The sequence below is a fragment of the Thamnophis elegans genome, chromosome 5 (assembly GCF_009769535.1).
Source record: "Thamnophis elegans isolate rThaEle1 chromosome 5, rThaEle1.pri, whole genome shotgun sequence".
Classification (NCBI taxonomy): domain Eukaryota; kingdom Metazoa; phylum Chordata; class Lepidosauria; order Squamata; family Colubridae; genus Thamnophis; species Thamnophis elegans.
Genome location: NC_045545.1, coordinates 66,628,036 through 66,915,065, shown reverse-complemented (window position 1 = coordinate 66,915,065; position 287,030 = coordinate 66,628,036). Strand labels below are relative to the sequence as shown.

The 287,030-nt window shown below is 37.6% G+C and overlaps 1 protein-coding gene across 1 annotated transcript; it reads right to left on the bottom strand.

The window, feature by feature from the left end:
* Window positions 1-66,323: 66,323 nt before the first annotated feature.
* LOC116509741 (TOX high mobility group box family member 2-like) lies at window positions 66,324-274,012 on the bottom strand. The gene is given in 11 exon segments (XM_032219030.1): window positions 66,324-66,951; window positions 72,171-72,301; window positions 75,125-75,532; window positions 80,121-80,201; window positions 94,297-94,322; window positions 94,325-94,459; window positions 94,462-94,522; window positions 102,685-102,924; window positions 154,746-154,991; window positions 198,432-198,497; window positions 273,705-274,012. Coding segments are annotated over 11 exon segments (1,533 nt in total). The 5' UTR covers window positions 273,807-274,012; the 3' UTR covers window positions 66,324-66,914.
* Between the last annotated feature and the right edge of the window lie 13,018 nt (window positions 274,013-287,030).

The following is a 287,030-nucleotide window of genomic DNA, read 5'->3' as shown; positions in this document are numbered from 1 at the left end:
CTCACGTTCTAATGTAATGCAGGGCTGTCTTACGATTCCCCTTCCTCCCCCTCCTGCCACTCTGCAACGATGTCCCACCTCCTCCTTCTTATGGCAAGCAGCCACATAGCGATGTCCCACCTCCTCTGGTACAGTGATCCAATGATAGGAATCACTGTGCCGTGTGTCATAGGAGGCGGGACATCGCTCCCGCGGCTGCACGGGACATCATCATCACAGCGGGACATCAGCATCATGAGGTGAGTGAAGTATTTCATTGAATACACCGCTAGTTTACTGTTTTTCTTTGAAATAAATATTCAAAAACATTATTGGTATCTATTTTTATTTTTGAAATTTACCGGTAGCTACTGCATTTCCCACCCTAGGCTTATACTCGAGTCAATAACTTTTCCAGTTTTTTGTGGTAAAATTAGGTGCCTCGGCTTATATTCGGGTCGGCCTATATTCGAGTATATACGGTATTTCTCTCAACATTCAAAAAGCTTTGTGAGCTGTTCAGAATCATTTTGGAATCGGGTAACATCAAACCGAATCCAACCAACCCAAACCAACTCAAATCCAAACTAATTAATCAATAAACAGAGACTAGGATTGCATTTAGTAAGGCATTCAAAGCCACCGGAGTACCTGACAAATATTGATGCGTTTTATCTTAGCCATCCTCTATTTGGGGATAAGTTCGTGCGTGACCCGACAAAAGCACGAACGTCATAAGCGCGCCGACAAAACCGCGGCGCTAAAACCGTGATGTCAAAAGCGCGCCGACAACAGCGCGCCGACAACAGCGCGCCAACAGAAGCGTGATTTAAGTTAAGGTAAGGTTTAGGGTTAGGTTTAGGGTTAGGTTTAGGGTTAGGTTTAGGGTTAGGTTTAGGGTTAGGTTTAGGGTTACGTTACATCGCGCTTCTGTCGGCGCGCTTCTGTCGGCGCGCTTTAGGGCTAATTCATCACTCACTCATCGCGCGGTTTTGTCACCGTGCTTTAGTCACCGCGGTTTAGTCAGGCGCGCTTTTGTTGTGTGCGCATTTGTGGTAGAACCAAGTTCGTGCTGTGCTGAACATTCCTTCAGCATTTTGGAGGGGGCAAGGCAGAATTGACCAATGTACTCAAATTGTCCAATTTTTGTTCCTGGAAAAAAAAATAAGGGAAATTTTCCTGAGCATGAAGGATTCTGTTAATGTCCAATGGTTCACAGCATTATTATTTTTGGAATAACTTATAACTTTCCTGGCTTCTCCAGCTTCTGGGCCATCACAAGAGCAAACACTGGTAGGAACAGTCCCCCTTGAGAATTCTGCCCCTGTGGAGAAGGCAGCTATGCTCATTCCCTCCAGGAAACAGGTGTTTTCTCCTTGCTCCCTCCTTCCTTCCCTCCCTCATGTAAAGAATTGCACCTTGCCGTTTCTTTTTTAGAAAAACAAGCACAAGAAGTAGCTAATAAAACACATGTTTGCAATAGAGAGCAGGATATTCCCTCAATATAATACTGTAACTGATGCAAGCCTCAGTTTCTGCCTTTTAGTAAAGTAACTGTAGCAAGGGGGAGAAAGAAAGGGCAGCAAGAGAAAATATGGGAGAAAATATGTTCCTGTTTGAGTGGCGGCCAGAATAAGAACAGGTTGGAGCCCCAAACATATCTCAGGTGCATGTAAAGCCCAGGAGAAGGAGAATCCCAGATCAGAGGGGAACGGTTGCAGAGACCACAAGAGGGCAGCATAATGTTTAGCCTTTCAAAAAAGTGCCATCTCAAATAAGATTGTCCCCCACGCCGTTTGCCTCTTGCAGCCATTCAGCATTACCCAGGCAATATCACTTGTACTTTTCATTAGTCATTTGTGACCTTTTACTTCTGTAATCAAACAAGACAACCTAACACTTAAATCTGAGCATTTAGGTCTGACATTTACAATTGGTCCTCAAGTTAGAAGGCCAAATGAAAATTTCCTAGCCGACAAGCGCATTGAGGGCATGGCCGAATCCAATAATTCATTTGCTGAGTAACATGTATGTCATCCCTATTCAATCATCAGTATCTGACTGGATAATATCACTTGATATTTGTACTGGAGGGTGGTTGTCATTAAAGAGTCAATATTCATCCGGAATTACTAGCGCTCGGAGGTATCCAAGATACCACATCTATTTCCTAGGCTGAGGAGAGGAGATTGCATCTGATTAGCAGGAAGTACAACTGATACTAGGGAAAGAGAAAAGCATGATATTGTTCGTCAGAGTAAATTTTTTTTTGCTTCAATTTCTGGAACCTAGAAAAGCAAAGATTTCATTTTCTCTGACGCTACGAAGCGATGCTTCACGATAAAAACAGAAACGACTATTTCCTTGACGTTGCTGCTGCTTCCTTCATTTCATTCCTATTAGTGAGCAAGAATTTCTTTTCCCCAAAGAGTGAGATTTTGGCAAGCTAATTTATAGGTTTCTGTAGCAAGGCTCAGCATTTTAGAGGCAGCACCCACCTCAACCCTTCCCCCATCATTTTATGCCCACCAGCAACACAACCTCCTTAATCATGCCTTTCTCTGGATGCACATGTGCCTTCTGCATAGGAGACTTATGGGGGAAGTATGAGAGTTGTTTCTAATGACTTCTTAATCTAATTTAAATGGGAAATCAATTAAGATCACAATAAGACTGTAAAGGAGGCATTTTTCCAATAACTGCAAGTAATAATTTTCATCCAGTATTCACATCTGTTGATGAGGCCTTACTCCTGACGTATTGTTCAAAGGAAAAAGATATATATCCTTACAGCAACATCTAGGATTACACACCAAACCCAGGGAAGGTATAAAAGTGCCTTCTATATTGCCACATAAAGCATCTCTGGATTTTAGGCAGCTCTATCTTATGGTCCCTGCCTTGGTCCATAGAATGGATCAAAGTTGATTTCATTGAGGGCTGTGTTTGACATCAAGGGGCCAGGGTGGGCACGGCCAGCTTGATATCACTAGTGTCAGGGACACCTGGGGTGGCCCGAATGCTCTGCCAGTGAAAATGGGCTGCCAATCTCTGTTTTCGACTGGAACAGCCTCCTGCAACACTCTGCCAGTGAAAACAAAGCTCGGGAGGGCCTCATGCCCAAGCTCCATTTTCACTGGCAGAGGGTTGCAGGAGGCCGAAACAAAACATTTTCACTGGCAGAGGCACCTCAGACAGGTCCTTTGCTGTTTCCAGGGTGGCCCGCTGGGCCAAATCTAAATACTCCGTAGGCTAGATCTAGTCCAAGGGTGGGTTCCTGCCAGTTCTAACCTCTTCTATAGAAGAGGTTCCACAAATCTACAGTGCCGTTTAGAACCGGTTCCAGCTCCCTCCCCCCTCCCGTCCGCACATCATCAAGATGAAGAGAGAAAGGAGGAATTCTGGAAGTTGAAGTCCACAAGTCTTAAAGCTGTCAAGTTTTAACACCCCTAGGGTTTTTTTTCTAAAGGGTTAGGGGTGCAAGGGTCTTGTAACTTAACAGTTTTAAGACTTGCTTGCTTCAAATGCCAGAGTTTCTGAGCCAACATTTTGGTTTCTAGGCAAGAGCGTTGTTAAGTGAGTTTCACCACATTTTACAAGTTGGCCACTCCCACCCGGTCACATGGCCGGAAGCCACTTCCACAAAGCAGGCCACACCTACAGAAGAGGTTCTATACATTTTTGAAACCCACCACTGATCTAGTCCATGGGCCTTGAGTTTGCAAGCCCTGGTCTAGAACCAAGCAATTATTAACCAAGGTCTAAACTGCATAGTCCACCAAACTAGAATTTAAGGCTTTGGTGGCACAAACTGCTCCAGAAGGCCCTGGATGAGACTCATAAAGACTTCAAAAATTATTATCAAATTAATGTTTTTCATATATAATAAAAGGAGAAACTTAAGTTCACAACTTGAAAGAATCCCATTAAAGGTGCTGAAAGTTTGCTGATAAGCTGTCTTTCAGAAGATGCTTGCCAAGTTCATACATTGTATGGAACTACAGGCAGTCCTTGACTTACAACAGTTCATTTAGTTCAAAGTTACAAAAAAGTGACTTATCACCTTTTTCACAGTTACAACCTTTGTAGCATTGCCACAATCATGTGACCAAACTTCGGATGCTTGACAACGGGTTCATACTTACAATCGTTGCTATGTCCCAGGGTTATGTGTTCCGCTTTTGTGAACTTCCAGGAAGCAAGGTCAGTGGGGAAGTCTGATTCACTTAACAACTGTGTCACTAACTTAGCAACTGCAGTGATTCACTTAACAGCTGTGGCAAGAAAAGTCATAAAATGGAGCAAAACTCACTTAACCAATCTCTCACTTTGCAACATAAATTTTGGGCTCAATTGTGATTGTACGTGAAGGCCTACCTGTATAGTATATTCAACCTGATTTATTGAATACAGATAGTCTCGAATTGCAACAGTTCATTTAGTGACCAAAGTTACAACTACCTAAAAAATGTAACTTTAAACTTTTTTCTCATGACCTTTGCAGCATCCCCTTGGACATGTGATCGAAATTCAGATGTTTTGCAACTGACTCATATTTATGACGGTTGCAGTGTCCCAGGATCATGTGATCACCATTTTGACAAGCAAAGTCAATGGGCAAGCCACTTAACAACTGTGTTACCAACATCTGCAATGATTCACTTAACGACTGTGGCAAGAAAAGTTGTAAAATTGGTTAATTTCACTTAACAACTGTTCCAACAAAAGACATTTTGGGCTCAATTGTGGTTGTAAGTTGAGGACTACCTGTACATCATGGTTGACTGGGTCATAGTTCATTCTAAGCTACAACTTATAAGTTATAAGTCACATTGCCTTGAAATAACACATACATACCCGATCCCAAACAAATGACCTCTATTGTAGCTTGGTGCAGTGCCTCAATCATATCCCTGTCTTTTTGTATAGCTTTCCAAGTGCTTGGCCAGGCAGGCTGGGAGACATCATGGGGAAAATTATACAGCTGATTACTGCCTGGATAATACTCAGCCACTATGTTTTTTTTTTATTTTCTATATTGTGTATTTTATATTCTATTCTAAGCTTCCTGGAATCATATTAGATGGGTATATCAAATTAACATGAATGAATGAAAACAGTAGTTTATGCTTGGGATGCAGAATCTCTGGGATCAACAATTCAAAGGAATGAGTAACAAGGAATATGAGAAGGCTGACCTTCAGATCCTAAAACATTATTGACAACCGGGATAAAAAAAATACTATGCTCAATAGGCAGCTAAAACTGGGGGTTCACTCCTTGTATTAATCAGTAACAGCCTGATTCCCACCATAAAATTAACCCAAACAGATGTTAACTCACTCAACAATTCTTTACCAGTAGTTCTTGGCAGGACATAAAGGCACCAACTCAATTAAAAGTCAACAGTTTGAAAATCACATCCACTATCTCCAGGAAGTATTTGGTATGCCATAAGGTCTTTTATCAGGAAGGTCCAGGCAAGGCTATGTGATAACACTAGTTCCTTTTCTATCAAGTAAATGAATGCAGGGCTTAGCTCCATAGCCAATTAGGGTTTAGGAGGTTTTTTCTGCCACTACTAGCAAAATATTGCTTATGCTCATCCAATGCAGATGAAAGGCGTACATGGGAAAAGGGATGCCAGATGTTCAAGCTGGCTTTAGAAAAGGCTAAGGAACACAGCATATTGCTGATGCATGCTGGATAGTTGAGAAAGCCAGGGAATATAAAAAATAAGTCACTATGTGCTGTATTTATTATAGAAAGGCATTTGACTGTATCGATCTTATCAAGCTATGGGATGTGCTCAGAAAAATGGTATCTCAGAACTTTTCAGTGCCCTCCTGAGAAACCTGAGTCAGGTCAGGAAGCCTCAGTGCAAACAAAATATGGCAAAACACATTGGCTACTTACAGCTTGGTAAAGGAATAAGGCAAGGCTGGATACAACAGGTGTCAAACTCATGGCATCATAATGCTGTCATGTGACATTTCGTGATGTTTTTCCCCTTCGGGGAGCTGGGGTGGGCATGGCCTGGTGTGATGCATCCAGGCTGTGGGCCACCTGTTTTACACCCCTGCTGTATACTCTCCCCTTATTTTACTCAATCTATATGCTAAATATATATTAAAAGAATCTGGATTGGAAGAAAATGGGCACGATTTTAAAACCGAAGGAAGAAACATCAATAACCTCCATTATGCTCAATGGGCCATGTTGGCACAGTGGTTAGAGTGCAGTACTGCAAGCTACTTTTGCTGCCTGCCGGCTGCCTGCAATTTGGCAGTTCAAATCTCACCGGTTCAAGGTTGATCCAGCCTTTCATCCTTCTGAGGTGGGTAAAATGAAGGCCCAGATTGTTGGGAGCAAAATGCTGACTCTGTAAACCACTTATAGGGGCTTTAAATCACTGTAAAGTGGTATATAAGTCTAAGTGCTATTGCTATGCTGATGGCACTAACCTGATGGCTAAAATGCAAAAGGATTTGCAAGCTCAAATAATTAATGTCAAGGACCACATTGAAAAAATGGGACTAAAATTAAATATAAACAAGTGAAACAACTTGCTTTAGAATTGATGATGAAGATAATGAAGTGATGGATAACTTCTGGTTTTTTTTAGGATCAGCTATTAACCAAAAAGTAACAAAAAGTCCATTAGTAGAGCAGTCCTAAAAGTCTTGGAAAAGGTATTCAAATGCTGTGATGTGACTATACCTGCAAAAATCAGAATTGTGCAAGCTATAATATTACCTGTGATACTCAAGAGAAGTAAAATTTGGACTTTGAAGAAGGAAGATAGGAACAATATTGATGTTTTGAAATTTGGTTTTGTAGAAGACTCCTGGGGATATCATGGATGGCCCCAAAACAAACACACGGATCGATTAACAAATCCACTCAGAGTTCCTTAAATGTAAGATAGACCTTAAATGTAAGATACTATGGGAAACAGGTAGCCCATTAAATAACCAAGCCCTATGCCATGTAGGGTTTTATAGATAGTGACCAGCACCTTGAATTGTACCAAAAAGCAAATTGACAACCACTATACCTTGCAGTAGAGTTAGAGTTATTATATGTTATACTAGAATGTGGAGCAATTGATCTACATATGAATAACCAAAATTTTAAGTGGTGATCTCCTACCTGCAATGCCTTTCTGGATACCAAATACCAGTGGTGTCAAATTCTATTTCATTGAGGATCACATCAGGGTTGATCTCAGGGGGCTGGGGTGGGCATGCGATGGCCTCCTGCAACCCTCTGCCAACAGAAACGGAGCTTGGGGCGGGGGAACAACCTCTGTTTTCACTGGCAGAAGCACCGTGGGCCAATCCTTTGCAGTTTCCAGGGCAGCCCTGTTGGCCAGATCTAAGCACCCTGTGGGCCAAATTCAGCCCCTGGGCCTGAACACCCCTGCCATACACTGATTCAAACCAGGCTTCACTTTAACTCTGCTTTATTGAATGACTAGATTTAGATCGAATACGAAACCATAAACCATAGTTTGAAAACCACAGTAGCATAGTTCACAGACCACTTCATTGCTTAGTGCAGTTTGTAAATCAGATCTAATGTTTCTCAGTGTCTGTAGTCTTACATTGCACCAATCAGAGTGATGCTTGCTTGCTTTCAACGTAGCATTTTACATGAACACAGCCACTGTAATTTATAAACCAGGGCCAATGATCATGAATAAAAAAAAATCAGGTCTCAGTGTGATGTGTGAACCCAGCTATTACATATATGATTTGTGAGTGTACTTGAAAGATCAGTAGAAAACTGTATACAGATTTTTTTTAAAACCTCTGAGATGCTAAGGTTAAAAAGAGCCAGAGTATTTGATTTGTAGCTGCAGAGCAGATTGCATGCTAGCAAGTGTAAATTATACCATATGAGGATTGCTGGGGTGCCAAATTCTCAAGCAGCTGTAATTATGTTTTTAACTACACTTTCTCTGCAGCAGCTAACACATGATCATGCATGCATCCATGCCTGTGGATTGCCAAAAACAGCTGATAGAAAAACAAAACAAAACACAAAAAAAACTAAAATTATGATTGCTGAGTGTTTGCCTTCACCCTGGAGTCCTGTGGTGGATGCAAGAAAAGGAATGCTGTTGCCCTAATCTATAGAAGAAATGTTGCTCTTTCCCGAGATATATTGAATAGTTCCCTGGAATTAGTTCCCATTTTAAGGTCTGCTTGGTTGTTACTTGCCTGCATTTTCGACTTCCTTTCTTTGTTTATAAAAAATAATGTTTTCTCTTTTTCCTTATCCCTCCCTGTACCAATCAGCACTTGCATTAGACTCCCAACTCCCGTCTTACATGTGTGACATTTCCATGGCAACAGCTTGTGATGTGAAATTGAATGGATAGACCAAGAAATGAGTCATGAATACGCTTTTTGTCCTTTCTCTCTCCCCTCCCTTTCTCTGAACTTCCTCTCCATTGGTATTAAAGGTAAATCACATTTTGATGAAATGCACTTTAAATGGGTGACATTGCTAAAGAGATTCTAAAACAGATACGGCGTGTATGATGGAAGGATGTCTCATTCTGACAATAATGCCAAAAATGCTAGTAGAAATCACATGATAGAAGAGCGGGTGCCATTTGAAGTGCACTTTCAAATTGATGGAAGTATTATCTACTGGTAAGAAACTAATACTAGCGACTAGTTTTCTTCCCCACTCCATTCCCTTGGTGATTGCTTATGATCAATTTCCTTGCCACTTAGTTTGTCTTTCAGTCTATTTTCTGGGTGCACAGGGTTTTTTTTTTTTTTGCAGATTTTCTTTTTAAAAAAAGAATATTAACTTCCATGTGTTGAACCAGCACAGCAGTTAAGTCTCTGCAGACTCTTCTATACATCACCCATGGAACAAGATCAGTATAGTGGGTCCAGAACCAAGTTACAGGCTGGCTTTGCAAGTCAACCTAGGTCTTCAATTAGTTGACTCTGGATTATTAGCTAGGTGTGCACAGTGTTCTAACCCATCTAAACCAGGGGTGTCAAACTTGCATTGTCACGGTGTTGTGATGTGACGAATTGTGACTCCCCCCCCATTCACTAAACTGGGTGTGGGTGTGGCCAGCGTGTGATGCATCTGGCCCGTGGGTTGTGAGTTTGAACCATGGGATACAAAGCAAAATGTTTGAGTTAATGCAATATATTAAATCAAAACCAAATCAAAGTATACATGAAAGGGAAGAAAATGGTGCTGGAATAAAATGACCCCACTTAATATATTCCATCTAAGTATCCCAATTGATTGTGTTATGCTAAAACAACCATTCAGTTTAAGTGTTGTTTGCCCCATATTGGGCATCAGAACTTAAAACAAACTGCTTGTTCTCTTGATTTTTATGGTGGCCTTCATGGATGTGGAATGGTAATCATTACTAAGGACTACCTACCACCCAACTTACAGAAAAATTGACCATGTGAATATTATTTATATGTGGGTATATTTCAAGTTTTTAGTAACAAATTATGGGAGCAAAAATGAAATAATCTACCTGTAAATCCCAATGTGCTTTTTTCAAGAGGCAACTGGACTTTCAGGTTTTTCTTTCTTTCTTTTTCTTTCTTTCTTTCTTCTTTTGCTTCTCAACCAAGAAGAAGCTTCTTAGATAAAAAGTGAAGCATCTTCAAAGAAAAACCAGAAAACCAGTTGCCTCTTGAAAAAAGCACCTTTGGGACAACCATGACCTGGATGACTGAGAATCTGCATAGACTAACCTGCCTATAATTAACAAAACTCAACAAAGTAACACTGTTCTTGCATTTATGGAGTCCCCAAGCCTAAAAACTCAACAACATTAGAGATGCTTCTATCATGCGTATATTGCTTATATTTGGGCTAAAAGTATTTGGTTTTTGTTTTGTTTGGAAAATTATGACAAGAACAAAGATACTTACACAGTTTGGGAGCTTATTTCCAAACACAGTATTAGTATAGGCTAAGGCAGAGTTTAGCTTTTTCATTACTCGTTGGAACACTAGAGAGAGTTGTATGTTGAGTGGGCAGCCATACAAATTGAAATAATTAAAAAAATAATGAAATACATGTAAAAGTGACACATTCGGTCTTTCTGTATCTCTCTCTCTCTCTCTCATTCTTCCAGTTGTAGTTTCTTGCATGTTCTTTTTCTTAGGCAGACATATTAAAAGTTATGGAAAACAGATTGCAAAGGGTTATGCAGCTGTACAGTTTTATAACTTTGGCTTCTTTTTCAAACTCCTAATTCATTTATTTTTCAACTATTTTATACCATTCACTCCAGAGACTCTGCTTCAAATCTTGGACACTGATGCTTCATTAAATTGTAGTGCTTTGATTATTTATGAGCAGATCCTGTATAAAGAAAGTAAGCGACTACAAAGAAGGCCAAAAAAACATGGAAAGTAAAATACACTCTCCTTAATTAGGGGTTGCTGCATGGGAAAATAAAACTATTTGCTTTGCTGAATTTCTTATAACAGCTTAGGAAAGGCAAATGAGAAAATAGGAATTCAACGTTGTTGGAATCTCTTAAGCTTTCCAAATATGTACCAGTAGTTTGGGCACATTTCTACATACACATGTGCATGTTTGTTAGTGGGCAGGAAATAATTTTAGGCTATGCCTAGAAGATAATGAAGATAAAGTTTAAGACCAGATATAATGAACTATGCCTAGTCTTAAATATGCCAAATTTCATGATAGCAATTGAGCTAAATCACAAGGTAGCTCTGGTTTTAAACAATGTATAATTGCACTATTATTGGTTTTATCCTCTTTTCCCTTGATTTTTAAATGTTGACAGTAAATATTGCAAATATACATTTATTTATTAAATTTAATCATATCATTTCCAAACTGTATATACTTTTACAAAGTTACAATAAAAACAATGAATCTTTCAGATCATTAACATAGATGAAGAAGAAGAATACTTTATTGGCCAAATGTGATTAGATACACAAGGAATTTGCCTCCAGCGCATAAGCTCTCATACGTATCAGCAACATATAAAATAACTGAAGTCCAAAACCAATCCATTCTGGTACATGAGATGAAACACTTTGAGCACCGTGTTTCCAAAACTTCTGAACCTGCAGTTGACATCTGAAGGCTATCAGGTTGAAGAAGGTTAGTGCAAAAGAATGAACTAATATAACCTCAGCATATGCCCTAGTATTGATAGAATAACTTGGATTTTTAATTTGTAAGTTTGATATGCAAGATACTCTGGCATCTACATTCATAGTGTCATATGGTTTGAAGGGATATTGAACGTCTTCTACTCTAAGCACCCATGCCCAGTTTCACATCATTCCAAATAAAAGATTTTATTTTATTTTCTTGAAAGCCTCCAACGAAGGGCTATCCACAGATTCAGGAAAAAGACTGTTCTATTGCTTAATATTTCTCACAATCAGGAAATGTTTCCTTAGTTCAAATTGGATTTCTCCCTTCCACCTACTGATTGATTTCTTGCCCCCAGATGCTAGGGAAAATAAATCTATTTCCCGCGTGCAACAGAAAACTGCTATCTGTAGAGGACTGAGCAGTGGTGGGATTCTAAAATGTTAGCAACTAGTTCTCTGCCCGGTTGTTGTGGGGGGCATGGCCTACTCAGCCTCCTGTACCACAGCAGGGTGGTGCTGTTTTCACCATTCCCTGAGCCTCCGAGAGGGTGAAAATGGCCTCCAAGGGCTCCGGAGGCCCTTCCTTCCAGAAGCTGGAAACAGACCTGTTTTTGGACTTTCAGAAGGTCCATTTTTTGCCCTCCCAGACCCTCCATGCAGCCCCTGCACTTGGTATCCAAAACAGGCCATGTGGAGACTCCCTCCTGGGAGGGGTGTGGTGTGGTGGGCAGGGCCAGCGGATCCTTCCAACTACCGGTTCACCTGAACCGGTGCCTACTGGCTGAATCCCACCACTAAGGGAATAACCATGAAGGACAGAAGGAAGAGTAGTTACAGAGGCAATGGTTAGAAAAAAGAAACCTGAGTCCAGGGCAGAACTGCAACCTTTCTTAAATATTGGCACCTTGTTAGCTCTTCTCCAGTTTTCTGGAAGTTCCCCCGTGCTCCAAAACTTCTCAAAGATTTCAGTTGGTGGTTGTGTGATGGCATCTGCCAGCTCCAGATTTGAATTCATTCAAAATTATGAAGTCTCCTCTCAACAATTCCTTACCTATTTTGATCTGTATTTCTTGTCTGCTATCCACAGTGCCATTTCTGACAAGTTGGACTGCTATTTTCTTTTGTGAAATAAAAAAGAGGAAATAAGCTATTCTGCCTTCTCCCTGTTGATTGTCACCATCTTGCCATCTAAAAACTCAAACAACTGTTTCCTTGATTCCCCCCCCCCCCCAAAAATACTCATAAAACCCCTTTTGTTATTTCTGGCATTGATAGCAAACCTTAGCTCAGACTGAGCCTTAGCTTTCCTGATTCTGGCTGTTTCCTATGATAATATTCTGCTTTTATTATGTACCCCTCTTTTTACTTTTCATACTTATTCTTTTTGTTTTTCAGTTTATCAGATAGGCCAGTCTCATCAGGTGTCTTCCATTTCCTCTCTCTCTTTGGTATTGTGTTTGGGCTTCAGTTATCTCATTTTACAGAATTTACTGAACTGTTTCTCTCTTCAGGATTTCTAGCTACAGAATCAGTCCTATTTTTTCTCCAATCCTGTTGAATTCTTGAAATTAGAACATTGTTTTGATTATCTCTACTTCTCCCTATCTGCAATATAGTAAAATGGTCATGCTCTTTCCCAAGATCCCTACCATTTCCACTTCTTTAACCATTTCTTCTCTTTGGTAAGCATTTTATTTTTGTTTGTTTGTTTACATTCCAGCTTTATTATTTTTAAACAATAACTCAGACATATCCAACAACTTCTTTCTTCTATTTTCCTCACAACCACAACCTTGTAAGGTGAGTTGGATTGAAAGAGAGAGTGACTGGCCCAAGATCATCCAGCTGGCTTTCATGGCTAAGGCAGAACTTGAACTCATGATCTCTTGCTTTCTACTTTGGTGCTTTAACCACTAGATCAAACTGGGTCTCTATTACATCCAACCCAGCTGACTTTCTGTCTCCTCCATGTTTTGGACAATGACATTGTCTGCAAGCCATTTCAAGAACCTATTAGATCTCCTACTTATTGCAACTTTGATTCCCAGTTCATGTCAAGATAGCTGAGATCCTACATTATCATTACCACGTTTCCTGGATGTCTTGGTAATTTTTTGTGTGTGCAAACACTTCAACTATAACTTCTGTTTGGTTGGGTGACTTATAGTATACACCCACTACAATGTCACTTGTACTGCTTTTTCCCTTAATACTCACTCAGACAATTTTGACAGGAACATGAATTTCCATACCGGTATCATCATTCTTTACTATGATGCAACTCCACTTCTCATTTTACTGGGTCTGTCCCTTTTGAACAAATTATAATCTGAGAGTAAAGATTTGTTCTCCAAGCTTCAGGGTTGGTTTCCAAATGTTTCATTACCAAGCTAGGTAACACCATACCTAGTCTGGTAACAAAACGTTTGGAAACCAACCCAAAAGCTCAGAGAATGAACCTTTATCCTCATCCTATACCCAAGGTATTCATCATTATTGCAAAACTATAATCTTTCTAGTACTGGATTCCAATCATGAGATCCAATCCACAAAGTTTCAGTTATATCTACAATATCATATTTGCCCTCCTGTACTAGGATTTTAAGTTTTACCTAAGTGTTACCCATACTCTGTGCATTAATGTACAAGCAACTGAATCATTTACTTGCTTAGCCCTAAAGGACTTACTAGTCCTTCTTAAGATTCAGTGCTACATTTCCTGCTGAACTTATCTATTGCTCTCTTTGAGTATTTCCTTCCTTGCTGTAAGGTTTATGATGTTTGTTATTAGATTTTGGGTATGGGTTCTAGATAATGGTCTCCTGTCGAGTTAGTTTAAATTCAGAAAATTCTAATTTATAGTGTTGGCATAATGGCACTAATGATTGTGATCACTTAGGTTTTTCTATTTTATCTTTTAAGATTCCTACATCATCCATTGGATACAGGCAGTAAAATAATAATAAACATGTATTATATCTATGATATTTATTTCTCAGCAGGTAGCTTACTTAGCTAATATTGTTAAGCAGGATTAGTCTGATCTGTACTTAGATGGCAGATTTACAAGGAGTTCCAAAGCTGGAAAAAAAATCACAAAATAAACACTTCCATATTACTACAAACCAAATAATATACGTGACTCCATCAAGGCATCCTAAAACAAACTTGATTTGGAAGCGATCATACCAATTTGTATTTATTACACAAAAACAGCTGATAAGGAGATATTTTTAGATCATATACCACGAAATACTGGCAGGAAACAACTGAATTCCCTCAGAGAAGTTGTTTACCAAACAAAAGGCTACTTGTTGAATCCATTGACTTCCCTCCCCACCATGCACTGGGACCCGGTGCATGTTGATGGCATGACGTGCGTTTCTTCATTTTGGACATTGATGAGACTGTCGAGAATTGAGTCTCGTGATCCAGATCGAGATTTTCCACCTTGTTCCTGTTGTGGTGGGCTTGGGTCTTCCATGTAGGCCTTAACATGCTTGTGCTGGTTATCTTTTTCCAGCTTCCTAGGACTGTGGCTGAGGGAGGAACAGTTAGCCTTCATCTGTAGAACTTTGGCCCGTATTAGTCTTTCTTTTGCTTCCCGCTTGCGCTGGAGGTATTCCAATTGAGCCTGAGCTTTGGCTTCTGCAGCTGCCTTGTCTGCCTGAGCTTTGGCTACTGCAGCTGCCTCGTCTGCCTGAGCTTTGGCTACTGCAGCTGCCAACTCCTCCTTCAGCAGCTGCTCTTCTCTTGCTGTCTCTAGGTCTACCTCTGCCATCCCAGCTTCCATTAGTACCTCTCCAGCTGTAGCTCTTCGTGAGCTGTGGCTGTAACGGGAAAATTGCTGTGAGACGCTGCTACCTGCCCTTGATTGGAAAGATGAGGCCTTTCTGGAGGTGTGGGAGGAAGCTGCGTGTGACTGTTGAGATGTCGTATGTGAACGATGAGACCTCACTGATGCGGCCTTCTCTCCTTGTGTAACTTTTGGACTGGATGCGGATGTCCTCTTAGAAACGTGAGAGGGGGCTGCATGTGACCACTGAGATGGTGCTCGTGAACGATGAGACACTTCAGATCTGACGTTTGTTTCTGATGTGTCTTTAGGGTGGGATGAGGACGCTTTACTGGAAGCATGAGAGTGAGCTACATATGACTGTCGAGATGTTTTATACTCAGACTTCTCATCTGGGGCTGTCTCCCTCTTCAGATTGGATTGTATAAGGTCTTTGCTCCGTCGGATCTGTTTTTTGCGCTCTTTGTTTAACATCTGAATGCGCAACATTTTCTTCTGGAGATCTTCATCATCATTTAGTTGTAATTGGATACCACTGAGGCGGATTTCATAAATTTTCCATAGTTGGTAGATTTCGTCCATATCTTTATATAAAGAACGGAGGCGTTTGGGGGGTAAATCGTCTTCGAGTTTGTTGCAGAGATGCTGCAACTGCTTCCAGGCGCTTTCCTGCTTTCGATAAACCCGGTCCCATTCCTCCAAGAGATTTGACCGCATAGTCTGCGTAGGCTTTCTATGCTGTCTTAGGTCATAGGCTGTTTGACATGTTTCCGCCTTTTCTGATAGTTGGACATCCAATTCAGAGCTTTGGGTGACCAATTCTGAGACTATGGTGGGTTCAGGCATGTCTGACCCTCCTGCCATGGTTAGAAAGGTTCTATAACTAGGATTAATTCAGAAAATGTCTAGAATCCGTTATCAATTTTTGAGTCCAACTCCCTTTTTTGGCCACTAGGTTGCGTTGCAAGACTTGAAGATGTAGCTGCAGTTCACTTGTCGACCACTAGGGTGCGTTGTTAGACTTGGAGATGCGGGTGCAGTTCACTTGTCGGCCACTAGGGTGCGTTGTTAGACTTGGAGATGCGGGTGCAGTTCACTTGTCGGCCACTAGGGTGCGTTGCTACACTCGGAGATGTGGGTGCAGTACACTTGTTGCCCACTGAGGTGCGTTGAGAAGCTTTGGAGATGCAGGTGCAGTTCACCTGCCAGCCACTAGCGTGTGTAAAGAAGCTTTGGAGATGCAGGCGCAGTTCATCTGCCAGCCACTAGGGTGCGTTGAGAAGCTTTGACGATGCAGGCACAGTTCACCTGCCAGCCTCTCGAGTGCGTTGAGAAGCTTTGGAGTTGCAGGCGCCGTTCACCTGTCAGCCACTAGGGTGCGTTGAGAAGCTTTGGAGATGCAGGCGTAGTTCTCCTGCCAGCCACTAGCGTGTGTTGAGAAACTTTGGAGATGCAGGCGCAGTTCACCTGCCAGCCACTAGGGTGCGTTGAGAAGCTTTGAAGATGCAGGTGCAGTTCACCTGCCAGCCACTAGGGTGCGTTGAAGATGCAGGCACAGTTCACCTGCCAGCCACTAGGGTGCGTTGAGAAGCTTTGAAGATGCAGGCACAGTTCACCTGCCGGCCTCTCGAGTGCGTTGAGAAGCTTTGGAGATGCAGGCACAGTTCACCTGCCAGCCACTAGAGTGCGTTGAGAAGCTTTGGAGATGCAGGTGCAGTTCACCTGCCAGCCACTAGAGTGCATTGAGAAGCTTTGAAGATGCAGGCACAGTTCACCTGCCAGCCTCTCGAGTGCGTTGAGAAGCTTTGGAGTTGCAGGCGCCGTTCACCTGTCAGCCACTAGGGTGCGTTGAGAAGCTTTGGAGATGCAGGCGCAGTTCACCTGCCAGCCTCTCGAGTGCGTTGCTAGTGTTGGCTTAAGGAACTGGACTGCAGTTCTAGAGTGGTCACTAGATGGCGCTGCTTGTGTCTATCGTTTGGAGTGACGGGGCAATGGTTGCTTCCTGTCGAGATTCTTGCTCAGCTGCCTCTCCAATCTTGGGATTCCTAAGGGACTGGACCCGAACTCGGAACCCCTCTTGGACCTGGCTGGCTTGATACCTCCTAAGGGCTTGCACCTTTTCCCACTTCACAAACAATAACAAATCAGCAAGAACATAACATGCTCTCTCTTTTAATTCATTCAGCTGGTCTGCCTCTGCCTTATGTCTCTTTTAGCTGTCTGCAGGCTTGCATCAGTTGGCCTCTTTATTGCCTCTCGTTGCCAAGACAACTCATCAATAAAGTTCAAAGGAGTTGGGAGGTCTGCACTGGGCTGATGACCTCTTCCTTACTCAAATTTCGTTTGCATGGAGATTTTTCCATGAGGCATCTACTACACAAAGAACTTCTCTTCTTGTTAGTTTTGGGAACGAAAGGGGGGTTGCTTTATCATGCAAATCCGATTTCCTTTTTAACACACTTTCTTAATCACAACAACTTTCTTCATCTCAGGAGAGATAATCAGCCTTTCTCGCTGAAATGGGATGTTTCTCTTTGCTCCAAAAAAGCTGGGGGGGGGGGATCCTGGCAGCTTTTCTCAGTTAAAATGCAAACAGAGTTTGGGATTCCACCTCAACGTCTTAATTACTCAGGAGCTTCTGGATGGGGGCAAATCATTCATCATCTTTTTCTTGAGGGGAATAAACTTCAAAGCTTTTTTACTCTGAGGAGGTAAAGGAATTTCTACTGTCTTTTGCTTCGGAGCTCAGAGAGGAAAACAAAGGAAGCTAAAGGGATGTCTTTTTACTCTGGAGCTCAGAGAAGGTTAAAGGTGCTTTAATGTCTTTTTACTGTTCTGCTCCGGGCAATGAGGTTCTGCTCGGGCAGCCAGTTAACTCCACGCTTGGGAATATCTTTCAGATCACGTTTATTATCAGGCATCCTTAATAGCAAAACTTACAGTTCAGTGTTAAGATTCTTCTGACTTTCCATGATCTGTCCCATCACGTAGTGTAAAAAGACATTAATTCCTCTAACCCATGCTGCTGGTGCAAAGCTGCTTCTGGTCGTGCCGATGGCGATTCAGTGAGTGCCCAGTAGTAAATCAATTTCCCGGGCAGAGTACCCCACTGCCCAATCAGGGAGCACAGATGTGGTCACATGTTATGGGACTACATTTCCCATGAGGTAGTAACATTTCCCATGAGGTAGTTTCTTAAAGGAGACAGCTCTTAATTCCCAAATTAGCTATATACTGTTGGGACAGCACACTGGGACAGCACACTCCCCACCTGGAATTAGTGCTGTCCCAGTGTGCTGTCCCAACAGTATATAGCTAATTTGGGAATTAAGAGCTGTCTCCTTTAAGAAACTACCTCATGGGAAATGTTACTACCTCATGGGAAATGTAGTCCCATAACATGTGACCACATCTGTGCTCCCTGATTGGGCAGTGGGGTACTCTGCCCGGGAAATTGATTTACTACTGGGCACTCACTGAATCGCCATCGGCACGACCAGAAGCAGCTTTGCACCAGCAGCATGGGTTAGAGGAATTAATGTCTTTTTACACTACGTGATGGGACAGATCATGGAAAGTCAGAAGAATCTTAACACTGAACTGTAAGTTTTGCTATTAAGGATGCCTGATAATAAACGTGATCTGAAAGATATTCCTAAGCGTGGAGTTAACTGGCTGCCCGAGCAGAACCTCATTGCCCGGAGCAGAACAGTAAAAAGACATTAAAGCACCTTTAACCTTCTCTGAGCTCCAGAGTAAAAAGACATCCCTTTAGCTTCCTTTGTTTTCCTCTCTGAGCTCCGAAGCAAAAGACAGTAGAAATTCCTTTACCTCCTCAGAGTAAAAAAGCTTTGAAGTTTATTCCCCTCAAGAAAAAGATGATGAATGATTTGCCCCCATCCAGAAGCTCCTGAGTAATTAAGACGTTGAGGTGGAATCCCAAACTCTGTTTGCATTTTAACTGAGAAAAGCTGCCAGGATCCCCCCCCCCAGCTTTTTTGGAGCAAAGAGAAACATCCCATTTCAGCGAGAAAGGCTGATTATCTCTCCTGAGATGAAGAAAGTTGTTGTGATTAAGAAAGTGTGTTAAAAAGGAAATCGGATTTGCATGATAAAGCAACCCCCCTTTCGTTCCCAAAACTAACAAGAAGAGAAGTTCTTTGTGTAGTAGATGCCTCATGGAAAAATCTCCATGCAAACGAAATTTGAGTAAGGAAGAGGTCATCAGCCCAGTGCAGACCTCCCAACTCCTTTGAACTTTATTGATGAGTTGTCTTGGCAACGAGAGGCAATAAAGAGGCCAACTGATGCAAGCCTGCAGACAGCTAAAAGAGACATAAGGCAGAGGCAGACCAGCTGAATGAATTAAAAGAGAGAGCATGTTATGTTCTTGCTGATTTGTTATTGTTTGTGAAGTGGGAAAAGGTGCAAGCCCTTAGGAGGTATCAAGCCAGCCAGGTCCAAGAGGGGTTCCGAGTTCGGGTCCAGTCCCTTAGGAATCCCAAGATTGGAGAGGCAGCTGAGCAAGAATCTCGACAGGAAGCAACCATTGCCCCGTCACTCCAAACGATAGACACAAGCAGCGCCATCTAGTGACCACTCTAGAACTGCAGTCCAGTTCCTTAAGCCAACACTAGCAACGCACTCGAGAGGCTGGCAGGTGAACTGCGCCTGCATCTCCAAAGCTTCTCAACGCACCCTAGTGGCTGACAGGTGAACGGCGCCTGCAACTCCAAAGCTTCTCAACGCACTCGAGAGGCTGGCAGGTGAACTGTGCCTGCATCTTCAAAGCTTCTCAATGCACTCTAGTGGCTGGCAGGTGAACTGCACCTGCATCTCCAAAGCTTCTCAACGCACTCTAGTGGCTGGCAGGTGAACTGTGCCTGCATCTCCAAAGCTTCTCAACGCACTCGAGAGGCCGGCAGGTGAACTGTGCCTGCATCTTCAAAGCTTCTCAACGCACCCTAGTGGCTGGCAGGTGAACTGTGCCTGCATCTTCAACGCACCCTAGTGGCTGGCAGGTGAACTGCACCTGCATCTTCAAAGCTTCTCAACGCACCCTAGTGGCTGGCAGGTGAACTGCGCCTGCATCTCCAAAGTTTCTCAACACACGCTAGTGGCTGGCAGGAGAACTACGCCTGCATCTCCAAAGCTTCTCAACGCACCCTAGTGGCTGACAGGTGAACGGCGCCTGCAACTCCAAAGCTTCTCAACGCACTCGAGAGGCTGGCAGGTGAACTGTGCCTGCATCGTCAAAGCTTCTCAACGCACCCTAGTGGCTGGCAGATGAACTGCGCCTGCATCTCCAAAGCTTCTTTACACACGCTAGTGGCTGGCAGGTGAACTGCACCTGCATCTCCAAAGCTTCTCAACGCACCTCAGTGGGCAACAAGTGTACTGCACCCACATCTCCGAGTGTAGCAACGCACCCTAGTGGCCGACAAGTGAACTGCACCCGCATCTCCAAGTCTAACAACGCACCCTAGTGGCCGACAAGTGAACTGCACCCGCATCTCCAAGTCTAACAACGCACCCTAGTGGTCGACAAGTGAACTGCAGCTACATCTTCAAGTCTTGCAATGCAACCTAGTGGCCAAAAAAGGGAGTTGGACTCAAAAATTGATAACGGATTCTAGACATTTTCTGAATTAATCCTAGTTATAGAACCTTTCTAACCATGGCAGGAGGGTCAGACATGCCTGAACCCACCATAGTCTCAGAATTGGTCACCCAAAGCTCTGAATTGGATGTCCAACTATCAGAAAAGGCGGAAACATGTCAAACAGCCTATGACCTAAGACAGCATAGAAAGCCTACGCAGACTATGCGGTCAAATCTCTTGGAGGAATGGGACCGGGTTTATCGAAAGCAGGAAAGCGCCTGGAAGCAGTTGCAGCATCTCTGCAACAAACTCGAAGACGATTTACCCCCAAAACGCCTCCGTTCTTTATATAAAGATATGGACGAAATCTACCAACTATGGAAAATTTATGAAATCCGCCTCAGTGGTATCCAATTACAACTAAATGATGATGAAGATCTCCAGAAGAAAATGTTGCGCATTCAGATGTTAAACAAAGAGCGCAAAAAACAGATCCGACGGAGCAAAGACCTTATACAATCCAATCTGAAGAGGGAGACAGCCCCAGATGAGAAGTCTGAGTATAAAACATCTCGACAGTCATATGTAGCTCACTCTCATGCTTCCAGTAAAGCGTCCTCATCCCACCCTAAAGACACATCAGAAACAAACGTCAGATCTGAAGTGTCTCATCGTTCGCGAGCACCATCTCAGTGGTCACATGCAGCCCCCTCTCACGTTTCTAAGAGGACATCCGCATCCAGTCCAAAAGTTACACAAGGAGAGAAGGCCGCATCAGTGAGGTCTCATCGTTCACATACGACATCTCAACAGTCACACGCAGCTTCCTCCCACACCTCCAGAAAGGCCTCATCTTTCCAATCAAGGGCAGGTAGCAGCGTCTCACAGCAATTTTCCCGTTACAGCCACAGCTCACGAAGAGCTACAGCTGGAGAGGTACTAATGGAAGCTGGGATGGCAGAGGTAGACCTAGAGACAGCAAGAGAAGAGCAGCTGCTGAAGGAGGAGTTGGCAGCTGCAGTAGCCAAAGCTCAGGCAGACGAGGCAGCTGCAGTAGCCAAAGCTCAGGCAGACAAGGCAGCTGCAGAAGCCAAAGCTCAGGCTCAATTGGAATACCTCCAGCGCAAGCGGGAAGCAAAAGAAAGACTAATACGGGCCAAAGTTCTACAGATGAAGGCTAACTGTTCCTCCCTCAGCCACAGTCCTAGGAAGCTGGAAAAAGATAACCAGCACAAGCATGTTAAGGCCTACATGGAAGACCCAAGCCCACCACAACAGGAACAAGGTGGAAAATCTCGATCTGGATCACGAGACTCAATTCTCGACAGTCTCATCAATGTCCAAAATGAAGAAACGCACGTCATGCCATCAACATGCACCGGGTCCCAGTGCATGGTGGGGAGGGAAGTCAATGGATTCTGCAGAGAAGAGTTAGATGGGAGTGCTCAGCTCCCACTGCCACCGTTACTAGAATGGGACAACCCACCAGATGATCGCAGTGAGATTACGACACCAGAGGTAGCAAGCATCCCACCTCACCTGAAGCACATGAGTAATCACTCTCCTGTTCTGGATCCCAAAGCCGAAATCCTGCTCTTGCCTGGAACAGACTCCTCCAAAGCTTTCACCCCTCAACAAGTGGTCAAAGGTCCAAAGGACTCCCCATCCGCCCTCGAGACAGAACTTGGAAGGGGCATCTTTGGGATGGTGTATGTCGATCGACCTCAGGTCCCAACCCAGACAAATGTCTTCACAACTTCCACTCTCAGTAATGGAAGAACATCCCACTTGAAACCATGCCAAGAACACTTCATGACCTCGACACTCAAACCAGTTTTAGGAGCTACAGTGTTCCAGACCAGCAAAGAAGAGAATGATTTGACCTTGTCAATAGAGAACAAAGAATTTCTTAGGCTCATGGTCAAGGAATTCCAACAGGAGGCCACAAAGAATTGGATGGCCCCAATACCCTTTTGCATACCAAGGCAACAGTTGCCAAAAAACCATGAGCAACCCCTCTCTCACCTCTTCAATCTGAGACAAATCATGAACAAGAAGCCCGAAATGATAGCTAATTTAGTAGAGAACAAGACAGTCCAGAACAGACACGCAGAACTTACTCCACCTCTGAAAATTGGTGAAGAATGTTGGCACCCACCATCCTTTAGAAAGTGCCAGCCACAAGAGCCAGACCAGATTCGAGCACTTTTTGATACCAGCGTGCAATCCCAAGGTCCCTCTCTGAATAAAGTGTTCTTCAAAAGTCCCGACCTCACAAACAGTCTACTCAGCATGCTCATTCAGCCCAGAAAGGAAGCCATAGCCATCATGGACAACATCCAGCAGATGTTCTACTTATTCCTCGTCAGAGAAAACCATCAAAGTTATCTATGTTTCATGTGGTCCAGCAACGAACAGCACAACCAACAGAAGCAAGACCGGCCAATATGGAGAGAATCCCTGAGTTGTCTCCAAGGCATTCCTGTCCAGCGCAAGTACGTTCCCACCTTGCCTATCGCCACAATGAAGGCGGTAACAGCTGTAGGATACTTCAAGATCTACGGTGGGGAGAACAACGTTCACATCGTCTACGGTGGGGAGAACAACGTTCACATCGTCTACGGTGGGGAGAACAACGTCCACATCAGTCTCATCTTGGGAAAGGTGAAACTAGCACCACAACTACCTGTCAACCAGTCCCAAGAACCACCTCGCTTCAAACAACTCTCCAGACGGAAGCCTCTCATGTTGGGCTTAGCAGTAATCATCTTCACCACCCTCGTGGTAGAAGGTGCAGCCATCATCAACTCTCAAGCCTTGGTTCCAGAGTTTTTGGATCCTGAAATACCAACTGCCCTTACTCCAGCCACCTTACTGACCCAGAAGACAGGTGACTGGCCAGAACCAGCAGGGAACTTCATTCCCAAAGACATGTATTGGAACTTGTGGCCTAAGGGACTTGTGTCCACTGGAACTCATGGCCTATGGGACTTGTGCACCAAGCCCCACCCAGTAATGATGAACTAGTTCGTCAGATGGAGGCTCATGTCGCGAAAAGGATTTCCACCAAGAAACTCTACACCAGATTAATCAGCGACCCAGAACAGTTGCCACGAAAGACTGAACTAGAAGATTGAACCTCAAGCTTTGCATGCTTTGTGTTTACATGATTGTTTGCACTGTTTGATGCTATGACTTATGTAACCCAGTTAATCAGTTAGGTAGAGTTGCATGCTCAGTTAATTAGTCAGTTAATTACATGTTTGATGTTAAGCCTTTGTTTATCTTAGTTGATTAGATAGTCATGCTATGTCTTTGTGTAACTCAGTTAGTTAGGCAGTCAGTTTGCATTTTTATGCCATGTTTTTTGTTTATCTTTAGTTAAAGGCTAGTTGATAGTGGAATTTATAATTCCAGGTGGGGAGTGTGCTGTCCCAGTGTGCTGTCCCAACAGTATATAGCTAATTTGGGAATTAAGAGCTGTCTCCTTTAAGAAACTACCTCATGGGAAATGTTACTACCTCATGGGAAATGTAGTCCCATAACATGTGACCACATCTGTGCTCCCTGATTGGGCAGTGGGGTACTCTGCCCGGGAAATTGATTTACTACTGGGCACTCACTGAATCGCCATCGGCACGACCAGAAGCAGCTTTGCACCAGCAGCATGGGTTAGAGGAATTAATGTCTTTTTACACTACGTGATGGGACAGATCATGGAAAGTCAGAAGAATCTTAACACTGAACTGTAAGTTTTGCTATTAAGGATGCCTGATAATAAACGTGATCTGAAAGATATTCCTAAGCGTGGAGTTAACTGGCTGCCCGAGCAGAACCTCATTGCCCGGAGCAGAACACCAACCCAAAAGCTCAGAGAATGAACCTTTATCCTCATCCTATACCCAAGGTATTCATCATTATTGCAAAACTATAATCTTTCTAGTACTGGATTCCAATCATGAGATCCAATCCACAAAGTTTCAGTTATATCTACAATATCATATTTGCCCTCCTGTACTAGGATTTTAAGTTTTACCTAAGTGTTACCCATACTCTGTGCATTAATGTACAAGCAACTGAATCATTTACTTGCTTAGCCCTAAAGGACTTACTAGTCCTTCTTAAGATTCAGTGCTACATTTCCTACTGAACTTATCTATTGCTCTCTTTGAGTATTTCCTTCCTTGCTGTAAGGTTTATGATGTTTGTTATTAGATTTTGGGTATGGGTTCTAGATAATGGTCTCCTGTCGAGTTAGTTTAAATTCAGAAAATTCTAATTTATAGTGTTGGCATAATGGCACTAATGATTGTGATCACTTAGGTTTTTCTATTTTATCTTTTAAGATTCCTACATCATCCATTGGATACAGGCAGTAAAATAATAATAAACATGTATTATATCTATGATATTTATTTCTCAGCAGGTAGCTTACTTAGCTAATATTGTTAAGCAGGATTAGTCTGATCTGTACTTAGATGGCAGATTTACAAGGAGTTCCAAAGCTGGAAAAAAAATCACAAAATAAACACTTCCATATTACTACAAACCAAATAATATACGTGACTCCATCAAGGCATCCTAAAACAAACTTGATTTGGAAGCGATCATACCAATTTGTATTTATTACACAAACACAGCTGATAAGGAGATATTTTTAGATCATATACCACGAAATACTGGCAGGAAACAACTGAATTCCCTCAGAGAAGTTGTTTACCAAACAAAAGGCTACTTGTTGAAGTGTGTGGCCATGTCATTTTCTATGGTCAACAAGAATGTTCATTGAGAGTAGAAATTTAACTTTGACTTTACATATAACCCTTACAATTTACGTGGTCTTGCCTTTTACATAAGCTTCCATCACACACTGTAGACATAAGTTGGATTTACTATACAAACGACTTGACAATTGGCTCTGCCTTCAACGTTCATGTATGTAATGTGAAGATATGCATCTATATCGAGGTAGTCATATCAATTTACTAAATAAATATATTTTAATAATGACTGCTTTTTTAATAATTGTTATACATTTATTGTTTTTTTCTTATGATTGCATCCTGCCTAGAGTCAATTGGTGTGAGATGTGCAGTAAATATAAATTTACTAAGTAAATAGATATATCTGTAATTATTATTATTATTATACAATTGTATCACAGCGGCCAGTTGTTTCGCCGGATTTGGCATTGGTTACTAGTCGGGCCCCACCCAGAGGCCTAGGACGTTGTAACGTATTTTCGTAATATGCGTGCAGATCCAAGCAGTGCGGCTTTTTGCATTTGACTGATGGTGATTTTGTCAATTTTTAACTGTTTTAAATGTAATTCCAGTGCTTTTGGAATAGCACCCAGTGTGCCAATTACCACTGGAATTACCACTGCTGGTTTGTGCCATAGTCGTTGAATTTCGATTTTTAAGTCCTGGTATTTTGCGATTTTTTCATGTTCCTTCTCGGCGACCCTGCTATCACCTGGTATTGCGATGTCTATGATTGTGACCTTATTTTTCTCAACCAGTGTGATGTCTGGTGTATTATGTGCCAGTATTTTGTCTGTTTGTATACGGAAATCCCACAAGATCTTGACCATCTGATTTTTGGTGACTTTTTCAGGCTGATGTTCCCACCAGTTTGTTGCTGTTTTAATATTATAATTTTTGCACAAATTCCAATGGATCATTTGTGCTACTGAATTGTGCCGCAATTTATAATCAGTCTGCATGATTTTTTTACAGCAGCTGAGTATGTGATCAACAGTTTCATCAGCTTCTTTGCAAAGTCTGCATTTGGCATCATCAGAGGATTTTTCGATTTTGGCCTTAATGGCATTTGTGCGGATAGCTTGTTCTTGTGCAGCCAGGATTAGTGACTCTGTTTCTTTCTTTAATGTACCTGTTGTTAACCATAACCAAGTTTGTTCACTGTCCACTTTATCTTTTATTTTTTCCAGAAATTGGCCATGCAGTGCTTTCTTCTGCCAACTCTCCATTCTTGATTTTATCACATCTTTTCTGTATTCTTGTTTCGTCTGTTGGGCCTTCAGTAGTTTTTTGTTCTTTACTTCAATTAATAGATGTTCTTGACTTTCTTTTAAATAATCAGCCAGTGCATGTTTTTCTTCTTCAACTGTTTGCTTCACTTGTAATAATCCTCTGCCACCTGATTTTCGGGGCAGGTAAAGTCTATCAGTATCACCACGTGGATGTAAACTGTAGTGCATTGTCATTAGTTTCCTGGTTTTTCGGTCCAAAATGTCCAAATCAGCTTGTGTCCAGTTAACTATACCAGCTGTGTATCTTATAACTGGTATTGCCCAGGGATTTATGGCCTTGATTGTATTTCCACCATTCAATTTAGATTTCAAAATTTTTCTAACTCTGTTGGTGTACTCTCGCCTGACAATAGTTTTTACTTCTCCATGCTTGATGTTATCCAACTGCAGAATGCCTAAGTATTTGTAGGCTTCATTTTCATTGCATTTAATTAGTTGGCCATTGGGCATTTCAATTCCTTCACATGCAGTGATTTTGCCCCTTTTTATGGATTCAGTGGCACATTTTTGCATGCCAAACTGCATTGAAATATCGGGGCTGAATACTCGGACTGTGTTTGTCAATTATTGGATTTCTATTTCTGACTTTCCATAGAGTTTCAAATCATCCATATATAGTAAATGCGAAATTTTTTCAGCTTCTTTGGCTGTTTGGTAGCCTAATTTCATTTTTTTAAAGATGACTGATAGTGGGATCATTGCGATGATGAAGAGAAGAGGTGAAAGTGAATCACCCTGGAAAATTCCTCACTTGATATTAACCATTCCGTAGATCTCATTCCCTACTGCCAACTTAGTTCTCCATTGTTTCATCGCCTTTTCAGTAAAGGATGTAATATTTTTGCTAATGCCAGTTGTTTCTAAGCATTTTATGATCCAACTATGTAGCAGTGAGTCAAATGCCTTTTTGTAATCAATCCAGACCATATTCAAGTTCATTTTTCTGTTCTTACAATTTTCTAATATCATTTTATCAATTAGGAGCTGATCTTTTGTGCCCCTGCTCCTTCTTTTGTTGCCTTTTTGCTCTACTGGCAAGATGTTGTTTGTTTCCAAATAATCCATCATGTTATCTGCAATAATGCCTGTGAGTAATTTGAAGGTTGTTGGCAAGCATGTTATTGGTCTGTAGTTTTCAGGTGTTGTTCCTTTAGTTGCATCTTTCTGAATCAAGTATGTTTTTCCAGTTGTCAACCATTCATCAATTTGGCCTTTTTGTAAAATTTCATTCAGTTGCCTGGCCAATATTGCATGTAAACTGGTCAGATATTTTAGCCAGAAACCATGTAATTGGTCCTTTCCAGGTGATGTCCGATTCTTTACCTTTTTTACTCGATTTTTGACCATCTCAGTTGTTATTTCTAATACTTGCATTTGTTTGTTGCCAATGCTTTTCTCAAAGTCATGTATCCACTTTGCTTCCTTATTGTAGTCCTTTGCATTTTCCCACAATTCTTTCCAGAATTCAACTGTGGCCTGCTTTTCTGGTTTTTCACTTTTGGTGTCACCATTCACATTAAGACTTTGATAAAAACGCCGTTGGTCTGATCGAAATTGCTGATTTTGTTTATATTGGATGATTTGTGCCTCATATCTTTCAATTTTTCTAGCTGTTGCTGTTATCCGCTGTTTTACAATCTCTACAGCTTCATTGATGTTTCTTGTATCCAATCTATATCTTCTGATTAGCCGATCTATGGTTTTGTTGTTTTTAAGCCGTTGCTCATGCATGTTCTTTAAGTTACTAGCATCTGCCCTTAATTTTTTGACTTTTTGTTCTAATCGGATTTTCCACTTTGGCTTTGATGCTTTTTCTGTTGTGTGACTAGGTACTTTGATTTTAATGCCTAGTTCATTAGTGACTATTACAGCTGCACTGTACATTAACTGGTTCATTTCCAAGATGGATCCCGGTTCAATTGTTGAAAACACTGCATTAACCATTTTCATGATAGGGGCCAAAATTTTCTTAGGCACAGTTTTTAGTGATGGTAAACATTGCCTTTCCTCATTAAGCAGAAAATGCTCCATGATCTTATCCTTCAATTCTTTTTGTTTTTGAGTTAGTTCATCAGTTGGTTCAGTGATAACTGGTTCTAGTGGTGGTGGTGTTATTTCCTCACCGAGAGCTTCTTCTGGGAGTTCTACTATAATGTCTTTAGTTGTGTCTTGAATATCAGTTATTTCTGCTTGTGATATTGTTTTTTGGGTTTTGCAATTTGCCTGAATTTCCTCAAGTTCAACTTCACTAAACACTTTATTCCGTATAATAAATCGCCTTTGATCTGCTAGTCGTTGTTCACTAACATTTGAATCTGGATATTGTTCTTTCCATAATTCATACATTCGCTTTAAATAACCTCTTTTTTCTGGCTCTGAGTTGTAGTAACAGGCCATTATGGCACGGTTTTCATCTGCACTATATTTTTGTCGTTTTGTTGGCTGGTCCACTTGTAGCCCACTTGTCGACGGATGTCCAGGGACCCCAACATCCGCCACGGCCCTTGTTAACCCGCGCGACGACCGATGCGGTATGGAATTCTTATTTGTTTTTTTCACCATATTGTATGGGTTGGCGGGTTTGTTTTTACGGGACCAGATGCCAACTTGACCCCAACCCTCCTCCTTTCTCATCCGGGCTTGGGACCGGCAACGGCGGAGTTATTATTATTATTATTATTATTATTATTATTATTAATAATAATAATAATAATAATAATAATAATAATTCAATTTATAAGCCGCCCTATTCCCGAGAGACTCAGGGCGGCTAACAATCGAAGAGGGGAGGGGGTACAAAATAAAAAATAAAAAGACGGACACATTTTTAAAAACACAACAGTCATACCATCGAGTGGGGCTGAGAGATTTAGCAGCCCCAGGCTTGCCGGAACAGCCAGGTCTTAATGGCTTTGGAGAAAGCCGTAAGGGTGGTGAGGGTCCGGATCTCAATGGGGAGATCGTTCCAGAGGGCCGGAGCAGCCACAGAGAAGGCCCTCCCCCGAGGAGTTGCCAGCCGACACTGGCCGGCAGATGGAATTCGGAGGAGGCCTAGTCTGTGGGATCTAATTGGTCTGTGGGAGGTAATTGGCAGGAGGCGGTCTCTCAAGTACCCAGGTCCGATACCATGTAGGGCTTTAAAAGTAACGACTAGCACCTTGAAGCGCGTCCGAAGACCAATGGGCAGCCAGTGCAGCTCGCGGAGGATAGATGTGACGTGGGTGTACCGAGGTGCACCCACAATTGCTCGCGCGGCTGCATTCTGGACAAGCTGAAGTCTCTGAATACTCTTCAAGGACAGCCCCATGTAGAGCGCGTTACAGTAGTCCAATCTTGAGGTCACAAGGGCATGAGTGACTATCAGAAGGGCCTCCCGGTCCAGATAGGGCCGCAATTGGTGCACCAGGTGAACCTGGGCAAAGGTTCTGTAATCAGAATTCCCAAGAGAAAAAGGCCCCAGTTTGGGATGTTGCTATTCACAGATAACTGCCACTTTGCCACAGACTCAGTCATGGACATTGAGAATGTCAAGTACACTTGTTTAAGATCATGATGTGAGAACCAGTTTGGTATAGTGATTAGACCACCAGGTGAGAACTGGGAGATTGTGAGTTCTAGTCTTACTTTAGACATAGAGCTGTCTGGGTGACTTTGGACCATTTACTCACTCTCTCAGCATAAAGTAAATAGCTTAATTAGTTTATAAAAGATTAAGGATGCCAATTTCACCTCATAGCAGGGCTCCATTCTCTTTACAAACTGTATGCAAGTCAGATTTTTCAGAGCTAACTTTTCCTTTTATTACAATGGATAGAAAAATTTCACTGGCATTTTTTTCCCTACTTAATCCATAAAGATATTCTGTCAGGATTTAGTTGGCAAATCAGAATACAGATTTATCCACCTCTCATAGCATAACATCTTGTAGAGACCCACTGTGGTTCAGATTTTTACAATGTCCTCTCTGTTTTTAGATAACATAGTTTATTTCATCATGTTCAGAAAACAGCTCTGCTTTCAAAGGATCCCAATTAATAATAATCTATTAAATAACTGCTTGGTTCTTTAATACACACACACACACACACACACACACACGGGATGTGGTGGCTCAGTGGCTAAGATGCTGAGCTTGTCAATCAGAAAGATTGGCAGTTTGGCGGTTCAAATCCCTAGCGCCGCATAATGGAGTGAGCTCCGGTTACTTGTCCCAGCTCCTGCCAACCTAGCAGTTCGAAAGCATGTAAAAATGCAAGTAAAAAAATAGGGACCACTTTGGTGAGAAGGTAATAGCACTCCGTGCGCCTTTGACATTTAGTCATGCTAGTCACATCACCATAGAGACGTCTTCGGATAATGCTGGCTCTTCAGCTTTGAAACGTAGATGAACACTGCCCCCTAGAGTCGGAAATGACTAGCACATATGTGCGAGGGGAACTTTTACCTTTACTTTACCTATATACACACACATACTGCAAATTGTCAGTTAGCTGGTTGTTGACAGACCCAATTGGTAAATCATAAGGAAAATAAATAAAAAGCGAATATATCCACCCAAGTCTCTTTGTAGTTCAAAACACATTAAGTTTAAAAAGGCTATGGGACTAGAGAAGGGCAAGATGACAAATGGAAGATATAAGCTGATTCTATAGCAAGGAGACTAGAAAAGCAACACAAATTGAAATTCATTTTGCAACACTAATTCAAATGTCTTGAAGAGTAAGATGGGATTTAGTATATAATAGAGAGAGCAAACAAAGACAGATGAGACCTTTTGGAGGTTCTCACTTATGTACATAGTTGCAGTCTGTGTGTATACACATATACAAAATACTACATTGTGTGCATTTTTAGAACACTTAGAATGAATTGCATTGGTTAACAAATCTAAAGACTCCAGAATTCTGCAAATGTTGGACAGTTGCACAGGATGATGATGTAAATACGTCAGTAAAGGCAATATAATTTGTGTGTGTGAAGAATGAAAATATGTGGAGGAGGGGAGGATGGTTGAAAATAGCAGAATTTAAAACATCCACAGACTCCTATCCCAGCCAGGGGATGTAACTATGGCAACCAACAGCCTCACTGTCACAATAAAAATATATTATTCTTTTGAGAGCTCTCAAAAAGGGAAATATGCATTTTGTTGAGGAATATGATGAAAAATGGGGCAGAAAAGAGGAATGGTGCTGAAAATAAGCCTGGTAATTCTTCAGGGAGAGCAGCTGCTTCCTAGTACAGTGGTTACCCGGCTGATTAACATGGTTTCAAGTCACAACACCTGAGAGCTGTGAAAAAAAAGTTAGAATTTGCCCATCAGTTTAAGCCACAGTCTTGGAAGGATGCTTAATTGTTCAATATATATGTGGAATTCCTAACTACTTTAGTGCCTTTCACAGCAGCCTAATTTCTATATGCCCATAATTAATTTACTGCTTCCCATATTTTTGAATCCCAATCCATTATATCCCAAGACAGCATGGAAGTTGTACCAGATCGAAGAAAGCTGGTATAACCTTAACCTAAAAGTTGGAGTAATTAATGCCATGAAAGCAATTATCGTGTGCTAATGTCTACAGATTAAAAACTTTTAAAAATCGATACATCTAGTTTTGGTGTCTTTCAAACCCACTATTTTATCAAGATAAACATTGGTATATGTGTAAACCTGATACTTAATGAAGAATTTTTTATGATTTCAACAGCTCAGACAAAGGGCTTTGTATTTTAGAAGCTAAAATTTAAAAAAACAACAACAGGTAAATGTGTTTTCTTTTTCTCCCAACGCACTGGTCATTTCAGACCAGTGTTTCTCTGGCTGGGGAATTCTAGGAGTTGAAGTCCACAGGACTTAAAGTCGCCAAGGTTGAGAAACACTGTTTTAGATCTAGCATTCACAAGAGTGCCCAAAGCAGTCTCGAAGTCCTCAATACCATCATCATTTATGCAATAATTTGCAATAATCTTCTGAAGGACCGTAACACAATCATCATGGCATCCTTAATGATACATTTGGTTTTCTTGAACCCAAATGACTTCCATGGCCACATCAGGTGACATGATAATAAAGATAGATTTCAGCTAACTTAGTTTTTACTTATTCAACAGATTAGTAACAGAGGTGAGGCTATTAGGGTATAATCCACACTGCCATGAAATTAGCAATGCTGAGGCCATTGGGGTAATGGCCTCTATCTTATGAAACAGCTTTCCCTTGGGAAATGAGATTAGCTTTTATAATATTATTATCTTCTGGAAACAACTAAAAATAAAGTTCTTCTAGATGACTTTTTAAATTAGTTGAATGAGTTTCATACGAATGTTTATGTTTACACTGTTCTGTGTAGGTTATTGGTTTTTTATTTTTGTATTATACTGTTACTATTATACTGGGGATGTTTTATATTTATATTTGTAATTAGTTTTGCATTCCTAAGAGTAACAAAATTGCAGCAATCTAAAAGCATGATAGAGTTATAGAGGGACAGATAGATATTTCTTGGTTTACAGTCGTCTGATCTGTTTCCTGGATGATTTTTTTTTAGAACTGTCAAAATACTGTTGAGTGACAAACATTCATCCACAATTCTTTTCAAGACAGCAATTGGGACTTCAGACTATTTTAACAAATGAAGCAAAAGTCTAAAGTATAAGGTATTAAACTCATTGCTATTCCGGAATCTATATAACTGCATTTAACCAGCATGTTTCAAAATAATGCTATATAACAGTTTTGCAAAAGAATTTGAGATAGAAATCGTAGCTATCAGTAATTCCTCCCCCACTTTAAAATAATGAGCAATCTTGAAGTAAGGGGTTCAACTGCATCTTGATGGCATTGTGCAAAGGGAACCATTTATGTTCTCTGCATCATTGTGTGATGCTATCATGACATGTATGGCATCACTGCAGCTCATCCTTATGCCCAATGTGTCTCTTTGAAGTATCAAATGTGATAATTCTATACCTGGGTAAGATGACACAGGCAATATAAAATTAACTACAAAGGTACCCACAACCAATCATTTCCCTCTATGTCATATTGTAATATCAGTGGAGAGTTGATTGTCCATAGGAACAGCACAACTTTTTATGGCAATGAATTAGGTGCAAAAACTTCCATCTGAACTAAAACCCTAGAGCCATAGACTTTCTCACCTCACTACTGTATATAGTTGTGAATGACTTGTGTGTGTGTGTGTGTGTGTGTGCTCAATGCTACTCACATGTAGATTTTTTTATTTGCTTATATCCCCTAGCAGAACTATAGTAATATGACAATGTGGCTTAGTTCCATTTAAAGTCATTCTGAGGGCAGCAATAGCAATGGCCACAGCACTTAGACTTAAACAATGCTTCACAGTGATTTACAGGCATCTCTAACAGCCAGCATATTGCCTCCAACAATTTGGCTTCTCATTTGACCGATCTCAGAAGGATGGAAGGCCGAGTCAGTCTTTAGCCAGTGAGAATCGAACTGCTTGAGGTTGGCAGATTAGCCTGCAATCTTGCATTCTAACCACTCTGCCACCACAGCAGCAACATTATAGCGGACAGTAGATGAGATAATACTGGAGAGATCTAATTTTTGCTCTTAAAAATTGTCAGGTAGGTTTTCCATGTTGTCTTTTCTTACTCTCTTTCAACTGAATTGTCAACAATTTCGTTCATGAATATTTTTGGCCTATCATACTCCCCAGACATCAAAAAGTAGCAGCAGACATTTAGGAGCCATCATTTCCCACCAATAGAATCTGAAATTCAAGGGATCCACTCCAAAGTTCAAATCACTAAGAACATGTTGGGCACCATGAGCCCCTGAGCTAATCTATGCTCCCTTCAGCTGCCCATAGTAGAGTGCAAATACTTTATTCAACCAGTGATCTGTACCCTGAGACCCGCACAGGTGCTTCAAGCAAGGCAGATTCAGAATTAATTGTTAGCAGTGCCCCCCCTCCTCCATGTACAAAAGATCATTTGTAAATTTCCAAGAGATCTTGGCACTCCTCCTCCTCGGTCATAAATATATATATCTCTAAATTAGAAATGATAACATTTGGCTCAAGGGAAGAAATTCATGGAGCCAGAAAATGGGATGAGTCTGCAATTCCTACTAATAGTAAAACAACTCTCCCTCCCACCCACCCCCCGACCACCGAAGGTCAGCAGGATTGCAAAGAAAAAGATAGCTTTGTTAGGGTTTCAACAGAGGCAAGAGGGCCAGGACAAAAAAGTTCCTCCCCCCTCCCCCCTCACCCAAATCACTTCTCAGAATTTGTTGACAATCCATGGTTGGCCTGGCTAACCTGATTTCAAACTGGTATGGAGTTTTTTGTGTAGAGGTGTCCTTAACTTTCACAGGCGTCTAGAAGAGTTTGTCAGTCATTCCCCCCCTCCTCGTGAATAAATAGATAAGTTGAACAAGATGGACCAACAATTTGATTATGCTGTAAATTCGTTTGTTTTGCTACAAATCTAGCTCCCACTATTTCCTGGATAACACCTGCTACAATTCTCAAAGGTGCAGAAACCCATCTAAAACAAAATTACCATTGTTTTAGACATCTCTTGGAGGAGTCTTGCCCAGCCTACTAAATATGGTTCCTAAACTCCCTAGCTAGGATATTTTAAGTCCTTGGGATTCACGAAGGTGTCATCCAACATAACTGGAAAATCCCAGATTTGTAAAAACAGTCTTTGCATTATTCCGACGCATTTGTCTTTAGCAATGAAATCCTGTAAGTAAAACCTTTCAGTGATAATATGCCTGAGCAAGTCTCTCTATTGCAGGTGCCTATGCATGTATGCAAACATACACAAACACACACGAGAATTCTGGGAACATTCTTAAAGGTGTTGGCATATTTCTATCTGGAGGCACCTGCTACGAAGATTTACCAATTCTCTGACGTCTCAAAGGCCCAGAAGAGGATTCCCTTGCTTGCAAAAGATTGTGTGAATAATAAACACAAGGAGATCATGCAGTTATACATGTGGTGTCCTACTGCTCATTCTCATTCACAGCCAGATTAGAACTGCAGGAAGTTAATGACTTTAACCACTTCACACCACTTGGAACAAAGACAGCAGACTGAAGCCCCAGCGGGGGGGAAAAAGCAATTTTAACAGGAGATCTCCTCTCCCCCTCCACTCAAGTTCCAGGATAACCATTAATTTTACAGCTAACTGATGATACACAGGAAGATGACCCATGATGTTACCAAGCAACCAACATTTAGAGGCTCCATTGTAATCCTGTACAATTTTTATCTCTGCAGAAGAGAGATAACATTTAAAAATATGATTGCTACCATGCTTCATTTCTGCCTGTGCGCTGCATTTGGTATTGACCTCAAAAGATCAAAACTTTTCCATAGGACCCAAACTAAGCTTAATTGTTGTACACTGTCCAGAGTCACTTCATGTGAGATGGGCGGCCATTTAAATGTGATAAATAAATAAAATGTGCAAATTACAATACTGGATTGGCCAATGGCCCATCTCGCTGAATATTCTGCCCAGAGTCAGACCTTATCAAATAGTCCCACCTGGTTTTTGCTGATGATGAGCCACCTGCACCTGATTATGCACCTGTCAAACCTCTTCAAAACGGAGCAAGCAGACTGAATCTCAGCCTTCCTGCCATCTCTTTGTAGGCATGTTTTCATGAGAAGAAACCAAGTAATGGCACTGTTGGAAGAAATATCCTTCTGGGTTCAGTTCAGGGGTGGGTTTCAGGCGGTTCGCGGCGGTCCCCGCGAACCGGTTGGTTGGCGAACCCGGAAGTAAGTAACTTCCGGGAACGCCGAAGGGTCCACCCGCCCGCCCGCGTTTCTTACCCGGTTTTGATGAGTTCTGCGCTTCCACACATGCGCAGGATGCATACAGCGCCTGCGTGATCCTCCAGGAACAGCTGGAGCATCGACAGACGCTAGTACGCATGCGTGCACTGCACGCGTGCAGGAGGACACCGCCGGCCCCGTTCCAACCAAACTGGTTGGAACGGGGTGAGAAACCCACCCCTGGTTCAGTTCCAAGTGGGGAGAAAGTCACTGGAAACATGGAGGCTGTTTGGAAAGATGTTTGTTTGTTTGTTTGTTTGTTTATTTATTTATTTCCAAAACAAACATATGTTGTAAAACGTATATCAGCTGGTTACAAAAAGATTTTGTGCATCTCTTCCACCGTCATCAAATATAATTCATATTAATTCAAATGTCTTAACTCAAATATTTACTATATTAACATCATCATACCTCAACTTTTATTTGACTGCAGTTATTTAAACATCCTTCATCCTTAAATATACCAAGATTCAATCCATAACCACATGCTGGCATTTCATTTACTTATTTATAAAATCCTCCAAGATGGTTTTATTGATGCACAGGATCCACATGCCTTGAAAATGTTGGGTGAAGAAGAAAAAAAGGGAAGAGATGCTGAGAGTGCCTGAGTTTTATACTCTTTCTGGACTTTTGAATTTGAGCTTCATTCTGATTGGTTGTCAAATTGGTTGTCAGACTCCCATTGCCATGCAGGAGCAACTCTGTAGGCTGCCGTGAATCCCAGGCTTCGTTGAGCCTTGCTGGATGATGTAATCTTCCCAGGTGTCATGTGGTGAGATGGGTAGAGAGCTAACCTATCATGTCCTGAGGCCCATGTTTTAATCACATCATCCTGGAGCTGAAGGAGGGTGGTGGTCAGGGAGCTGCAGGAAGCTGATTTGTCTTTAAAAACATGCTTCTCCTTTTCTCATCCAGGGAAATATAATATTCTGTCTTTTTAATATTTCCTAAAATATTTCATTTTTCTAGGAGAGAGGTGGGTGCTAACTTCCTACAGCACTGGAAGGTGAAGCTTGGGTGAACTCCACATTTCATAGGAATCTTTCCTCTTTCCTTCTCCTTTCCCTCAAGAACCCTTAGTGTGTCTTACAATGGCAGTTAATTGGAAAAAGATTTATTCCAAATTCTTAATTTGACCCAGGCCAATTGTGATCTTTTAATCATGACACTATATTATTAAAGCCAATATTAGTCCACATCTCTTTGCTTCTAATTCTTTTTACCATGTTCATTCTTTTAAGTGTGGGAAGCCATCCTCCTTCCTAGAAGAATGAAATATTTTGAGAAATATTTAAAAAGGCAGGATAAAATATTTCCCCCAAAAGAGAAATAAAAAGACAGAAACACAGAGCACCAGGTCCCTGCCCCCAGCAGACATTTTGTGCCCATTAAGAAAGACTGGGCTAGTCTATCTACAAAACAAAAGGCCTTCAGCTCCAGGGTGAAGGGATTAAGGCATGACCCTTCAGGACGTAATAGACACTAAGACACAGAGTTCACTACATTGCACAATCTTCTAAGGACATTGCATCATCCTTAGAAACTTCAACCAAACCTGGGAGCTCAGACAACTTACAGAGCCAATTATGATCCCTACATAACCCCTACATGGCCCCATAGAAGTCTGACAACAGTCAATAGAGCATATGTTCTTACACAGGAACAGGAAGTTCAAGTGCAAAGCCCAAGAGAAGGTATAGAAGCCACCCACTCGCAACTTCATGTGGTCAGCTGCACCAGAACCATGTGCTTAGTGGTTCTGCTCCATCATTAAACCATCTTTCCAATCAGCCTCTAGTTTTCCAGTGTCTTTCTCCCAGCTTGGAGCTGAACCAGATGGATATTTCTTCTAACATAAGTTTAAAATATTTTTTAAAATATGTATAATATATTGTGCATTTGTATTTATTTTTTATTTGTTTTTTTTAGATTTTGATCTTGCTGTTTAGTTTTAAAAATAACTCAAAGTGGTGCTAATTCTTCCTTACTTCTACTTTCTCCATAATGACCACTGCAGGAGGTGAGTTGGGCTGAAAGAGAATGACTTGCCCAAAGTCACCTAGTTGGGGTTTCATGCCTAAAGAGAGACTAGAACTCACAGTCTCCCAGTTTCTATGCCAGACATACTTAGAACAATCACAATTTCAAAAACTAAAGATAAATATAAATCTATTTTGCATTTCTTGAGGAAAGGTAGCAATGGTTTCAATTCCTTAGTATAATTCTATTTGTTTTAGTCTTTTTTTTCTCTCCCATGAGCTTATTTTTCACCCTGTTTGGATTTGAACAAATATGGCTATGACTGAAAGGAGAAAACACTGCAAAAAACATCAGGGTAAAGAGATATTTCTTTTTGGGTGAGGGTAGACAATTGAGATAATATTTTGATGCTAATTTCATCATATGGGAATGGTCTGAGAGAGGTATGGGCCAAGAAGGAGAAAATGAGTTATGAATGGAACCATGTATTTGCTTAAACCATTAAATTTCTCATTATTTTTTATTAAATGTAAATTTTCTTATTTTTTGGAGCACTACCAATAGCACACTCAAAACAAAATGTGGCCCAAGATCAGAAGAAATTGTGCACTGAATGCTAAAGCTTTATCTTATTTAAACAAGCTAGGAACTATGAGCATTTAGCTTTTTTTTTTTTAGCATTAGACTGAAATGATTCAAATAAAATAAAACAGAGAAATCAGACAAGTTTTCTTTCAGCTCTACAATTCCCCAGAAAACTCTTTAGATGTCTAACTAAGCTCTGTATACATTCAGAATACTACTGAAACTCTCTGTAATGTATTAAGGGCCCTGAATACTAACAATGACTGTGATTATGAGTAACTCTTTAAAACCATTATAATCTTCCAGTGAGAGGCTTGGAAGTCTAGGATGGAAACAGCTGGAAGTTTTTTTGTTGCTCCTATATTAAATTGGCTGCAGGTCCTGAGGACTATCACAATAGTCTCCTGACTGAAGCTGGAACTCAAGCCCTCTGCCCAAAATTAAGACTTTATTAACAATTAATGATCACTACAATTGCTTTGTAAATTTAGGCCTTCTACAACCTGGCTTAGCTACTTTATTCTCAAAATAGACTGCTGATATTGTTATTTTTTTCCCTTCCTCCCAAAAAATCTTTGTTACTTCAATGTGAGCTTGTACCATTACCATGCATTCGAAAACAATGCAGGTCACATTGGAAGAAAGGGGACAAATGGAACCATTTGTTCCAAATCTAAATCCTCACTAGTTCTGCCCCATCAAATTTCTAGAAAACATGTGAAAGAAAAATAACTTAACCAGTGGTGGGATTCAAACTTTTTTACTATTGGTTCTGTGGGCATGAATTTGTGGCCGTGGCTTTGTGGGCATGACTTTGTGGGTGTGGCAGGGCAAGGATACTGCAAAATCCCCATTCCTTCCCCATGCCACTATCCTGCTTTCCAGCTCCGTTTTCCTGTTCAGGGCAACAAAAGAAGATCAGCTAGGAGACTGGGAGGCAGGGAGGGAGCAGGGGCAGGGCCAGCCTTTCTGCTGGTTCTTCAAACTACTTAAAATTTCCGCTATCAGTTCTCCAGAACCTGTCAGAATTGGCTGAAAAGCACCTCTGAGTTTAACTAACTGTCACACTTTCACATGAATGGCAATTATAATCACCAAATATTCCTGAATTCAAATAGAAGGGATGGGAAGTGGAAACCCTGGAGGGATTTTTACTTTTTATTAGATGCTTAGATTATTTCAAGGACACACTATATATACATCTCACTAAGTCATTGCTACATGATCTAGGAGCCGAGGTGGTGCAGTGGTTAGGGTGCAGTACTGCAGGCCACTTCAGCTGACTGTTATCTGCAGTTCAGCGGTTCTAATCTCACCAGCTCAAGGTTGACTCAGCCTTCCATCCTTCCGAGGTGGGTAAAATGAGGACCCGGATTGTTGGGGGCAATATGCTGACTCTGTAAACTGCTTAGAGAGGGCTGAAAGCTCTATGAAGCGGTATATAAGTCTAACTGCTATTGCTATTGCTGTCTATCCTTTAGAGCAGGGATCTCCAACCTTGGCAACTTTAAGTCTTGTAGACCCCAACTCTCAGAATCCCTCAGCCAGGTGGGTAAGGAATTCTGAGAGTTGAAGTCCACAAGTCTTAAAGTCACCAAGGTTGGAGACCCCTGCTTTAGACAAAAACTAGAATTCTTGTGTTTCTTTTTCTCATGGTTTCTCACCTAACTGACATTGTGAGTGTTGCTGAAAGCTACCCAGAGTCACTATGGATAGTGTAATGCAAGAGTGTCAAACTCACGGCATCATGTTGCCTTTCATGTGACGTTTTGCCATGTTTTTCCCCTTTGCGGAGCTGGAGGGGGGCGTGGCCTGCCCATGATGCATCCTGCCCATGGACTGCCAGTTTGACACCCCTGGGATAATGGATGGCACATTCTTTTAATAAGTAAATAAATTAGCAAAACTGCAGAAGGAAAAATATTCTCCAGAATATGTCAATCGCTTCTTAAGGCTGCGGGATAGCCTTAATTGTCAACCTATACTGACAATTCAGAGTATTCTTCTCTATTATCTAACCCACCCCCATCTCCATCATTACACATAACTTTTTCTGGCCTTGGATCTAAGCAGCTCTTTTATGGTACTCACCACATTTCTATTTTGCTACCTCTGTTATAAGTGACCCCAGCTTTATATTATTCCTTTTAAGCTCATTGAACAAATGTCACCAGCACTTAGAAATCTTTCTGTTTATTCTGTCTCTTGTTTCCATCCTGTCCATCTATTGCAGTGCCAGCTCTTAAGGCCTTGAGTGCTGTCAATCTAAATTAATGCACCTCGTAGCCAGGATACCATATTAAGTCATTAATTGTTGTCTTATGGAAATATGCCTTTATTAATTTCCTGCGCTTGTTCCTCTGGTTGTTGAACAGCAGAGCTTTTTGTAAATCAGCAGCAAAGAGCTCAGCGCTCCTTGAGATCCATTAGGTACATACCTCTGGGAGAATATTATTCATCCAACAAACATTTACATTCATTAAGGAAAGAGCAGCGCCACATCTCTTCTTGAAATTGGCTTGTTTTTTTCCTCCAGATATCATGCACAACAATGTAGTGTGAGAAGTTTTATATCCAAATATATTCTATTCTTTATACTGTTTCCATCTTCCCTTAAAATATGAACAAAATCCACAATGGTCTGAGAATCAGGGTGTCCACTAGATAATTGACAGTCAAACTGTCAAATTGAAAAAATGACAAATTGAAAGACAAAAAAGTTAAGTATAAAAAGTGGAAAGGGTGTGGGGGGGGAACATAACTAAGGCAGAATATCAGCAAATAGCCCGAGCCTGTAAAGATAAAGTGAGGAAAGCTAAGGCTTTCAATGAAGAAAAGCTTGCCACAAAAATAAAAAAAATAACAAAAAAAGCTTCTTCCAACATGTTAAAAACAAGAAAAAGGTTAAGAAACAATTGGTCCATTGCTGGTAGAAAGTGGCAAGAAGGTGACAAGCAACAGGGAGAAAGCGGAACTATTTAATTCGTTTTTTGCATCTGTCTTTACACAAAGGGATAAAACAGTCCAACCAATCAAAAACAGCACCACAAAAATCAGATTAGGAACACAAATTGAAATAGGGAAGAAAATGGTAAGTGAGCACCTGTCTACCCTAGATGAGTTCAAATCACCAGGACCGGATGGAATATACCCCAGGGTTCTGAAGGAACTGGCAGATGAGATCTCAGAACTGAACTATATCTTTCAGAGATCCTGGAGCATTGGGGAACTGCTAGAGGACTGGAAAAGAGCTAATGTGGTTCCCATCTTCAAAAAAGGAAAAAAAATAGATCCAGGAAACTATAGACCTAACAGCCTGACCTCAATACCAGGAAAGATTATGGAAATGATAATCAAGCAACAAATTAGCAAATACCTAGAAATAAACAAAGTAATAGCCAAAAGCCAACATGGGTTTGTCAAAAACAGATCATGCCAGACTAATCTTATTGCATTCTTTGACAAAGTAACAAAATTAGTGGACCAGAGGAATGCTGTCGATATAGTTTACTTGGATTTCAGTAAGGCATTTGATAAGGTAGACCATAACCTACTACTAGATAAAGTAGAAGAATGTTGGTTGGACAGCATCACCACCAGATGGATTTGTAACTGGCTGACCAACCGCACTCAATGTGTAGTCCTCAATGGAATTGCATCTTCATGGAGGGAAGTATGCAGTGGAGTACCCCAAGGCTCTGTTTTGGGCCCAGTACTCTTCAACATCTTCATCAATGATTTGGATGAGGGAATAAATGGGGAACTCATCAAATTTGCAGATGACACCAAGATGGCAGGAATAGCCAACACGCCAGAAGATAGGCTAAAGATACAGAAGGATCTTGACAAACTTGAACATTTGGCCCTATCTAATAAAATGAAATTCAATGGTGAAAAGAGTAAGGTTCTACATTTAGGCAAGAAAAATGAAATGCACAGGTACAGTATAGGTGATACCTTGCTCAATAGTAGTAACTGTGAGAGGGATCTTGGAGTCCTAGTGGACAACCATTTAAATATGAGGCAGCAGTGTGCAGCAGCTGCCAAAAAAGCCAACAAAGTTCTAGGCTACATAAACAGAGGGATAGAATCAAGATACTGTGAAGTGTTAATACCACTTTATAATGCCTTGGTAAGGCCACACTTGGAATACTGCATTCAGTTTTGGTCGCCACGATGTAGAAAAGATGTGGAGATACTAGAAAGAGTGCAGAGAAGAGCAACAAAGATGATTAGGGGACTGGAGACTAAAACATATGAAGAACAGTTACAGGAACTGCATATGTCTAGTTTAATGAAAAGAAGGACTAGGGGAGACATGTTAGCAGTGTTCCAATATCTCAAGGTTTGCCACAAAGAAGAGGGAGTCAAACTATTCTCCAAGGCACCTGAGGGCAGAAAAGAAGTAATGGGTGGAAACTAATCAAGAAGAGAAGCAACTTAGAACTGAGGAGAAATGTCCTGACAGTTAGAACAATTAATCAGTGGAACAGCTTGCCTCCAGAAGTTGTGAATGCCCCAACATTGGAAGTCTTTAAGAAGACGTTGGATAGCTATTTGTCTGAAATGGTATAGGGTTTCCTGCCTAGGCAGGGGGTTGGACTAGAAGACCTCCAAGGTCCCTTCCAACTCTGCTATTGTATTATTGTATTATTGTAAACAGAAACTAAGTTAATCAACTAAAAATTAGCAAGCTTCTTCAAACCCCCAAATAAGTTACCCAGATGTAATCCACATATCAAAGGATAAGATCAGTTAATTAAGTTAGGTCTTCCAGAGGAACTGCATGTTCACAAGAATACATATTTTTACACACACACACACCTCAAGTGTCACCCTAGAATCTCTCACATAGACACTTCCACATCCGGGACAAGCTCCCCCTATAAAAATCTATTGCTGTGCCCCATTTCTCTGTAGCCTGCCCCTAAAGGCAAACTGTTTTGTTTTTAGGAATAAATGTTGCTTATTTCCTCACAGCTGTCCAGATCTCATTTTTATTTATTCTTGTGCAGCCTTGGCTTGAGTGGGAACCCCAAATTATTCTTCTGACAGCAGGATGGTTGTGATCTTTTAACCAACTGATCTCTGCCAAAACTAGTCAAATTCAATGGTACACATATAAGAAGTCACTTTGTAAAGTTTGGTCACCAAGATAGTTGTCTACCTCCCACATACTAAGGCCAATTTCATTCAAAGTTAATTCCTTTCTTCCATTCCTCATCCTCCCTTATGTTGCCTTGAAGGATCGTATCTAAATAGCAGGCATATTCTTGACCAGAGATTATAGTCTACTCGTGCAATACAGGGAGTTCATGCTAAGCTGGAAGCAACACTCTTATTTTATCCCTTTTTGTCTCTTCCTAAAGTAGGAAGGAATTCAGCTATGTGAAGCTCCTTTAAGCATCCTTGGGTCTAGAGTTTTAAGTTCTTTCTATGAGTTTAGGGTAGTTTCCACATCTGGATAAAGGCATTGATGTACTTTAAATATATATATATGCATATCACACAGTAATGGGTTGCATTTGAAGCTGTTTCTGAGGCAGCTTGGAAATTGTTTCATTTCAGAATATGGAAGCTAAAGAGCAAACCTGAACCAGGCATATGAGCTCATTCTGATTATTTTTTCGTAACTCAGTTGGATCGCCATCTGCTTCCAAAGCCAGATCGCAGTATTAGTTTTGGGCTTTAATTTTTTTTTTTTACAGTATGGTGGTGAAGTGTCTGAAGAGGCACCTGTCTTCACTATTTTTTATTCATTTATTTTATTATGCATTTTCCTTTATTCTACATCACATTTCCAGTTTTGCAACAACAGTGTACTGACTGTATCAAATCCTTTTTAAATATATATATAGCATTATATACCCTGATCATAACCATTATTCTCATAATCTCTTTTAAATACATGATATTGTACAATCATAGTTATATCCTTTATTTTCATAGTTATACAATAAGGCTCTATATATTTCACATTTTATACATTTTAATCCATAGTCATATACAGTCCGATATTAACATTGCTTACAGTATGTATGTATGTATGTATGTATGTATGTATGTATGTATGTATGTATGTATGTATTGTGTCATATATATCTAGTTTGTTGATTTTCTTTCTATTATTGGATAGTGTTAAATCTATTTTGGTATTAATATTTATTGTTTTAATATTTTATCTTGTTGTTTTTATTGTTTGTAAGACATCCTGAGTCTTAGGTGAAATGGATGGCATGTATATATATTTGGGAGTTCTCACCAAAAACCCTTCAGATATTTCCTTTACTATCAGGATGACGGCATCCCAACATCCTGATGGCTTGGCATTTCAGTGAAGTCAATTTGCAGCTTCTTTTGTAACTGTCTTCTAGGAGGTATGTGATGTTAGCACACAATACTGGTAGTATAAATGAATCTTGAAAGGGTGACAGCGGGGAGGGGGGGAAGAACCTCCTTGTATGCCTGTGATGTATTCTTTTTATAATGTGCTTTTGTTTATTGAGTTTACACTTGCTCTTTTCAGAAGCAAGCTAATTTATATCTGTCCTTTCATAAAAGTCATTGTATGACAGATGAAATGTCAGCAGTAATTAAACAGAATCACTGGGGTATCTCCTGAAAGAAGAGTAGATTGCACTGGAGAAAGAGATGGAAAAATGTGCACAGACTTTATGGCTGCACAGCCAAGACAGTCTCCTCCCTTCCTCTTTGTCTCTTACTGTTTTATCCTAGTTTTACCTAGTTAGCTATGCTCTGGCTTCTCTTCATTTGAATCAAATATTAGTGTGTTTACAGTTTACATAAACATGGAGAATACATGGTGTAGTGATGAAGACATAGGACCTGGAGATGGGTTGCTCCCAGTTTGGCCCGGATTGGGCAAACTGATAGTAGCAGCGGCGAGAGGCTCCGCCCACCCACCCAGACACATCCGCATATGCGCAGAAGCATTGCACATGCCCGAACCAGTAGTAGAAAAATTGGCAACCCACCTCTGACCTGGACTATGGAAAGCAGGATCAATTCCATCATCCGCCATAAAGGCTCATCGGGTGTCTTTATTGGGCCACTTTTACTCAGCCCACTTGGCCTCCCAGGAACATTGTTATGAAGACAAATGTGCTGGAAAAAGTCCTAGAAATCTTAATGGAAAATGGGATGTAAAGTTAACAAATGCCTACCTCTTTATAACCAAAAGAGAAGTTCCAAGACTTCCATAATAAAGAAGCCACCAGAGACTGCTGGTCTATTGAGATTACTAATTGTCAGCAACTCTCCAAGATTCAATGATAGTGCAATGATGGCACAGTGGTTAGAATGCAGTATTGCAGCCTCACTCTGCTGATTACCAGCAGTTCGATCCTGACTGGCTCCAAGTTGACTCAGCCTTCGATCCTTACAAGGTCGGTAAAATGAAGACTCAGATTGTTGGGGGCAATATGTTGAGACTGTAAAACCATTTAGGGTGGGCTGTAAAGCACTATGAAGCTGTTTATAAACCTAAATGCCATTGCTGCTTATGACATCTGCTATCAAACCCCATTAGTAAAGCCACACATTTTATCTAGCATCTGCATTCTTTCTGTCCCTTCTGCTTATCCTAATCATAGAAGTGGAATTCACATACACATACCAGCATATACACAGCTATAATGTGCTTACAGAATCCCTAAATTCTAAACATTCAAGAAGGACCCTGAAAAACCAAGTGATAGGGAATGAATCACTGATATTTTTTGTGTTCTTTTTTTTAAAAAAAGAAAGGAAGTGCTCCAGGTCAACACAACTTAATAATTTCTGACTTAATAGTTCCTTTAATCCTTTAGATCAGAGGTGTCAAACAGAAGGCTGGTAGCCTGGATCCAGCCCATGGGGTGGTTAGATCTGGCATGCGGGGCAACCCTGGAAACAGTGAAAGACTGGCCTGCCAGTGAAAATGGAGCTCGGGAGGGTCACCTGACAGTGTTACAGGAGGCTGTCACACCCAGAAACAGAGTTTTCACTGGCAGAGCGCTTGGGCCACCACAGGCACCCACAACACTAGAGCCAAGGTGGCGCAGTGGTTAAATGCAGCACTGCAGGCTACTGCTAGATCAGCAGGTCAGCGGTTCAAATCTCACCGGCTCAGGGTTGACTCAGCCTTCCATCCTTCCGAGGTGGGTAAAATGAGGACCCAGATTGTTGGGGGCAATATGCTGACTCTCTGTAAACCGCTTAGAGAGGCCTGAAAGGCCTATGAAGCGGTATATAAGTCTACTGCTATTGCTAAAACACTAGTGATGTCAAGCTGGCCATGCCCACCCTGGAATGCCCTAGTCAAACACAACCCTGATGCGGCCCTCAGTGAAATCGACTTTGACACCCCTGCTTTAGATTAAGACGGTTGCTGTGACTAAAATGAAACTGTGGAAATGTTCAAAGGATCCTTATCATCACGGAAAGTGGTATTGAAAATACTGGATATCATACTAATTAAAGAAAATAGTGGACCATTTGATGGTTGTAGTTAAATATATCCTTAATTCTCTAATTGCAAGTAGAATGCACAGTTCAACTAATAATTTTTGCTTAACACTGTATGTATTGCATAATTTTTAGCTCCCTGGGTATGAAAAAACCTCAGATCTTAACCACTTACCAGCTTAAGTAATTAAATGTAAAATAAACTGGAAAAATATTATTATCTTAAAAGACATATTTGGCAATGGATGTGGATTTCATGCAAATATATTTGTACATTAGAGGCCAGTTGTGACTATAGACACAAATTCTGCTCAGGAGAACTTTCATACATCATAGAAGTAAAACAACAGTTGAAGCTAGATGTGGAGAGCCTATGGGCAAAATTTAAGCACACTTAAGCCTACTCCAAACCCTACAATACTATAATGCATAGGAAAATATACAGATAAAACTTTTCCTAAATCTACCTTATTTTACAGATATTCATCAAATCTGTCCTTGCAAAAGAAAGTGGTAATGCAGTTGGGGGACAATTTTCTCATCAACAAGGTGAGCCAATTGTAGAGCTCCAATCTAACAGTGTGAACGATGCAATTTTCCATAGGCCATACACCCTGATCCAGGATAATACTTCATACTGCCATGCTGTCTGCATTATTAAGGCAATGAGTTGGATCAGTGGAGGAAGAAAAAGATCCACATGCAAATAGCATTTTTGTTTTTATCCATGCATTTATTAGATTTTTATCCTGCTGTATTGTTTTTATAAATCACTGAAGGCAAGAAACATACATAATATTCTTTCCTCCTCCTTTTCTCTCACAACCACAATCCTGTGGCTCATATTCAAGTGATCATTCATTAGAACTTCAAGGTCCCTCTCACAGTTACTGTTTTTGAGCCAGGTCTCCCCTAATCTGTACTTATATCTTCGATTTTTTCCTGCCTAAATATAAAACTTTGCTTTTTATTTATTTATTTTATTTATTTAATTATTTTATTTATAGGCCGCCCTTTTCCCTGAGGGGACTCAGGGCGGCTTACAACTTGTGGGGAAGGGAATACAGACAGTGACATATAAAAACAGTACATAATTAAAAATAGAAACAACATTCATCATTCGGGTGGGGACGAATTACAATCTTTAACCCCAGGCCTGACGGGATAGCCAGATCTTGAGGGCTGTGCGGAAGGTCTGGAGGGTGGTGAGGGTACGAATCTCCACGGGGAGATCGTTCCAAAGGGTCGGAGCTACTACTGAAAAGGCTCTCCTCCGCGTGGTTGCCAGTCGACACTGACTGGCGGATGGAACTCGGAGGACACCTAATCTGTGTGATCTGATAGGTCGCGAGGAGGTAATTGGCAGGAGGCCAATTACCACATTAAATTTCATTTGTTTGGATAGGGCCCATTGTTCAAGTTTGTCAAGATCTTTTTGGATCCTGAGCTTGCCTTCTGGGGTGTTCCTGCCAGTTTAGTGTCATCTGCAAATTTGATGAGTTCCCCTTCTATCTGCTCATCTAAGTCATATATGAAGATATTGAAGATTATAGGGCCTAAGACAGAACCTTGTAGTACCCCACTGCTTACTTTTCTCCATGTGGATATAGTACCATGAAGGACTACTCATTGAGTACGGTTTGTCAGTCAGCTACAAATCCATCTGGAGATGATGTTGTCTATTCCACATTTTTCTAGCTTCTAGCATGATGCTTTTTTATTACTGAAAACTAGAAGTATCATAATAGACAGCACAGTATAATAGTTAATTTCTCTTTAGAGCAGGGAAAGTCAGTTTGGTGAAGTAGTTAAGGAATCAGGCTGGAAACTGAGAGTTAATGAGTTCTAGTTTTGCCTTAGCACAAAGCCAGCAGGATGACTTTGGGCTAGTCACTTTCTTTCAGACCTAGTAAAGAGGCAATGACAAACCACTTCTGAAAAACTGTGCTAAGAAAACTGCAAGGATTTGTCCAAGCAAACTCAAAAATCAGATATGACTGAAAAGAAAGGGAAAAAATGGTTACCTTAACTGAATAATCAGTGAATCTAAGAATCACATCTACTTTTAACCTCAGCCATTTCCATTCCTGGAACATAAACCATAGCAGGTTTTGGTCAGAAAATGTACTTGACAATAAATTAGGTTCTCCATTTTAAGGTAAGATAATCAAGTTTACAGACTTACAGGTAAATGTGCTCATATGAGAGTATACCTGTTTCAATATAGAGATATTTTATTACCACATAGATATGATCATAAAACTAGCTAAGAAAATACTTGTTAATTCTGCTAACATCATTCTTTGATATGTTATCAGAATCACAGGTCTTGTTGGAGATAATTCTTAAAAGTGAATTTCTTCAATATGGACATTCTTGTTTAGGGCCACAGTGTTGTGACTTCATTGACTACAATCCAAAGAGAGCAAAGTGCATTTCAGCCTTTTGAAATTAATAAGGTTAAGCATAACTAACTCTATGTTGAATTGTGACCATTGTATTCCTACAATGGGTGATATTCCATTTTAGTTTAGTTATGACTTTACACAAGCATTCTGTTTTGTGTCACTTTTTTCAATTTTCATTTAAAAAAATCTATGGCTACTTTTCCCATTAATAAACTTGACAAACACATAAAGATTTTAGATGAACCACGAGAGGGAGACAAATACTAATGGTCTCATGGCATTAGATGCATTCATGGTGACACTGCTATATTTTTAGTGTACCTATACATCACGTAGTGGAAAGTAAAACGTCATCACAGGAAAATTGCGAATTAATCACACAGAATTACTAGAAATGGCAAAAGTTAGTAAATTAGCACTTCTAGAAAACTGAAGCCAGATTTAAATAAGTTGTCAACCCTGGATGCTTCTCTGAATTTAGCATAGAATAAACACATTCAAAGCTATTGGGGCCACAAATCAATTAGTCAGCATTAATTACAAGTTTCAAGTTAATCGTACAAATAAATTAATTTTGAAATTTATCCATTTCTAAATGGTACAATTTATATTTGAATTCATAAACATATAAATAAATTCATACTAGTATAACATTCAGAAAACCTATATTTTCTATATTTTTGAGCTTATATAGTTTGCAATGCAATATGCATGAATTAAACTTTCTTAAGTTGAACACAAGAATTTTGGGTGCATAGTCCTCCCCTCCAACTAATATCTCTAAGCAATATTGTCTGAAGGATTCAAGGATTCTGCAATGTGTAATGAAATGTACTCAATAGCTGTTCATAGTATTTCCAGTAAGTGAAAATATGTTATGACAGATTCTTTTTTTGACAATCTAGTTTTCCATGGCTCCCATTTCTACAAAAAAACAAACCAACACACCCTCCATTAAAAAAAGAACTCCAAACCCCAGTTGTCTGAACCCATACAACCTTAGCAACTTTAATACTTGTGGACTTCAACTCCCAGAATTCCCCAGCCAGCATGCTCCCCATTAACATGAATGTTAATGATATGCCAGAGACCAAACCAACATTTCATATATGGAATGGATATCTTATTATTTCTGAATATGTGACCCAAACTTCTTTAAGATTATGAATTTTGTTCATGTATGTATCTTGGTGACAATTATTTATACGATATTGGAGAGCACTGTCCCAAGAACCCACATTATCTTTTGTATTCATTTATTTATTTTTCACATTTCTGAACTGCCCATCTCCCTCAAAGAGGGACTCTAGGTGATGTGCAATAGCAATAGCACTTAAACTTATATATTGCTTCACAGTGCTTTACAGCCCTCTCTAAGTGGTTTACAGAGTCAGCATACAATCCCCAGCAATCTGGGTCCTCATTTTTTTCACCTCGGAAGGATGAAAGGATGGAAGGCTGAATCAATCTTGAGCCAGTGAGAATCAAATTGCTGGCAGCAGATTTAGCCTGCAATAATCTACTCAACCACTGTACCATCACCAATCAGCATCAAAATATAAAAACAGTATATAAAATTGTTATTTATATATTGAATTTATATTGCCACCTATTCGCCCATGACGACTCAAGGTGGCTTAAAGAGTATAAAACTACATTTAAAACAATAAAACTAATAAAAAGAATCAAATAAATTAATATAGTAAAATATAATAAAATAAAATAGTAAAATATAATAAAATAATCCCCCCTACCCCAGCAACAGCAGATAACACAAGCCATTTAATGGGCTCCATCCCGCTCTGGGTTCCCCAGCCCGCTGGCAGAACCAGGCCTCTAGCGCCTTCCGAAAGACTATTAGAGTAGGAACCATTCTAATTTCTGGTGGAATGATGTTCCAGAGAGAGGGAGCCACCATGGAGAAGACCCTCCCCCTGAGGGAGATACACCAGGTGTATCACCCTCAGGGATGGGACTTGCAGCATTCCCTGCCTCCCTGCTCTGATGGGTCAGGTAGATGTGACCGGCAAGTGACAGTTCCTCAGATAACCTGGTCCCAAACCATGAAGGGCATTAAAGGTGACAACCAACACCTTGAATTGCACCTGGAAGCAAATCAAGAAGCCAATGCAGCTCCTGCATTTTTTTTTACAATGTGAACACAATTACAATGTTAAGAGTTAAAATGTTAGCATTAATTTTTAAAAAAATCTTAAGAAGGCAAGAATAATTAAAAATTAGTTAGCAAGATCAAAACCATAGATTTTTGTATATTTATATGGTGTGTAACATACATGCAACTCTAGTACTTCCTTGTGCTAATTAATGTCAATATTTTAAATCTTTCTTGGTTGTTGCCAGTTGTTTAAATTATTTCCTAGGTCAGGGTGAGAAGCCAGCCTGGTCAATAAAGAGGCTAATTAGTTATAAAGGCTGAGTTACAATATGTTTCAACAATTTAAGTGACCACTGAATAGCACAAAGAGATTCATTTGCTTCCATCTAGTGCAGGAGTCTCCAACCTTGGCAAGTTTAAGACTTCTGGACTTCAACTCCCAGAGTTCCTTTGCTGGCTGAGGAACCCTGGGAGTTGAAGTCCACAAGTCTTAAACTTGCCAAGGTTGGAGACCCTGATCTAGTGGATACCTTGATTTCTGCACCCCTTACATGGTAGCCCTAATTTATAAGTGATCACTTCCTGCTTGTAAGCTATTTAGAGTTATATAACTGAAACGGAACAAAAGTCTTTGCAAACAAACAAAAGTTAATGAAGGAATAAATTCAGTCCCATCATCAAGGATAATCGAGGATCTTGAAGTTTTGTCTTACTCAGGCTGTTCTTTTAACTGTCTACAATAGGAATGAGTTTTCTAATCATTTAACGATTCTGATCAGTTAAAAAAAAATTTTTTTGCAGTACCTACTTTCTCTGTGTTCTATTGAAACCTCTGTTTAATTAAGTTATGTGAACAATCAACCACAGATACTGCTTTTTTCAAAAGCAGACAATTTTTGTAGCCAAAAAACCCAATGTGGTTGGAGTAGACTCTCTACCGCCTCCAAACTCTTTCCTCATTATCACCGGAAACCAGTGTTCTTCCTGTACTGTACAGTAATTACAGTCCTTTCCAGTATATAAAAAATTACATTACATCAATAGGGGCTTATTATTAAAACCAATAAAACCATTTGAGAGTTATTTTAATTCTTTTCTTCAGCAATTACAGGCAAGCAACTTGGTGCTTTTCTATGTGCTCAAATTCTTCATAAGCTTTACAATATGATCTCTCTGATAAAATGAATGGTTTGCCAGGTATGATGATGTTGTTTCAGACAATACCTGTTTTGATAACTGATAATGCCCTGTTCAGGCAGGAAACCTTATACCATTTCAGACAAAAGGGTATCTGATCTCTTCTTAAAGACTTTCAGTGTTGGAGCATTTACAACTTCTGGAGGCAAGTTCTTCCACTGATTAACTGTTCTGTCAGGAAACTTCTCCTTAGTTCTAGATTGCTTTTCTCCTTGATTAGTTTCCACCCATTGCTTCTTGTCCTACACTCAGGTGCTTTGGAGAATAGTTTGACTCTCTCTTCTTTGTGGCAGCCCCTGAGCTATTGGAATGCTGTTGAGGATGAAGAATGATTTGGTTTACCAATTTGAAAAACAAAACTACTGTTCTATTCCATACAAAAGTTTTGTAAAATCCAATGCTGTCTTCCCATGGCAAAGCCACAAACTAACCCAATTTATAAGGATTACAAGGAATTTTGAAAATTTAGATTATCTTTGGTGCAGTGGTGGGATTCAACATTTTTTACTAATGGTTCTGTGGGCGTGGCAGGGGAAGGATACCACAAAATTCCCATTCCCTCCCACTCCTAGGGAAAGGTTACTGCAAAATCCCCATTCCCTCCCCACTGACATGCTTTTCAGTTCCATTCTCCTGTTCAAGACAACAAAAGAAGATCAGGAGGGCGAGGAAAAGCCCTCCTGGCAGGAAGGGACCGCAGCGGAAGGAGCCCCAACTGTTCAAGGCGAGGCCGAGCGACGCTCTCAGAATCCCCAGGACCGGACGAAAAATCTTTTAAAAACATCGCTCCCGAAGGCTCCACTGCGCTTAACAGCTGAGCAACCCAACAGCTGATCCACCGAGCGAGGGCGGCGGCGGCGGCGGCGAGACGCGGACGGTTGGCGTCTTTAACATCTTGGCTACCTGGGTGCCCTGGGTGCCCCTGAAGGTCGCCTGCCCTATTGGGTGAGCCCTGGTGAGCCCTGGTCCTGGAAGGTGCCTTAGAGCAGCGGAATGGTGGCAGCAGGAATTGGATGGAAAATGGCTGTCTGAGCTTTTTGCTTTCACGATTGCCCCCCCCCCACTGTTCTTTTAGATCTAAACAGTGCTGGGGCTTGGAGAAGAACTCTGGATTTTAGTGGAGAGGAACTCTGGATTTTAGTGGAGAGGAACTCTGGATTTTTATCTATAACCAGAAAAGGAACGGTGAGCTTGGGGGATTTGAAACTGGCTATTATCATCTTCACTATTACCATAACCATCATGGCAAAGAGGAGGAAATTATTGTGGCTTGGGCGAACGAATTAAGTGGCAATTAGCCACTACCATCATAGTTTGCCTGAACACCCGCCCCTCCTCTATCCTGTATTTTAGTGCCTACCCTCTCACCTTGGAGCCTCTCCTTTTATCCCTCCCGTGGTTTGGACAACTTCTTTCTTTTCCTGTCTGCCCCTGCTACTGTGGAGCCACGTTTGCCTGCCTATTTGTTCTCACTTAATGCGAGTTTACTGCCTGGCCTGCGACCATCGGCATTGGCCCGGAACAACTGCTCTTCCCCACCACCTGCTACCACTGAGCAACAACCATCTGTCTAACATCCTGATATTTTATGGTATACATACTTATGGTGCATTTGGTTTGGGGAAGGAAGTGATAGAGGATGGCAGTTTCAGGGACAGGAACTTGGCGTTTTAAAAACTGGACATTAAGTTGGCACCCCCCCTTTCCCCCTTCTAACTGGTTCCAGTCATTTGTAAACTTTGGACATATAGACTTTGGCCGTTCCAGGACTTCAGGAGAAGGGGAAGATAAGATACCCCCCTGCATACTACCGTTTTATCTCCTATGGACCGTTATTGTTTATTATACCACGCTCTATCTGGATTTGGAGGGTGTGAGTTTGCAAAGCTGGTGTTGGCTGATACCTGGGGCCTGTGCTCTGCCCCCCCCCTCCATCTGCAACTATTTATAGAATACGGTTCTTGGACTTTGGCCTTGGATTTCTCTGGAACTGGAGGAAGGGAGGCTGGCTCTTCTGGAACTTATAATTTTAAATTCTGTGTTGCGCAATTTTAAATGGGTATGTTGAGTGCGTGGGACTGAATGAGTTAGTATGAAAGACCCACTTTTTAGTACTATTATTGCTGTATTCTTTTTGTGTTTTAATTATATTGTGGGGACTGCCTGTGTGAGTGTCTGAGTATGCCTGATTCGGAGGACCTGGCGGGGCAAGCGGGGGCCATTGGGGTGGTTGGGGGAATTATGCCCACGGGAGAGAGTCGGAGCATTGCGGTCATAACAGGGAGAGGCAGATATGGCGGGGACTTTAGGGCTGGCCATTATAGGGGAAGGAGGGTTCGCTATATTGCAGAGATCCCTCCTTCCGGCCCTATGAGTCCCACTCCAAGGTCAGATGGCGTGAGCGATCAGGACCCTGGTCTCAGGCTGCTGTCGCTAAATGCCAGGTCTGTTATCCATAAGGCTCCCCTCGTCCGGGACTTGATTGTAGACGAGGGGGCAGACCTGGCATGTATTACTGAAACATGGCTGGGCACGGAGGGAGGAGTCCCCCTCGTAGAGCTGTGCCCAGACGGGTTTCAGGTGCTTCATCAGCCGAGAGCCCAGGGAAGGGGTGGCGGTGTGGCTATTGTAGTCCGGGAGTCTTTAGCTCCTCGTAGGATCCCTGCTCCGGAGCTTGTCGGGTGTGAGTCCCTGCTAGTGAAGTTGGACCTCAAGGGTCAAGCGGGTTTGCTGCTAACGTACCTGCCTCCCAACTGCGTTGCAGCGGCCCTCCCCGCGCTCCTCGAGTCAATAGCCGAGCTAGCAATTGAGTTCCCTAGACTAATGGTTCTGGGGGACTTCAATTTGCCTTCGCTCGGTGAACACTCTGATGGAGCGCAGGAGTTCATGGCCTCCATGACAGCCATGGGCCTGACCCAGGTAATTCGAGGCCCTACCCACTTGGCAGGACATACACTCGACCTCGTATTCCTCTCGGAGCAGTGGAGTTATGATCTTGGTCTGAGGGGAAATGAGATCATTCCCCTGTCGTGGTCAGACCACTACCTACTGAGGCTAGACTTCCGGGGGCCAAACCCCCACCGTAGGGAGGAGGAACCGACCAGGTGGTTCCGCCCCAGGCGACTGATGGACCCTGTTAGGTTCCAGACGGAGCTTGGGGTTATTCCAGATGCTCTCGCCCACAGTTCGGCGGAGACTATTGCTGCGGCCTGGCACTCGGCGGCATCAGAGTCTCTAGACCGAATTGCGCCACTACGGCCCCTCCGGGTCAGCGGCTCGCGGAGACCCCCTTGGTTCACCGAGGAGCTCCGCGAGATAAAGCGCCGGAGGAGACGCCTAGAGCACCGGTGGAGATCCGATAGGTCCGTATCGAACCGAGCACTGTTGACAGCCTGCACCAAGGAGTATATTTGGGCATTGAGAACTGCCAAAAGATCACACATTGCCTCCTTGGTAGCGTCCGCCGAGTCTCGCCCAGCCGCCCTGTTTAGGATAACCCGCTCCCTCCTAAATAGGAGGGAGACGGGGAACCCCATACAGGGAAAGGCTGAGGAATATAGTCAGTTCTTGGCGGACAAAATTGCTCGGTTTCGATCGGAACTGGACTCCACCCCTGCAGATCCAGCCGGGACACAGGGGAATAACTTGGTAGACCATCTCTGGGTTGAGTTTCAGGATGTTGCCTCTGGGGATGTGGACAAGGCTATGCGAGCTGTGAGTTCCTCCACCTGCATACTGGACCCGTGTCCCTCTTGGCTGACTGCCAACAGCAGAGAGGTGACACGAGGCTGGATCCAGGCGGTTGTCACCGCCTCTCTTCGGGAGGGACACCTCCCCACCGCACTTAAGGCGGCGGTGGTGAGGCCCCTCCTGAAGAAACCGTCCTTGGATCCAGCAGTTCTTAACAACTATCGTCCAGTCTCCAACCTCCCCTTTCTGGGGAAGGTTGTTGAGAAGGTGGTGGCCTTACAGCTTCAGCGTACCTTGGAGGAAGCTAACTACCTTGACCCCTTCCAGTCTGGCTTCAGGCCCGGTTACAGCACTGAAACCGCTTTGGTCGCATTGACCGATGATCTCTGGAGAGCCAGAGATGGAGGCTATGCGTCCATCCTGGTTCTCCTTGACCTCTCAGCGGCTTTCGATACCATCGACCATGGTATCCTTCTGCGACGACTGCGGGAGGTGGGGGTGGGCGGCACTGTTTTACAGTGGTTCTCCTCCTACCTCTCGGACAGGTCGCAGTCGGTGTTGGTGGGGAGGGAGAGATCGTCCCCGAGGCCCCTAACCTATGGGGTGCCGCAGGGTTCGGTTCTGTCCCCCCTGCTATTTAACATATACATGAAACCGCTGGGCGAGATCATTCGGAGGCACGGGATTAAGTACCATCAATATGCGGACGATACGCAGTTGTATCTGTCCGCCCCGTGCCAACTCAATGAAGCGGTGGATGTGATGAACCGGGGCCTTGAGGCTGTTAAAGACTGGATGAGAGCTAACAAACTGGTACTCAACCCGGAAAAGACCGAATGGCTGTTGTGTTTTCCTCCCAAAAATTTGGCTGACGTTCCATCAATCAGGCTGGGGGGGCAAAATTTATTCCCCTCAGATAGGGTCCGCAACTTGGGAGTCCTCCTGGACCCACAGCTGAGTTTTGACCACCATTTGTCGGCTGTGACCAGGGGGGCATTTGCCCAGGTTCGCCTGGTGCGCCAGTTGCGGCCCTACCTGAACCGGGAGGCTCTCACAACAGTCACTCGAGCCCTTGTGATCTCTAGGCTGGAATACTGCAATGTGCTCTACATGGGGCTGCCCTTGAAGAGCATCCGGCGACTTCAGCTAGTCCAGAACGCGGCCGCGCGAGTGATTATGGGCGCACCACGGTTCGCCCATATAACACCAATCCTCCGTGAGCTGCGCTGGCTACCTGTTGATCGTCGGGTGCACTTCAAGGTCTTACTTACCACCTATAAAGCGCTCCATGGTAGTGGATCTGACTATTTGAGAGACCGCCTCCTGCCAATTACCTCCCTGCGTCCTATCAGATCGCACAGAGTAGGCCTCCTCCGAATTCCATCCGCCAGTCAGTGCCGACTGGCGACTACGCGGAGGAGAGCCTTCTCAGTTGCAGCTCCGACATTATGGAACAACCTCCCCATGGAGATCCGTACCCTCACCACAGTCCAGGCCTTCCGCACAGCCCTCAAGAACTGGCTATCCCGTCAGGCCTGGGGATAGGATTACTCTCACCCCGCCCGAATGTTGAGTGAATGTTGTGTTTTTATGACCAATTTCCTTTTAATCACGATTCTTTCTTTTTAAGTCTTGTCTTGCACTCCCTTCCCTTTATTGTTGTAAGCCGCCCTGAGTCCCCTCAGGGAAAAGGGCGGCATATAAATTTGCAATAAAAAAAAAAAAAAAAAGCTGGGAGGCAGTGGGGGTGGGGCCAGCCTATTTTCTGGTTCTCTGAACAACTCAAAATTTCCGTTACTGGTTTTCCAGAACCTGTCAGAACTGTCTGAATACCATCTCTGCTCTGGTGCTATTTGTTTCTGGTGATCTTAATATGTATTTTTAATTCAGCAGTTTCTGATGAAATGTTCATCTTTCATGAAATCTCTAGCAAAATGATTTAGTCATTATGTATTTTTCCCCAAACGTTGCTTTACTATTTCAGTACTAATGACATGTGATTTTCAGAATAAGAGGTTATTTAATTTCATAGAATTGATTATGATTTGAGAATTGTCCTAATGGTATAATGAAACTTGATGGATATCACATTACTAACATGTAAAATGATATTTAGAATCATCAGTAATTGCAGTGGCTTATAGATCCAGTAAATAAACTTTATCTAAATCTGAATGTTTAGAAGAAATAGTAACATGGCAAATAATGGATTGGTTACTTGTACTGCTCTGTAAGGATACTGGGGCAACAGATGTCATATTTGTTGTAACACATTATTATATTCATATATAATACATTCCAAATGCTTTCAAACAATTTTCAAACAAATGAAACCACACGTTAAATTGGTGGGAAAATTTTTTTTTTTAATAAAAAAGATGGACTGAGGTAGGATATTTTTAAAAAAATCAAAGCTGGTAAATAATGCTAAGCCATAATTTAATACAACAAATTCATATCTCAGCTAACCTAAATTTGGTGAATCTACTCTTCCCTTCCTCTAATGAAATCATAAGCAGATTAAAAGCTTCATTTTGCTCTCAGTTAAACATCAGTTTAGTGTATTGCCCCAAATTGCTAGCCTCTAGGTGTGGCTGAAGGATCACTCCAGCATCCTGTAACTCAGCAATTGTCAGCATTCCAAGTAATGCACCCATTGAAAGTAGAACTCAGAGGCAGGTAGATTCCTCAAAGAACAATTTATTGGATACATTATATTGGCACAACTGGTGAAAACTGACTCTGACAGTTCACACAGTTTTCACCTAATTAAAAGTGAATGTTTCCCCCTTTTCCTATGTCATCAGTCATATTGTCCAATAGAGGTGCTGGCCAGTTGCTTCGTTACACCACTCCTCCTCTCCCAGCCACCTGTTGGAATGACCTTGGTTCCCACAGCAGAACTTTTTGCTTTGATGGCAAAACCCCAGCTAACTATTCCCCCCTTCCTGTCCCTTCTTCTGCCTTGTAGCAACCCTGAAGCCACAAAGATTCGCTTCAGGGTTGCTTCAACCAGGTTCGCTTCAGGGTTGACAGCAATATCTAAAGAGATACAGATTTCTCCATCCTAAAGTACCAATAGTCCTTGACTTACAACTGTTCATTTAGTGACTGTTTGAACTTACAACAACACTGAAAAAAAGTGACTTATGAGAGTTTTTCATGCTTACAACCATTGCAACTTCTCTATGGTAACATGATCAAAATTGAAATGCTTGACAACTGACTTATATTTATGACGGTTGCAATGCCCTGTGGTCATGTGATCACCTTTTGCAACCTTCTGACAAGCAAAGATAATGCGGAAGCCAGATTCACTTAACAACTGTGTTAGTAACTTAACAACTGCAGCGATTCAGTGAACAGTCGTGGTAAGAAATAACATGGGGCAAAATTCACTTCATAAGTGTCTCACTTAGCAACAGAAATTTTGGGCTTAATAGTGACTGTAAGTCGAGGAATACTTTGTATATTGAAAATAGGTTCTTGCAACCACCAGTAGTGAAGGTTAACCATACTTTTTCTGAGTTTAGATGACACTGCTGAAATGTGAGAAAGTATTTCTCTCCATTCTATGTCACAAAGCATTTATTGATGGATTTTCTTAGGCAATTCGTGGTGTTACCCTCTACAGCTTTCAGTTTATAATCATTTTCAGATATTGCAGGCAGTGTTCATAGAAACAGGAAATGAAAGAAACAGTTGAGGTTACTGAGTGTAACTTGTATCCATGCACATATGCAAGGGGAATGGCAAGTGATAGAATATATTTTGCAGCAATGTGTGAAAGGGAAGAGCTTATGTTATGAAGTCCATTGCACACTTGTCGTTTTAATATCATTGTGATTAGCTGCAAGTGCCTGTGCAGATGCCCCTAATGAGTGGACATATCCTGGAAAGGAGAGTGTAAAATATAAAAGGGTCCACAATTGGATACAGTATTCGAGGCATAGCTTGACCAGTGCAGAATAGAATCAAATTACTATTACATTAACTTTCATGTACTAAGAATCAGATTAAGCCATAGTTTCAGAGAAGAAGAAAAAAAGGACCCAAGGAACAACCATCAGTCTGATATCAACACTTGGGAAGATTTAGAACTGATTATCAATTATCTGAAATCATCTTAAAAACAATGCATTATTAGAAAACAGCATGGATTTTGTCAACAAAATGTGTTGTCTGGTTCTGTTTATTTCCATTTTTGATCCCTTGGTTAATATGGAAATGCTGTGGACATAATACATCTGGATTTCATATCTATTATGGATGACATGATCTTCATACAGTTTGAAACTAGACTCCAAAAGCACTCATCAAAAAATTGTTGATTTAACTGGAGTGAGATGTCAAGCAGTGTGCCACAAGTTTTGGTGCTGTGTTCAGTATTCTTAAACATTTTTATTAGTGATTTGGATGAAGGTGTAAAGGGAATATTTGCAAAAACTAAACTAGGTAAAATGCTGGCTATAATAACATATTCCAGAAATAAAAGAAACAAAAGTAAAATGATATTGATAGGTTATAGAAATGAGTCAAAATAATAAATTAATGCTAAAAAAAGAGGAACATTTTATCTGAATGAAATGAAATACACTGGAAAAGCAGTAGCAGTTCATTGTCAGGTGTGAAATACACTACCACAAGTAAAATTCTAATTAAACTGATTTATTACTATTCATGCCTATTTCTCTACTTAACTAATGGTTAGCACTATTTTGGCACTAGTTAAGGGTCAATGGAATTCAGGAGAGGTTGGACTTGTTCATTTGTGATTATGTAGAGAATTCTCTATATAAGAGGATGCCTCTTTTGATTCCATCCCCAGGTTCTTCCACTACACATCAAGCACCAGGGTATGGAATGATTTCACCATTTTAATTAATTTAGTTAAGTATAATAGTTTTAAACCAAGGTAACATAGCATATATACCTAAAAGTGCAGAAATGGAATAGGACTGACATTGTCGTCCTTGACAGTTCCTATTCTATTGTTTTATTCTAAGTCAGTGATTCTTAAACTGGGCATATATATTGGGAGTAATTTGTAACTGCTTCTTTGTGAGTTGAAGATCCAGTTTGAAGCAGCTGTCGAGATGCTTGTGTAAAAAAAAACATTGTGTTTGTGATCTTTTGTGGTGGGGTGCAGTAATGATATTTATAAGACTTGGAAAAGGGTCACTTTTAAAACCGCTATTCTAGAGCATGACAGGACTGCCAAAGGTCATGTAAATATGATGCTGTCATCCTAGAGATGCCCAAGATACTTTTATACTAAACTTGATTGGATCAATAGGCCTGAATGGTGCATGGCTGAAAAAAAATTAGTTTTGCAAAGTAGTAATTTAAGATTAAGCGGGAAGAAAGCACAACCAATTAGCAAAGCAGATGTTCACAGGACTGCAATTATCTGTAGCAATTCCACCAGGTCAGGACCAGAAGTGAGACAGTGAAGTATTTCCTTCATTCCATCTTAGGCCAGTCTAGGACTTCATCATTTGTAGCTACTTCCTCTTTACTGTTATAGAAGTTGCTTTTTTTTAAAAAAGTTTCCTTTCCCCTCTTCTATTACATCCATTAAACTGTTAACTAAAACACTGTAAAGTGTAAACATTGTTGAACAATGAGTTGCCCTGAGTGCAGTGACAGAAAGCATATAAATCTACTTTGCTAGGAAGCAAATAGCTACTACACACATGAACTGTCATGTGTGATCTAACAAATAATGATAGAATGGGCTTTGTGTTCCCTGGGCGCTTTAAAAATTCTGAGATGCTCAAAGCTGGAATGTTCATTTGAGCAAATCCCTCCCCCAAACTTTACTTCATAGCATTTCATGGTAATCTGTTTTTCCCCCCTGTTTTATACATTAATAGGAATGTGTGCAGAATTATTGGAATAGCACTTGAAATATCATCAGTTCATCAAATAGCTTCAAATATCGAACTATTTTGCAATGGGATCTCCTCCATGTATAAGGTCCAGGACAATTGCCCTCATTTTGCCCTGTATAGGAAAGCATCTATATTATTTTCTGTTAGATCTGTGCCATCCCTCCCATTGATGGCTAAGTTAACATTCTTTTTCCCTCTGCAGAGATTCAAAAAACAATACATTGTTAGTGTTTCTTTGTGTTTTTGTTATCTCATTATCTTCTCCCAGGATCTCAAGAGGTAGAAGGCAGGATGTACCAAGAATTTCCAGTATGATTGCACAGGTCATCTAGTCAAACACCAAGCAGTGATATATTATGTTTTCTTTTTCAAAAATGGCATTCACTGCTAGTACAGCATTTCCATGTCCATAGATGCAAGGCCACTGAAATAAGGATGCATAAAAATGTTTTTTGGTTGAAAACCTGTTATAGTGTCAGGTGCCTCCATCTTTCTGTATGTGCCCTGAGAAAATGATTTCAAAGATTTCCAACATTCTTTTACCAATTCACACATGGCAAAATTGCAGATCAAGCATCAATTTCAGCAATTTTCAGTGGGGATTAACAAATATATAAAATATATTTGACAAAATACGTTAAATATAATTTTGTGGTGAAAAGAGAGTGAAAATGTCCCAGAAAAGGAAAAAAAAATATCCAGGGCAAAAAAAAATCATAAATGTAAATCTGAAACACTAAAAAAAAAAGAGGGATATCTTTTGGAAATTCCTAAAAGAATTAGAAGATGAGCAAAACCTTAAAAAATGCCCCAATGAGATTTTGCCTAGGATACCAAAACATCTAGAGCTAACCCTGCCTGCCAGTCTCAATGAATTTGAAAGATATGAAAAGCCAATCAAACTTTTTAAAGAACTGTGGAAAATAGTATTTATTCAGGTCCTTAACAGCAACCCCCACCTCACACACTACTGCTACTCTATTTCCTTAAAAGGGAAAAGAGAAATGTTTGGAGCAATGGCATAAAGAGCTGGTACACAAAAAATTCTACAGAAGTATTATTCTCATGTCAAAAGCTTGAGAGGAAAACCATTGATTTTATGTCAGGATGAGAACACAGTCCAAGCCATTAATGAATAAAAACAGCTTAAATGTAATGTCGTATCTAATGCTACACTTGTATATTCACTTACCCGGAAGTAAGCCCGACAAACTTGATGGGATTTGCTTCTGGATGTCAGTCCACATCTATAATATGACTATCAAAAACAGTTTTCACACAGATGTAGAGAAATATCTCTATGGATAGATAATAGAACATCTAAAGATCTTTTCTTTCTTATGCTTGAAGTCTGCACCATCACTCTTAAAAGTGAGATTAAAGGTCAACTGATTGTCAAAAGCATGTATTCCATTTTAGATTCTCCATGGATCTGCTCATGGGCAAAAACATCAAGTTCCCACCAAGATTTTTAATGCAGAATGAGTAAGAACTCTGAAATTCCCACAATGAAGGAATGGATTGTAAAGATGTCAAAACTCGCAAAATAGATCTGTATAGTCAGAAATAAAACAACAAATACTTTTATAAATGATTAAAAAATCTTTATGCACTTTTTCTCAAAAAAGGAAAAAATGAAGTGAGGATTTATGGTTTTGATGATTGAAAAAGGACTAAATAAGGGCTGAAGATAAGATAGTAATTCTAAGAAAGGAAAGGGGTAATGAATTTATTTATAACTACCATATTTTTTGGACTAAAAAAATGCCCTGGACTATAAGCTGCACCTAGCTTTTGGGGAGGAAAACAAGAAAAAAAATTGCCTCTGCTTCCCAACATCCATCCGGTATTCATGTGGCCTGTTCGCCGCAGCCCGTTCGTCGCCGCAGCCCATTCGCCATACCTGTTCGCCACCGTGGCCCATTCTGGAATAGCTGATTGGCACTGCACCAACCCCCTCCCCCTGCTGCAACATTCACTCCATTAGACACACAGACACTTCCACCCACTTTTTTTGGGAGAGGGTGGAGACAGGAAAAAGTGCATCTTATACTCCAAAAATACAGTATTTAAAAGAAGGTCAAGCAACATTTTTCTGATACTACTTTTCTTTTTGCATTTCTTTTTTCATATTTTACTTTACATTTGATTTTATATATATAAAAGTTAGCAGTTAGCTTCCTTCCATAATTGGGGCATACCAGGGGTTGTGACACTAAATATATACCTTCTTCCCTGACTTTAGCTGATAAGGAGGAGGACCTGTGGCTTAATGGCTAAGACGTCTGCCTAAGATGTAATACAGCACAGGTTTGAATCCCAGTAAGGGTATGGCTAGCTGATGACAGCTAAATAGCTTGAAATAGATCTATACTAGTCTCCTTTTATTTATCAGCACAAATATAACACTAATATATGAATAAATCCTTAGTAAAAAGTATATAGATAAACAAAAACACCAGGGTCCCTAAGTCCATCATCTCCTTTGGAAAAGCTAAGTGCTGGATAGTATTTCTGCAGAAGTGTACCATGGGTCAAAGGTTCATGTATGATCAACTAATTAAAATGGCAATCCGAACTTAGCCGAAGTTCATCTATTGAAAGGTGCTTAACTTTAAGGAAAAGCACATAGTTATTATTCAGAGCCTTATGCGTGATACACACAAGAATTCCTGAGTAAGCAGATCCATCTCAATAGACAGATTCAGTCCATTAAAACTTGGATTAGAGTTAATGCATTAGCATTTAAGATACTCTGGGCTCTTCTGTGTTGTGTGATGATGGAGGTCCTCCTGTGCATTTTGAAACAAAGAGCAATTCTGTAAATGCATCCACTTTGTGTGTTCTTAATCTTCCATTAAAGAGAAGAAAGTAGGCTTTATGAGCAAAGGAACTCGATGTGTGCCCACATATTCCCATAACCATAGAAGTGATACAAATACATCTTCTGAAAGCATATGCCACAATATTTTCATTGGTGAGAAATGACAGCATGGAGTGTTACCTTTGTATGACCCACAAAAGAATGTGACGCCTTGGATTCTACTTTTTTTATGTTTTATTATAAAGAAAGGTAAGATAAGCATTGTGAGTCAAAATGTGCAGGTACTGTATAAACAGCACCACAAAGAAAATAAAAAATAATTAAAAAAAACATGGAAAACGCACTTTTCATAAACTGTAATTCTGCTTTCTATTTTTTTCATAAATAGACAAAAATCCTTGTCAGCAATTTTAAATAGATGGACATATGGCTGAAAAAAATATAATAATGCCATATAACACGGATATAAATTGTCCATTTCTTGCTGTACAAATAATAGAAACGAGTTTGGCAGGGTTTTTTTTTTTCATTTGTTTTTTATACACATCTCCATTCTATGTATAACTAAAAAAATGTGCTACAATTAATATAAAATGCTTTTACTATAAAGTAAACTACTATTTCTTCCACAAAAGAATTTTAAAGATGTCTTTAGCACACTTCTAAAACATTTAAGTAAGCTACTTACAACTATCCAACAAATTATATTTTTCATGATCTTTTTTTTCACATTGTTTCCTTCTCATATTTGCACTTTTGCTTCCCAGCTATTCTGTCCACCCATCTTCCAAACAATAGTTTTATTTTTATTTTGAATTTTAATTCTTTGCCAGACATTCAAGGCCTTTTGCATGTACAATATTCACACAGACTTCACATTTGTCTTGCACAAAGTTTAGTGCCTTTTAGCAAGTCATCAAAAGAGCGTCTCCTCCAGCTGAGCCAAGCCTAATGCCGTTGAGTGCTGTGCCATAGTCTGTGCTGAATCTAAAAAGCAGTTCGCTAGGAAAATGGTCCTTAGCTAAGCTGGTAGCAAGCAAGAAAGTTGCGTGCGGGATGGGGTGAACCTTTGTAAATTTTTGCTCTTTTATGATCTATGCATGGTTGGCTTCCGCATACAGTAGACTTCTGAGAAGAAAGAGAAAGGAAGGAAGGAGGAAGAAAAGATAGGGAAAAAAAAACAAAGGACAGGCTGCTCTCAGAATCAAGATATGAAGCCATGCTCTCTTTTCCATGTGACTTGCTTGATGCCCACCTGGGTAGCCTGTGTCACAGACTCACTTAAGTGTCCTTCCTTTTCACCTTTGCAGAATGGAGATGTCAGGGCTTAAGTGAGGTAGAGTGACTTGTCCCTTGGCAGCATGCTGTAAGAAGAAAAAAGAAAGAAAGAACGGATGTGAGATTGTGACAGGCTGCTAAAAAAAAAAAAAAACCAGCATAGCAACCATGAGACTAGCAGGTACCCATGTGTTGTACCTGTCCATTGCGAGGTCCACATTGCAAAAGAGAGTAGAGAAATTAAAAAACAACAACTTGTGTGTCTCTGCTTTGAAATAATGAATTTAATTATAACTCATATATATATATACATCCTGATAATAAGAAAGTGTGGGCTCTGTATAGCTTATTGTACTGCCACTAAATATTAGGCAAGGGTACTATAGAGGCAGTCTCATAAGGAACAAGCACAACAACTGCTTACAGGTAAGACTAGCTCATTAGCTTATCTGAAGGTATCTGACTCAGTTGGGAGCACCAAAACCAAAAAGCATCCAAGCCCTGTGTGCTATTCAGACATTACAGCATGCTGCGTATTACCACAGAGATAAGACCAATTATAGTTCCATTATCAATCATAGCTGGGCATGGGGTATGGCTGGGAATGAACTGCATGACTGGCCACCAAATAACGACAGCCTTCACCTTTGGAGCAATAGTCCAGGACAGTTGAGAATATGGCTTCTGTTCCAATGCCAGCTGGCACTCCAGATATCAAAGCATTGCAGTTGTTTCGCTTATAAGCTTGTTAAGCTGGCCACAGCACACAAGTAGCATGCCTGATATATTGCCATTCCTTTGCAAACTGTTAACCAGGCGGTGTTATTTTTGATTTGTTTCACAACAGGCCTTTACATACCAACTAACTCGAAATACAATTCTAGGTAGTGTATTATTCTTTGGGTGTTAATCCTCAGAAATGGCAGCCCAAAGATACCAGATCAATGCTAGGATAGATAGTTTACAAGCATAAGGTTCCAGGCTGAATTCTTGGCATTTACAGAGTGGAGGGGTGAATCTGTAAACTTGGAGAACTAGTGTCAATCAGATAGTCAATACAGAACTAAATGGTATGACTTGAAATGGTCAAGTCTTATATTCCATCCATAATAAAATGTTGTTTTCATCCTCTAGAGTCTGGCAGTAACTATTCTTACAGCTGACATCACTGGCCCAGCTAATGGCCATATTCAAACTGTGGATGTGCACTTTTGACTACTATATTGCATTATGTTGCATATTCTATCTAAATAATTCACTGGTGTTTTATTTAACTGTGATTGGCATTGCACTGCAACTTTAGAGGGGAAATAATATGGTGATTATACTTCTAAATCCATCCTAAACCTGAGACTCTGATGGACTGCTATATTCCCTACTCATATGGTGAAGTGATACAGCTTAGTAACATAAGGGGCCATTTAGGCTACAGCATTTAGCTTCCTGCTCAGTGTGGAAATCTGTGTTAAAGCACTCCAACCTTTGCTGGAATACATCCAGTGAAGATGATCATCACCTTTGGAAATATGCAATACTTTTGAATTGCTCTTCCATTCCTAATATTCAGTCAGATGCTGCCTTAATTTGAAATCATTATTCTGTTTTCTGCATCCTGGGACAGTAAGAACAGATCTTAAGTTCTGTTTTCCACTCCATCTGGCACACATTATCGGGTCCTCCCTCAATTGTTGTTTTTTAAGCCACTTTTGTAGGAGTCCTGTTCTATCTTGCTCAGATGCTCATCCTCTTCTTTCTCTCTATTCAGCACAGATCCTTTCTAAAGCATGGTGCTCAGCCTTGGATTGTATCACTCAAGAGAGTATCTGACCTGGCCCATGCAGAACAGAATGATTTGGGAAATGCAATTGTATTAGTTCAGACCAAAATTGGTTTCCTTATTTGTAGCATTGCCCTGTTGCTCTTAGTGATAATTATGAAAAGTTACAGTGAAGAATCACTTAATCTCTGCCTCTCTTTCCCCATTCCTGCTTTGTACACTTAGCAGTGTTATTTCAGTTTGCCTGTCATTCCTAAGAACAATCATTTTCTCTCCCTTCTGTTAACTTCCACAGGTTGCAGTGGCAAAAAGTTCTGCCTTCTTAGAAATCTTGACTAGGACAAAGACTAATTCTGATTATTCTTTTAGTAAAAAAAAACCCTCCACTATGTTGACCTATGCTTGTTGAATACTAATAGATATGGATATGTATTGTAAAGCCTGTATTGCTTTACAATACAAAAACTCATAGAAATGCACTGCTGAAAATAGACTTCTCTCTCTCTCTCTCTCTCTCTCTCTCTCTCTCTCTCACACACACACACACACACACACACACACACAATGAAAATACTAATTTAATTCTAAATGTTAGTTAAGATTTCTGAAAAATCAGCTAAATCCTGAAAAGCCTTACCAAATTAAAACTTATAACTGGTTTCCCCCATCTAAGAGCTTAATGGGAGAATTCCAGCTAATAAAATTGTGCAACTTCCAAGTTATCTAACCCCACTCCCTCAACCCATTCACAATTTTACAGATGAAAATATGCCTTCCATTGCATTTCCTAACAAAAGAATAGTTCTACCCCATTGGAAACTAAGAAAAAGACTGCTCAGAGAGAGAATCTGTGTCAAACCTAACTATTTTACAGTTTCATGATAGCTATGCCTTAATCACATACAAAGCAGGTTATAATCTTGTGTTCTAGATAGAATAAAACACATGCAGTATTGTACATGTGGTGATACTAAATATTTCACCACCAACGTAACTTGCTAGATATGCTGGAAGTAGACTATAGAGAGAAAATTAACCACAGAGAGGCAAGAGATAAAAGGTTGCCTCATCTGTATATCCTTTCTCCATTAAAAATTGGTTAGCTCTACTCTTTTTTATGTTCCTATAGCAGGCCCATACTTAAGTAAATATATCCAAGATTAATATGAATTTCAGCCCTATGTTATGGAATGAAAATATACTAAAGCACCTGTTTGTCAAAGGTATTGGCAATCTACAGTATCTACTCTTTCATAATTAATTTATCTGTTCTTTCTCCAGTCTGCCCTTAGCATGTTCTTCCTATCCTCAGCACAGAATTAATACGAACATGAATGGCATGGTGCTACAGTACTAGAGCTTCATTAATTTTACAAACTGCTCTCCAAAACACATTATGGATACCATTATAAATAATTGAATTTCAACTAAGTGCATTTCTCATGTTTTATATTTCTTCTCCCCCTACCCAAAAGATCTTTCTTCACTTATTCAAATGATTTGGAAGATTATATAATTTTGACCGCACCTTCTAGTCTCCAACATGAATTAATGTGGTTTGTTTTTGTTTGGACAAACTGACTGCATGCAACTCAGCAATATGTGTAGTTTGCTTCATAGCCTTAAGACACAATTCAGACTATTTATTCCAGAGAGGTCCCATGAATGCTATCTATCCAAATATCAGCCCTCCAAGGTAGGCTAGATCCAAAAACAGATACAGCAAAGATTCCAGGAACACCATTTACTGTTGTAGGGTAGAATATAGAATCTTGAAAACCTGTTAAAGAGTTTTTTCTATCCCATTGTATATTGAAGATGATCAAGAAGATGGCATTAGTTTGAGTTTATATCTCACACATTCCTCTGTCAGGACTATTTTGATATTCCCTTTTTAATGGTTCACTCATTTTACACTTTTTTACATAAAGAGTTTAAGAAATACAGCTTAACTTGTAAAATTGTATGAAGCTATCCAGCCAGTGAATCTTGAATATTCGCAAAAAGCGTAATATATCTAAACTAAAGTGAAGAACACTGAAAACAGCAGTAGCTATAACTGGAGAAAAGCAGTCATATATATTATTCCAGAAAACAACATCTTAGCAAACCAACAATTCATGGTGTAACCCAATTCAGATTTTTCTGGGAGCCTTAGGCTACTGGAAGTCTGGTGAGGACAAGCTAGCAAATGGAAGCTACATCATGTTGCAAAGAATGACATCAAGAGTCATCACAGCACATACATTCAGAAGATTGTCCCATCTTTCAGGGCTAAAATGCTCCTTCTTAGGCTGGCAAAATCCAGACAGTTTCATAAGTCTTGGCTACTTCAGTTTCCAACAGATACAGATTTCCCCACTTTTGTGTTAGTGGGGCAGCACACATGAAATGGGGCAAGGCTTTAACAGCATAATTGCTGTCACCATTTTTAGTTTTTGTCCTCCTTATGCTGAAGCCTTTGACCAATGGTCTAGAATAGCCTACTACTGCATTAAGTACTATATTTCATTTTGCTGACTTCAGAAAATCATTTCTTTCCCAAGTAAGTAAAAAGAACATTGAAAATTATGATGGCACTGAAAATTGTAATGGCTACAATGGAATGACTTAAATGATTTAAAGTAGATGTTGCAAAGAATTATTGTCATAATATAATAAATGGAAATAAGTTAATACTTCTGATTACTTATACAAATGTACATATGAAGAAGCTTATGCAAGGCAAGTGAGAAGGCTGGAGCCAGTTGGTAGTAAAGAAGGGGTAGAGTTCATTTTCTAAATTAACCCATCTTTCTATTTGTTCTTGTTAGACAGCTCTGTCCCTCACTCTTCATCAGGGAAATCATCCTGTCTTAAATAAAGGTCAAGGTTTCCCATGTCCAGTCATATCTGACTCTAGGGAATGTTGCTCATCTCAATTTCTTAACCAAGGGAGCCAGCATTGTCCAAAGATATTTCCATGATCATGTGGCCAATGTGACTATACACCGAGGCACACAGAACACTTGCCCACCAAAATGGTACCTATTTATCTATTCACATTCTCATGCTTTCAAAGTACTAGGTGGGCAGAAGTTGGGGAAAGTAACCAAAGCTTGTTCTGTTGCACGAAGTTTGGGTCTGAAACTTGGATTATCAGCTGACTAACTGCTGAGTCACTGAGACCCATATTACTAAGTACACCAAGAAAATTCTTAATAAAAGGAAAAAAATAATCTTTTGAATAAAAATAAAAATTGGGAAAAAAAGAAAGTTAAACTTTCTGTTAGATTAAATATAATTTGTTTTACTCTGAAAATTCATGCAGTTGTTTTGGGAACAAGATAGGTTTCTTTCTTAGAAATGCAAAATCTAAATAAAAACACTCATGTTCAAAGGAAGCATGTATGATTTTGGAATATGGTGTTTTGTTTACTTCATTATTCCCTCTTTGTGACCTTAAATGATAAATTTCCAATTGTGTAAATAAATGCAGTTTAGAGGCCTTCTAAATACGTTGGAGTTTTTAAAATTTTGTTTACTGGCCTGCAGTGGTTAATCCCACACTCTCTGCTGGAGTAATCGTTGTCCCAGTCAGTATTTCCTGGAGGGTTTGATGCACCAGGTGATCGTGGTCCAACACTGTTCTGAAACTCGGATGAAATATGTGAAAAATCCTAAGAATAGAAGACAAGAACAGAAGACAGAAAAGTTGGAGTTATTAGCAGAACAACTTGGTTTTATATATAACCAATTCAAGAAAATATTTGAAAGGGGACATCCCAGATGAACCAAGTATGCTGATATTTGAACAACTGTGAATGTGCGGAATGTGCGGAATAATAAAATTATTTATTATATAAAACAATTTGCTGCTTTCTCACTTATTCTAGCTTTACAAACTATTGATCTGAAAAAAAAAATCATCTCACATTTACTGTCTACTAGGCATAGAATGAATACTTTTGCCTTTACTATTTTTTCTTTGCAATCATAGTCTTTTCCCCACATGAACTGCCTTTCTCACTGCTGCAATGTATTAAAATAACTGATTATATGAGGATGTGGCAAGAAAAATCTTCATTGTGGTTTTAGCAGAAGCCATGTTCTGGTAGTTCTGAAAAAACGTGAGAGAGACCTGATGTGAAATATTGCTTTAGATATTGCCCTAATCAAGCCTTCTGAAACCTGCACCCTCCAGATGTGCTATGATTGCTGGTAACTTGGCACCCTCAAAAACGTGGTTCCAGTATATCAGGAGGCATACAGCTGGGAAAGGCTGATATTATAATAGCAACTAAATTTACATCCCAGTGAAGCTTCTGGAGGAAATAAACAAATCATTATTTTATTTGTTTGCAACTATCAGGGTAGCCTCAAACAGGGCAAGCATAACAATTTAGAAAAAAATGTTCTACACAAATTTAGTTTGAGACAACCAATGATGGAAAACATCCATTGTCAAAACCTCCAGGTTGAAGTTCACTTACTCTAGAGAATTGGGATTTGACTTATGGCTACTTCAACATCCCACTGAATAATTCACAGCTGGTTTTGATTCAAATCACTATACCATAATTTGCCACAATAATAAATAAATAGTAGAAATAGGTGTACAAAATAAATAAATAAAACCCCACCCAGTTATAAAAGGCAACTTAAAGGTAAAGGTTCCCCTCGCACATATGTGCTAGTTATTCCCAACTCTAGGGGGCAGTGCTCATCTCCATTTCAAAGCCGAAGAGGTCTCCATGGTCATGTATCAGCATTACTAAATGCCAAAGGTGCACTGAGTGCTGTTACCTTCCCACCAAAGGTATTTTTCTACTTGCATTTTTACATGCTTTCGAACTGCTAGGTTGGCAGAAGGTGGTACAAGTAACAGGAGCTCACTCTGTTACACGGTACTAGGGATTCAAATCGCTGATCGACAAGTTCAGAATCTTAGTCACTGCGTTCCTTAAAAGGCAACTCAGGGACTATCAAAATCGTAGTTCATGTTTGCAGGAAACAATAATTATAATGGCTTGTGTATACTGCTCATTCTCCTACTACTATTCACCAATAACACATCCATATATTTGTTGGTGATTACTTAATATAGGAGTAGGCAATTCTTATTTGGCTGGAAGGAGGAATAATAATCCTATTTAAAAATATTTCTATAGAGATTCTCAGTCATCCAGGTCATGGTTGTCCCAAAGGTGCTTTTCAAAAGGCAACTGGAAACAAGAAAGCCCAATAGCTTTTTGGAAAGCACTTTTGGGACTATTTAAAAACAGTTTTTCCTCCATAAGAACCAAGATGCATAGGAACATAGGAACATGATTGTAAAGGCTAGCAAGGTCACATTTTTCAAATGTTTGGACAAAGGCAAATGAGTTTTAAAAGGAACTTGTTTCCGCCACTGTAGCTCTCATTTTAGCAAAAAGCAAAACGAAGTAGGAGAAATTACATTGCCAAATACATTAATTATTACCAAATTTTAGGAATGTAACATGAAGATACTTTGGAAACTATAAAAGTAGCAGAGGGAGCTTTATGAAGACATTACAGCTTGACTTGCAACTACAGTTGGAACCGGATTTTCCATCACTGATATGGTCATTAAGTAAGTATCATGTGATTGTGCCAGGTTTTGTGACTTTTTTTCTGTAAAGTAAATCACTGCTTGTTAAGTAATCATACTTTTAAGTTAATCTGGCTTTCTCCATTGACTTTGCTCATTAGAAGCCAATTGGGAAGGGAAGGTTGCAAAGGGCAGCCACATGATCCCAGGATGCTTCAACCGTAAATAAAAACATGCAGGTTGCCAAGTGCCTGAAGCACAATCACATGGCTATGAGGATGCTGCAACAGTTTTAAGTATGAGGACTGACTGCATGTCACTTTTTTCAGCGTATTTTTGAATGGTTGCTACGTCATAAGACAAGGAATACCTATATGGAAAAACAGGATTGCTTCAAGTGGGAAATGGTATTGTCTAAAGTGCTTGTAAAATTCCATGGATTCCACAGAAAGGCACTTCAAGCATTATGAGATAGGCATCAATTAAATTAAATTGAGTTAATAAATAAAATAAAAGCCACTTCTTATATTGAGATCTGATTAGTTATGATTTATTAGTTACACCATAAGTGGTTGGTTTAACACAATGCACAAACAGGTTTCTATTTTGCTCAGCACAGAGTTGGGTTGCTCCTGCTTGGCCCGGATCGGCCGAGCTAGTATTGGTGATGGGGGACACTCTGCCCACACATCCAGACACTTCTGTATATGCACAGAAGCGTCACGTGCATGCATAAGCGAACCAGTAGTAAAAAAGAATAGAAACCTACCACTGGATGGGCACACAGTATGGATCAACCACTCTCTTCAAGAACCCCATTTCCTATAACTTTCAATGCAGAGTAGCAGGAGACTCACAGATCCTAGTATCACATTTAGGTAAGCTATAAACATGCACAACCTGTTTAAGAACGATTGCTTTAGCCACTCACCTGCTGGCCTGGTGGTGAAGAATTCATGGGGGGCTGTACCTGTAGTGCCATAGAAGGAGACAAAATAGGTTGCTGGGGGACCTGCTGCATGCTGAGGGGCTGGTTGAGAATGGAGCTCTGCGGGTGATGCAAAGAGAGTTGCTGATGGAGAGGGGGGCTAATCTGGAAAGAAGGAGGAGGTGAGGCACTGATACTGGGCAACATAGGTTTGGAACTCAGGGTCCTGGAGAGGCTGGGGTGAGGGTGACCACGGTAACTCTGCAGATCCGATGGGGACAAGAAGGAGCCCAAGCCCGGATAAGGTGATGAGGCCTGCGGTGGCATTGTATACAAGGGCTGTTTGGGTGGGATCATTTTTGAAGGTTGGCTGCTCTGAACATTTTTTGTCTCGCCTTGGTCAGCTGAACTCTACAAGAGAAATACACAAAAAGACCAAATTGCAATGAAAATGAGTTAAGTGCAACTTAGACCTTTGGACTGATTAATGAACAGCACTGTTTGCCTCTCTACAAAATCTTTATCTTTGCTTCCACTCATGATTAGAAGAGAAATATAAGAAGAAATTTAAAACACATGACCGAAGATCCCTTTCCAACAGATTTTTTTTTTTAAAAAGGAGATGGAGATGTGTTCATGCTAGTTTTTGTTCACTTCCTATAACTTAAGATCACTGAAGCAAGCAGACAACTAAATTTGTATTAAGGTCTCATATTCTATATTGTTCTGTAACATCTGTGGCTAATGCCATCTTCTTTTTTCTCTAATATATATAAACTCTGGTAGAGATTTCACAATTGGAGTAACTATTTAGAAAAAATAACAGCTCAATGAAATACTGGATTTCTTAAATAAGACATATACAGTAACCATAATCTCTGGACATTTAGGACTGTGTCTTTTATTGTCAGATACAAGAAGCTTGTTGTATCATGCTTGATAACATATGTATTGAATGACGAGTCTTGTTCCCAAGATCTACTTAACAGAGATAAATTCTGAAATTCTTTTACTATCTCTTCATTCTTTTTAGGAAACTAGCTTTGGGATTCCTCCCTATCCCTGGGTACAATGATTTAATACATGCATCCAATATAAGGGTCTTAGACCTTTGAAGGCCACTACATCTTGGGCTTTAATGTGCAACTGAATGACAGTGTTCTTGACTGGGACTTCACATTATTTCTCACAGTTATAAATGGTGTACAATTAAGTGAAACTTAGTTTTCGGTGGTTATATTAGAAGAAGAATATGTGGCAGAAAAAAGTACAACAAATTTATTGCATTTCCCAGCACTAAGTTAAATCAACTATACAAAACATTTTGCTGATTAATACCGTAAGTAGTACCAGCAACACAATTGGACTTAAGCTTCATTAACATAAAATCCTTCACAGTCTGCAGCTTAAACACACAATATGCTTTGTACCCACAACTAGTTAAAGGATAACATATGACTTTTTTCAAATACATGAAGAGCTACTGCTAATCAAAGTAGCCAAATTTGGTCCGAATAGAAGGCAGTTTACAATATCATTATTTCATTTAGCTTCACCTTTTACTTATTCAATGCTTAAACCAGAGGAGGGCAGACCTTTGGGGTCCCTGAGCCCAAAATGAATTTTGACAGCATGTGAAAATGCTTTCACAAAATGCCTACCATAATCGGACTCAATTGTGTAGGGATTCTTTAAAAAAAAATTCTGTTTTGTTTTTTGGGCATTCCACCTTGCAATCTAACTTATAACTTTGGGGGTTTCTTGGTAATTTCCCATCTAAGGATTAATCAAAAGGCAACATGGTGATTTAATCCCATTGTCTCTACAGTTATAGTTTTGCCAGTATTTCTGATTATTTTCTGTCTAATAGGCAAATTCCCAAGGAAAACAATTGGGCTACAGCTCTAATCACACTTATTTTCCAAGAATACCTATGTAGCCTATATGACATTCTCGGGTGTTATTGGAAATAAATTGATCTTGAAGCTAAGACTTTGACTTGCAATCAGCCTTCCATTTATTTATTTTAAAATAATTTTTTAAATTTAAGTGAGATGAGATTTGCAGGTGCCCATAAGCACCATGTTGCTAATCTCTGTTCTTATCCATTAGGATCCTTCTTTATTCTCATAGTTTTGACAAAATTGCATGTGCTATCTGCTATGCCACCTGCTTCCATTTTGTGGATTGCTTCAAATGCAGACAATTTCTAACAGAATTTTATTTATTTACCTCTCTAAGGTAATAGATACATTTTAAAGGTATTTGCTTGCAAAGATAAATGGGTTTTTCTCTCCAAAACCTTTCATCCTAGCTACATTTAAATATGAAAGTCAGATTTTTTTTTAAAAAAGAATTCCACAACAGTTATCATTACTGCTTTGCTAAATGCCGTAAAGATAGTGTGCCAATGAATTAGATGCAGCATGAATGGAATACCAATACTAGAATATTCAACTGTAAACTCATTCAATGCAGTTTTGAATTTTTTGAAACACTTAACCCAGTGAAAGGGACTCAGATTATTTCCTTTTTGACCTTTTTGCCACAGCTCTTAACCTTCAAGCATGGCTCAGTTAACTCCAGGCAAAGTTCCTTAGTGCTCATTGCACAGCGTGAAGTGTATGATTACTTGATTTTAATTATACTAAAATTAAAACGATGTAGGGGTTTAAAAAGTAAATTTATTTTCTTATAATATTAACATTAAAAGCCATCTCTGCCTGGCCACAGCATGGTAGATTTATGTAAAGGGACTCTGTAATACAATCAGAGAGAGTGAGAGAGAAAGAGAGAACACTGTGTCTACAACACAAAGAACACTTTCCCATTTTTTCCCTCCACTTTACTTTTTTCCCATGGTCAACCCCCCACCCCCACCCCAGCCTGCTTATTGAAATCACATGCCAATAACAAATGAGAAAGCAAATAAGTGTATCATTACAGAAAAATGCCAAGTGACTTTCTGTGAACTGATAGGTTAAGATGATCAGTAAATCAAGATGTTGTTTTTTGAGCCTCACTGTAAGATATTTCTGCCTCCCTCTTTTAATATTGTTCCATTACATTGAAATAATTTTGAAATCAAAGCAAACAAACATTTAAAACGCACCAATTAAGGAGAAAAGGTCCATGTTAGCTATAACATATATACTATAATTCCCTTACACATAATAGCTGTTGATCAAAGATGGCAATTCCAAACTCACTAAAAAATGTCTATGCATTAGGAAAATGGATAGGCTTTAAAATATTATTAGAGTCCTATATCTTTGTTTTATTAAATATTCCATTTCTTACTTGCTTCCAAAGCCACATCATTTTTATTCATTTTATTGATCAAATTTAGAGATTCATCAAATTTTATTCATCAAAGTTACGGTACCACCTGAGGTTTATATTCTCATTGTCTACAATTCATCTCTGGGATATCATCCAATAATAGTTGCCATATGTTCCCCTCGTATGTCTATGCTACTCCCTCAGCATAAATATGCTGCCATTATTATGTGTAGGAAAAACAATTGCAACTACATTCCATTTGCTCATAATTCATTTTCAGGTGGTCAATGGATCATACTGTGTGCGTGTATGTATGTATGTATGTATGTATGTATGTATGTATGTATGTATGTATTCTTTTCCTTCACATTCTCACTAAATAGTGTCTATTTTAATGCATACCTTTTATATTCTATATCAATTAAATTTCAGTTCTAAAGCAATTAAAATTCCAAATAATTCTTCTCTGGTTGATCACATATTACAAACTAGAGCTTTGTTTTATTTTTGTCCCCCTTTATTACAGGAGAGCAAATTTTTCTTCAAATACAAAAGAAAGAAAGAAAGAAAGAAAGAAAGAAAGAAAGAAAGAAAGAAAGAAAGAAAGAATATGAATAGGACTAGTGACGATAATCTCATCTAATGCAGGCATCTCCACTTGTTCCTCTGGATACAGATTTAAATTCTCATCACCAAACCCACTGATTGAGGAAGATACAGTCTGATGTTGCAATTCAATACAATTGAATTGCCATGTCAGGTCCTGCCTAATTAATCTTATTGGAATCTTATTGAATGAACTGGATTTGAATCACTTCTTGCATGTACACACACTCGCACACAACCACTTGAAAACATTTTGGATACTTAACAACAGACCTGCATTTATTCATTTATGACCAGTTGCACCATCCTGTGGTCAAATGTGATCAATGTAGGAGAAAGGATTCGCTTAACAACCTTAGGGTTCACTTAATGACCAGTTGATTTGCTTAATAATTGCAAAAAGATATGATGGAAATTCTGAAGTTAATTGTGGTTGTTAATAAACACTGGTAATAAATCGATCCTGTGTAATGCTAGGACATATCAAGCTTCATTAAAATCTTTGTCTCTTTGTCTGAAAAAATGTTTCTGATTTGCTAATGAATCATGACCACTATTCTAATCTTTGTTGATCTCAATCCCTGAATAGATGGGACTAATATCTGCCTATTGATTCTTCTGAGAGCACTATATGACCCTGGACACGAATGATTTTGCTAAAGCTTCTGCACCAGGGTATAGACTGAGGCAGGTTGAGTTATTAGAAATTATATTTTAAAGAGTTTAGAATATCTGCAAAAAACTTTCAAATTTTCCTTAATTATATGGAAAAATAAGTATTTAGGCACATTTCTAAATCAAAATACTGGATTTAGTTGTAACACAGAGTGAGTTAATAACTTCGTCTCCAAAGATTGCAAGGAAACCTCAGAACATTCAGTGTTATTTTCTTGAAAGTAAGAAAACTAGAATTCTTACTGTGTATCCTTGAGGCACGCTGGAGTATTTTACTTAGTTCATACAGAATGTAGCTAACACTTAAATTCATTTTGATGGCATGGTTATAGTGTGTTTCTTACAAACTTGCTCTTCCCCAGAGATGTCCCTGAGTTGCAACTAATTTATCATTGCTACAACCATCGAAATTCATATATGAAGCATAGTCTGTTACCTTGGAAACCAAGCTGGCCCTGTACGCTGCCAGAGCTTTTAGATATTCCTTCTTTGCTGCTTCAGTTTTCCTTTTATATGCCTGAAAAGCCGAAGAAGAAAATATTAATTAAACAAGAGAAACAGGATGATACTGCTCTGATTGTACAGTTGTTTATGTCTTGCATATTGCCCAAGGGATCTGTGCTGGGTTTATTATAAATCCAATCTCTGTATATAGGTGATATGAAAGGTGAATTTTATATGCTTTTTCCAAAAACAGAAATTCAGATTGAAATCAAAACTACCAGAAAACAGATAGAGATTTAAACTTATAGCTGGGCTTATCACGGAAGTTTGCTACTGCTTGCACAAGTTAAAATGCTATTTTAGAATTGGCACGGAGACATCAAATTTAGATAGAGTGTTCTACAAACAAACTAATTATTAATTGCTTTTTGACTGATTTTTACTTTTGTTATCAGTAAAGGCAAGAGCTAGTTTGATGTGATGGCTTAAGAAATCAGGCTAGAACCAGGAAACAGTGAGTTCTAGTTATGTCTTAGGCAAAAGGCCTCCTGGGTGACTTTTGGGCAGTTGGGCCAATCACTTTCTCTCAGTCCTAGGAAGGAGGCAATGCAAACCACTTCTGAAAACTGCAGGGAAATCCAGGCAGTCTCTGCAAATTGGACATGATTGAATAGAAAGAAAAATAGAGTAATGATAATGTAACAGGACTTTATAGATTTCTTGTAGAATGAAAGTATTTCTTGATACATTTTATCCAAACTCTATCAATTATATCCAATCAGATTTTTTTTAAAACTGGACTCTTATCCTTTTCATTTAATGAATGAAATATGATGCATATGTCATGTTATATCTGGTAAAGATCATACAGTAGGTGCTAACATCCCATTTAACCGATTAAGTCTTAACTGGCACTTTACCCAATAGACATCAGCAAGTGATTGCTTCAATTGTCAAGAATAATCAAACGTGACATAGATCAGATAATATTTGGCTGTTAATGTTAATGTTATTGATTTGAGTAAAGATGGAAAAGACAAAGCCACAATCTTATTACTTGCAGACAAAGCTTCCAATGAAATCTATAGATAGTATATATCATAGCTAAATTACCTTAGCAATGGATTTCCCATAGGATTTATAAAATGGGTCCAATTTTTGTGCGCAGTTTTAAGTCTAAATTAATGGCTGCCTTAATCTCGTTTTTCAGCCTACTGAAATACCAGATAAGGACATCCATTTTGATTTTGATATTTGTTTAGAACTCTTTGCTTGTTCTATTAGACTAGCTCATAATATCAGGTGGGATTATTTTTTGCATAATTAATTAGCATATAACTTGACATTATATGCCAGATATATTTATTCTTGTTTCTGATCATACTTTGATTCTGGCTCTGAAGCGCTTGATTAATAAATTGAGGCAAATTAAGAGATGCTATGTATATGATTGCTAAGAAGGTGTTGATATCACTGGTAATTATCATTTTGTATGCTTATTGATATTATTAACTTTTAGGTGTTTATATTCCATGTGACATTTCTCAATAATTACATTAAATAAAAATAAGATATTCCACAAATATGTGGATTAGGTAAACATTCTCAAATAAATATGATTCCTAGTATACTTGATATTGTACATAGACTCCATGTACGTACTACAGCAAACTGATTTTACGACAGGGTGTAATATTTTAGTATCCATATTCTTTTGAACTACATAATCATTACATCAAATTGATGTGATGCTTTGTCCCAAACACTTCCATTAAAATGTATTACATCCTTACTGTTATAAATGTATTAATCTGCAATCTTGTTATTGTGCATTACAAAATATTACCAAAATAGAGCATGGTTGCTGAGCCATTCAACATTTATTTCGCCTGCATATGCATAAATATCATAATAGTATTTACTTGCTTAGTCATATATATAGAATAAATAAAAATTCATTTAAGTGTATAGAGTTGATGTGTTTTTTTAAAAAAAGAAGATAATCAATATACAATCTACCACTGTAAAAAAAACCTATAGAATGTTATTCATCTCAGCCTCTATCTCAGGATAGCAAAAGATTAGAATATTATTTTTTATTTCCACAAGTTGTTCATTAGTCTAAAAACATAAAGGGGAAGTAAAAAAAGATGTTTAATTCCAGTCTATCCAAACAAAAGGATGCCAAAGTGGCAGAAGTTAGCTTTCATTCACCCAGGAAGCTTTGTATCACCTTTTCTATGGTAGCTTTTATTTCTCAAGTCAAATTCTGACGGCACTTATGAGATGAGGGGCTGCAGATGCTCTATATGTGTGTTGGCAGAAAGTACTATAGTATTAAATCAACAGCACATTTTATGCTCACAATACATGCAAGTCTTTTCAATATTTTGAGAATTCTATTTTCAAAAATGAAAAGAACAATGTGTCAAGGTAATGGCTTGTGTCTTCAGATCAGATCCAAAACTGCTACTTTGCAATTTCACTTATAGTATATCTATTTGTAGAGACATTACAATTCCACAGGGAAAAGTACTAAAAAAGGCCAAAGACAACAACTACTATAAAACTTGCTATTTTGAGTTGGTGAAAGAGAAGGCACTGTTCTCCATGGACAGTTGTTATTTCTGACCTTCACAAGTGGCAGCTGCTTAATCCAGAGGTAGAAACATATAAAATCAAGCTTTTCCTTACATAACTAACAAGATGATTATAAATAAAACAATATTATCACTTGGTGGCTAACCAAAGCTATTGAATTCAAGAAAAGAATTCAAGACTTAAAAAAACCACTTAAGAAAACTAGCTGCTTTGATTTTATTAGACATCCCAGCAATTGGGACACTTTGATTTGCATAAAATTACATGAGATAAAAAAAATAGATCAGGGTCACTTATATGTGGTTGAAATTGAAGTTTCCAAGCTTAACAGAAAAAACTGCCTTGTGGTTAATAAGTGAGACCAATATGAGATTCAAAAAACCCATCTCAATTTTGTTTCTTTCTTAAAACTTTAGTTACACTCAGAAAAAATAGCTTTGAAAAACTAAATTTTGTAGACAAATTTTCCCCTCAAGGTAAGAAGTAAGAAGAAACATTTTAACCAACAGCTGATGGTTTTAAATTCAGAGTGAACTTACAAATGGATAGCAAAACATTAAGAAAACCAACAAAAGCCATGCAAGGATAAAACATCTCACAGTTAATGTTTTCCTCTTCCCTTACACCTTCCCTACACTTCCTTTTACAACACAGCTTTCCTCAGTCTTTACTCTCCAGATGTATTAAAAGTCTAAATTCCCAGTAGTGCTAGGAATTATGGAAATTGAAACCACATGCCCATACCCCAAAGATGAAAAAGTGTGAATATGATCTCAGCTAAAGTTTCTTGTTAGCTGACTTCACATTAGGAGACACCTTTACTACATGAGTGTTGAAGTTGATATGAACCCCTTGTGCCCCACCTTTCAATGCAGAAACATTCCTTTTCACAGCTTTTTATTTAAAAAAAAACTTTCTGGGTGAGAATGAAATAAAATTATTCATCATGGTCTCTCCAAATGTCCCTGGCATTCATATCAAATGTACAAATATCTAGTGCATCTTTGGAAGGTGAGCTTATCTCAAAATACCAACAGTTGGCCGAGATCCTGGACATTCTCCATGGGAAACTGTAGTATAGATGCAACAGCATAAAGTTAGTAACATCAGAATCTGTGATATTGTGAAAAACCTAAAGCAACATATGGAGTTACTTCTGAGTAGTTTATTTCATTGTTCTCAACCGATAAGAAAGAATATTGCCAAATTAAAGTACTATCTGCATAACTATAGATATGCTTTGGGAATGGCTAGGGAAAAGCCTTTTAATATTTTCCTGTCGACCAAACTTTCCAGGTTCTACTGCCTGCTTGACCTCTGTGCTGCAGCCCCTCTATCTTGGGAATCCAGAATACATTCCAACACAGATGTAAAGAATCTACCTGCAATGCTTGCTCATAATTCTCACTGGCTCACGGTTGACTCAGCCTTCCATCCTTCCAAGGTGGGTAAAATAAGGACCCAGATTGTTGGGGGCAACATGCTGATTCTGTAAATTGCTTAGAGAGGGCTGTAAAGCACTGAAAAGCACTGTATTGCTATTAATAGCAATTGCTAGGAACAATAAAAGTGATGTTTGAGCTCAGTGTTACCAATATGTCATTCACATTGTTTCCTTAACAGCTGAATTATATAGCTATAACCAAATTCTTAACCTAGCTCAGTAATTAATTGGTAGCTTGTGCAGTTGATATAGTATCAGGCACACCTATTTTTGGCTGGCACATAATATATCAGGAGCAACTGGTAACTTCATGCATTCTGCAGTAATGGTAATGCTCTCTGGTAACACACTGTTGTGGGGTTATCCTTGTTCTTGGTCTGGAAACTAGTAGGTCATGAGGATCAGCACGATAGAAACTGCTTCTAAGGCTACTAAATATTTTTCACTCAACTGGTTGCAAACAAGCATTGCACCTGTTTTTGTGCCTGGTGTGTAAAAATATCATTGCAACCCTGCCATGCAAGATAAAAAAGGTTTTAGCTACTGCTCAGCATATTAAATAGTATTTAAATTGGATTTTGGGTTTGAATTGCAATGTGACCCTATAAACTATATATGGAAAGTGTATATGGAAATTTGTTATTTATTTTATCTGGGGGAAGGGTGTAGACAAGGAAAGGTCAGGGATTGCTGTTGTTTCCGGAGTTTTAGGAATAAAATCTTGTTTGACTGATTATTTTTTAAATTTATGTTTGCTTTAAATTCATCAGATGTTTAGTTTTAATTCTGTCATCCTATATGGCAGCATTATTTTTTGGATGTGGGGAGAAGAGCTCCAAAGATTGAAAAACAATGTCGATGAAAGAAAGCGGAGATTAAAAGGCCAGTTGCATATGTCTGTTTGTGAGCTGTATCCCTCTTTCTGGAGAATATAGAAGCGATGGAATGTGTCTACAAAGGAGAAGTAGCATGATGGACTGAAATGAAAGAGGGAGTACATTCCAAGAAGTGCGGGGAGAGCAAGACAAGAGATAACACTGCCCAGAGTTGCATCAGAGACACAGGAAGGAGTTAGTATAGTCACTCCCTAGTACCTCCCAAGGTATATCCTTTAGTTTAGGGAGAGTGTAGTGAAGGTTTAATCTGGCAAGATTCTGTCAATATAGTATGAGCAAATAAGGAATGACACTTTAACTGGTTGTTTTATATTGTTCTTGGGTTGGACCTGATGAAAGAAGATGGTTTTCTACTCTGCCTATTTGGAGGCTTAACTGTTCCCACCGTGCATCCCTAATTGACAGTCTAATGATGATATCCTTTTCTATGGGTATAAGAATTAATTTTCCATACTTCCTTCTTGGTTATAGGTCACATGAGACTGTATACACACATTTTATTACATCATGTAGATTACATTCAAGTTATATTTCTTGTTAGGTTCAGAGTAAGTTCCAAAGAACTGTAAGTATTGCCTTCTTCTCTTATATGAACAACAAAACCAATTACTAATTACTAGCAATTACTAATGTTATTGCTTTTTATCTGACTCTTTTCTTGATAGGATGGTTCCAAAAATAGTAAATATTGTCATGATTCATAGCTATAAATGCTACTAAGATTTCAAGATGGGGAAAAAAATCAAGAGAAGGCAAGAGTGGGTTGACTTCTATGTTGGTTTAATAAATGTACTAATTGACACCGAGACAAGGCTTCCATTCATTGGCACATAGATTTAGCTTTCTACATGTTAATGTGGTTTACCTGTGACCCTGTTTAGAAACCATTACGTGCTCTAGTACCCACTTGGCCTTTTTCACTAAAAAGAGAAATGTGTAACTAAAGCCTACTTGACACACTGAAAATTTGAGGTGAAATGTGGACAGCAATTCCTAGCAGGGTTTCTTAAAAGCCATTTGTGTAAAAATGGCTTTGCTGTGAGATCCATTTAAATACTGGCAGAATTGGCCCTCTTTCTTTTTCCCCAGAGCATTAACTTCAGCCATTTATCAGAGCTAAAGATTTAAAAAAATATTCTACATGTTTTCCAGATAATATTCCATGCCCGTGGGTTTATTTTTGTTATTCATTGGTGGGGTGGGGGGAGAGATTCATTAATCATTAAGAGACTGGGTGGGTGTTGAGAAGGAGGGCAAACATGTGACTGATTATGGGGGAAGGAATTGCAGCTGATAGAAGCATAATCCAGAGTTTCAGTCCTAATGCTTTTGTGCCTTAGCAAAGAAACTGGCAATTGTGCCATAATGAAATGCTCAGTTTTCAAAAACATAAATAAGAGTGTTATTCCAAATCCTGCTGATGCACACAGAACCACTTTGTGTTAAGTAAATGATACACATTCTTTATTGGTAAACATAAATGTAACTAAAGAATAACAATTTCCTGGATTTTGAATATGACAATTCACCTGCTGAATTACTATGGTTTGAAAACAAAATGACAAAATCAGCTTCCTATAGATAATATAGTGCCATAAATACTTATACTATCTTCCTATTAATATGCACAGCTACCTTGATCCATTATAAAGGCCCTAATTTGATATTTCTCATAAGAGTTTGGGGGAAACTGTTACTTCTGTCAAATACTTACCAACCTGACTTCTCCATGGCCAAGCACCTGATGTGCAATTGGATAGAAAAGTGGTAAGAATTAAAGCAATTTCTTCTATTAACAATTTCTGTAATTGAAATGGAAACTTGAATGTTCAGAGCCTTAATTAGTATGAAGTGAAAAGGAGGCTTGTATCTCAATCTCAAAGTTGCTATTGACCTATCTTTTGCAAAAAAAAGCCTCTTCAAATAATATTTAATAATAATTAAATGATATTGTAAATGCTTTGGTCTAAAGTATTTTGGCATTACCTTGAGTTAGTAATAATAAATCTAAAGCTTGCAAATACAAAAACAATAATTAATATAAACATAATTTAAATAATACTGATTGCTATACTTTACCATATCTATGATTTAAAAATATAGTCTCAGATGAAATTCATAGTGCTGCACATTTCTATAACTTTTGCAAAAATTATTCTGGAAAATAAACGGACAGATGTTGCATAGCTTGCTGGCAATGCTTTTCAATCAGTACACTGATGAAAAAAACTAAGCTTCCTTGAAAACCAATACATATGCAAGTATTCCTATTGCGGTACTTGCCTTCAATCATTTTTTATACCAGATACTGAAAAGGAAAATGCACATTTCATCCTACTTACAATAGCCCTTCCCAAGCTGGTGCCCTGTGGTAACATCAGATTGTAATTGCAATTATGTCCAATAACCTCTATTGGCTATGCCAGGTGAAGATGATATATCGAACTATTTTATTTCCACACGTGAATTCATTTAAATAACCTGTAAGTCTTGAACATCAGTTAGGATTTGGAATAAGATTCCACCTGATATCCATGTGACCTTCAGCTTTCTGGCATTCTGGAAAGACCAGGCTTTGGGTTAGGATGGGTAATGCCCCTGTATGCATGTGTGTGTGCTGTATGGTTAGCCCGATCCTGCCTTCAGTTCTTGTTCATCTTTTATAGTTATAGTATTCTACTATTCTTTTATACTTATTATGTTATATTTTTATTCTGTTGGATTTTTTTGTACACTGTCTAGATTCTGTGGAGTAGGAGGTGTCTAACCAGTTACATTAAATTGAATTGTCTTGGATGTTTTACTGTTCTAGAAGAGGGTGATGGGAGTTGTTTTATTGAGGTCCACAGTGCCACAGAATGTATTACTAGCATTCAAATGAACACTAGTTACTCCTTTCATACCTTGCTGTGGAAGAAAGAGAAAACCCAGAAGAGAAAATTAAATAGAACTTGGATAAGATCAATATGCCAGTCTGGGAAAAACATGGACATGCAAAGTTGTCTTAAGACAGTTGGACCATTTAACTGTACATTCCAATTCTGTTGCAGTGACTGGTATTTCTCCCAGGTTTCAGACTAACCTCTCTTTTAGCAGTGCTTATACCATTTTTAATGGGAGAGGTTGAATACTGGGATCTAAAGCAAACAAATGAATGTGCTCATTAAAGATCTGAACTGTTGTATTAGGAGACAGTTCTTAAGTGTCCGTGGAGTTTGAATTACATCTAAAAAGCAAACTAAATTAACAAGCTATAACTTGTGTGCACAAAAGAGAAATGAAGGAACCGTTAGACTTGGAATACTACAGGCTTCATATTACATGCACACGTCATGAAGTATAGAATTTCATTACAATGGAATGTATCCATTATAATTGTGAGTAAGAACTAAGATTGTTAGTATGAGCCATGCTGGTCTAGAAACCACCATCTTGGTAACTGAGTAACCCCAGTTCCTCTAGATGGAGCTAATGTTAACAAAAAATAATGTTCTTGATCTGTTTAGACACAGCATTAAAAAATCCAACTCTCTTCCCATAGTAGGGCATAATTATTTTTTTTGCATTATTTCAACTAGAGTTAAAATCTGCTATGTTGTGAATTGAGGGAGCAATCTATTTTTATGGTGGTAATGCATTTTATGAGCTTTGAAAGTTGAAAGAGATGAAGGTAGATTATTAGAGATACTTCTTTGGTTGATAACAATCATTAACATGTTATGTTTTAGTGCGATAAGAACTATCTACACAGGAACAGCTGCTACATTTTTGGTAAGGTCAAAGAATGTGTGTTTATATGTGTGTATTACACACACATGCACACACATATTCTTTAGATTCTTCTCTAAGCCTGTTAAGAAAAGCCTATGTCAGCTGCCAAAGTACAGTGGTAAAAAGGTTAATGTTGTGAGCTTCCCATATATATGCCCACATATAAGCATCTACACACATTTCTGCACAAGATTGATGACTGAAGGAGTTAAGGCAAGGAAGGAAATTGTGCATATTCTACACAGAAGCTGTACTTGAAAGGGTTAAGGCAGGGAAGAAGAATTGTGCAACTTGCAGAACAGGTGTCCTTGATGAAAACCCAAGGACGGAGAGATTGCTAATCCTGTATTCCACAGCATGATCAATCACCAAGCACAGATATAAATAAAAAAGGCAGGAAATGAGAAATTTAGATATAAGTGTGTCAGCGAGAAAATGAAGATTCATTGTAAAAAGCCAGAGATGAGATGAAGAGAAAGGAACAATATGAGAGAAGCCCCAACTGACAAACAAAAATATTAGATTCTTTTGATATATTTTTTTGCAAAAATTCAAATAAATGGCAGCAATAGTAACAACTGCTTTAAACATAGCTCTGCATTTTTTCTTTGCATAAGTAACATAATTCCTTCCTCTTTCTGTTTGCTTTTTAGTGAGGGGAAAATATATCAAACAATAAACCTGCAATGAAGAACATGTAATATGTAATCTTTACTTTGTTTACTTCATCAATGGAAAGAAAGTAAATTTGCTTTGTAGGAGTAGCAGCACCTGTTCCACAGTAGATAAATATCCCCGGCTTTGATACTTTAAAGCTGTCTTACCCTTCTGTGTGATAAACAAGATATCTGCTGGATACATGGTAGCTCATTTCAGTTAGTATCTATGCCAAGTTTAATATCCATCAAATTAATATTAATTTGTCACCCAGCTTTGAGAGCTGCCATTTTGATTTCATTGTTTGGATCTACTACTACTGCTGCTTCAAGGGTGAAGAGTACTTCCTTGATTACCACACTGTGCTGCCTTATGTAAGCAATAATTCATTACATAGTAAATTGGGGAAGGCTACTTAAAAGGTGGTTGTGCCAAAAAAAAGTGTATCAATGAAAACAGTAATAATTATCAGCTGATCTTATTTATACTGTCTGTTGATTTCAGGAATACAATGGCACCAAGCCCTGCATTCCTTATTGCTTGTCCATCCCAAATCTTTATGTGATAGTCTTTTGAACATGAATGCAGGAAGAACATCAAAGGAATTTAGCAGGATTCATACAAAAGCTTCCTGCCAGCAAACCAAACTACAAATGCTCACAGTTGGCTGAAGAAATGAATCTTCAGAGTGATAATTTTAAAACATTTTTCTAAAAGTATAAATGTGTTTATAATTTTAAGCCAACCTCAGACATTAATGCCCACTATCATCATTTCTTAAACTGATTTCTCACTAAACCTGCTTAAAGCAAAGGGAGACTTGAAGGATAAGGAAAACCAAGCCACCAGATTCCTAGGTAAAACACTGTGCTCCCATGAAGAAAAGCTCTATCCCAAGACACAGCTTTCTTCGGCAGGCATTATCTCTTGGTAGTATTTCTCATTACTTTTATTGCCTTTGTCATCCAGCCTTTCCTTAAGAAATATATGCGTATCATCTTTTATTCTCATAGAAATCTAATGGTTAAACTGAAATAGTACAAGATCATACAGTATATTTTATGGCATGAATTAGGATGTGAATAAATCTGAGATTCAGGTCAACTAAAACTACTCATAGTCAAGAAAAAAATAGACAGGTAAAAATATAAAGTGTAAAAAGTACACATTGAGACATAGAATAGGACAACTGAGAAACATATGTTTGAATGCTGAGAATGCTTTTTGACCAGAAAAGTGCTAAATAAAATCATGCTCTCTACCAAGATATTTCTTCAGGATAGAATAAATAACAGTTATACAATTCCCTGGAGTGAGATCAAAGGGTTCATCTAAGGATCAACACTCTGGCTGTTTTTTCTCCCCCTATCCGGTGCTGCTGTGTGAAATTTGGGATCTTGTATGTATAATGTACGTATCTTTTGACTTAAGATCATATATTACTTTAACTGAAATGGTTACTCCAGATTGCAATACAATGAATCTGGTTGTTTGAATTAGGCCTAAATCAAATCAAACTCTACCAACTTATCTGGCATGGACTATTATTATTACCAGCATGATAAGGTGAAACAAAAGCCTTACAAATTTAGAATCATGAAAGAGTAATTTCAGGGGGAGGAAATCCAATAGTTTCTTGCTGTTTCAAAAATAATTGAGGTATATTCCCTAAAAACATGAAGGTTCACTTTCTGAGAACTGCTGTAGGATAATAACGATGATAACAATATTTTTCTCTCTATTTCGGGATACCTATTCATTAACAGCAGTGATACCCAAAGAGGAGCTTCAGATGAATATAGAAATCTACTGTAATCTTGGTTATTCTCCTAAACTTTGGGGCAGAGTGAAGGCTGAACCACCTTGGATCGATTTTTTGATTCTACGTTGCTTTAGGGAGTACTTATTATTTTGTTTGGAAGAGTTTTTTTTAAAAAAAATTGTAAGCCACCCAGAGTCATTGACAGTTGGAGAGACTATACATTGTCCTGAATCTATCTGTTATCATTCCTTTTCAGACTAATTCTCTGGGAAATAAATGGTTACCACATGCTCATATAAATAAGAATCTGCCCATGTGTGTCAGATTTTGGTCAGTTTGGAAGACAATAAGTATTAATTCAACATAAGGGCACTGACTCTGAAACTGAAGCTGGGGCAAATTAAATAACAGAATCAATATGGATTTTCTGGGAACTGTAGAAAAAAAAGAATTAATGGGGAAGTTATCAAAGACACAATTGGTATGTTTTCAGTGAAATTTGAATGTTATATTTTAAATTTTTATGTAAATAATATTAATAAATCTCCCTTATTTTGATGCTACATGTATCCCTGAGGTTTCCTACCTTGCTATGAAGTGTTTTGAAAAATACAATGGAAGCAGTCCTCTTGTATAATTTAGACTTTCCACTGACAACAGAATTCAAATTAATTTCTTTGTATCTTTGCTGCATCAGGACAAGTGACAGTTTGAGCAGAAACCTCTTTCTGGCCCAAACAGAAAGTAACTCACTCAACTACATTAAAGGGAAACAATTACTTAAACATTAAGGGTAAAAAAAATACCCTGGTAGCAAAGGAGCTCCTATATCTCTTGCAGTTGTAAAGCTATCAAGTTTCTTCTGTAATACTGGAATGCGGGGTGAATAGGACAGGCAATAGAGACAAGTGAGCAGCATAAAATAATTCTATAAAAAATACTATGCATGGCCAAGAATGAATCATCAGTATTGTTTGCCAATGAGTCTTAAAAGTGGAGAAAATTTGAAAAATCACATTAGAATTTTTTAAAAAGACAGGGGGCGCTCATTAAAATTGAAGATATGGTATTTGTCATTCAACGCAAGGCTACATAAAATACAAAGCCATTTTAAAGCATAGTTTTAATTTAAAATGGTTTCTCCACCTGCTTCTCTTTTCCCTAAATGCAGTTCTTGGAAACCTTCCAGTGGAGGATCTTGGCTCTCAGGAAATATTTCTGTCTTTAAAAAAATCACCAAGCAGTGCATTGCAACCACAGAAAAGATGAGACAGGTCTTAAGGAGACAGAGTACTTTTCACTGATAGAGCTGCTTCTTCCAGCAAGAAATCTCTCCAATCCTTTCCATAATCTAAAAATCTTTAGAGGGGTGCTTTAAAACAGATTACAAGAAGAAAGGAAAGGAACTTTTTGGTGTCCTAGGTGAACATACATATGGGTCCAACCCTATTTACATTCTATCAAGAATGCAAGTTACCCAGGCCTTGGGTAGTGTGAGACCCTGTTGGATGGGTCTTTGCCTCAAACAATCAGATACCCAACTTGTTTTACTTTTGTATAGCATTTCTATTGCGTATTATATTGTGAGCTGCCCAGATTTGGTTTTAAACTTGGTTAGCATCTAAACTGAAATAAACAAATGTGGAAACATAATTTCCACATTTATTGCCAATAAAATGCCTAGAGATGCTACTTCCTGTTTCTAGGTGAGTGAGTATAAGATTTCCTGGATAATACATTTTTTAAAATATAAATTTTCAAGGTTTCTTAAAACCTTAATTCAGCTACTAGACGGCAAAAACTCTTGTAGTGAAAATTACCTCTGCAATTTAATAAAGCAATAGAAACTAAAACCAATTAGCATTTTATAGATTCTTCAAATCCCTGGAGAGCGGAAACTATTATCTATCATCCCAGATTGCAGGAGGTAGACTAAGGGTCAAAGCTGCAAGGAGGCAGATTCCAGCTACAACTTAAGAAACTTCCTAATGACAAGTCAACTTTGATTGTATGAATCCTCATAAAGAGAAGATCAGGTTCTCTTCACAGTATACGTTCAATCCTTCAAGCCACACCTGACAGACATTTGTTGGGGATGCTACAATCTGAACTCCTGCATTGAGCAGGGAGTTGGACATGACAGCATGGCCCTTAAGGTCGAGCCCCAGTTCAGTTTGATTCTGTGGCACTATAAAAGAGTCTAACGATGCCACAAGGATTCTTGAAAAGTGCAGGATACACATATTTCCATCAAGATGTCCCTGCATTCACACATCTTACAATCTACACAAAAAACATTTTTGTAATCTAAGATTATGTACCTATTTTATAACTTCTACTTGAGAGATCAATTTCAAAATAGCAGTTTCCAAAGCCCACATTTAAAAGATACAACTTTAAGGATGCTCAATGGCAACATTTTCAATTTGTGAACATGTATAAAAAATAACAGATAATTAATTTTTAGTACACAGTTTAACAATAGCATCTATGAGATTCACAAATTTCTGCTCCATATAATACTACATGGTGCCCATTATTGTCCTGGAAAAAGAGCTGTGTTTTTGCTACAGTGTAATGCATAGTCTGGTTTTGAAATTGAAGCAGGCTTCTAGAAAGTGCATAAAACAACTTATAAAAAATTATGGGCGAAGATAGCTTTGGTAACAAAAACAACAAAATAAACTTGCAATAATAATAATCATCACCATCCAGAAGACAAATAATGACATACTCAGTGAAAAAATGCACTCAGAAATGGGGGTAGTTTTACTAAAATTTACAAGCTGCTCAAAACCCCTAAGGCTTTTTCAGGCAATACTTTTACTGAAAATGTTAGCTTTCATATGAGATGGAAGTATGTGGAAGAAAAGGTAATTGATAATTTTACTGCTGCAGAAAATAGCTTACATTAGTAAAACAACTATCACTACCATCTTAAGAAAGTGTGGGCATATAATGTATCAGATAAATGAAAATAAATATGGCATTATCAAGAGGGGAAAAGCAGTAACTGTGTGGGGAAAAAAACATTCACCTGCTTTTGTTCTTCTCCTAAACTATCCACATTGATGCAACGATTTTTGACACATCCCCAAAGGTAGCATTGGGATTTTGTCCTTTAATAGCCGCTTGCGTGTCTCTGAAGAAGAGGGCATAGGCAGACACTGGCTTCTGGGGTTCATTAGGATCCTTCTTTTCTTCTTCTTTTGGTTTTTGGGTTTCTTGCCCAGATCTGTCAAAGGTCTCTTCTCTCCAGTTGCCTGCCAAAGAGTCAAGAAAATATATTATTTTCCCCCTTCAGTCACTTTTATTTTAGAAGAAATATAATATTTGATTTTGAACTGGTTGGAAAAAACCCACAGAATAACTGGGAGTAGTTCAAGGACATCCCTGCCTGGTAACTTTCTCAACTTTGTTCCCAAAATACAATGTAAATATACAATTACTTTTACAGATGTTTCCTTCAACACCTTTTACTTTTGATAACTTATTGACCAGGCACTGTTTTTTTTTATCTATATGAGTAATTTAAAACAATTACATACACCATACATTGCCACCTGGCCCCCATTGGGATTCTTTTGCTAATACATGAAAGACAGACCCAACTAGAAAGGTCTTTCTTTCACACTGGCATAGTTGGGCCCTTCCTTCATGCACCAGGCTTCTTTTGCTGGTGCATGAAAGAAAGTCTTGACTATGTTGGCAGAAAAGAAGGAACCCCCAGTTAGAAGGTCCTTTTAGGTAAGCATAACCAGGTCCTTTTTCATGAAACAAGATCTTAGTTAGTGCACAAAGAGAAGCTTGTCTGGCATGCAAATGGAGGCCCTAGAACAGAGATCCTGAGCCAGGTTAGATATTATAGTTTATATCAGTCCAACTACACTGGTGCAAAAAATGATATAAAATGCACTAGTGATGTGTTGTACAGCCTTCAAAAGTATCACAAGAATGGAATGCATTACCCTGTTTCCAGGATAATAAGCCCAACCTGGCTTTTGAACACATGCGCTAAAATAAACCTTCCCCCCAAAATAAGCCCTCCCTGAAAATATTGTATCACAGCAGCAGCCATGAGTTGACCATGCTCATCACCTCCTGCACCTCAAAAATAATAAGACATCCCCAAAAATAAGGCCAAGTGCTTATTCGGGAGTCAAAAGAAAACAAGACCCTGTCTTATTTTCAGGGAAACATGGTATTTGGAGAATGGTGTAAGTAGCTTTGGAAAAAAAGGACCGGCATAGCCAGCAGCTGCCTTGCAGAGGACCAGACCCGTGAAGAAGTTGAAAATTATCTGGATGAAGCTGGGCCTGCAAAGAGCAGCCAAATGGAAAATGGCTAGGGCTGTTTGCTGAGGTGCTAGCATGGCTGGTCATGACATGGAGCTTGAGGTAGCATTCTTTGACAGAAGCATAATGGCACTGGGGTGAATTAGAGGCTGAGAGGCAGTGGCAGCCAGCTAAGACTGGGCCTCTACTTCAACACTACTGCTAGCTCTGAGAAATCCAAACAGGCAAATATAGGGGGAGATTGATGGGTGACGGTTTTAAAACACCCCTATAATTGTATGTGTGGATAGACTGCCAGTATGTGTGTGTGTTTGTGTGTGTGTGCATGCGCTGCAGCAGCCCTAACGTTTGATACCATTTGTTTAGCGCCACCATAATTTCAAATGGCGATTGAACAAATGGTCATTAATTGAGAACTACTTGTACATTTATTCATATGTACATGGAAAAGGAACAAACATTTATTTGAATGGAAAACTTAATTTGAACGTTTATGATGAAAGAGAACTGGCAGCAGATACAAGAATCTGAATGAGTCACTTTTTGTCAAAAGGGTATTTTGGGAAGAAATGAACGTAGAAGGAAAGGAAAGGAGAAAGTAGAGCAAGCACAGGAAATAATGTATACGGCTTGTATGAAAAAGTGGTAGAAAACAGATTAATCATCCAACAGAATGAAACAAAGGCTGCATAAAGAAAGAGGTACAAAAACTACTTAGAACCGGGATTTGAAGTCCACATATATTAAAGTTGCTAACTTTGATAAACATTGCACCAGAGGGAGGAAATTGAGATCAAATATCCCTTTCTCTTCCATTACAAACTCCAAATCATTCCCCCCCCACCACCACATTCATTCTGGGAGAGAAATGAGATTCTTCTTTATTTCACTCCCTTGAGGTGACTGCTGAAGGAAGGATTTGCAACATTTTCAGGTAACACAAACTAACCTCTATTCTAGGCTCAATGCCAGGGCATGCCTGCTGCCAGTCACTACTATTTCTGACCTCCTCCTCCCCCTCATTGTTGTTGTTGTTGTTGTTGTTGTTGTTGTTCATCTTTAACACTTTTTTGATCACTTTGTTTTCCTCTCAGTTTAAATGACCATTATATCCACATACTTGAGTGTTTTATTAATCATTGATAATATTCAAAAGGCTACAGAGTTAATCTCATGTAAAAGGACAACATTCTGGTTCCTATTTTACTTAACAAATAAATTAATGAAGGCGGAAATACTTGAAATTCCATTGCTTCCATTGTGCCAAACTCTTAGAACATGTTCCTGCAGAATTCATAGCTAATTATGGAACATATGAAGCACAGTGATGCCAAAAAATTATGAAAATCATTACATATGGATCTATAAGCATACCATTTATAGTCAACGCTCAAATCCAAGGGAAGAGGGAACCTACATAATCATGTTGGTTACTTTCACTGATATTATCAGAAAAAGACGATGATAGCCCTTCATCAAAAGGACCAGGTGCATAAGAATAAACATCTAGTTTTGTGACTTAGAAATAGCTGCAAGAAATAGAATGTTATCTAGAAATGTGTATTCATCTTAAATGGGTAGAATACTTCCTGCAAAATGGTACCCATTATTATTTTTAATGTGTCTAATGTGCACAAACTGCAATAGGTAGTCAGCAAATGAGCAAAGTTATTATTTGCACACTTTTGTTTTTCCTATTATCAGTCACAGGAAGGAAAAGATTTCTATTCATATATGGATTTTTGGTTTTGCAGTGTTTATCCTGGAGTATTTACTATTAATTAGGTTTATATCCTTCCTTCCCAGAAATCAAGTTGGTGTACAAAACACCGCCTTCTTCAGTTTCCTTGTGGGTTAGGGTTCTCCTAGTTAGTTATATGCTCCCACAAGGATCTGATAGGACCATGATGGCGAACCTATGGCATGAGTGCCACAGGTGGCACACAGAGCCATATTTGACAGCATGGCAGCCATCTGCCTTCCCAAACTTTTGGTTGGACCGTTGGGCTGTTTTTTGCCCTCCCTATGCTCTGAAGCCTGGGGAGAGGAAAAATGTCCTCCCCAAGAGGGTTAGGGGAGGCCATTTTCGCCCTCCCAGGCTTCAGGAAAGCCTCCAGAGCCAGGGGAGGGAAAAAACTCCCCCTCGTGTGGGGGGTGCCTCACGTGCATGTCAGCGGGGTGCACACATATGCTCAGAGTCACGCATGCATGTGCAGGTGGGGGCACATGTGGGCATGATAGCGTGCACGCACAATTTTGGCACAGCTTTAGAAAAAGGTTAGACATCACTGCGATAGGATATTTTGGGGCTGGGAGAGATAGATCAGACCATAAACCAGGTTTTTCAAGACTAAAAGTGGACTTGATTATCTGCAATTCTACTCCACCAACTTAGCAACTGGCTTTCAGTTCTGTAAAGCACATTTCTTTCGATATGAAAGGGTAATTTAAGCAATATATGCAAAATGTTAGAATCAAAGAAAACTTTTAAGACAGATTCTGCAAACGGTGGCATGGCACAACAGTGATGTGATCTGTCTCTGCTTACTGTTCTGTGTGAAGTCACCCACAAGTTAGGGTTGTGAGAAAATAAAGGCATTATAGGCATTAGGCATTACAGACATGTGAATTCTGCCTGTAATCTCCTCTATATATGCAATTAACCAATACCAATTTGCTATAGGAAAAAGAAAGAGGGGGAGGGGGATAAACCACAAAGAATTTACCAGCTATGTTGAGTGATCAGGACCTGGATGTTTTTCTGTTTTATTTTTATTTTTTTCTATTCCAACTCTTCATAATAACAATAGCTCTTATTGTGACTAGCTGGAGTAGAAACAAATCAAGTTTCTTCTTCCATCACCATTCCATTTTTCTTTTTTACTATGTACTTTAAACTTTGTGCAAGAATTGTCTTGTTTTCACTGATCATACATAAATTGTTCTGGATATCTTTTCACCAGAAAAATGGGATAAATAGGCTATGTGAAAATATAACATAATAGTAAATCTCAAAGATCAAAAGAGATTTATATTATTTCTAGAGAAACAGATTAGAATTCCTGCAATATAGGGCAGGTGTCAACTCTTAATGTGCATTTTTGCAAATTTTGTCAAGTCAAAATTTGTCAGATTTTAGTTTTGATTATATGAAAGAGTTGTGAGAGTAAATAAGATTAATTCTATCCTTTTGATAATTTCCTACACGCTGGAAATGCTCCTAACTGACACACATTGAGAATAAGGAAGATGACCTTGATGGAGATAAGCAGGAACCATTATTTAGGCAAAAGGGACTGAAGCATTTTTAAAATCCACAGTGAAAAAAACATTCAGAAGCAACTCAGGCAGATGTTCCCCTAATTCAATGACCTATGAGGAGGAGGAGGAGGCACAGCACAATCAGATTTCCAAGATTCTGTTACTGTAACCAATCAAAATAAAAGAGTCTTCCAGTGAATCTGATTTACGAGTTTGATCTACCTAGTGTAGGTGACACATATAATCCATAAAAACTTTCAAATGTGGGGTGGGAATTCTGGCCGGTTAGGGATCAGTCTCATAGTTATTTTCCTTAAGAGTCACTGATCATGATTCCTAGTAATCACATGAACAAATTATTATCTGTGTGAAGTGATCTGACCTAGTAACAACACTCCTATAATGTACTTGAACCTATTTATCTACCTTATCTGCTGTTTTCCTCTCTCAACCTTCTCCAACAGTTTTTTATTTTCCTTTTGTTTCTCATCTATCATCCACTTATACACATGCCTGAAGTCTGTGAATTTCTAATAGTTGGCTATTACCTTAAGGAAGCAATTCACTAGTGATTGATTCTTCCTGCAATCTAAGGTACTCTTTGTAACCATCTCCAATCCATAATTCAAACAAGTGTATTTTTCTTTTCTTATTCTTTCTCAATGACAAAGGTTCACAACCATACAATTACTTCACTATTTTTTTTGTTTCATAGAAATATCTTTATGCTTCATTATTGTGTGGAAAAACTATTTTTCTTCCTTGGAATATCCTATTTGTTATTGTGATACACTGTATGTATATATTCTTAAGCCCATACACATATCATAACTCTTATCCCTATTAACATTTAAGCAGACTCTATGCTGGATTTCAACTACTGCCAGCATCTAGTTAGCTTCAAGGAGACAAAGCAAAACTAGCAATTCCTGAAATGTCTTCTCCTCCTTATTCCCAAATGGAAGGCTAATGTTAGCTATTGATATCTTTGCTCTGAAGATGCTCAAGTTACAGTATTTGAATGTAGATATTATCTAAAGTGTAGAAGTGAAATAAAAATCAATAAACCAAAGAAACATAGCAAATAAGAAAACAGTGAATATAGGTAAATTTAGTGTACACAAACACTGTTCATTACACTTGCACATATATTTGTCCCACCATGTCCATATACAATTAGACCACTCAGAAATGCCTTGAGTTCTTCAAACTCATTACTTCCACTACTGTATTTTTAAGATTTTCAGATTTCATCCAATCATGGCTTTCTTGGACTTCCCTTGGCCCATTCATTCTTCCTTCATTTAATTCTTTTGCAACTTGATTCTTATTCATTGTCTCAATATAACCAACTCAACCCAATGTCCCATTTGATACATCACACAGTCCACATTTATTTATCACTTATTTCTTTACTCACTTTTTAACTTCTTTTTATTTTTTAATGTTTTATTATTCTTATAAGTAACAAATCCTGTCATATAACAAATCACACAACCATACTAGGTTAATATGTGTCCAGGAACACCACACATATAGGTGCACCATTTTTCAATATTCTTACAATATTTTTACTTTCTTTTTACCATTTATTTCCTGGATACTAACACCTGCAGCAGCAGCATAATTTTAGCATAATTATTTTCATTCTATTTAACGCAACTCTACACACACACACACACACACACACATTATACAGTATATAAAACTTCTACAGAGCTTCTTATCACATTTGTTTCTTTAATTAGTTCTTTAAGTGTTTCATCATAAATAAATCAAACATACTTTTACATTTATATTTTCCTTTCTTATATGTACATATGAATGCACATCCTTAAGTCATCTTTTTTAAAAAAAAAAAACCTAAACCAATACATTAAACAATTACAGTTCCTGGGTTTCTGGGTGGATATTCTTTTGCCTTATGCTCAACCATCTAGTCATGCCATCTGACAAAATAATTTTCCTTTGAAGCACATTCATTCAGCATGTTGCATAATTTTTCCTAAAACCAATCACTGCTTCTTCCATTTTTAACATTAACTGGTTGTATAACATCCAACCTTCATCAATTTATGAATTCCTACTTTCAGCTATATCCACAACAGTCTACATAACATCAGTTCCATTGCCAAACATACAGAATAGCTTTTTCAAATTAAACCTATACCTTCCCTTTTGTTATTCATCATTTCACTACACAATGTCATGCAAACATGATTCTATTACAGTTTTAATTTCTGACATATAATATAGCTATGTTCTATTTCATTTCATTATGCTCTTTATCATTCACTCCACTAATATACCAAACTGCTGTTTTCTACACACTATGATCATCATGAGATGAGCACACAGATATTAACTTGCACTTCCCATAATTTTTAATAAGATAGAGATAATGAAGACCAACTTAACTATTTTAATCGTATCATAAAGCATACACATTTATCTTCTAATGGTAAAGATGATACTGGCAGAGTTTGCATACTGTTCAAAACACAAGCAAAGCCCAGTTGTACTCCAACCATGCAACCATGCTCATGGTCAACATGTTATGATCTTTTATAGAGACAACATTTCAAGCCAAGACTGTCACATGCCACCAATTAGGAAATACATATTACATACATACATACATACACACATACATATAGGACACCACTTGCTACATAGCTTAATTTCAAAATATGTTAGCAAACAACCAGTTTGGCTCAGGCACTGAAGAGAGGGAGAAGGTGTGGCAGAAAACATGGTAAAAAGAAGGATAGCAGAAAGAAAGGAATAGCCCCTGCCTCCTACTAGCCCTTAATCTATTAGATCTCAACACAGTTGGCTCAAGATGACTGATCACTTGAGAGAGAAGGAAGATTCACCCTCCCTCTCTCATGTTCCCCTTCTCTGGAAGCAGTAGATCTACCAGTCATGTTCTCATGGCTAGCTAGCTGTCATCTTGGTATGAGTTTCAGGAGGAGATTCCCCAGTTGGTGAACCATAAAACGGCTGCCTCTCCTTCACAGTGTAGTCTTCTTCCTTAAAGAAAATGCTACAGCTACTCTGCTATGACTTGTGTTTAAAAAAAATGATGGGTAATATGTAAATGTATTTAGCAAGACTTTATTTTCAAAGACAGAATAGATATGAATATTCATTTAGCAAGACATCCAATATAAAAACATATTTCTTCATACAAATTGCTGTTAACATGCAAACATTCTTTACATCCTTACAACATATTCAGCATATATTTATCACTAACAAAGCAAAATCATCTGCTTTAAATAACTTATGATTTATTACGTCTTAAAAATCCCTGCTATCTAGGTTTAAGTATAGTGAAAACATTTTCTGTTATTTCATTCTGATAATGACTTGGTGAGCTATTTAATTAAAATCCCAGCTGAATATTTATGCTTTCATATTTCATTCTCCAAATATGAAATTTTTGCCTCTACAAAAAACATTTTCAGCTGGGAAATTGAATGCTTGTATGTGGTAAATCATACTTTTATTTCAGAATCTTAACCTGGAAGGGTAGTGCAAAATGATATACTTAGCATTTTCAACAAGATGGAAAATATTTAGGAAGAAAAATCTCTTTCATAATTTGCTATATGTAATTGTTCTATATGCATCAATATAACTCCTCAATGTCTGATATAATTTGTAATCCTGATATCTCTTCCAATTCTTTCGCTAAGAAATATTCTTTTCAGATAGGTTTAAAAAAAAGTTCTCTTGCTTTGTATGTATCTCTCTTGGAAAGGCTGAATGCCTTTGTTCTAGGTGCAGTTCATTATTTCTGCCATTGTAGGTTGCCCGCTACTGTCTGTCTCTATGTCTGTCAAAACAGGCATGGCTCCACGTACCTTATAATGTGATTCTGTCTCCTCTTCCTGAGTAGAACTGGAGGGAGATGGTGTAGCAGATTTGCTTCCAGGGGGTGATGGGGAACCATGTGTAACACCGCTCCTCAAACCCATCTGAGAAATCAGCTGTGACTGGCTGAGGGCACTCATGTGACTGGTTAACATCCCTGGTCGATTGATCAGGGGAACTTGATGGTTGGACTCATAGGACGTAGCATCTGAGTGGACCATCTCCTGGATCTGAGTTAGGAGAATATTACTTTTAAATTAAATTGTATTTATTATCTTATAAAAATTATATGATGATGCAAGTTGGGCATGGTTGTTACCAAGATATCAATTACTTTTGGAAAAAACTAAAGTTCATGCTGGGAAAAAAAATCACCCTTAATTTGTAATGGAACTGTTTCCATTATATTCAACGCTTCTATGTTAGCTTTATTCTTACCTTGCAGAATATTCAGCAATGTATTTTTAGACAAAATTGTACTATATTTTAATATTAATCTATTGCTGAACAGTTTCTCATGTGCTAACACTCTCCTATAGGTAATCCTTGGCAAATTAAGGCATCCCTTGAATTAAAATGCCATATGCCTTACAGCAGAGCTGTTATAATGGGCTAACACTATAATCCTGTGCTAATCTGACATTAATCAGCAGTATTAGCAGTTATTTTGAACTAGGTCATGCGGTATTCTGACTCCCAAATATCAGAGTTTGGAAGTAGGAAAGGAGGGAGAACTCATTGCAACATGCAGTGGACTTTCTAGTTGTACTTTGGTTTTCAAAATAGGGTCATACAAATTTGTTTGCATACTTTACTGTGTTTTTCAGCAAGATGATCAAAAAAGAAAGTCATAAAATGTTATCATATGATGGAAACAACAATGAAGAGATTAATTCTTGAATAATTAGCCATATATGTAATAGATGGAAACTACAAATCTGTGTCCAAAAATATACAATATTTTACATTAATAGTTATAAGAAGAGCAGGTGGTAGTCATGGCTAGGAGGCCTTAGCACAACTTGATGTTGTGTGCCAGTTGTACCCTTTTCTGGATCATGAGACTCTGTTCACTGTCACTTATGCCCTGGTCATCTCCCGGTTGGATTACTACAATATGCTCTACATGGAGCTATCCTTGAAGAGTATTTGGAAACTACAATTGGTATAGAATCAGTGATACACATTGTTTGGGGGGGGCTTGAGTGGTGCATGTGATGCCATTGTTATGAGAACTGCACTGATTGCCATTTGCCTGAGGACCTGACAGGGGCCCATTACCTTAGAAGAGACTGTCAGGATAGAGAAAATTCTTTCCTCAAGGGTCCATATCATCTGGGTTTTTAATTTTAATAGTTTTATTCTGTTTTAATTGTTTTTTAAACTTCTATTAAATTGTAAGCTGCCCAGAACCACTGTAAGATGGGCATAGAAAGCCAATGAATGAATGAACAAACAAACAATGAATAAATAAATTGCTACAGGAGAACAAAGTTTTTTTCAGTTCAGTTTTCCTAAAATAATGCTAAAATTTGGAAAAAAAAGCTTTCATATGTGAAACTAGCTGGAAACCTGGAAACAATAAAAGGTTGGAAAGAGCAGGTAGGAGAAAATAAATATTTTGCTTACAGGACAGGATTTCTTATACAATTCTAAATTAAAACATTTATTTTAAAGTATTTTCAATGGAAGATAAAATCCACTACTGTCAATTTTAAAAGGCGGGACAGCTTCTAATGCATTTTTATTAGTCAAATGAAGGATTCAAATCAATTTCTTAAAAATCATGCTACTTTGAAATTTGAAATGTTGAGCTTACATGGAGAAAATATCAACTGATGCAAATACAGCTACAATAGTTAATGTTTCAACAAGAACGTATTTCCTTAAATGGAATGCTCATGGCAAAGACCACCAAGCTCACTCATTTTCAAATGTGGAGGCCAAAGGATTTGAAGTTAACACTTTTTTTTTGGGGGGGGGGGGAATTCGTACTGGTAAAAGTTGTACCAGATAGGAGAAAAATAAAGTTACATCTATCATTGTAGGAGGTGATTGAGTAACAACACATCTTATCTCCTCCCCAGCCCTCCCCATGTCTCTTGGTTGTAAGGTTTGATTTTAACATTTTATGTTTAATTAAGATGTAGCTATAAGCTATCCAGAGTTACCGTCTAGCTAAGATGGGTGGCCAATTTTTCCATCCATCCATCCATCCATCCATCCCATCATCTATCTACCTATCAAGATCTATCTATCTTCTATCTATACTATCTATCTATCTATCTATCTATCTAGTAATGGTAGCTAGCCATTTTCAGGAAGTCTGAAGCAAGCTGGTTTAGGAACGTGTCTGGTCTATACTGCTCTATATCAGAATATTGTATTTCTGTTTCTCATACAATCTCCTTAAAAGACTGAAGGGTACCAAGATTGGAAACTGGACTGAATATAAAGCTAAGTCCCATGGACTTTGTAGTAAACTCTGACTGCCCTAATATAATCTCTCCACATGCATTTTATTCATGGTGACTATCTGCTCCTTCTTATATCGCTTTACTGCCATATAAGCAATTTATCACTTTCTTTATAATTCAATATCTCATCCCAGCTTCCTTCAGATATATTGGGACTGTAGTATCCAGAATTGCAAAGAATCCATGGAGAAAACACTTGGAATTTTGTTAATAACAGTACCAGCAGATCTGAAAGGTAGCCGTACTTATTTTTTCCTTTGATTGTTTTTTTGTTTTGTTTTTTTTTGTTTTTATTAGACATTTATAGGCGCCCTTTTCCCTGAGGGGACTCAGGGCGGCTTACAGTCAAAAGGGAAGGGTAGTGTCAGACAATACAAAAAGAAATGTGCACAAAAGTAAATTAAATAGTAAAACTCAACATTCAACTCAACATTCGGGAGGGGCAAAGTAAACTTATCCCCAGGCCTGACGGGCTAGCCAGTTCTTGAGGGCTGTGCGGAAGGCGGACGGTGGTGAGGGTCCGATCTCCACGGGGAGATTGTTCCATAGTGTCGGAGCCGCAACAGAGAAGGCTCTCCTCCGAGTAGTCGCCAGTCGGCACTGACTGGCGGATGGAATACGGAGGAGGCCAACTCTATGCGATCCTGATGGGACGCAGGGAGGTAATTGGCAGAAGGCGGTCTCTCAAATAGCCAGATCCACTACCATGAGCGCTTTATAGGTGGTGAGTAGAACCCTGAAGTGCACCCGGAGATCGACAGGTAGCACAGTGCAGCTCACGGAGGATCGGTGTTATGTGGGCGAAACCGTGGTGCGCCCACAATCACTCGCGGCGGCCCGCATTCTGGACTAGCTGAAGTCTCGCGGATGCTCTTCAAGGGCAGCCCCATGTAGAGCACATTACAGTATTCCAGCCTGGAGATCACAAGGGCTCGAGTGACTGTTGTGAGGGCCTCCCGATTCAGGTAGGGCCGCAACTGGCGCACCAGGCGAACCTGGGCAAATGCCCCCCTGGTCACAGCTGAGAGATGGTGGTCAAAAGTCAGCTGTGGGTCCAGGAGGACTCCCAAGTTGCGGGCCCTTTCTGAGGGGTGTAAGTTTTGTCCCCCCAGCCTGAGTGATGGTATGTTGATCAAATTTTTGGAGGAAACACAACAGCCACTCGGTCTTGTCTGGTTGAGTATCAGCTTGTTTGCTCTCATCCATGCTTTAACCGGCTTCTAGGACCCCGGTTCATCACATCCACCGCTTCATTGAGTTGGCACGGGGCGGACAGATACAACTGTGTATCGTCCGCATATTGGTGGTATTTTATCCCGTGCCTTCGGATGATCTCGCCCCAGCGGTTTCATGTAAATGTTAAATAGTAGGGGGGATAGGACCGATCCCTGCGGCACCCCATAAGTTAGGGGCCTCAGGGACGATCTCTTCCCCCCCACCAACACCGACTGCGACCTGTCCGAGAGATAGGGGGAGAACCACTGCAAAACAGTGCCGCCCAACCCCTATCTCCCGCAGTCGTCGCAGAAGGATACCATGGTCGATGGTATCGAAAGCCGCTGAGAGGTCCAGGAGAACTATGATGGAAGCATGGCCTCGTCCCTAGCTCTCCAGAGATCATCGGTCCAATGCGACCAAAGCGGTTTCTGTGCTGTAACCGGGTCTGAAGCCAGACTGGAAGGGGTCAAGATAGTTAGCTTCCTCCAAGGTACGCGGAAGCTGGAGAGCCACCACCTTCTCAACAACCTTCCCTACAAAGGGGAGGTTGGAGACTGGACGATAGTTATTAAGAACAGCTGGATCCAAGGACGGGTTTTCTTCAGGAGGGGTCTACCACCGCTGTCTTGAGCGCGGTGGGAAAGGTACCCCTCCCGAAGAGAGGCGGTAACAACCGCCTGGATCCAGCCTCGTGTCACCTCCTGCTTTGCAACCAGCCAGAGGGACACGGGTCCAGTATGCAGGTGGAGGCACTCACAGCTCGCATAGCCTTGTCCACATCCCCGAGGCCACTTCCTGAAACTCAACCCAGAGATGGTTTGCCAAGTCTTCTCCTTGTGTCTCGGCTGGATCTACTGGGGTGGAGTCCAGGTCCGCTCGAAACCGGGCAACTTTGTCCGCCAAGAACTGGACATACTCCTCAGCCCTACCCTGTAGGGAGTCCCCCGTCTCCCTCCTATTTAGGAGGGAGCGGGTTATCCTAAACAGGGTGGCTGGGCGGGACTCGGCGGAACGCTACCAGGAGGCAATATATGTTCTTTTTGCTGTCTTAAAGTCCGAATATACTCCTTGGTGCATTGCTGTGAAAGTGCCCGTTTCGACTCGGACCTATCGGATCTCCACGAGTGTTCTAGGCGTCTCCTCCGGCGCTTTACCTCCCGGAGCTCCTCAGATAAACAAGGAGGCCTCTGGGGGCGCTGACCCGGAGGGCCGTAGCGGCGCAATCCGGTCTAGAGACCCGAAGCTGCCGAGTGCCAGGCAGCGACGAGGGTCTCCGCCGAACTGTGGGCGAGGGTATCAGGAATAACCCCAAGCTCCGTCTGGAACCTAACAGGATCCATCGTCGCTTGGGGCGGAACCAGCTGATCGGTTTCCTCCTCCCTACGGTGGGGGTTTGGCCTCCGGAAGTCTAGCCTCAGTATGTATGGTCTGCCACGACAGGGGTACGATCTCTTACCCCTCAGACCAAGATCTGTAACTCCACTGCTTCCAAGAGGAAATCCGAGGTCGAGCGTGTGACCCGCTGAGTGAGTTGGGCCTCGGATTACTTGAGTCAAGCCCATGGCTGGTCAGGAGGCCATGAACTCCTGCGCTCCATCAGAGTGTTCACCGAGCGAAGGCCAGTTGAAGTCCCCAGAACTATAAGTCTAGGGAACTCAACTGCCAGCTCGGCTACTGACTCGAGGAGCGAGGGAGGGCTGCTGCAACGCAGTTGGGAGGCAGGTACGTAAGCAGCAGACCCACTTGACCCTTGAAATTAATGTTCATGATTTAATAATTAATGTTTTCCCTTTGCTCTGTTTTTTTAAAACCTCTCAACTTAATTTTATGGTTCTTATCAACATTCCTTTTATACTTGACATGATGCATTTGCTGCTGTTTATAATTTTTTATCTCAAGGTCTTCTAAAATATTACATCAGTCTTGGTTCAGACTGCTCTCAAATCATTGATAGCTGACTCACTGCACGAATTCCTGCCCTTGTCTCCTTGATTCATTATGTTTGGCTGAAATTACTGAGCAATCTTTTTATTTGACTCCCTTCTTTCCAAGCTTCTTTGGTTTTAGGATTTCTAATGGTTAATTTAGCCTCTGATTTAAAATTTCGACAGAGGAAACGTCTTCCTCTGCTTTCCCTTTTTTTGGTTGGAAGGTCATTTAGGAATTTTTTTCTAAATGCTTTTGGATGTATTCCACAAATCCATGACTTTAAGTATTAAAATATTTTTGAAAAACAAAGATAAAACACTAAGGACAAAGTATACTGAAGAAGAGCTTTTGGATTCTAGCAAGTGTCTCCAGAAAAGTTGCTTTGTTCAGTCTTTCTTTCCATTACCTGCTTGCAATTTCTCACCATTTGATCAGTCCTGAAATATGCAACACTCAAAACCAAGTTCATCAGCTTTCTTCATAAACTCCTCATCTTCACTGGTGAACAGTACTGCCAATCCACTTCTTTCAATTTTCATGGATACTTAGCTATACACATGATATTTCCCTTTGCACTTTATTTTATCTATCTTTTATATTTCCCAAATCTGTTATTCTCTTGACTTTAGGACATATTTGCCTGTCTTCACTGATTTATTTATTTATGTTGATCCTTAATTTGTTTTTCAGATCCAGTATAAACTTATCTCTGAAGTCCATCAAGAACTTCTATAATTTTCTGCTCTTATATATCCCTTATGATAACTTTACTATTTAAACACTGTTTTTCCTTCCTAATGCATATGTATCAAGCTGCCATTTAAAAACCATTCAATTCTGTTGGTTTCCTCAAATCTATTTCTTTAAATTCTTGGTATTCCTCTTAAAAACTTCTAGTGTGTGCTCAACCTGTTTTCATTCATTATTGGCATTTCAAGTCCATGGTCAGGTAATTATGACCAAAATCATATTGGGTAAGTTATTATTATGTTTCCTTTTTTCTGCCATATTTTACAATGCTTATTATTTATGCCTTACTGTTCTTCAAAACAAAATTATTTGGGCTACCTGTAATTTTTTAAATAATTTTAATAGAAACAAACTTGGAAAACCGAAGGAGAAGAGGCACCTAGAATATTGTTGTATTATAAAGTTTTCACAAGGCTGCTCTTCACCTGAATCGATATCTAATTTATCTGCTGTTAGGAGTTAAATTTAGTTATGCAGCATTACTGTAGCGATGCATAGAATCTTCACAGTCAGAGGCAATTTACTCTTAAAGGGTAGATATAAGGGGTAAACCAAGACCCTTTCCGCAAAGCAAGGTTTAGGATTTGGGTAGATCTCAAGAAGCTGAGTCAGTTAACTATTAGTTTGATCCTGTTATAAGTGGTATTCAGTGTCATCCTGCTTCCCTATTTCTGGAATCAAAATGCTGTGGTGTCTTACCACCCATCTTTCCCAGCATGGGACATAAAGGAAAAGAACCAGCACAGTGGTAAAATGAGGGGCGACTCCAATATGGCTTTGCAGAAGGGTCCAAATTTTCAAATTGTCACCATCTTATACTCTTTGGGGATACCTAGTCATCCATGCTAAGGTAGAATATCAAACCTAAATAGGATAGGATAACAATTTTAAAAAAATTCTTTACATAAGGAACACAACACTAATGTTAATGAAATGGGTAATAATAAATTGGGGAAGCAAAAAGAGTAAGTTATTTCTGCGATATCCAAAGAACCAAATGTGACCTCCAACAAAGTCCACAAGATTCTCTTGTTAGGTAGTTTGTCAATAAGAGACAAGGATGCTCAGAAATAGTGGCTTGATGACTTTCATTCGCTATAACTGCTAACATAAAAAAGGTGGGGGAGACTTGTTAATAAAAGGCCAGAGCACTGAAATACAACTGCTCCTTCACTTGTTTGGAAATAAAATTAATCCGGATACTTAGATACTATCAATTGAGACCCAGTGGAACCAGCAGGAGAGAAATCAATACTGTCTTAAGCTTTTGCCAGATTCTCCCCTCCCACTTTTATATTAATCTGATTAATGTTAACATGACGTTAAAGACTCAGGGCTTATTATTAACAATTTCATTTCCAATAAGCCCACTGAGGTGCAATCTCTCATTAGCAGAGGACTGCCTGCCAACTCCATTAGCAGCTCATAAGTAAGAAATGTAGGAAGAAATGGAAGGGCTCTGTAGGCTTCAGCAGAAATAAATCCAAATGCAGAAGCAGATTTACTGCTGACAGTCAGGAATCAAGAGCTTTTCTACAGCAATTAGACAGCATGTAGAGCTCAGATGTTGAAAAGACACAGGATGGAGCTTAAGAGTGGGAAGCTGGCAAGGTTTTGTAAGAGCTGTTCTTGTCAGTTCTGTTAAATAAATAAGAGAATTCAATATATTTTTTAGAATGCATCACATTTTCAATCCATTTCTATTTGTCCCCCCAAAAAGCTGAATGCAGAATTCCGTAGTGAATGACAAGCAGGTTTGTTTTATAGGACTTGTTCACAGGAATCTGTTCACATGACTTAATGATGACAACATGAGCTGATAATTTTAAAGTGAGAATGAACAACTGTGGAAGAATTTTAATGCCAACTTAAATTATCTAAAAAACAATGGTTGTTGCTAAACTGGCTTTCAGATTAAGCTCCCAACAGAGAATCTGAGACACTATACATTTATATGAATCAGATTATAGATGTCAAAATCCACACGATCAGCTGTTTTTATATAGCACTTCTCCTGCAGCTTCTGGAAAAAAGGACATTTTCTAGATTGCTTCCAGGGGAAAGCATTGTGTTTCTGATTTAGTAAGTTATGCAGAAACTGTTCTAAAATGTTTTATACCATTCAATAAGAAGCAAAAAGAAAATGATCCTATCTACTGTTCTAGCATGCAATGAAATTCTTAAAAAAAAGAAACTATATTACACTGTCAACTTTCTCTGGGTAGTTCTAATTACATGTAGAATTATACATTCCTTAGAGCTCTTTAGACTGCCTCTGTTTCATGGGAAGTTAAAGGTTAAAGAAGATTGTCCAGCTAGTAAGAAAATAATGCATTCCCCTTATTTTTCATTCATTTTTTATAATTGTTGAAAGATATATTAATGTAATGTGTTGAGTTTTAAACAAATCTAAAAGATCATTTCCATCTACAGTTACATTAGTCTCCTTGGGCAAACACTATATAAGATTTTTTTTAAAAAAAAATTCTTATTATGAAGCCAGTGGACCACAACGCTTCCATTTATCCATTAAATATGTAATCATATTTTTTTTTAAGTGCATATTATTATGCAGCAGAGCAGAACTAGTCCAGGAATGTAATTATGGATACGTTTTTCTGTGCAGAAAATTATTATGAAAATTTTCAGAAATGCGTATAAAGTCAATCTGCCCCATTAATATCAGTTGAAAGATTCCAGCTATCACACTTGGCTTGGGATTGAGCACCTGATATGCTTTATCCAATACACTAATTAACATTGTTACCATTCTGTCTTTTTATTATACTTTAGCATCACACTATGATAAGCTACTACCATGTGCTACAGATGACAAAGAATAGTTAATAATTAAGTGGAAACATCTCTCTCTCTCTCTCTCTCTCTCTCTCTCTCTCTCTCTGACACACACACACACACACACACGATAAATCAGCATTGAAATAATAAGTACAATTTATCCTGGATCAGTGGTTCTTCAACCCTTTGGTGTCAGGACATCCTTACATTCATAAAAACGACGAGGCTGAAGACCTGTAGTTATTTATGTAGGTTATATCTATCAATATTCATTGCATTAGAAATTAAAAATGAGAAATTTAAAATAGTTATTTGACTTAGTAGACCTGATGAAAATGTGTTATAGAGTCCTGGGATCCACAAGCAATACTTGGAGAACTACTGTTCTAGGTAGATCCAGATAGATATTATTGCTTTGAACTACCCTGATTCCTTTGGCTTTGACTTCTGGACTGATGTACCAAGTACTGCTCAAGGTGCATGATTGCCCTTAAGTAAAGTCTTTTGGAGTTAGACAACAATGCTTCTGTATCTTCCTAACCGCTACCCAGGCTTTAGGGTTATATCAGAGGTGGGCATTACACACTGTAACAACCGGTTTGCCCAGATCGAAAATGTGAGTGCATGCATGGCAGTGGTGAAATTCAATTTTTTTTAACTACTGGTTCTGTGGGTGTGGCTTGGTGGGAGTGGCAGGGGAAGGATACTGCAAAATCCCCATTCCCTCCCCACTCTGGGGCCAGCCAGAAATGGCATTTGCCAATTCCCCAAACTACTCAAAATTTCTGCTACCGGTTCTCCAGAACTTGTCAGAACCTGCTGGATTTCATCCCTGATGCACGGCATCGAAAAAACAGCAATTATATAGGATGTCATAGCATAAGGTCGGGTAAGTGGGTCCAGTCGCTGGTTGGAACTACCAGTTCACATGAACTGGTCCAAACTGGCAGCGGCCCACCTCTGGCCATATAACTCATCTGCATGTGAGAAGTGACATCTGGTAGCAAGTATCCTTTCAAGGATTTTTTAAATCCACCACTGGAATTTATGTGAAAAATCTTCCAACTATTAAAACTAAAGATGTGCCGTTCTTTGGCATAGCATGAAATTCAGAGTAAAAGAACCATAGTAGTACTAGAACATTGGAGAATGATTTATTTCCCAAACTGGGGCAGAAGTAACCAAACAGCATAAAAGATGACACAGATTTTCTAAAGCAATAACTAATGTCTACTCTCTCTCTGAAAAAAAAAACCTATTCTGATCTGTCAAGCTTGATCAACCATTTTATATTTCTGCTTCCTTAGTAAACCAAGAGCCAATTCAAATCAGCAACTCATCGGAGCAAAAATCACAATGTTAACAAATTACAAAGAAATTCTGCTATATGCCCCCTGGAATTGTGGCATAGGATATACAAAGACTTTCTGTAAAAAGCTATTTGAATTGCTATCAGGAGAAGGTGAAATTGTTTCAAAGGGAAGATTCCCCATAATATAGTTTATAATTAATTCTTCTTAAATAGAAATGTACCACCCTTATCAAATTCCTTATTTTACATTGGAGAAAAAAGATGTATACATACACACACAATTTTTGTTACTATTCAACTTGTTTCTGTTTCTAAGACACTGTCATAGCTGTATGTAAAATGCATTGGAGAGGGGACAATTTTTGGTGGAATTTGAGATGTCTTGTTCAGAGTAATAGCTGTCTCACACAGGTGCCCAGCTGGTATTGTAAAATCAGTAAGCATTTAATTGAAACAAATGACTATAATAATAGTACATTATCCCTGCAGGCTCATAGCCATAACCATTTTAATTATTGAGTTAAGAGTCAAACTAATTTATTCTTTAAAGTAACAGCCACTTTTTTGGTTCAACTACTCATCCTGTTAAGAATATGAGTGAAGCAGTAGGGAATGACTTAAAGAGGGAGCAATTTATTTCTGTAGGGGTGCATTTATCACACAGTAGAAGCTTCTTACTGCTATAGCTCTCGATCACTGGTTCAGACACAAGCTCAACTAGACCTAAGTATTGAAATGCGATGTGGTCCTCTCAAATCAAAGTCTGTTCCCTGCATGATGCTGAGCAAGGCAGCTAATAATAAATTCCTGCTTTAATTAATGTAGTGGTTATCACAATTTGATTTTCCCTCACAATCTTCTCACAGGATGTCTCTATGTAAGAATTTAATTATGAATGTATACAGATCTCCCCAGATGACATTACCTTTTTACTTTTTAAAATTTATATTCACAGAACATTTGCTCAGGAGGAAAGGAATACTGGAAGATCATACTTTGGTTAGGAGATCTCCCTCAGAAATCTCCAACAGAAAATTTTTCTACTTAATGTTCTATAATTTTCTGCAAAGAAATACTGTATGGCATCCCAGCCCAGACAATGAAGCCTAATTGTTACTCATAAACAGTGTGATGCTACCTTATGTATATATGACACCTCTTTTATCTAAATTATTTACCATTAAGACACTGATTATTTTAATGGTCAAATTCTTTCCAAAGCCTTTAAAATACCCTTGCCACTTTCCTTATCTCTTTCATTCCCAATTTGAGCCAAGTGTCTTATAGAGGAGGGGAAGGAGAAGCCAACTTAAACAGAAAAGTGAATGCAGAGTTTTGACCAGATATGATCCAGTAGTTGGCATGTAATATTACTGGAGAATGAGTTATCCAAAGATAATTAATGCTTCATTATAAAGATAAATCTGCAGCCTACATGGTAAGAAAAGCTGTCAGAAATAAAATTGCAATCTTTAACAAATGGAGAGTGTTTAATTGTATCAGTTTTTACCTATTCTAGAGATACAAAGTGAATTGCAATTTGTTTTCAGTGTAGATATTTGTAGATCTGAATATCATCCAGGATTTTTGTTGCCCAGATTCGGAAGAGAATCTAATTATTTCCCTGTATGAGATTAAAAATCTGTTCTCTCTTTTTGTTCAATAAATACTTGTTTTTCTTTTAAAATCCCACAAAAATTATCAAGAAATCTCAAGATTTCCCTGCCTGATGCTTTGGGTTACAACTATCAGAAATCTCAGTCAAAGACTATGTTGATTGAGATACAATCCAAACCGGTTAGTACAAGAAAACTATCAACCAAACTACCAAAACATGGTCCAATGAATTCTGTCCTTTGTTTTTTGAACTTTTACCTTGTTTTCTATGGAGTACTAATCATCTGAGTCAGAGATTGTTCCCATCAGTTCTTTTTGCTAAATTATTGTGGTGGTGCAGTGAATAGAATGCAGTACTGCAGGCTACTTCTGCTGATCACCGGCTGCCAGCAGTTTGGCAGTTCAAATCTTACCAGGCTCAAGGTTGACACATCCTTCCATCCTTCTGAAGTGGGTAAAATGAGGACCAAGATTGTTGGAGGCAATATGTTGACTCTGTAAACCACTTAGAGAAGGCTGTAAAGCATTGTGAAGTGGTATGTAAGTCTAAGTGCTATTGTTAAAACAATATAGGGAACTTTTGTGTTTCTTCTGAACAACACAGAGTTGTAAATAAATGATGAAGAGTTTAACTATAGTTCAAAATTTGTGTCTTGATTCTTCTGGATAATTTTTTTTTGTTGTTTTGTTATTCTTTCTGAAGCAAAACATGAAGATAATAGATTGAACTCACATCACATAATTTTGTAGTAATTAAGCAAAAGTTTCAGTGGGCTAGAGAAAATATTTTTCTCAAATAATATTTATTCATGAATGTTTATAGCATTTTAGTTGTTCGTTATCTTTTGATTTTATGCTTGCTCTGTTAAACAGTATTTTTATGACTACTTTTTCCCCTGTGCTACACAGCAATGTGACCATGCTCATTGTACATATATAGAATACAAAAATGCTTGCCCACATTTTATGCACAGTCACAACATCCTTGTTTCATGCTTCTTATAGCTTTGCTAGTTATTTTAGATATTGTGTTCCCATAAACAAAAATGTCTAAAAATAATGGCAGATCTCTATATTTTATTGCATGAATATAAAACCTAATGGAGGAAAAAGTAGAAAACACTCTGAGAAGAAAAAAATCAGCATCTAGAATTTTTTATTATAGAATTCTTTATTGGCCAAGTGTGATTGGACACACAAGGAATTTGTCTTTGGTGCATATGCTCTCAATGCACATAAAGAAAAATAAAATGCATTCATCAAGAATCATAAGATACAACACTTAGTGATATTCATAGGTTACTAATAAGCAATCAAATCATACTAGGCTAAAGTGGACTTGGAAAAACCATCAAAGAGTAGGTTGTCTTCTACTGTATATAGTAAAGCAGGAAAGATCAAAACCTTTTGAGTGGATCCTGACTTGAAATAGTTCCCTACCTTGCTTCTAACACTTCTCTATCCTAACTGAACAACAACAAATATTTATCCAACTTTAAAAGGAAGCTTGGTTTGGGACAGAGTAATTTTCCACAAAGAAAGATGTTGTAGATCCTTCCTTATCCAAAAATGTGTTTTACTGTAGAGGACATACAACTTAAAACTATTGTGTTCCTTTCATTTATCAAAAAAAAAATCTTACTTTTTCTCTCTGGGTTGATGGCTTTTGCTTACTCAGCAAAAGCAGCCTAGGGCAGGGGTTGGCAACCGTAAATACTCAAAGAGCCACAAAGGTCCTAACCAGAAGCCCCCCCCCATTTAATTCTGAAGCTGACCAGAAGTCCGGTTTCCCCATCATAGGTCTCCTCCTAGCACTGTGTCCTTTTTCCTCTATCTGTCCTAACCAAAAGTCCTACCAATTGTGGAACCGACCGGCCACAGGAAGCCATAGCAGAAGGATGAAAGAGCCACATACAGCTCCAGAGCTGAGGTTGCTGACCCCTGGCCTATGGCAAACTTTGCTCAGCATTGTATGGTGCAGTTGTTGCGATTATTTTGGGAACAGAATATCTTGGATATCCTTACTGTCTTCAAACTAGATTACTGCACTTTCAAGACAACTTGGAAAGTTTAGCTAATACAGGAGCAGCAGTATGAATGTTGAAAGATGAGAACTGTTTCAGCCACTGTCTGTTAGTTTCCAAATCCAATTTCATGTTGCTTATGATCTGTGGAGCCCTCTATGGTGTGGGTTGCACTCATATTGATAAGGAATTATGTGAGTGTCTCCCTTTGGGAAGTTAGAAGGATGGGACTGAAGAAGATATTTCCATGGCCACCTTGGTCTTGTGGAAGCTTGCATTTTGTTTTTTTATAATTTTTTTATGTTTTATTTTCAAAACAAATACAACACATCCTTCTTTACATACTGTAGAAAGTGTATCAGTTGGTTACAAAAAGACTTTCGTGCATCTCTTCCACAGTCAACAACATAATTCATATTAATTCAAGTATTTTAACTCAGATATTTATACATATTACCATCATCATACTTCTATTTCATTTTACTATAATTGTTTTAAACGTCCTTCATCATAAAATATACCAAGATTTAATACATAACCACATACTGGCAATTCATTTACTATTTCTAAAATCCTCCACTAACACTGAATCCTTATGTCCTATTCTAGCTAAACATCCATAATATTTAATAACAAAATTTTCTAATCCTCCTTTCCAAATCACTGTTTACAATTTACACACAGTTTCCTTATGTTGTACCCATACCTATATATACATTGTTATCATTATCCCTCCTTTATTTAACTATATCCTGTATCATAATATTTTCCCCCTAATAATCAAGACTTTAACTGTATCTAACTTAGTTCTTTTTTATTAACCTTTATATATAATCCAAAAGGATTTCTAATCTTCCTTTCATGGGTACCATTCAATATTCATATCCAATTATTACTTATCATAACACTACACATTGTATACATTAATAACATTATCAATTATTTATTTAACTATATCTATTGTCACTAAATTTCACTAAGTTTAACTAGTTTTAAATTATATTCTTCCATTTATCAACCTGTATCTTTCCAGTAGCAAAACAACCTCATATCTACTGGCATTTGTGGTGTCAATCCACTAATCATCTCCTTAATCAACTTTGTATGGGCTCCTCTTAGCAACTCCTTGCTTATAAAATCTCTCATGTAATTTTGATGCCCTTCTTCTATTTCCTTAATCAACTTATCTTTGATTGTCAGTAGTGTTATCAATGATATTGCTAATAAAATTTATCTCTTTAAATCCATAAATTCTTTTATTTTTTCTTCTTCTGTATCTTGCCATCTGTGGTAGATTTCCCCTCCATTTAGTTCCTCTTTCAGTATTCCACTTTTTCCATTTTCAGAGACAAACCAATCACTATAAATATCAGCAAATTTAATTTCTTTATATTCATTTTCCTCTTTGATTTTTAGGGTTTTAACCATCACTTTTTCCAGTTGATAAACCTCCTCAACTTCTTCATCACATTTTGCTGTTAGATGCTCTAAGTCTTCCAGCTTCTTCTCTATCCTCTCATATGTATTTAATAATTTCTGTATTTCTAAGAATATATTTTGCAGACTTAAAGTTTCTTTCTGTTGTTGAAATTGTGCCATTATCTCCAGGTAACAAACACTGCTGCTCTAGCTTGGAAGGTTAATAAGATTAAGCATAGATTCACAATAACTTTTTATTTTCACTTTTCTCTGGTTAAAGATATACTTCAAAGGGACATCTGTATGCTTTTTTTCTTATCACTGTCTATAGACAAGCGGCAAGACCTTGGAGTGCCAAGCCAGGATAATCAGTGAGAAAAGCAAGAGTGTTTCATTTCCAATACACAAACCTTCCAGCCTCTGAGTAGCAGTGTTATTGTTGCAATTTTCTTTGTTTCTTTTTGTATCTTTTTTATTTCAAGTTTAAAAAAGTCCAATTCTTGAATGAGTTAGAAGAACACCCACAGTAATGAAAGAGGAGAATTTTAGTCCATAGGTTACAAAGAATAAAAGAAAAAAATTAGAAGAAAACTTAATCCATTTATTTTAAAAGGCTTACATAAATTCCATCCATGAAGATAGCATTTAAAAAGTAAGATAACCCATTGTCCAAAACCATTCCAAATTTAATTCTGCCGCTTATTTCTTCTGTTCTTCACTTTAAATTAATTTTAAGTTTTTTATAGACAGTCTCTTTTTAAAATGGTAAAAATTCCTCACAAGCTGGAAACACTTTCTCTTTCTGTATCCCTCCATTTTGAAGCCGCCCCAACTTCATCAGTCTTGGCTGCATTTTTTGTCACCAGCTTGAAGAACTTCTCTTGCATCGATCAGGGACTTTGTGATGTCCCTGAGATCAGCAATACATATTTATCTCTGCGGGACAGTTTAGGTCCGATTGGACGACCCAGTAAGCATCAGCTGCGGTCTCAGAACATCGAGACCGCATGTCCGTATCATCGTAATGTTGGCTCCTCCCCCCTCCTGTTCATTTTGGTGATCTCCCTCAACAGTTTTGGCTTCACCCTAGAGGTTATAAAATATACAAAGGTTTTCATGCACTTTGAGATGCCTTCTTCCTGAGGTTCAACTTTAAATACTGGAGGAAGAAAAAAAATAGAGATGCTTTTTTGACAACAATGTAACTGGAAAGCTTCAGTTCTCCTCAGGACTCAACACTAAAAACTGATTTATTTTTTTCTGGATAAATTGGGTTAGGAAAAAAAACCCACATAAATGTACAACCTTTTGAATAATAGTGAGAAGAATCATAAGGAAGAAGGGAAAGGTTAGCTAAATCTTCCCTCTTATTTTGCCTTAATATAGACAGCAATTCTTTTACTGAACTTAAAATCAAAAGAAGGCAAAAAGAGCCTCTACACCTAAGTATCATGCATATGATATTAGGTTATTGTTAGCCAATAATACAGATGTCTTATCTATGTTTCTGCACTTAAATAATTTATTTCATGACCACAGATCTTCTTGTGTCTCACAAGAAGTAAATACCATGTTTGACCATGCTTTTTTAAAATATGTTTTTAAATTATTATATTGTAAATCTTAATATACTATATTGCTTCAATACAATGATGTTTGTATTGATTGAAGTTTACAAATACTCTAGTGTTTAAACAGTGGAGAATAAAAACAAGAAAGATTATATTAATAGTAATTATAATATAGGATGTCAGTGTTAAAGATTGTAAGATTATTTAGCATTTTAAAGAAAGTTTTTATCCCGCCTTTATTATTTCTATAAATAACTCAAAGTAGTAATTGTGCCTAATAGTTATTCCTCTTTCATCCAAAATTGAATATGATATTAAAAAACAAAAGAAACACTCTATATTGCAACAAAATATTTCTTGATCTTAGATTAACTACGTAGTGTTAAGATGTCTAGGGATGTGATGGCTCAGCGCTTAAGAATTTGTCAACTGGAAAGCCAACTGCCTGGATTTGAGACCTGAGCATCACATGATAGGGTGAGCTCCTGTTCCTTGGCCAGCCCCTGCCAACCCACCAGTTCGAAAGATGAAAATGCGAGTAGATAAATAGGTACTGCTTCACTGGGAAGATTACTGCTTTCTGTATATTCATGTTGGCCCCATGGTGACAGAAATGTATTTTAGACAATGCTGGCTTCTTTGGCTGAGAATTGGAGATGAGCATTGCCCCATTGATGATTAGATAGGGGAAACCTTTAAACCTTTTAAGGTTTTCATTGTATTATATTGTATTCCTGTTTGTTTATACATGTTAATAAAGAGAACAAGATGCAAATTTGACAACCAATAAATACCAAAAGAAAAGAAATGAATAATTGGTTTCTAACTTTCCTCTTTTTGTGTACAGTTTATAAAAATCTAGGTCCTCTTAGAAGTCAGACTGTAAGTGATTATATTTGCCATGATACAATGCTACATGATATGTTGCATGTATGGGAACCATTCTTTAAATTTGGGTACACCCTGTTGTGAAAATATATGCTAATTTTGCTATTGTTGCATCTTTTCCAAGCCTACATTCCCAATCAGATGTTGTCAGCATTATATCTGTCAGTATTGGGCATCATTTATTAGCACTGCTGTGAGCATGTACCTCATTAGAGATTTTTTTTTTGTAAAATTATGCCTAGTAAGAAAGTTGTTTTCATTTCAAATTTAAATTCCAATTTATTTTTTGCTCTCTGCTTTGTATATATTTCAAGTATTTTCAATTTTTCAGTATTTCTAAGTCTACCACATGTGGTAAACATTATGTTTAACTGCATTTCCAATGTATTTATTTTATCAAACTCTGGGTGGTTCTAAATGACATAAAACAAAGCCAACCATTAAGATTGAATGGAAAAATTAATTAAAACAAATAATCAACATATGTATGATTTTTTTGCTCAGATATTATTGATGGAGTTGTATAACGTATATAAAACATTACACACCAGTTTTAATTTAAGTTATATCTTGGTATGAATTTTATATAATTCTTCCCATTGTTATGTTATGACTATTTCTTAAAAAATTTGCATCCAGTTTGTCCAGTTTGTTGTTCTGTGTCTCTATCGTATCATATTCTATTGACTTCCTAAATAATGATGGTTATTAGAAAAATGCCTTATTAACTTTCCATTAATTCTTTAGCCTATCTGATAATATAAAACCTAACATGGCTTTATATCTGAAATGCTTTAAAGCTGTTACAATTTACAATTTTCTGTGGATAATCTTGTGAAAAATTAACAACAAACATCTCATTAATCAAGGTCCCTATTGCTCCACCTGAGTCTGTCACATGTGCCTTTTTACAAAAAAATGTAAAGCATTTATTATACAGCCATCTTTGTTTTCCACTCCTTGAAAGTCAGAAATCTACCATTTATACGTTTTGCGTGAATCAGAAAAAGTGAACTTTAAATTATTAAAACCATAAACCATAACAAATACATTTATAAGAGGTTGTTTTAAATTTTGTAACCATAAGCAAGAGGTGATTTTGTATTTTATTTAACAGTTGTGAAAATCAGAAGCTACTTCTTTCCATTTCTTTTCATTCTTTCTCTTTGCATTTGATATTTCTTTTCTCTTCTTTTCTTTCTTTTCATTATTCTTGATAGTTATCTTTTTAAAATTTTAACAATTAATGAATTATTACATGTATATAACTCTCTCTGTCTATGTGTGTGTGTGTGTGTATACACACACACACATATATATTTATATATACACATGTATATGTAAATCAGAAATCCCAGCACAATAATGGAAATTAATTATACTTCTAATGTTGTATACCACATCAGTATCTGGCTGTATTACTGAATAGGTACTAATGAGATACTAATTAAAATGCACTAAAATATGGCAAACAAAAGAAGATTTATTCCTTTGGCACAGTATTAAGGTAAAAAAAAAAAAACTTCCACTCTATCTCTATCTCTCTACATTTTACATTTTATAGCCAGCTGCCTATTTTAATATAGCAGATGAATCTCACAGAAAGAGCACACATTTCAATTAAGTTTCTTCAAAAGCTGGCTCTCTTTGTCTTGCTGTCTGTGACACCAAAATATTCCAGAAGGAACATTACTTTCAATGCAACATTTGCATTTTTATCCAATCAGATCTTAAGGACATGTGCCAAGTCAATGTTTATATTATAGAATAAAATCAAACATCAGCAAGATCTGATTAACCTAATGACCTGAAATTAAGCAGTACCACCTGGAAGAAGTGTTCCTATATTCACTAGAATCTGAGAAGCTCTTTCAGAATCTATATGTCTAGAACAGATGTTCTACTGCCCACCTAAAGATATACAAATTTGAATGACTTTTCAAACTTCCCAATCCTTAATGAATATTATTGTACATCCTAAGGAAGGCAATTAGACTGCGCCTTATTTTAAAATATAACTTGCATCTATTTTGAACACAAAAATATGGGCCTTGCAAATAGTAACAGTATTTAAAATTGTTGTTGGTCCTCTTTTCTAAACTTGTATTGCTGTTTAGTGCAGGCATTTTTATTTTTTAATGGTGTCAAGATTGAGGGCAGGAAGCACTAGGATCTATGGCAGTTCTTCGGGTTTGAAGAAGACATTCTGCTGTGCACTTCCTCAATAGACACAATGGTTGCTCTGCAACCCATCTGGAAGCACAGAGGCTAGCACAGCGGGGATCACAGAAGTCCATTGTTGGAGTAACCGTAGATATTAGTTTGTGATGCCACTGGTGGCATTGCAGCACCTGTCTTCAAACATGGTGGAGGCTTCATACCACAGGGTGCGCTAGAAGCTGCTGCATCTCAGTTGCTGCATCTCTTAGATCTAGATGTCACAGTGATGTACAGTTTCTGTACAGTATCTTTGTAGTACTTACCTGGTTGAACACTCTAGAGCAACTGGTAAGATATATGGCAATCACCCATTCTGGTTAGATGCCCAACCTATTGCATCTGTCCTCTGTTAATCAGGGACTTAATCCTGGTGGACTCTGGAGGATGCAAGACCTCTAGGTTGGAGATGGGTCTTGCCAATAAATGTCAAGGATGGAACAGAGTGTGTGCATGTGAAGTTTGATGTCCCTTCAGTTCAGAGTCCATGATTCACATCCATATAGGAGAGAAAGGATAATTACAGCTCTGTAGACTTTGCTTTGGGGAGATATGAATGTTATATTGAGTACTCTAGTATGTATCCAAAGACCCATCACTCTAGATGATGCTATACTATTTATCAGATGGGTGTCATTAACAGTGATTATTAGTTCTACAAGCTTTGTGTGGCATGGTGAATCTGCTTTGTTCAGGTTGATAATCAGACTGAATAGCATAGCAGCTTCTGATAATTTGTTCAGCATCAAATGTTGATTCCACAGTCACCAAAGACAGTTACTTGAATGACTATATGGGATGCATTTGATCCATGCATTCGAGTAGCAAAGGTGAAAAAGACAGCCATCCAATCGGTACCTGATGTATATGCCATCCTTCAGTCTCTGGACAGCATTTAAGTGTAACTCAAACATTTCATCCATTGTCACTGTCAAATAGAATTAATTTGGTCTATGATTCATTTACTTTGAAATCCATACTTCTCACAGCACCTTACAACATAGTTAAAGTTTAAGATCCACCAGAAACTATTCAAGAAATTGTTGAATTGTTTTTTTTTCTTTCATTTTTTTCTTTTTTTCTTTATTCTTCTTTTTGTTTTATTTTTATTTAACAAAGCTAAAAATTAAAATAATGAACGAAAAGTAATTTTTCTATTGGAGACCAACATTCTAGTAGATAACTGGCCGGCACAAAGCTTCCCTATGCCTCCTATGTTTTGCTGATTACTAAATATCTTCCAGGCATATGGAACAAACTAATTGTTCTGTAGTTTTTGTTTTGATACTAGTTGCACAATTTGTTTTGACACTAGTTACACAAGGGAACAATAACAACATTCTTCTATTCCTGAGGTACAGACCCAGTCTTTAAATGCATTAGAGAAGTCACACAAACATTCTGAAAACAAGTGCATCTATATTTTTAGCATTTCATCAGTTTGTCATCCACATATGCAGCATTACCTTTTTCAATATTCCTCTAACAGTCATAGATTCCTTTTCATCATATTTCCTTGTATACTAAACATAACTTTCAGCTATCAGCAATCTATATTACCATGTACCCATAGAAATCAAGACAAAAACAGTTATTTTGAAGTTTTAAATACTTCATTATAATTTTATATTGTTTCAGCTGCCAGCAATCTTACAAATGCAGTAGCATACAGATTTGATTAATAAATTAGTAGACTAATTAATAAATTAGAAGACTAGAACATCACCTATAGACCTATCTATGCTACATGAATGTTTCCTGTTAATGATGTGGACACAATACCACTCAGGTTTGGGTACATTTCATCCAACATGCCATAAAAAGACAAAATATAGTTTTACCCCAATTGTGTTTATACTTTTTTATACATGTTACAATCTCTAATTTAAGTACTTCCTTGTATGTTATTGTATTATTCCCCACAACCTATCATCTGTTCCCCATATCCTATCAACTAGGATAAATGGTGTTGAATATTGCCAAATTTGGCAGAAGAGCAAATCAAATATAGCAATAGCTATAGCACTTAGACTTATATAGTGTTTTACAGCCCTCTCTAATTGGTTTATAGTCAGCATATTGTCCCCAACAATCTGGGTCCTCATTTTACCAGTTCGGAAGGATGGAAAGCTGACCAGCTCAGCCTTGAGCTGGTCAGAATCAAACTGCTGGCAGTCAGCAGAATTACTTGCAATACTTCATTCTATTGTACCACCATGGTTCTAATATCCTGCTTAATATTTCAAAAATAAAAAAAAACAATACTGAATATCAGGATTAGGAAAAAGTTGTCAAGAGCAACTGGATTTGTTGTTGTTGAACATTCATTACATATTTGCTAATGAGTGAATCCTAATTTTAAAATATGGAAAGAGATGGAAAAACAAGTATGCATGCATGGTGAAAGAATGGAACAGTGCAAGAGAAAGAAATCTGGATTCATGTCTGATATAGAAGCACATAAAATCTGCCTAGAAAAAAACAATCGGATGTCCTGGGCTCAATGGAGTTTAATTAGGATAAGGAAGATATGGAAAAGAAAAGAAGGGTCGAAAGGGATAATATCAGTGAAATATTTAACCATAATTACAGAGACATACAATAAGACATACAATAAAGTAAAACCAGCAGGTAAGAATTAAAACATTACTAGAAAAAACTTTGGAAAAGAAGAAAAATGAGGAGGAAAAAGTCTCACCAATTATGCACACTGTTGTGTGTGTGATTGTGTGCAATGACTGACAACCAAAAAGTGTGAATTAGAGTAACTGATAACAAAATCAACATAGCTAGTAAATTGCATAAATGTTTGCTATCTCAATCATTCTTCAAAAAATGCTAAATTCCAATTAAAAACTAGGAAGCACAAAGCAAATTCAGCAGAGTAGTAAAAAAAAGTCACCTGGCAGCAAAGGGTTACTTTTTAGTTTAAAATTAATGCACTCTATTCCAAATTAACATGTGGGATAATTAAAACCATCTTTCCAATGAATTTATTATAGGATATACAAAGCTAATTATAAATTCTCTGTTGCTAATCCGTTGCAGTTTACTAATGCAGCGTTGAAATCTCTTTGGCCACACTTGTTTAAATTATTCATTAGACACAGCAACAGTTGTGAACTGTAATTTAAATTGGCATCTCATGAATATTCAATTAATACAATAAACATTGGAATGTTTTACTGCTCACTGCTCAATATTTTGCACTCTATCCGGTGTTTACATATTTTTATTAACTCTTTATAAAGGTGTTACCTATTTATGTCACCGATTACAGTGAGAATAAAATGTCCTACTCATAAATATTTGTGTCATCTTAAGAGAGGGAATGTAATTAGGCAAAGCTTCAGAAGCCATAATTAATATACAGCTGATATTACTCTTGTACTCTGCTTTGAGCATGTGGCTTGGCATAATTTCAAACTGAGAAAGGTTTACATACAGTGTAGCTCCATCATTACAGATTTCCCATGTATGCAGGATGAAATCTGCTGGAATAAAGTGTTAATTTACAATAAACTCATATTTTCCTTCCTGTCCCTCTTGAAAATGAAAGGCCTTGTGGAATAGCATCATGCAAGTTACTTGCTGTTTTTATATAAACCATACTTTGTCTCTTTTGTAATTTACACAAATCAAGATTATCATCAAGGAATGTTTGCACTATGGTTAATGATTTTGGAATTATCTGAACTGCTGCCTTATTTTATTAGTCATAGTTTCTAGATAGCTATAATAATTAGATTATGCTGTTTAACTATAGTTAAATAAAAAATATGAACAATTTCCTGAATTGTTAGCTCTTGGTAAGAGAATTAAAAAAAACCAAGATAGAAACATTTGATCTACAATGCAGGATAGCATGCTGAAAAAGGTATGTATTGTTATCACTGATCATGCTACATTTTTCATATTTTTGGACACAAAGGCATTATCTCTTAAACTATTCCATATTGAATCTGGTGCAAGGTTGCCTTTACACAGAAATCAGCTTAATTGTATTTTATAGGGAGAAAATATGCAGTTCAAGTCAATAAATTAGCATGCATCATGAATCTCAACTGCTTTGCGTCAATGCATCTTAAAAAAAGTGGATGACTCCATTCCAGTTACTAACAAAACAATTTAATAGACTGTAGTTCCTAGACTACACCAAATAAAAGCAATATGAAGGGTTTTTTAAAAGTAATTCAGTCAGAATTGAAGACAGGCTAGGGAGAAATGCTCTATTATCTCATCTGCCTATGTCCTAGGAATACTTCATTCAAAGTACTCCATTCCCACCCCATTCCAGGGGAAAGATATTGCAAAATCTCCATTCCCACCCCACTCTGGGGCCAGCCAGAGGTGGCATTTGCTGGTTCTTTGAACTACTCAAAATTTCCACTAACAGTTCTCCAAACTACTCAAAATTTCCGCTACAGGTTCTCCAGAACCTGTCAGAACCTGCTGGATTTCACCCCGGAAATAGAAGGAAAGGGGCCATCTTAATTCATTTAAAGACACCAGTAGAACAACAGTCCTATAGTTTAATAGGAACCAGTAGCTGGGTCCAAGTTGATTTAGATAGATACTTTGTATTTTGAAAATTTTGCACAATTCTTCCTGGCAAATGCTACATCAAAGATAACACATGTACCTGATTTTAGTTAAATGAAATTCCATGTCTGGAATCAGCTTGAAAAACTAATCCATATCATAATTCAATTCAAATTGGAATTCAAATTGGGTTTGGCTCCATATAGCTCACTCTGCAGACACGTATTATGTTAAAAAAACAAAAGAAAAGAAAACTACGTAAACAGATCTTCTGGAATAAGATACAAGTATTTCTTCTCCATTTTGAAAATCCAGTGCAGCCAAAATTAATGAACAGATAACTCAGCTAGCTGAGTTAAGGTAAGTCTCTGTAGCAACATATTTTTTAATGTCATGATTTAAAACCATGCATCAATTCAATACAGTTTCATTATGTTTATTGCATGATGGTATAAATTGCCATCTTTGTTTTTTTAACCATATGTTATTGCATCTTCTCATTGTGTGCAACTTTGGTACAACTAACAGGCCAGAAGAATGAAGACAACTTATTTCTTTCAAATAGTTTATTAGCAATATACTTCTGCATCCATTATATCTGCATATAGTATTTAAATTGCTTTTTTCATGACACGATATTGTAGTATACACCCAAAAGCAATATTTGATTTCAAATATTTATTTTGGGATAATAAGAAAAGGATTCAGATGGCTAGTGAGCAGATATATTGCCATTTGTAAAATCACACAATGACTCTATATTTATTATGGGCTTGCATGGAACCACTTCCTTAATAAAAATGCATTATCTGGCAATAGATCATCACACAGTCTAAATGGTACCATCAACAAACCTATAAGAACATTTCTGCAAGTTTATCTAGGTATTGAAAGAGAAAGGAAAAGAAATCTTAAAGGACTGTGAATGGTGTGAAATCGAATGACAATTTTTGATGCCAGTAAAAATAGTGAGTGTTGGTTAGAAAGGGAGTGGGAGAAAAAAAAGGGTGTGTATATACCTTGAAATAAATAAAAAATATTTACATCACACTGCAGTATTTTGTTACAAATCTTTCTATATATTTTGCAATATCTCCTATGCAATACAAGAAACACAACAGTCTAAAAAATTCAAGTAGCCACTGCGATTTTCAACAGTGCAGGGATTCAAGGGATGGGTCTGGTTCTCTTTTTGATAGGGGCAGAGGGGAATAAAAATATCATACTAATACCTTTAAATGTACTAATTTCATTAAAGTAGATTTGGATTAATTGTGCTGTCTCATTATTACAATGCTCAGATGCAATCCAAAATTGCCTATACTTTCTACAGAGGTATGCTATTTAAGTATGCTATCCTCTTTGATATGGGAGCCACTTATACAAAACACCTATAAATCTCTGTTGTTCTCATTTTGAAAATGTAAACTGCAAGATAGAAAGGTTAAATGCAACCATGTAGCTGGACACTCTTCTAAACATAACTATATGCTAAAAAATCATTTTAACAGTAAATAATGGTCTGCATGGTAATTAGAAGATAATCAGCCTTCTTATTCCCAAATGGTATGTTAAAGCAGAAAATGTATCGCATTGGTAGAAGCAACATCTGCCAAAATACTTTGTATCACACAGCTCTTAAAGGTGCAGTAGCCTTGTCCTTTCTCTTCTCTCCCTGCCAAAAGGGATTACCAACCAGAGCTAGAAAACATCTAATATATAATTCCAGGTTTGTGCATTCAATAGTAAATCCAAATGGGTTCAATGAAACTTACTGTTAAAGAACACAGGTGTAACAAAAATAATAATATGGCATTCCAGATGTTGCTAAGCTATAGCTTCCTGATATGGGTGAACAACAGCTCCCATCATCATCGCCTCTATGGCTATTGGTTGTTGGAGCTCAGAAGCATGTGAACCATCTACATCAATCAGCTTTCCATTGCCATTTCTGAAGGCAAATTTATGCTACATTATTTCATCCCAAGCATCTATGCGGTTACTAAAAATTGACAGACTTGATGGCACATAATCATTATTCTGGATGTATTAACTAAGTACCTTAAAAGACAATATCACAATTCAGAAGAACCTGAACAGACTTGAATGTAGGACAAAATCCTGTAGGATGATGATAAATGACCATTATAAAGTTTTGCATCTAGGTAGGGTAAGAAGACTGGAGAATCTGATTTGGTGACATGTAAGAAAGAATGAGAAATACCAGCAGATCACATGCTGAACATGAAAGAAAATGTGATGCAGTGACTAAAAGGGCCAACACAATGCTGAGCTGCATTAACAGGATCAGAAACCAAGACCTGAAAGAAATAGTTAAAAGTAGATTGTCATATTAAGCTTTTAAAACAGATAATTAAAAGGAGCTACATCATTCTCTAAAAATGATCTAAAAGGATGTTGAACTGAAAAGAACCTGAGAGGAGCACAGGAACAAGTGGATAAAAAGAAATAAAAAGAAGATTCAGACAGAGAATTTTGATACATTTTCTGCCAATAAGAGTTCTGAAACAGTAAACGGTCTGCCCAGAACATTGGTGGATTCCTTGTGGTACACATTTTAAAATGGGAATTGTGTGGCTAAATTCTGGCAATGGTTTAGTGACTTTCTGCAAAGACCAAGGGATTTGACTAGATGACTTATACTTCATACTTTCTGTGATTCTATGAATGTATATCTAATTGAAGCAAAGATTTTAGTCCAAAATGACTTAGTTTAAAAGCAGTAGCTTCATTTTGCCAGCTACTCTGTAAAGCTCTTGACTGATGTACAATGCAATAATTTAAAGTTCTAAAAATGTAACGGTGTGTTAACTGAACTAAAACTACTGTGAATGAACTGTTTGAGATACACGGCTGAATATAAGCAAAACACAAAAAATGTATATATATATAAGATATTTATTTCTGATATTACTGTTTGCTAACGTTAAATCCCAACAGACCTGTAAGTGCTTTGACACATAGTTTTAAACAAGAGCACATTAAAAACATTAATTGAGAGACAAATCGGAATATGCCTCTTGGGTGTGCTGGCCTATCCAGCACTAAGGACAGTGTGCTGATAGGGTATTTGTTGTTTTTTAATTAAGCTAAACACGTGTCAACGTGTTCATTCTGAAGCTTGCTCTCTGCCAAAGTATACAATGTAAGTAAAATTTCTGGCATCTTCTAAATGCAGCAGAATATGTCAAAGCTCTGCCAATGTACCCAAAACAATGAAGAATTTTCCCCGGTTACTTCACTAAATTCTTTGTTCCATTTCAGCAAGAACTAATATATCTTCTTTAATGCTCTTGTCAACCTCTTGAGGTTAATGCTTATTCAGAGACCTTTGTCCTTTTCCACCCAAAGTTAACAAGCAGCAAATGCAATCCACAAGAATGTTGATTTCTAGGTACTTGCTAGCATATGGTCTTGGGTCTCAGGTGAAGTTCATTGTTTCTAGTAGTTATAACAGCAATATAAAACACAGGACATTCTAAGTCTCATATTTTGATAAACAGTGACTCACAATGCGCAAGTAGGTACTATACATTTCTATTACCGGAAATTTTTAACAATTTTTCTTGACATGCTTTGTAGTTGTACATAGCATCAAATTATGCCATTTCTGTCTATAACATAACATTAAAAGAGCCGAGGTGGCGCAGTGGTTAAATGCAGCACTGCAGGCTACTTCAGCTGACTGCAGTTCTGCAGTTCGGCTGTTCAAATCTCACCGGCTCAGGGTTGACTCAGCCTTCCATCCTTCTGAGGTGGGTAAAATGAGAACCCGGATTGTTGTTGGGGGCAATATGCTGACTCTGTAAACCACTTAGAGAGGGCTGAAAGCCCTATGAAGCGGTATATAAGTCTAACTGCTATTGCTATTGCTATCCCCTTGTTGCATGGCACATTCAATTTCTTGGATCTGCTTTCTGGCAACCTGAGCATATACCACTTCTCTTTCACATTAAATCCTCAAGCACTATATCTTTCATCCTTGTAAAGTAAATGCAATTTTGCCTAACAGATTCAAATTCTTGAGACTAAGACTCATGGCAAAGTTTGTGAAACCTTTTGTAAATTTATTCCACTTTTAGGCAATACATCAGAAAGGCAGAAAGTGGAAATTTGCTATGTTCTAGCAAAATTTATAATTTTTTCCTATTTTTTCCTGCTATGATGCTGAATATGTATCGTAAAAAGATCTAATTTCTATTCATTTTTAGGCTGTGATGAATATACTATATTTTATAAGCGTGTTTGACAAAATTGAAAATTCCATCATATTTTAATCTTCTTTCCTTGAATTTGTTGGCTTATTAGTTATTATTGCTCTAAATCTTAGTTGTCTTCCTTTATTCAAATATAGCAAAACTATTTGTCCATGCATTGTTAATTTTAATTATATGTATTACATAATCCCTGATAGCTAATTTAAGAACATTGCCCTCATTATCAACTGCCTGACATCTGGTAATCAGTAACCTCTGTGTATGTGTGGATGTGGGTACATGTGTGTGTGTATTCTGGATTAATGTCTATTTTTAAATTAACATTAGCAAAACTGCCAGTGCAACAGATTATCCATATCCTCTTCCAGCTAAATCTACCAAATCTAATCAGCAAGTAAGAAGACTTGGAGGATATAGGAGAGCATCTGTAAATATGATAGACAGCATCTGAGTTTTGATTAATGTAGTGTTATAAAAGTATTACTCACATTTCTACATTATTTTATACATTAACATTATTTAAGGTGTCATGAAAATGCATATGTACATTATATGTTATAGCGGTGGTAGAGAATTAATCACATCTTAGAGTAGATCTGTTGAAATCAATGGAGTTCAATCATGGCTTATGTGCCACTTGATTTCAATATATCTATCCTTAAATAGAGATCCAAGGCAATATGTTTCTCAATTATAAAGCCAACTGTTTGTATTGAATAAAGATAAGGTTATGACATGTGAACCATGTAGAAATATGAAGGAAAACTTCTGCTATAGCCATGGCAAACTTCTGCCATGGCTATAGCACTCTGAGAGAGATGACAATTGTGGCAAAGATTGGAAAATCAGCAAGTAAATAATTTCTTTGGACCATTTCTGAAGAAAAAGAGACTGGGAGATTCCACATATCCTTAGCATGGATGCACCTCATGAGATGACTGCAGGACAATAGTCTCCTGTAAGTCTGGGAAATAAAGGGATCAACTATTATGCTAACAGCCATGGATGAACCTTTCAAAGGACACTCAATTACCAAAACAATTTCTAATAACTTTTGAAAATTGCTTATTTACTATTCCAAGACTACCAGAGATTTTCAGAACAAGAAGTTTGAAAAGTCACCTGGTGAGTTTACTTTTCTTCTTAAATAAACAAAAAATTAATTATACATTTGGAAATCTTAGAATTATATTGAGATTTTTACCACAAGGTTGTGGAAATAACTAAATAAATTAAATAATATTTTGTGAGAACCAGTGTCAAAACAGAAATTGGAAACATAATTTTACAAACTGAACACTAGAGGGAACTAAAGATACCAAAAAGAAAAGGGAAAGGGAAAAAAGTGTAATTGTTTTTGGTTTTCAGTTAATATGTGGATTTAAAGAATGATATAAAATATTGTAGTAGCATTTTCTTAGGTACTGATATCAAGCTGATAAGCACTTTTCCAATCCTCTGGTACTTTCCTCATATTCCAGGAACTCTGGAAGATTTTGGTCAGTGGTTTAGAGATCATATCTACCAGATTCTTCAGAACCCTAGGATATAAACTGTGTGGCCCTGGCAGTTTGAACTCATCTAAAATAGAAAGGTATATTTTTACTATTTTATGGCTATTTTGACCTGCTTTCCTGTTCAGTCTCCCACAGTGCTGCTTTTGATAAGTTAGGCTATTTTTTTTCTTTTTGCGTGAACACAGATGCAAAGAAGGAATTAAGCAGTTCTGCTTTCTTTCTGCTGCCTGTCACATGCTAAATCATTAATCCAGATTATACCTTGCTGTATTATGTCATGTTCATATAATTTATTGTTCTACTAAAACACAGTATTTCATTTCATTGGTTTTTGTTCCCCAAAACATGATAAGACCATGGTCAAGTTCCTATAACACAGAGAACCAGAAACCTTCCCAGTTTATTTTAATCGAGCCTTTGCTAAATCAACTTGTGTAAACAGTTGTCTAACCTTAACTTAATTACAAGGATGATGCAACATTTCAGTTTTCATTACAAAAATGTGCTTCAGGGTGTGGAGTTGCAAACATACCTGAAACCTGTAATGTCAACTACTTTGTTCTCTGCGATCAGATGACAACTGTAGAGGCTAGCCACATGATGCAAGAAAAATATGTCACTTGCAGATAGGTACAATGGTCACATGCCCTGAATCACATAGTCCAAATAATTTGCAAGAACTTTCAGCCCTACTAATCACATTTCAAATTCAATCTCCAGTTCAATCTAAATGGTACAATTCTTCCTAGATTAGTTACTTAAATCTGATATAATAGCAATAGCAATAGCAGTAGACTTATATACCGCTTCAGGCCTCTCTAAGCGGTTTACAGAGAGTCAGCATATTGCCCCCAACAATCTGGGTCCTCATTTTACCCACCTCGGAAGGATGGAAGGCTGAGTCAACCCTGAGCCGGTGAGATTTGAACCGCTGACCTGCTGATCTAGCAGTAGCCTGCAGTGCTGCATTTAACCACTGCGCCATCTTGGCTCGGGATGATATCATCACCATGCACAGGTAATCAGGCATTGCTTTGGCTATGTTTGGAGAAAAAGAAAATCCCTGCAGAGTCAGGACAATGACTCTTAACCAGCAAACATATGATCTTGTATTCATATTTGCAGAAGAAAAAAGAAAATCTCATTACTTAGAATTAAAGAGAAATATAGTTGAGATACAATGTGTACAAGAATGAATAATATTCTTAAGATTAAGGAAAGTAAAATAATATCAATATGATATGAAATGGTTATGGCAAAAAAAAATCATATTCCACAAATACCCATTAATTGAGGTTGTAATTCAACTCCACAATACATTATACTATGCGAAGGTAAAAGGACTCAACAATATGCTGCCTTTTTGATCGTCTCCACAAAAGGTTGATTTGCACGTAGTATGCAGATGCAGGGAAGGGATGTTGTTATTGGGGGCTGCTTATCTGTAAGGGCACCAAAAATGTATGACAGCTGGCTTGAGCAGGTTGCAAACCAGTCTCCATCTATAATGAGAAATGCCCACTGCACTAAGAGATAAGTGAGAAGTATGACACTGGCCTTTTTTATGGATGTTGAAGAATTGTAGCAATACATTTCCTCCTTTCTTGGTGACAAGCCAAACAATGTTCACGTTGTAAAAGGAAGCTTAGTAATAGGATTCTGTATATGGCACTACATTAACCTTTTTAAGCAGAAAGGCTAGAGAAAAACATTTGGATGCATTTCATGAACGTATTTGTATGTTGCATGTGCAGTAGTGTTCCTTTATATGGAACTTTCCTACTTTTCTATAATATCATTTTGTTGTTTTGCCTGGAAAGCCAAGTCTTATTATTCAAGATAGGATGACTTTAGATATACATACTTTAGAGAGCAACTTCATTGCTGTAATTTCAATTAAATGTACAATTTAAGATCCATAAAGAACATAAAGCAATGCAAAAAAGCAGAACTCGAGTTGCAGTGCAATTTGTGTTAAAGAAAAAATAGAGAAGGAGATGTCAAACTTTCCTGTATGCAAAATATGTTTGTAACAAGGGAACTAATCAAAATAATGTGTTGACAATGATTTGCATGTGCAGTTACAGAGCTGAATACTCCTTTCCCCCCCCGAAAAGAGATACAATGCTATTGTTTTCCTAACTAACATAATTATTATCAGCCCCCACAAATGGCCCAATCACAGATGTATCATATCAGTAATTGCACAAATGTTTTTTTTAAACAAAAACAAAATAGGCAGTCTAAATCAACATGCTGCCAGAAGTGCTGTGTGTGGGGGGGGGGCAGGGGTATTTGCCCCATTTTCACTTAGTTTCAATTGCCTCCCCATTCACAAATGTGATGGAAGTCTGGTTTGAATGAGACCACAGTCAAGAGGCAAAAAATCCACACCCTCTAATCCAACATACCAGGATGTTAATGTGGATTGGTCTGCCTAGATAAGGAATATATGGTTGAAAAATATTCCATACAATTGCCACTTGCAAAAATGGTATCCATTTTAGTTTGATAAAAATTCAAAGTTGAGTAACAGATTCAGGATCCTTTTGGGGGAATGAATATTACATTGGAAATAGTTGCTTTTAGAACTGACTCTTCAGATAACTCTCTCACACACATACATTTTCAGAATGCGTTGAAATATTTACTCTCTAAAGAAACATTTTACACTTTTTTATTGTAAGCATTCTTTTTAATTTGCTTCTAAAATATTTAAATTTAAATTTAAAAAATTCTCCTGGGTGCACATACACTTACATCTCCATGTAGTTATCACAATCTCTATGTCTGAACAAAGGGAAAATTATAATCTATTCCTTGTGGTTCTCTTATCCAATATACATTTTTAAAGTAATAGCATTCAGACTGTCTTTCCATTCTATGCTATATGTATACAAATGCAGTGTTCCACTTTTAAACAGTGAAGATGTTTTATGCAAAATGATTTCAAAAAGCAATGTTATTTCTGCATAAATTTCCATTAAAACAAGTCTAGGAGCTATTGAAGCAAAGCTTCTGAGCTGAAAACTAGAATTATGTATTATTTATTATTGCTATATCTAAGTTGAAGAGGTGCTAAGAGTTGGCAATGTCAAACAAAGGCATAAATAATCTTCAACTGAAACAATTAAATATCAACCACAACATGTTTACAGGGAAAAAATATGACTTCAAAAATGAACACTTTCTTCTCATTATTCAAAAGTCACCTATTCTTACAAATTATAAAACAAAATTCACCATCTCTCCTGAGACTGTGATATACTGCAGAAGGAATGCCCACTTGCAAAAATTTAAAAAATTATAAAATACTCACTGATTTTCCTCTCCTGCAATTTTTCAGCAACAGCTGATCCAGACCATTCAGTGAGTCCTAACTGTGACCCTCCTCTGTCTTTCCCACTACAGTAAAACTTTGATTCCTTTAGCATCCATTTTCCACTTCTTAGATTCTTGAAGCTCTGAAGATTTCAACTGTTTATAATTTGTTGCTCCTAAAAGCACATCACCATTTGCCTTCAACCTATAAGCAAATCTCCAGAAAAGAAACCAATAGAAAACTAGCATCAGACTAGATCTCCAGAAGAATATGGAAGCATAGCGCCAATTTTAATTCCTAGAATTTGAGAAAGTGGGCTAAAATCCCACTTCCATGGAATAGCCACTACACCCATAGGTTAAGAAAAATATAAATAAATTACCAAGAGAAAGCAGAGCTGAGTATGTCTTGAAGGCCACAGGCAGTGGTAATTATTAACAGCTAAATATTATTGCAAAAATGGAAAATGATTCTAACAAAAACAAGTAAATTGTCAGCCTCTGTTTTGATGCTTGCTTTTCGGCTGCCATGAAATGGAGAGGGAGGGCATGGTATTTGGGTGAGGGACAGAATCTGTGCAGGAGGACTGTTAATTGGGAGTTGTTCTCACCATCGTTTGTGCATGTGGAAAGGAGAGGAGTTTCCTGCCAAGGCTAACTGTCTGGCATACCAACCTGATGATGATTTTTGAAGAAGTCTCCCACCTGACAGCTGTGGAGATATTGGATTGGACTATGGACTGGGGTTATCAAGGGGAGGGGAATGGGTCATGTATTGATATCTAATGCTTTCACACGCTTTTGCTCAGATCCAGCTTTGCTTAGCTTCTATTTACTTATAATCAGTAAAAGTACTCTTAATTCTGCAAAATGGATACTTGGTTACTAAGTGAAGCAGCATCTGACATAAATGGTGTTCATGTTTCCTTTGGCAATGAAGTTATGCAGAGAGGTGAAAAGAAAAAAAAACAACACTAAATATATTGTAGTGAAACTTTCAAAAATGCTTCTAAAAAGCATTAACAGTACTGAGTTATTTATGTGGAGCCGTATGAATGCCCTCACAAGCACCTAACTGTCCAAAATAGGGTGATGTTGATTTCACATGCCAGTAAGCATCTCTTTGGTACAGTTGGAGGAACCTGTATATACAAAATATTGCTTTCCTTATTTCCCCACTCTTTGACAAAACATAAGGGATGCCTGTACAGTATTTCCTTGTTGCAAAGAATAGCTTTCTGTTCTGCACCACTAGTATTAAAAGCAAAACAAGCAAACAAACTTGATCCATTGTTGGGATCCAGTTAACACCAGGTGTCAAGTATAAAGTTCCATTATGACATAATTTATTCACTCATCTGGCACCATATTCACAGGATGCTAGGTTTGGACAAAAATAATTTAAATATTTTCTTTTAAAAAATGTTAGAACGTTAAAATTAACATGTTAGAATTAACATAGTCCAAACATATTGTGACTGATGCACATGCAACTTAGTTAAAATATTGTATGTTCTCATATTTATTTATCCATTCATGCATATATGCATATTTAGGATTTGAGAAATACACTATTCTATATGATATAATTTCTACTACCGTGTGTCCCTGAAAATAAGACAGGGTTTTATTTTCTTTTTACACACAAAATATGGTTTGGCCCTTATTATCAGGGGAGGGCTTATTGTTTTGGGGTTGCCGGGTGGCTGCTCTCTTGCAAGCAGGCTCCCAAAGAGCCGGGCACAGCCTCAGGGGCTGTGTTGCTCTGTCGCAGCAGCACAGCACAACAGCCATGAAGTGACCACGCTTACGAGCAGCCAACTGGCAAACCCCCTTTCAAGCCGGGCATAGTGCCATTCACTGACCTAGGCATATCACTGTGCCGCGTGAGCGCCTGTTCGCTGCCGCCCAGCTCTCGCAGATTGGTGCCTTTGAAATGCCAGAGAATGGCGCTCTGCAGGCCAAAGAGGGGGATTGCACAAACGGCTGTTCTGCTCCTGCTCGTGTACCTCCCAGCGTCACGATGCCCTGGCCCAGCTCTCCCTGCAGAGCCAGAGTACCTCTGCTGCTGTCGCCGCCGTCATCCCAGCATGGCTTTTCGGCAGCTTCCAAATCAAGTCTTCCAGAAGTGGCCACTCTGGGCATACACTCTATGGTTGTGGGCCACCTGCCAGCAGAGCGTACTCCCAGAGCATACAACCATAGAGTGTACACCCAGAGCGGCCACTGCTGGAAGGTTTGGTTTGGAAGCTGCTGAAAAAGCCATGCTGGGAGGTACTCTGTTTCTGCGGGGAGACCTAGGCCATCGTGAGGCTGGGAGGCGCGCAAGCGGGAGCTGAACAGCCACTCGTGCAACCCCCCTCTCCAGCCATGCAGAGCGCCATTCACTGGCATTTCGATGGCGCCAAGCCACAAGAGCCAGGCAGCGGCAAACAGGCGCTCATGCATCTTGGCAATACTGCTAGGTCAGTGAATGGCACTGTTCCCAACTGGAAAGGGGATTTGCTAGGTGGTTACTCGTAAGTGTGGTCGCTTCATGGCTTCTGTACTACGCTGCGGTGACAGCCAACACAACTGTTAATCCCTGAGGCTGTGCCCGGCTCTTTGGGAGCCCGCTCGAAGAGAGCAGCCATGCAGCAACCCCCCCTCTTCAGCTGGGCACAGAGCCATTCACCAACTTATGATATCCCGAAGACGCCAAGCAATACGATCATCTTTGCCCCCCCCCCCCGGTTCCCGCGGCTTGGCACCTTCGGGATACTGCTAAGTTGGTGAGCGGTGCTCTGCCTGGCCGGAGGTGGAAGGCTTATATTTTTGCCCACCAGAAAAATGTGGGAAGGTTTCAAGACAGGTCGTATTTTCGGGGAAACATGGTATATATGTATAAATGTTTTATTTTAATAAAATAACTTTTATCTAACTGTTTTATCTATATTATGCTACTTTTCTAAAGCTCCCTCATACGGTATTTATTTCCTCTACTTTAGAAATTCAGTTTTTATTTGCTACAGTGCTCCTAATTTATATCATCTTTTATTTATATTGAATACTTCTACAGAATACAAAATTGAACATAAAACCAGGATGTTATCAACCTGATGTATGAAACAAAAGAAGTATGAGTAAAATAAATCTTCAAGTTCTTTTTGCTGAGATTAAACAATATTTTTCAACGGTACAATGTGTAAATTAAAAAATAATAATAATTTTCAGAACACAATATCCCGCATACAGTTGGAACACAGAGCCATTAAGGGAGGTATACTGGAAATGTGCCTTAAAAATTTATTATCTTGTACCAGTTCAATTTTCAAGGATTGCAAAATGATTTCCGAGCAGATTTAGGAATGATTAAGTTTACTGTGCACAAAAGCCAGCTATTTGGCAAACTGTCAACACAGTGTAATTGATATTTTAATTACACTACTAATATGTACATGCTTCTGTTCCCAATGAACCTCCTCATTGGTGTTAGACAACTCATTTATGGCTCTGATAATTGCTCTGGATATATTTTGCATTTATAATCACTAATATTTTAAACTACTACAAATAGATAAATACACATGCACTGAGAGAACAAGAGTGAATGAACACTGTTTTGCAAATACCTAATGGTAGGAGATACCATAGATTGCAAAGTACAATGTTTATTCCACTATGTGTGCAAGGTTAAAAAAAAAAAGGTAGCAGACATTATTATCCTGAATATCAAGGACGGCTTACGTGTATATATCATATTTTGATAGGTAAACTAAAAGGCAATTACTATGGCAAACAATAACTGGCATCCATGAATACTGTTAAACTGAAGAAGTTATTTTGCCGGTTGAAAATTGCCCCTTAGTATTACAAAAAAATATAATTAGATAAGGGCAAATTATGAAAAACATTAGTTTTTACCTTTCTTTTAGAGTCAAACTAATGCTGAGTTAAACTAACAAAGTATTTTATTGAACTTTTTCCCAATACCTTATAAAAATATTCTCCATATTCCTCCCTCCCTTATTTCTATAAATAACTCAAGGTGGCAGACATATTCAACACACTTTCTTCCTCCTATTTTCCCCACAACAACATCCCTGTAAAAAGAGCTAAGAGAGAGTGATTGGTCCACGTGGCAAATGTACATCAGATTCACAACACAAAATCTTCAGATATGTTGCATGGTCTGTATAAATTTGGATTGCAACATGTCTGGAGGGCATCAATTTAAGAAGGTTGGTATATACAATGGAAAGACTGAGTATGCAAATGCACAATAACAATAATATATAGAGTGAACAATCTAAACAAATAGAGAATATGTTCCAAGATAAAATCTCAATCATTGCTGTACTTGCTTCAGGCAAGATTTTGTGTGTGGATCAGAACCACAATATATGATAATTCCCTACTATTGTATATCCTAAAATATTCCTTAACTGAAATATCAATTTAACTGAAAAATGATGCATTTTCCTAAGAAAAACGTCAGAGAATAACAGCATTTATCAAAGAAACATCTCCCAGGTTTCTGTCAAGACTACCTCTGATTGTATGGTACCAACAAAAGATTATCTTCTGCAGAATTTAAAATCCAGAAGTTTTATTTCAAAATATAAACCACATTTTGAATTAAAGCTTTTGGATTTTAAGTTCTGCAGAAGAGAACCTTCTTGTGCCTTTGTTTACAGGTCATTAATCAATTAAACTATATTTTTCAATGGAACACAACTATCCCTAAGCTAAGATCAAACCTGAAGCCTCCACAAGAAACATCTTGAGCTGAATCTTGGACAAAAATAAAATATGGTAGAGAGTATTCACTACAATAAAATTCAGATCTACAATAGACTTTAGTAAACTATTCAAATCTACTGTCCATCTATAACTGATTCTCTTTACCAGTATTAGTTTGGAATGGTTAGAATGCAGTATTGGAGGCTAATTCAGATCACTGCCAGGAATTTGATCCTCCTCTGCTCAAGGTTGACTCAGCCTTCCATCCTTCTGAGGTCAGTAAAATGAGGACCCAGATTGTTGGGGGCAATATGCTGACTCTATAAACTGCTTAGGGAGGGCTGTAAAGCACTATGAAGCGGTATATAAGTCTAAGTGCTATTGCTATAGAAACACTAAATGCAAATAGGCTAAATCTCATCAGCAACAGAAATAAGGCTAAATCTCATCAGCAGCAATTGAAATGTTCTTCATTCTCAGAGAAAAACAGATCCAGAGCATGCCTTACTAAATGAGCCATAATTGATTTGGAGACCACAGCCTCCTTAACAGCTCCTGGGTAGTTTCATCATGCACACTCAAGTCTCATGACACAACAGAACTATGAGACTTTAGCTCTCTGATAAGAACATCCCTGTGGCCTAGAAAATGGTACCACACATATAAATTTAATAAATAAATACTTTTTAAAAAACCAATACATGGAGTGGCTACAGAGAGAAAAAGTCATTTCTTAGTTACCTCCAGTGATAATTGTAGATTAAATTGCAAATTACATGTATGTAGTAGATGTTTAAATAGCAATTCTGTGCAATTTTAAAGCCAACATTTTTCTTGAGCCAATAAGTGATATTTTGAATATATCATCCCCAGTTTATTGTACACATGTTCCTAATACAACAAAAGTATTTTCATAGTTTACAGAAGTGACTTAAATCAAGTAAATCTTATCTTAGAAGATATTTAACCTAAATGCACAGCAAAACACTAAAAAATAATTTTATTCAACCATTTATTTCTGTTGTTGAGATTGATATATTTTTAACACATAAAAATGACCCAATGCCATGTTGCAAATTCAGCTTGGAGAAAAATATTACAACCAAGTAATTGTACACTCCTATGTTAAAAGAAAAAAAGAAAAAAAAAAGGAGGGGAGAGGGGAGAGAGAAAGAGAGAAGTTTCCAAATGAATATGCCAAATTAATTACAATGAGAATATTAGTGGGGGTTGTTCAATTAAACTGAAAAAGAAGGAGGACAACTTAAAGAGAGTTAGCAAAGGTAAAATAATGTTCATTTTAAAAAAAATGAGAACAATCCTTTGTATTCAACTTTGTACTCGTACATCATAATGTTCCAGTAAAAGCCCATTTTCCCTTGAGATAATAAAAGAATTGAATTTTTCCTTATCGGTCATCTATTTTTCTAGCTATAGCTATTACTCCCTCTGTGGTTGCTAGGCAACAAGAAATATTAATAGCTGCTTTTATTAGCTTAGCTTTAGCAGCAGAGTACCAGAATGAGAAAATGGAAAACATAAATGTGTTACATAAATCTTTCAACCTTTCAGGGTTTGTGTTAGTCTCTGTTTTCATAATGATTTATTGAAGTGATGGTTCATTTATGAGAAAAAGGAGTGTGAAATAAGGGAACATTACCCTGAAGGACTGTTTGAAAATAAATAATTATAGGAGGTGAAGAAAAGCTGTTTAAAACCATTTCTTTGAGTTTTATAAAATTTAAAAAGACATATTTCTTTCATTTATTGCCTCTGAGAAAAACACTAGCAGAGGATTGCCAACTGCTCTCTGATTAATACAAAGAAAAGCAGCTCTGAATCTGATTGCATTATAAGTATTCCTTACTACTGATTTACATTTAGTTATTTAAACAGGGAAATATTAATGAGCAGAATTTTAAACACCTTATAACAAAAAAAGATAAAAAAAATCCTACTGAACTAGAAAAGGTCCAATTCACCGAATTACAGAGAAAGCTCAGCACATTTTAAATTGTTCACTTATTCCTGTGTCAACAGTTTCTGCTGTTACATTTCATATGCTCAGTGCTCAACATTTACCTCAGTTTGTTTTCATAAGGCTGCTAATTTGGAATTCAATTTGTTTTGCAGCTTGATTTGAGTAGCTCTACGATCTGCTTTATTGCAGCCATCACCAGCAACAGGCCTGGGGACTCTATTGCTATATTTACATGATAATTTTTTATTATGGCACTTTATAGTTGTTTTTAAACATTGTGATTCAGGAAAGCAACAACATTTTAGTTTCTACACGAAGATGGGAGCTTTTGTCTATACTGCTTGAATGTCCTTTCTGAATCAGATTTAAAATGCAATAATAAAATAATACCGTAAGCTAAATCCCGGGAGTCACCACATAAAGCTAAAATGAATGCAATCATTGTCTTTATTATTTATTATTTTTAAAAGCAAATATATGCACTAACTGCTATATAAAAATGGGGAAATACTGTCAGCTCATAATTTTTTTACAAGTTACTAAAATAAAGATGGGAACAGGCATTACTCAATGACATTGGATTATACTGAAAACACTACAAGTCACATGAAAAAAGCTGTTTTAAACTTCACCCTAGTGACTGTGTCAGGGGATGTTTTAACAAGCAACAAACTTATTATACAATTTGCATGAACTATGCACCAATGCAATTGTCCAAAAGGCAAGATTTCTACATCAATGGTGAAGTTGATACATGACCTCAAATTCAATGGTGTTTTAATGTATGCCACTGACTGGCTTATTGCAGGGCCTCCTTAACATATAATATGACATAATACATAGAGCCAGTTTGGTCTGATGGTGAAAGCGCCAGGCTATAGAAATTGGGAAACCATGAGTTTAAATCCTGCTTTAGCCAAGAAAGCCAGCACTGTGAACTTGCTCTCAGCCCAACTCAACTCACAGGGTTGTTGTTTTGAGGGAAAGTAGATGGAGGAAGGTATGTTTGTCACCTTACATTATTTGTAAAAATAATAAAGTTGGGATACAAGTAAATAAAAATTAAATAAATAAAATTCCCTCTTTTTCTTTCTTAGCATTTGTGAAGGAATGTGGACCTCACCTTGATGAGGAATGAATGCATTATTAAAGGTAGAATTTCAGAAAAGACTTTTCTGTCCCTGCCTTGATTTTGTTTGGTATAAGATGGTGCAGTCGGGCTTTAAGATTCTGCAGTTCTACTCTACAGCCATAAAGAGCATTCCTAGATTCCCTGCCATGCCTCTTTTTTGACCTTGCCTACTTTGAAAGGCTATAGCCCTGGGCTGGCTGTTATGAATGACTATGAATAACTATGGCCAGGATTATTTACATAAAATGCAAAACGTCACTAAAAGAAATAATTATTTGTTCATGTAACACACCAAGCTAAAACAAATAAATCATGTTACGGGTTAATAGTCTGGAACATCTAAATATTAGTCATGCAACTGTAATGTGTTGAACATAAATAAGTCAGCCATGTGTCAGTCCCCCCTCCCACTCCCAGGTAAACCAGACAGGGTACAGGACTAGACAAGCTAATTCTACTTTATTATAAGGCTGCAATAACAGAATGCTGTAAGTCTGAAGATACAAATCTCCCACTACCACTTTTAATTGCCTGATCAATTAAGTTTCTTCCTCCAACCATTAGGCCATTGGGAGAAGGCAATCCTTGTCTGATCATTTTCTAGGCAGCATCTCTTTCCCTCATTCCTCAAGGTCATTCTCTCCTACTATTGCATCATGGCTCTGTTTTTAAGTTGACATTTAGGGTATTTTAAACATTAGAAAGAAAGAGACAAAAGTTAAAAGTACATGCATGGAAAATAATCCAGAGGAATGATTCCTATTCTGTGAATTCAGATTGAACTTTTTAGATTCAGCCTTTCCAGTGAATCAGATGTTTGTTTTGTTTGTTTGTTTGTTTTATTAGTTTTGTATGCCGCCCACTCCCGAAGGACTCCGGGCGGCTTACAATAAAAGGGGAAGGGATAAATAAGACAATACAACAATTTAAAATACAGCAACATTCATAGCTACAGTGGGGCTGGATACTTCAACAGCCCCCGGCCTGCCGGAACAGCCAGGAGTTAGTGGCTTTATGGAAGGCCAGGAGGGTAGTAAGGGTCCGGATTCCCACGGGGAGCTCGTTTCAGAGGGCCGGAGCTGCAACAGAGAATGCTCTCCCCCGGGGGGTCGCCAGCCGGCATTGGCTGACAGATGGAATCCGGAGAAGGCCAGGTCTGTGCGATTGAATCGGTCTTTGGGAGGTAATTGGCAGGAGGCGGTCTCTCAGGTACCCAGGTCCGATGCCATGAAGGGCTTTATAAGTAATGACTAGATGTTCCAAGCATTTTTTCCTGCATCGTGAATCAAGAGTATACTCCATGTCATAGTCATTTTCCCTGACTACCAGTAAAGGGAAGAAGGAGAAACACTTGTTAGCAATACATAATGGAAGGCTGGATTCATAGAAGCAGGCAATTGCAAATAAAAGACCACTAGATTAATTTGCTGGATAACTGGGAAGAAGTCAATACAATTTGACTCCAGTTTTCTAAATAGACTGGTAAAAGGTAAAAAATTTGGTTGAAAGCTACACCAAAGCCCACTGTAAACTTATCTTGCTTGTGTGTGCCTATGGCCATCTTGTATACCACTTATAACTCTGACAAATCTAGATGCTGCTTTGAGATTGCTGAGCAGCTTGTCTTTCATGTAAAAGGCATAAAGAACAGCAGATGCCAGAATTTGAGAGGACAAGATGTGGGATGGTAACCATAGACTGTTTCAAAGAGAGATATGCCTATAGATGAATGTTTTGAGTTGTTATATGCAAATTCTGCAAGAAACAAGAGTATAGACACCTGAAGTACTGTCCTAATAAAGTGATAAATACCTAATAAAGTAGTTGATTACCATGAAAATCATCATGTAATTCTTTAGAGGGGGAAGATCAGAAATAAAATCCATTGAAACAGAATCCCAGGGTCCCATTGGCGAAAGGAGGAGCCAAAGTAAACTATCTGGCCTACCAGAAACAATGTTGGCCCAGTGACAAACCCGATAAGATGAAACTTAATTGTTGGCATCTGCTGTTACTCTTGACAACTGAAGCTCTCTGAATATTCAGCTTGCCAAATTTTAAACACTTCCCCATGGTCCTGCAATTCTATTGCAATATATATTTCCTTAAAGGAAAGGAACATTATAAAGCAACCATCATGCATAAAGAAAGGCAAAGAATCACTCTAGAGGACATAAATCTGAGACCTGACATACATTCTTTTGTTATTGCAATCTAACTTGATCTAGCAAATCTACTGCCTATTTCCCTGCCCCCCAACCTTTCTGGAGGGTCTAATTCTGGGTCAGAGATAAAGTTGATTAGTTTCAAAATTTTGGTAGGTAAGGATGAGTGAGGGAAAAAAAACATATGCAGGTTCACATGATTGCTCTCTCTAAGAAATATCTCCATTGTTGAGACCATGCAACCAATTCTATTAAAAATGTCATAGCTCCTTTCATCTGGAAAAAGCAATCTGGATTAAAAAGAAATGGCAGGAGATCCCCACCTCCAGAACGTAAGAGGAGAATGGCTTCTAACACCATGTCTGATATCTGTGTAAAATAAAGAGAGAAAAGATGTCAGGATGCCTGAATAGCGGCTGGAAAGAAAAAGGATTTTTTCAAGTCCTACAGTGCTGTTTGTTGTTGAACTTACATCCCTTTTTAGAAGCTGAAAATGTGGTTTTGTATGCTCTGCAAAATTAGAGATGAACTTTTGTGGAAAATTTGCAAAGCTCAGAGAATGCTAAACATCCATCACATTTCAAATTCTATATGTTGTACTTTGGTATTTCTTGCATTTCTGCAAGATCCATTTCTATGCCTTCTGTATATATCTAGTAACCCAAATAACCTAATTAAGGAAAGTCAAATGCACATTTTTCCAGCTTAGCAAAAATTATTCTGTTTGCACAGTCCCTAACATTTCCCAGCTCCAGTATTCTAAATATCAATGGAATTCAGCATGTTCCCCATAGCTGCTTCCAACAAAGAAGCATAGATATTATAAATGCCATGTAATAGAACATCATGTGCAGCAGGGCCAGGAAGGCTAATCTTAAAAATAAACTTGAGTGGGCCCAGAATAATTCCTCTGTTGTTGTAGTTACATTCAATATCAGCAAGGCCTCAAGAAGAAAAAAGAAACACATTAACATCTGTGGCTACATCTCAACTGGTAAATTTCCTCGTCACTTTGTTCCTTCATAATAAGAATCTAGTATATGCAGAGTATTTATAGAACCAAAGGTTTTTTTTTAAAACCAATACAGAAGGATGTGGTCAAAGGATCGGCTGAACTCCCTTTACTTTAATGAAGAGAACATTAATTTTCTTCCTCTCACAGTTATTGGGGATGAAAGATTTCACAGGTGTAAAGAAATAGCTAAAAAGTAGGATATAAATTCTTTGGTCCTCTGGAAATTTCAGAAATTAACAAAACAATTCACTTCCATCAAACATTCTTCCTGCACATCTCCATTCACTTACCTGGGTTTATATAAGACAAAGTCATTGGGACACAAATTGTAAAAATAAAGTCTGATAGCTTGAACAAATGAAATATTTTGAACAAAATCTGACATGTGTTCATTCATGCATTATTCCTTTTCCATATATTGTAATTTTTTCCCCACATTGAATATGATTTTCACTTTAATTCATGACTCTCTGGAGCTTATTTCAGAATCCTCTGAGTGCCTAACTTCTTACGCTTGGATTAATTTTGGTCAGTTTCAAAGACTCTAAAAGGGTGAACATTTTGATTAAGCCAAAGTTTGTTTAGCTATGATTTCTTGAATAAATCTCAATTGGCTGAGCTTAATGCCATGTTTTTAAAAAGGAACACACTAAGCCCCAAATATGAATCACATCATGCTAAACAAAACAAAACCAAGCACATTATGAATCAGCAAAGAACCCAGAAACTGGTAGCCTGCTAGATTATGCAAGTATTCACCACTAATGTCTTTGTTGTCTTTAGACTTCATATTTCAAAATTACATTCCATGGTTTAACACTTAAATTCCTTCACTTGTATCAGAAGCGCCAAGGCGCTTCTGGGTTAAAAGGATTTTTACTGTTGCCTGGGGGATGTCCACTCGGGGGCTCCTTTCATGTCCCCAGCAGGAACTGGAGAGGGACAGGAGCTCAACCCTGTTCCATGGCAGCATTCGAGTCTCGAACGTGGGATTGCTAACCTCCACCTCAGTATCCAAATCACACAAGGCACCATGCTTAATGAAAAAAACCATGATTTAGATCTAATTCCCCGAGAAAAGGGCAAAAAATGAAAATGATTGTCTTATTTAAATTTATTTTTACATGTGTTTTAGCAAGTTCTAGAAATTTAGTGTGCCGTTCTGAGTGAGTGATTAATTTAATTTCAGAAAAAACAGTGAACAATACAAATCACCTTACTGTTTCCACTTCTGTATTGTCATGTGATAATAAAGTACATTTTTTCAATTCACACCAAATCATAAATTTAACTTAAACATGCATTTTGTTATTATCTTATTCTGCATTTCCTATCTTTCTTTATGTTCAGTTCCATTTTAAAGCAATATTTTTTTACTTATTCTGTTTTAGACCATCTGTATTTTGTTGAGATTTATTTCCATGTTCCCATTATTCAGAAAATTAGTTACTATTTCCATGGATTTTAATAACATCATTATACTATAAGAATGTAGTTCTATTATCATGTATTTCTAATTGCTTTCAATTTCTAGTCTTAGTGAATCTACTTGAAAAGCTCAGGAGTATGCCATGTATTTAGCAATCAAAAGTAATAAGCTCAACATTCATGACTAAAAATGATAATCAAAACTGAGATTAAGATCAATTTTTTACATATTGTATTTGTATTTATTTATTAAATTTCTACACTCACCTAAGTGACTTTTGGAAGTTTACCACAGCATATGTTAACATAAACAACAGAAAACATATGCATGGAGTTATAAACTTCATTTCTGAGAACATTTGCCATAGTCTATAGTTACTTCTGTGCAGTTCAGTGAACTTCAGTTGAAGTTGAATAATGCCTTTAGCAACACAGCTTGTAGTAGAGGAATCAATGGATTAGTGTATCATTTATTCATTTATTTGTTCCCAAACCTTTCTATGTTTAAGTCAGCCAGTGTTTTTGTTTAAGTTTCTGTCTATAAAAGAAGGACAATAATTTTTCTCTTTTTATGTAAGAGTTATTGTGAGAATTATTTACTCATTAGTGTGCAATGTTTTAAAGATAGGATAAGAGGTAGAAATGTGCAAAATAATTTGAATATAAGGGAATGCCAACATTTTAGGACAGTTTTCCTTACCAGGTGCTTTTCAGGTATTTTGAATTTGTTTGTTTGTTTGTTTATTATTTATTTATTTATTTATTTATCCATCCATCCATCCATCCACCTATTTGTCTATTTATTAGTTGAGGTCACAAAACTCATACAATAAGGCTCTGGGCAGCATATAATAGTAAAAATGAACAATAAACCAATATTAAAACGTACAGAATATATCAATATAAAAGACAAAATACAACAATAGTGACAAAGCATCATAGCACAACATTCAACTGGATGTTTTTCTAATTCATGTTCTTGGGAGAAGGCAGTTAATCTGGCCTTATACTATGTAGGGCTTTAAATCTCATAGCACAAAATAGTGGTATTACATGGGCATAATGAAATGGACTACTGAAAATTCCAGATGATGTTCAAGAACTGCCTTATTTGACTCTTTGTTTAATGTTTATGCCATATGTTTCCTAGCATCTCGTATAGAATTATTCCAGTGATCCAATGGGAAAGTAACCAAGGCATGAGTGACTATGAGCAGGGACCTTTGATTCAGGAATAAATGTGACTAGTACACAAGGCATAGTAGTGCACAGATCTTATAGCTGTCACTTGCTCTTCAAGTAGGAACTGAGAGTTCAGGAGAATCACCATATTTTCACATGAGGTCTGAAAGATGGAAAGCCTCCAACTCCAGATCTGAAAACCTGTCCCCACTTAGTCTTGACAGGGTTAAGACACAATCTGTTCTTGCCATCCAGTTCCTCTAGACACTGGGAAAGAACCTTGACTATTTCACCTGAGCGGCTAGGAGCAGAAATATTTTACTGGATTTAATCTGCATAATGATCATTCCTTGTCCTAAATAGACAAATGGACAAAACAATTACCAGCCCCCAGCAGCTTCGTGTGGATTTGGAAAAGCAGAGAGGTGGGATAAAGCCCTGAGATACCCCATAAAGTAGGGCTCAATTGTTTCCCTCCCACTAACACCAATTAAGAACTGCCTCAGAGAAGAAATACCTCAGAATAATACTCTCCCTCCCAACCTCAGTCACTCCAGAATGATATCATAGTGGATGGCAATGAAGGCCAGCAAGAGATCAAGGACAGTCAGAATGGATGTTCAAATTCTTCCCAAATAATATCAAAAGTCTAGAGGAGATTGGCTTTGGCTTTGGCTTGGCTTCCTATGAATTAAAACCGCCAAGCCGATTCCTAGAGAAGATTGGCTTCTGCTTGGCTTCCTGTGGGTTAAAACCACCAAGCTGATCCCTAGAAGAGATAGGCTTCAGCTTGGCTTCCTGTCACGGGAAGCCAAGCTGAAGCCAATTTCCTCTAGGAATCAGCTTGGTTGTTTTAACCCACAGGAAGCCAATCCAAAATTTTACTTTTGGGATTGACAAGAACTGCACCTTCTTGAGAAAGTGTAGGGCATCTCTTCTTTTCCTTTCTTTCTCTGTAAAGCCTGTTCTAGTTTTTTGGCTGCATCCAGGACCACGGTGAAAAGGAGTATTTTAGGATGCTGCATTTGAGTGACTGTCTTTAGCATTTCATTTTCTTCTTCATCCTCATCAAGGCCCAGGCTGGGTATGCCTCATAAACAATGGAACAGTGGGACAAAGAAATTGTGAAGATCAGCTGGTGTGGTGCAATGCAGGGCAGCAAGGGTATGAATTGGGGCTTCCCAAGTATTCAGCTGTTCATGAGGGGTGGTTTGCACTGTAGTACATCATTGGAGTCTCCTGGTCTTTTGGCCCAACTGAAGCATCCTCATGTTTCTTACTTGGAACTCCGTCTGCTTAACAAACCATGTGATTGCTTAATGACTGCAAGGATAATTGCTGGGATTGCAGTCATTGAATAAAGTGGTCATGTGATATATAGCTTAGTCTTAGCAACTTAGAACTGATGAGAAATTTCCTGACAGAACAATTAATCAGTGGAACAACTTGCCTCCAGAAGTTGTGAATGCTCCAACACTGGAAGTTTTAAAGAAGATGTTGGATAACCATTTGTCTGAAGTGGTATAGGATTTCCTATCTAGGCAGGAAGTTGGACTAGAAGACCTCCAAGGTCCCTTCCAACTCTTGTTATTCTATTCTATTCTTAGTGAGTACTTTGTTCAGTAACCAATATTCTAGTTCCAATTGTGATCATTAAGCAAGAACTACTTGTATACCTTATTGCACACATAAATATGTAGGTATGCAAACATTAACAGGTCTATCTATATTTTGTGTATATTTTGTATAGTGTACATTTATTGGTGGAAATTAAGACACTGTCTTTGGATGTCATCTTGCTTAAGAAATATATATTGAGCATTGAAACATTTTTGGAAGAAAAACTGTGATAATAAAATAGCACAACTGTATCATGATATGATAATGAGGTTTCAACAACAATTATTATTTTAATAACTGAGTTTGATTTTGATTTCAATTGTGTAGTAATCTTTGTTGTTGTTTGATACTTTATTTTTAATTGTTGTAAACTGTGTCTTAAATAAAACAAATACAAAGAGTATATAAATAAATAAAATACGTATTGTATTAATGCCACTTGGAGAATTTCTACATACATTACTGGGAGATATGTTGCCTAGCCTACAAATGGTGCAAATACTGGGAACGAATGGCTGATTTACTGTGACATGACATTTAATCAGGGATGGAAATGTTAATGGTTTGGAAAAAGATATCTGACAGAAAGAGAGAAAAATTATTTTGGCCTTAAAATAGAAAGACAATTTTCTTCCTTAACACCCTCTTTGCAGTTGAAAACCTTAGGGATATGTCAACACTCCAGATGCACCATTTAAAATAAAACACTCTTCACTGACAATCAGCTGGGAAACTTGGACTTCCCCAGATTTCTTTTCGATTTTCATTTTCATTACAAGGGGGAAACAAATCTTAATATCCCCATTCTATGCTTATAGCACACTAAGCCCTCTTCTTATCTTCTTACATCTCAGTCCTGATTTATTGTCATGATACTGCATTTATAAAACAGACCCATAAACTACAGAACATTTCCCAAGGACTATTCCAAAATAAATTATTTCATATGTAAGATGCTTAATAAATCCCTTTCCCCTCATTTCTTTGGATATTTTAGAAACTGATTTATATGTGCAATATCTTTTTTCAAAAATGAGACAATCAATGTAGAATAAAATTATCATGTTATGAAAATAGGGGTCAGGCACTAGGTCTGTGCTTTAAATTAAACTGAGAGGGAAATATCTTTCATATGAAATTGACTCTTTTGTCTCAGAAATGAATGGTTTAATCAACTCGGCTGAAGAGGAGCATAAAGTAATGTTTGATTTCACACAAAGGTATCTGTTGAGTGGGAGATGGCTATGGCAGAGTAAATATCAGTGGAATCCCTTCAATTAGACACAAATAAATTGAATATCTGAAAATGTAGGGGACTTTAGTAAAGGGGTAGATGAGTTTCTCCTGGTTTATACTCTATTATTTATTGCTAATTTCTGCAAGCAATTTCTCTCTTTCTATTTCTTTTTCCAGAACACCCTAAGCACTACCCTTCTCAAAAATTGTTATTAATAGATGAAGCATTTTTTCAAGATAAAATCTGTCTGTATACACAAATGTATATATCCATGTCTCTATGTATATTTGTATATTTATAATTTGGTTGTTACAGATTTGGTGAACTCCTATCATCTATTCTTAAAGGTAGGTTAGACTGAGAGATAAGAACTCCCAATACCAGCCAGTAAAGTCAAAGTTTCCCATATCATATTATACCATATTGATCAGCATATGCTAATAGGGAAAACTTTCATTTCATTTGATTATAAGATAGTTTAGGGTTGTTTCATGCAGGGCTATTTTGCTATTCTATTTCCACCCATTTCTACACCATTATTTTATTATAATTAATTATTAGTTACCAAATATTAGGGAAGTAGAATTTAAATGTTTTAAATAAAAAATTATGAATCTCAATTAGCTAGATTCTCTGAAGCCATAATCATTACGTTTTCTGATACACTAAACCTGTAATTTCCATATTGCTTATTAAACCACAACTGATGTTGATATAACATGTATTTTTTCTTAGCTCTTCTTAGCTGTTCACAGGGGAAGGATATCCTCATGCCCACAGAACTGGTAGTCAAAAATTTTGAATTTCACCACTGGTAACATCTAATCCAATGGCTTCATATTACAGTAATTCAAACTTTTTATTTTAGACTATTTTGAATATACAATAAAGACTTGAGCTTGCTTTTTTAGCATTTCAATCATTGTCAATGTATCCTGATTTTATTTTGCCAGCAGAAAAAACTTGATGGACATAAATACAGTGAAGGGACTGGGGATGAAAAATGTATAGTTCCCATCCTTTCTAAAGGCCTGTGTTGTTTCTATTTTTTTCAGTGTTCTTTGTATTATTTCTAGGCTATTCTGCTGAGGTACTTCATTGTCAGTCTTATAATACCTTTTAAGAAAAGGATGGGAAATAAGAAAAAAATATCTTAATTAAAATTATTTGTATGGTATTTTCCAAATATCGAATTAATTGTCCACTGTTCAGCATATCCTTTAATCTACTGAGAAAATTCACTTTCTTGCTTTAGACATGGAAGCTGGCTGAGTGATTTTGGACCAGTCATTTTCAGCACTAGATTGAGAAGTGGAAAAAAAAATCTATCTACCAACTAGCACTGAACTAACATGGTAGAATTTAGTACATAACTAAATTCATAAAAAGTTTTATTTGTATGCATGTTGGTATTATGTTAACAAAACATTATACAAAATCACAGATTAACAAAAAAAGTCTGGTTTAGCAAAACAGAAATATTCAGTTACTTAATGGTGGTTCTTAAAATAAGTCATGGGCCCTGCACAGAATTAAGAATCTTCATTTGTCATAGTCAAGAACATCTGGAAATTTAAAAAGTACTGAATCTAAAGCAGATTTTTATCTCAGGAATAAGTAGAAATTTATGCCTCCTCTTATAAATTGTATTCCATTATATCTGTAATAATCATATAGAAAGGTAGAGGTATACAAAATAAGGTACAATAATAGAAAAAAATATTACTTACGGTAGGTAGCTGACTAGACAGGAGGTGCCCATCTTGGCTCAACATATTAGATACCATAATAGCAGGCAGATCCATATTCTGGTAGGAATATGCTGGTATCAGGCTATTTGGGGGGAGACTGTGGCACAGTGAATGATATCCAGTTTCATGATCCACCAAGTGAAGGAGGGATGGCTCAGGGAGATTAGGAGGAGTAATAGGAGGGATTTCATAATCTTCATTATTTTCATTCTGACCATTGTATGTCTAAAATAAAAACACAACAAAAGATAGTTTGACACTTCTCATATTTTTTAAAAACCCATACTTGTTTCTCCGAAAGGTATTTAATACAGATAGTCCCTGAGCTAGGACCACAGTTGAACTCAACGTTTCTATTGCTAAGCAAGACAGTTGTTAAGTGAGTTTTGCCTTTCTTGCCACAGTTCTCAAGTGAATCACTGCACTTGTTAAAGGGGTTAAAGTAGTTTCATGGTGATTAAGTGAATTTGACTTTTTCATTGACTTTGCTAGTCAGAAGGTCGCAAAAGTTGATCACATGACATTGCAACCGTCATAAGTACAGGCTAGTTGCTAAGAGTCCAAATTTTGTTCACATCACCGTGGAGATGTTGCAAGATCAGAAGTGCGAAAAATGATCATAAATTAGTTTTAAGTGCTGTTGTAACTTTGAACGTTCACTAAATGAATATTTATAAGTCAAGGACTAGCTGTACTGGACAAAATTTATATACATTTTTCCACTCAATACTGTTTTGAATAATGAGAAATCTCAGTTCCTTAATGTAATGACTATTTAAATTTAAGATATATTTATAATAATATAAAGGGCTATATTATCTGAGTGAGTAAAATGGGCTGTTGACTGTTTTTAATTAAATATTAATATATACAATAACTTATGTATTGTAAATATTTAATACAATAATTTATTTACTAAATAATACCATAATTTAATCCATCATGCAGATCATTATGAGAAGTGACAATTGGTGGAAACATATTACTTTAAATAATAGTGTATTTTAAGACTCCTTGTTCTTTGATTCTGTCACATAAGCTACTGAGGTCTGGAAAAGTTTGAGCAAGAATTCTAAATACTATGATAACCAGTGAGTTGTGTCATATTTTAGTTGCTCAGAGAATGGTCTAAATGTGGCAGTTCTTGATGCTCTTGAGCTGAAGAATGATTTAATGCTGAGATATTTAAATTGCATTGGTCTTTTATATCCCAAACTAGCTTCTTATGGTCTTTTATTATGAGGCCAGATATAAAGACAGAGAATAAAATATATGGTGGATAGGAACATGTAGAATGACAAAACCTGGATCCACTAGGTATATAAAGACAGAGAAGATCACTAGAGCAACCTGCAGAGAGAGGAATTACATCAGGTTTGTTTCAGAAAATGTCTCAGCAACTGTCCAATAACCTAGTTGAATCATTTGGACAACTTTTGAAAGAAAGAGATTGGATGAAGGACATGTAAAGATGAAAGAAGAGATGAAAGAAGTTATGGATAGAAGGTGGAAAGCTCAGTAGAATAGATGTCTGGGAATATAAAACAAGTTAACAACAACATGGAAACATTGGAGAGTAAGGCATAAGGTATAGAGTGAGAGTTGGAAAGAGAACTTAGATCAGTGATGGCGAACTTATGGCAAGTGTGCCACAGGTGGCACGCGGAGCCATTTGTCAGGGCACGTGAGGTGCTGCCCTGTCAGCTGGCCAGCATGCATGCATGAGCTGGCCAGCTGAGTTCACCTTTTAAAAAGCCATTTTTCGCCCTCTCCAGGCTCCAGAGGCTTTATAAGAGCCTGGGGAGAGCAAAAAGAGCCTCCTCCATCCCCCCCGGAGGCCCTCCAGAGGCTTCATGAGCTTCCCTGAAGCCTCCAGAGCACAAAAAAACGGCCCTACGGGCAAATCGGAAGTTCTGAAATGGACTTCTGGTTTGCTCAGAGGGTCGTTTTGACTGCTCCAGAGGCTTCAGGGAAGCCTCCTGAAGCCTTCGGAGCACTCAAAACGACCCTCCAAACAAACTGGAAGACCGTTCCCGAACTTCCGGTTTGCTCGGAGAGTCATTTTGATGCTCTGGAGGGCGGCGGAGGCTGTTTTCGCCCTATAAAGCCTCCGGAGCCTGGGGAGGGCGAATAAAGCATGCAAAAAATGGGGGGAGCACCTGTAGTGCGCACACGCTCCCCCCACTTATGGCACGTGAGCCAAAAAAGGTTCGCCATCGCTGACTTGGGTCTATTTGAATTGAAAGAAAAGGAATTTTGAATGAGATTTAGATTGATGAGAGACTAAAGAAGAAAAAGATTCCATTTCTATGCAACAAGTTGGAAGGTATAATTTTTACTTTTAAACAGCAGAGTTTTCAATTGAATTCAATCTAAAAGGCAAGAGAATTTCTAGAAAGGCAATACCTAACTGCGGTATCAGAAGAGATTACACAAAAACTCTAACAGGTGCAACAGGAAACTGAAATGTATGATACTGAACTAGGCCCCATAGATTTTTTTAAATGTTTGGTTTGATTATGGCTTACAAATGCTTTACGTGAAATATAAATGCAGCAAATGCTCCTCAAAAAGAAAGAAATCATTAAAAAAATTAAGCTCTAATTTGCTCAAAAAAGACACATTAGAAAAAAAGGACATTAAGATGTTTGATTTATAAAAATTTGAGTGAATAATTCATTTCAGTGGGAAGAAAAAAAAGAAAGAGTTGTTTTGTATATAAATCCCCAAGTACAACCACTGATTGTACTGATTGATAAGCATGGCAGATGCCTTAAATTAAAACATGATTTGGATTTCAGAGAACTTGGCTATTAAGGTTTATGAAGTAGAGCTATTACTAAAGACATTTTTGATGATAATACTATAAGTTTGGATTATAAAAGAACATTTAGTCTTTTTGATGGAGGATAACTTAAAAATTGCTACAGAAAGATGCAATGGTGGAAAATTATAAATTGAAATTTAAACTTTTTTTTGAAAATAATTTAGATAAAGGTACTGACTTAAAGTTTTTATTAGGTAAAAGTAAAGGTTCCCCTCAAACATATGTGCTAGTCATTCCCAACCCTAGGGGGCAGTGCTCATCTCCATTTCAAAACCCAACAACCAGTGTGGTCCGAAGACGTCTCCGTGGTCATGTGGCCGGCATGACTAAACACCAAAGGCACATGGAATGCTGTTATTTTCCCACCAAAGGTGGTTCCTATTTTACTACTTGCATTTTTACATGCTTTCGAACTACTAGGTTGACAGAAGATGGGATAACTAACAGGAGCTCACTCCATTACATGGTGCTAGGGATTCAAACTACCGAACTGCTGACCTTTTTGATTGCCAAGCTCAGTGTCTTAATCACTGAGCCACTGTGTCCCTTAAGTTTTTATTAGAGGTTATTTTATACAACATAATAGTGAACTAAAAAAGAAGTCAAGAAAAAACATAAGCTATTTTGTATGAGAAACAAAAAGAAATTTCCACAGAAGACAAGTATGTCTTAACAAATTAAGCTTTTACGAAAACACGTTAGGAGTAAAATAAAAAAGAATTATGTAAAGTCAAAATTTTGAATTTGCGAATAAACCAGAGAAATGGCTAGCATATAATTTACCAAAAATTAATATTGAAATTACAAGAGGGAGATACTGTATTAATGGACAATACAGTAAAAGAAAAGCTGGTTCATCATGATGAAGTCAATGTGGAAACAGTTGGATTAATGCATTATTTATGACTCTGTAGTAGTACTGGAGCTCTATGTAAAATCAGTATTTTTCACCCTTAAACTTGCTGACTCTGTTCTCAAAACAATCAACCATTTCATTTTGCAAAAAAAAATGTAATTGAAGAATTGCGGATGTAGCCTATGAATTTACTTTTTCAAATGCAATCTCAAAGCAGATTAAATTTAATCAGTTTGCCTTAAAATCTCAAATTGAATCATGCCCATTTCTCACAGTCCTGGTACTTATTATCTTTGATTTAAGATAGTTGGGAGTTAATTTCCTTAATCCACTCGAATGATTAAAACTACATGGAATATGCCTGATAATACATGCATGTAGTTTTTAACTGTTATCTACAAACCTATAAGATAATACTCAGCTCTTGAAAACTATTAAGTGAAAATACTGAAATGATTTTGGATTTTGCTATATTTCCTTGTTCTGATCCTTTTATTGCAATCATAATTATATGGCACTAGCAAATATACAGTAGGGAGAAGCATAGATCATTGGGCACTACTATAACCAAAAATAAAACTGATCTAACAATAATAGTGGTGATGATCACTAGGATTAGTACTAATCTATAATCAAAAGGGGCGGGGGAATAGAACAAATGTAGGCACAAAATCAGCAACCTGGAAAATGCATCAGTGTCCTAACAGGATAGAAGAAGGGACTGATAAGCATCACATTCTCTACCAAGGCAGTTCTTTAAAATGGTATAAATGAAAACCTTTCAATATTCCCTGTAAAGAGAGTAAACAAAGGAATGTGTGGTTTATGAATTCCACAGAAATATCTTCATATTGGCATATACATTGCGGAAGAGGGGTGTTTTATAACACCCGCTATAGGGTTGGGGGCAATAATGGATGCCCTCTGGCCAAGGTGAATGTCCAACAACAGTTCAGAGTTATAATAGAACTATGGTGCTGAATATTAGGTTTAGAGTGGTTTGTAAATCAAAATCTCATATAAGTTCTTTATGATGATTCTTGGCATTTTCAAACCCTAATAAACAGAACCTCTCCAAAAAAGACCATAGTCTGTGGTTAGCTTTTATTAGCCAGGCTGAATTAAAATAGCATCTGAAAATCACTGGAGCCAGGGGTGGGGGAACAATTTTAACTGGAAATTAATGAGGTAGTATCAGGCATTGGCACCCATGGAAACTAAACCTGTCTCTAAGTGTAAGGCAGCATTCTTGATGCACCATGGATAGCTTCCAGGGTTTAAAAGTGCAAATTTCAACACCATGAAAAAGCTTAGAAATAACCTTAGCAAGGAAGATCTTGCAAGCTGCTGGAATAAAATGTGCCCCTTTGATGGAAGAAATCTGTAGATGGTTGAGGAGCTATGTTGGCCCCAATAAATGTGAAGTCCAAGATAAGGACGCCTGGAATTGCCCCCCAACATGTTTATAAATATTCATTTAATTTATTGGGGTCCCATTAATTAGCTATTTATCCATCTTATAAACACATAGTGCAATAAAATTAAATACAACCTTTGATGATTTGCTACAAGTTGTTGTTTAGGCAAAAGAAAGTCAATGACCTCAATGCCTGTCTCATTCCCATTGGTAAAGACAGACAAAATTGTCTGCATATAGCAAAGCTAGAATTGCACAACCTACAGCCATGTGGAGAGTGACAATCAGAATACCTCAGAGCTTGAATTATTGAATTAATATACATATTGAAAAATAAGAGTACTAGAATGTACTCTTGCCTTACCTCTATCTGGATGGAAACAGCTCCAGAAAAATAACATCCAGGAAATATATTAAGTGAGAGTCTAAAGAGTCTAAGTAAGAAGGAACAATATCTTATCCACTGAGGATCCTAATAGCTTTTCCCATATCCAGTACCTTGGAATCAAATCAAAGAAATGATTTGAAATCCAGAGAGGTTGCAAAAAGGAATCCTTTGGGATATGTATTTTTTCAGTTAAATGGTGTAGTCTAAAACCCATCTGCTCCTCAGAAAGATATTTTCATTTTAGACCTGATCCAATATTTTTTAAATAAAGGTATTTTCCAGATTGCTTGAGACAAGCTACTAAGTTTATAATTTAAATTACAAATTTAATTTGTAATTTAAGTCCATTTCCTTTATTCTTATAGACCAGTGTTTCTCAACCTTGGTCACCTGAAGATGCCTGGACTTCAACTCCCAGAATCCTGGGAGTTGAAGTCCATGCATCTTCAGGTGGGCCAAGGTTGAGAAGTACTGTTATAGACTATGAGCCCATTCCCTTCAGACAGAAAATGTCCTGAGCTGGTAAAATAAGTAAATAGAGCAGCCGGCACTGGCCCACCAATCTTTATTTTCCTCTAGTAATCTGGAGGGAATGAAAGTACCTCTAGGAGCTTTTCCGGGTTTTAAGTGCTACCTTTATAGACTGGCTGGAAATCATTCTTGATTCAAAATGCTTATTGATTGAAGTTTGCTGCTGCAATATGTGTATATTACACCTATCTTGTCAGCCTTGATTTCAGAGTATAATTCAAAGTGCTAGTCTTGCATGATGAAGCCCTCTATGGCTTGATGCCAAAGTATGTTTAGGATAACATATTCCATCTCTAGTCAACCCATCTGAAGATTCACCTAAGTAAAGCTACTAGTGGTAGCTTTATTTGGAGAGCTACTAGTCCCAGTTCCATGAAGGGGTTGAGACCAGAAAGCACAATTTTTCCAACTCAACTCACTTGAATCTAGATTTCCCCTCGTGGTAATGTTATGAGTTTTTGTACTGTGGGTTTTTATTCATTAATATTTATTGTACTTTATGTTTTGTTTTATTAGAGAACTGATATGGATAGCTAACAAAACAAACAGATCAACAGAGTGTTTTCACTTGAGGCATAAATGACCAGGCCCAAATTGTCATATTTTGGACCCATTAGAAAACATCTAGCTCTCTGGTAAAATCTACAATGCAGAGAAAGAAGGAAGGAAACAGAAGAAGATGATAACCAGCAGCAAGATGGATAGAAAAAAAGAGAGCATCTATGTTTCTCCAATGTTTTCTCCAGCTTCTAGCATGTTACTAATGTGTGAATACACCCTATAATTTTAAAAAAATGCTGCCTATCATTGTTTTACATAGAGAGCTTGGAATATGGATAAGGAAAATGTAATGTAATAAGTAGTAAATCACTGAATGGATGAGAAAGAATTTTAATTATTTTTGAAAAGTAGTGAAATTCCAAAATATTTTGTTAAAGATAATTGCCATTAATTTGGCTGCCACCATGGTGTCCACAATTCAATCAAGTGCCATATGAACATAATGCTGTCTAAAACTACATACAGAAAATATTTAATATTTAAGATATCAATTCAAATAAACAAAACAGACGCAGGAGATATAGTCATAAATATAGAGGTCGATGTATTTTTACTTAAAATGCTGAATATCAGCAATTGGCAAGTTTCAGGGCAGATTAAGCTTTTTCAATGTATAGATCTACCATGCATAAGATATGTCTGACCAAAAACCAAAACAAAACAGTTCTACCTGCCCCTTGCAATAAAACAATTCTCTCTGTCTTTGGCTATTATGAGCCAAGATGGTGCAGTGGTTAGGGTGCAGTACTGCAGGCCATTTCAGCTGACTGTTATCTGCAGTTCAGCGGTTCAAATCTCACCAGCTCAAGATTGACTCAGCCTTCCATCCTTCCAAGGTGGGTGAAATGAGGACCCAGACTGTGGGCGCAATATGCTGACTCTGTAAACCGCTTAGAGAGGGCTGAAAGCCCTATGAAGCGGTATATAAGTCTAACTGCTATTGCTATTATCACTGTACTGCACAATGCCTCTAACACAAATTAAGGCAAGCAAGAGTTACTTTGGGAAACATCTCCCCTTAGATTCTGCCAAACACACACACATAGCTTATATTGTGTAGCCTCCAGGAGTATTTTGAGCAGCCCCCAAAGGTGATATGTAAACTGTAAAGTTGTGGTAATTCGTTCATTAAATAAATTTCCAAGTGGCAGAGATTGTATATATTTTATTAGCAGACCAGTAGGATTCAATTTCTTTGAATGTGATCAAAGTTTCGTTCATTACCTGTAAAATTCATCACCATTAATTATATCAATCATTTCAACATGGCTGCTTATTTTACCATTATATTATTTCTATTGAATTTTATTTTATAATATTTTGGTGTTTTTTAAATTAAAAAAAACTGACAAGATTTGACCTTCGTGCTCTTCTAGATGGAATACTGGTCACTGAAGGTAATAACGAATTGACTGATTGAAGTAATGGTGAATAGAGAGGCATGCTAATAACACCCAGAGAAAATCTGCATGCATGATGTCACTACTAAGATTCCATATGGGTAACCACAGGATACAAGAGGCCCTCTGCCACCCTCCTGGCCACCTGCCAGAGTGTGTGGAGCCCTAACTTTTTTCTATCATCCAACTGATCGGCCGTCTGCTGGGTAGCAAAAATCATATCTGCTGTTTTCCCACTGCTAATACTTCAAAAACAACAATTTTGGTAATGATTATTGAGGAGAGAACATTTTTCTTCTCATCTCTCCCAGCAATTTTTTTTGGAAGGATCATTATTTCTCTGCCAACATAGCAGAGAAACAGCAAATTTCCTCATAATGGCAAGAAGAAAGGAGTGTCTATCATCTCTTTCAAAGTTCCTGAGTGTGTTTGTAAGTGTAAAGATAGAAAGAGGCAAAAATGGCTGTAATGAATGGATTATGGGATGTATGTTTATATTGTGCAGCCTTTTCCAGCTGCTAGGACCCAAACTGTTTCAAAACTCCCAAATAGTATCAATGTCATTAGAGGGATATCACAAGGTTTCTGTTAACACTGATCTTTCTATATGTGGCTTGGAAGCATATCATACATATATTATTTTGCTTAAACACCAAGTCCACTTTTGCCAATACAGTAGAACCTCTGGTCATGACCATAATTCATTCTATAACTTTGGTCGCAACCTGATTTGTCGTGACTCAAACCTAATTTGGGGTCACGGAAATTTGGCGCTTACAAAAAATTGTGCCAAAGGGGAAATGGGCTGCAAAGAAAAAAATTGTGAATTTTTTGATCAGAACACAATTTAGTCGTGGTCAAAAGCATTTTTGACCAGAGGTTCTCCACACACATTAAGCCTGACTTATAGATTTGCCTTTAAGAAGATATAATTATCTGCAGATCCTTTTCACTGGGATTTCTAAAAGATATACATTGAATTCTCTTCAGGATTTTACTGATGTACTTCAATCTGCTTTTTACTGATACAATTAGTTGACAATTTAATGAAGTATCTTTTTTCTTCTTCTAATGGTAGTATGTGTTTCAGCCAGCTTTAAAACAATAACCAAAAACAGTAAAATGCTGTGCAGAGTCTACCATTAGTATAAAGTCATAATAATAAACCACAGATGCAATAGTTCCACTTGGAAACCTCATTAAAAGTTCATCTGCAAAAGCCTTTCTGAAAATATTGCTTTTAATCCTCTCTACATGGCTGCATGAGCCTTTAATCTAAGCCTTTATTTTGTTCAAATCTCTCCTGTTATATCAGCTTCAAAAGCTTTTCTGTATTCTGCATATTACAGAATGTAAAAATCAGCAGGAATAAAGACGAACTATTAGAACCTGATCCAAGAATGCAGACCTTAAAATCTTTACTGTACATATTCTAGAGCTGCATTCCCAATGTAGCTTTCAAGAACAGCAATACATCACTAGCACCTACTTAGTATCTACCAGGATTCTTGTATCAGATGATTCTTTTTCCATCTCTAAATATATTGATTTGCTGCACAGAGAAAGATATTAGTCTCCATATTATCATAGAAAATTTTAAAAAGGAAAGATGCAATCTAGCACTTGGTTTGGAATCATGCCAGCAATTCCCCCCAAAAAATAGGAAGGGGAGAGGTATTTTTACCAGCTACTTCCATTAATTAATTAATTGCAGTTGTGTGGAGTTTCCACACTTGGCTCAACTCTTGAATACTGGACAAAATAGAAAAAAATTAGATGTGAAATAAAATCAAGGTTTTATACATGCAAAAAAAAAAAAGAACTTTTACTAAACAATATGAAAAGCATCTGGGAATGTAATCCAACACGGCTGGAATTGGGAAAGACTAACAGTAGAAATTCCAGTAGTAGGAAAACCACAAGTGGGAAACCACACTCATTATTATTCCCTTGAAGATGCAATAAAGGACAAGTGTCATATATGAAGGGAAGAAAGTGGATAATAACATATTTTTCTGTCTCTCATAATACTACAATTTAGAATTCTTCCAGGAAACTCAAGGATGGGGTGGGATTTAGAACAGATGAAAAGAAATGCTTCTTCGTACAACACTTTAACAAACTGCGTAATTTATACAATAACAGAGTTGAGCACAGGCTGATTGGGTTTGAAAATGAGACTTAACCTAATGGGGGAATAACCTTATAAAAGTCTACCAGTGATGCTAATTCTGTATTATTTTCATAATAGATAATTTATGATTCTCAGGGCTAGTACAGGTAGTCCCTGACTTATGACCACAACTGGATTGAAAAATGTTGTTGCTAAGCAAGATAGTTGTTAAGTGGGTCACCCCAAATTTGATGACCATTTTTGCCATGGATGTTAAGCAAATTGCTGCAGTTGTTAAGTGAATCATGAGGTTGTTAAGCAAATCCAGCTTTCCCTATTGACTTTATCATCAGCCAGCCGGGAAGGTCTCAAATGGCACTCACATGACCTTGGGAGCCTGCAATCATCGTATATACATGCTGGCTGCCAAGCATCCAAAATTTCATCACGTGATCTTAGGGATGTTGCAATGGTAGTAATGGTGTGAACCAGTCATAGTTCATTTCTTTCAGTGCTGTTGTAACTTTGAATGGTCCCTAAATTAATGGTTGTAGGTTGAGAACTACCAGTAACTGAATGACAAAATGCTACTTTACTTGTGTCCTGCCTGGGAACTTCCCAGAGAGGCCTCTGTAAAACCACTGGTCTCCGGTGCTCTTATGTACTTCCTGTGGAAGGAAGTAGAGCAAATGGATGAGACAGTCATTCAGAACAATACCATCCACATTTAAAACCTCTAGACCAAAGATGGGCAATCTGCATTCCAGAGCAACATGTGGGAATTGCAAAATTACTCCTTCTATGCCATTGCAAAAGCTTTGTGACCCCTATCCTCTTTTGCATCTGAATACTCTAATTCCAAATTAATGTAATCTTGTACAAATCTGGCTATTCATGTCATCTCATGCTCAATAACAATAAAAACAAATCCCTTTTTATGCCTCAATACTCCTCACGTGTAAAATGGGTAGTAAATGAAAAATCCTTTCAATTCTATAGATGAACAGTTCCATCAAGACAGACATTGTGTGCAATTGTTAATCACAAAGAACATTACTTGGCCAGGCAGGAATTCAAGAAAATGCTCTCCTTAGAAACCTGACAAATATCAAGTGACCCCAATTCTCTGTCATGTCATGTTCACTGTGATTATCTGCTGGGATCCTGGAAGCTTCAGACAAACATTGATTCAAAGAATGTTATTCACAGTTAGAAGGATGGAGATTTTCATCATTATTGGAGGTAAATATTTGCCCTGTCAAATAACATTCAGAACAAATATAAGTTTAAGAGAGAAAGCAGCAGAGAAATTGTTTCTGGTGAACTGCAAGGAAAACAGACCAAGTAATATAAATTCATCTGTCAGTGTAAAATGGAACAGGATGGATCTAACATCCCATTCTGTCTTCTCCTGGAGGTAATTACTGGCCACACAACTTTTGCTGTACAACACTACAGTCATTCTTTCAAAAATTGTATTTTCTATGTGTCATACCATTAATAATAAGAGAGTTAATTAGGTCTAGTGGTTAAGGCACCAGGGTAGAAAATAGGAGAACATCAATTCTAGTCCCACCTTCACCATGAAAGTCAGCTGGGAATGTCCAGCCAATTGTGATATGTTCAATGAACCCTACTTAAACTAATCATGGCTTAATGAAATATGAATTCTAGGTTCAGCTGCATCTTAAAATCACAGGTATTGAATTGGGTATCATTTATTTAAAGACATGTACTTGAACTTTGTACTTTCCGCCACATAAAGATGTAAAGATTCACAAGGGCCATAGAATGCATCTTCTAGTTCAATACAGGAATCCACATAACATTTATTTAGTTTTACTTTGCCAAACCTATGTATACTTTGAATGTTATACTGCCCACATTTACCTACAACTAATCAACCACCACTTGATATAATTTGCATTATTTATTTTAGGACTTGGAATCTTTATTCTAATACACCATGCTGGGTAATATCTTGCCTAACTTCTCAGGGTTCCCTGCTTTGAGGAGTCTAATGTTCTAGTTTGGAAACTGCATGGAGAAGATTACATTGGTTCAAATGCATATATTTTTCTCAGGTTTCCATTAATTCTCTGGCAGCTGATTCATGTGTAGTCAATGATGAATGAGAAAGAGTAGCATAGCATTTTTTTTCACTAAGCATATTTAGCTGGGAAGTAAATATTCTCCTTTGCTGTAAAGGACTGCAGGACTTTATTGTTTCAGTAAGTGCGACAGAGGCCATTTTGGCAAAATCATTTTTTCCCCTCAATCCAATATGATATGGCCATGTGTGTTTCCTTCACAATCTGGTTGCACAGCCTCACAGAAATAAAAACTCTTGCCTTTCAAATCTGAGAATAATAAAGCAGCTATTTCCAGAATCATTCAAAATGACTTTCACTGGAAATTTAATGTGGAATTTGAATTGAGTCACTGGGATATCAAGCTATAGCAAAAGATAATAAATTGTAGCCTTTTCAACTGCTTCTCCATTTCCTCTCCTGGTCTTTCCCCCATCCACATTTTTTCCAGAGCTGAAATCCTGTCAAATATAGTAGATAGCATAGGACTATAATTTCTTATTATGTGTACAGCAATTTTATGAATTCAGTGGGGAATGAAATGCAATTTTGTCAGACTTGTCTGTGTTCATAATGACCAAGTCAAATTAATCATTGTGGAGAATAGTCCCGTGTCAGCCATTCAAGAGATTTTTTAATAGAATTTTTCTGATTCATGTCTTGCAGTACATCAGATCTGTAGTATTGCACCACTTCTAAAAATCAGGGCAATTATAGCTTCTTGTTGGCTTGTCATTCTCCTAGAATAAAAATGTCCCTCCAAAAGTCACATTGTACATAATCCAAAATGAAAAACTAAACTTTGGTTAGGCTGGATTTAAGATTTAATGTTTTTAGAGACTCTTATTTACAAGCAAGAAACAGAATACGGAAAACAGGCAATTGTAGCAAAGGACTGCTTTGGCATAGCACATACCAACTTTGTGTAGGTGATGTCAATTCTTGCCTTTCATTGTTCCCTAAAAGTTAGGGGATGCCATAACACAATTTGTAATCAAGTATTCAGAAAAATCCCACAAAAATCTCAAGAGAGACTTCAGGAAACTCTTGATTTCCACCTTGCAACAAATGTGCCACATTTATTGTATCCTGTGTATAACAGCAGTTATGTGGCTGAATTCCAGTAATCAAAGAATGAAGAATCTTGCTGTAATTCTCAACCAACATTTTCCATTTGTATGTCTGATAAATATAAATATTAGAAGAACAAAGGGAGACCCAGTAGAACAGAATTATTAGAGATCACTACCTACAGGACATTTAAATTTCATACATCTCAGAGCTTCTTGACCCTTATTAGAAATAATGTTATTGGTCTCTTTGATTGAACAAATAAAAAATAAATGTGATGCTTTTTCTCCTTCTATACTGTATGCCATCTGTTGTGCCATGATCCCAATTTGTTTTAAATCAAAATCTCATATAATATCTAAAAGAGAAAATTCAGGGAAAATGTCAGTTTAAAATCTTAAACCAGGATTCTACCATAGTGGAATCTGTATTCTATGGAGCAGTATATAAGTGCTATTGCTATCGCTAATATTGACCATTCTCTTTTTAACACTCCAGATAAAAGCTACTGATCCAGCCTACTATGGTGCAAATATTATATGTGTTAGTTCACACCAGCATTGCACAAAAATTCAAATTCAGGGTCTATACAAATAGATATTGATGAAGCAAATTACACCGAAAAGTGTAGTATAACATTAAATGTAATATACAAGAGGTACACTAGATTACTATTAATATTTTGTCCAGCCTCTTCACTAATAATCCTTTGCCAATTACTAGCAGTCTATGGATTGTAAATTGAAGTTTTCTTGAAAAAGATTTAATAAACCCCTCACACCTTCAAAATGTATGAATATAGAAGAGTAATAATTAATCTGTGCAAACATTAACAATCTAAATAAATTGAAATGCCTTCAGCAAGCTTACAGATGAGTAGTCAAGAAGCTAATTCATCCTTCTGCGAAACATATTCTAGAAGTGGGAGATGGGTGGGCGGGCATTGCAAAGAAAGCTAAATATTATCAATAGCCCTATCTAGAATGCATCCAGAATTAAACTGGATAGTTTAATTAAGGGGCAAAAAAGGGAAAATATTTTCAACCAGTAGTGGTGCACTCTTATCTACTATCACCATCAAAACTTCTAGGAGGTCTTAAAAATTACAACATGCATTTTTGGAAAGTGGAAAATCTATACAGAACAGGTCAAGTCAGATTGTTTATTTAAATTGTTTTGGATTGAACATTTACCAATCGATCCAGAAGTAGTATTCAGCCAGTTCTGACAGGTTCTGGAGAACCAGTAGCAGAAATTTTGAGTCATTTGGAGAACTGGCAAATAGGCTGGCCATGCTGCCTCCTAGCTGATCTTCTTTTGTTGCCCTGAACAGGAGAACAGAGCTGGAAAGATTAGTAACCTTCCCCCAGGAGGTGGGGAGGGAATGGGGATTTTGCAGTATCCTTCCCCTGTCATACCCACAAAGCCATGCCATGCCCACAAAGCCATGCCAACAGAACCGGTAGTAAAAAAAAATGAATCCCACCCCTGAATCAATCCCAAATATAAATCCCAAACACTACCTAATCGTTGGCTCAAGATTTCACAGTATCTTTGACTTTTGTTTTAAAAGGCAGAGTGTTCCAAGTACAATTGTGCCCACATTATTATGAGATCGAGCTCCACATGTTCTAATGATCTCTCAAAACAGCAACATGGATAAAAATAAAGCTTGAGTCATTCTACAAATCAATGGCAAGATTGTTTGAGCTATAAGGACCAACGTCTGGAAATGATCAACAAAACTACTTTAGAACTACTAAAAAAATCTCTTTTCAAATTCAAATCCAGAATGACAACATGATTAATTGCACTGAATATCAGTGAGATCCATCCACTAAAAGAACTATCAGTTACACATTCCCTTTATTCAATTCCTATTACATATGCTCCAACAAGGTCCATTTCTATGTCCAAAACCAATTCACAACTCCCCTCCCCACAAACAACATCAACAAGAAAATCTGTAGTTTTGTAGGATTCAGAATAGCACTCAAAATATGAAAATTACAGGAGCTCTGATATTCAGAAATATGCTCTAGAACAGTTTCCCTATTTGTGGTATTTCATCTACCACGTTTTTAACAAACAAAAACTGAAATTTAATTCAACTTTTGCAGTTGAATTTAAATGTGCTGACAAAGAAATAAAGGGATACTTCTGGATTGGGGCTGGAAGGCGAAAGCAGAAACTGTATGCTCCATCTCATATTAGGATAGACCAGGTTGTTCTGAAAGACCGGTCTCACTGGCAAAACACTTTTGCAGTTAAAATTCAACAGATCTGCAGGGCATAGAAATCCTTTTAGATCCAGTAGCCTCTAAGGTTGAACATTTTCACTTGCAGTTCCTCCAACTTGTTTTCTGCAGGTTATGAGTCCAAGAAAATCTAAATTCTGCCAGTCTGCAATTTTTAAAAATGTCCATATATAAATCAGTATCATTCTCAGTGACAAACTGAGTTAAGACTATGCCTTCTCATATGCTAGCAAATTCAATTCTCTTTAATCCCAATTTATTTTTTTGTCTCCAACAAATCAGATACATTAATCCCATAGACAATTTATAACACCGGAAGATATTATTCCAAAGAAATAATAGCCTTTTCTCTAAGTCATCATGTCATATACAGTTGAATTCATCCCAGTCTCGCAGCATTTATACCATTTGCAAAGCAAACTCCTTTTTGTCTACCCAGAAGCAGAAAAGACAATTACAATCTTCCTGCACCCCACTTCCACTCTACAGTACTGCTTTCCCTTCAACATTTGATGGTGCCTGATTAGCACACTGTAGTAGATCTCAAAGGAAACTTGTGTAATGTGGCAGAATCTAGCACCTCCCCCAGGGTGCCCAGCTGCTGCAGAAGCAATTTCACAGCTCATCATCCATTATGAGATTAAAATAATTTTTTCCTCCCATGAAGTATTAATAAATTGTGCAGGCAGCTCAGAGTTAATGCCATTTACACAAATGGCAGTGAATCACCCACCTAGTTATTTCTTAATGGATTGTGTCTGTGCTGCTCTTCTTATCCTGTAATTTAAGAAACCAAATTTACAAACCAACAGATTGGGTACTTGTTTATAAATATTTCCTTGCATTACCACAAGGTGGCTTTTATTGCAGAGGGACTGTGCCGGACAGGAGTAGCGGGCACAGAGAGACCCACAAACAGAGAATAGATGATTTAGCAGAGTCCTACAGTCAATAAATAAATCCATGGCACTTACTGTAGAACAACACCAACACATTCATGTCAATCGATATAAGAAAAGAAGTGCACTTATAAAATGAAGTCTAATTCCATGTTCACATCCCGTACAGAATTCACTTACATTACCTTCTGGGGGCAAAACTCACTGAAGCAGCACTGATATAATAGAGAGTCCTTCAAACAGACCAGGACGCTCGACACAGAGTTGTTGCTAATAACCCATGTTGTTGTATTATTCCACAGTGCTTGTATCTTTATACTTTGAACTTGCAACATCAGAAAGGCAGTCTCTAGTCATAAAGAACAAGGAAAAGATAGTGTTTAAAACACATTGGCTACCCTTGCAGTTGTTAAGGATCTCTTATTTTTAAAAATGTTGTAAAAATATTAGGAATGTTTTGAAATTTTGTTAAAAAAAAAAAGCTTGGACTCAACCTCAGAATGTTAAGCAGAAAGTGAAGTCAACAACATCAAGAAACAGAAAGAAAATAAGATCCCAGCACTAAAGGAAGAGAAATGTAACATCATTTAGTCTTTTCCAGAAATTGACTTTCTCATGGCCAGTTCATGCACTCAGCACTCTTTCACCCATTTCATTAAGTCCTGCTATGGATTAATGATAAACTCAGCAATTTCATTCACTATACTAGAAAGAAACAAATTCCAAACCCAAGATTGTGTAACAATATTACTAGGACCAACCAAAATGACAGAAAAGAATGTTTAGGCTATGTTCAGACTTTTGTGGCCAAAAACAATTATGGTCTTTACTTTCCTCTTTTTTGAAAACAGATAATCATGACCCTTCATACAGGGAAATACAATTATCACTGCATGCATTTCCATGTGGTTGGTATTTGCATTAATGCCATGAATACATTAGAATGAGGTTTGTCTTAGCCATGCCATTTTCATTGCTCAGCAGTATTGTTTCTTTTATTATGATCTCAGCTCCTACTGATCTCAAGTATAGCACACAAATATAATATATGCCTGCCTATACATATAGGTATATGCACTTTTTGTTCAACTGCTTTTATTCCTTTCTTTTTTACTATTGTTTTATTTCCCGTATTGTCTTATGTTATATTAAATCATAATATACACTTAGCAAATAAAGGGAATGAGTGTTTTTCCTCTTTCAAGGAGGGCTATATGTGTTTTGGGTACAAAGGAAAAAATGTATTGCATAATATATTTACCAATGATAGCTCAGTTGTAATACATATTTATTTAAAGCTTTTATATAGCTTCCCATCTTATAACAAACTCTTGAGAGGCTCCCAATCAAAATTTTAAATAACATAAAAACCTTTAAACCATGCAAGGTATCATACTGAAAGTAGTGTTAATATCTGTTTGTTACTTGCCACATAGTCTTCACTTTCAAAAGTAAATATTGAAATCTTACTTTCACTTTTCAAAGCTTTACCAATATGCAATTCTTAGTAGGAACATAAGGAAGAGTTTGAATAAATATCCCTAAACTTCTACCAAATGTATCACAAATTTGAGAACTCCATAGGATTTTGAATGGGAAAATGCTATTTCTAATTCCCAGTAAAAAATGGCACATTATACCAGTCTGAAAACTGGGAATTACAGTCCTAATGCCTTTGCAAAACATTTAAATTGGAGAAGGCAAGTATGTATTTAAATCCCAAATATATGCCAAGAAATTTAGAAACAGAGAAAAACAAGACTGACCAACTTAAAAAATGTTTTGACCAACCTAAAACTGAGATAAAAAGTGCACTTCAGAGCTTATATTGAATATTTTATTTACTTGTAAATATTTCCAGAATGCTCACTTATACCCTCTATTCTTATTGTGTTGAAAGTAGTGTTAGTAAAGGAGAATAATTTTAGTACAAGTTTGAGCTTGGTGCTCTCTGAGCTTGGTTGTTTTCTTGGAGATGTTTCATTACCCAAACTAGGTAACATCATCAGTGCTAATCTTTGGTGATCAAACATCTGCATGAAAGTAGTGCATTAATTCAGCCATCAAATTATGCAATTACTAATAACAATATAGTAATCAGGGAAATGTATGCATTATATATTTAAGCTACTAATACATAAGAATATTTACCGTAGATTTCAAAATCACTTTCAGGATGTGTTAAGTTTATGTAAATCTAGCTTGAACAAACTTTCTGTTAGAGAAATGCACCATGAGATGCATGCTGAAAATAGAACTGTGAAAGAAATTGAGTAAAATGAATTTTGAGTAATATAGATCAGTTTCTTGACTTTATATATATTACAGTGTGAAAATATGTCTAGAGCCATGATTCCCAACTCAATCATTTTTTCTTTTATGCAATGTAGTCCTCCTTAAAATCTTTGGAAAATCATATTAGTCAGATGGCAACTACAAGATTATTAAAAATAATCTCTCCACTTACATCTCTTTCTCCCTCTCATGTTATTTTTGTATCTACACCAAAGACCATCTGCAATATCATAGACTACCAAAACAATAATCCTGGCATTACAGTTTGGAAATTGCTGCTAATGTACATACATTGCTTATTACTTGCAATTTTATTTCAGGAGTCTAGTTATATATTTTTCCACAGGCTTATTTTTTCAAATATGTTATTTAATTGCTCTGTTGGTATTTCCCCACCTACTCAGATGCAAAAACATCCTTTTATTATTGGAATTTGCATAACATTTGCTTACAAGGACATGTATTTATGCAAAAAATGTATCTTCACATGTACTGAAATATAGATTAAAATTGGCATTCAGTGATTTAGAAAACCAAATATTCCAAATATTTTGACAAAATAAGCATGATTTTCACCTCTCAAGAATGTTCCTGACTGCCAAGAATATAGATCTTCTGTTTCTTACATTCCTCAAATGTCAAACCTCTGACATTGGATGGTAATTGGTGCAGAAGTTTTAACATAAAAATGGTTGAAATGAGAAGCAAGAGTAGCTATCAATGCCCTAATACAGAAATTATATGAGGTCCTGTGAATGTGACTGCATATTTGTTAATTTATTTACTACTTATCAGACCTTTAATTGGAACAATCTCTAAGTGAGATATACACTCCATCCAGAACAAGGGCTAAAACAATGCATTAACAATACTTAATCATTAATAAACCTTTTGCATCAATAAAAATATATACCATCACAAACAGCAGAACAGCAATATCCACTTCAGATATCCACTTTAGTCCCTATAGGTTTCATGGAACAACCGAGTCTTAATTATCTTCCCCAATTCCCAAAGGGTGGGAGCTGCTGTATCTTGTTTAGAATCTTTTTTTAAAAAGGCTTTTATATATGTATAAATTATTTCTGTATATAGGGTAATGAGGAGCTGTCAATTTTCCCATCCTGCAATAGTTCTCTCATTAACTGCACAGTGTTCCACGTTTTTGAGAGGACTATATGAGAAATATATACGGCTATAGAATATACGGATGAACAAGCACAATTCCTACCCGTGTAAATGTATAGAAGGTTATGTCTGGTTCGCCAAATCATAACTTTTGTTGAAAGATAAATGTATTTTATATGAGAGTTTAGATCTACATAATTTCTTTTAGATATTGTACATCCAAAGAAGCAGCTGTAGCTTTTCTCAGAATGAAATAATTATCTCTCCCACTCTTTCCCTTTCTGATCCAAAATAGTAAAACACAGAAAAAGTCTGTGTTAAGTTAAGTCTTTCATATGTGAATTATTAAGCTTACTATTATGGATGGATGACAGAATTAGAACAGAAATGAATCTGTTAGGCTGTCATTAGTTTCAACTGTTTAACTCTCTCTTGCTCACTTTCGTTTGCTCTCAGAAAAGGAACAAACAGAAAAGAAAAAAGAATACACATACACTTCCTTCTTTTAGCAAGCCCTGTCAGATAAGTATCACTCTCCTTTTGTATAATGAGGGACAGGATTTATCATTGCTATAGGAGCAAAAGTAAACATAGCACAGCTGTGCCTCCCAAATGGCTAGCCAAAAGCTTTACATTATTCACAAAGAAACACCTCATGCTAAATTTAATTACCATTTACAAAATCAAGATGAGCCCACATTGCTCTCACACACAAAGTGCTCTTTGGAGTCTTGTCAGCAGCAGCCCTGCACACAGAGCATAATCCTATCTCCATGCTACACAGACAGAGCTGCAGGGAAAATGTTCAATCTTTAATCATGGCACAAAGCTATGCTTTTGTTTATAGCCATTTGAAATTCTTTAAATAAAGTCTAATAGTTCTTCCCCCACCCCCTTTTTCCTCCCCCAGCTTCACCCATTCTATAAACTTTCAGGGATATCTTTATTATTTCTAATTTTGGAGAAAAGTAACATTTCCTGAGATTCAATTTCACTCATAATTGTTGGAAGGAAACTAAATTGTCCACTGTAAACAGTCTGTGTATTGTGTAAAATGAATCTTTATTATAGCCCAATGGGAATTCTAATAAATTTTCCAGTTCAAGTTTTTCCTTTATTCTCTCTTTAAAAAAAAGAATGTAAGCTTCTTTTTCTTACAGAGCTATTAACATCAATTCAAACATTCTGCAGAAGAGATCTGAAATCTCTCCATACATAATATCACATATACAGACTGTTATATTTTAACAAACAATTGCAACCATTCTATCACCACTAGCACCATCCTTTTTCTCCGGCAGCTTTATTTTCTGGAAATTAGAATGGTTTTTCCATGTGCTTGAGTGCATGCTTAAAGTCAATGATAAAAAGTACCTCATTAGTTTAGTCTGGCAAATGCAATGCTGTTCAGTATCTCCCCACCCCCACCCCATTTAGTCTACTGCTACAAAATGGAAGCTAACTTTCCTGAGCTAGAATTAATAGTACAGTCTCTGATCCTTTTTACTTTCGTGGATATTATATGTAAATAAAAATTCAACAATCATTCTCAAGTAAAACTAATATTAAATATATCATTTTTTGTAAACTGTTATGTTTGAACATTTAATACAAAATGCTTAAAGAAACTTTTTTTTCTCACTGATACTCTGTAATCTTCATAGTAATTAGAGCCATTGGCTCCCTAACAAAGGAAGCAGAAAAAGACAATGCAATATGAATTTCACTCTCTTTGCTCAGATTTTAAGTAAGAAAAACCTAAGCTATCATTTTGCTTTTCTATCAACAACACAAAGTTCTTTAATGGCTGGTGAAAGTTTAGAGTGTAAATCCAATTGTATATGAACTTTTTTTGTTAAAGAGGGAGCAACATTGCTAACAACTCTACAACAGGATTTTTCAAACTGTGATTCATGGAATCCCAAGATTATATGAGAACTTGATGGCTTTGTATAAGGGACTATGGGAGGCAAGGAGAAGAAAGTTCATTCAAATGTAGAGGGCATTCGTAGCAATTTCTGAGGTAATGTGGGTGGGGGTTGTTCTTGCACAAAATAAAAATAAAAATGCACTGATACTGAAACTGGCAGCAAAATTATCAATTGTTTTAGCACTAGCAATAGCACTTAGATTTATATACTGCTTTACAGCCCTTTCTAAGAGGTTTACAGAGTCAGCATATTACCCCCAACAATTTGGGTCATCATTTTACCCACCTCAGAAGGATGGAAGTCTGAGTCAATCTTGAGCCTGATGAGATTCGAACTGCCAAATTGCAGGCAGCCGGCAGTCAGCAGAAGTAGCCTGCAGTACTGCACTCTAACCAATGCGTCACCATGGCTCATGCATATGAGCTTATTTTCCCTATATGTTTCCTACGTGGGCAAGTTATAAGGCAGTGATGGCTAACTTTTTTTGTCTCCCGTGCCAAAAGCAGGGGAGAGCATGAGTGTCATGCACAGGCATGCCACACCCATAAGGCTATGCACATCCCCCTCTGGGCAATCCCCCTCCGGGCGCATGCATGCATAATGAGCACTCCGCCCCCGTTTGGTGCCCGTTTTTTACCCTCCCCAGACTCCAGAGGCTTTCTAGGAACCTGGGGAGGGCAAAAACAGCTTCCCACCCTCCGGAGGATGAAAAGTGGCCTATGGGGAACCTGGAAGCTCGGAAGCCATTTGTTAGGGCATGTAAGGCGTTGCCCTGTCAGCTGACTTTGGCCTTCTTTTGAGGCCATTTTTCGCCCTTCTGAGGCTTCCTTGAAGCCTCTGGTACATGAAAAACTGGCCCTATGGACAAACCAGAAGTTCAAGAACGGACTTCTGGTTTGCTTATAGGGCTGTTTTTTGCCCTCTGGAGCCTTCAAGGAAGCCTCTTTGAGGTTCCTGAAGATTCCGGAGGGCAAAAACCAGCCCTACAAGCAAATTGGAAGTCCATTCCCAAACTTCCGGTTTGCCCATAGGGACAGTTTTTCACACTCCAGAGACTTCAAAGAAGCCTCCGGAGAGTGAAAAATGGCCTCAAAAGAAGGCCAAAGTCAGCTGACAAGACAATGCCTCATGTGCCCTAACAAATGGTTCCACATGCCACCAGTGGCAACATGCCATAGGTTCACCATCACGGTTATAAGGAATTCACAGATATAACAAACAATTAGCAGAGTGGTACCGTCTAGATAGTGATCATTGACTCCAATTATGTTATCAATGAATAAACCCAAATTAAGGAACTTAATAAATTATTGTATTATTTTAGCATCATAAATGATCTGTAGCAATGGTCTTCTAAATAAATGGCACCCCCCCAAAAAAAAGTCTAAAAATGAAAAATCTCATTAAATAAAGGCTGATTACAGGACGTTTGTAGTTTTAGGATTCTTTTTCTGATTCTCAGTTTTGTATTTGAAGGATAATGGTGGCGATGTGGCAGAAGCAAATGTGTTCTCCGTGTAATCCTAGATAGGATCAAGGTTGACCATTGTATGAACAGAAAATCTATTTCCTTACAAGTCTGCTGTCTGTATAGAATCAGTTCTTAATATGGAATATTACTTTCCAATGTCTGAAAAGTTAAAATGCTAAGGACAAATCTTTAGAAACTTATTTCTCCCAAATCTATTAATTCTGCAATCATAATTAAAGCTCACAAATATACTTTTCTAGGAGATGGGGAATGGATGCAAAAATTAATATTAGAACTGCATTCTCTTAAATCAATTTTCTTTGCTAAGTCTTCTTCCTGTTTGCACAGGCCTCCATCCAAACACTAAAGTGGACAATAAGGCTTTCCTGTTTGAAGCAAATGGCTCCCAAGTAACCTCTTGCAGGCTAAGTATCCTGTTGTGAAGGAGGAATAAATATAAATATTTTAGTGAGGCAGATCTTAAAAGAAGTGAGGAAACTATTGAGATGGTAGGTTAAAAAAATCAAATATATATTTAAAGGGATTTTATTTCAAAATAAAATTTAAAAAATAGAAGTTAAAAAAGTGAGAGAGAAAAGAGAAGACCTCACATAATAAGAGTGTAAAGAAGTAAACTGACTTCTTACAGTACTTTATATATTGTAAAGGTGCCTAAGGAAATATCTAGCATAAAGTAATATAAGGAGAAACTCACAGAACATTGTTAAATGGGTGTATGTTGTATAATCCCAAATATACAGTTTTAAACCTGATGACAGCCGAAGTAATATGGTTGTTAAAATAATGGATTAAGAGCGGTGAAACACACATCTCATCTTCCCTTAGGCATGGAAGATAGCAGGATGTTTTTGAGCCAGTCACTTTCTCTCAACCCAAATTAGCATCTGCAATAAACCAGATTAAACCCAAATTGCATCATGTTTTAATAAGCTTTACTATAAGCACTAGGTAAGTGCAAGTGGGCACTGCAACTAGCAGGAGAAATGCAAAACAGAAGAACAATAAGTCTAACCTAAGGTGCCAATACTAAAACAACAGCAATGATTAACACAACCATTTATCATAATTATCTCAGAAATCTCATTATGTATCTGTTTCTTGACAATCTCTTGCAACAAGAAAGTACTGTATACAACAGACACTTTGGGAACGAGAAGGGAAAAAACCCTAACTAGTAGAAATATCAAGGAGATAAAAATAATTAGCTGTGTATTAAGCATATTTTAAGCATGACATTGTATGTTCTTCCTGAAAATGACTAATTCTCAGCTATAATGGTCAAAGGGAAAAGTAGAAGGCAAAAATCTTGGGGCCACTGATCATTAATTTCTGTAAATGAAAGTTTGAAAATTATCATGTGTAATTTTTTTAATATACTGTACACACTCGCATACAACACACACTACTGAATTTTATAAAGAAATGCATACATAGACAGAGAAGTGAAATACATTAAACAAATAATCATAATATTGTTCATAAATAAGATGGAAAGAACAGAAGTTTAGAAATATTTTTTTTAATTCAGATAATTTGAAAAAAACCTTGAGAAAAACTATTCCACATGCTGAATCATTCTATGAGATTTTGTTTAAACTCATTTTCATTAGATTATTTTTTTCCTCGTAGACAACTACATTTCTATAAAACAAAATAGATACTATCTTCCACCAAGTTTCCCACTAATCCGTAGCATGATTTCCCCCAAATATTTTACTCTGAATTTGTGGCCAATTAGTATTTCATTTTTGTTGTTTAAAGTTTTGGAATATATCACGGTGAGAAAATCTTATCTCTGATTAATAACCTGTATTCTGTATGTCTTCACTGCTTTAAATTAGCCACTAAGTCAAGTGTGACTATAAATAGCAATCCTCACCCTTTTAACTTGCTTCAGTTTTTCCTAGTTCTGAGAGTGTCTTAAATAAAGTCACATTTCTGAGACATAAATTTTGGTTGATCAGAACCAATCAAAATTTGTGGACCATGATATTAAACATTTTTTTAATGTTTGAAGAAGTGTGTGTTTCTCTCTCTCTGGAAGCTGGGGAGGCCAAAAACGGGCCTCTGGGGCCTCCGGACTACCTGGTTTTGGCCTCCTTAGCCTCCAGAACCACTGTGGTGCCTAAAAATGGGCCTGGTTTTGGCCTCCTAAGGCCTTTGTGTACCCCATTTTGGCCTCCTCAGCCTCCAGAAGGTGAGGGGGGCTGGTGGCTAGGTGGGACGATGTGGGGGGCAGCCTCAAAGTCACACGTGGACCGGATTAATGGCTTCAGCGGACTGTATCCCACAGGTCATTTGAGGACCCCTGCTGTAGAGGTTGGGAAACTCTGATCTATACCAAAAAAACAACTTTTAGCATCATCTTTCTGTTTTCTTACTCTCCCAAACTATGCTATTTTACTGCATCATAATAAACAAAGGAGACACAGACCTATTCATTTAGGCTCCATCAACCATCATGGTAAAACAAAGACTAGTACTGAGACATCCATGTTTTTACTACTAAGATTTTCATTATTTTCAAACTAAATCATAGTAATGTCTTCCTGGTTCAGTGCTTTAAAAAATCTTTTGTCAGACAGGAGCTCATGCAAAATTCAGCTGCCTAGATCTTCCCTTGCACTCACATTCAGCTCAATATTACTCTTGTTTGAGGGTAAAATGATATATGGTGAGTCTGTATTCCATTACACTGAATATAACATTATAGTGATTATTTCAAAATGGCACATGAGAGTACTACCATGCATCATGCTGGGAAAGGTGTTTAATATTAATCACTACATTCCTTATAGTCCCTTGATACAGTACTTCCTTGTATTTATTCTTCCAATGTTGCATATTCTATCTATCTATCTATCTATCTATCTATCTATCTATCTATCTATCTATCTATCTATCGTCTGTCTATCTATCTATCTATCTATCTATCTATCTATCTATCTATCTATCTATCTATCTATCCAGAAGCACTCATCCTGCTCACTCATCCTTCTTAGGCACTTTGAAATTTAGGCTTCATTTTGCAGTAAGTTTATTTTTTTATAAATATTAATATTAATTGAAAGCACTTAAAATGTTATTTTCTATCCATTCCATAATCTATAAAATTAAATGAGACTAGACAGTTTTGCAGATGATCATCATAACATTTAACACTGATTCAAGCTTATTTATTCATTTACAGTATTTATTTACCTGCCCTGAAGTTCTGGTTCAGCTTATTATTTTCCCAATCAGAAGAAACAGCAACAGGTTCAATGACTTGCACCACTATTCTGGTTCAATCCATGTAAACCTATTAGCATCAGTTTCTAGATCGATATATATATATATATTTAAGACAAAGACATAATACATTCCTTGTCTCAAATACACTTTCTCACATTGTTTCATTGCCCTATTTTACAACCTTTTTTAGAGAATGCTTCCTTTTCCCCCTATTGATTTTCTTTTCCTTGGTAAAAATATCCAACTATGGGATTTTTGCAATTAGTCCTTCTATATTTCCCTGAGAAATGGGATCCACTTTTCTTCAAAATTAGGCAGACAATTCTCTAATCCAGGAAATCATGCCTCAGGAGCTACTTATGATTCTTCTCCATATGACTAGTTGTGTTAATGGTATAAGAGTTGACATTTGAACATTGATCAGAACAAATTGCTAATTGTATGTTGTTCAGGATGGACAAAAACTGACAATTTTAAAAAATAAATAAATAAAACCCTGGATTTTTAAAATTTAAATTGTTTTTATTATTTTTATCAAATTTATTTTAATAAAATGCTTTTGGATTAAAAATCTAGATTTATTCAAAATTTAGTTTATTCAGCATGGAATGGAGCTTAGTTATGTAGCATGAGTATATTCTGCAATATTTGGACTGCTGATGAGTCAACAGCGGGTCAGAGGAGGGGCCGCTGGGGACAGAGATGACAGTTACTCTTTAAAAATTATGATTTAAATTGAATTGATTTAAATCAAGCCTTTTTACTAGTGATGTAAATTGTGATTTAATTTGCAATTTAAATCAATTTGATTTAAATCAAATCCACCCTGATGTTGTTCAGTCTCTATTAACTGACTTTTAAGTAACTTTATACAACAAAATATCCAATTAAAAACTGTGCATAGCTTTAGGATAACATATCACACTACAACCATTTCCCTTATGGTATTCACACATAGCATATACCATATTTTTCGGGGTATAAGACACACCTTTTCCCCCCATAAAAGAGGGTGAAAATTTGGGTGCATCTTATACACTGAATGTAGCCCCACCCACCCACTGACCCCAACCCTTTGATCTCTGCCGCCAAGCAATTTACCACTTTGCAGCAAACGGGGGCTTGTGAGGCTTCAATAGGCTATAGCAATCCCTGCAGACTGAAACAGCTGGCGATGGGAGAAATTGAAAGTGAAACTTGCTGTTTGCTCCAGGTGGTAAATTGCTGGGAGGCAGAGGGAGATTTTTTTTCTTGTGCTAATCAGGCTGTTTGCTGCAAGGAGGTAAATGCCTACAGAATGTTCAGATTATTAGAGTTATTTTTTAAAGACTGCTTTATTATTATTCTAGACAACTTAACAAAATGAAGAGCTTTTTAAGATAAATGCTTGATCTGAAGAGGCCCAGTGCTATTGTTTTAAAAAGTGTTATTCTTTTACATAGCAGAGAATAACTATACTCCCACAAAGCACCTCAATTTTAACAGCATCTGTACAAGTATAGCCTGAAATATAACACTACGGTGTATATCGTCTGTACTGTTTGCTGCTTGTTGCAAGGAGGCAAATTGCTGGGAGGCAGAGGTAGATATTTTTCCCTTGTTTTGCTCCCCAAAAACTAGGTGCGTCTTATATTTCAGAGGGTCTTATACTCAGAAAAAAACAGTAGATCAGCCATTTATGATGTAGAAAGGACAAATGTGATATATTGATCAGTTTCAGATGAATTAATATGTGTAAATCTTTACAGTAGCCAAACACGATGCATGAACAATATAGAAGAAATAACTAGAGAAATTGCACAAAGACTTTGACCACAAGACTGGAAAATCTAACTGCCTTCTATTAGCTGATTCATCTACCTAAAGTGATTGTTTTAGAATGAGAAATGTCAGGAGAAAGCCAGAAAATCATTATTCTTCCTTTCAATTTTTCTGTCTTTACAACAATGGGCCTTCTCCTATGCTGCCCCCAACTGAATCAACTACTATTGACCATTCTTTTGTCTTTTTGTGCAAAGGAACTTTTGCTAAAAAATTTTTTTTAATTTACCAGATATGGCTCAACAGAAGAACATAAGCAGAATAACATAAACTTGTTCAGCTAAATAGTCATTTTTGAGCATCCACAAATTAATGTAGGAGTATGCTGTTGGTTCTATTCTAGTATATTTAATTCTAAGTCCTTTCTTTCTAATGTATAAATTGTATAAGCAGCTTTGGTGTTTCCTCTCATAAATTACAGCAAACCACTTTACATTTATTTGAAAACAGCTAATTTACAATACAATAGCAGAGTTGGAAGGGACCTTGGAGGTCTTCTGGTCCAACCCCCTACTTAGGCAGTAAACCCTATACCATTTCAGACAAATGGCTATCCAACATCTTCTTAAAGACTTCCAGCGTTGGAGCATTCACAACTTCTGGAGGCAAGCTATTCCACTGATTAATTGTTCTAACTGTCAGGAAATTTCTCCTCAGTTCTAAATTGCTTCTCTCCTTCATTAGTTTCCACCCATTGCTTCTTGTTCTACCCTCAGATGCCCTGGATAATAGTTTGACTCCCTCTTCTTTGTGGCAACCCCTGAGGTATTGGAACACTGCTATTATGTCTCCCCTAGCTCTCCTTTTCATTAAACTAGACATACCCAGATCCTGCAACCATTCCGCATATGTTTTAGTCTCCAGTCCCCTAATCATCTTTGTTGCTCTTGTCTGCACTCTTTCTAGAGTCTCCACATCTTTTCTACATCGTGGCGACCAAAACTGAATGCAGTATTCCAAGTGTGGCCTTACCAAGGCATTATAAAGTGGTATTAACACTTCACGTGATCTTGATTATCTCTCTCTGTTTTTTTGTAGCCTAAACTGTGTTAGCTTTTTTGGCAGCTGCTGCACACTGCTGGCTCATATTTAAATGGCTGTTCACTAGGACTCCAAGATCCCTCTCACAGTTATTACTATTGAGCAGTTTGGAACAGTCAAGTTTAGTGTAGTGGCTATGTGGTACACTATAGCCAGAAAGATCCAGGACTGGGTTCCTGGGAATTCACGAACTGTCTCTGGTTTACTCACTGAAAGATTATTACTACAGAGATAAAATTGGGAAACTACATGCTTTGTATGCTACCTTGTAGGATAAAAATTAAAAAATAAATCAAGAATGCCATCAGCAATTTCCTAGGAACAAGCTCCAATGAATTCAATTAGACTTTCAATTGAAATTAACAAGCATGTACATTGTATAGCACACGATTGTAATGTTGAAAACTTCAAGTTTTTTTTAAATTTACCCCCTTAGTTGGAATATATTTGTTTCTATGATTCAAGTTTAGTCTGATGTTCAGTCCCCAATGTATTTAGGCAACTGATTTTAATTATATTGTATTCTTTTGCCTGGAGACCTGTTTCATTTTACATTAAAAACTTCCATCTGCTGTCTTTCTGCAATATATATTAGATAATTTTTTTACAGTGAAACAGCATGCTTATTTAGAATATTTATATCATCTTATAACATGCAATACTAAGGGGAGAAAAACCCTTTGTCTGACTTTCAACAAATATAACAACATTTTCCAACTTCTCATTAAGCCCTTATTATACTATTATTTATTTTTACATTATAGGTTGCTTACCAACACATTGCAATAGGCAATGCTTCATAAATAGCAAAACTATTGTGATTATAAAGCAAGCACCCAAATGCAATTTATTAACAGATAAACCTTGGCTAACCCTGAATGAAGACATTTAGTAGCAAAAATGCTACTCCAAAATCCCATTTTAAATAAGTCACTCAGACAGCTGTGCCTTTATAAAACACATTAAGCACCACTCAGAGCCCATATGGCTCAGGGATATATACAAATTATACAATTTCTGCCATCTGATCAAATGAGAGGGACATATTGACCTTAGAAATGAGTTAAATAAGAGTTGTAATTCAGCACCCAACAGAGGACACAGTCGTAATGCATCCTGACATCTGATCAAGCAACCTGACCATTTGACCTCATATTTAGCTCTCAAGAATGGCAAAGCATGGCTTGTCTTGCAACTTCCTTCAGACCACAATGCAAAGATGAAACTAAGGATTTATTTTTGGATACACATGCTGATATGTATATCTGAGCAATCGGGATACAATATGCACATTAATTTATTAAAAGCAGAATTGTTTAATTCTATTTCAAGACTGCTCCAAATGGTGTACTGTTGATGATGCCTTTATCTACAGTAATGAAACTATGCATTCTACTTCTTTGATACCTTGAAGCCATTCTGCACTGGCAGTTGCTTGAAATCACAGACAAGATCCTTTCTGATTATGGTAAATCAGAATCTCACAATTGAGTGATTTATTTTAAGTACAGACTGGTTTTCTCCAAAGTTGTCAGTCTGTTAAGCATTTTCAATCCATGTGATTTTCTTGTCAAAGTACAGAAATGGTTCACCATTGTTTTCTCCCACACAGTATGAATTGATGCATTTGCCATACTCACTACAATGGCCATCTGCTATACCACTGTTGCCAATATGGGTGCCTGCTTGCTTGCTTTAGCTGGGACAGCAGGAATGACCTTCATGCCTTGGGTGATTCTAACGGAAATGTTCACTCATGAAATATACTCCCAATGTTCTTCATTCATCCCTCCCAGGAACAGAGAGAATTCCCACCACCACTATCTCCATGATGGAGCAAAGAACTAGCTCTTTAGAGAAGGCTTTAATGCTGAAAAAGGTAAAAGAAAGGGAAGAAAAGGACGATTGACAGCATGGTGGATGGAGTCAGTTACAATGGTAATAAATGCACCATTGAGAAACCTGATGGATGAAGTTAGGGACAGATTATCATAGAGAAAATCTATCCATGTGGTCTCTAAGAATTAACAATGACTTGATGACATATAGCCTTTTTAAAAATCAATTTAGGATTCCTTAGATTATAAGCCTACTTTTCCAAAAGAGGAACTATGATAGCAATAGCACTTAGACTTATATACTGCTTTACAACCCTCTCTAAGCAGTTTTACAGAGTCAGCATATTGCCCCCAACAATCTGGGTCCTCATTTTACCACCTCAGAAGGATAGAAGGCTGAGTCAACTTTGAGCCTGGTGAGATTTGAACTGCCAAATAGCAGGTAGCCTGCAGTACTGCACTCTAACCACTGCACCACCATGGCTCATTATCTTGTCCTATGTTTCAGACACGAAATGAATTGCAGGTGATTTCCAGCCTTTGTTTGTTTTTAAAACTGTCATTTCTGCAAAACTCTGTTTGGAACATATAAATTATACATGTGTTAACACTCAATCTATATTGACAACATCAATGCTTTTACTTCTGTCAGTTGTTCCACAACTAGGCTAAAAATGTTTAAACTTATAATTGATTTTAAAAAAAGTTTAAGTAAATCACAAAATGTTTTGTTCTTTATTTGCTGACTTGAAAATCAAAAATGTAGAATTTTCAGTCCAATATAAATTGCTTTACAGCAGCTATTAGAAAATATCTAATTAAATTGATCTCAGATACATATACATATTTGAGTTTCAAAGTTAGTATTTCCTTGATGTTCTTGTAGGAAAAAACCTGTATCCTTTCTTTATAATATTCTGTCATAAGAAGAGTATTACAATAGCAATTTGCTTCAATAGTTCTTTTGCAGGAAAATATTCATTTTCACTACGGGTACACTACATGATAAGCTAAACAGACAGATCAAACATGCAGTCTTTGGATCAGAGAATTATTCTGCTCCCTACAGTGATCTAACCATGCCACTAAATAAAGTTATCCAGAACTAGGGTGTTTGTACTTTGTGTTTCATATTGATTGGTTTTCTGGACCTTTGCTTTGCAACTATGAACGAATTCCTGGTCTTAGTTTCTTAGTGTTACCCCTTATTTATACTTTTGGTGAATGAATTTTTGAGATTGTTTTGTTTAACTCTTGATCTGTGGCTAAACTACATTCTTACTCACTGCTCTGATTACTGGTGATTAGGTAATAAGGCTTAGCTAGCTTCATCCACCTACTTCTAGTGGATACTCAACACGTGGCATACTTCTAAGGCTAAGCAGATTTGATCCCAACAGTTAAAACCAGCTGCATATGAATTCAGTCATTCAAATAACAAGTCAACTGAATATTGTTTCCAGCTTCTAGCATTAAAACTAACCGAATGCATAAGCTTAGTCCTTCCCAATTTAATGTCTTCTTGCAGGCTGGGAATTCTGAGTTATGCCCAAACCTATTTGGTAGATACCAAGTTAGGAAAGTTTGGTATACATCTTAATTAAATTAATATCAATTCATAGCTAAATCTTGCTTAACAGGTTTTTAAACCAGTGTTATGATGTTATAATTTTGTTTTTTTCCTTTCTCTTTGTTTTTTGCTTAAGGAGAGATTATTGACATTATAATGCATCAAATCATTTTCCCACTGCAGCACTGTACCATACTGAAAAATTCTAAAAAATACAGAAGGAAGGAACACTGATAATAAGTCCACACTGTTTAGATCCTAACATCACTACTCCAATAAGAGATAGGCAGACAATCTCTATGAGAGAAAATTGATTAGGGTGAAGAATGAAAACCTGCCTCTTTTATTAGACACAATAGATTCTTCGCTCATCTCTGGGGTCAAATGGCCATCACTGTTTGATCACATGTCAGGTTCCATTAATACCTAGGCCCCTGTTGGGGATTGCATTACATTTTGCATTGACTCATTCCAAGGGTCAAAACCCCTTCTGATTTGATTGAACATGAGAAATTATTCTCATGCAGCACACTGTGATTTAAGAGTTTCAACTTTGTTATTATAGTACATGCTGGATACTTTTGACAATGCAGCTAAAAATGTACAAGCCACCTACTTTAAAACAATTCTAGTGGGGATGAAACTTTTGCTGTCTTTCAACCTTGCTTTAAATAAATCAATGTAAGTGTACACTTCTTTTCAAGGAAATATCCTTACAATATTTTTCATTCATTCTCTCTCTCTCTCTCTCTCTCTCTCTCTCTCTCTCTCTCTCTCTCTGTGTGTGTGTGTGTAAATATAAAGCTGTTTTCCAAGTAATGTTTTCTATCACCAATTATTCTAATTCAGATTTGATTTAGCAGTAGAGATCTTCTTACAATCCTATGTTGTCTACTAAAACATTGCTCCTACATTCAATATCATAAAATAAAGATTGCTCAAAAATAGATCGATTTTAAGCAGAATTTGCAAAGTGCATAAAAATCGTAAAGAAATATAATTTACTTCACAACTATGTGACCCTTTGGGTCGTCCTTTGAAAGAAAGGTAGTGCAATCTGATATAATCATAATGAATATTATATTTTAGTCTGGCATTTTTTCCCTAACGATGGATGTTCCCATGATCATATAAGAAGAGTATATACCATAAATAAAAAATAATTATAGTGGCAAAGAAACTTTGATAATAATTCAATAATTATTTACCAAAGCAGAAAGACCACAGGCAGGAAAAAAAGCACTGGAGGCAACTTCCTACCAGTTTCTTTAATGACTTTGCTTAAGGGAAGCAATAGCAATAGCAATAGCAGTAGACTTATATACCGCTTCATAGGCCTTTCAGGCCTCTCTAAGCGGTTTACAGAGAGTCAGCATATTGCCCCCAACAATCTGGGTCCTCATTTTACCCACCTCGGAAGGATGGAAGGCTGAGTCAACCCTGAGGAAGCTGCTGGAAAACATTGAAAATCATGATCACATGACTGCAGGGATGATACAACAGCCACTTTTATAAATAAAACTAAACATCATTGAAATATCAATTCTACAGAAGTAGTAGGTCCCTGATTTTTTATACATTCCTTAAGTTAGCAGATTTTAGGGACCTTGATTAAAAAATTGTTGTGATATAATGTGTTGTTTATGCTAACTTGAGGATACAAGCAGACAAACACAATGAGAGTTTTAAGAGTATACTAAACACATTGGCTCATATTTTCATAGATATTTCCTTACATAAACAGAGAAACAGAATGGCGCAAAAAAGAAGTAGGAATGGGGCAACTTTCAACTTCCTGCCAGCTTTCCTCCATTGATGCTGCTTGTAGAAAGCTGGCAGAGAGCAACAGAAATCATCCATTCTCCTCCTCAGATGATCCCAAAGTCTGCCATTTTGCCAAAGGAGGGGGGGACAAAATGAGTTGTGATCTATGAGGAAAACTGCATCCCTCTTCCCCACCCTGATGTGTCCCCAAGAGTCCCAAATAACAGGAATTAACAAAGGCAAACAATCAAGCAGAAAACAGCACCCTAATCAAGGAATTAACAAGGAGAAAACCACACTTCCATCAAAACTGGCAGGGCAAGCTACTGCATATAAACAGGGAGCAAATCACATACTCATTAGTGAGTAATGAAATGTCTGCAAGCAAGCAACTTTCCACAATTGCAGTTTTTATTAAAAGAAAAAAATAAAATAAAGCAAGGAAGGTTAAGTTTTTGGAAATATGTCTATGGAGATTCTCAGTCATCCAGGTCATGGTTGTCCCAAAGGTGCTTTTTCAAGAGGTAACTGGACTTTCTGGTTTTTCTTTGAAAACCTTTCGCTTCTCATCCAAGATGTCAGAAGGGCTGACACAAGAAGCTTCTTTAGAGCTAAATAAGCAGCGAAACATCTTCAAAGAAAGTCCAATTGCTTCTCGAAAAAGCATATTTGGGGTTTTCGATATAATTAAATCATGTGTTAAATCAACAGAATGGGTCTCAGCTTATAAAAATAAGATTTTGCAGCACTACTACTTTTTGCAATGCAGTGGATATATGAATTGGCTGTAAAATCTACAAAACGTTCATTGGCATTGTCATATACCTCATCCAAAGCTACTCTGTAGTATCTATGGAGAGAACAGAATACACAGCTAACTTAATATTCCAGCATCATTGTATGTGCATGTATGAAATACTTCTTCTCCTATGCAGATCATTATCCAACCCATTCAAGCATACAAGATCAAAATAGTTTTCTATTTTAATACTGAACTTACATTTCAAGTATTTTTGAATTAACAGCAGGAATAACACTGTTATTATTCTTGCCATGCTCCAACCCACCTCTTCTCTTCTCTATTTTTTTTAATATAGCCTGGATAAGAAACATATAAAGTTGGTCAGCTGTATTGGTTTGCTTTTTGTGCTTTGATTTTTCCCCCTAGTCAAATGAGCTGATATAACTTTTAATAAACAGACCAAGTTTTTAAAAATCTTTATTTTTTCATTGCAAAATGAGTTTTTCCTCTAAAACTCTTGCCTTTAAATCAATAACAAAAAAACCTATTTTTTCATTGAACAATCTGCAGTTTTTCATGACTTTTATCCTGATGATATTTCTTATACTTTTTTCTGCTATCAATGTGTACAAATCACGAAGCCCTGACAGGCAGGACTTTATGAAATTTTATTAATTTCATTTAATAATTATTGCCCTATATTCCTCAAAGGATTTTTCTTTCCAAGTTTATCCAAAAGAAAGAATTGTTACAGAAGCTTCTTCACTGAAGAAACAGAAATAATATATTTGAGTATAGGATGAGGTAACTTGACCTGGTAAAGATATTTGTGAAAAAGATATTGGAACAGTAGTTGATTGCAAACAAAATACTTTAAGAAAGGTTCAGAGAAATTGAAAACAAGTTCAAAGAAGGGAAAAAAGATAATCAAGGGATTAGAAATAGCTGAATATGTTTAGCCTTGAGAACAGACAATTGGAGAAGCACACGATAACACTCTTCAAATACCTCAAAATATCACAAAAGGTTAAGACCTGCTTTTTTTAAAATTCCAGATTGCAGGACCATATTATCAAACTAAATGATGGAGAAACAGATTCCAAGCAAGTATTACAGAAAAAAAGTCATGTCAGTAAGAGTTGGAGAACTTATGAAGTAGAAAATGTGTTTTATTTCAAACCCCAAACACACAAATTTCTGTTCTGTTGAATTCTTCTGGACAGGTTACTCTTTGGTTTGGCTGAAACCCAGACCACTATGGTTATTTTGGGTTTCATTTGAACAAAATCTGGAGGACTTTACGGTGCAAGAGAAGCAAGGCGGTGGTACCCCCACTTCTCTCTTACCTGTGCATCAACTTGCCTAACTTTTTTTTTTGCCCTATTTCCTTTTAGCTTACCAATGCTTTGCCAACACTGATGACCTTGACGTTTTCATACACCATCCATTTTGAAACACCTCTGGTCAGAACATGCATATTTTAGGTTCACACCTAGATAAAATATATGTATTTTGATTTGGATACAATTTGGTTCATGGCAAAGTTTGTGCACCTAAGAGCAGATTGACAATCACCAAGGAAGGTGATAAGTTCTCCTTCAGTGGTAATTTTAAAGTGGAAGATAGAAGTTATTTAAACTGAACACTGACTCAATAGCTAAATCAGCTGCTACCAACTAAATTATTGCTTGTTTATATTTCATGATTTTCAAATTTCACATAATTTTTTTTGTGAAAGGTCTGATCTCTGACCAGCAGAAATTTACATATACATGTTCACACCTAGGAGAAATATAATTGTCATTGGTTACAATAGCTTTTTATTCTGGGTGCCTTCAATATCTTCCTTCTAACTGTTGTATAAAATCTTAAATCTCATGACATCAGGTCAAGTAAGAATTTCTACTGCTTCAACCAAAACAGACTGATTAATCACTTGAGCATAACAGATGTGTTCTGTAAAAAAAATATGCTTGCTTATGTTGAGTTTTCTAGGCGTGGATTAACAACATATTTTCTAGTTTAAATCCCAGACTAATTCACTATTTAAACCAGCTTTTAAATTAAACCTTTAAAGCAACTAAACCTTAATGGAACAAGATTGAAATCTCAAAGCCATAGTAAAGAGCTTTGCTCCATGCATAGGCCCTCAAAAGCTCAACACGGGGCTGGCTAAAGTTGAGTAGGCTTTGGCCTAGACAGCCAAAGCTTGGGGGGGGGGGGGCACCAATGCTACTTCTCCTTCTGAATCATTCTAAAAATACCAATTTCCATGTTGGCAGAACATCAGTCAAGCTAGAGGTACTATATTATCCCGAGCTGGCATCCTAATTACATCCTAATTTAAATGTTCCACAAACAGCAGAAATGAGAAGTTTCTGCTTGCTTTAATTGCAGATTAATGTGTTTGCTAAATCTGAAACTTTGTTTAGTAACTATAGCCAGCAGACATGACTATTCTTTGGTATAATTCTAGAAGTGTAGTTAAGATTAACATCAGTTGGCCCAGATATTCTAGGCAATTTCTAGGTACCTAAAATCAGCCCAAACTTTATAATTCCCTGAGCAATGATACCAGAACAGGAGATGTTTAATGTCTGTGTTTGCGTACTTTCTTTCTACTTTTCTTAAAATATGAAATGTTTTAAAAACTGAAAGAGCTGATATTATTAGATATGCCCATTAATGTAAAATTTATATACATTATGCTATTCGTACAGTTTGAGTTCTTCCATATAAAGAGCATCATATTCGAATAGCACAAACATTACAAACAGAATAAAACATTTTGTATATCCCTCCTAGGCATTTAGAAACTGAGAATAAGAAATTAATGGGGGGGAAATCAAACATCTTTATTGTGCAAAATAATCATATTACAGTACCATAACTGTTAACTTCATCAAACTTTTATTCATATCTTATTTCATTTTTTCTTTGCCAGTTATTTTTTCTCTTTGCAATTTCTGTTTATATTATCCTAAAATATTTTTCACTCACAAATTATGTTATAGTATCATTTTATTAATCTTATTTTTGAGAGAGCATTTCTGCATTTCCAATTCTTTGTATTTATTACAAAACATCAAGCAGCAATAAGATGTTTCTATATAGCAACAAAGAAAGAATCCGAACATAAAAGGTAGCAAATTGCTAAGTTAAGTTTGTCAGCTATAAGAATAATATAGCTAATGGTAATTGTGCTCTCCCCATCTGCCACTTTCTGGAAAACCTCCACAGTTTTTAACAGCTCATTCTGAGATATGACTTTTCAATGTTCAAGATATCACCATATTTTTCAGAGTATGAGACGCACCAGATTATAAGACGCAGCAAGGTTCTGAAGAAGAAAACTAAAAAAAAAGTTTTTGCATTCTGCAAACCTCCCAAAAATGGCCCGTTTTTGTGAAAATGGGCTCGTTGTTTGTTTGTTTTTTTTCAAAAAAAGAGCATGAACAGTCCTTAGTAGGTTTGTAGAGTGCTCCTGGGGAAGGGGGGGCAAAAATCAGCAAAAAATGGCCCATTTTTCATGAAAACGGGCCCGGTTTTTGTCACAAAAAGGGCATGGATAGCCTTTAGGAAGCTTACAGAGTGCTGCTGGGGGAGGGGCATAAATGGGCCATTTTTTACATATTTCTGCCCTCCCCAGCCCCCAGGAGCTCTCTGAAAAATTTCTACGGGCTATGCAGAGCTATTTTGGTGAAGGGGTGGAGTTTCGGGAGGCAAAAATGCTGTATTCAGTGTATAGGACGCCCCTAGATTTTCAGCCTCTTTTTTGAGGGTAAAAGGTGCATATTATAGTCTGAAAAATATGATATATGGTGAATTTAAACCATTCACCAAGTTTCCAACATATACAATAACAATAAATCAGTTTAGAAAAGTTATTTATAAATGAATTAGCAGATAGTTACTTTCGATCCCAAGGAAATCCTGTGAAAATCTACTATCGACAAAATTGACTCATTCTCAATCATTAAAAAAGCAGAACATGCTTACGATTATGCTGCCATACAGCATTTCAGATTCAATTTCAAAAAACTGCTTTGGAGTACCAGAGAAGCACTTGCCTACAAATGCTAAAACAGCTGTCTGTTCCCAAAATCATATGGTTGCCCTCTGGAACTTCTGTATACTTCCAGAAAGAATCTCAGTTGTTTTAAAGATTGGCAGACAGGTTCTATCTCTGTAATCTCAACAAAACTAGAGTACTTTGCCTAGCTCAAGCAGATTCACTATTTGTACATCCTTTTTAACATAAACAGTTTAGACCAAATATGAACTGAGAAGCCTGCTTTTTTAATATGGTACATTCATGACTAAATAATGATTGGTATATAGTATAAATGTAGATAGTGAAGCTGTTAAGGTTTTGGGACCTTAAAAAGAAGGGTTAAAAATAGATATACAACTCCCTGAAACTCTTTGTACTCTTCATGAATGCAAAGTTTTAATTTCAACTCACTATACTAATTTTGCTTCAATCTTGGTTTAATTTTAAAGTGGCTCTAGTATTTTTATACATCTTTGAAAATACATATCAAGCAACCCAAAACGTAGCCTGTAACGTGTTAAATGGCTTAAAACAAATGCAAAAAAATAATAATGGTCAGCTGAAGGAAAATAATTTATTTTATGATCACATGTGATAGACATATTCAAAGCATTTTTTTAACAGCTTCAGAAAGCCAAATAGACATAGCAGGATATACATTACTAGTAGGTCCTTTAATTTGCCTTACATTAAGACATATATTACTAAATAAAGAATGAATTATCAGACAGATTGTCGCAGCATGAATCTCAGAGACAGAAAGGCTAACCAAATTATGACATACTGCTGTGCTGGTGAAATTAGTATCTTAATCAAGAGTTAAAGGAGACAGAAAATAGTTTGACTGTGTTTCTTGACTGTAAGGCGAAAAGCAATCAGTCAGGAATGGACTACATTATTATATTAGAATTATTCCTAATTGCCGTAGTTTTAGAAGCAACAAATTATATCAGCTGTTAAGGATTTTTAATATGCCTCACATGCTTATAACTATCCCTTTCCTTTCATCTTTGACCAAGTAAAATTAGTTTCTGTATTGCAAATCATCTTGTAGAATATTTAATTCTACAAACTGCAATTTATTAACCATTAAAATATGCCTTCTTCACTTCCTTGAACAGAAATTATCATTCCATAAAGGATCTAGCTAACTATTGCCTTAATATCTTACCCCCCCCCTTTTTTTTTTTTGTATAAAGGACTTATATGAAGAAGGCTATTTGATTGTATCATAAGGCAACTTGCCTGTGCTAGTATAACATTATAACTGGATGACAATGAGCTTTTCTACAATTTGGTTTGCTAGTTAAAGCACCAGGCAAGAAAATTGAGTGCAAGTCCTGCCTTAGCCGTGAAAGTCAGCTGGGTAACTTTGGGCCAGTCACTCTCTCTTAACCCAACCCATTTCATAGGGTGGTGGTTGTGGAGAAAACAGGAGAGGAAGGTGTTTGAACATGTTCACCATTTTGAGTTATTTGTAAAAATAATAAAGACAGGATACAAATCAATATATAAATATTGTTCAAACAGGCTATTGGTGGGTTACGTAAAAGCTTAGTAGACTTACAAGAACAGGATAGGATAGGATAGAAGACTACAGTTTCATTAAATATTGGATAAAGCTATTCAGATATCAGTAATTCTGAAAAAGGGAAAAAAATAAATGAAATACCATCCAAGATAAAATAGTAAAAAGGAATTAAACAAGGTGAGATTAGTGTAACAATAGCATTGTACAGCCAAAACCCATTGCCAAAATTACATTTTAATTTTCCTATAGAAAACGTAATGTTCCATACATTTTTCTAGGAAAAAATGTTCTAAAATTTGAGGTCATCACCAGCCATGTATGACTATCCTTTACAGCACCCTTTCGTATATTTAAAAGATATGCCCATGGAGAAGATCATGACGCAGCAGGAAAAACATGAGAATCAGAAGTACATTCACTGTAACATGTTATCTTTAATAAATTATCCTAATAATTGACTTGGCTTATCCACAAACATGTATTTGGAATTTTTATTGCAATGTGAAAAAAGCAATGATTTCCATGATTGACCAGCCTGAAACTCTTGTAAGAGTAGAATCCATGGATGCACATGGCACCTTAATGACCCCCTAGCAAGAGTAAATGCATTAGATATGAAAGGGGCAAAGTGTGTGAACTGAATTAAAGTTTATTCATGCCATGCTAAAACAACAGACCCCATTCAACCAACTCTATTTTAGATGTATTTTTAAGGGAATCTTTATATAAGGTAATACACGTATAAAGCTTTAAAAAGGAATAATAAACAGCATCAGTTCTCAATCCAAATTTCTTTCAACCCTACTATTCAGCTGGCTTTGTGTCTAAGATGAGACTACAACTCACAACGTCCTGGATTTTAGTCTGATGCCTTAACCATTATACCAAACTGGCTCTTAGAACCTGTCACTGATTTTACTTTTTAAATTGGTATGCAGAATGGTTCTTTACATTTTTCTATCAAAATATAGAGCATTGAGCTGGTCTGTTAATAAATAAATTTTGAATTTCATTTAGAAGCTCAGCAGTAAATTTCTGTTTCCAGTCACTTAAGTAAATGAGATTCTAAAGATCTGTTATAGTGATGAACAATAAAACAGAAAATTCACTAGCTGTATCCAGACCAGAACTCAGATATTAAATGAAAGCATGAATGCTTTTAGTATTTTGTTAAATCAGAAATCTAATTATGGGAATAATTAGAATTCTTCTTTAAAAACTACATCAAAATACATTGATTTTTAATAATACTTTTTCTAATTTTATTTTCCATTCTTGCACTTAGCCTTAATCCCACTATCAAGGATCTTTTCTGCAGTGTAATAAATATATTTCTTAAAGACTATTCTATCATCTATGGCAGTGTTTCTCAACCTTGGCAACTTGAAGATGTCCAGACTTCAACTCCCAGAATTCCCCAGCCAGCTGGGGAATTCTGGGAGTTGAAGTCTGGACATCTTCAGGTTGCCAAGGTTGAGAAACACTGATCTATGAGATTATAGAACCAAACCAAAAAAGAGAGCATTGTAAGCCATGTTTAAAGAAGAACAGAGCTCACAGAAATTCCCTGTTCATATTCCTCCATTGTTTGCATTTTTTTCCCTCTTGGGAAATCTCTGAGGCTCCATCTTTGTTATCATTCCATAAGGAGATTTAAGATTTCCTTTTCTCTTTCCATTTCCAAAAGCTGATACAGCAAATAATTTTTTCCTCACTCTGCTGCCAGTTGTTTTCTTGATTTTATTTTGGTTATATATTCTTACATTTCATTATATTGTGAAGTTTTACTATATGAACAGTTCATTTTTCCAATATAAAATGTTTTAGAAACGTATGAAGAGAATTGGATTTAAAAATACAGGCCCTAAATAAAATAATATATAAATAAGTAAAATTGTCATGGTTGAAAACATAAAGGATTGACAAATACTACACAATATGCATTTACATACTTTTTCAATGTGTACAGACTTATCAGAATAGGTGTTGTGAATTTAAGAAAAGGACAAATTGTCCATTTGGAGAATATATGGCAATTGTTGCAAGAAACATTTTTTAAAACTCCATTTTTAATATATTTAATCTTCCCAAAAGCAAGCAAAATTTCAAAATTTCCTTGATTGGAACTCTAATAAATTAGACTCTTGGCAGGGCATGCTTTGCATAGTATCCAGCTACTCCAATCTCACTGTGAAAGATGAAGAAAAATGTATTTGAATACAGGGAAATTCTGCAAAAGTATTTGAAAAAAGTGAGGAAAAGCCATAAAATTAATAGAATTTACTTGGGGTTTAGCACCAAGGTATTATTTAAGGCACTAGATTATTAAGCGAGAAACCGAGTTCTCGTTCTGCCTTAGTCATGAGACCAGCTTAGGCCAGCCATTCTTTCTGAGTCCTAGGAAAGAGGCAATGGCAAACCAATTTTGAAAAACCTTGCCCAAAATATTGCAAGGATTAGTCCAAGAAGCTATGAGGAGTCAAGGATGACTTGAAGTTGCATTTGCACATACACACACACTATCATCAAGGGAGGAAACCTATATACACAAACATATCTTCTTCTATGGCTATACCAGGGGGGAGGGGTACACACAGGATGGATGGACTATGAATCTAAACAAACATTTTTTTCTGCCTAGACTACTTATCTTTTCACATTCAATAGGCTAGTCTTTGGCGCTGATAATCTGTGTGTATTGCTACCCCATCTTCATTTTATCCCTCTAGATTAGATTCTGTCTTTAATATTGCATAAGCAAATTATGAGGCTATCCTAAACCAACACATCCTTGAAAAGACAATTCACTTTACCTGATTTGCTGAGAGGAATTCCTGGTTATTGTCATTCATTCCCATATACATGTTCTCTCCGTCAAACTGGAATGACAGGGGAAAAAAATAATCAAAATGCAAGTATACAGGAACCGTCAAGAAATTGCTAAATTCTATAAGCAGCCGGTCTAACCGCTTGATTGATTGACTGTTTGATTTATTGCTGAAAATAATTCTAAATGTTACAGAAATTAGCACAAAATAAACCAAAATTGCAGCATAGGTCTTACAGATGTTTTATGTAAACTGGTCTGTAGTTATCCCCAAAAGTTGTATCACCACTGTGTTTAATTGAAAATCAGTATGGTGGAAAGTTTTTAAGATTTTACTACTGTAAAAGCAGGGAAATAAATTTTATAACTCCTAAAGAAAAGGGCTGTTTGTAGAAATCATATAAGCAGGAGGATTAGGACATTAAATTTAAAATTAATTGAAAAACCAGGTCTAAGAAACAAATTCTCATATCACACACTTGCATGAAGGAAAACATATGTTGGCATACAATAGATTATTCTCCATACTAGTTATTATTAAGGTAAAGCCCTATCAGGCATTGGGAAAGAACCTTTATGAATAATAGATGGATCTAAATCACCTTCAGCTTAGTAAACCATAGAATTGAAACTAAATAGTTTGGACCAGATTATCAGAAGATCATCTATTTTCGTATTTCTATTTCATATTACTGGGGCTCAAAATATCTGCATTGGAAATGTTTCTTAAGGTGATCTTGAAGTGAGGTGCATGCTAAATGACAAGAGGGTGTCATTTTTCTTTTTAAAAGTAAGGTCCTGTTTGCAGAATTCCTTCCCAGAGATACTCCTTTAAAATCTATTTGGTCTAGGTTCTCAATCTTCAAGCTCTTTAAATACAACTTTGCTGCTGCTTTAACTTCCTTTACTGTTTTGCTGCTTCATTTACTGTGATTTTATTATATACTGTATCTATACTGCAAATTATTGTTTTATTCGGTTCCACCACAAAACCGCGAAGCCCTTATCCACGCCAACATAAGTGTGGAGGCAAATCCGCGCCGTCCGAAGTGCTAAGAAAAAAACGACCCTACCGCGATGACATAACCGCGGAGGGCAAATCCGCGCCTACCGAAGCACCCTAAACCTAAGCCTAAACCTAAGCCTAAACCTAAGCCTAAACCTAAGCCTAAACCTAAGCCTAAACCTAAACCTAAACCTAAGCCTAAACCTAAGCCTAAACCTAAGCCTAAACCTAACCCTAAACCTAGGGGCTCGCAAGCGTCCTTGGATGGGCGGCCAGGCAAGCCCGCTTCACCGGCCCCAGGAGAGCCTCAGCCGCCGCTGCTGCTGCGTCCTCCTCCGCCACCGGCGCCTCCCCCATCTATCATCAATAGATAGGTAAAGAGTAAATTTGTTGTCTTCTTCTGTCTTTTCTTATGGATAGTGAGCTTGGTCATAAGAAATGAAGGTTTAATGGCAAAATCTAGCCTAGAGAATCCTTTCAAAGAACTAAAAGTAAATTTATTTTCATTAGTACCATATTTCTCCAGAATCAGCAGTGTTTTAAAAAAATATTTATTTAGAGAAAGAAGAAAACTATAGGATAAATTCACTTGTTATGAAGAAAGGGCTATTGTAGTTCAGTTTGCTGTTTCTTATATTATTTTTAATATTGTCTGGTGTTTTGTGACCCGTCTCAAGTTGTTACTTTATTGTTAAATAATCATAATAACCATAATAACCATAATTATAAATAATAAAACATTAAATTATAATTATTATAATAAAATGATCAATTGAGGGTTTTGAGCTATGTTTTATATTATAACTATAAATAATTCTCTTACCATGATAAATTTTTATTTGCCAACACAGCAAGTTTTCTGTAAGTTTCTATGCCCTACATACTTTGATTTCTCATTCATAAAACTTTCATAAAACATTCATAAAAGATAGGATTGTGAACATTTCACCTGCCTTGTATCTTTTGCTATTATAATACAACAAATATTCTGATTATTTTATATACTTCAGATTAAATAATTAAATGCCGTTGGTTGATCAGCATCTACGTTTAATACAAGTATCAGTTATTGAATATTAGATGGAATTCAGTACAAAATCAAAAATGGAGAGTTGAGATGAATTAAATTGTTACAACTGTCATTCCATCAGTAGGTGCTACTTCCATTAGCACATTATGACCTTCTTTATAGCATTCGTACATTACCTTGCATTACTTTTTATCATTTTGGACTCAGCTGCTGCTTTTTTACAATAGATCCCACAAAACAGTTTAGGTTGCAATGAAAAAAATATCTTAGATTTACCAAGAAAGTGGTATGAAGACAAATGAATTCATCTTTCTTTGGAAAGTGAGGAGAGTTATCTTAAACTGTCTTTTAAACTGCTATTTTCTAACTATGTACATGGACCAGTAAACGCTACAGTTTTAAAGCCACCATAGTTGGTTCTAGCAACTGCTGAGCGACATCTAGAAATCAAACTATATTCAACTTATTTTACTTCTCATGAAAGCTATACTTTTGAGCAAAGCAAGTATTAGTGCACATTTTTCAAATCACACATATTCGTGTATCTGTTATTTTCCATCTTCAGGAGGCAGTCTAATATCATCACTATTACTTTAGATTTCAGCAGATATGTGTATGCCTTTCTTAACTGTGCTATTTGCTTGAAAGCCAATTCAAACTCTCCCTTTTCATAATTCCAATTTGGTAATACATATCTATTTTATTGCTTTATATGCTATTCTTTCCCTAGCCCAGTAACTATAATGAAGCCTATCTTGGAAATTACTATGCTTCTGATTGCCAAGCAGTGAGGCTGAAAATCAACTCTCAAAATTCAATGGAAACTTCAGAACTTCGTCCCTGAAGATTAGATTTGTTTTAACTCCTGAAAGCAGTAAGAACAAAAAAAAATATTTAAAAAACATACTGCTAGCTTTTTTTTTTTCAATTAAATGATTGCAACTTATGCTATAGCCAGATGAATAGATGTATGATGTGTTATCACTCTGTGGCAGAAAGCAGTTGGAGGCAATCAGCTTTATAATTGCAACCTCTTTATGATAGAAACAAAACATTTTAATATTTTCCATTTGTTAAAATGATTTTCTCTTAGTTTTGATTAGAACTATCTCCTCATGTATATAGAGATGCTAATCAATTTCAGGAAATAAGGCTAATACATTTATTATACTCTATTTCCAAGCAAAATTGATCCAATTTATTTTTAATCAACTAAGCATGGTAGACAAGAAAAACTTTTCTGTTACTGGCTGGGGAATAGTTCAGAACTATTATACTAATTATTCTTTCTCCCATGTCACCGATTATTGAAATATATTTTGATATTGCTTTTATGCCTTTTGCAACAGAAAAAGTATGGTGATATACCTAATTACAGTACAGCCATGTAATCTAACTATTCTAATTTAATGGGTTAATTACCTATTAATTTGCACCTACACAGTTTGTGTTAACTGTCAGTAAGTCAGTAAGTTAACATAACTTAACATCAAAATAGGTTTGGACTAGAGATTACATAATATTTCATACTGCAGTGCCTTTCCAGATCTTAAAAAATAGATCTTGTTGGTTTGACAATGTCTACTCTCAAGTGTATGCACATAAATTATATAAATAAATGTTTCTTTAAAAAAATAAACATTCGTGGTTTAAAAAAAAAAGAAATAATCAAGCTGATTGAAGAGAATCAGCATGGTGCAGTAGTTAAAGTACTGAACTAGTAATGGGAAGATTCAGTTTCTAGCTCTCTGTTGTGAATGGAAACCAGGTGGGTGATCCTGGAGTTAGTCACCCATTCTCAGTCCAAATCAACATCAAGCTCTCCTACAAGGCTGACTGATAAAACAATCCCACCCCACCCCACCCGTCCTGCACAAATACACTTTACATCAAGCATCACGTAAACATTACACTAAGCAGTAGAGTGTAAAAACAAATTATTACTGTACATTGGGGCAAATGCTAAGAATATGAAGAACAATTAAGCCAGTTGAAGATCTGAGTTTAAAACAAAATATCTCATATGGAAGATTATTGCCGGTTTTACATGCCATTCAGAGTTACTTCTTCATGCAAGATGCAAAGCCACATTCAAGATCAAAACATAACTGGAACAGTGACGTGCAGTGAGGTTTATGGCTGGTGAGGCAGTCTTCTTCCCCGACATCCCACTATCTAAAGTGCTTTCTTTCTTTCGCCCGCCTGAATTCTGACAGGCGGGCGAAAGAAAGTGGCAGCCCGCCACTGGCTTTCTTTTGCCCGCCGCTATGTCCGACATAGAAGCGGGCAAAAGAAAGCCAGAGGCAGGTTGGCGCTTTCTTTCTTTTGCCCAGAGGCAGGCAGCTCAGGCGGGCTGCAGCCTCTGGGCAAAAGAAAGAAAGCGGCAGCCCGCCAGCAGAGGCGAGTAAAAGACCCACCTCTGCTGGTGGGCTGCCCTGGACACAGAGAAAGAAAGCTGGTGGGCTGCCCTCCCTGCCTCTCCAACTCCTACCCCCTTCCCTCTCTTCATTCTCAAACAAACTCTCTCTCAAATTGAGAGAGAATTTGTTTGAATGAAGAAACAAACAGATGCACACACACACACACACACACACATTACTTACAATTACTTACATATTACATTAATTTTGAATTCCTCTCCCTCCCTCCGACCCACATACCTTTTCCAGCTGTTTTACAATCACAGAGGATTTCAACTCTGCTCTTGCCTGCCATTATGAAAATGTAAAAATGTAAAAGGAAAAAGGCAAGAGCTGCTGAGGTCAGGCTGGGTTAGCTGCTGCCAGAGTCCCCAATGGATGACTCTGCTTAACTGTTTAAAAAATCCTCTTAAAAACACCCTCTACAGGAGGAGGCAAGAGAACCACATGCCTCATCTACATAAGGAATTTTTCGGCTTTTAACCCTTGCTTAACTCTGCTCGAGTGATCATAAAATGCCAGACTAGATGAGGCAAGTCGTTCTCCTGCCTCCTCCTGTAGTGGGCACTTTTTAGAGGCTTTTTTAAACAGTTAAGCACTAAGCAGAGTCATCCACTGTGACTCTAGCAGCAACTACCTCAGCCTTTTTCCTTTTACATTTTTTTTCTTTTCATGACAGTGGTGAGGCTCTGCCTCCCCTGTCTCCCTTGACTGCACATCACTGAACAAGGATTAATTTTTTTTAAGTTAAGCTTTATTTATATCCCTTTCCTGAACTTCAAATACATGGATCTTTCCTTTTATTCTCTATTGAACTATCTAGCTTTCTATTGCAGATATGATCTGCATATCTAGATGTTATGAGTGTTTTTCTTCCTAATTTTGATTTTGCCTTTATGATGTTCTACTGCTGTTCCCACCTGTTGGTTAATAAATGCCCAAATATAATATCAGACAGAATATACCATAGTAAAAACAAAAGGAAATCAGGACACTATAGACATTATCTCAATGAAGATGAAAAAATTAAGTGGAAAGAGAAACAAGGATATAATTATTTGCAATTGATGATTACAAATACAAATAGGAAAAGGATTTTAATGGCTTTTCAAGATTAGAAGATGCGGCATTCCAAGAAAAATATGTACCCCAAATAAAAAGATGTGGGAAAAACTGAAAATTTCAGATTTCATAAGAAACAAACAAGGGAATGAAGGTGCCAGCAAACTATTCCAGTTTGGTGTCCAATTACGTTGAATATTTCCAATGATCCTCAGACATGAGGAAGGTTGATTTACAGATAAAGAAGAAGCAGGGAAAACATACGAAAACAAGAAATTTATGAAGAAAAAAAGACTACATTGAAATAAATTCTGCTTTGTCTGACAGCACTGCAAAATAGGATAAGCAAGATAAATCAGTTGAATGGTTGAAATATCACAATAAAAATTTTTTTCATCCACATTGTGAATGTCAATTGCACACCATGCTGCAGACTCTGACATTTAATCCCTACCCCAACTAGTAAATATTGTTCTTATTCATGTTTAGGATCCACCAGAAAAAATAGAAGCAGAAAAGTTTTGGAATCCTGAAACGCCAAGAAACTGGACCAATACAGGAATCTTGAAGCCAACAATCATTTTGCTTCAGGATGTTTTCTATTTCTGTTAAAGTAAATAAATTGTCTAGTCAGAAATATTGAACTTACTGATTAGTTTTATGGCTGATGTTCAATTTTCTAAATCCCCCTATAAACAGTCCAGGGCCTGTTTTTATCATTCTTCGGACTGAGTTCCACAAAATCTAAACTATTTAAGTGTTCATAAAGACAAAAAAGGAACAATAACTTACCAAATTTTGGCTTACTTTAAAACATTGCAATATCTTTTAATCTGAATTGGTACTAAATTTTTGATTTTGTTATTATTACTACGAAATATGTTTTCTATATAGCTACAGACTTACTGAGGTTGTCTGTAACCAGAACAGTCCACATATTCTGTAATGTTATAAATGTAATTACAAATCCCAGGATGCAAAAGCTACTTTTTGCTACCAGACCATAAGAAAGTCAGCAGGCGGCTGCAAATGGCATGTGACATCCTCACTTATTGACCTGTGCGGTCCTCGCTTAACAATGACAACCAGGACTGTCAGAATTGCCATTCCCAAATGGCTCAGTCGCTTATCAGTGGCAATTCTAGTACCAATTGTTGTTTTTTAATCAAGAACTACCCATAATACCATGGAAATAACTTTTAAGATTGAATTTGAAATGGCCTGAATTTTAACCTAGTCTCTCTTGTAAACACAACTATTTTCTTGCTCTCACATCAAGCAGTGCCTAACTATCTCATTTTCCTTTTATAGATGGGTGTCCAACCTTCTGGCTTGCCTGTGCCTCATTCAGTAAAGAGGAATTGTCTTGGGCTACATATAAAATAGTTAATGTATATAAATATTGCTGAAAATGCCTAATGATAAAAGTTTACAATTGTGTGGAGCAGCATAACTAGCTCTCTATGTAGCCCCTGGATACTTGATTCTTCAAGATTCTGTATATGCTAATTTCTAGAGAATTTGTCATAGAAATTAGAAGCAAAGTGTGAAACTAATAGAAACAAAGATGCTCAACTTTTTAATTAAAACAAAACAATATTCAATACAACTCAGCACTGCACACTAGAGTGCTTTGACTCTGAAACTCTGCCAGAAAAAATATTTATTCTAATTTTATCTAAAAATATATATAATCAATTTAACACCCTTCCCTGGAACTGCTGGTTAAATTGAAACTGTCTAACTCATTTATACTACAAATATAAGATGGATCCAATTCTATTAAGAGGCTGATTATTACATATCTCAAGCTTCTATAAAATGAGACTCAGTCCAAATCTAAGTTTCTCTAACAATAACTCGTTAGATGAACAATTGTTTTCTTTCATTCCCTATTTTCTTCAAGAAACTTTGCATATATTCTCAGTTACATTACTTGATACACCTTTCACTTTATTGCTTTGATTTCAAACGTTGGGTGAATGTAATGGAATGTAATCCAATGGTTGGAAACTAATCAAAGAGAGAAGGAACCTGGAATTAAGGAGATACTTTCCAACAGTGAGAACAATTAACCAGTGGAACAGCTTGTCTTCAGAAATCGTGGGTGCTCCAACACTGCAGGTTTTTAAGAAGAGACTAGACAGTCATTGAAATGATATGAAATGGCACATGTTCTCCTGCTTGAGCAGGAGGGGCTGGACTAGAAGACCTCCAAGGTCCCTTCCAGATTCTGTTCTATTCTATTCTGGTCTAGTCTAGTCTAGTTCATTAATTCTATTATTTTACTTAATTTTATTTTTCCTTTTTCCCAAATATATCGTTATATTGGACAATTTAGACTGTTATAAAAGAAAATGTCTCACCAAAAATGTTCCCTTGGGCAAGAACTACTTTCACTAAGTGCTGCCTTGTATTCCTAAGACTTTTCACAAGATTTTGTTAGCCTCCAGGTTTCTCAAACTTTGGACAAGTCACCCTAGAGCTAGACAATAGAGACAGGTCATTAGCAGAAAGGCTTAGAAATCTCTAGCTGATCTAACTAATCAGCCAATTCCACAATAAGATATAGTATATGGGGGCAACCATTATTATTTCATTGAAAGAATGGATTCATCAATAGAAACAATTATGCCCTTTCATACTGTGGTAACTCTTTGCATGTTGTGTATTATCATTGCTTTCACTTGTTGATGAACATTTCCAAATGTCCTTGGACCTAAAATATTTACACTCCCTACTTCCCCCACATAGCAACAAGACAAATCTTACCGAAACAATTATTCAGTGCACAGATGAAAGACTACCTGGCAATTAAATCCTGAATGATCTAACCTTGAGTTCTATGAAAGAAAAAAATGGCTTATAAATAAGACAGAAACCAGCTTTACAGATTGTTTTTAGGAGTTGAGTTGAAATGAATTCCTAATATATGCTTATAGCATTAGTCCAAAAGTAATCCTATTCTTCATTTGCAAAAGTTTCCTTCTCCCTGACTTTAGATGCTATTCTATGAAAGAATAGAACCACTTACTTTAGAAAAGCAAAGGGCCAATTTGATGCACCATTGTAACTGAATGAGCCGATTTAGAAAGCTTACAAATAGATAAACTACAAACTTTATCATGCTGGAGGGCAGAACTACTTCAAATTATATTCTTGACCTTAATCTATCTCATCTAAATAGTATTTCATTGATTTAGTTAAAAGGGGAAAGTCATACTGCAAAGAAATGAATTCTTCAAGAAGAAAGTAAAATTAAACATGTTTAATGTTTAATGTATTGAATGACATCCCAAAAAAATGATAAAGGAGACATAAATGTTATGCGCTGCTGCAGATATATTCAAATGACAAGCAGAATATATTGTTTCAAAGTGTGTTGGCAAAGATTCAGAAAAGCACACAAAAAAGCATGACTTTAGACAAGCCCTTTCAAGCAGTACATTACTGCAACTATGTTAAAATCTGTTCTAAGAATAACTCCTAGAGACAATCAACACTTTTCAACATATATACAACACTTTTTTTGAAGTTTAAATATTTTTACTAGGGTAATAAATGCAGGTTATAAGCAATATAAACAGCTATGAAATGCAAGCATATTTATGGCATGGTATCCTAGTGGCCCACCATCAAAATAGTGTTTTTTATTTTAATCACAAGGAAAGCAAAAAAACTTTTATGTTCTTCTGGTTTTTATATTATTTGAAAACAAAAACATTTGAAGATATATCTTGTGACCTACTGATTAGGAAATCAGTTGGGCTGAATGGAAATTCTATTAGGTGTCTCACAGCTAGTCAGCAATAGTCGGAGCTGCCTTCAACTTTTTCCTATTAATGGAATGAGTTATTGAATAGGGTGCTATAAGGTTCAGTCCTAAGTATTCTTCAATCTTTGTATTTGGTAATTTCATAATTTCAAATCAAAGCATCCTCATCAAACTGCTTCATCCTCATCCCCACTTCTTGGGGGACATAATTCTATGGCACAAAGTTCTTTTTTCTTAATATTCAATATTATCAGCAACTTTTTATTCATTTATTTTAAACCCACATGTTAAGTGGTAAGTGTACTGACTTGGATTTGTAAAGGGAGATTATTTTAACACAATAACATTAAATGTTTAACTGCATGTCATTCTTCCTTTTTCTTCTAACATTTCCTATTGTTTTGGTTTCTTCTGAATAATTCATATTTCAATTATTATATTCCAATCATGGGTTTCTTCCCATCAGGACTTTTTATACCTTTTAAGACATACCTGCCTTCATGTACTAAGTCTTCAAGCTCATCCTGTTTATTCCCCATAATGTAAACATTCATATATAGACTATCAAGACCATAAATGTTGAGTCAAAGTTCTTTCTACTTCTTTAGTAGCTCTCACTTTCAAAGTGCACAAGTTTTTATCAGAGATCCTTAATCAGGGATTGTGTCTCCAACTCTACTGGATTCTCTTTAAAATCTTGTTCAAACTTCCCTTGCTTTGGCCTCACATTCTTTACAAATTTTTGTGAGGTACAACCCATACCATGCCAACAGCATGCAATTGGTTTAACTCAAACCTTGGTCAACAAATCCTTTTACATTGTCAGTCATTCACTTGCACTGCAGACCTCAACTCAAGTAGTATCAAATTCTGGGCATCACATTTTAAGGTGGAGTCAGATGAATTAGAACAGGTGCAAAGAATGACAACTGAAATTATCAGAAAATACGATTGAAGGAACTGTATATATTCAGCCTTGGGTACAGAAAATAGAGTAGTTGTCAATCACACTTTTTAATATATTAAATGCATGAGTGAAAAGAAAACTGGCACATTCTCTCTTGTCCTAAAAGGGAATAACAAGTTAACGTTGGAAGAAATAGACTCTGAATGAATGTTAAAAATAGTTCAATCTTTAAAACCAGTAAAAGAGAAGGAGCATACACCACTGATATCTTCCAGCATAGGATGTCTATATATTTATCATGGATGCTTTAAATTGGATTCTTGCACTGAGAAAGGATTTCTTAGCTTATCTTAGTCCTTTCCGTTTCTATAATGCTCTTTCCACTTGTTCTATGATTCAATAATAAGATTTACAGTACACTCCTATAAGATCTGCTTGGATACAAATCCCATACATTTCAATATATCTTAATCCCCTCACAAAAAAGCATGCATTCAATTGTATGTTTAATCAAAAATGTTTAATTTATCAATGCCACATCCATGTTTAATGTGCTCAATGATTATGAAAAAGTTTTGTACCCTGAGTTCATTTTCACTGTCAAGAGTATCATTGCATGATAAAGAAATTTTGAGATTGTTTTTCCTTACAAAATAAGAAAATATGGACTTTTATGAATTCATAGTAAAATATGAAGGTTCAACTGATAGAAACGTCTTCGACCCAGGGAGCAACTGCCTTGGGTGCCCCATGTAGAGTGATAACAGCCATTCAAAGAACAGTTTAGTATCTGAAATATTCAGATTGACCTAAACTTTTATTTCAGTACTTTTTCCTCTACAAAGCTGTTCACTAGTAGTTTAAATTCAATGAACAAAACACAGAAAGATTTTAAAAAACACTAACAAATGATGTAGAAGGGAGGAAGTAGAGGAAGGGCTTGTGGCTTCTCAAAGTCTTTACATCACCTCCTCTACCTTGTTTCTCCTATTCTGAAATAGTGTTCAAACAGTACACAATTATGACAGTAAGCACCTTAAAAATAATAATGCTATGGCATTATCTAAACTTAGATTAAAATCCATTCCAACACACACACATACACAGAGAGAGGGCGGGGAGGGAGGGTGGAAGGAAGGAAATGGAAGAACACTTCAGAAAGTATTCTTTCCAACAATTCAGTTAAACATAAATATGTACAAAATAATCACAATGCTCATGAAATTCATAATATAAGACAATAATCTGAGTATTGTGAAACCCATATATATGTACCTACAATCAGGCAAGAAGAAAATATATGTTATTAAGACAAAATAAGCATGAAATGAAACTTTTTCAATAAAAAAGGAATGTGTGCCAATAGCAAAGTGATTGGAATTATAAAATAGGGTGGCAGGAACAGAAAAGCAAAAATTAATCTTTTTCCCTGGAAGGCACCATATATGTCCTCTTCCTGGATCTCTCAAACTCCATCAAAATTATTTTAATGTTCTGGAAGAAAAAAATAGCAAAAAGCACTGAGTGCTAGGAAGAGGTCCTACCAAATATTATATGGAAAATCCTTCTCCCAAGTCCTGCAACTTTAGATTTCTGATAAATCAATTCACTGAGATTTGCACTATTTTTCATGTCAAATCTGTGACTTGATAAACAAAATACATATCATCAACCATGCATTGTGAACAAATAATCATTAATAGTTGTTTATTTATATAGCTTGCTACAACAGCAAAACAAAGGTTGCTGAGTTTCTGGCAAGTCACAATAAATTATTTGGATTCTAGTTCAGTAAGTAACACATTGTGCAGATCACAAGCTACCTCATTTACTTTTTTCAGTAAAATATTTTTGGAAAAGAACAAAAGAATCAACAAGCTTTAGTGACAATCGTAATGATTCGTATCTGTACAATATCTGCAAATCGCAGGAAATGGAAAATACATATACAGTATACATAGAGAAAATATGCAGAGAATAAAAAATCCACAAAAATTGCCAAGTGTTAACAACATTAACTGAAACCATTCAGAAACAATTTGTTCCCTCTCAAAATTGAAGCACTACAATGTAAGATTATGCGAACAAACTGACTGTCAGCATTTGAATACATATTACTTTTTAGGGTGAATATCATGAATGTCTGTCATTCCTTCTTCAGGTTCAACTGCCTCTTATCTGACCATTGCCTAGTCTGCAGCTCTTTCTCCTGTTTTCCAAGCTCATTCCCATACACCACGGCACAGTTCCTCAAGTACCTGGGCCTTATCCCATATAAGGATGTCTGCAAGTACCCTCTGCAGGAAAGTTAGCAACTGGTGCACCAGATGAAGCTGGGAAAAGGCCTTCCTGGTTACAGTTACTACCTGTTTATCAAGTGGGAACCCTCAAATTGTAAAACTACCCTTGAATAGCAAACTGGGACAAGAGATGCTATAGTCCATTGATAGCTAACCTTTTTGTCCTCGGGTGCCGAAAGCATATGCCCCCCCCCGGCCCGCCCCCTGCGCATGTGCACATAACCCCCCCATGGCCCATTTTGGGCCTAACAGGCTCCTTGGAGCTTCCAAAATGGGGCACAGGAGGGCCCACAGCATTCCACCAAACTCCCCCCGCCCCAGCATTTGCAATGTGACCCTCCCTCCCACCACATATACGCATGCTTCTCCTGCATGCACAGCAGAAACCAACAATCAGCTGAACGGCGGGTGGAGCGCGTGCATGTGTGGTGGAGCTGAGCTGGGGCGATGGCTTGTGTGCCGACAGAGAGGCCTCTGTGTGCCACCTGTGGCATGTGTGCTGTAGGTTTGCCATCATGGCTATAGTCAGATAAGGATTAGCATAGCTTGCAGCTGAATTGTGAGTGGAGCAAAAGGCTCAGAAGAGACCCTCCCTGGTTTTCTCAGGTGATGGGGGAAGAATTGTATTTTCAGACATTCAAGACTGATTTTACCCTTACAAGGTAGAACTGTGGTGAGATGGGTAAAGGGCTAATACTATCATGCCTTAATCCCATCACCCTGGAGCTGAAGGGGGAGATCTTTGTTATGTAGAATAGACTGTCTCAAGCCTTTTAATGTCCCATTGACAAAGGTGGGGGCTATTAAGAGTGAGTCTGTTTCCTGCCTAAAAACATCTTTCTCAATTTCTTATCCAGGGAAATATAATATTCTGCCTTTTTAATATTTCCCAGGGGAGTTCACTTTTTTAGGAGAGGGGTGGGTTTTAACTTCCTACAGTGGTTCAATGACTAAACACAAAGAGGGAGGGAGGGAGGGAGAGGGAGAGAAATAGAGAGAGGGAGGGAGGGGGAGAGAGAGGAGAGAGAGAGAACTTTGTTCTGAAAAGCTATGAAACTGGAGAATGAAATGTGACCTTTATTCAAATCTAACTATACAATTCAACTGCCTTTAAAATTAAGATGTGATATCCAATGAGCCAGAACTATAATCTTCCTTTAATCTTTATAAACAAAGTCTTCTATAATTGAAACACAGTTGCTAAACAGAGCTGTTTATCAGGACTTCTCATGCTTTGAAGTTTTGTTCCATATGCAGTAATATGTATATCTTCATGGACAGAAAGCTTCATTTGAAAAAAAAATAAACTGTCTGTAAAAGCACAGATTAAATACTGAATTTAGAACTTTTGGGGCGATGCCTAGAAGATCCATCAGAAATGAGAAGAAACAGAAAGACCCTGGGGAAAAAAATGCAAATAAAGGGATGTCCAGTGTAATACTGAGATTTTTTAATAAATCTCATAAGTAATCCTCTTAGGTTTGAAGCTTAAAAATGAGTAGAAATAGTCTACATGATTGTCTTGAATTAAAGAAAGGTTCTTTAATACTTCAAAGATGAAATAATTAATTATATATTGAACTTCCACATTCAGTAATTTGCTTCATTCAGTATCTATTACTAACAAAACATCGACTTTTTTTCCTACCATTAGGATCCCACTGTTTTTTGCATGTTTTAGATCTGTTGTATATTTCAACTTAGAAGTCCAAATACCCATACTGATTACCTTATAGGCACCCCATACAAATTATTCACAATAGAATCACATACTCAAGTTTAAGTGAGAGTTAAGGTTAGGGTTATGCCTAGAGTGAGGCATAACTAAAAATGTGGTTTCTTGACCTCAGCTGTGGTTTATTTATATGACTACCTGATATATTTTTTTAGCTTGACTAAATTCAATATGAAATAATAGTTTGAAACTGGCTTGTGAAATTTTATTTGTGCTCATTGTCACATGTGAATTTAGAAACATTGAACTTCTACAGGAATAGAATTCGGCAAGAGCAAATACCATCCTCAATATTTAATCTGTTTTCTAAAGAACAATTAATACTTTTGTAGAGGTAGCTTCTCCTGAAATTTTAGGGTGGCTACTGGTTGCATAGAAGTCCTATATTCCCCCCCCCCATTTCATTTAAGTAAGCTATTTTATGAATCTGTCCACAAATGCCTAAATTCTTCTCAAAGCTTACCTTTGTGCCATTTTTATTTTCATGTTTCTATTCACATAAGTTTCATTCTTATGCAAAACATGTGTGTGTATGTTTGTAGGGGGGAGGAAATGCTACATTCTTCCTTAGTCCAAGCAACAAATCTTAAACCTTAAGAGAGCAATGAGTTTAAAATAATGCATTTATTGTATTGATCTTAACTGGAAGACACCTAAATTGAAGAGCACAGTTAACTGACTTAAACAAAGCTTATTTTTGAACTAGTGTTCCTAAGTACAGATGTGATTGACTTGCCTAGAGAAAGATGAAGCCTTTCAGTAAAAACTCTTGTACTCTTTGTGTTGCAAACTTTTCACCCAAAACACTTGTAGAAAAACAAGATAAATTCTCCTGTAGACAAATGGTTTTTGTGATGCATTATTATGTGTATTATCTGGAATTAAGGGAGATATATTTGCTTTCTTTAAGCAAGTGTACACTGCAGCCAAATCTAATTTAATTTAATAAGAATTCCAGCTTAAATTGTTTCATCATAATCATAAACACTGTATGATAAAATAACGGTACTTCATCACAGGGACAGAGCAGTACATTGTTTTATGCAGGCAGCCAAATTTGCTTGAAAATATCAAACAGGTATAATTTTCTACTAATTTTCAACTGTAAATCAGGTAGACTTAGCATATTTAGAAAACACTTAAAAAAATAGCCTGTTCCCTTTTCCTCTGGTAATGCACTACATTCTTATTATGCTAACTGAAAAAAATGGTTTTAATATCTGAGTGTAAAAATCTAAATGACTACTAGATGGCAACAAGCAGACAAAAAAAACCCCTTCACAGTAGTCCTATTTTAACAAAACTGTGCACCTGACTTATCCAAAACATGCGGTCCCAGGTGCCTTATAGAGAACAAGATGACAGTTGCCATTCATAATGATGTTGAAAGGAAACATCAACACAGAAAGGAAGCAAACAAGATGGAGGATAAAGAAACAGTTGTGCCATCTGCTTAATTACATCTGGGTAAAGGGCAGTTGTTTAAAATGTTGGGGTATTAGTATATATTGTGAAACAATTTGAAAGATGTTCTATGATATGTGCTAATTTGTGCTAGAGTAGCCAGATAAAATTCTAGATTCATTTTACATTTGGGAAATAAGAGTTATCATTCTGCTTCATATGAACAATGATAGAACACTGAGATTAAGCCTGTGAATGGTTTTGAAAGTGGATTTTTTGTTGAAATGGAAAAAAGGAAAATATTTTTTAAAAGAAATGTAATAGAAAAAAAGTGACATGACTTGTAAAATGAACAACCTAGGAAAGGAAATAATAATGATTTAGCTTTATGCTGTGCTCTACTGACAACAGAAGATAAGATTCAGTGCTAGAATGATAGTCTACAATCCTAGATATATTTACTAGGAATAAGTCCAGTGTAACTTATAGGTTTTATTTCTGAATAAGACACATATAGGGTTGTCCTGTCAATGTTCTACCCCAGAATATTACATTTAGTGTAACCTTTTGGGCAGTGCAAATTTACCATGGGAGAGGGTAATTTTGCAGGAGCGAGTTCACATATAATGCAGATTTGTTAATAAAATTGTGATTTGTTGATGACATCCTAAGAAAGCCCTGCAAATGCTACAGATCACCTCCTTGCATAGTGTGCTGTGGCAGAAGGCAGATGATGAAAAATAGCAGCCACGTGCTGGTAACTGAAAGATAGTGGGAAAAGAAAGGTATGAAAACTGGAAATGTATGCACAGAAGTAGTCCCTGCTGGCTGCTGCTGCCCCCCGTACTGCACCACTACAAAGACAACAGCATTCACCAAAACAGATCATCCCCCTGGCTGAAGATGAACTATCTTGTAGTGTTGTGACAAAGAGCAAACTGGAAGTCAACAAAGAAAACTTGCTGCCACCATGATTATCAGAGTGGCCTCAAGGAGAAGAGTAATTGAAGCAGAAACAAGGGAAAAGATCTTAGTTCCCATAGGCTAGCTATCCGACTCAGGAGGATAATGAATCACAGCAGAACGAATGGGTGAAAGGTTCCTGTGAAATAAAGCAGGAGGGATCACTGAGCCAGCCACCTTATTTGAATGTTCAGATCAGGAGTTCCCAACTCCCAGACATTATGAGTCCATGACCTGTTAGGAACTGGGCCACACAGCTGGAAGTGAGTGGTGGGTGAGTGAGCAAAACTGAAACCATTATCCCCTCCTGTGGTCTGTGAAAAACTGTCTTCTACAAAACAGGTCCCTTGTGCCAAAAAGGTTGGGGACTGCTGATATAGACAATCCCTATGGACAGTTCCCCAAAAGGTATTATGTTAGAAGCAAAAGTCAGATGAACTGTTAACTGGATTTAGTTTTTAGTTTTAGTTTTATTTGTCATTTATAGGCCGCCCTTTTCCCTGAGGGGACTCAGGGCGGCTTACAATTCGTGGGAAGGAGTGCAAGACAAAACATAAAATATGTGAATAAAATAAAATAAAACAGTAAAACACAACATTCATTCAACATTCGGGTGGGGCGGATTAGGATCTTATCCCCAGGCCTGACAGGATAGCCAGATCTTAAGGGCTATGCGGAAGGTCTGGACGGTGGTGAGGGTACGAATCTCCACGGGGAGATCGTTCCAAAGGGTCGGAGCTGCTACTGAGAAGGCTCTCCTCCGCGTAGTCGCCAGTCGGCACTGACTGGCGGATGGAATTCGGAGGAGGCCTAATCTGTGCGATCTGATGGGTCGAAGGGAGGTAATCTGCAGAAGGCGGTCTCTTAAGTACTCAGATCCACTACCATGGAGGGCTTTATGGATGGTAAGTAGCACCTTGAAGCGCACCCAGAGATCAACAGGTAGCCAGCGCAGCTCGCGGAGGATAGGTGTTATGTGGGCGAACCGCGGTGCGCCCACAATCACTCGCGCGGCCGCATTCTGGACTAGCTGAAGTCGCCGGATGCTCTTCAAGGGCAGCCCCATGTAGAGCACATTGCAGTATTCCAGCCTAGAGATCACAAGGGCTCGAGTGACTGTTGTGAGGGCCTCCCGATTCAGGTAGGGCCGCAACTGGAGCACCAGGCGAACCTGGGAAAATGCCCCCCTGGTCACAGCTGACAAATGATGGTCAAAAGTCAGCTGTGGGTCCAGGAGGACTCCCAAGTTGCGAACCATGTCTGAGGGGTGTAAAATTTGACCCCCCCAGCCTGAGTGATGGAACGTTGGCCAAATTATTGGGAGGAAAACACAACAGCCACTCGGTCTTGTCTGGGTTGAGTACCAGTTTGTTAGCTCTCATCCAGTTCTTAACGGCCTCAAGACCCTGGTTCATCACGTCCACCGCTTCATTGAGTTGGCACGGGGCGGACAGATACAACTGTGTGTCGTCCGCGTATTGATGGTATTTTATCCCGTGCCTCCGAATGATCTCGCCCAGCGGTTTCATGTATATGTTAAATAGTAGGGGGGATAAGACTGAGCCCTGCGGCACCCCATAAATTAGGGGCCTCGGGGACGATCTCTGCCCCCCAACCAACACCGACTGCGACCTGTCCGAGAGGTAGGAGGAGAACCACTGTAAAACAGTGCCTCCCACTCCCACCTCCCGCAGTCGTCGCAGAAGGATACCATGGTCGATGGTATCGAAAGCCGCTGAGAGGTCAAGGAGAACCAGGATGGACGCATGGCCTCCATCCCTGGCTCTCCAGAGATCATCGGTCAATGCGACCAAAGCGGTTTCTGTGCTGTAACCAGGTCTGAAGCCGGACTGGAAGGGGTCAAGGTAACTAGCTTCCTCCAAGGACCGTTGAAGCTGGAAGGCCACCACCTTCTCAACAACCTTCCCAACAAAGGGGAGGTTGGAGACTGGACGGTAGTTGTTAAGAACGGCTGGATCCAAGGATGGTTTCTTCAGGAGGGGTCTCACCACCGCCGCTTTAAGTGCGGCGGGGAAGTGCCCCTCCCGAAGGGAGGCGGTAACGACCGCCTGGATCCAGCCGCGTGTCACCTCACTGCTGTTGGCAACCAGCCAGGAGGGACACGGGTCCAGTATACAGGTGGAGGCACTCACAGCTCGTATGGCCTTGTCCACATCCCCTGAGGCAACATCCTGGAACTCAACCCAGAGATGGTCTGCCAAGTTATCCCCCTGTGTCTCGGCTGGCTCTGCAGAGGTGGAGTCCAAGTCCGACCGAAACCGAGCAACTTTGTCCGCTAAGAACTGGACATACTCCTCAGCCTTACCCTGTAGGGGGTCCCCCGCATCCCTCTTATTTAGGAGGGAGCGGGTTATCCTAAACAGGGCGGCTGGGCGGGACTCAGCGGACGCAACCAAGGTGGCAATATATGTTCTTTTAGCTGTCCTCAATGCCCTGATATATTCCTTGGTGCATGTTGTCAGAAGTGCTCGGTTCGATTCGGACTTATCGGACCTCCACAAGTGCTCTAGGCGTCTCCTCCGGCGCTTCTTCTCCCGGAGCTCCTCGGTGAACCAAAGAGGCCTCCGGGATCCGCCGACCCGGAGGGGCCGTAGTGGCGCACACTGAGAATTTTTTTTGGTACATCCTTGGTGGCAGCTGTTGATTAGGGCTCCCATTTCTCTCCGATGAAAGGGGAAGGGGAAGGAAAGGAAAAAGAAAAGAAATTGGGATTGGGATTTTTTTTTATTAGTAGTAGTAGGAATTCTGACAACATGACAGCTTCCACAAATGGTGGTGAAGACATTTGTATAGTCAAAGGAAGATTATAGAAGCAAGGGGTTGAAGTGCTGTTAGTTTTATCATTGATCAATCTCTATGTGTTTATAACTTATGCCCTTAACACCTCTCACTTGGGCTATTATAATCTGCTCTACATGAAGCTGCCTTTGAAGATCACGTGGAAGATTCGATTAGTTCAGAATGCCACAGTCTGGTTGTTAATGGATAGTTGCTGCTGTAAGCATTTTGCACCTGTGCTTCACGCTCTGCACTGGCTTTCTATTAGTTTCTGTGTGCAATTCAAAGATATTTTTTTTGACTTGCAAAGCCCTATCTAGTTTGTCACTAAGATATTTTCAGAACTATCTCTTCCACTCAATTTTGACCCACCCAAGGCAACCTCTTAGGATAATCTATTAGTAGCCCCTCATTTCCATGAGATTAAGTTGAGGTACACCCACAAATGGGTGCCTATGTGCTGCCAATATAATGGAATTCCATCTTTCCTGAAATCTGATCAGCTCCTACCTTGTTAGGTTTCAGGAAATAACTAAAAATATAACTTTTTAAAACAGCCTTTAATTTAGAGAGGTCATCATCTATTTTTATTGCCTTCTGACTTTATTTTACTTTATATGTGGTTTAATTTGGAGATGGACTGTTTATTGTTATGTACTTTTAAAAATTATGTGAACATCTTTTTGTTGAACTCATTTTAACTCATTAAAAGGTTCTTAATGATGGCTTGCAAAAAAACAAATGCATTAGTGCAAAATGCTTTATCTAAGCCAGTTGCCCCAGATAGTACAGCTTTCACTGAAGTCTTCACTGTAAAGGTTAGACAGCTAAAATGGCATGAGAGATCTTCATGGTTATGTGAAGCACTGCCATGAAAGTGACTCAGTGTGAGAACATATACAAGGAACCAGACCAAAGCAATTAATGCTGGTATATCAGCTGCTTAGCTACCAAGCAGTTGCCGTCCACAAGAATCTGGATCTCCTTTTGGGGGTGGTGTTATAAGTAGCTAGATTAATAATTAGGGGAAGGGTCAAATCAGTGGTGGGTTGCAGGTGGTATGCCCCAGTACGGGTGTACCGGATCCTCCCCAGAGCACCAGGTACTGTTCCAGTACGGTGCTCTGGAAGGACCACCCGCCCGCGCTACTTACTGTGTTTTAAAGCTGTTGCCGCTTCTGCCCTCACACATGGCATGTACAGCGCCTATATGACGCTCTGCTGAGCAGCTGGAGCATCACAGACACTTGCGGACGCGTCATTTGATGCTACAACGCATGCGCGCTCTATGCATGTGGGTGACACCGGGGCCATTCCAACCGTACAGGTTGGAACGGAATCTGGAACCCACCATTGGGTCAGATGTAGTTTTTATGTTCATGATTTCCATAGCAATCATACATCTGTTCCAAGTAATATTGGGCATATGTGACCAGGGTTTTACTTCAGAGCAGACTAAATATGATCTGAGCATCCTAACATCCATTTATTTGTTTGTTTGTTTGTTTAATTTATATGCCACCCATATCCCTTTCCAGTGATTCTACCATCTATCCTAGTCACTTCCTTGTGAAAGTGATGATTTGGACCTCCATATGGATGTCTCTTTCCATTGGATTGATTCTGTAAAGCATGGGTACCAAACTCCCTGTGTCAACTTGTCATCATGTGATGTTTTGTGATGTTTTTCCCCTTCGTGGAGCTGGGGTGGGCATGGCCTGCATCCAGCCCACTTGACACGCCTTCTGCATAGGATGGATCCAAATATACTCCAAAAGACATTTGGAGGGTTTCCTGACAACCATAAATCCCACACAGTTTTTTGGTTTCCATCTGCTGGAAGGAGCAAAGGATGGACTATAGATGTATACTATATATTTTTCTAAGTGACAGTCATCCGGGTGTAGGGGGGTGGGTGGGAACAATTTGTATACCAAGATAGGAACCAGTTTTGTACATGAGGTAAATAAATCATGTTATAGGCTATTAATTTAATTAGTTATTAATTCAACAATATTTAGATATTTATTGTGCCCCAGTCTGTATAGGATTCATTTTGGAGATACAGAGATTTGTATATTTTTATGCAAATATGTCACACATACTCATTTGTTGAGGTCTCTGTATGTGGTACTAATCAGTTTCGCTGCTAATGTTAAATATAGCCTGGGTGCTGATGATCTTTCAAAAAACTTGCTCTGAAAACATTTTAGGACTCAAAGCCTACCTAATATCTTTCCCTATTTTTATGCATCAAATTTATTCTCATCTCATATTTCTAAAAACTTTTACTTTTTATTAGTAAGACTTGTTTATTAGTAAGCTTTTTAATTTTTATTTTGTGCCTTTGATTCACCATTAGTTCCTGGTGACTACGTAGACACGTCCCTGCAGTTTTCTTGGCAAAGATTTTCAGAAGTGGTTTGCCATTGCCTCCCTTTAAGAACTGAGAGAGAGTGACTGGCCCAGCTGGCTTTGTGCTTAAGGTGGTAATAAAACGGAGTCCTCTGGATTATAGCCTGGTGCCTGAATCATTACACCAAACTGGCTGTAAAAAAATTTAATTTTAGGGTTTATTATAAATTGGCTCAACTGTTTCCTATTGCCATTTATTTAATTATATATATATATATTTTATTTTACATTTTACATGGGCATTTGGAAGGAAGGCAGGAAATGAATAAACACCCTTGGCAAAAGCTGCCCTGATCAATAGAGGGAAACATACATTTAAAGATAGTATCTGGCTTTGTGAGTCATACAGTGACAGAATAAGGAAATGTTAGCATTCAGCAATTTCAACGGCTTGTGAAACTTTAAAATATTTGAATCCTTAAAACTTACTGCACATCTCTGTTTGATACTCCATTATTACCATTACAACCAACAATACATTTAAAATATGTTGGTGAAACAATGTAAAAGAAGCTTTGTCCAACTAATTAATGGCTTAGTGGGAGAAAACCAGATTGAATCTATGTTTGTTTCAGAGAAGTTGTGTAGTTTTGCTCAGCAGTTAAAAAATGGAACCTACAGCTTCAAAGATAGGAAAACACAGATAAGATAAAACTTGCACAATACACACCTGCCCAATAGCTCTCACCAGCCTTTCCTGCAATACATCCAGTTCATTCAATTACAGTATTACTAAAGATTTACAACAAAATTACCTTTCATTGCAGTTTCTTTTAAAATGATTTGGCATTTGCTAGTATTTTCTATTATAAATCTAATTGCAGATTCCAAACAGACAAGGGCTCATTAAGCCTTAATTATGCACATGTTGTTTTCAACAAACATTTTCATTTGGACTGCTGTGAGCTGTAATTGTTCAGAAAGCACCACAGCCACAGAATTTAATGCTCAGCTGGGATATCAGAAGTTGCTTCAATTTTTTATATTGGTTTGTTTGTTTTACATGTAGGTAATCCAAGAGCTCTGCTCCTTTCTGCACTACCAGGGGAAAGGAACAAGCCCCGTGTAGGGGAAGACTATGCTGTAACTTCTTCCTAATTTACAAACTAAAGAGAAGCTATAAGATGTATTCCTCTTACGTATGTGGGGCTTCTCACCTTATTTGGCACTATTAGAAAACAGTGTAACTGTAGCTTACTATAATAGCTTTCTTTCTGTCAAGTAGTTACACTGAAACAGTTCAGTAGTTTAGAATATGTACCACATTTTTCAGACTATAAGACGCACATTAGCTTTAGAGAGAACAAGAGAAAAAGATCTGCCTCTGCTTCCCAGCAATTTGCCTCCTTGCAGCAAACAGCAAACACCTGTTCAGCTTCAGCACAGCCTGATTTAGCATGAGCAGCTGATTGGCAGTTGATCGGCCTCCCAGAATACCGCCAATCAGCTGTTCCAGGCTGTGAGGATTGCCACTGCCCACCACTGCCGCTGCCACTACTACTTAGCACCACCTACGTGTGCCCCATTTTTTGTCTTCATGCGTCCCATTTTTTGGCCTCTGCATGTCCCATTTTCGGCCTCTGCACATCCCATTTTCGCCATACCAGGCAGCGTGGATTGCCACTGCCTATAACCACTGATTCTCCATTTTATTTATTAATTTAATAGGCAATCCAAGCAACAATATGCAAACAATTCAAAAAGAAGACATCTGAAAAAATCAGACAGAATTCTCACAAAACAACTGTTATCTGTAGAGGTCTCCCACCCATTCTAGGCCAAGGTCTGAGGAAACAGTCAGGTCTTAAGAGCTCATTTGATCAAAGTGAGGGTGGCAGCCATACATATCTCTGAAGGGATATCATTCCAAGTGATTGGTGCTGCAAATGCTTCCTGGGTCTCATTAGAATGTTTAATTGATGGGAGCTAGAGCAGATTATGCTCCCCCGTATCATAGTGTGAACCTGTCCAAACTGTACATCAGTCCTAAGGGGGAAATGTAACCACATTCAATGGGTGCTAAATGTAAAGCATCTTCATATCCAAATATCCCCAACCACTAAATCTTGTCAGGGTTTTGCTTGAGTGCTTTTCATCTCCAGTCAAACCAGCACAGCTTCCAGACACTGGGGCAAGACTTTGACAATATCACCTGGTCAGCAAGGGATCAAGATCTACTACCGAATATTATTAACATACCGATGATACCTGACATCCTATCAAAAGAGATTTCTCTTTCTCTAAGAAAGAGAAACATCTGCCAGTTAGTGTTCGCTTCTCTTTTAATGAAGCAGGAAATATCCTTTTATTTGCTAGTTGCAAAAGAATCAGCCTTCACATTTGATGGTGGAAAATTCTAATAGCAGTCCCTTTCTTAAATGAATTTTCTGATCCCTAGAGCTCAAGTACCTTGTGTGATTTAGATTGGGGAAATGACAGTTTTATTTCTAGCTAGTCCATGACATAAGAAGCATAGAAGTAACAAAGAGATCAGATACAGAGATAAGTGTCTACAGCAGGGATAAGGGTTTTTGCTGCAGCTTTTCTACAGTCACTACAACTTCTAGCAAGTTACCCATCATGGTTCATGGGAACACATGTTATTAGTTGTCTTTTGAGAACATCTCAAGGGCTAAAGGTTTACCACTTCACCACCTCCACTCATCTAAAATCTGAAATTACCATAATTGTATTATAATATTCTACTTTCACCATACTTGTACACTTTAAGAATGAAGAGAAAAACAGTAGCTCACATCAAACATAGGATGAAATGGAGTTATGTTGCAATGGGAAGCAATGCACTCCCTTGAAACTTTTAAAGAAATCACTTTCCCCCACCTCTGACAGTTTGACCAAACACCTGGTAAGAGGAGTACTAAGTCTGAATATGGATTCAATAGCTATAATGCTGCATCCTGCTCAGGTTCAGAAATCAAACATCACTTGTGTAGAATATTGAGCTCATCTTACTTTCCAGCTGTGGGGAGTTGAGAGCTACAGAATACTAAACAGAACAAGAATATACTGCATAGAATAAATGCTACATAGATATGTCTGTTCCAGGCATATTCTATGTTAGAATTTAAAAGAGGGGAAATGAAAAAAAAAACCCTCTCTATAAGTAGTTATTTCTTTCCTCTTCTATCAATGGGAAAATGGCAAAGACAAGTAAGTTGAATGAAAGCCAGAATTCGTGTTCATTTATCATTCATGAAATATGCAATTAGTTTCCAAAAAATGCAAAGATAGACAGTATTTAAATGTATTTGTAAAAGGTAAAATCTATCAACAGCTATTAGCTATTCATTACTTATTGTAAACATGGATATCTTATATTCTATATATTTTTATATTTGTTATGGCAACTAAAACCTGTACTAACTTAATTTTAACATAGTTTTTCCTCTCCTGTTTAATCTTCTTAACATGATTTTTATTGTACCATTTTCTACCATTTTAATATTTCTATCTTTGGTATCCTTATTAGTAAATGGCAAATAATAATTTTATTAATAAACTATGACTCAAGTCTCTATATTAAGGGAGAAGAGATGTCACTTCTATACATATAAAACTAAGAGCTAGGAATGCTTTCTCCAACTTGTTCCTTTTCTTTAAAATATCTAGCAGGCCACTAAAAATTTAGGTTAGATGGATGCTTTGTATAATAGAACAAAGTGCCCTATGATTATAATCTTATGCAATTTTCTCTCTAGAAAAACATGCCTGGCACCGCTGGTCTTTCCTTCCTTCTTATACTTTGCAGCACAAGACTTCTATAATTTCTCCAACATTTTTAATGTATTTTAATGTATCCATTTATTTTTTATTGCATGTATTATGTTTTTAAAAATTACTTGGGTGTATTGCTGAACACAGTATCTCAAACAACAATGATTATTCTCATTTACTTAAGTAAATATATTTTTCTTTGAAAGAATGAATCTTCCTAGAAGCTCTTTTCAAACTATGAGATTTAGCATTACTTATATATTTATAGGCCAACAATTGTACTTAGTAAACATCTCCTTAATTTTCATAAGGCTATAAAAAAGAAAGGCAAGAGAAGGAATAACTATTATACAAAGAAATATTTATTTTCCTCTAAGTTATGAAATAAGCCCTAAATCATATATTTCAAACAGAGTGCTACATTTTTTTTTAAATAAAGAAAATGTTGGGGTAAGCAGAAAACTGTGTGACTTTGTCCTTGGGGGTATAAAGAGGTGAGAAAGAAGCCAATAACTTATTTTTCTATACTTTGACTTAGAAATATTTTCTAGGTCACTTCTACTTTGCATTCCTCTCTCTGACCTATTAAATCTAATACAATAAGATTGCATAGTTCATTTCATCCTGTCAGTGTCAGATCATTCATAAATTTCAGATGCAATATTTACAAAACTATTCATATATTCATAAATAAGATCTTATTAAGCCTTCTTTTTCAAGGAGACACATTTGGTTGCTTACTCCACCCTGACTCATGCTGACAAAGAAAAATTTTAAAGCAGCTCTCTATAACTGAGCTGAAATGTTTAACATCTCCCCAGCAGACATTTGTTCTACTGAAAACATGCATAAGGTTGTTTATCACTGTACTAATTTCACCAAAACTCCCGAGTTTTCTGGTCTTAACACTAGAAATCCTACTATCCAAAAATGAGAGTAGAATTTGCCACTTTTATTTCTATTAGCACAAATGTATTGGTTTTCAGGCACCTACAGTGGAAAAGTTATCTGTAGAATCAAACCACTGAATATATTAAGCTTTTCTGAAATACAAAAATGCATTAAATTTTTATTACATTTTAGCATCTACAAATTTTTGCTCTCTGTGTGTGTGTTTTGCTGATGCTTTTTTCCCAATTCCAATAATTATAGAAACATGGCAGTGAATTTACAAAGGGTGGTACACCTAAATTTTCAGCTTTTTATGGTTTGCTCATTTGGGCCTTTGGGGGCCATAAAAGAATTAATATAAATCACTTAATGTCTTTGGCATCCATAATGTTTCTTAAGAACACAGATTTAATCTCCTGCCATTGTATTTCTTCTCTTTAGCAAAAAAGATAAAGCCCCTAATTTGTCATCACTACAATTTCAAAAAAAAAACTACAAAAATAGTGTGCATAATAAAAAATGCATTCAGATACCATATTAAACCAAACTGTTTAAGGAACGTGAAACTCGGGGACTCTCAGATAACATTGGACTGCAAATGTCACTGTACTTTTTCACTAGCTATATTTCTACTAGCTCCCATTTTGAGGTGAGATTTGGAAGACAGTAGTTTTTTTATTACAAAATGTAATTCTAAAATTGTCAAGAGTAGATTTACATTAATCATCAAACATATGAACTGAACACTGAGTCAAATGCCTATCTAGCCCATCAGTGGTGATTTATCCATGCATGCCGTAATTAACATCTTAATAAATAGCCCAAAATATTTTAGAATACCTAGAGTTGAAGTCTAAAATGAATCAAGCTAATTGCAAATCTTAAATATTTTTAAAAAGCAATCTTTGGTCCCCCTTTTTTCCTCCTACCTAGATTAACATAATTTATTGTGTTACAGAGTTTGGTGCCAAACCAAAACCTTGTTTCTTAATGTAAAAACCATGCGGGACTCAAGGTGCCACGCTGCCTAATTTTTCCACTTTATTTATTAACAGCAGGGAGTCATTAGACTTTAGCTAGTCTTAAATCAAATGAGGATTTTCCTGGGAACACATGTCAGATGCAGAGGGAGATTTTCTGAACAGGTGCTGTATCTTACTCCAAGTCATATTTCTGCACAGCCGTACTTTATATAGTATCTTATCTAAGAACTGGTTAATATTATAGTTAGTGAGTTGGAGGGGTGAGAGAGGGAGGGAATGTTAATGAAAGAAGCATTGTAACTCACCTTCTATTTTTTCAGGTGCATTCAGTAATCATTACGATCACTGGTCAAATCAGAAACATCCAGATTAAAATGCAAGTTTCCCAATACAGACAGCTTAAGAAGGGGAAAAAAATAAAAATGAAAATGGGGGGAATACCTAAATACTCAAATGATAAGGAACCCTGAGGCTGCAATATTTATTAACATTAATACTAAGATTCTGCCAGTGCTTAGATCTGCCATTGAATTCACAGTCTATTTTGCGTAAATTTTTTATTAGAAACGATCTGGAAAAGACTGCTCTATTTGGAACTAAACTGGATCAATTTAAAAGGAAAGTTAACAATTATCCAACCTTGCAAGAGATTAAAGAATAAGCTGCCAAATATATAATTTTCCAAAAATGCACTTCATCCATAGGTTACGGTATTTTGAAGTGAAGGGATATATCAAGCTATCATCTCCAAGCACAACCAATTATTTATTTGTGAAGCAACAATGCTACAGCAGCACTGATAGAAGCCTTTGAAGAGTAAATGAGGTTATTTTGGCAGGATGTAGCAAACAAGCAAATTTAACTGAATATGGTAAACAGAGATGGAATGATTGTAGCAAAAATAAATGCAACAGCATTCTGTTGCTTTGTATTGCCTCAGGTGACCACAATATCTGATAAAAGCAGTGGAAAAAAAGAGTTATTTCCTCTCTCACATAATTGATTATCTTAATACAATCTCAAGTTTTTCTTTCTTCTCTTATACACATACTCAGAAAGGTAAAACCCCTGAAGTTCAGTAAACCAATAATACTGAGCAAAAGTAGTTAGAGACCTCTGAACTTCTGATTCAGACCTCATGACTGAAAAAGATGCAACTTAACTTCCTTTTGTTAATTAAAGTTTTTATTTTTTAAACAAATATAAATAAACACAACACATAATATAAAAACATCTTCCATTCCATACAGTGTGTTGATTGGTTACAAGGTTTTTGTGCATCCTTTCCATAGTCATCCCTTAAATTTTATATAAAGTCACATATTGTCAATCAAGTATATTTATATACATTATTATATTATAATAATTTCTCTAATATCATGTCAGCTTACGCATTTCAGCACATTCCATTGCTCATATCATCAATCTAATATATATATATATATATATATATATATATATATATATATATATATATATATAGATAGATAGATATAGATATAGATAGATATAGATATAGATATATAGATATATGTGTGTGTGTGTGTGTGTGTACAATTATTATGATTATTAAACATTCATTGAATATAGCTATTATTACATACTAAATTTAAAGTAAATTTATATTATGGCATTTCATTACATCATCCTGGACTCATCCAATGATATTACATCCTTATATTCTATTCTATATAGAATTGTTTATTTTTTATTTAAAATAAAGCTTTCCCACATCATCTCCATGGTCTTCACTTACAGCTTATATAAAATTCCATACTGTCAAACTAGTATACATAAATGCATTATTATCATTATTAATCATTTGTTTAACTCTAACTATTATTACTTTGTCTTATACATAATACTCAAAATTTAACTATGTTTAGCTTAATTTTATTGTAACATTTCATTTCATCATCCTGTATTTTTCCAGTAGTAGTGCAGTCCAATATCTATTGCCATTTGTAGAATCTGTATTTTAAATGTTTTCTTGATAAGTCTTATGTGAACTTCTCTTGGCAACTTGTTGTTCATTGTATATTTTGTAAAGACTCAAGACCCTCCATCTGATCCTTTCATCAGCTGGGCTTTGGTTATCACTGGTGCTTCTGCCAAAAATACTCTCATTATTTCTACCAAATTTTCTCCCCTTTCTTCATCTGTGTTTTGAGGCATGAGATAGAGTTCCAGTTTGTCTACCTCTCCTTTTAGTGTTCCACATGTATCATTTCCCTCCTCTCTCGGTTTACTGTCAGCATCAACAATTTTCTTGTCACTTTGTTCTTGTTTTACTGCAATTTTTTGAACTCTATCTTTAAGTTTCATCAGTGTTTCATCAATATTCTCAGCACTTCCCCCCATTCCTTCTGTTCTTTGTTCTAAAAAATCCAAATTCTTTTCTATTCTTTCTGTGCTTAAGATTTTTTGAATTTTTAACATAATTCTTGCAATGTTAATTTCTCTTCTTCATCTTTCCAGGTTGTAAACACTGCCACTAGGACATCCAAGACTTTTTGCTAGGTTTCAAATAGATTCAGTGTAATCTTTCAAGTCAGGGCTTTCTCTTTACTCCAAAAGACCACCTGTATAAACAAGACGTGTTTTCTCTCTATCCCTTTCGGTAATCAAAGCCAATGTCCTTGAGATAACAGATGTAACCAAGCCTCCAGCCTCTAGATGGCAGTTTTATTTCTTTTTCTCTACTTTTAGCTCCCTCTTTAAGCTCTGAGTTTCAGAATAGAAAAAAAGTGTTTAAAAGTTCTGATGTGGCTGAGCATTTAGAGAAAAGAGATTCTTACTCCACAAATACAAATAATGGAGAAAAATAGAAGAATAAGGAGAAAAAGGACCAGTCCAATTTAAAAGTAAGAGGCATTTGTAAAAATTCCATCCAAAATTAAAGAAAAAAGATAACACAATAGTTTTAATTCAAGTTAACCCGCCGCTTGCTCTCTTCTATCATCAATTTTAGTTTTACTCTAAATCTTTTTGGGTGTTCTCTAATTATAAAATTTATCTCACCAATTTCGACACACTCTTCTGCTATGCTTCCCTTACAGGGGGATTGTCCCAACCTTATGCAGCTTCAGCTGCTTCTCTTGTAGCTGAAAAAAAATGCTTCTCCTGGATCAATCAGGGGCTTTGCGATGCCCCTGAGATCAGCAGAATATACTCTTCTCTATCACTGTCTCTACACGACAGTTTAGGTCTAAGAAGGACCGTCCAGCAACAGAGATTTCAACAGCAATCCTGGAGCTCCAAGATTGCATGTTGTGTTGTAGCAACCTCAGCCCTGGAAGACCAAACTTGACTTCCTATATAAATACCTACCATTTTATTTTGCTACACACACAAACGAGTGTGTGTGTGTGTGTGTGTGTGTGTGTATGCATGTATGTAGCTACACTTTTCAATTAATTATTTTAAGGGGAATGACTATTTTGTTTTGTTGTTCCAGAGGAGGTGCTATATCATTGGCAATTCATCAAAAAAAGCACTATTTTCAGTTTGCCAGAGCAATTGTAATGTACCAGCAGGATTTCATCAGTCTATAGTTAAAAGACCACCAAGCTTTGTTCCTTAACTAAATAATGCAGGAAAAAGTAGATCACTATTGTTGTGCATACCCTTCAAAAGAAGTTGTTTGGAACAAGGGGAAGTACTTAGAAAGCACATAATTTTAAATTGCTAAAGTAGCCATATTTTTTTCCAGGGTTCTCCCAAATTTGGAAGCTGCTGTCTGCTACTTCTAAAGCAAGCTGGAAAAAAGACCCAGCTACTTTAATTGCTTGGAAAAACATGGATCATATGCATTTTCTAACATTTCAAACATTCCCCCACCCCAAGGATTTCACCAGCCAGATCGAACATTTGTCACTAGGACATGGGGGGGTCTATGAATATAGCAATCTGGAGAAGGGGCAGTAAATAAATACCTTCCTTTCATCAAATTACTCAAGAAAAAAACCCTCTAGAATCTACTGTTGCCAAGCGTATTATATTGAGAGATTTTAATTGCTTATCGTGCAATCCTCTGCAGATTTATTTAAAAGCAAGTTTCAGTTAACCAAAAGTTAGAAGAGCAAAGGAACTCCCATAAAAGTTTCAATAGTGTTAGAGCCTTAGCTACAGTTATTATTGAAAAATGAATCAGATAAAATGTGTACAAAATCACAATATCAGGCACGATACCATCAAACTCATGTCTGATGCTGCCTTCCCACCCACCCACCCCCCATTGTGTTGGCTTGCACACCTTCTGCTTCTGCTCCCCTAAGGCAACTAGTTTGTCTGCCTGCCAATGACACAATGAACCAGAATAGAATGGAAATGTGTTGTCAGTGTGCAATGTGTTTATGCACACACATATAAAAACACATTTATTTTGACACGATTTTGAGGGGTCCTTGGTGTTCTTTGAGCGTGCTTGTTTTCCAGAAGATGTTTCATTACCCAAACTAGGTAACATCATCACTGTTGATATGATTTTATTATTTTACCGCTACCTATCATTTTTGAAAAATTCCAATTTGGATAATAAATTATAAAATTATTGGCAAAAAGGAAATATGACTGGCTGCAGCAACAGGAACATCATATGGAGCAGATTGAATATTATTACTTAGAATGTTCAAAATAAGAAATGCAGTTTTAATTCATTTTTAATACTGAATATTTGTTGAATTTTTGTATGTGCATAAATGCAGCTCCTCAATTAGCATATTATATATAATGTGATCCCCATATTCATTGGAGTTTGAAACCCCTGATTCAAATAGTATCACCTGATGGGAACTAGGAAACATGCCTTCCCAATCATAGCACCCACCTTCTAGAATTATATTCCTCCCAGATGTGTATGACTTAAGTGTATGACTTATGTGATGTACGATTTCTTAGAGATTATTTATTGTTCTCCAAGTAATTATTATTTGCATTGTTTTAACTTGTTTTAATATATGCTGAGCCACAGTAGAAAGAAGTAGATTGTTAAATAAATAAATCAGGGTGAGTTCTAGTTTTGCCTTAAGCATGAAGTCAGCTGGGCAACTTTGGGCCGGTCACTCTCTCTCAGACCAAGGAAGCAGGTAATGTCAAGTGAATTGTAGGAACTTTTCAGGCAGTTGCCAGGAGTCAACATTGATCCAAAGGCCACACATACATTATTTATTAGGTTTTTTTTAATAACTCTTCTAAGGGCTGCAGAGGTTGATGTCATCAGAATAGACATTAATCTGCTGGCTTCCACTTGGAAGAATGATCTAGGGGGATGAAATAGCTACCTTAAGCCTTGTAGAGGCAACATTACAATTTTAGACCTTATTTTATAACAAAACCCCAGAAGAATGTCACACCAATCAAGAAAGCTACTTTGTTAACAAGTTATGATTGTGAAATCTGGGTTGTTCTGGGAGCTGCCTGCAACCCAGAGATTGCTTAACCTTGATTTGAATCTTTCCCAAGGAAGACAGCTAGCAGTGAAATGTGAAAACCATTACAAAGAGAGCTCCAAATCAAATTAAAGCACAATATGTAAATAATAATAAGTTTGGACTGGACAAATGTGCTATGCTCACCATCAATTGGGGGGAGAAATAGTGAAACTTGAAGGAATCAAGATGCCCTATCGAAATAATCAAGAATCTGGATGAAGATGATCACTACAAATACCTTGGCATCCTTCAAGCTGACAACTTCAAGAACAATGAAGCCAAGAAAACCTTTAGAAGTGAATATCTCAAGGAAGAGAAGTGAAGAAGATCTTAAAGTCCAAACTGAGTGAAGAAAATATCATCAAGGCAATCAACACCTGGGCAATTCCAGTCATTAGATACACAGCTGGAATAATGAACTTGACTCAAGCAGAAGTAAAAGCCTTTAACAGGAAGACCAGAAAAATAATAACCATGAATCATCCACCATTGATGTTAGAATAGAATAGAATAGAATAACAAAGTTGGAAGGGACATTGGAGGTCTTCTAGACCAACCCCCTGCTTAGGTAGGCAACCCTACACCACTTCAGACAAATGATTATCCAACATCTTCTTAAAAACTTCCAGTGTTGGAGCATTCACAACCTCTGGAGGCAAGTTGTTCCACTGATTAATTGTTCTATCAGGAAATTTCTCCTCAATTCTAAGTTGCTTCTCTCCTTGATTAGTTTCCACCCATTGCTTCTTGTTCTACACTCAGGTGCTTTGGAGAATAGTTTGACTCCCTCTTCTTTGTGGCAACCCCTGAGATATTGGAACACTGCTATCATGTCTCCCCTAGTCCTTCTTTTCATCAAACTAGACATACCCAGTTCCTGCAACCGTTCTTCATATGTTTTAGCCTCCAGTCCCCCAATCATCTTTGTTGTTCTTCTCTACACTCTTTCTAGAGTCTCCACATCTTAACAGACTCTTCTTATCAAAGAAAATAGGTGGGTGTCAAATGTTGCAAATACATCAGCTGGTTGAAGAAGAAAAAGACAATTGGAAGAATATCTGAAGGATAGTGAAAAGATGCAGTGAAGCTCGTATACCAGGAAGGCTCTTTGGAGAGACCAAAATGATCTACAAGAAAGACCAAATGAAAAACAGAAAAATGGCATGGAAAGACAAAACATCACTTGGCCAGTATATCAAAAAATATTTCTGGCAAAACAGACAATAACAAGCCCTGCAGTGGCTAACAGCAGCGGAGGTTGGAGAAAGAGACAGAGATACTAATTCTAGCTGCAATAAGACCAAGCCTTCAGAACAAACACCAGAATTGGGAAGACAGCAATAAGACAGCAAGGGCTGCCTCTGCAAAGAAGCTGAAGAAACCATGTATCTATCACCTGGGTAGCTCTGCAAGACAATTGCACAGACTGACTACAAACAACTTTACAGCATGAATAGTGCAATGGAAGATCTGTATGAAATACCATTTACCTGCCAAAATAGAGAAAGCAATAGAAAATGAAGAAGCTAAAATGCTATGGGACATTAGAATTCAAACAGAAAGTCCCTTGCCTTGTAACACCCCAGATGTAACAATTGTCCAAAAGAAAGACAAAAAAAGTATGTATAGTGGACAAGACAATACCTGGAGACAGGAGAAGAGAAAGAATTGGAGAAGATAACAAAATGCAAATAGAAATAGAACAACTGTGGCAAAAAAAAGCAAAGGCAATGCCAATAATAATAATAAGGGCCTTGGGTGTAACCTCAAAACAACTGGAGCACCATCAGCTTTGATAAATTCACCATCAGTCAAATTGCAAAAGGCAGCTTTGCTGGAAACAGCTTACATTTTGTGACATCATCAAACATCAACATCTGCCCATCCCAATCCTTGGGAAGGACTTGGTAAGTGGACAAAAGTGCCAAATCCAGTATGAACATCTTGCTGACCATACAACAAACCAAAATAAAAACACTTGCAATTTTTGATAGGCCCATAACATTTTTTATACAAGCATCTGAAAGAAAATATAGGACCTATATCTCAAACCTACATATAGTTAGGCAAGTACGTGAATGGGATTTATTATCAAATAATGAGTATAGCTTTCCCATTCTAATTATGGAAGTAGCTGGCAAAGTTTTCCTCCTACTTAAAGAAAAGTTAAACAAAAATTACAGGCAGTGAGTGGGATGTAATTGATGAAGCAGAGTAGCAACTTATTAGAATATTTTATTTTTTGCTACTCTGCAGATGTGGTTTCATTAAAGGTAAGATTCCAGGCTGTCTTAGTTTATATTCCTCATACTGAATGCACAACTACTCTAATATAGATCTTGGCTGAAAACCCTAGATAGCAGATGTGCTTCTTAAATGTGTAGAAATCCAATTCCCACAGGAAAACAAAGCGACGTGTTATTAAATGAACCTATTTACCACAGGTGGGGTCTTTAGGATAATTCTTATATGATAAATGAATAACCAACACTAACCATACATGAGTGAGCAGCATTCCACAATGAAGGGGGAAATCTGGCAACATTCAATCAAAATGACATAGTTTTAACTGTTGCTTTTAATAAACACATATATTTGTGAGCATGTTTAGATTTAAGATAGCTAATAAAGGTGAGAGGGAGAAAGCTCCCTCATTTTTAAAGGTTCTGCAGAAAATTATTACACTACCAGGATCCGTTGCAGTTGTTGGTTAAACCAGTGTTTTTCAACCACTGTGCCACGACACACTAGTGTGCCGTGACATAGTGTAAGGTGTGCCGTGGGAAAAACACTTTATATATAGTCAATATAGGCACAGAGTTAATTTTTTTTAACATTTTCTAATGGTGGTGTGCCTCGTGATTTTTTTCATGAAAAAAGTGTGCCTTTGCACAAAAAAGGTTGAAAAACACTGGGTTAAACAAGTTATATCCTTTCTTTTCTTCATAAACTCAAAGTGGGTATCCAGCATACCCCCTACCAATTTTTTTGGGTAGATGCAGCCTGTAGTTACATGAATTAAGATCCTGGGTTGAGTCATTGGCTGTTTCAGTTACTGCTGAGGAAGTCTCCTGTCTAAAATTCTTATGCAATCACTGCCTTTGAGTTAATTACTATCTCTCTGACCTGTCTACCATGTAGAAAAATGGGAGGGTATGCTGGATACCCCCTTTGAGTTTATGAAGAAAAGAAAGGATATAACTTGTTTAACCAACCACTGCAACAGATCCTGGTAGTCTAATAATATACATTAATTCATGGAGTTCAAAAGACTTAGTTCAAGATATGTATGCTAGAGACTGAACATTTCGGGTATAGTTCCATTCCAATTTAGAGTTCTTACTAAGTTTCTGCAATGGTATACTTTTCATAGAATTATAGGGTTGGGAAGTATTTCTTGGATGCCTTATAGTCCAACCATTGCTTGAGCAGGACAATAAGTTGACCCCTCTTTTTTCTGTGTCATCTCCTTAAGTACAGAATACTGCAATGTGCTCTACATGGGGTTGCCCTTGAAGTGCATCCGGCGACTGCAGTTAGTTCAGAATGCAGCCGCGCGAGTGATAGCGGGCGCACCGCGGTTCGCCCACATAACACCCATCCTCCGCGAGCTGCACTGGCTACCTGTTGATCTCCGGGTGCGCTTCAGGGTATTGATGACCACCTTCAAAGCACTCCATGGTAGTGGATCTGGGTACTTGAGAGACCGCCTTCTGCCGATTACCTCCCTCCAACCGATTAGATCGCACAGACTGGGCCTCCTCCAAATCCAATCTGCCAGTCAATGCCGACTGGCGACTACACGGAGGAGAGCCTTTTCTGTTGCAGCTCCAACCCTGTGGAACGACCTCCCTGTCGAGATCCGCACCCTCACCACCGTCCAGACCTTCCGCATAGCCCTTAAGACCTGGCTATCCCATCAGGCCTGGGGATAGGTTCCCAATTTACCCGCCCGAGTGTTGACTGTTGAATGCAAGTTGTGTCTTATCATTTTATTTTGTTCACATATTGTTTGTTTTTGTATTGCACCCCCTTCCCTACGATTGTAAGCCGCCCTGAGTCCCCTCAGGGAAAAGGGCGGCCTATAAATCCCAATAAAATGTCACACAAAAAAAATACTAAAAGACAGCTATCATATCACCCCCTAGTCCTTTTCCTTGTTATACTAGACATACCTAGTTCCCTTAGCCATGCATCCTATGATTTGGCTTCCAGACCCCTTATTATCTTAGTTGCTCTTCTCTGCAGTCTGTTCTAAGATCTCAACATCTTGCAGATGAAGGTAAATATAAAGATCCCAGGATAATGTTGCAGGTTACAATCTGTGTCGGTCATCGGGACCAAAAGTTTATTCTTCCAAGCATTCAGGCTGGGAGGGAGAGAGAGGTTCAGAGAGAAATTCCCTGATGATGGGCTCCAGTATGAGCCAGAAAGGTTGGAAGAATAAACTTTTGGTCCCAAAAGATTGGATCCTTTCAGCATCTTTTTATACTAGTGCAGTATAGAGCTGTACTATCACTTCTAGTGATCTTGATACTATCTCAATGCAGTCTAGGACCGCATTGGCTCTTTTACTTTTGAGACATATTTATCAGAGATTACTTTGCTATTGTAGATTTAAAAAATGAGAACGCTTATGTGTCCCAAGAGGAACAGAAATTAACTGATATGAGCTTCCGCAGGCCACAGTTGTATTCCAAACAGCAGCATAGAATAAACTCTTCCACAGTCTAAATTAAAATGTTCCCACTGAACACAAAACAGATTATATCATACATCTCCTCCAAATCTGCCTAGAGAAATAAAATTTTGACTAACTCTGCAGCCAGTTGTAGCTCATCCACAGTATCATACAAATTCCTCCCAAGGAGCTCGTATTTCAGATGAGGAAATTATTATTACTCTTGCTTTATACCTTTGGCATTTAAAAGCATTCAGTGATGGGAACCATGCCTAAATAAGCATTTAATTCAGAATAAAAACAAAGCAGTTTTTTTATGATTTGCTTCACTACAGTTTATTTTGTAAGTTTTTATATATAGTTGTTACTTATAAACTCTTTTAAGAAGATTAAATTTTAAAGTTTTAAAAATTCATTAAAAAGTCAAATACCAAGAAGTAAAAAATAAATATTTATTTTCTCACTTTCTATGAGAATCTTCGCATATTACACAAGATTCAAAGCTTCATTTTTCAAATTGACAAAAATCATGACAATGTTCCTCGTGCATCAGTGGCCCCCAACCTTTTGGGCACCAGAGACTGGTTCCATGGAGAGACGCTTTTTCGCGGACCAGAGGGGGCGTGGTTTCGGGTGCTGCCTGCATCCTGCGGATGGGGCTTTGCTTGTTTGCACTGCCTGGTTTCTGGTATGCCGCAGCCCAATGCCTGTCCATGAACCAAGGATTGGAGACCCTGTCATACATCATTTAACATATCACTTAAAATTTCACTGCTCCTCGTATTTCTTTTTCCCCAATGTAATATTTGGGGACTGCATATTTGGTTAAATAATGATTCTTTCTTCAATATTTAATAGACTCCAATCACATCAATAAATTTATAATATTATCGAATGTAAGCAACTCATCCTATGTGTTACAATATCCATTTCTGGTATTACTAGTTTGCTATCCGCACCTAGAATAAATTTATTATTTATCCACAACCAACACCATGATGAACTGGATGTTACTGAGAAAGCAATTTTAGAAAAACATAAACTGAGATAGTCTCCTCCTTCCAATTGCTTTTGAACAATCTACATCTAACTGCAATTCAAGAAAGCAATCCAATCAAACTATATTTCTATCGTCTTTATTACTAATAAAAACAAGCTTGAGTTCCTTCCTCACTCTCCTAATAATTCTTATAGTTGTTATCATGCCTTTTTTCATCTGTATCAGGATAAGCATAACTAAGGGAAACTAGATGTTAGAGAGAAGAGCATTGGGAACAATGTGCCTTCTTCTTTCTAGAAACTCACCACTACTATTATCTCCCCACATGCTCCTTTTCATGCAGAGCAAAAAAGTAGCACTCTCTCACTTTTATATGGATAAAGAAGTCTCTTTTTTCATGTGAAAAAGAGCAAATCCTATTTTAATAAAAATATTTTTAAATACTTTCTCCTTGCAAAAAAATCTCTAAAGTTAATTGCAAGTTCACCGCCAGCAGTTAGTGTGGTTTCAGCTGTTTTCTGTATTATATTCAGTTCTTTTATTCTAGTGTGTCCCTATAACCTTGGCAAACTGAGTGAGAAGGAATTTTGTTAACAAGTGTTACATGGGAATTCTTGAGTTCCTTTGCTATCTCTCTCTCCGTGCACCTTTGAAATAGAAAGCAGCCCTACTTAAATAAGGTTAGCAACCTGTCAGAATTCCCTGTATCATGTTTCCAATGAAAGCTATGGCAGTTTTCCAGGTCTGTCACTGTGTAAATCGCCTCGGGGGTTTTCAGAATAGGTTTCGGGCACTAGCAGTATAGACTCCAAGTACAGTCAACCTCTGACTACTGTACCAGATAAGCTAATCGGCATTTAGTATAACTAGCATTTAGGCATCATAAATGTTGCTCCCTGATTGGTGGAAACTAATACTATATTCACAAACACTGGAGGAGAGTTACATTTAAGTTGTACTGAGTTTTCATTTTGTGATTATGGTCAGTTTAAGGTATTCTTTAGTTCCTTCCTTCATATTATTAAGAATATTGTTGCATTATTAAAAAAAAAACCAATAAACTGCATTTTCTTAATGTTTAGATAAAAAGTCTGGGCCACGATGCAATAATAACCAGAACATCCATGCACAAATTTTGAAACTTTCACTTTAGGATCCTTACTTTCAGGAACTAGATATAATACTGAAACACTAATATGCAAATGTTAAGTACTGGAGTCTACCAAGGCAAACTTCACCAGTTTGTCTAGTGGCCATAAAAGAGGCTATTTTCTCAGCACCTGCAGCCACGAGATGTTTGGAACAGCCAGGACTTTAGCGGCCCCTGAGTCGGTACACTCAATACCTTAGGAGATGCTTTTGGAGAAACTTAAAAATCACTACTCTCCAACTCCCTCGCACATAGCTAAACACTATGCATTTAGGCCCGTGGTAGTCAACCTGGTCCCTACCGCCCACTAGTGGGCATTCCAGCTTTCATGGTGGGAGGTAGGGGTTTGCTGTAACTCTGCTTTATAAATTGTATAAAGTAAAGTTACTTCCCTACTTTATAAATCATCATTACTGTGGACTGGTGGGCGGTTAGAAAATTTTACTATTAACAGAGATACAAAAGTGGGCGGTAGATATAAAAAGGTTGACTACTCCTGGTTTAGGCGGAGAACCCAGAGAGAAGGGGAATCTGTGACCGATTACATGGCTTCCCTCAGGACAGCAGGCCTACATTCTGACTTTCCTGTACTTTACGATGCCCTGTTAGAACAACTGGTCTGTGGTATCAAAGACCTCAGACTTCAGCAATGTTTGCTGGGGCGAAAAGAGCTGAGTCTTCAGGCAGCCATGGATGAAGGCACGGCATACGAAATGTCAGAAAAATCTACTGCAGAAATTCAGATATTTCTACCACCAGCCACCCATGCCAGCAGGGGCCACACTATCCACCATGATGAAGTCGATGATGAAGATTTCTCAGACACTGAAGAAGAAATCAGACGCCTCAAACTGGAAACCCGAAAAAAAAACAATCTCAAACTGACTTGTTGCCTCAGTCGGGTTGCCTCAGTTCTGGCGGAACCATGCAAGATCAGTTTGCAGGTTCAAAGCCGCCATCTGACAGCGGTGGGACAGGAAAGGACATTTGGCCATGATATGCAGGGTGGCTATGCCAATTGCTGACTGGCCACCGGAATGTGCCTTGTCCAGACAATTTTCAAAACGGCTTCCAAAACACCGCAAAGACTGTTTTGCCATTGTGGGTGACCAACAGCACTCTGAGTGGGCTGTCAGCCACACGTCCCCAATGAAGCCAGCCCACAAAATCTATTTGACTGTTCACATAGAGGGAGACCCCTGCAAGGTGGAGGTGGACACTGGCTCTTCCAAATCCCTTGTCTCGTGGGCTACTATCAAACAAATAGTGCCCCACCTTACTAAGGCTAAACTCAGGCAGTGCCCGATTCGCCTCAGAGACTATCAAGGGCAGCCAATACCTAGATTGGGGAACCTTCCAGATTGCCAGCCAAAATTTCCAGGGGCCTCTTCCCCTCATCATTGTTGATGGCCATTTGCCCAGCTTTCTGGGGCTGGATTGGTTCTCTGCATTGAGGCTCAACGTTTCTGGAGTTCACTCTGTTGTTCCAGACTTCTTCGCCGCGCTGGTCAGTGAGTTCGTGGACATATTCGACAACTGGCTTGGTAAATATACAGGGACACCCATTTCATTTAATTTGGACCCCCAGGTGGCACAAATACACCTTAAGCCTAGGAGAGTGCCTTTTGCCCTTCGGCCCAAAGTCGATCTAGAGTTGGATAAAGTAATTGCGCAGAGGGTGCTAGAAGCAGTGCACCACTCTCCCTGGGAAACTCCCATTGTTATACCTATCAAGCAAGATGGGAGCATTAGAATCTGCGGGGATTTTAAATGCACCATCAATAAAGGGTTGCAAGCCAACCCTTACCAGGTGCCTGTGGTGCAACACCTGCTCCATTCGCTGGGGCGGGGAAATGTTTTTGCTAAGTTAGACTTGGTTCAAGCCTACCAACAGTTCCCTATGGATGAAGCCATGGCCATGGCTCAGACCATCATAACACACCGGGGAGCTTTTAAGTGCAAACATTTACAGTTTGGGGTTAGCATAGCCCCAGGCATTTTTCAGAGCCTAATAGAGCGAATGCTTCAGGGGCTGCCAGGGGTAGCACCCTATTTCGACAACATGCTTGTATCCACTTTGGATCAAGCCGAGCTCATCGACAAATTAAGGGCAGTCTTGACCCATTTTCACCAAGCAGGGCTTAAACTCAAGCAGGAGAAATGCAGGATAGGTGTCCACAGCGAGGAATTTTTGGGATATCTTGTAGATGCCAAAGGCATCCACCCTACCCCATCCAAGGTAGAGGCCATCAGGAAAGCCCCCACGCCCTCATCTAAGGCTGAACTGCAAGCCTTTATCGGGCTGCTTACTTTTTACGCAATTTTTTTACCCCATAAGGCGTCTTTGGCCGAGCCTTTGCACAGGCTCCTGGACTCAAAGACGTTCTGGCCCATGCTTTTCGGACAGTTAAGGATATCCTCACGTCCCAGTCATTGCTGGTCCAATACAGCGATCGCCTCCCCTTGGTTTTGGCGTCCGATGCATCGCCTTGTGGCATTTGGGCTGTTCTGAGCCATGTCCTGCCTAATGGCTCTGAAGCCCCAATTGCCTATTATTCCCACACGCTCTCAGCAGCAGAGATAAACTACAGTCAGCTATATAAGGAGGCCCTAGTTGCAGTAGTGGGGGTGAAGGATTTTCACAACTACGTTTATGGTCGTTTATTTCAATTAGTTACCAACCACAAGCCCCTCTTGGGTCTTTTGGCGGGAGACTGCCAGAACCCTCAAATTTTGTACCCTAAGATGTGCAGGTAGACTGTTTTTCTGGTGGCTTATAATTACCAGCTACTGGATAGGCCAGGAAAAAATTTGGGGCATGTGGATGCCCTCAGTCACTGCCCTCTGCCAGTGCCTGTTTTGGACCCTGCCCCTGCTGCCTCAGTCCTCCTGGTCAAGGAGTTAGCCATGCCAGTATCCACCCGGGATATTGCCAGGCTATCTGCAACAGACCTGTCCTATCTAAAGTACTGGACTGGGCATTCAGGGGGTGGCTGCAAGGGCCAGTAGGTCAGGAGTTCCAACCCTTTTACATACAGCAACATGAGCTGTCTGTTCTCAATGGATGCCTGCTGTGGCGCAACCAGGTAGTACCTCCCTGCAAGCTTACGACGCCAATTTTGAGTTGCCTGCACACTGCTCAACTGGGCATCGTGTGCATGAAGGCGCTGGGGAGGAGCTATGTGTGGTGGCCCAAAATTGACCAAGAGATAGAACACTGGGTAGCCGCCTGTCAACAGTGCCAGAAGTCAAGACCGGCTCCCCGGCAGTGCCTGTCAGGGAGTGTGACATGCCCCAGGCTCCATGGGCGGAGTCCATTTGAACTTCGCTGGTCCGTTCTTAGGGCAGAACTTCTTAATTATCATTGACGTCTACTTGAATTGGGTGGAACTAGCACTCATGCCCTCCACCACTTTGGAGGCCGTCATTAAAGTATTGGGAAGACTTTTTGCAACCCATGGGCTGCCTGACATGGTGGTGACGGACAACGGGGCCCAGTTCACGTTGGCACCCTTCCAAATATATTTAGGCCAGCATGGCATACGAAACGCACCCACGGCTCTGTTCCACCTGGCCAGAAACGTCCTGGCAGAACGAAATCTGGTCAACTAAGGAGGCATTGGGCCGCTTGGGACCAGGAAATTGGCACGACAAACTGTCCCAATATCTCCTGGTGCAGCATACAACCCCGTGCCCGGTTACCAACCAAAGTCCCACAGAACGACTTATGGGACGCCGGCTCTGGACAACTCTGGACCAGCTGCACCCCGGCTATGCAGCAGAGAAAAGCCCCAACACAGGCAACACAACTCGAGCCTTTAATGTGGGAGACCTCGTCTATGCCCAAAACTATGGGGTTAAACCAAGATGGCTTCCTGGACAAATAACACAAGTAACTGGACCCTACTCTTATAGGGTCCAGCTTGACAATGGGCGAGAGTGGCGCCGGCACATCAATCAGCTCTGTCAGCGAGCTACCAGTGCAGCAGATCAACAACCAGGACAGGCCCAATCCTGTCCTGGGGAACTAACACAGTCAGAGGCCACTCCAGCACCCTTCTGTGGCGCATTCTTGTCGCCTGCCCTACCTGGTAGTCCGGTCAGTCCCACGACAGTCATGCTTCCTGCCAACTCAGCTGCAACAGTCTCCTTAAGTTCCACAGGACACTCCAGCAGTGGCTCCTCCTTTGGCCACCTCCCCTGAACTGAGACAATCTGGGCGGAGCTGACATCGACCAGCATACTTGGCTGACTATGCATGCGCCAACTGGGAGGAGAGGGGTGTTAAGTACTGGAGTCTACAAAGCCATTGACTTACATTGCTGGCTCCTGATTGGCTGAGATGCAAGCAGCCAGCTGGCGGGAGAATCCCGTGATCCTATTGGTTAAGCATCTGACAGCTCTAGTATAAAAGGGCTGTCAGCTGTCCCTTGCTTTGCTGTTTGCCCTGTTCGAGGTTTGCTTTACATTGAGCTGTATGTCACTGTAAATAAAGGTTGTGTTAGCTTCAACCTGCCTTGCCTCAGTTCCTGTCTGCCTCGTTCTCCCTACAGAACAGCAAATATGTCTATGTTCAGGAAATTGTAAAAGGAGGAGTGGCAGAACCTGAGGTGGAGTTAAGAGAGAGATCAACCCAGAATCCCTACATACCCACAAGCAAACTAAATCCAACCTCCTTGAATTTGGCTGGCCCTTATCTAACCACAAACAGGTGCTAACCATTGGTTGAAAAGATTCCTGTGAATAAGCATGATTAGCAATAAATCTGTTCAATTGAATCTTTATGTGTGAAGCTTATCTTTTATGATGACAGAAACAGCAGAGCGTTGGACTAAAAAACCTCCGAGGTCCCTTCCATGATTTTATGATTTTATGATATTATGATTTTATGGAACAATCTATGAAACATTGCCTGTTGAAATTACAGCACACGAGAAGAAGGGGCTTACCTTTTCCTTACCATTGCTATCCTCAAAAAATGTCCTCCCCCAAATAGCCTCAGGAGAGAAATCCTTTGTCATTAGTATCTGCTTTCCCATTAATTTTAAACAACATGGAGATTATGGTTGCTAATGATTTGCTAGGGTAAGCAGCCATGAGTATTCTAAACACTACTGAACACGGGTATTCAGCATGCCTAGAAACTGTAGCCAATAGAAGACGATAGAGGTTGCCATTTGGTAAACAGCTGCAATGCCACAGGTTGCCTCTCCATGATTTACAATAATACCTAATAGGTCCCTGACACCTGGCTCACTCTTTCCTCCCTTCCTGCAATTCATTACATGCATTTAAATTACTACAAAATGAGCCAAAGATGCACATCATTACAAAACTGGATACTCAGATTTGTTTTTTTAAAAAACCCTTTACATTTAACATGTCAAACCTTCTTGTTTTTAATAGGTTTGTTAATATAATACAAGATTCTTTTATGTCTCAACTCAATAATAACAGTTTTTTCCCCTAGTGCTGCCACGACCAGTTTATAATGAGCGCAAAGCCATTATCCTATGAATATGGGTCTAAATGTTACTTTATCCCTGTAGCAAGCTACTTTCACTTGGCAACTTTAGTTAACATATCCTGATAACCAAATAAGGTACATAAAAAGTGGCAATAGATATTATATTGGGCAAAGAAATGTGTGCAATGGGAAGAAATCTATGTGTAAACTGGCCCTTAAGTCAATCTCAGATTTTTTTTAAAAAAGATGCCACAGATACAACTATTTGCAGATTGCAGAATTAATGCACAGCTTATAGCCAGTTTGTAGATGGTTGCTTGCTTGCACCTCCAATACAGTGCATGTAGTATTAGACCAGTGTTTTTCAAGCACTGTGCCGCGGCACACTAGTGTGCCGTGACATAGTGTAGGGTGTGCCGTGGGAAAAACACTTTATATATAGTCAATATAGGCACAGAGTTAAATTTTTTTAACATTTTCTAATGGTGGTGTGCCTCGTGATTTTTTTCATGAAAAAAGTGTGCCTTTGCACAAAAAAGGTTGAAAAACACTGTATTAGACAGAAGAAACTAGGGATCAATTGCATCTACCCCAACTTTTCAATATATAAATGAATGTATTCGCTTTGACAATTTCACACATTCCAGAAGGTGTAGTGTTCAAACAAGAAACACACAGTGCATTTTCTGCTGCATCCCCAGGGCAAGATAGCTTAATGAACACAATTCCTGTCAGGTGATAAATCAGATACCCTTTATCTTGGGTGTCACAGCTGCATACACTGCCGTACTGACAGCAACAGCAACTGTAACCAACATTTTTATTGACAAGTGATAAATCAGGTGCCCTTTAACTCATATGTATCAGTTGCAAATTTAGTTAATTAGAAATTCATGCTCACTTCTTTTTATGTATTATTTCCCAGAAGATTTACCATGGGCTGTCATATTTGACTACTTCCCAGGATTAAGGCTCTCTGATGTTTAGCAAGTGCAGCCATAACAGTACAGCACTTCAGTAGAGAGCACTAAGCCCTTGAGTATTTGCAATTTGGAGAAACTATTCCAAGAAGAGGATCAGCTGCCCTTCTGTTGTAGGTGAGATTTACTGAAATAATTCACTAATACATAGATAGAGATGAGTAGTACCAGTGCAAAGAAACAATGCACAGGGGTTAGTGTTACAGCTGCAGAATACAGAAGCTCTATTTGATATGAAGATAGATTAAATCCAAAATTCTTCATATGTTTTACATTATTTTAAAACAAAAAAGACAATTTGAGACTCATCTTTCAAAGCATGAATGACCAGATGAATATACACAGCAAGCTCCCCCACAAACCTCCCACAACTGTTATCAGAATTTCATAGTTAAATAAATGTATAGATGGAGACTAATAATGCTATGATTATATTTTAAAATAATTTAATTTAAATATAAATGAAATTAAGTCAAATATAGTTTTTGTCTTCATTCCCCATGATATTTTTCAGAATGTAGACTCTGATCAAATCTAGTTTATGGCCCAAACCAAGTTGCATGCTTCTTGATTAGTTCAGCTTAGCAACAGTGGCGAATACCTGTAGCTCAGGTGTAGGATGAAGGTGAATGTTTGTTCCCCAAGTTAGTGGGTTGGTTTCTGAAGAATTTGTTGCCAGGCTAGGTAACATCTTCAGTGGAGTTTAGGGGACATTTAAGCTTAATTAAGACATACAACGCTAATTTTTTAAAAGTATTTGAGAGTAAACTATATTGGACTCACTGAGATATTAGATAAACGCCCATATAAATTTTCTAAGATTCGTAATGAAGTCAACTATTCCTGCTTGTTCTTATGAATAAAATGGCCTGTTACCAGATGCTGCATCATATCAAATGCTGTGGCTGTGCAGGAGCTTGGATTACAGTGTATAAAGTGCTTCACAGCATGCAGATGTAGGGATGCAGCAGTTATCTGTAAACCCCTTAAAGCTGCTGCATCTTTTTTAAAAATCATGAAGCTATGTTGGAAAAAGCAAAGACATGTTGATTTAAAGAATGTGCAAACAGATGGTATATTCATGGCTTCAGAACAAAATCAGGGCAATCTTTCCAAGGTAGGGACCAAATTTTCAGGAAACTGACATCATATTAAAAAATAAATAAATAAATAGATGTAATGATACCTTTAAAATGCCAACATTTTCAGTAGTATTTCCTGCCCTAAATGTTATTTTAATTAGAATGTCTTCCAATAGCAACAAAAATTGCAACTACCCCTTATGATATCTATTATAAATGTCCACATGAGGCACAGAACACAGGCAGAAATATGCACAGGCCTGTTATTTTACATCTACCTTCAGTTTTATATATGTAATGTTTTCACAATATAAGAATCTTCCTTTGTATATCATTTCAGATATACTTTCATTCGAAACAATCACAATTACAAAACTTCCTCTTATTTCTCTCCCCTGGTACAGTTCAACATTTTCTCCCAACATCAGTTGTTTTGTTTCCATAATGGTAAAAATCAATTGACAGCAGTTTCAAATGACTGGTAACCATTTTTTTCTGATTGCAACATGGGTTGATTTAGGGTTTCTTCACCACTCAGAAGCAAAATCCCTTTTCCTAAAACAGATGTCAAACCACAGCATGTCCTCACAACAGGTCAGAGCTGTAGATCTCAATGCTATAAATGTCACCAAAATTAACTGGAAATTCTAACAGGTCAGTCAATGAGTTTTACAATGCACAGAGGACAAAATCAAGCTGTCTAGAACTCATGATTAATGACACCAAAAATTACCCTGCACATAGACTTTCGCAGTTAAATTGGAAGAAAAAAAACAAGCCTTCAGTGAATCATGCACACAGCTGTCATATCTTCCCCTGGGAAAACCAGTCAGATCTAGAAGATTTTAATACATTTAATTGTAAAATATTGTAAAATCTGCAGATAGTGGAACAAGAAAGAAAGGAAGCCACAATGACAAACTTCTAGCAGAAAAGAACAAATTATACTGTATTCATTTCTTCAGTGCTATCATCATTCCCTCAAATACTAATCATAGACAAAAAAGAAACCAAATAAATTGAAACAAAAGGGAGATGCCAACATCTTCTGCTACCTTCAGGTCAAACTTTCCAACAGCCTAAACATAGCTTCCTTAGTTGCACACTAAATATTGAATGTCCAAGTGAAGTAGACTCCCTTGCACGAATATTTTACCAGTGATCGGTGGAAATGACAACTTAACTCATACCAGTCTTCATTGGTATGGCTAAAAGAAAGATACTGTGGGAAATGTACTCACATTAGAGAGCATCAAATTGCCTGAGAGAAGAACACTCCTCTTAGGTTTTCGAATATTTTAACATATGTTCCACCCATTATTCCAGTACAATAGTGAAATTTATAAACCCAATATACAATATATATGTGTGTATGTATGTGTGTTTTCATACATTTTCATGGGTACAGGTATGCAGGTCTTGGCATATTCGGGCCTTTTCCTATGTAAGATTGAGAGTATCTTGGTGACGTTTCGACGAGGTCCCACTCGCCATCTTCAGGCTGGTGCCTTTGGCTTCGTGCTTGTGCGAGCAAAGTGTGATCGGAGCTGCCGTCTTTCTATAAATATTGGTGGCTTTGTTGCTGTAAGCGGATTGGGTGGCTGTGTTGTAACATCCACACACACACACACACACACACACCAATATTTATAGAAAGACGGCAGCTCTGATCACGCTTTGCTCGCACAAGCACGAAGCCGAAGGTACCAGCCTGAAGATGGCGAGTGGGACCTCGTCAAAACGTCGCCAAGATACTCTCAATCTTACATGGGAAAAGACCCGAATAAACCAAGACCTGCATACCTGTACCCATGAAAATCTACGAATGTGTGTGTGTGTGTGTGTGTGTGTGTTTATGCATGCAAAATATTATTATGTAGACTGACAATATAGAGAAGGAATAGGCATGGAAACAAAAGAAGTCCAACTTGTAAGTGCTCAGCAAATGGTCTTAATATCACACCCACTACATTTTGATAAGATTCAGTATACGGTTTACTATAATCATCAGGATCCTTTTAAGCTATATAAAAACAGCTCAACTTCTGAGGGGGGAGTATCCCTATGAAATTAAGAAGTTGATCTGCAGTCTGATTTGTTGGGCATTTTCATGCCTCTCTAGGAGGAGATACTTCTAAAAGCTTCTACTAGGGAGAACCTAACTGAAGGCATTCTTATGAAGAAAAGACATAAGAAATGTGTCAACTTTCCCCAATCTGGCATTTTCTAGATGTGTTTGGTCTACAACTTCAATACATAATTCCCAGGCAGTTTAAAACATCTGAAGGAGATTTGCTTAAGACAAGGGGCAATGTCACCATGTTTCGTTCATAAATTGTGGAATCCTTGAGTGTCTCTGAGCTTGGTTTTTTGCTTGCAGATGTTTTGTTATCTGATAAGGTAATATAATAAGTGGACTAGAAGGTCTCCAAAGTCCTCAATAACCCTGCTATTCTATATTTTATGTTCTATGTTCTTTGTTACCTAGTTAGGTAATGAAATATCTGCAACCAAACTGAGCTCAGAGAGCACCAAGAACTCCATACTTCAGCTCTGAGCTTCATATGTTTTGTTCTATTAAGATTAGTCAAATGAAACAAAATGTTATACACAAGCACACTTGCACAACCCATGATATAAAATGGTGTCATTTCTATAATGTCAGGTTAGCTAAACATACACTTTTCAGATTCTTATTGTCAAATGTTCTCTATTATATCATACTTCAGAGTTGAAATCAAAGAAGATTCCACTAGCAGTGAGATGATGAACACCCAAACTTCAAGTCATACTGATATTCACTTAATTTTTTTATCCACATGCAGTTCAACCTCAGAAGATGATATAAACTTAAAGATTGCTAGCCCAGATAATTAACCATGGGCTCACTAAAATGTTCTCTTTCAAGAATTGGTGGGAATCATGCCAGATGTCATATTAAACAATAGTACCATAGTATTCTTTTCTGGAAAAATAAACACACTTTGGAGATGACTTACAAAAGCAATAAAACACTTCCATTACATTATTTTGGATATGTATTAGGAACCACAGCCAGTGATAAGCACATCACCAATTTTCACTGCATGTCCAAATGTCAGGATCACATTCTCATGCTTACTTTGTGCGAATATTGTAGCAAATGCAAATCCAATACTGAGGGTCCCAAGGTGCCATATTAATCAAACTAAAGGCTTTGTCTCAACTGCAGTTTGCAATGGAACTATAATAACCTGACACACAAATCTTCTCTCTTTATCACAGAATCCTGCCTCCATTGGGCCCCATTTAAATAGTCCTCTATCATCACTTCCTGTGCTGAAATAAAACAATTTCCCTTTTTCTGCTTAACTAACACTTTTCTGCATTGTATCTATAACATTTTACTTCCCATTATTGTAACACAGGGATTGTAAGTATGACCAGAAATAGGTCCTGGACATTTGGAGTTGGTTTACACATGCCACTTCTTCATCTTTATCAACTGCCTCCATAGCTGTCACTTCTCCCCCAACACATTGTTTCAGAGTACTGAAAATGATCTATCCTTAAACAAATGCCAAGTACACCGGAAAAAAATAGAATTTACCCTTCTTTAATACCACCAGAAAGCACAGCTGAATTCCAGCCCTGCTTGAAAGTTATCTAGGAGGATTTGTGTGGCTTCTTTCTCCCCCACCTCCACCCACCCACCCACCCAATATGTGCTCACATATATGGGGGACAGATTTGGAAAAAAAATTCTGTATTCCTGCTTGAGCAGGGAGTTGGACTAGAAGACATCCAAGATCCCTTCCAACTCTGTTACTCTGTTATATCTGTTAAAATAATTATGTTGTCAGAAAGATATTCTGGGTTTTGGGAAAGCATTATGATCTGTCGTCCATGAATAATTGAATTATAGCCCAGGTAATGTGTTTTTTTATAATAATATGACAAGGAACAGAGGAAAACAAAATTCAGAAATTGGAAACAATCACAATTTCCAAAGAAATGCCATAATGGAAATTAGGGACAATGTAATCCATCATATTGTTATAAGAGATGCTGTACAGGCAGGATATTGGTGATAGGGACAAATATTATGAACACAGTGTTTTGTGCTGGGAAGAATAAGGAAGAAAGAATAGTCCTTCAAACCATGAGGAAATAGTCAGAATTAATCTTTCACAACCTGACAGTTGTACCTACAGTATATTTGAATTGTATGGGAAGTCCATACTACAATAATAAAAAACGCTGTGAGTTGCATTCAGAAAGCACTTGATTGAGAAATATTGGAACATGCGATCAAATCCCAAACACACATTTGATTCAGAACAAACTTTTACAGCCACAATCTGCAACAGTAGATCTAAGACAACCAATGAATCTTATCAAGCATAACCCTGTACCTAAGCAACTGTGCTGCATTTATTAGAATTTATTCCAAGGAAAGCCTAGACAGGACAATTGGCAATTTTCCATCTTTTACTTAGTTTTGGACCTGTACTTGTTGATGTGCAAGCAGAATGGATCTTTTGCAATGTAATACTGTAGACTTTAAAAAGTTAAGAGTATTTTTTTTAAGCCAAAACTATTTCAAATAAGGAGACAGGGGGAGAGAAAAAAATTATCCTAATCTATAAACAAAGACATCAATGTGCAATTACTTTATTAGGTAATAAATATGATGTTGAGCTGTCACAAAAAGTTCAATTTATCTAGGCAGCTGGCACAATGACAATACTTCAAGCTCCCTCATGGGAAAGCCTTGCTGGAAACTAGAGCAAAAACCTTAAGCCCCAGGCAAGCTAGGACATTACAGAGATGATGTGTTATGGGAATGATGCCAGATGTCTCACTTTCTCTGCATTGCCACTGGCAGGTTGACAGAGCAATGCTGGTGTCACCTCTAGGAAATGGGAAACATCACAAAATCAAGTCTACTGGGAGATGTCTCAGTAACAGAACACAAAGCATCCCTCTCAGAGACAAGCTTTTACTGACATCATCGAGTAATATTATTTCCAATGCAGTATCCCTGTGAAGGATTTTAGTTTTAAAAAGCTGACTTTCTTGAATGGCAAACTGTAGTGCTAGAACACAAAAGGGTCGATAGTCTTATCTTAGGCCACCAGAAAAGCAAAATAGACAATAACAAGGTTTCCTGCTTTCTATCCAATGCCCTATTTATACCACTTCTTTTACAATGCCAGTGACAGCTTTTTCCTGGTTAAAGGCACACTTCCTGCTTCTTGAACTGTGATTTCTCATGTTGCTTTCATGTACACTATCTTCTATACATTTTGTTCAAACCGCTGCTTAGCCTTTTAAATGCAATAATACATATTTTTAAGTAGTCAGAAGGGTGAAGCTAAACAGTTGCGAACAATGGAAATCAGATACTTTACTCGTTTGCAAAAAGCCACATCCTTATCTTTCCCTGATAAAACTTGTGCCATGTCACTTGGTGGCAAACAATGAAGACTTTCAAAATAAAAATCCCCCAGCAAATAAAATACTGTATAAAAGTTTTGAGATGTATATATATATTATATTTATTATATAAATATAATAAAATATGTATACATTGTCCAATAAACAAAAGGAGAAAAATAGTTCTTTGCTGCTCATATGTAATAGAATATGGGAAGAAAGCAAATCAGAAACTGACTGAAAAGACACAATTACTTTGCTTTTCTGGTTCTAGCCATAGTTAAAACAAATTCTGCCTTAGCAGTAAGCGTGGATGGAGACATTTGTGTTTGAGAACAGACATACAATATAAATGTAACTTTCTAGTACCAGCTTATTTTTAGACATTTTCCTTTTCAAGAGAACCCTTAAAAAGGGTGGAAACAAGGATTCATCAAAAATATCAAACATTCCATATAAAGAACTACTTTGGTGCAGTTTTCAGACGATTATCTGCCTAGACCAGTTCTCTCTACTCCAGTAATCATTTCCTCTTATCTTTGCTACTGGTTCGGAGTCAGGTGCACACATGCATGCTCGTTTCGCTCATGTGCAGAGCTTCTGCGCATGCGTAGAACGTCTGTGACAATGTCTGAGTAGGTGGGCGGATCCTCCCACCACCGCCGCTGCCAGTTCGCCCGAACCAGGTCAAGCCGGCAGAATACCATCTCTGCTCTACTCCAGGATTAAGCAACGCTGTATACATCCCTACCATCTTGGCCTTCCAAAAGAGTCTGAAAACCTGGCTCTTTCTGGGGCCTGATGGGGACGTCCCACTTGGGAGGTGGCTAGTAAAATAGGAGACGATCCCACTTCCATATCATTTACATATTTTTATCTAGTTCTGAATTAATGTTTAATATTTTAATTCTTCATGCTGAATTTTTTTAATGTTCCTAAGGTTCTTATAATTTAGAATGAGTTTTTAGATTGTTATAAACCACCCAAGGTCACTTAACAGTGAGATTGGTGGCATATAAATTTAATAAGATCATGGGCACTAGTGAACTTTTCTTCTACCTTCTGGGCTCTCTATATTAATTGACTCCATTTTGTAATTTCTTTAAATCATAAATAAATACACAGAAAGATGTTACATCTGCAAAGCAGAGTGTGTCTCCATTCATATTTCTTTTCCAAAATGTCTCTGAGATTATCCATCTCAAGACATTCTTAGAAAATGAAACAGGTAGGTATTTTGCTATAGCTTAGCACTTTGGGTGAACATGTTCCTGCTTGCCCATTGAATGTTTGAGACATTTTGTAAACAACCTCAAAATTCTAGGCATTTTCATTGCCCAGCTCTGCTCTAACTTATCTTGGAATAGGACTCAAGTCAACTCAAACAAAAGATCATCAGCTTTGATACCTGAAACTATTTGTGAAGTTTCCAGGGCCTCAGTGTGAAGCCTCATACATGCAAATCACATGTTCTGACACTGAGCTATTATTAGGCTTCATGGCATAATAAAATGTATTTGCCATTACAGAAACCTTTGTAAACACCCTCAAAACTCTCTCCCTGTGAGTACCTAAGACCTCCGACTGGTGGGGGGGGGGGTTTGCTTAAGTAATTTATTTTAAACCTGTATTTCAAACATGCTACACCATTCACTTTTTATAGCGGCTTTAGCATATGCCAAAGCTAGCAGAGTTAATAGTAACAGACTAATTTTAAACCCTATGATTACTGGGGCTGATTTATATAGTAGCTTCACTTCACAATACTGTGAATCATGCATGTGGTAATTGCCAACTCCAATTTTAGTTCTGTCATACTGAAGCCTTGGGGTTTTTTTATGCCCAGCTGCTGCCTTCTCCATTTTACAGAGGTACGTTGATAATGCAGTGGGTTTCTGCAGCTTAATATCACAATATTATGATACCCAGTGTCAGAGCTCTGCAAGTGATGAGTCATCTGTGAACTAAATACTTCAAGAAATAAGATATATGATTGAAAAGGCATTTAAAATTTCAATTTGCTTTGCCTGTAGACTGCATACATTTTTTAAAAAATTAGCACTGAAATGTTGAAAACAATTGATCTCTACTTAAGAGTGGCGTGATACATGCGCATGCATTCAGCATGGCATTAAAACAAGTATTTTTGTACCAGAGTTATAAAACTTGACAGCAAAAAGTAAATTATTTGAAATCTTCTATGGAGTTATAAAAAACTTATATTTTGTTTTGCAAAACAGCAGAAGGCAAGACAATCGAAGAAACAATGGATGGAAACTAATCAAACAGAGAAGCAACCTGGAATTAAGGAGAAACTTCCTAACAATAAAGACAAATAACCAGCTTGTCTTCAGAAATCGTGGGTGCGGTATCACTAGAGGTTTTTAAGAAGACTGGCCAGCCAACTGCCTGCAGTGGTATAGGTCAATGTTGGCGAACCTTTTCGGCACCAAATGCCCAAACTGGAGCACTGAAAACCCGAAGACCAGGTGGCCAGTGCATATGCGCATGCCGTTCACCTGGTCTTTGGGTTTGTGGTGCGCCAGCTGGTCTTCACACACGCTGGGGCACTGGAAACCCGAAGATCAGGAGGACTGGTCAACTGGTCTTTGGGAGCAGCTGGTGATGGCGCGCATGCCCAGAGAGAGAGCTCTGCATGTCACCTCTGGCATGCGTGTGTCATAGGTGTAGGTTCTCCTGCTTGAGCAGAGGATTGGATTAGACGACCTCCAAGGTCCCTTCCAGCTCTATTCTGATTGAAAATGTTTATCTGCCCCTAAGATTTTAAGATTGTTTTACCACTACCCATAGAAAAGAATACCAAGGATCCTTTTGCATATAACATGCATCTTTTGCATATAGTCCAGCAACCTGAAAAGAAGTAAGCAACAGAAATTCATTTTGAGACTTTATTGCATCCATTCCACTCTATCAAAATCAGAATTTCTCCCCTAAGTAGATGGGTTTTCAAAACCATCCAGTTAGTACTCTGAATAGTTTCTCTCTCCCTTTACAAACAAAGGAGTTTCGCTATGGGGAAATGAAATCTGCTCATGCCCATCAATTGTTGGATGAGAGGAGACAAGATGACAGTTAAAATTATGGGGACAAAAGGGAAATATAATACAAGCCTGTCTTTTGCAAAGACGGATCTGCAAAGATTAGATTAGAGTTTGTGAAAATTAGATTTGACCCTAATGCAGCCTCCCCTACCCTGATGAAAGACAGACTTGTTGAGATTTCAGCTTTCAGAATTCCCAGTTACTGGTGGATGGAATTCCAGAATTCTATCTGGAGGACAATGGGTCAGGGAGATATATTGTCATCTTGTGGAATGTAACTTTAACATCATGAATCGTCTGTTTTGATTTTCTTTTTGCTTGTTATCCTTTATAGTGACATCAATGTTTTGAACAGATAGAAAACAATCTCCAGGAAGCAATAGTACAGTTCAAGTTTAATAAGTTATGCATTGGGGTTGTTTACATTCTGATAATATCTTACACTGTACAAATGGAAATCAGGCCGTGTGTGTGTGGGGGGGGCTCTTTTTCCCTTAATAAAAATGGGGGAAAATGTATTCTTATTTATATTAAGAACTTATCTCTACATTTTACTAAACTGATATGTTTTTTTTTAACATTTGAATAAAAAAACTCCTCTAATCCTGCATTTTGTATGTTGCAATATCTAATTGAAGGATTATTGATAAATTGTACAAATAATCTTCTGGGGAAAGTACTGGTCCAGCAGCAACCACAAAAGATTCTAACATATGGTCATCTTTGAAAAACAAGATCAAATTGTAGTTTTACTGTTTATTAGATGATTCATTTCTGCTTTCTGATGATTTTAAGATAATCTTCAAAATTCCATAGCACAGTCATCCATAGCTTCTTTTGGGAAGAGAGAAGGAAGGATGTGGGCTATCTTACCCATGAAACTGAAAGCACAAATTTTTTTTAGCATGATCATTAACTATTTTACTTTTTTAGGTTACTGGGCCAAATAAATGGGCCAAATTCATCTGTGGGTTTTATTTTATTTTCATTTGCCCATGTAACTTGTCTGAAATAAGTTTTTTTCATTCGTATTTTAGGAATTAAAGGTCAATTCACAATTACAGTGAAACAGTTTAACAGACCTGCATTTAACAGATGTTACATGCAATAAACCAAATTTTCATCAGAAGAGTCCTCTGAAATAAAAGACATGTTCAGTGCAATCAGACAAGAAACTTAAATTAGCTTTCATTTTACATAATTTACAGCCAATTGTAAAGGATATAATCTGATGTGAATAACCTAGTTTGCATCTTAACATTAGCACTAAGACAGATCCCTATGGTTGAGCAAACATTGGTCCCATATTTAGTTTTCTTGTTCCTTCCATATCTTACTCAGTAACTCAATACAAGTATGTTTGAAAGGAAACCACAGCCTAGTAGCAACATAAATAACTATGAATGACATAATTTGCAATTTAACAGAAAAGTAGCAGACCTTCTTTCTCCAAAACAGTCCATTAAATTGATGCTTCACTGTATTTCCCAAAAACTCTTTAAACAGTAATGGGAAGAGTCAATAATATGATACATCTACAGAAATAGAAGAGCAAATTTGTCCTAAAAGTCCTTGACTCTCCAATGTTAGAATCACAAAGCCCATTGCCAATGTTTTATCCACCGATGAAGTGACTGAGAGGACTGCCCAGACAAGGGCGTAGATAGTATGAGATCCAGGAAAACTGATGGTTTCCTTTCAGACATACCTGGATAATTTTAGAGACACATAAAAATATATCAACCAAGCTACTGAGGTAACATAATATTCTACTCCTAATACTGAGGAAATGGGAAGGAATAAGAAAAATAAAGACAGAGAACAACATTTTCCACTTTACTCTAGCACAGGGGTGTAAAACTCGTGGCCCTTGGCCTGGATGCTTGACATGCTGGCCACGCCCACCCATTTTATCAAAGGAGGTTGGGAAGTTACAATACATATGTGATGACAACATGATGCTGTGAGTTTGACACCCCTGCTCTAGCGGTACAACTTGATGATAATCCTTATATCAAACTCTCCATTTCCAGTATTTAATCTGAAGTAGTTTTACATTTTCAGTAAATAAGTAATCAGTTGTATACTCAAATAATAAGATCCCTTCCCTATCCAGGTGCAGATTCCCTAACATAGAAATCCATTTATTTTTCTCGTCTGATATTATAAATATTAAGAAGGTAGACATAATTCTTATATTAGTTACATGTCAATCAACACCACTCACAAAAGTGAACAATGAATGAATTTCCTGATGATAATATTTGCTCCCCTTCTACATCTACAGCCATCTATTTGTAAATGGCCCATTTTAAAAAAGATAAAAAGATGTTAAAATGTTGAAAATTATTCTAATGGTCTTCTAAAAGTAGCATTGCAGCTAGAGCTTCCTTAATGACCACAATTGGTATGGCATCTCAGTTGTTGAGCAAAGCAGTTGTTAAACGAGACACCACGAGACTGTCCATGTGCCTGCTTCATTCAATGACTGTCAATCCTGGAACTCCCAGTTCTGGTTCTTAGGTAATTACTTGTTAAGCTGATAAGAGTCCTGGCTAAGGCGTGCCAGTGCATTAGAGGGCATGGGAGACCCTGGGATACTAAAATTCCTCCTTGCTGAAGGCTAACCAGATTCCAGCTGATCCGAGGTTGCTCAGTGGTTAGAGTGCAGTACTGCAGGCTACTTCAGCTGACTGCTAGCTGCAGTTCAGCAGTTCAAATCTCACCGGATCAAGGTTGACTCAGCCTTCCAATCTGGGAAGATGGGTTAAAATGGGGACCCAGATTGTTGGGGGCAATATGCTGACTCTGTAAACTGCTTAGAGAGGGCTGTAAAGCTAAGCAGGATTTTCAGCCCTTGTTGAGGGAGACACTCATCCACAGCCTGCACCAGACCTTCCACCTGCTTGAGGCATTCTTCACTTATCTTACTGTACATACAGTATCTTACTGTACTGCCTATCCTATGAGATTTCAGCTCCCTCTTGCCTCTAGGGATTGGTTAAACAAGCTGCCTACTGAAGCTGTTCTTTTTCTCTCTGCACACCTGAACGAAGACCTTCAGCATGGAGATCTGTTTCTCCACCATGCCAAGGAGTTCGTTTCTCTTCAGCAGACAGCTCTTTCACCCAGTTCCCAGAAACAACAGGGAATCCTCACAGCAGGCCGAACAGCTTGCAATGTTCCATGCTGGAACCCCATTTACTTCCTGGGGAAGCTGGCAGAGAAGATTGCAAATGGAAATCACATGATACCAGGGTGCTTGGCAACCAATCATAAGTGAGAATACCTTTTCCAAAACCACTGTAATTTTGAGGAGCCATTAAAAGAGCAGTCATACATCAAGAACTATGTGTACACTATTTAAGAATCTTCAAACTTTGCTTTGAATTATCACTAAGATTTTCCTTTTCTTCCAAATCCTGAATTATCTTTGGCAGGATATTTATTCTATGCTACCTGAATATTGATTTGAATTATCACTAAGATTCCATTTTCCTTTTCTTCCAAATCCTGAATTATCTTTGGCAGGATATTAATTCTATGCTAAACCAAAATAATTAATTTCAATTGGTTTGAAACCCAGTGTTCAAATGCAATTTTGAATGCTGTCTTTTTAAATCCAGTGTTTTAAGTTCCCCAGAAGTTGATGCAATCAACTTTAATTCCAGATTTCAGCACTTGTAATTTCACACTATTTGCAGATAAGAGACTCATTCCAAATTGCAGAAAAGAAACTACAATTAAACTTACTTCTAATTCCAGCAAAATCAACTACCAAACAGTCAGATATACAACCCCTAACAATATAAAATGGCTAACAACTGACTCCCATTTACAACAGTGACAGTGCCTTAGGGTCATGTGATCCCCTTTTGCAATCTTCTGACAAGCAAAGTCAATGGGGAATCCCGATTCACTTGTTACTAATTTAACAACTGCAGTGACTCACTTAACAAATGTGGCAAGAGAAGTCATAAAATGATGCAAAATTCACTTCGCAAATTTCTCACTTAGCAACATAAATTTTCGGCTCCATTGTGGTCGTATGTACTGTATGTTGAGGACTACCTTTATTAAAAGCTTGCACCAGCATGTCAGTTTTAAACTATGGCACCTTATGAAAATGAAACTTTATCTTAGAAGATTGTATGCTAAATTTTATCTTATAAAATAAACATATTGATGGAAATTAAAAGTACTGATGACTAAGAGATATAAGAACAAGGTATATAGGATGTGCCTAATTACAGTGAACATAATTTTAATGTTTTTAGTCTTTTCTAAAGCTTCAGAAGTAAGGCAAAAGAAGCCTATACTCATTGTCTCTTATGTGTAACTTCCTTTCAAGAAAACTGAGAAAGTGAGATAATAAATGCAAAGGATATCTTTCACTGAAGAGAAGAGAAGATCTAGTTAGGTTTGCATCAATATAAAAAAATCTGGGATGAAGGAACAAGCAGTGAAATTCAACTCCCTCCTCTTGTATCCATGGCCTTGGGCAGCCTGGGTCACTGATTAATTACTTCAACATAGTTTCTTACTTTATTCAAAACAAGGTCATCCTAAAAGTTACAAAATTTCCACGCAAAACAGTTTTCTGTACTGTAACTTTGAGCAATTTTCACATTTTTTTCAGTCAGCTTTTAGTAAACCAAAGTAAGCCTTTAACACAGAGCTGGCTATCATGTCAAATGGCCCTAAAGACTTTGAGTTCTTTCTTCACAAATGTGACATTCACAAAAATATTTCTTTAATCCCATTACAATTTCTTTAAATTATTCTTCTGAGGAACTCTGAAAAGAAAATGTATTATTTCTCCCCACTCCATTTCCATCACAATAGCCCCGTGAGACATTGTTTTGAGAATAATGAGCCCAAATCCCAAATATAGATTTGAATCCTTCAAGCATTTTTTGCATCCTGAATAGAAGCTGAACCAGCTCTACCTTTCCAAAGTTTAAATGTCATTGATTAGTTAATAGCAGTTCCTGAAAGAAACTGAAAAGGCAAGATTAATCATAACTAAGACAAAGTGATGTGCCATATATGGCTTTGTTTATCTTTGGTCAAATGTTATTCCTCTGATTTGTGTTCAAATGAAATGTTTTGAGATGTCACTCAAAATTAGACTTGATCCTGACTTTTTATATCAGTTTCACACACCCAAGATTTAATGTACTTTCAGATGCCATATTAGGGTTCCCAAAATAATTTCCCTCCAGATATCAAAGACTACACTTCCCAGAATTCATAGTCAATATGGTAAAAGCCATAGAGAACTGAAAACTGAGGAAGTCCTATCTTTCATTCAGGGATGTGCAGTCAGCGAAGGCAGGGGAGGCAGAGCCACACCACTGTCATCATGAAAAGAAAAAAAATGTAAAAGGAAAAAGGCAAGAGCTGAGGTCAGGCTGAGCTAGTTGCTGCCAGAGTCACTGTGGATGACTGCTTAACTGTTTAAAAAAGCCTCTAAAAAGTACCCACTACAGGAGGAGGCAGGAGAACGACTTGCCTCATCTTTTATGATCACTCGAGCAGAGTTAAGCAAGGGTTAAAAGCCGAAGAATTCCTGACGTAAATGAGGCACGTCATTCTCCTGCCTCCTCCTGTAGACGGCACATTTTTAGAGGCTTTTTTAAACAGTTAAGCAGAGTCATCCACAGTGACTCTGGCAGCAACTAACTCAGCCTGACCTCAGCTCTTGCCTTTTTCCTTTTACATTTTTTTTTTCTTTTCATGATGGCAGGCAAGAGCAGAATTGAAATCCTCTCTTGAAACAGTTGGAAAAGGTACGTGTGGGTCGGAGGGAGGAATTCAAACTTCATCCTCCTGGTCCGGGGCTTTGGGCAAAGGCTGGAGGGAAGTGCTCTCCCTCCCCAAGTGTAGTTTGATTGCAGGCAGTGCCACGTTGTCTTTTCAAACCTGTAATCAGTGAAGCTGGGCTGGATCCTTCCGGGGCTGGGGGAAAGTGTGTGCACTCCAGTATGGCTCTTTGACTGGCTTCCTGCCTCCTCCTGTGGTCTCCCTGACTCCCTCCAATCCAACTTTGTGTGTGTGTGTGTGTGTAAGTGCTTGTTTGAGAGAGTTTGTTTGAATGAGAAAGGGAAGGGTGTAGGAGAGATAGTCCAATCCAACCTTTGTGTCTGTGTGTGTGTGTGAGAGAGAGAGAGAAAGAGAAAGAGGGAGAGGGGAGGGAGGGAGGAAGGAGGGGAAGGGAGAAGAAAAAGAATGAAGGAAACCTATTTAGCAAAGGAGAAAAACAAATGCTGTTGCTTTAAATTAGAACTGAGCATGCCTGGCTGTGGAATTCTGGGAGTTGAAGACCACAAGTCTAAAAAAATTGCTGCCTTACCAGCCATAAACCTCACCGCACGTCACTGCTTTCATTAGACTTAATCAGCAAGACCAATGAAGAGAGATGATGAGAACTACAATGCAGCAGTACCCAACACTCCATCTCCCATTGTCTCAAATTAACAGCTCTACTGAAAAGAAATATTGAACCAAAGCTCAAATTTTATATTTAAAGGAAATAAAACAATATATTTAGAAAAGAATTTTAGTATTGTTCATGAACCTACTTGTTGTCTTGTCAGAATAAGGAAAATCCTACCATTAAGATGACAGAGATTATTTCAAAAGTTGTAGGCTTCACAAAGCTTCTTTTTCTGCTCTGAGCCCATTACTAAAATGAAATATTGATTGATCATAATTCTCAGAAGGCCAACATTTCCATCTGATTTAAATTGGATACTGCAAAACTACTACATGATGTATTGCCAGCAATGGTATACATACCCAATTTTCAAACAGATGGTCTTCCACAATTAATTTGCCACCTTCAAGTCAGAACACAGGATGTCAATTAAATTAATAGAAAATGCAATATTAGATGCTGCTGTCTTAAAATAAACTGAAGGTCCTGTCACCCGCCCTCCCCAGTATAAAAACCTGTACCATCTAGTATAAAACTGCAGCTTCAGTTTCACTGACACCCAGTAGATCTTGCCCTTTGTTTCAAAAAGTATGTCAAATTCAAACGCAAGTATCAGTTATGCACTGCCAAAACAAGATTAGGTTACAATTCAATGGCAACATGACCGTTTCACTCTCTAGTAAGAAAACTGATTTATTTTGATAACATGTATGCATGAACTGATATGATTTGATTCTTTAAACAAAAATGCCATATTATCAGGCATTGCTCACCGTTTACTTTTTCATTCTTCTGCTTATTAACGTATTATATGGAAGACAGTGTGTGTGTATGTATGTGTGTATCAGAAAAGGTTGTAAAATTTGGCATGAATCACTTAACAACTGCACCACTTAGTGATGGACAATCCAGTCCCAAATATGGTTGTTAAGTTAAGGAAAAAAAATATGGTGTGGAGAGGAAACAGCACTTTACAGTTAGGTGAGAACTGAGCATGCTCAAAGGGATTAAAATGGGAGCAAACAGAAGTAGATGAAGAACTATGCAATGCAGTTTTCAGTGGGAAAGACATGATCTTTACACTTTACAAGTTTAAAAAACTACGTTTAAAAAGCAAAACTATTTTTAGGAGCATAAAAAGACTTCGTTTCACTTACAGCCCATTTATAGTTCCCAGTTCTTATGACCACATAATAACTAGAAGTCAAGAAGCCACCTGATTTTCTTTGATGAGACCACCTGGAAATAGCTTTACAAAACTAGCCTATATGAGCCAATTTTCAAGCAATAATTATGAGAACTCTAACTAATTTAGTATTTGTTATAGGTTTAACTGTATCTATGGAGCTCATCCAAACTTTTCCAGCTTTCTACAACTATGAATGTCATAGAACTCATATTGTTATTAGTTCCCCCTAAAAGATTTCAATTTGTTTTTCAATTGAATTGTACATCTTATATGCTATGTTAAATTCCGAAATGATTTACCTTGGTTTAACTTTTTTACATCTAAAAACCTGGCATTTTAACAGTGGCGTGTGGACTTTCTATATCCACTGTATGTTCAATTTCCATTCATATAAAACATTTCAGAATTTAGCAAAAGATAGCACCTGGCCAACCTTGTCAATGAAGAGAAAGCAAAGTAATTAGATGGGAGATTACCAGGGGATTTCCAGGGTAGAAAATGAACTAGATCAGTGATGGCAAACCTTTTAGGCACTGAGTGCCAAAAAGGTCACACGGAAACGTCACATGCACATGTGCATGCTCGTTGGGACTGCACTCCGGAAAAGCCAAACACCCAAGTTCTAGCACTCATGCATGCCTGACGATCAGTTGGCTGGCATGCATGCGCATACTGGTTTTCAGCACGGCCGCACATGTGAAGGACAGCTGATCACCGTGCGTGCATGCGCACCAGAAACCTGGGTGACATGGCTTTGTGTGCCACTTTGTGCACGCGTGCCATAGGTTCGCCATCATGGCCTTAAGGGTCCCCAATAATAATACAGTATTTGTATTTCAGATAAATTGTATTATAAGTGTAAATGGCAGATCATCTTGGATACTTAGTTATTGTTAAATTGGTAAATTGTGTCCAATTCCTCACAATCCCATACACCATAGCATTGCCAGGCCACCCTGTCCTACTGTGTGTCCCCGAGTTTTCCCACACCCATGTCTACAGTATTGAGGACACTATTTAAGAGTCTCATCTTCTGCCATTCCCTTCTCCTTTTACCTTCGATCCTTCCCAATATCTGCATCTTTTCTAATGAGTCCACACTTCTCATTTGGTGGCCAAAGTATTTGAGCTTCAGCCTCATATCTGTCCTTCCAAAGAACAGTCAGAGGTGATATCCTTTGGGATTAACTCATTTGATCTTCTTGCAGTCCAAGGGACCCTCAAGAGTCTTCTCCAATACCACAATTCAAAAGGAAAACAAACAACAGCCAAATACTCTTCCCAGAACCTTTTACTTCTCTGTTATCAATAGAAGGCTACCCAAAACATTTTATGGAAAAATAGATGTTCTCATCAATAAATAGGTGGCCATCTTTTTCTGTGCAATTATCCAGAAAGGACAACATATATCAACACAGTGGCTAGTGTTTTATCCATGAAAAGTGCTGCATTAACTAGTTGCTTCAATAGCAGAAACAATAGTAGTAATGATAATAACATACAATCTTTGGAGCAGTTTGTAAATCATTAATTCTAATGTTTGAACACTATGAAAAGACTTAAACCCATGCAGATTATCAAGATTTGTTATGAAAAATTTACATGGGAGCACTATTAAATAAATAAATATAATCAAGAAAGAAAAAAAAAGCCATGACTGCCTTCTCTGTCATATTAACTGCTCTACGGAATAACATTCTTCCAATGATTTGGATGGCCCTGAACATACTGATTTTTCAAAAGGGCTAGAAAAGTTTTGGCTCTTCCTTCTCCACTGGGCTAGAGTATGGGATAAATCTGTCCAAAAAACTGGAGGGACTAACTTGCTATGGTTGATCTCATTTTTCTGTTTTGGTGTGCTGTGCTTTTTATTATTATTATTATTCCTTGAGTTTTTATTACTCTAATGACAGGTAAGCCACCCAGAACCACTTTTGTGAGTTTAGGGGAGAGGGCACAAAAATCAAATAAATAAAATCAGATTTTTCACATTCTGTCCATCTTATTTTAACCAACAGCTTAATGCTTTGGATTTAGAATCTGTGGTTATTTTTTTCCAAATTCTTGCAAAATCGGCATAGTTGGAGAAATACTAAATGTTGAAGATCTTGATCTATCTGTAGTGGCTTGCAAACAATACGCCATTTCATTACAAATTAGGCCTTATTTGTGTATTACTCAAAAATGGGAATGGGGTTATCCCTGTAAACATCAAGAACATAATAAAAGGCATTCTATGCATAAGTATTTCCTCATGTGTATGAGATCCTGTGATCCAAGCTCAAAGCATCAGGATAGAGGCAGTGTGACCATATAATATATAGGTAAGCCAATGGCTTATCCATACTTAAACATTTAATGTACTACATATGTGTGATGCATGAATAAAGCTTGGCACTAGAAAATGCAATGGGAAACTATTTCTATATTGTTGCCAAGAAAAATACAGAAACTGCCCATGAAACCACTAGGAATCAAACTCAACTGGAAGGAGATTTTACCTATAGTTAATGGCTTCAAAGCCGATATTCCTCTAGGTAATTATTTATAGAACTATTGTTTTACATAGTGAGGGGGCCTATAACCAGAAAATTTTAGTGAGTTCAGAGATGATGATGAATAGATGTCCATTGCAAGTTGGAATACGTTCTTCAAAAAAAAAGAAATAAGTCTGGCCTCATTGCATTAAAAGTTGTATTCTGAAATCAAACTGGGAATTAAGTTTTCAGGTAGCCTATGACAAGATATGATACCCAGAGTTACATATCACTTTTGACTCTTTGGGGAATTGACTGCATAGACAAACAAATACAGAAAGAAAGAAAGACGGAAGCAAACTATTCATCATTGGGAAAAAACATTTTAAAGAAACAACATGAACAGAAAAATCTTTAATACAGATTGCTTAGAAAACACAATTAAATGCTTCATTTATGCCATACAACATAATCCAAATTCTAGTAAAAAGAACATTTGGAGCTTTATTTGTTAGAAGATGAATACAAAAGGTAGATGGCAAAAATGCATTCAGTGCACATTAGCCCTCCCAGTGACTTCACAATAAAATGCTACTGCTAGAATATCCTGAATATAGATTCAAAATGGTCTCTGCACACATTTTATGCAGATTAATACAAGCACATAATAAAAGCACTGGTTGAGTAAGCATGAGATCTAGATTCTACACAGATGAGTCTGTAAAAACACATGGTGGTTAATAAAAATAAATAGTGCAAAAAGAAGGCAGTATGGGTCAAAAGATTCCTCCATACATTTGTAACATTTCCTAAAGAAAAAGAAACCATGTGTATGCTCTGAGCTTTGTAACCAACTAAATGTCACACTTTTTATATATGAAGAGCAAAGGGTTTTGTTCCTTAGCAGCCCTTCTCTGAAAGAAAAGAAGTATTTTGATTTATGAAATACAGGCTGAAATGAGGATTAATACCACCATCAGCAGCGTAGCTTTCAACATCAAGAACTGAACGTTTGTGGCTTTTGAGTTGCAGATATCTAGAATGAAGTTATGTTTAAATAGGTTTAATTCTCATGATCACAGAGATAGTGCAGGAACAGAACATGGTGAAACATACTAATGGTGTATATACTAATTTCATTAGTATGTTTTCATTTTTAGTCTCATTACCAAGGCAATATAGAATTTTTATATTTGAAAATGATAGATTTGCATTGGACTGTGCAAATGGAACCAGTCTACCAAATCCATCATTCACTAAAATCAAGACAATAATATGTAGGTTATGTTTCTTATATAAATCCAGATTAATCTTAGCTTTCAAATGCATTATAGGTCCACAAAGCTAAATAGTTTTTATCCCTGCACTAAAAGTAACAGAACATGTAATATAACTGTACACTGACTTTGTTTAAATAGCACACATGGTTTATGCTATTTATATAAATGTAAATTTTCCCATCCTTTCTTCTGATTCATTTAAATGTATGAGCAACTTTAAATGCATCATCCTTTTAACAGAATTAATGAGAACGTGCCATGGCAGCCATGGCTACCATAGTGTTCAAAACATCTTTTTTTAAAAAAAATTCTGAAAGTAACTAGAATAAAGCCTCTTCCACACATAAAGCTAGAACAACATTTTCTGTGAATGAATGAGTACTCATTATTTAGTTCTGAACTCCTGATATAATAAAGCCTTTGGCAAAAAAAGAGAGAGAGCTTCAAACACTTTCTATTATGCAGATGGAATGAACACATCATCAAAGCTTATGCTGCTAGAAACAGAAAGGATGCATCAAGTGACTCAGGCCATTCTAGAATGTAAAGAATTTTAATGACAAGTTTTTATCCTTCTTAACAATATTCAAAATCACACCACAAATGGGGGGGCTCAAATCAAAACTTTACAATTTATACTATTTTCCTTGAGATTGTGTGAGAGAAAAATTAAGTTAAAACAGAGGAGGGGGGGAGGAGGAGGAGGAAAAGTGTTTAGCATTGCAATTTGTTGTGTAGGTAAAACTCCAAAGGAAACAAAAAACTATTAAAAGTATTTATTATATTCACTATACAGAGGGAGCAAAACTAATTTTTGCTGAGTACTGTTTATATAACACAGAGGGAGAGATAGAGAGAGGTGTGTTGATAAGATTTATCGTCTACATGAACAACAGGAATAAATCCTTTTTGACAATAAGAAAATGTTACTTTTAGAACTGACATTAGAAAATATCAGTTCCTATATCAGTATTAAAGGCTCTTTGTTTACCATCTCTGTATATCAATATGTTTACAATATAAGGAGTACATTTTAAATTTTGAGGCCTTTAAGATTTCCCTGTTAGGAAGCTGATAACATAAATACATTAAAAAAAATCACACTCTTTGACTTCATTGATTATGGCATTTATTATTTTGTTTTCCAACATTCTTTCAACATGGATTTCTGAAAGTAGGAACACACAATTTGCTTTAACTACAGCTTTGTTTTTCTATATGTGCATTAAAATCATGTTTTCATCTTGCTATTTGTAATTATATAAATAATCACATCAACATTGCTTTTACCCAGTCTTCCAAATGAATAATTCCAATATTCAGTCAATTTTCCAATCACCATTATTGGATGCATATTATTGCATATATGCAAAAGAATTCCGGTGTAATAGTGCAATTTCTCTACAAAGGCATGATAATATTGGTAGTGATATGAAAGCTAACAGACCAAGAAGGCCTTAAATGAAGGACTTGTTGATTAACTGAAAAACAGAATAAAATGTAAGTAACCAAAAATGCTAATTCAGTCATGCAGACAATGATATGACATTTTTCACTATGTTTTAATGTGCCAAATCACTCATGCATGATTAACAGAAAGGACTAAGCATTCAGACTGAAAAAAATGGAATTCAGTATGCAATAGCAAAGCTACATCGATACTTATTTCAAAATGAGAGAAAATTTTATGGTAAGAGCTGGAATGAAACTAGGAGAAAATACTAATCACAGCCAATTCTCTTACAAGCTAGAACAAGGAAATCTATCTTCCTCTCATTAGTACTCCATTGGCACAAATTAATTAAATTAAAATAGCAATATTTTTATTATAATTATTTTCAATATATTAACTAGAATATTTCTTACAAGCAGTATAAAAATTCCCAACACAAAGTAATTCCAAAACCTTCCTTCCCTCTATCCCCAACATAGGAGCTGTGGTGGCACAGTGGTTAAAGTGCAGTACTACAGGATATTTCTGTTGACTGCCAGCTGACTGCAATTTGGCAGTTCAAATCTCCCCAGGCTCAAGGTTGACTCAGCATTCCACCCTCCTGAAGTTGGTAAAATGAGGACCCAGATTGTGGGGGGCAATATGCATACTCTGTAAACTGCTTAGAGAGGGCTATGAGCACTGTAAAGTGGTATATAAGTCTAAGTGCTATTGCTAAGTGCTAGTGCTATTTCAAAATACGTTATCCTTGGGCACTTGGGTCCCATACAAATAGTCTGTAATGTAAAACTAGTCCAAGCTTTTGGCTCTACACATTTTCTGACTAATACTATGGAGCACTATGATTTCATAACTATGTGTAACATGTCAGCTACAGAAACAACACGTTTGCTGCACACCAGAGCCAAGGTGGCGCAGTGGTTAAATGCAGCACTGCAGGCTACTGCTAGATCAGCAGGTCAGCGGTTCAAATCTCACCGGCTCAGGGTTGACTCAGCCTTCCATCCTTCCGAGGTGGGTAAAATGAGGACCCAGATTGTTGGGGGCAATATGCTGACTCTCTGTAAACCGCTTAGAGAGGCCTGAAAGGCCTATGAAGCGGTATATAAGTCTACTGCTATTGCTATTGCTATTACCATTCAATATAGTTTTTTGAAAATAAAAAATTAAACATCCTAATTCTAGATATAAGATAAGGAGTAAAGAGTCAGTTTTACATACAGTCAAAAACAGAGACTTTAATTTACTTTCAGAAGTTTTCTCAAATAAATAATTAAGCAGCAAATGGGATATGACATTTACCATCTTGAGTCTACGCATCCTTACTACACAATCATATTTTACATTATAGTGGTGGGATTGGGGTTTATTTTACATTCTGTTGAAAGGCAAGAGAAGTGCAGTTTACAAAATCCAAATGACCAGCAAATAATAGTAAAGACTATTCTGTATATCTTTGATATCATTTATGGTTATCAGGATTTTTGCAGCTCAGATCTGATAGGCCTAAGACAGAAAATTGGACCTTCTGCTCTATAGAGATTCAGTGAGAGTACATAATGCATAATTTTTTACTATCATCATAAAAACTTATGGTTTTTTAAAGAAGAAGTTATAATTTTCTCCCCACTTTCTGGGCATATAAATTTTGTGTACTGTAAAATTTATTGAGTTTTTCTCTGTGAAGGAAATAAAAAGTGAACGTTAATCATTGGTTGATTGATTGATTGATCATGTGCCATCAAGTTGTTGCTTTTTAATGACCACATAGATTTATATTATAAATACCAATTTATATCATAGAATCACAGGGCTGGAAGGGACTTTAGAGGGCTTCTAGTCCAACTCACTGTTCAAGGGAGGATTCTTTATACCATCTTGGACAAATGGTTGTCCATTTTTTTTCCCTGAAAACCTCCAATCATGGTGCACTGACTCTGATAACCAGACAAACTTCTACCCATTGCTTCTTGTCCTGCCCTCAGGTGCTATGGAGAATAAATTGATGCCCTCTTCATAGTATTACAACTTTCAGGAGAAAGAAACAATATTTTCAGTTTATAACATGCTCAAAAATGAAAAAATGAAAGAAGTATGTGCAACCTTGGGCCTGAGGGCTCTGCTCTGTTTCTAAATATCCATCTGAAACAACAGGCCCATATTTTGGCTTTTGCAAACTAAAATGATTCCATAGAAGGCAAACTCTATAAAAACAAGGACCACTTCACATATAAATAGATTTATATATGAAGCTCATCCATATCTAGGAAACAAGTGTATAAAAGGGCTACCAAAAAGAAGACAATTGGAAGATGATAATAAATACTTACAACTGTTACTCTTTGCTGTCATTTAATCCATATTTTTGCAACTCAAATCATTATAAAATATATTAAATGTGAAGAAGTGAGGAAGTAAGGATAATATTTATCTTAATTAAAGGAGAAATATATTTCCAGGGTAGCATACAATTACTTTATTAAGAATAAAATGACATTAATAATCTATCATTAAACAGAGGTCACTAATCAGCTTCAACACAAGAGGATAAAAAGTATTAAATATTTAAAAGAAAGGGAAATAAAGTTTGGCACCAAAATACCAATGGCAAACAGTAGTAGTAGTAACACTAGGAAGATTGAAAAACTAATGTGGATGTTCAGCTCTTCTTTCAGATATCAATATACAAATAAGCAGGCTTATAAATGTTTTTGCTACTATTCACATGTGAGCTCATTTGCATGTCCACATTCAAAATGCTAACAAGAACATTTATTCAGCTTAACCAATAATGATCAAGAGTTCTGTAACATAGGTCAAAAATATTAAATTCTACAGTATTAGAGACTGAGTGTCAAAGAGGAAGAAAAACTTTCTCAAAATTAACTACTGAATTTATAGAATTGATAATGAGGATTCTTGTGATACATAAATTAAATGAGAGATTTCATGCTAAGAATATCACCTTCTATCATGGCACAAAATTATGTCAAAATTTTAAGATGCTTGATACAGACTATTTCCTGAAAAAGCTGGTTCATTCACTGTATCAGAAGTATTAATTAGCCTAAGGAAAACAAATGTATTTCTGCTATACCCTCCATTTCAGCTATTTACACATGTTGGGTTCCACACACATTTCCTCCTTCTCTCTACCCACTCACAAAAGAACAAAAATCACTGTTTAGAAGAAGTCTGGACTTAAAATTGTAATCATGGTTGGAACTATATGAAATCTCTCTCTCTCTCTCTCTCACACACACACACACACACACACACAAACCCCTACATGAAATCATTAAGACCTAAGCCTGATTTGAAGGAGACCTTACATTTTTTGGGGGGAAATATTTTTGGTCTTTCAACATAAAAATATGTTCTGAGTTTTTTCTTGTTTGAATTCTTGGAGAACATGAAGAAAAGGGAATTGTTAGGCCTGCCTAATTTATTTCAATCTTCTCCAAACCAGCATTCTTTTAATTATAGCAACTCAAAACTGCCCTGATTCATTCTAAACTACAATGTAAGGAAAGGCAAAAACTACAAACACATTTTTCCCTTTTCATTCAGGTCCCATTGAAATTTATTTTATTTTTCTTAAGCTTCAACTGAAACATTCCTTCAATTCTTACTATTCAAGGACACCTCTCTTTTGCTAACAAACTGCGCCTATGATTCTCTGGCTTTCTCAAATTGCAGGACCTTTGGCATGGAGCCAATCCACTGATCTAGCTGTAAAACATCTATCTCGAAGGAATACAGGTAGGCAACCTGTGATCTTCAATTTGAATCAGGTAAGAAGAAAAGGGCAAAAGAAAAAAAATGGGCAAGGCAATCAAAACAGAGCAACCAAAGAAGATAGAAGCAAGAGGAAAGCTTTCTGCAAGTTATCAGTTTAGAACTCATGAAAAGCCCATCTATCTTTTCCGTGGAAGTCTTGCAGATGAAGAGGAAGAGAAAAGAATAGCAGAAAGAAACTGGGTAATTCATCTACTTTTGGCACTAGCCCACCCACAATAACAGAGCCTCTTACAATTATCCTGAAGGGAACGAAGCCCTTCAAAATGAAACTCTCTTCCTCTGTTTTATAGGCAGTGATAACATCTTTGTAGAACACAGGGCAAGACTGAGAAAGAAGATTTAGATACTGCTTCAGTTGCAATCCATTTTTCTTTGTGCACTGGAGTTTGCTAGGATAGAACTTTGTTGCATGTTCTCATTATGTAAATAAAATTTGAAAGAAGTGGAATAAAGTCAAATAATAGTACAATGTACTATGTGTATGCGTGCGCATGCGTGCATGCACACACACAAACACACACTCACATATATATATATCCACATACATACACTACTGGCTGTGTTTTCTTCCCTCTCTTTTTCTAAGATCTTGGTAACAGTGGCAACAGCAGCACCTCGTGGCAGAGGTCAGTATTTTGTATATGATCATTTGCATCACTTCATCCAGAGTGTTATCAATCAAACTTGAACTTAGCTTTAGCAGAAAAAAAACTGATGAAGAATTTTGCAGGATGAAGTCTGTCTCTTTAGCACTACAGGAAAAGATGATCTTAAAAAAGGTGAATTAAAGGAAAATATCTTTATGCTAATTGCAACAAGTGTATTCCCAACATGTGGAAGATGATTTTAGATCCCAGAGAATTATTTTCCATGGGGCCTACAAGTTTCTTCTGATGTGCATCACATTTCGCCTCTTCTTTTGATTCGCAATTACAATTTTAGAGGTTTATATTATAACTGATTAGGTGCACAAATATCTTGATATTATCTCTTGAAACTACAATGTTTGAGCTCCTAAAACACAAAGAATTTCTGAAGGTATTTGGGGTTATTTTCCTCTTCTACAGATTGATATTGCATGGCTTTTCAAATGTTCTTTGTGTCAGCAAGTAATTCTTTGTTAAACATTGTTAATGTTTTAGTAAGTAAAGGATACTTAAATACATTTCAGAAATAACTGTTTACTGTAATATATAAACTGACACATATTTAGTAAAGCTTAGGTTTCAGAATATAATTAGATGTTTTCATGGGGATGGGAGACATCAGCATCGAAAACCTATGCTATTTTGAAGAAATCATTATACCATAGAAACAAAACAACCTCCTCCCTTTACTGAGATGTCACAACTTTCATTACTTTTGTAAAAGCACCTGATTATCAACAACATCAACATTTTCATGCTTAATTAAATGATCCACAGATTCAGTTGAATTATTTTATTAAAATGTTGCAATGCTGTAATTCTCAACCTGAAATGATGGCTACTCATATGAAGTATTGACATTCTGATTATGTTCAACTCTTTCTCCTGTTATTGCCTAAAGCACTATAAACGCTCAAATATTCCTGAGCAAATGTTGGGGTTTTTCCCCCCCCTTTCGCTTCCTCACACACTAAAAGAGTAAAAGGCTTGTGGTGGCAACACAGCAAAATCTAGGTTAGTAAGGTTTTTGTGCTATATGCTAGATTTTATTAAATAGTCAGAAAACTGTCCTTTCAGTTATATTTAACAGGAATAATTGTGGGATTAGGAAAAAGACAACAGAAGAGTCTGACAACCATGAGCCAAGAATCTGAATCCTGTGTTAAGGAAATGCTAATCATGAGCATATAAATTGGTTTAGTTTCTAACCAGAACATATTGTACAAAAAACCGAAATCCAGGTTTGCAGCCTTGCCAATATGCTGATCCCTTTGAGCAAGACGAGAAATTTATTCAGGAAAAAAAAATACTCACCCTAAAGTATTCCTCCCTTAGCTTATACATTTTCCATCAAGAACCAGAGCCAGGCATGGAAGGAAAACACTTAAAACCAGGCAATCCACTCCCCCCACCCCATCCCCAAAGTACATTTCTTCTAAAAAGCCTATATCAGAATTTTAGCTGTTGGTTTATTTTCCCTCCCACTTATAATAGTGTTTACCAAAACTAAGCTATGTGATCAGGGGTCTGAAGTGACCTCTCAACCAACAACCAACTGCCCCTCCTCCTCCTCCTCCTCCTCCTCCCACCCTCACGCGTTCACCCTCTACACCCGCTTTTGCTTCCAAGATGGGAAAGACTTTCAGCCTTTAAGCAGGCAGCCTTGGTGCTGTTTAAGTAAAGCAGATTTGAAATTCCCTCCTGCAGGATGCCGCCGCTCGCTTGCCACCTTCAACACTCAGCCTCCCAGAGGAAAAGAAGTTTTCAACGCCCGTTAAATGTTAGGTTAGGATGGGTTGGGTAGAACTGGCTCTCTTTTCGCCTTCAAGTTTGGCCCTTCAGCCAAGCCAAGCGACCCGGGCACCAGGATTTTAGGGAAGGGGCTGCTCTTTGCCAAAGGCTGCGGCTCCCCCCCCCCCCAATATCGATTGAGCTTGCCAATCTCAAGCGGGGCAAAGGGCTCGGGGAAGGTCGGGGCTCGGGGGGGGGTGTCATTAAACCAACTCCTTGTCCTGCCCGATCTGTGAGGGCGCGATAAAGTCCCGGGCAGTGCAAAAGCGGCAAAGGGTAACTCCCCCTCCCCGCCGCCCACCTCCGCCGGTGCGGGGCAAAGGGGCAGCAGTCCCGAAAGGGGATTCGGGGGGAAAGGGGGGTGCGGTGACGATGGGGAGCGGGGCGAGACTTCGTCCAGACCGTACCATCCTCAGTCGCTCGCATCCTCCCCCCCCCCTGCCCTGGCGTTTGCACCCGTCTCCCCCTCCCTCCGCCCCTCGTTACCTTGTTGCAGTGGTAATAGTCCAGGGGGCCCAGGCAAGGGGGGTCGGCCCCGGGCAAAGAACCAACGGCGGTGGGGGCGGAAGGGTAAAACCTAACGTCCATGCCGGGACTGCGCGCTGAGGAGGAGAAAGAGGTGGCGGCAGCGGCAAGAGGAGGCTCCAGGGGGCATGGAACCGGCTCCTCCGGCGGCGGCTGCTCTGCCTCTGGCTCAGGGCGGGCGGGAGGAAAGGGGAGGAGAGGCGGGGAGAGGGAGAAGGGGAGGGCGCGCAGCCCAGAGCCAGCTCCTCTCGCACTCTATTGTTCCAGGCACCGAGGCAGGGGGTGGGGGAGGAAGGAGGGGGAGGGGAAGAGCGCCCGGGACCTGCTCGGGCTGGGCTGGGTCAAGCCTCTCCCTGCAGCCTTTCGGACCGCGCGTTGGGACCCGCCACGGGGCAGCTCCAAACACCCGCGCGCTGCTCGGGACTTGCCCTGCCTGGGCAAGCAAGCCAACAGGAGAGGGCCCGGCGTGTAGGGCAGGGTCCGTAGGGAAAAAAAAGAGTGAGCTGGGAAGAAGAAAGTGATTGTTTTTCTTTCTCTCTCCCCCCTCTCCCCTCCGCCTGGAGAAGGAAGGGTCGGAGAAAACCGACAGCCGTCCAGGGCTCGCTCCCCCTTCCGCGTGCGATCTAGGAGGATCCCCCCCCCAGGGGGAAAAAAAGCCAGACTCGCGGCCCCACAGGAAAAGGGGCGCACGTTTCTTGTGGCGAAACTCCGTGCGGAAACACGGTTTGATAGTCGGGCGTTTCGCGTTGTGCGGACCTGTTTGGAGTAAAGCCTCCCAAGGAAGGAAAAAGGAAAAGTTGGTCGTCGGAACGTGACCCTCCTAACCTGCCTATTGCGCCCGCCAAGTTTTGTGCTAAATTCCAAGAAGAGGGTTCAGGCCTTTTCCCAAGAAAATAACGGGCAGGCCCGTTTCGCAGAGAAACTGCGATTAAACTTTTCCACACGCCCCCCTTCTCGCTTTCCCCCCCCTCCCATGTATCCCTGGATCTCGTAGCAGAATCTTGTTTTAATTGCTACTGCAGGTGATTAAAGGGTGGGCTAAGCTGAGGGGTCTTTCTCAACATTTCAGAAAGACCTGCTACCAAAGCTTCAGTTTTGTCAAGCTTCTCTACTAATCTATGAGAAAGTGGATTGGAATAGAACAGCCTGTTTTCCAATTAGATTTTCCTACAACACAGGATTCCTCCAGGTTTATTTAGTATACTTCTTTTCTTCCAAGGAGTTATAAGTGGCATAGAAAGGATTTTTCTCCATGCCCTTATCTACTTGCCTGTCCTCCTCAAAACAGGCCTATGAGGTTATGCTTAAAATTGGCAGCTGGCCCAAGGACACCCAAAATCTAAATGGTTTGGTAGAAATTTGAATCTAACTCTTCCCAATCCTAAACCAACATGACTGTCTGGACCAGATTTAATCATCCATTGAATAAATCAATCTTTATCAGGCACTCTGCCCAGACAGCCAAAAGAATATTGTTGCATTTTAACAACCAACAAATTGGAACATGGGAATTATGCTGCAAGTAATATTCTGGCTCTTTTAAGAGCCACAAGACTTTAATATTTTTGTTGCAACAAACTATCTATAATATGTATATAAACTTGCCAGGAAAGGGGGAAAGAAAGTATACAAATCTGTATACTTTATTCCAGTGCAAAAACAGTAAAGCTGATCATCTCTTAATTATGAGCTTTTCCACAACATAGCACTATAATATTAAAACTGGGCCTGTATCTCAGTATAAGCCAACATTAAAGACGCACAGTATGATAATATTAGCAAAATAAATTATATGTAATCTTTATATCAAATGATTGTTTCTTAAAAAAAATAGAAGTGGCAGGTAGAATGGTAGAAAGGCTGAATAGGTTTGTTTATGTTTTCCATTTTATATTCTGCATCAGAGGAACAATACCAGCTCAAAATGTATTAGTATTAGCATGTGTAGGTTAAAACCAATCATTATTCTCAGATATTTATAATCTTATATTACTTGGAGTACAATATAATTTCAAGCATTCCTGAGCATTTCAGAAATTAAATAAAAAACAGTTTTGAAGCACTCAGTCCAAAACAAGTGATAAAAAGGAAAAGGCAAAAGAGAGGGAAGAGGAAAAAATAAATAAATTCAGGTACCACTACTTAAAAGTTACGGAATTCTTCTTATGATTGGATGGGAACATTTGAGGTAGAGAAGGAACCAACAGGAAGGAAGGAATTAGTATTTTATTCCATTCCTGCCCTACATACATACATACAAACACACACACAAATATACATACATAGGAAACACAGAAAAGACACTGGGGCGGGGAGGAATAGGAATGGATACTGTAGAAAAATCATGGGAAAATAGACTACAATGTTATGGGGAAAAAGTAAGAAAGACATAGCCATTATTCTACTAAAAGCAATTATTTAAGAAAAAGAAAAAGTTGATGCCATAAGCATAACAGCTGTTTAGCTTATCCTTGATATTGACCATATCTATTGTAGGAAACATGAACACAAGGAAAACAGAGAATGGCTATAGGAAGCTAATCCCAGATCTAAAGTTTTACTAAACCAGGAGTATAACATACATAAAGACTGAGTAAACTAATCTCAAACATTGAATCACATCACATTTGGTTTAGTCATTTAGTCCTATTTGTATTAAGTGATAGATGTCTTTGTATGTTTCAGATTGCAACTAAATCTACAAAACAAAATCCTACCTTCCTATTTAAAGCATTCATAATGTCCATAAATCATTTAAAACAAGTTTAAAGGTAAAATCCAAAATGAAGAATCGTGATTTTTTTAAAAATGTGTGTGTATGTGAGTCAGAAGGATGATTGATGCTGGATCTGTAGTAGTGTACAACTATGCCATATTGATAAATTGGCACAAATTAATATACTCTTAATGATAAAATCATTCAAATTAATATATTTCTATTTAAAATAAGTACTTCTCCCTCCCATTAAAAGCCATGGACATCAGCCAATGCCATGTGGTTTTTGTGGTTTTAACTTAATTTTAAAAGGCAAGCAACCAGTTGTAAAAGCTGAACATTTTTCTGGTAATGTCTTTCATTTCGCTTTAGAATTGGAAGGAAAGAGGATGCTAGTATTGATGTTATTTTTCTTTCATAAATCTCATTGCTGAGACATCTCTGGCTGTTCACTCTTCCAGTCTGAAAACATCCCAAAGGAGGAATTCCCTCTTGACTTTTTCTTATGGGATTTAATTGAAACTTGGAAACTCAGGGAGTCTGGTTAGATGGTTGCACAATTAATGGCTGGATATTGGCCACCTCAGTAAATGGGGGGAAAAAACAGATTCTATCCATGGGAATAACATCTGCCTATCTCAGGTCCTTGGGAAAGACTCAATAGGTAGATAAAAATGCCAAATCCAGTTCAAACATCTGGCTGACTGCAACAACCTATAATAATTTATTAAATTTAAATGCTGCCCAGCTTAAAGTGACTCCCAAGAATGTATCTGGAATACTACTATCATTTGAAATAATTTCACAAACATCCACTTATTGAGTTGAATGAGAGCTGTGGAAGTCTAGCACTAGATGCATTACTATTTTTTTTTAGTATTCTAATCTTTCATTTCATTTTTGTTAGTTTGCTTTTATTTGGCCCTACATTTTATTTATCTATATAGGTATTTTACTATTTATTCACCAAGGGCAATATAACTGACACAATAGTACCCTGTTTCCCTGAAAATAAGACCTCCCGGTATAATAAGCCCAGACTTTTGAGTGCATGCACTAAAATAAGCCATCCCCTGAAACTAAGTCCTCCCCAAAAATATTCCAACAGAGCAGCAGCCATGAGGTAGCCATACTCACCTCCTCATGCACCTCAAAAATAATAAGACATTCCTGAAAATAAGGCCAATTACTTATTTCAGGGTTCAAAAGAAAATAAGACCCTGTCTTATTTTTGGGAAAACATGGTACTTGTTTATTTTAAAACCAATCTAAAGTCCCCATCTAATACTTGATAATTAAATAAACAATTAAAACTTAATGAGACCAATTAATATAATTAAAGTGTATTTTCTGATTTATTCTGAACTAATTTATGTAACAATTGGTGATGAGTCTATCAGATATTTGCATAATGCAATATTATTGCATCAAGTAAATATAATGATTTTAGTAAATCTATAATATAGGACCAGTAGAGCTCCAAAGTTAAGAATAGGCATTCTCTATATGAAACAGGATTCAATTTTTATTTTTATTTTAAAAAGCTTTTACATTTTATTACAAATAATTTCCTCAATTGATAAAATTGCTAAATGACTTTTCTAAACATTCAGTACATTTGTATTTACTTAGGCAAATATTTGTATTGTGCCTATTCACAAACCTATAGTCACCCCACAGTAATAAAACATAACTGAAATCACAATAATAACCCATCACTACTATTGATTTCATTGGGGTTCCCTATATCAAAGGCCCATGGAAAAGCATAATTTTTCCAGCTGTCTTAAATGTCAAATGATTTTTGGTTGAGTCTTCCTTTAAATATGTAGAAATCATTTGTTTTGTCTTTTTCTGCATTCCCCTTTTATTTCTGTTCATTAGAGCTATTCAAATTTATGTAGTGATAAAAAGATAAAGAAAAATAGGGCAGAAATAATAACAATTTGGATCTTTCTCGGTTTAATGAGAGAATTCAAGACTATTCAATTCTCTCTAAATGAAATTAATGCAAAGTTAGTATTGTCTGGATTCTAGTCTTAATTTTATATTAATTCAAAGGGTCTTTGAATAGGGCTTTACTTATTTGCAGTATGTGCTATGGAGACTTTAATGGAGACAGTGAAACTGGAATGGAGGTGGACTTTATTTTTTATCATTACTAATGTCGCCATTGAAATCTACTGCTCAAAACTCCAAAGATTCACACAAACACAGTATTTGCAAAAGTATGACACCAACAGTTCAACCCAACTATTTGTTTATTTTTAAAATCAACCATCCCATCTGTCTTGGTTCTTCAGATGCGAAGGGACAAGGAATTGTTTTCATTTGGTGTTGGCTTTTCTAAAATCTAAAATATTAGTTCTAAAATTATTATTTCTGTTATTTAGGATTCCTTAGAAGCCTTCCCAAAATTGTCTGAATGTGTTTGAAAATCAAATCTAATATTTTCAATAATGCAGAAAAGGTATAGATTAGATAATTAGATTTAGTTGTCCTTGTGCCATTACATGCTAATGGCCCATTTATTTATTATTTATTATTATTTAAACAGCTCAATAGCCAAGGCTCTTTGGTAAACACAGTAATGATAAAAATAGCATCAGACAGTTTTTTGGCACATTTTGGCCAGTATTACATAAATGCAACAGTTTATTTTTATCTCAAGCATGTTCACATTACTCTCTGCAAGTGAGAACATTTAATCTAGAGAATAACATGAAAACCAGCATATTACTGCCTGCATCCCGCCAACAAAGAGGTCCATGCTAGATCTGTGTATACTAGAATGTTCATTGAAATAAAATTAATACAATGAGCTTATGCTGAAAAGACAAAATGTCTGAGTATAGTATAAAATGTGATTTTGCCTACTTGGTTATGTAGAAGTGAGATTTGCATAAGTCAAAAGATATTCCTCGTTTAGGGGGACCAGCAACTCAAGTCTTTTTGCAAAATGGTTGCTAAGTGAAACTACAAGGTGGCGCAGTGGTTAAATGCAGCACTGCAGGCTACTGCTAGATCAGCAGGTCAGCGGTTCAAATCTCACCGGCTCAGGGTTGACTCAGCCTTCCATCCTTCCGAGGTGGGTAAAATGAGGACCCAGATTGTTGGGGGCGATATGCTGACTCTCTGTAAACCGCTTAGAGAGGCCTGAAAGGCCTATGAAGCGGTATATAAGTCTACTGCTAAGTCTACTGCTATTACAACTGGTTTATGATCTTACTTCAGTTCGCCTGTGCTTTACAGACCTGCAAAGGTGGCAAATATGAGGATTTGTCATAAAGTTCCTCTTTCATCACCTATGAACCATTATTAAAAAGACATTCACTAAATGAGGACTGCTTGTAAGTTAAGTGCAGTAAAAATAGGCTACTTGCAAAGTATGTATGGTTAAAGGCAAGAAGGCACATGGTCAAGAATAAATAGGTGTTGAATGAACCTGGATTTAAGTGAGGTGCTTCTGGTCATACAGAGTGAATGAAAGAGGACTGAAGTACAAAATAAATAAATGAAAGAAGGAACGGATTGAAAGAGAGAGGAATATTCATAGACTCAACTGAGTTGTTGAAATCCTTAAGAAGAAGGTGGTGAGAAGAGCCAAAGGCTTAAAGGAGTGGTATGTTGGTGAAGTGAAAGAAAAAATGGTTTGCAAGAGGAGAAAGAAATGGAGTGGTATAGTAAATGTTTTGATGTAAACTATCACTTCAGTTGTATTTCCTTTTTTAAAAAAAATATTTATTTAAAACATTTACATAACCACCCATTTTATGCCAAACTCTGAGCAACTCACAACCAAACATAAAAACAGTAATTTGTAAAATAAATGTATTTATTTATATATTTTTATTTAAACCAAAAATATTAAAACCAGAATATGTGGTATTTATTTACAGCCATAGATTTTAGAAAAATTCATATATAATTGAAACAGTCTACATCTGTTCAGTATATGCCCTCAAACCACTATTTGTCAACATGGTGTTTTCAGATCTTCCTTGCAGCTATTGTAAGCAGCGCAACTTGTTTTCTTACATGTTCATGTACATCAGTTAACAATATATTTTTTTCTACTAAATTATACTAATTCAGATGGATTAACAAAGACATGATGAATCTAGCTCTAGATTCCTGATATAATTTACAGTGTAATAAGTAATGGAGCAAATCTTGGCCTATGAGTTATTACAGATGCAAAAACGGTGTATATTTGATAATCTTTTATACCTTCCATCCAAATAGGATGTTGGCATTATTTGAAAATGAAGTTCTATGAAAGTTCATTTTAGGGAATGGGATATAAGAGACTAGGTTTTAGATATCATGAATGGCAGCAGTGAAGGGAAGGGCCTAGGAATGTGCCTACCCTATCAATTTGGTAGGATGGCAGATGTCCTTAGGGAAAGGTGGTCCCACCAATAACCTGGTCCATGTCATATAGAGTTTTAAAAGTAATAATCAGCAACTTGAATTACAGGAAGGAAATGAGCCAGTGCAGCTAGGGTAACAGTAGTATAATGTGGACAAATTTAGGGGCACCCATTACTGTATGCCCAGCTCCTTCTAGGTTTCTAGCCTGATGCCCCAGCCTCTATACCAAAATAGCTCTCATAAATTATTTGCTATGTTTTGGTACAAAAAAAAAGCAGTGGAACTTATAAATTGTTTTCCAAATATTTAAGAGGAAATAAAGAATCAAACAGATCTTAATCAATCAGCGTAAAGAAAGGCTGCACTTTTCCTGTATGCCTTGCCTACTGTAAACGACACAGTACAGGGAATGGCAGTGGTAGAGCATCAGCTTTGTATTGGGTCCCAATGAATGGAGGGAACAAAAAATCTCTCAGAAAACTAGCTAGGGAATTCTGAGAGTTGAAATCCATTTCAAGTAGCCATGTTTGGAAAACACTGGAGTAGATGACAGGATCCAAATCACTTAAAACATAACCAATAAGATGAAATTACATTATTTACTAATTATGCAAATATTAGACCTATCTCTCTATAGGGAAAATCAAAAGTTCTTCAAGTTAGAGTGCAGTCCAAGAATGCTAATTTTAAAAGGCCTAATCTTCATATATTTTTATGAATAGGTCCTACCTAAAAATATGTTGTGTTTAGAAATATACAACATATTTTTTTAAAGGCTGTTAAGAAATTTTCAAGAGGTATTTATTTTACTTAGATGTTTTGACTGTTAAATATACCAGCCTTGGCAATTGCCAGCAAATTGCCTTGTTCTTGGTTCTGCAGTAGAAATTTCCTCACTTTGTTTAAACAGATCTTTACACAATAGGTAAGCGTCATTGTGTATGTGTTAGATTGCTTGTGTTGTGAGATAATATGTAGACAAAATAATGTTTTTCCTGTCAAATATTGAGTAGGCATCAATGGCAAAGTGACAGGTGGTTTAAATAGCTGGCATTTACAATGATTTCATGAAGATGTTTTTCTTTTTTGGACAGGCATCAAAAACCTTGATTTGAAAACAGAAGACTGATGAAATCTGTTTTGCAGCACTGTGCAGTTTTATATTTGATTTTCACTTGGTACAAAAGGGTATGAAAATGCAAGAATAGGTTTACTAGGTCAGTTTAACAGCTCCTCTAGCATATGATTTTGCTTGTGATTTAGGATTATTTACTTTATTTTAATATCTGCTCATGACTTTAAATAACGTTTTAGCAATTAAGACAATTAAGCAAGGTTTTTTTCTGATAAGAAAGTGGAAAGATATGAAAAAACCTCACCTATTCTATCTTTGTATATGATTCTGCTTTGAAAGATACAGGAGCAAAGCTAGTGAGGTTACAGCTACAACTGTATTCTGAAAATATTGTATGCTAGTATGAAAGGTGATGTCTCATGCTTGGAATAGGAATTAAAGCAGCTCCTCTTCTGGTAACATTATCCCTTTTAGCAAATAAATTATTGATTAGGTTAGCCATATATGCATAGAAGGACAATATGTATCTTACATCCAGAGTGTGTGAGGACATCTAATTTACTCTCTAGTTGGTGGCTTGAAAGCTATTCTTTAGATCAGTGTTTCTTAGACCCCCTATCAGGTGTCCTCAAAATTAAAATCATTTCCCAAAAATATGTTGAAAAACAAGACAATGTTGAAATCCCACAGAACAGTCAAGAGTTGTAGCAGCAGCGAATGCATCAGTTTTAAATTTTAATATGGTAAGTATTTTTAAACATAATCCATACAACCAAAAGCTTTTTGGGGCCTTGCCAACCAGCAGCAAGGTGGATGCTCCATTTCAGTGGGGTTATCAGTGTACTATTGGGAGACTTGAAAGGACAGGCTGGAAATAAGGGGGTAAATCTATCTTTGTGGTCGCTATGGGTCAAAAATGACTTGACACATAATCATAGTTTTTAAAAGTGTGAAGGAGTCCTGAGAAGTAAAAAAAAAATGTTTAAGAACATTGCTTTAGATTAAATAAAATAGTGTGGAGATGCTTCATGTAAAACCAAACTTTCTTTCTACAGTGTTTTTGGTATTAGCATGGAATGATACATGGCATTTACAAGATTTACAAGACAACCATCGCCCTGTTGCATTGTATGGCACTGAATGCTGTGCAGCAACAACAGGGGCCGAAAGCTATCTCCATGCCATGAAAATAAAAATACTCTTTTGGATATCAGGCATTTCCCTTCTTGATCACATCATTACACCATTCAACAACATTTTAATGGGGCACCAATTATAGAGAAGTTCAGAGAAGGCCAACTCCTCTGGTATGGACATGTCTAGAGAGCAGCACCTTCCACTGTGGCCAAGACTGCCTACCAACTAGAAGTCACTGGCTGGTGACCTCATGGGCATCCAAAACAGAGATGGCAAGATACCATCAACAAGATATGCAAGCCACGTTCCTGCGTCCTGGAGACTCAGCTGACTATGCAAAATGGCATTCAATGATCCAAAAAGTGGACCCTGCACATGTGGGAATAGCTAGGAAGAAGATGGAATGGTACATGGCATAGGTATAATTAAGATCTAGCCTTTATTTTATTTAAAGGTGTTCTGTGAAGGATTTTTTAAAACCAAAGCTATGATGATGGGCAATGATACATCTATTTGTTGGTGTTTACTAGATTATAATAAATAATGAGTATATGGTGAAGAAACCAATCTACATATCAATACCAAGGAAATGAGATTTAACAGATTGTGCAAACTATAACTCCAAAGAAAGAGAAAGTGAGAGTATTTGACTTCTGAGGGCTTCCTCCAATCATAGACACAAGAGAATATAATACACTCTGTAAAGAATTCCCTGTTCTTCTTTTCTTTCTCATGGATTTCATTTATTGTGCTAGTTTCTTTTTAAGCCTTTCTGTATGATTTACTGAGCTGCAAAAGCCAGGCCAATATTTTTTTTATTCTTTGTAGTTAAGAAAGAAAGTTTTAGCACAACACATGATTATATTGTTGTTCAGCAACTATATACAAAATAAGCCTAGCCCAACTGTCTTCAGATGAGATGGAACACAGTCAGTTTTTGGAAGTTATCACACTTCTAAAGGCTGGTAGAGATACTACATAATAATTTCATCCAGTTCTGGCCATCTTTGAAAGGTTACTGGCAGCTACTTTCCATTTCTTCAAAAAGAAAAATCAGAGTGTAAGATGTATAGCAGAATCCATCTGTCTAAAATATGGCAAGTTTCAGCTCCTCTTAGTATGTATTTTAATGGCAAATATTATCCAATTCAGTCAAACATGGGGAAAAAAGAAAGTTATAGCACTTTGTTGGTTTCTAATGATAATCTGGAGGCAGCACAGGAAATATGGAAATCATGAGGAAAAAATGAGCAGGTTACATAATTGGGGTCTATGTTGTGTATTATGGCTCTTGCCTCTCCATCTGGAGAAAATTGATTCATTTCTCAGGCTTTGCTCAGAAACACCAATATTATGAAAACCTGTAATTATTTTTCAAGATGGCAACCAAGTGATTCAGCAAAAAAACTGATTTTTGATCAGCATGCACAGACATACATATCCCTATGTGTATGTATACCTATTGGTGGATATAAAAACAGTTGTATCTAATTACTTCCAAATATCACCACCACCATGTAGAATTTCAGAAGCATGTTATTCTCTAAAGCCCTTTAAATTACTTTTTAAATATCTAGCAGCTGCAAGAAAAGTTCTCTCTCTGATTTGTCATTTAAATGCAATGAATAGTTTCGAAAATACTGCATTATAGTTTGATCGCAAATGACTTTTTCTGGGAACCTGATTTGATAATCAAAATTCAGGAAGCATCATGTAAATTGGTTGAGTAAGACATGTGGTTATTTCTTTTGCTACTAGAACAAATGCACATGCATGTACAATCAATGTAAATATTTGCATGAGTTTTATATTCAGCTTTAGTGAATATTAATGCCTAGATCTGTGAAGCTTTTATTCCAGTTTGTGCATAAGAGAGGCCACAGATGAATTAACCATTTATTTGGCATCTGCATTTCACCTTATATTTCAGATATGAAAATTCTCTCAGCAAGGGGCTAAATATTTATTTATTTTTCATATTTCTGAACCACCCTTCTGCCTCAAAGAGGGGCTCTGGGTGGTATACAATATAATATAACAAATAAATTAAAAACATATCCAAATTACCATTAAAATTAAAAATTAAATTAGGATTTTTTAAAAAATAGATTATAGAATAGTGAAAAACATCAAAAAGAGGAGAAATCCTATTATGGTTATTTAACATTGAAGTTTTAAAGGCTTTCAAGGGACTAGCCAGCCCCACAGTTGCGTGTTCCTCTTTGCCCCCACCCCAATGCAAGGCTGCAGACCCCAGGGGTGGGAACCTACTGGTTTAACAACCACTTTGCTGAGTACAGTTTACAGAAGACTTACCTTCCAGATTACTGCAATCCACTCTACCATGCGACTCAGCTGAGAAGATAAAGCTAGGTAAAGCACAGAGGCGGGCAGGCCACCTTGCTAGGTTCGCTCCCAGCTGATCTTCGGAGCAACTGGTTCACCTGAACCAGTCCGGACCGGTAGAATCCCACCCCTGCTTGACCCTTTATGAAAGGCCAAGCGATTGTAGGCTTTCCTCACTTCTGGATGTTTCACAAAGCAGGGACAACAGCATACTGGACAGATCTCATCAGAGGAATCAAATGAAGAGTGCCTCCCATAAACAATATGATGAATTATAATTTGCAGAAACCCATACTGGATTTGTCATCACTTGAATTAACAAGGTAAAAATGCCAAATCCAGTCTAAACATAAGTATAAGTATAATCTTTATTGTCCTTGTACTTAAATACAATGAAATTGGTTGTATTTCCATCCATCTGACTGTGTGACAAATCATAATAAAAACACAACACAACAATTACAACTGCTACCTAATTATTATGTCAGGAGGCAGTTTTCTTACAACTCATTTTCGGCTCTGATTCAATTTTCAGTTACTAATAAGGAACCAATATTACTGTACTATAATTATAAATACTTATTACCATAGCAAAAATCCTTGTAAGATTTTCTTGATATACATACTGTATATGTCAAGTTTGACTTCTGGTGACTACATGAACATAACCATGCACTTTTCTTGGCAACCACCTAAGGAAACAGTTCACCTTCTTTCAGAATCTTAAAAAAAACTTTTATGTATGTATGCATGCATGTATTTAAATTCAATTTTTATAGCCACCTATCTCACATTTCTAGCCTAGAGCTCTGTTATTCCCTGCTGGTCTACAACTGAATGCTAACTATGCCTGACTTTGCAATACAATAGTATTAGTTGCAATACAATTAGTAGTAGTAATATCAAGTAGTATTAGAAAAGCAAGTGTTTGTGTGCACATGCCTGCATATGTACCTGCAAAACATTTATGGAGAGAAATAAGGTTAGTGAAAGAATGAAAAGGAACACTGAGAGTCCATAACATTACTTAAACTCTTCCAGATCCCACATATTTCTTCATATATAGAAAGAAAAGTGAAGCAATATTGGAGATTCTGCCAAGCCAAGTAGCCTTTCAATACTCAAATTGTGTTCAGATATCTCCATAGTGATGTGAAAGTACTTGATTCAATTCAGTGCTTCAAATCAATAAAAAAAATTCAGAGTCTTCAAAGATTTGATTTGAATGTGCAATTCAATCAAGTCAAATCTCTCTTTGAAGCTTTACACAGCACTGTTGCTGTGGAGGTATCCAAAAATATCTTATTTTTAATTTCAATTATAAAAAATGGTAGCTGAACTTTGGAAATTGATTCACTTTTTTTAGCAGATTTGCTTACCATTTGCTACAGTCACAAGAAAAACCATCTGTTGTGAGATTCATCAATGGATCTAGGATTAAATGTCAAAATTAATTTATTTTGTAGCACAATGGCTCTAGATAGTTCTAATTTCTTCCTTTTGTTATTGGTTTTGTTTTGTTTTTGAGAGGAATTGTCAATTTATTTTTCAAGGGTAATTGCCCCTTCTTTTTTAGCAGTTTAATGTTTAGATATTAGTAAGCAGTGAGGAAGTTTACATTAATTTTAAACCAGGCCTG